The 281,614-nt window shown below is 41.2% G+C and overlaps 7 protein-coding genes and 1 long non-coding RNA gene across 26 annotated transcripts in view; 3 read left to right on the top strand and 5 right to left on the bottom strand.

Moving 5' to 3' along the window:
• Positions 1-859: 859 nt before the first annotated feature.
• PAK1IP1 (PAK1 interacting protein 1) lies at positions 860-19,370 on the bottom strand. 5 transcript variants are annotated; one of them, XM_073332002.2, is made up of 11 exons: positions 19,213-19,370; positions 16,933-17,095; positions 16,116-16,236; positions 15,946-16,020; positions 14,631-14,683; positions 13,525-13,670; positions 13,342-13,439; positions 11,093-11,192; positions 8,000-8,135; positions 4,448-4,610; positions 860-1,057 (listed from the first exon to the last, which is right to left on the bottom strand). In XM_073332002.2, the coding sequence occupies exons 1-10, from the start codon at positions 19,273-19,275 to the stop codon at positions 4,450-4,452; spliced, it is 1,116 nt and encodes a 371-aa protein (XP_073188103.1). In that variant the 5' UTR covers positions 19,276-19,370; the 3' UTR covers positions 860-1,057; positions 4,448-4,449. The 5 variants fall into 5 exon arrangements, with proteins under 5 accessions (XP_073188103.1, XP_073188102.1, XP_073188104.1 ...); XM_073332001.2 differs by lacking the exon at positions 860-1,057 and having other exon boundaries at positions 4,401-4,610; positions 19,213-19,369; XM_073332003.1 differs by lacking the exon at positions 860-1,057 and having other exon boundaries at positions 4,401-4,610; positions 8,009-8,135; positions 19,213-19,368.
• Positions 19,059-31,992, top strand: LOC140906987 (tRNA selenocysteine 1-associated protein 1). Of its 6 annotated transcripts, none has more exons than XM_073332008.1 (10): positions 19,059-19,164; positions 20,887-21,071; positions 23,697-23,766; positions 24,891-24,967; positions 25,062-25,201; positions 25,904-26,035; positions 27,038-27,157; positions 29,394-29,586; positions 30,428-30,473; positions 31,598-31,992. In XM_073332008.1, the coding sequence occupies exons 4-10, from the start codon at positions 24,938-24,940 to the stop codon at positions 31,732-31,734; spliced, it is 798 nt and encodes a 265-aa protein (XP_073188109.1). In that variant the 5' UTR covers positions 19,059-19,164; positions 20,887-21,071; positions 23,697-23,766; positions 24,891-24,937; the 3' UTR covers positions 31,735-31,992. The 6 variants fall into 6 exon arrangements, with proteins under 6 accessions (XP_073188109.1, XP_073188110.1, XP_073188107.1 ...); XM_073332009.1 differs by lacking the exon at positions 19,059-19,164 and adding an exon at positions 19,507-19,610 and having other exon boundaries at positions 25,065-25,201; XM_073332006.1 differs by lacking the exon at positions 19,059-19,164 and adding an exon at positions 19,507-19,610.
• An 8,450-nt stretch (positions 31,993-40,442) lies between these two features.
• Positions 40,443-103,108, top strand: NUP153 (nucleoporin 153). 7 transcript variants are annotated; one of them, XM_073331994.1, is made up of 22 exons: positions 40,443-40,565; positions 64,587-64,800; positions 66,783-67,031; positions 68,398-68,537; positions 68,620-68,748; positions 71,032-71,148; positions 71,278-71,322; positions 71,413-71,466; positions 73,979-74,125; positions 78,369-78,421; positions 81,466-81,598; positions 83,609-83,746; positions 84,584-84,676; positions 84,933-85,020; positions 87,571-87,711; positions 88,103-88,723; positions 92,603-92,797; positions 93,352-94,200; positions 96,172-96,543; positions 98,083-98,361; positions 100,897-101,044; positions 101,733-103,108. In XM_073331994.1, the coding sequence occupies exons 1-22, from the start codon at positions 40,458-40,460 to the stop codon at positions 101,815-101,817; spliced, it is 4,398 nt and encodes a 1,465-aa protein (XP_073188095.1). In that variant the 5' UTR covers positions 40,443-40,457; the 3' UTR covers positions 101,818-103,108. The 7 variants fall into 7 exon arrangements, with proteins under 7 accessions (XP_073188095.1, XP_073188097.1, XP_073188096.1 ...); XM_073331996.1 differs by having other exon boundaries at positions 64,584-64,800; positions 87,592-87,711; XM_073331995.1 differs by having other exon boundaries at positions 64,584-64,800; positions 87,574-87,711.
• Positions 101,597-127,678, bottom strand: FAM8A1 (family with sequence similarity 8 member A1). The gene is made up of 5 exons (XM_073332000.2): positions 127,228-127,678; positions 124,173-124,293; positions 111,562-111,685; positions 110,375-110,514; positions 101,597-109,627 (listed from the first exon to the last, which is right to left on the bottom strand). The coding sequence occupies exons 1-5, from the start codon at positions 127,616-127,618 to the stop codon at positions 109,483-109,485; spliced, it is 921 nt and encodes a 306-aa protein (XP_073188101.1). The 5' UTR covers positions 127,619-127,678; the 3' UTR covers positions 101,597-109,482.
• LOC140906985 (uncharacterized) lies at positions 127,435-133,751 on the top strand. The gene is made up of 3 exons (XR_012157330.2): positions 127,435-127,779; positions 132,599-132,744; positions 132,860-133,751. It is a non-coding gene; the product is annotated as an uncharacterized LOC140906985 (long non-coding RNA).
• Positions 133,752-137,167: 3,416 nt separating this feature from the next.
• CAP2 (cyclase associated actin cytoskeleton regulatory protein 2) lies at positions 137,168-224,915 on the bottom strand. Of its 2 annotated transcripts, XM_073331989.2 has the most exons (13): positions 224,548-224,914; positions 213,126-213,250; positions 209,456-209,556; positions 182,948-183,025; positions 167,726-167,869; positions 167,129-167,214; positions 163,529-163,634; positions 147,060-147,249; positions 145,863-146,038; positions 144,349-144,472; positions 144,044-144,126; positions 141,065-141,205; positions 137,168-139,249 (listed from the first exon to the last, which is right to left on the bottom strand). In XM_073331989.2, the coding sequence occupies exons 2-13, from the start codon at positions 213,247-213,249 to the stop codon at positions 139,166-139,168; spliced, it is 1,437 nt and encodes a 478-aa protein (XP_073188090.1). In that variant the 5' UTR covers position 213,250; positions 224,548-224,914; the 3' UTR covers positions 137,168-139,165. The 2 variants fall into 2 exon arrangements, with proteins under 2 accessions (XP_073188090.1, XP_073188091.1); XM_073331990.2 differs by lacking the exon at positions 182,948-183,025 and having other exon boundaries at positions 224,548-224,915.
• LOC140906981 (uncharacterized) lies at positions 186,947-189,036 on the bottom strand. 2 transcript variants are annotated; one of them, XM_073331991.2, is made up of 2 exons: positions 188,443-189,036; positions 186,947-187,463 (listed from the first exon to the last, which is right to left on the bottom strand). In XM_073331991.2, the coding sequence occupies exons 1-2, from the start codon at positions 188,807-188,809 to the stop codon at positions 187,009-187,011; spliced, it is 822 nt and encodes a 273-aa protein (XP_073188092.1). In that variant the 5' UTR covers positions 188,810-189,036; the 3' UTR covers positions 186,947-187,008. The 2 variants fall into 2 exon arrangements, with proteins under 2 accessions (XP_073188092.1, XP_073188093.1); XM_073331992.2 differs by having other exon boundaries at positions 186,947-187,460.
• Positions 224,916-272,160: 47,245 nt separating the features above from the next.
• The window catches only part of RBM24 (RNA binding motif protein 24), an 11,650-nt gene continuing 2,196 nt past the window's right edge, over positions 272,161-281,614 (bottom strand). Inside the window, exons 3-5 of one of the 2 annotated variants that reach the window (XR_012157327.2) lie at positions 280,575-280,629; positions 280,130-280,244; positions 273,801-273,875 (exon numbers count right to left, since the gene is read on the bottom strand). Coding sequence is in view for 1 of the 2 variants with exons in the window: in XM_073331988.2 (XP_073188089.1) it covers positions 273,542-273,875; positions 280,575-280,629 (389 nt within the window). In the remaining variant the exon portion in view is untranslated. Of the gene's footprint in view, positions 273,876-280,129; positions 280,245-280,574; positions 280,630-281,614 lie in introns of both variants that reach the window. The other variant, XM_073331988.2, reaches the window with a different exon arrangement.

Below are 281,614 nucleotides of genomic sequence, written 5' to 3'. Positions count from 1 at the left end.
TAGAAAAATAAGTTAGACTACAAGAACAATCAAGGTACCTCACTTTATTTTCATCTACTTGCTGTTACTGATAGGAGGAGGATGAAGGAAAAAAAGAATGAAAAACGGGTGCAGGGGGAGATAAGAGAGGAATACTTGAGGCACGTTAGAGACTTAACAAATTTATTTGAGCATAAGCTTTCCTGAGCTACAGCTCACTTCATCAGATGTATACACTGGAAAATAGAGTGGGGAGATTTTATATACATGGAGAACATGAAACAATGGGTGTTACCATACACTGTAACGAGAGTGATCAGGTTACAGTGTGTATGGTAACACCCATTGTTTCATGTTCTCTGTGTATATAAAATACCTGATCACTCTCGTTACAGTGTGTATGGTAACACCCATTGTTTCATGTTCTCCGTGTATATAAAATCTCCCCACTCTATTTTCCACTGCATGCATCCAATGAAGTGAGCTGTAGCTCACGAAAGCTTATGCTCAAATTAAATTTGTTAAGTCTCTAAGGTGCCACAAGTACTCCTTTTCTTTTTGCGAATACAGACTAACACGGCTGTTACTCTGAAACCTGAAATAAGAGAGAATGTTCTTTTTCTTGGTTGGGTCCCAAGGAGGGACAAACCAACCAACCACAATAGGTGCAGTTGTGATAAACAGATGATGGGCCATTGTGCCCAGTTCTTCTGATCTCCGCTCAGCATGTCTGTCTTATCAGAAGCTTCTCTCCTGGATTTGCTCAGTAAAACAGAAATAGGTCTTTACTATGGGTTTCATATAGACTGTACTTATTGTGATAAGAACATGCTATCAATGTACAGTGTGGGACATATGTTTCAGCTAAGAAGTGCTTACCTTGCAGAACTCTTTTTTTTTAAACACGTATATCTTCAGCCCTCACACTGGTTATTGCTGAATTACACTTGCTAAAAGTATCTGACAGCAGCATGTGGAAGAAAATGGTTGGTCTGTCACTGCATACACCTCTCAAAAAAAAAAGGCTTAATGGATTTTGGTGAAAGGTTTTTGTTGTTTTTTAAACGTCACCTCTGACCTAAAAACAAACATGAAAAACATTTCTTTTCAGCCCAAAAGGAGTTTGAGAATGTTATCATTAACTTTAATAATAAATAAAAAGAGAAACTGCAGTTGACAATAGGAGATTCATTTCAGACTTAACTAGGATAACTGCCACTGTAATGACTGCTGACTTATGGAAATTTTGTTGACTATCCAACTTTGGGCCTATAGTTAGCATAAAATGAATAATAGTTTATATACGCCTCTATAATTAGAGAGGTTAAAAAACTAGCGATGGGCCTAAGCAGAAACTCCAGATCCAAACCTCACCCACAAATTCTTAGGAAATTCATATCCAGACAATAACTTGATTACTGGGATCATATCTAGTAAACAGTATTATTCCACTGCAGTTCAGTCCTTATCAAAGTGTAACATATACATTTCAGATGTTATTGATTAGTAGTTTTTTTTCAATGTTTCTTCTGTCTAGTAATTAGCTGAAAGCCCAGTTACAGAAGATCCCTCTGGCCCTCATCAAATGCATTCACAAGTGTGGTAAATGCAACAGTTTCTTCCACTATAGTAAGTATGCAACACTGGTAAAAAGGACACATTTGCTGAAGGAAGTGTTTTGCACTAACATTTCCTGCCAACACCTTGTGTACTGTGAGGTAAAATATATCCCAAAGACATATGAAGGATACAGAAAAACAGGATAGGGTCTTAGCCAATAAACTCAAGTTTTTGATCCACAGTCTTAAACACGTATATGCTTAATTTTTTGGGTGGAGATTAATCTGCATATTTCCATATTGCAGTGTTTGTGAAAATTCATCCTACATATTTAAAAAACCAAAATTGCTATCTACTAGTCTACATGTATAAATGGCATCCATCACCTCAGCCCATAGACATATTAAATAGAAATAAAAATAGACATCTGAAAATACTATACAAAATATGGTTCTAAAAGAACCATACACAACTCTCAATATCTGCCATTAAAATGGCCTAGCAGTCAGTTAAAAGTTTGATTGGATATATTTCACACTGCACCCTCAAATGGATCAGGCTTATTTTATATAGGTAAAAGCTTTGTATAAAACCAGAAGCTTCTAAAAACTATTTTAGGCCTTAATGTATATTCAGAGTTATGCAAGTTTAAATAAAGGTGTGACTTTAAACTGTCCCTGTGAAGCTAAGCTAAATCAATATAAACCAGGTTTAAAAATCAAATTAACACAGAAAGGGTTTAGTTCAACTAAATAAGGGAAAAAGTTACAAAAGATTAACATAGATCCCTACTCCAAGAGCACATTGCCACCATAAAGTGAAAGATCCTAGCAGAGTCCAGATTATGTTTGTTTTGCTTTTGTGTCAGAGGACCCTTTAGTGCTCAGGCAGAGTCAGGCTGCTGTGCTAAAATACTTTACAGGTTTTATTTTATGTCCCCCCCAAGATACACTGCATTCCTTTTCCAGTGTGGCCCCATTCATTCTGTTGAGTTTTCCTACCCCTTCAATACTAATCTGGTCCTCTACATTCAGGTTAATCAAATTTTTATATAGAGTAGAGCAGGGGTTCTCAACCTTTTTCTTTCTGCGGCCCCCAACAACATGCTATAAAAACTCCACAGTCCACCCGTGCCACAATACCTGGTTTTCTGCATATAAAAGCCAGGGCCGGTGTTAGGGGGTAGCCACAGGCGCCCCAGCGAAGCTACATTGCTCAGGCTTCAGTTTCAGCCCCAGGTGGTGGGATTCAGAGCCCCAGGTTTTAGTCCCAAGCAATGGGGCTTCGGCTTTCTGCCCTGGACCCCAGCAAGTCTAACACTGGCCCTGCTTGGTGGTGCCCCAGAAACCTGCTCGCGGCCCCCAAGGGTCCCTGGACCCCTGGTTGAGAACCACTGGAGTAGAGAACATTTCTGCTTTAGTGCCTATTGTCAGCCATGATTCTTATTTTGACTGAACATTCTCTGCTCACTTTCCTTTAAAGATAGGTGGAATTATGCCCAGTACGAATACTTAGCACAATGGTATAATGGTTCATCAGGGAGACAACTTTACATACATAATAAATACTACTCTTTCTCTGTTTTACACAATAAATCTCAAAGCACAGACTTGATAAACTTTTTAGGGGAGAAAAGGAGAAGGAAAGAAATTAATGTAAGCTTTTCCAACTTAACTAATTTATATTACATTTCTATGAACATAAAGATTTAAAACATATAGGACATCTTAAAGTTGTTCTAGCCCACTTCCTATTAACACTGGCATTTCAACAGCCTGAGAGTAAATGTAAATACTTGTAAAATGCCTGCATAAAAGTTACAAAAGTGTTTGTTTCAATGAAAAAAAGAAGAGGAGTACTTGTGGCACCTATGCATCCGATAAAGTGAGCTGTAGCTCACAAAAGCTTATGCTCAAATAAATTTGTTAGTCTCTAAGATGCCACAAGTCCTCCTGTTCTTTTTGCGGATACAGACTAACACGGCTACTACTCTGAAACCCGTTTCAATCAAGTAAACCAACTCCTAGAAAAAAGAGGACATAAACAGAGTTGAATTTATGGACACAGGCCTTTTTAAAATTAAAGACTTGAAATAGTAGAAGGCAAAAAATATACAATTTGCTTTTTACACCCTCTTTTCATTGCTGTCTTACGGGTTAAACACAAGTTTTCTTTTTGTGAATATATGAAGGATATTTTTGGTAGTTCTATTTTTATGACATCATGGAGTATATATTAAGATTGTCTAAAGATAACCCTTAAAGTGATAAAGGCAGGCACATTTTTTTAGTAAAAAAATCCAGCCTAGTAGGTGTATTTAAAACACAGTTTTCCCTGAATTATATAAAAAACTGGTCCCTTCCAAAATTAAGTCCTCCTAGATACAAGTGTCTAAACACTGTGGAAGATCTTTATGGGCTGCGAGTCCTGTTGCAAACAATTTAACATTGTAGAAATGGTTAACTGCAGACATTTTCATTGTATATTTCACTGAAACCTATTTTCAAGTTTTAATTATTAAAACGAGAAAATCCAAGTATATTAACGCAGAACTGCAGCAATTTTTGTAGTTTTAAACTGAATTTCAGAACTGTTCAAAGAGAATTTTTATACTATATTTGATATAATTAAAAACATAAATTAGATATACATCATTATGCGTTTACCTCTGAATGGTATATTTCAAGAAAAGTTAGTACCATCAGATTTGCCACCTTACAAAATTCTGAATGGTCATTTACCAATGTAGAAAAATTTTCTACTCCCAAAATTAGATAGTTTCAGAAATACGTGCCCTGTTGAGATGGCAAAAAATGGCTTGAGTAGAAGTGATAGGTGTAAAAAATAATGAACAGCGATAATGAAATTTACTAGTATCAGCTTATTATTTGAGTGGTAAAGAGGTTACATTCATTTTGAGCTCTGTAGTTTCGTTTTCTTCTTTTGCTGTGCACCTTCTGATTTTCGTTTCTTGGGCGTCACTTGCCTATCTCCCTTTGCTGATTTCTCACTATCATCAGTCCAGCAAACTTTCTTTTTCCTAGTTATCAATGGCTGTTCATCTTCATTTACTGAAACAAAGCAGAACGTTATTCATCATGAGTATTTAAGTTCAATATTTGAAATCTCTGCTGGCATGAAGTACATATTTATTTCCCCCCATTTAAAAAAGAAATTGAAACAGAATGAGCTCTATAATCTATTTTAGTGGAAGAGAGGAGAGTGCCATGTATGTTACTTGGTATGCAATGTCCAAATATCAAGTGAGCAAGTAAATGTATTTTAGATGGTCATGCAGGACTGCCAAGTAAAAAAATACTGGGCTAGATTTTCTAAGTTAGACCCATGATATTGGGTAAATACATCTGTCCACACCTACACACCTGACATGCAAGTGACCTATTAGAGACGCAAAACTGCATTGAAAATCTGACCCAACAGGTTTAAGAACCCGTGCACAGCATACTGCCAGTCAAAACCAGTACCCTAAAAGCCTGAGCATTTTATTTACCTAAATATTACCACATTAATTCTTACTTAAAGGTGCTTAGAGAACACTGCAGAAAATTAAGATTTTGGTCAGACTAGCTGTGACCCTCAGAACACCGCAATGCCAGATGGGCAGGGCCTCCCTGGCATATAAAAGTAAATCTCAGCTGGCCTGACCAGCTCAATGAACTTCACACACTTGTCATAATATTAATTTAAAAGGTATCTTGTAGTGTATCACTGGAAAACCAATAACCCTGCTGGTCATTAATATCACTGTGAAATGTGTGCAACCAGTGGTTCTCAAACTTTAGTATTGGTGACCTCTTTCACATAGCAAGCCTCTGTTTGTGACCCCCCTTTTAAATTAAAAACACTTTTTTACATATTTAACACCATTATAAATGCTGGAGGCAAAGTGGGGCTTGAGGTGGAGGCCGATAGCTTGCGACCCCCCATGTAATAACCTCATGACCCCAGAGGGGTCCCGACCCCCAGTTTGAGAACCCCTGCTGTAAGCAGACAAAAGAGAAAGGCCAACACCTCTTTGGCTCAACTGCAGATTGAACCAGGTGTGACAAGGACAATGAGCCATTCATTTGCATCAGAGATTGCAGGAATATCATTTGCATTGTAAATCTCAGGAAACTGAGAAATTGACACAGCATTGGGTCCCTGGTGGAGACAGAATGTTGAGCCCCCAGGAAGGCTTCTTGGCTTTGAAGACAAAGACAAATTTTGGAGATATAAGGAGTTGCGACAAGACTTTGGGATATTCATCACCCAAGACAGCAAAGAAGCCAGCGCTTTGTATCTATGAAAGATGGGTCCTCCTGTTACAAGAGGCTGCAAGATGCTGACAAAAGAACTATGTTACGCAAAAGCCATATCTTGCTAGAATTAAGTTGTCGACACTGGAAAGTGTGTTCTTTTTGTTTTGTTTGTAGCCCTTTCAGACCTCTTTCACTTTTGTTTGAAATCACTTAAATCTATGTTTTTTGTTAATAGACTTATTCTCCGTTTTACTACGAACCATTTGTGCTGTGTATTATGATGGAGTGCGATCCCCCCAGCTGAGCTGACAAGCTGTTTTGTGTACTGGCTTTTTGGAGGCAGCGAACTTGCTGTTATCTCTGTGAGTGTCCAGTAAGAGGGACTGGACACTGTAGGGGAGATGGTTTTGGGGAGACTTGGGACTGGAAGGTTGTTGAGTCACCCTACAAGGAGCAACTGGACTGGTGGAAGCCAGGGTGAGACCATTATACTATAGCATGCTGCTGGTGTCAGGGCTCTGAACCAAAGCTGCACTCTAGAGGCACCCAGGGTTACAGGGCAGACAGTGACAGAACCCATTAGTGGTCTGGGTGGACATCCAAAGTGTCAGATTGGCATGTTTCAATAATACAGTCAGCAAGTAGTGTCATGTGTATTTGAGAAAACTGTATATTTTTAGCTGGGAAAACTTAATCCTTCAAGTGGGTTCCATTTGAAAAGTGATTCTGCAAAATGCCGTTATATGGTTGCTTATTTATTGAGTCTTCAGTAGTTCTGGCATTACTGCTCCAGACTGAGCCCTGGTCTACAGTGGGGGGGCAGGGGGAATCGATCTTAGTTACACAACGTAGCTGAAGTCGACGTACTTAGACGGTTTTAGTACCGTTATATAAGGCACTGGTGAGACCTCACCTGGAATACTGTGTGCAGTTCTGGTCTCCCATGTTTAAGAAGGATGAATTCAAACTGGAACAGGTACAGAGAAGGGCTACTAGGATGATCCGAGGAATGGAAAACTTGTCTTATGAAAGGAGACTCAGGGAGCTTGGCTTGTTTAGCCTAACTAAAAGAAGGTTGAGGGGAGATATGATTGCTCTCTATAAATATATCAGAGGGATAAATACCAGAGAGGGAGAGGAATTATTTAAACTCAATACCAATGTGGACACAAGAACAAATGGATATAAACTGGCCACTAGGAAATTTAGATTAGAAATTAGACGAAGGTTTCTAACCATCAGAGGAGTGAAGTTTTGGAATAGCCTTCCGAGGGAAGTAGTGGGGGCAAAAGATCTATCTTGCTTTAAGATTAAACTCGATAAGTTTATGGAGGAGATGGTATGATGGGATAACATGGTTTTGGTAATTAAATATTCATGGTAAATAGGCCCAATGGCCTGTGATGGGTTTTTAGATGGGGTAAGATCCAAGTTACGCGGGAAAGAATTTTCTGTAGTATCTGGCTGATGAATCTTGCCCATATGCTCAGGGTTTAGCTGATCGCCATATTTGGGGTCGGGAAGGAATTTTCCTCCAGGGCAGATTGGATGGCCCTGGAGGTTTTTCGCCTTCCTCTGTAGCATGGGGCACGGGTCACTTGCTGGAGGATTCTCTGCTCCTTGAGGTCTTCAAACTACAATTTGAGGACTTCAATAGCACAGATATAGGTGTGAGGTCTTTTTTAGGAGTGGTGGGTGAAATTCTGTGGCCTGCATTGTGCAGGAGGTCAGACTAGATGATCATAGTGGTCCCTTCTGACCTAAATATCTATGAATCTATGAATCTACTCACCGCGGTGTCTTCACTATGGTAAGTCAACTGCTGCCGCTGTTCCGTTGACTCCACTTGCACCCCTCGCAGTGGCAGAGTACAGGAGTCAACGGGAGAGCTCTCGTGGGTCGATTTATCGTGTCTAGACTAGATGGGATAAATCAACCCTTCCTGGATTGATCGCTGCCTGCTGATCTGGCGGGTAGTGTAGATATACCCTAAGAGAGTATTAGGCCAGAAAGTTTGCACCGTCTATCAGTATGATGCCCTAAATAAGTGCTATCATGTCCTTTAGTTTTAACAGCACCACATTCATCCACAAAACATGCAATAAAAACTCCTACCTGCTCTCGTATTTTCTATTTTCTCACTATATTAATAGCACCTAAATAGGACTTATTTTCAACATAAAATAATCAGGATCCACCTCTGTTACCATAAGAAGAGGTTGCAGCGTTGTCAGGGTTCTCTTTGGTTTCTGAAGTTCTGTCTAGCCATACTGCTAGACATGTAAGCCTGGCTTTGGTATTGACTTCACATAGCAAAGATGGGCTATCCTGGATCTGAGGAAAATATAGAAACAGATTCATTAAAAGGTTATTTCAATATAGTTTAGGTCACTTAACCTGTAAATCTACTTTTAAGGCTTTATATCTCCATGCCACAACTGTTAACTGTAGTTTTGTAATGCTGTCAGACAGATGGCTGCCTTAAGGGTACATCTTGAGGGGCAAGACAGGTGTGTTTTTTAATTACATTGGTTCCACTGAGAGAGCTCAACACAACTCAAATCATTAGTTGGCTGGCTGTAGCCTGGGTGAATCTTGGCTACAACAAAGATTGCTAGTCTGCAACTTAATGGGGCTCAATGGTGTTAAGCTAATATGACTGAAATATATCCCACCCCCAGTTTATTTCCTCAAATACAGGGTTACAACTGGTTACAAGTAACATGGTTCAGTGTATGTGCACGCAGCAGCTTTTCTGTGATCACAATCACATTTGTGTATCTACATCTACCATACTGCTTAACTGTTTGTATCAGTGCACTTTGGGACAATCTGGGCAAACATTCCATAATATCTCATCAAGACAAAGTGTGTCCTGAGGGGACACGCAATAGCAGCCCATGAAGCACTGCACTTTGGAATGTCCTACCACACAGAGAGCTGGGAGGAGGAAGGAGCAGGCCCACCAGTTACGTAAACATGTTTAGGACAGCTGCTCTTTGGGGGAAAAAGCACGCTGAACCAGTAACAGTAAAACAACCACGTGCCAGCCTTGGTCTCTGGCTGAAGCCAAACAAACACTGTTAGCTGCCATGGTTGCTGAGCTTTAACAATATTGTTTGAATCTTGGAATGTGAACTTCTTGGATCAGGGATTGTCTTTTGTGTCATTTGTACAGTGCCTAACACAATGAAGCCCTCTTTGTGGTCCTTAAGTGCTACAGCAATAACAATAATGATGAAAAAAAGTGAGGACACAACCCACAATTAGAGCCAACCAAGGCAATAATTGGCTACAAACTTGGTTAAAAATTGTAGTGAGAACGGGGCCTATCACATTTCAATGAAGAATGAATAATTTATAAACCTTGGCTAACTACAGTTACTAAAACTGTTCACCTTTTGCATCCTGGGAAAACGCATTCGGATAAAAATGCAAAAGACACATTCTGAAGTGATTTCTTTTTTCTGCTTTGTCAAAAAATAAAATGTTTGAATGAACACTGGAATAAAAGTGCTCAATATAAAATTGAAATGCCTGGTGTATCACCATCTTTGATTTTTTTCAGTCAAGACTGTATTTTTCCCCTCTTGAACACAAAAAGTAAATAATATATTTTGCGTTTTTAAAGAATGGTGTTAGTCACCAACATTACAAAAGATTATAGTAACCACCAAAGCATAAAAGATTGATTAGGAAGCTATAAGAGTGGCCAGTTAGAAATCAGGGAGAGCATAACCTTGCACGAGATGGAGGGTGAAGTTACTTGAGAATTTCAGAGATTTTTTTTTAAATCACCACTAAAAATTAAAAGTTTTAAAGTTATGGTAAGAGGAATTGATAGCCAAAAGATCTAAGTGCGCATATATATATATAAAAATTTGCCAATAAACATGGTGTGGAGGAAGTTCATAATTTCTAGTTTGCAAACAGGTTTATTCAATATTTAAAAATAATTTATAAATGCATGTGTGACACTGCACCCCATATTCTTCACCATGATATTATTATGATACGATTATGACATAATCATAATGATTTTTTGCAAGATAAGTCATGTGAGGTGTCATTGGAAAGGTTATAGTTTGCTGAATATGATTATCCTATTTGTATGCATGTTTCATTTTTGTATCCAAAGTTATTAATATTGACTATATATCTATTTCACATGTAGCTATTCCTGGCAACACCTACTAGGTAAAATGCTGTCAGTCTAGATAACTGGCTGGCAAGGGCCCATTCAGGTTAATGAGCCATTAAGAAGAAACAACAGGCCTTAGGAGACGCTTATCTCCCACCTGGAGAGCCTTCCTGAGGACACTACAGACAGCCTCTGAGTAATGGCTGCTGTGACAGGGACATCTGACCAGGTCACCTGGTGCTGGTCTCCACCTTGGGATACCAGTATTTTTCCATTGACTGGCATGGGGAAACAAATTCTGAAACAGGGGAGTGACATCATCTTGGTTCTTCACTGACTCCCAACCCAAGAAGACTCCTGGAAACACCTAAGGAACAAAGACTGAGCTGGGGGAAGTGCTGGACCCAGGATAAAGGGATTTTTAGCCTGTGGATAGAACATCTGGGGATTCCAAGCTATAAACTAGTACAGCTTGCCCCCTAAGAATCTGCAGCCTGCTTGTATCATCACTTTGGATATGAATAGCAAATTCTCACCCTATCTCTTTAGTTTAGTATATTAAGCTTAGTTTGTGTTTTTGTTTATTTGCAACGTAATCTGCTTTGATCTGTTTGCTATCCCTTATAATCATTTAATCTGTCTTTTTCAGTCAATAAACTTGTTTTTGCTGTATCTAAAACCAGTGTGTGGGAGTCATAACTCAGGGCATAAAGCTATTTTATATTCCTGTCCACATTGAGGGACGGGTCGAATTTCATGAGCTTACGCTGTACAGTTCCCTGCATAGCGCAAGATGGTATAATTTTGGGTTTACACTTCAGAGAGGGTGCATGCTTGAGTAGCTGGGAAGTTCCCTAAATGAAGCATTCCCATGCAGGGCTGATCACAGCATCTGCATGTAACTGCAGCTGGGTGTGTCCATACCTGTATGTATGCTGGTAAAAGTGCAGGCTGGAGCCTGGAGAGAGAGCTTGTCACAGCAATATAGTGTAAAGGGAGCCCAGGCTGGTGGGTCGGGGGGCCGCTGTGGTACCCTAGTTCCAGGAGGTACTCCGGTGGGGGAACCCGGCACAGCATGCTTTTTAAAAACCTAATGTTCACTTGTAAATTAGTTCTCCACAATTTTTCCATGAGTTGTTAATGTACTAACCTTATCGAGTTCAAGATTCCACAATTTAATGTACCCATCACTGGATGCAGTAATTATAACCTGTAGTCCTTCTTTTTCAAAACTGTAGATGTCTTTTATTCTAGAACAAAATATAATACCTGGATACTTAATAGCACGACAGGTGGCTTCAACTAATAAGGACAGATGGTAAGAAGTTGTCAGAAATTAAAAATCAAGAGAGAACATTCTACATGTCATATAGAGAGCCACAAACTATGGATGCTTCATGTGAATATTTTTGATTCAGGCATGTAAGATACAGTTCATGCACAAGACTAATCTGTTTTGTATTCTGCCATTTGGAGCAATATGTGCCTTTGAAAAATTCATGTTGAGGGCTGTTAGGACCCTGATTCAGGAAAGCATGTAAGTGCTTAATTTTAAGCACATGCTGAACACCCATTGACATCAACCGCACTTTAGCATATGATTAAGTGCTCTGCTGAATTGGCACCTAAATTAAGACAGAGTACTAGATATTTCTTTAACGATAAAAGGAACATATAAGACTTCCTTTTTACTGGCTTGGAGTCCAACTGTGCTATTTTACATGGGTGTCTGTTTGGACACCAGTGCAAAATTATAAATTGGTAACAGCCTCTTAGTCAATGCTTATGGGGATTCAGTAAAGATTAAAAGACTCCTTAGGCCATTTTTTAAATTTTTATTTACAGATTTAAAGACCAGAAGGGACTACTGTGATCATCTTGTCTGACCGCTTATATAACAAAGACCATAACTTTCCCCAAAATAATTCCTAGAGCACATCTTTTGGAAAAACATCCAATCTAAAAATTAGCATTGATGGACAACTGTTTGTTAGTATCTGGTTTTGAGCAAGACTCATGACTGCTTTGTGGAGAAGACCAGGAAAAGGTGCAGACACTACCAAAACAACTAAGTACTGGTACATGTTTGTCAAAACACCTGTGTGGACATTGTGGCTTGGGCTGGAGATCGGGTTCTCAAACTTGAGGGTTGAGGTGGACTTCAGACCCTGACCACGTCAAAGCAACCTCTACACGGCTATGTTTAGTACGCTAGCGCGAGCCCCGCTCCCATAGGTCTGTGGACCTGAGCTGAAAGACTCACTCCCACAATAAGTGTAGACATACCCACTGTGTTTTAGAACAGAAGTACATTCTTCCAGTGCAATTTGTTCCACCTCTTTTTCTGCTGTCTCCATCCTTTCTTGGCAATTTATACTTCAAACACACCTCCCTCTCCTTTCTTACATGCTTTGACTATCAGTGAAATATTGAACAATATAGATGATTAAATCATTATTATTGGGAATCTAAGCTAAGACCATTTAGATGAACGGAGCAGTTCACACCTCTCCAAGCTATAATATGCCTGCACCTGCAGAGAACTGGAAACATCTCTGCATTGGTTTACATTTGTTTCGCTTGTTTTCAAGGTTCTCTCCTCAACCACAAGGGCTTGAAATTTTAATTAAAACAAAAACAAGAGTAAGCTGAGATTCTGGAGAACAAGATAAAAAAATGCTAAGTACCATTTGGCATCCTGGTGCCAAGGATAGATTAGAAATGAAAAACCTGAAATCTTTACCACTGTTAAAAAGTAGTTCCTCGAGAACTGATTTGAGGCACACTGGTGGGACAAAATAGGCAATTCTGCAATTCTTGTGCTGTGCTGTAACTATTTTATGGATAAAAAAATCAGAATCTGGAGGTATAAATCCATTTCTCTTTAGAATACATCCACGAAAGATGCGAGTGCAAACTCTTGTTGGAAAATATTGGCATGACAATTTAAAATCACATACACACAGAATACTGTATTTAACATATATAAAAAGACTTGCTTGCATATTTTCCATTTTGCTGTCCTTCCTCCCAAGGCTTTTTTATGGTATGTGGATAGTCCCTTCCACCTGACAAGGGCTGACATGGATCCATCCAGACCATATTATTGTCAAAATCATCATATATCCAGTGGGTAGGTATTAAAATAAATTTCACACCGGGATTCCTTGATGTTTCATATAAAAAGAGGTGTACACCCACACTCAGTGAGAATGCACAAATCTGTATTGAATTTGCAACTCAGTACATCAGAAACAAGGCAGTCTACTTTCTATTTTAAAAATAAAAATAAACTGTATTAAGCCAAGATGTTCTGAATGCTGCCACTAACCAGGTAGTAGTGTGTATTCAACACTGCCATAAATTTTAAAACAATTTAACAGGACAAATATAAAATACCTGTTTTCATGAGCTTTAAATTCACAAAGGCACTTTTGTGAGTCACAATCGTACAGTCTTATAACTTCATCATCTCCGGCAATAGCAAGAACAGAATCCTTGAAGACAAAGAGAAGAAAATGCAGATGAGGCTAAAGTAATTCAAACAAGTTAGCTTTCCACCCCCTTCTTTTATGTACTTACTGTTATAAATCTAACTGAAGAAATTCTTTTCTCAGTTGTGATGGCACCACTGACAGATGCTGTTTCAAGTTTGTAGACATCCACTTTATTAGTTACGACCACCACATACTTCTCTCCACTAGGAGACCATTTAACTATGTGTGCATCTGAACAATTTTAAGTAAAAAACAACCAGAAAGAATGTAAGTTTTGCCTTAATAATAATTTTAAAACTCTGAATCTCATTCTCGACATCTTTACTCTGCAATCTTTAACATGCAATGTATATGACCCCAATCCTGCAAATATTTATGCCAATGCTTAATTTATTATCAGGAGTAGTACTATTAACTTCAATGATACTCATAGTAGTAAACGTAATCATGTGCATGTGTGTTTGCAGGATAGAGGATTATATTACCACCCGGAAGGGGAAATCATATCAAATCTTCATATTTACTGGAATAAATCTACTCGTAGCAAAACAGATTTTTAAAAACATTGTTAGGTCCCAAAATTTAGGTTTTGTAAAAACAAGCTTGTACAAAACCCTACCAAAAATCAATGTTCCAAAGAACTAAAAACAGAAACTTCCGATAAAGAGTTATATTTTAAAAGAAACATTTTTCTGTAGTCTTTGCAACCCAAATTCATATTAGCGCATAAGAATCTAAAAGTGAGAATCTTTAGAAACTGTCCAGTCGATTTTTAATGTCCAAGCTGAAATAAATGCAGAAAGTAAACAAGGAACACAAATACTACTACTACCACTAACAGAATAAATAGCAAATTATTTTTTTTAATTTTTCCGTTTTGATCATCTAAAGTGTTACAATTAAAAGGGGTACAGAAAAAAAAAAAAGATTTTTAGCCTTATTTCTTTGAGGAAAGAAATAAGATTTCTGCTGTAGTATTACTATACCCTGTCCATTGCAATTTCTGTATTCAGGACATGCGCCTTTGATCTTTAGTAAAAGGTAGAGCAGAGTGAATTAATTAAAAAGTCAAACATTTGCAAGTCAAAGGCTACCCTAGTGTAACTTTTAAACAAATACGCACATACACAAAAGGAACTCAGCTAATTTTAGTTTTAATAAATATTTTGCAGATTAGATTGACACACTCACTTTGCTTCAGATTTTTGATGAAGGCAGATCGTCCTTCTACAAGATTCCATGTTCTGTAAAATACCAAAAAGGGATTGAATATGCATCACTTAAAATAGCACAGATAAATTAAAGTACCATTTACTAACCATTGGTAAGGCTATGTTTTAGTCATGGGTATTTTTAGTAAAAAAGTCATGGACAGATCATGGACAGTAAACAAAAATGAATGGCCTGACTTGTCCATGACTTGTACTTTATACTCCTGACTAAATCTTGGGTGCTCTGCAGGTGGGGCTTTGGGGGCGCCACGAGTGCTCTGGGACTGCTGCAGGTGTTGGGAGGGGAAGGGGGCCGGGAGCAGCATGTGGCCGGGGACCCCGTTCACACAGCCCAGGACCACTGCTGGTGCTCAGGGGAGGGGAGGAAAAGGAGGGGCAGCACAGTCCGGGACTGCCACTGGCGCGCAACGGGGCGGGGGAAAGGGGGTGGCAGCATGTGCCTGGGACTGCTGCTGGCGCTGTTCTTTAAAAGAATATTTTAAAATGCTGGTGCTATTTTTAAAAATGTAACAGTCTGCACTCCTGTCTAGAGCAGGCCATCCAGTCCTCCTCCCAACACCAATCTCTTAGCTTTGTATTCTTCCCTGAAAGGTTGGCACTTGTTCCACATGCAACTGACATCACTCGAGGCTAACAGAAGACGTCAATCTAGCAGTTTGATAAAGATGGGCTTCCCTACTCCTTTGGGTTAAAAGGCCAGTTTTGTATACTACAGAGTCAACAGGATGAATATTAACTCTTTAATATTTCAATGGAGCTAAGAGGAAATTTCAAAGTGCTAGGTACAACTACACTATAGAAACTTCACAAGTATAGCTATATTACCATAACTATGTCGGCATGACCCCCTAGTATTGATGCAGACTTGATTGATGGAATGCCTCCTCCCTGAATGATGGTGGCTACGTTGACGGAAGCCCTCTTCCATCAACATAGCTGCATCTACGCTGGGGGTTAGGTTGGCATAGCTAAATCGGTCAGAGGTGTGTGGGGTTTTTTTAGAATCCCTGACTGACATAGCTATGATGACCTAATTTAAGTGTAGGCTAAGGCACAGAGGTACTAAGTAAAATTAAAAGGTACATATTGATAGACCAGGAATCCTGCAAGTGTGAAAACATACACAGTTACATAGGTTAACTGACAGCAGCATCACAGATGCTTCCCTGATCGTTGCTTCACAATCTAGCCCCAGTGTATAATCCTTTCTTATAATTCAATGAGATCATTTAGTAAATTTCACTAAATAAGATTTTCAGCCAATTTTGACTCACCTTAATGTTTTGTCTGTTCCTACTGACAAAGCTAATTTTCCAGACGGGTGAATAGAAAGAGATGTCACATGCCCCCTAATAAAGTCAACAACAAAAAAAGTTAATCATGTATTTTCTTTGTCACATAAATAACCAAAAATATCTAAAAAGAAGCAGTTCAGAAGACTCACTTATGTGCTTTAATGGATTTCAGACATTCCCATCTCTTTGTGTCCCAAATACAAATTAATCCATCTTCTGCTCCACTTAATAAGTGTGCATTCCCATAGAACTCCAGGCAAGTTATCGTGCCTACAGATCAAGATCAGCACTATTAATCTACATTATGACATCTTGAATAAAAATACTACACAAAAAATAGTTTTATATAAAACGTCAAGATATTCACTTAAAGACATGCTAATATTTTAAAACTTAATTGCATAATTTCCAATAGAGTCACACACATGAAATTATATTTTGAAGTTCAAAATGAAAGTCACTTAAATTGTTTTCATTTTGCATCACACCTATAACACAGATACCTTTTTACATAATACATGTCTAGGAATTACAACACTGTAAGCACACCTCATACATAATTTGCAAAACTAACGCATGCACAAAACATGCAGCAATACCTCTGTATCTGTGAAAGAACAGACTGCTTCCAGCATCCAAACATGCCAGCCTTTTGTTCTACTTGTTAGATGAAACCTGGCTTACTTACTACATATTTCGTCATAAAAATAAGTTTAATTACCATATTTAAAAATCACTGATGCCCCTCTCTTGTCCTTGTCTGTAGTAGCATACAATTTTGAATTCTGTCTGATTCCTCACTCTCTAACGTAAGTCACATTTATTTATATGCATTTAATAATTCCTTAATCCATTTCAAATGTATCTCAACTAAGGCACCATTAAAAATTGACAGTTCTCTGTTACAGAAACACACCCATTAGTAAATCATGTAATTAATACCTCTAAAAAGAAAAGTTTCCTTACCATTATGATGAAGCAATGCCCCATGTTCTATCTTCTTTTTCATGTCATATATTTGGATCGTTTCATCTCTGCTACCAGTGACTACATATCTGTTATTCACAGCTACTGCTGATAATGAGGCAGTGTGGGCATGATGGGTAAAGTCAGGGATAGGCATCCAGTTCTGAAAACAAAATATAAAATGAACCTTTTTTGAAACACAACCAGTGTGATATGTTCTAACTTGCCTATGATCAGATTATAAATATCACAGTATAAGACTAATTTTGAAATAGCAAAAACTAGCCATGTTCATTTTGCTAAACATACAAAAACGTTCTATTCTGTTACAGATCTAATGGGAACCTGTGAAGGATGTTTCCTAGTGGTCACTGTGTGACTAGACCATCAACCTAACAACTCAGATGTATTGCTCTAAAGCAGCAACAAACTCAGAAGACCAAGGAGGAAGCAGCAGAATATACTAAGCTTTTGGCTAAGAGAATGAGGGAGGTCAAAGACAAACGCCAGGAGCAGATAGCCAAGAGACGACGACTATCCTCATTGAGGGCCTCTACATCTAAATCTGAGTCAAGCCAAAAGTAAAACATGTAAATGATTAAGAAAATAAATCTTTTATGGTGACAATACCCTCCCCACAACTTCTCCACTCTCCAGAGCTTCCCTTGTGACTAGTGATGCAGATGGATTGGTGCTGTGTGGAAAAAGGTTCTACAGTTTCCAGAAGAAAGAGACAAGTTGAGGCTCTTAGGAAAATCCAAGCCAGTCCTCCCCTTTCTCCTTCAGCACTTTGGCAATAACTGCCTAGGAAGGAGTACTGCGGAAAGGAATCAAGGGGTTATTCAGTGGATCACAAGCTAAATGAGAGTCAACAGTAACACTGTTGCAAAAAAAGCAAACATCATTCTGGGATGTATCAGCAGGACTGTTGTAAGCAAGACATTAGAAGTGATTCTTCCAATCTACTCAGTGCTGATAACTCCTCAACTGTGTCCAGTTCCGGGAGATACATTTCAGGAAAAAAGTGAACAAATTGGAAAAAGTCCAGCGGAGAATAACAAACATTATTAAAGGTCTAAAAAAATGTAACCTGTGAGGAAAGATTGGAAAAACTGGGTTTGTTTAGTTTGGAGAAAAGTAGACTGGGGGAAGGCGAGGATGATAACAGTTTTCAAATACATAAAAGATTGTTACAAGGAGGAGGTGAAAAACTGTTCTCCTTAACCTCTGAGGATAGGACAAGAAGCAATGGGTTTACATTGTAGCAAGGGAGATTTAGGCTGGACATTAAGAAAAACGGGAGGTTGTGGGATCCTTGTCAATGGAGGTTTTTAAGAACAGGTTAGCCAAATACCTGTCGGGAATGGTCTAGTTATTATTTTGTCCTGCCTTGAGTGCAGAGAACAGGACAAGCTGACATACTGAGGGCCCTTCCAGTCCTACACTTCTATGATTCTATATTCTTGACATCTTCCTCTCCACCCTTACTATGCAGTCTTGATGCTTCCCTGGGTAGCTGAAGTAGAGGTGATAAACTGTGGAACTAATGTGCCATTAGTTGCAATCACACAGTTCATTCTGCAGGTATATTCCACCCCGCTGTGTCTGTCTTTTCTAGTTAGGGTGTAAACGCTTCGGAACACAGACCATCTAGTGTTCTATGTCTGGGCAATCCCCAGCAAAACAGAGCCCCATTCTGGGTTGGTTGTTAGGTATTAAGGACCGCAATAAACGTACTAAATAATCATCATAACAAGTGTGGCGCTCTGTGCCCCTCTAGAGGTAGCTGGGCCAAAGAGAGCGTGGCTATGCCTACTGCAGCCGGGTAACCCGGGCGGCAAAGGCTCCTGCTTTTAGAGCCCCGCAGGGGACAAGGCCCCCAGGCATGCGGAGCTGCACCAGCATGCGGCTGGGTCCAGGGGCAGGGAGGGCTGGCAAGGAGCTGGCGACGGGCAGCGAGAGCGAGGCGCAGTGTTGGCTGCCTGTAGCGGGCCCCAGGCAGAGCTCCCGGCACCCCCTGCTGCAAGCCGGGCCCCGGCGCTGATCACATCAGCTGCGAGCAGCCCCGCCCGGCCCGGCTCACAGCTCGCTCCAAGCGCTCACCGCACCGGCCCCGGCCGCGAGCGCCCAGCAGGGGGAACCCCTCGGCGTCGCGGGCGCGCGGAACCACCCTGCTTAAAGCCCGCGTGGAGGCGAGCAGCGGCCGGGCGCGCGCGCGCACACACCTCCGGGGTAAGTTACCGGGGGGCCCCCCAGCAGCTGCCGCCCCGGCGCCGTTACCTCCGCCGGCCGCACCGCGAACCCGAAAAGAATCTGCTCGTAACAGCCGCCGACTAGCTCCATCTCCCCGCCGCGACCCGGGTCCTCCTTCCCCCACGCTCGGAGGCGACGCCTGGGGTCCTTCCAGCCACCCGTCGCAGGGGCTGGCCACGCACTGCCTGAGCCGGAATTGACAACGCCCGGACACCCCCGAGCCCGAGGCCCACCCCTCGGGTTTCCTAGCCGGGGTGTATCCCTTGGAGTCCCCGAGTCGCATAGGGAGGGCGCGGGCTGTGGGCGCGGTAGGGCCCTGGGGTTGGGGTAACAGGCGTCGCTGGGGCCAGCTCAGCGTGAGGTCCCGGGCGGGGGCGGAAGTAGGACCCGTACGGCTCCTTATGGCGACGCCGTGGATGGGAGACGTTAGTGCCGGGACCGGGCCGGGGGGGGGTTCGCGAGCGGGGGGAAGCGGGTGGGCTTCTCTCGCGCGCGCTCCCAGGATTATCGCCCCCTCCCCCTCCTGGGGGTCTGGGCCTGGGCCTGTCCTTCCCCGGGGCCTTTCCCGGAGCCGCCGCCCCTCCCCCCCCGGCGGGCGGCTCCCCCCCCCCCCCCCATGGCAACTCCGTTCTCAGCTCCGCCCGCTGACCCCACTCCCGGGAGGCCGCGGGGAGTGACGGGGGGAATCCGTCCGGGGGACCGGTGCGGGTCGGGTCACTGCCCTCGGGGTCAAACGGCGGCCCTGGGTCAGTGAGTGAAAAAATCCCCCCCCCCCCCCCCGACCCTTTCAACGCTTCTGCCCGGGGCTCTTTGCGCCTTGGCCGCGCCACACAAATACCGTCACGCGCGCACACCCCGGGCAGCGGCGGCGGCGGCAACAGCAGCTTCCCCGCGCCGGCCAGGCAACTATAACCAGCCCCCCTGAGCCTCGCCCAAGGCACCCACCCCCACCCCCACCCCTACCCATCCCGAGCGTGACCCCTCTGTGTTACTGTCTCGTGACGTACAGCTTCGAGGTCTTAAACGTGCCTCTGAATATGTGATTCACTGGCCATGGTTTTTCCATTTTACTATAAAGTCAGAAAAAAGAACAGGAATTAAGGATATTTATGCAACATTAATCTCATAATGGTCCTTTTTTGTTTTGTTTGTTTTTTTTAAATGGTCTTACTTTTAAAAATCTTTCCTTCATGCTACTGCCTGAAAAAGTTAGGCTTGGTCTACACTAGAAAAGTTTTACTGATAGGACTTCAGTTAGCGGGTGTGATTTTTCCACCTATACAGCTATAAGCCATATTTTGGATGCAGTTAGACATGTATAAAAGTGCTTTATACTGGTATACCTTATTTTCCTTCCCAACCCAGAATAAGTTATACTAGTCTAAGCATTTTGATACAAATATAATTACATTCACCCTAAGGTATTTTTGACATTTTAACTACATGAGTATAATTAAAGAGACAAAACTTTCAGATACATACAAGCCCTTATGTGCATGCTTAAAGTTAAACATGAGTAGTCCCATTGAGTAGCACTATTGGAGTCAAATACTTGAAGTTAAGCATGAAAGTCTTTCCAGGATTGGGACCTTAATAACTAAATGGTAAATTACCTATGTAGCTAATGTTAGTATGAATAAATGATGTATCCTATTAATGTGTATACCTCTAACTTTTTTAAAAATTTGTTTTGAATTGCAGTGAAAAGATCAAATGACAACTATCAAGCTCAGAGAATAAAATACCAAAATTATTGTTTCATATAGAAGACCATGATAACTGTGATCAAGATATTATTGCATCACTTTTTTTTCTGACTCAATTTTTCTGCGGTCAAATTGCTTTTTTATTGTGCTGCAGCTTGAATTAAATGTTCACACAGAGTGGTAAGTCCAAAAACAAACCGCATAAATGGTCACAAGTAAATTGGACAGTTTTTAATCTAAAGGCCTAGTATTAGAACTTTTTTGATTTTATTTTTTTATACAAAAGTGAAATTTTGTTGGCTCTGTCTCTTTAAATAGCAGAACTATAGTAAAACCTTGCTGATGCACATTTTGCTAATCTGTGCATTTCATAATTTGTGCAAAATGACATCCATCTGTATCAGAAAAGTTAATAGTAGAGTGCTGTTGTAAAGTCTCCCATATTGTTAAAAAATTAATTGCTGAAATTCAAAGTGAAGTGCTGCTCCTGAAAAGATTAAAGCAGTGGTCTCCAACCTTTTTATGCCCAAGATCACTTTTTGAATCTAAGCGTAACCCAGGATCCACCCCTTCCCCAGGCCCTGCCCTGCCCTGCTCACTCTCCCCCATCTTGACTCACTTTAACCGGGCAGGGGGTTGGGGTTCAGGAGGGGGAGTGGGCTCTGGGCTGGGGCCAAGGGGTTCACAGTGTGGGAGGGGGCTCCGGGCTGAGTGTGGGGCGGGGAGTTGGGGTGCAAGCTCTAGGAGGGGGTATGGGGTGCTGGCTCTGGGAGGGAGGTCAGGGCTGGGTCTGGGATTGGGGTGCAGGATGGGGTTTGGGGTGCTGGCTCCAGGAGGGGATTGTGGTGTGGCCTCCCGCAGGGTAGCACTTATCGTGGGTGGCTCCTGGTTTGCGGTACAACAAGGTTAAGGCAGGGTTCCTGCCTGCCCTGGTCCCATGCTGCTCCTAGAAGGGGCCAACGCGCTCCTGTAGCCCATGCGGCGGGGGGGGGGGCGCAGAGGGCATGTAGCTCCGAACACTGTCCCTCTCTGCCAGCACCGCCCCCTCAGCTCCCATTGGCCCCAGTTCCCCATTCCCGGCCAATGGGAGCTGTGGCGGCAGCGCTCGCAGGCAGGAGCAATGTCAGGAGACCCCTGCCCCCCCCCCCCAAAAGGGGGGGCCGTGGGGCTGTGCTGGCCGCTTCTGGGAGCGTGTGGGACCAAGGCTTGCTCCCTGCCTGCCTAGCAGCAGCCCCACAACACCACCAGAGATCGTGATTGATTGGGGGAGTCCCCAGGATCGACCAGTCGATTGCAATTGACTGGTTGGCGACCACTGGATTAAAGCATGTGAATGACTATTCATGTGAATAGTCCCACTGAAGTCAGTGGGACTACTCACCTCTTGCAAAGTTTTGTGTGTGTTTAAGGGCTTGTCTACACATGAAAATTAATTTGCCTTAAGGCACGTTGTGAATTTAAAGGACAGTTGCTGTTCCTGAATAATTCCATATGTAGACAAGCTAAGTCTTCGCAGTACCAGGGTTTTAACAGTTTTCAAACTGAGTTACTATTGTGATTTACTAAATTCACGATAGTTCCCCTAGTCATTAGAATGAAAGATGTACTATGTATTTTGCCACATAGATCCCACTTTAGGGTAATATGTTACAAAATCTGTTATGTGGAATAATACGGGGTGAAATTTCATCAGGCAAGCATTTATTAAAATGTACAAAGTACTGAATGTAAAAATCATTTGCAATGGAGTAACAGAGTTTAAAAAAATTGTTGTGAGAGAAAGTGCTGTGTGCAGTGACATGCTCTTATCCCTAACATTGACTAGTGAGGTGATTTAAAAGAAAATACATAGTGAATAGCTATTTCAGATTTTCCTTAAAAATTGTATAGAGCAAGTGAGTGAGCTAAAGGGAAAAGGCATTGAAACTAACGACATAACTGCACAAAGCTGTAGCCCTAGCATGGGCCTTTGGCCGCTATTGTAATACAAATAATAATGAGAGGCTAAATTCCTAGGTGGCTAAATGGCTATGTAAGTTACAAGTCAGTAAGAGGGTGAAATTTACATACCAAGCTGGCAGAAGGGGGGTAGCTAGAAAAGATACAGGAGGGCAAAATTCTCCCTCTGCTTTACTTTATACTGTCTTGTTTCTTTTACTGCTACAGGTGCCTCTTCCATATGTACCACTCTGCACTCTCTTATTGATTTGTAATTTACACCACCAACCAAGGCACCTTTGAATTTGGCCCAAAGAGAGGAAGAACCAAGAAAACCTCAAAGGCCCATAAAAATGAGCTAGCGATCTTTTTAAGCTTTTGGATAATAGATCTTTCCTCACTTCTAAGCTGACCTTATATCCCCCACCAACCAAACACATGTTTAAAATAATAGTAGGGTGTGGCCAGATATATATGGAAAACCTTGAGGCAGTGGTGGAATAAGAATAAAAACTCACAACTGTCCTCTAGAATAGAGAAGTTGAAAGATAATTACTGGTCTTGGTGAATAGAAAGGATATGTCTGGTCATTCCAGGTTATCCCCAAGTCAAGCTGTGTCATGATATGATGCAATGATTATTTGATCCACAAATAATCAATGGTTGCCAATAGCAGTCGTCTGCATAGGTGTATTAAGGTGAGGCTTTTGCAATGCAAGTCTGAGCTCTGGAACCTTTCAAAATTCCTCAAGTTAAATCTGATTTAAGAGAAGGTGAACAAGTTCTTAGCTGTGCAGCAACCATTTTTTTTTAGTTGAATTACTTTTCATAAAAGCTTCTCCTCTCCTCCCCTTTTTCTTTAAATAGAGGATCAGAATAAATTGTGAAGCAGTGCAGCATTCCTTGTGAAGAAAACTTCTGAACAGTGGCAAACCAGGTAAGATCATCTGGTGAGAACAAGTTGAGGTCCACAGTGCTTAGGAGGGATACTAAACCATATCCAGAATTCTTAGCAAATATAAAACTAAAATAGTTTCTCTGAGTAGGTGGATTCTAGCCCTGTGCTTCCTTCAGGTAATTTGCTAATTAATTACTCTCCCCTACTCTGGAAACCTAATTATATCAACTGAAGCAGGTTGGGGGACCTGACATGAAGCATTGGACTTCTCATTGTTTAAAAGTCAGTTCTCATGGAGGGGCTTGCCTGTAACACTCTCTGAGCAGGATATATGCAAGCACTCACACAGACATTAACGTTCTACTTCTAGTAAGTAAAATTTATTGATAAATACCAAATGTATTAACTCTTGGAGCCCTAAGGATGAGAATCCTCATTCTTAAGATTCTAAGGTGAGGAACATGACCTGCGTTAACTCTACCATCATCTCCCTTCTTCTCTTCTCTTTGTAGTTGCCCTACCTCCTTCCTCTTTTTTGAGTGAGGCATGCTTTGTGCCTGTTTCTTCTTTGCCCTGCATCTGGGCATGAGTTCCCCTGGGCTCCAAACTAGAGTTTATCTGTCCCTCGCCTGCTTTCCCCTTGCATCACATCTACCAACCTCCTCTTGGTTCTTGGCCTGAGCGAGTGACTGACAACTAGCTGTGAGGAGAGGTGTCTCACAGCAGCAGGAAGGGAAAAGCTTCCAGCAAAAGGGAAGCAGGGCCAGTTGAGGCTCATTTTAGGCAAGAGTGATGACCTAGCTGTGTCTTTCAGTCACCCAAAAAAATGCTACTAGAGTGCTCTAGCACAGTGTTTCTCAACCTTTTTTATGCCGGTGACCAGCTTGCTGCTTTCCTAAACTGTGTCAGGAAGATTTCAGGAACTAGCGCTGGTCCACAGACTGGTCATTGAGAGACATTGCTCTAGCAAGTCCTACAGAACGCTTAGGCGCAGTCCGGTCCTTAAAGTGATTAACATTTAGGATTGGCCAGCATCTAAAGGATAACTGCTTTATTTTATTTTTTTTTAATTCCAAGAGGAAGCTTTCAATCCTTTAGCCAGCTTGACAAGTCAGGGGAATATGGCTGTTCATACAATCCTTTGGCTCTGTTATTTTTGCCAGGCATTTTCCCCAGAGGCTGCTTTCCCTCATGGGAGGCGGAGGGAGAGATGGGACCCCAGGCTTCTTTCAAGGGCAAGGTGAATATGGGGAAATCACCTGTGGTGATGGGGAGTGGGTGGGAGGAATTTAAACGAGACTAAGTACTATAAAGCTTTTTTTTTTTCATCCCAGCAGGATACAATGGGAAAGCACAAAAGAGAGTCCCTACAAACCTATAGCTGGTGGAGAGGACCACAGAAAAAACGAAAGAAAAAGAACAAAATAAAAGCAGGAAGAACAGACTATGTTAGTGTTGTTAATCTTCCAATCAGGTAAAAAAACTCTTGAAACAGAACAAAAGAACAAGCCCCTGTCCATAATAATCCATTTAAATCAATAGTGAACACTGAACAAATTCTTTGAGATTCTTAAATGGAGGTTCTTATGTAAGTGCCAAGTATTGTTTATGCTGGTATATTTTGTAAAAGTAAGTCTTTGTAATGAGATTTCATTACACCACTCTGCTATTAAATCTTTGCTGAAATGTGAGTGACACCAATAGCGTATATTTTTGGGGTTATCTTTTTACTTAGTACTTTGAGATCCATAAACTATGCATTTATTCATTTGTTGCTGGTATTTTTATCACTCCTCTTCTTTCCTCTTAACTAAGACATAGTAAAATCCAATCAGAGTTTGTTTGTTTTTTTTTTTTTTTTTAAAAGGTGGATTGACTTGGACATCTGCTCACTCTCAAAGCAGAAGTAAAGCCTGTTTAGCTAGAGCAGTAGGCTGGACTCAGCTTTGAGCATATTGCACCACAGTGGTTGTACAGTACTACAAGATTTGGACCGATCTTTCAAATTTGTACACTGCCAAGTACAATGATCACTACAGTGTGTAGTGCTATAGAAGACCATGGTGTTTGCAGGATTAGTCCCATAGTTATATGCAATAACTTAATAGCTTTCTGAGCAGTCTCTTAAGATTTCAATATTCTTGCAATCTAATTATTTCTTTTCAATCCTTTTTAGACCAGATTTCTCAATAGTTGTAGGAGAGCTAACTCCTGAAGTGGATGATTTTCAGCTCTATGATTATTTTGTGAAAAGGTATCCTACATGCATTGACTGCAAAATAGCCACAGACCTATTGGGATACTCCAGGTAATTTTTACACAATCAAAATGCTGCTGATAAAAGGAGTGTAGACTGTTATTTGTAAACCACTTTGTCAAACTTAAACCTGGATCATGTTTCTGTGTTTTTTCCCAAAGCAAAGAGAAGGTAGAACAGAAGTTAGAGTCTATAAACAAAGCAATATTAGAGGAAAATCCCTTGTGCGATTTCAAGTCTTTGTCTGGATTGGGCACGTAATAGGCTAAATTGTGATTTCACTAGGCACATATTTGCATTCCAGAAAATGTACCTGGGGAGGCAAAGAAGATGTACATTGAATTAATGGGGCTCTGCTCCTGCCCAGCAGTGCACCTACGCATAATCAAGTGCGGTACTGAGGGCTAAGAATTATCCCCATTTGTTGGATGGGGAAAATAGACAAGGGGCCACATAAACTGAAGTCAGTGGAGTTGAACCTGCTTATACCAGCAGCAAAAAGAGCCCGTGACTTGCCCAGGGCCACCCAATGGATCAGTGGCAGGACTGGGACTATAACTCTTTGTTGCTGGTTCTCTATTAAGATCACAGTACACTTTGGGGGCAAGAAACACAAAATACGGAGAAAGTGAACTTTTCTTCTTAAAAGGCTAAGTACTGTAAAGTGATAGCTCTTGGTTAACACTAATTGAGGATGTGGGTAAATCAGTTGCCATATACTCCATTAATATGATACACCGGTAACTACATTATTTTTAATTAATTATTCTTTTGTTGAGAACCACCATTAAAAGAAACTTGCTCTATTAATCTGACTGCAGTCAGCTGTCAGTATTTGCTTTTTGACACAAGTTTGAGTTCTGAGAGAAAGCATTTAGCATGGGTGTTTAAAAATAAACAAACCAGGTAGAAAGCAAATATGTACTGTAAGCCATAGTAACTACAATGCTAAATAAGGGGTTTGTCTGCAGAAGACAACACTAAACTTATTAACTCTGTTATAATGCTGTGTATAGTGGAATTACTAAAATCTCTACATTTTGGAATTTGCAGGGGGTATGGCTTTGTCAGATTTGGTGAACAAGGTGATCAGATGAGAGCACTGCAAGACTGCCAAAATGCACCAGGTCTAGGTGGAAAACGAATCCGACTGAGTATAGGAATTTCTAAAAGGTAATGAATCAGTCTTGTACTGATGCAGGAATTAAAGGTAGTCATTAAACACTTGTAGCTTCACCTTGTCAAACCATATGTCATCTACTGTAATGGTGGTGTCATCCCATATTTCATGATATAAAGGATCTAGTTTTGCAGTTCTTCTATTTAGTGCTCCTCCATCTGCTTTTCCTGTCTGGTAACCATGAGGTACCTAGAGCCTGGCCAGAATTCTGGGGTAAATTTTTTCAAAAGCACCTAAATGAGCATGTGTTTAACTTTACTACTGTGAGTAGTCCCCCTGAAATCAATGTGGCTATTCATAATAGCAAAGTTAAGCACATCATAAGTTATTTCAGGGCCTTAGGGAGTAAATAAAGATTTTTCCAGTGAAAATAGTACCGGGTTTATTTTACAGTGATCTGGTGAAGTGAGGGAGCATTCTTAAGCAGGGAGAACAAAAAAAAAAAGTCTATAGTACAAAAGCCAAAATCAGATCCCAAATGCGATATACAGAAAATACACCAATTTCCATCAATGTTCTTTGCTCTCCAAGGATTCCTGACTTTGAAGCTCTTAACATGCAAGTGAGGACTGTGAATCACTCTTAAAGGTTCCTTGTTCTGCCTCCTAAACTCTTGGTCAGTGATAGGCACTTTTTGAGGCAATCCCCGCTTTTACCAGTTAGGTTTGGGTAGATTGATATCAAATTGACATACGGTTTCATCCAGTACATGGGTGAAATAGCATGTAACAAAGAGGAGGAAAGCTCTTTGAAAAAATTTCATGAATTTTTCATGAAAAAGCTCATGAAAAAATTTTCTTTTATTATTTTTTCATGCTTTGTGTGTATATAAAAAGATCTTCTACACTTTCCACAGTATACATCCGATGAAGTGAGCTGTAGCTTACGAAAGCTTATGCTCAAATAAATTGGTTAGTCTCTAAGGTGCCACAAGTACTCCTTTTCTTTTCATGACAAAGGCACTTATGTGTAGGTCCTATATTGATTTATATTTCTAGTTTAGTAATGGCAGACTGGTTGACTTCTGTGCCTTTTTAAAAAAAAAAAAAATTTAAAATCTGGAAGACATTACCCAGGAGACATTTAATCTGTTTCAAATTTAGGTTTAAACTAGAGGTTTTACTTTATTTTGGTTTATTTTAGATTTGCTTTCTTTGTTAAGGTGCAGACTGTACAACTGGCTTTTCTGTGTCTGTGTAGAGAACTATGAAAATAAATGGGGACCTACAAGTACAGGAGTCTGCCTGCACAGGGCCACATTTAGAATTGGGTATTAAATATGGAAAATCTGATGTGTCTCTGGAATGTGCAATCAGTCCATCTGACTTCATTGTATAGTGTATAATGATCAATGAGTATCAGATGAATCTAAAATAGGGAGTTTTCTAATTTTTCTGAAGAAAAAATTGTCAAACTATTTTACATTTCTTCCTTCACTCTATTAGTAAATGAATCAGGCTCCTTTTTAGAGTTTGTGCTTTTGCTGCTTATTCTCCACTTCTGACTTCATAAATTGTTGTGGCAATGATTGTCACAAACAAGATTATAACTTCAGATGGGAAAAAAAACCCTGGCAGCTGCTGAATGCCAAACCAGTCTCTGTGCAAAACAAGTTCAGGCGGAGTGTGTGTGGGAGGGGGGATATGTGAGGTGGGTTTTTTTTTTGTTTTTGTTTTTTTTTTAAAAGAAATAAAATCCCAGAAGTTTCAGATGCTCCTTAAAATGTAATCTGTTCTCTTTGGGATTTTTTGTTTTTTTTCCCCCTAGAACAAAGATTTAGTAATTAGCCAAGCAAAACATAAAGGGCTAAATAAAACAGAACGTAGCTTTAAAGCAGCTGTACTTGATAGCTGTTTGACAAGTACTACTTAACCAATTTATAGCAGAGCACTAGACTTTAGCTGCAGAAACTGTGTTTATGCTGACACTGAAACTTACTTTAAAGTAAATGGATAGAAGTAGTAATAGTTTCATGGATTTGGATTTTACTCAGGATAGTAATTACTATTGGTATTGGCAGAGGTGAGACCATTTACTTCTGTATAAACACAGATGAAAAGCACTGTGCAGTGATTTTCCTCACCCTTTCATTTCTGGCAACTTTTTCAGAGAAATGTTCACCATCATAATTTGATGTACAAAGACTTACTAAATTGTTTAATTTTAAACTAAAATCAGTTTACATCCAGTTCTTAAATTCTAATTATAAACTTTTAAATATGTTTTTAGAATGAAAGCAGAATTCCAGCGGTATCAGTCCTATAACTATAATGATTATTATCAAGATTATCAGAACTACTACTCACAGTGGGGTTACGATCCTTATGCTGATTACAACTATAGCTATCCTTCCTATGACAACATGCAAGCTGTTGGAGATTCTGCTATAGGAGACTCAATTCTGACTCCAGCTGTATTTGAGGTATTGATCTTACTGAATTTACATTGAAGATAAGTTCTTCCCAAAATCTTAAATTACATAATTAATTTATAACAGAGTTGTATGTCATTTTCCCCCCTTTGGTTTTAACATGGAAACCATGCTTAAATCCTGTGATAATGTGTAAAATAAGGACTAAATGGCAGTCAGAATATCCAAGCCTTAATGTGATAAACTTCTCTAGTATTAGACCTCTATAATCCTCTAAATGTGTACCATTTGTCCTTGCATTATTTATTTATTTGCCAAATGTGATTCTGATAACATTATCTGTATGTAATTTTTTTATCCTAATAAGTCTGTCCATAAGGCACATAGTTTAATTCTCTAGTTGTTCTAAGCCAGTGGTTCTCAAAGTTTTTTGTACTGGTGACCCCTTTCACATAGCAAGCCTCAGAGTGCAATTCCCCCCCTTATAAATTAAAAACTCTTGTTTTATATATTTAACACCATTATAAATGCTGGAGGCAAAGTGGGGTTTGGGGTGGAGACTGATAGCTTGCAACCGCCCCCCCCATTAACCTCGTGACCCCCTGAAGGGTCCCGACCCCCAGTTTGAGAACCCCTGTTCTAAGCCATACTTAACTATTAAATTGGCTTTCTCCTGAATGTCTATTTTTTAGAAAGGAAATGGCTTGAGGTTGGAAAAACCCCATTTTTTTCACAGCTTTTAACTTTTTTTTTTTTTTTTTAAATGAAGATGCATGCATGCATTGAAAATCCTTTTTTCAGATAATTGAATGTAAAAATTTCTGGAGAACCTGGAATTGATAATGATTACACTTCTATAAAACTAACATAGACATATTCTTGTTTGTTTCAGGAGACCCCAACTGTGGCTGAAAGCAATGATGAACTAATAACTGAAGGTAAGGCTAATGCTGTCATATTTCCAGATTGTTTGGTCCTAATAATATCTAGTGTTATAAAATTTCTATACAAAACTGCTGACAAAGTAGTGCTAGTTCATGAAAAATATCTTTACAAATGTTGCATTCGCATTTCCAAATGAGCTATTCTAAATACTGGCACAGAGGTCAACAAGTTGGGAATGTAACGTAATTTACATTGTATGTAAAATTAGGAGTTTTCAGACTTGGCACTCTTTATGACAAATGACTTTCTTCTAATTTGCTCTTACATGAAGACGAAATAGTCTTTTGTCCCACTCTGCTAATTTTCATCCATGTGTTATTGTCCACCTTATCATAACTTCTCTAGCTTTTTACAGCCTTGACTCTGCTTTAAAAAATCTCAGTAGAAAACAGGGTTCATAAATCTTTTACAGCATGTTTAATATCAGTACTGCTTAACAGAATCCTATTCTAAAAAGCAAAAGAGACATCTGTTATACATATATATTTGTACAGAACTCTTCCCCCTCATCCCAAACAAAGTGCGATGCCCTACCATTTATCTAACCATAATGGTATGCTAGCTTATGCCAGAGGGCTCTTCCCCTGCTTGAATTGCTGTTTATCATGATTGTCTGTCTGAACCTGACCAAACGTCAAAGTAAGACTTTGAACCTAACTCCTTCAGCAACTTTTCACCCTCATGCCTGAAACATAAGTGTACGTTGGATACTGGGATATTAGGAAAGCATATCCTGGCATGCATTTTCTCTCCTTTTTAAATGTAGGGGTAGTGATATTTCACAGGTTTGTAGCGATGGGTGTATAATTTAGGTTAATACCTTCAACAAGTCTGTGCATGTGTGTTTTTAATATAATTGATTTTTTCACAAAGTAGTAATGTAGTCTCCATACTTTAACCCTAAGCATTAATGTAATTTAATGTTGGTTATTTTAAAGTCCAGATTGCAGAGGGTTTTTTTGGTGGTTGTTTTTTGAGTTGGAAAGTTTGGTGTAATGAATAACAGTAACCACATGTCACATATGAAGCTCTTGCCATTAATTTTTGTGTATGTGCCTGTGTAGGTCTTCAGTGCTGGGTTCAATTTTTTTTTTATTTACTGGGTTTATTTTTGCAGATCCACAGCTCCATCTGGATGTTGATGAAATGAACAGACAATTTATGGAAAGAAGTGAAGAACTCTATGACTCACTCATGAATTGTCATTGGCAGCCTCTGGATACGGTCACCTCTGAAATCCCTAATGCTTTCTAAAAGTGTCTTACATGAATATATAGCATGACCGTTATGACCAAGGTGCTAACATTACATTTCTTCTACATTACTCTAGACCATAAGTTTTAAAGCACAAGGATGGGTTGTTTTGCTAAGCTTTTGACAGCCTTTGTAATTTTTGTTCATCACTCTACTCATGAAGCATCTTGAAATCATGTAAATATTCTAGAAATGTAAAGAGTTGAATAGAATCTCAAGATAGACTTGCTTGTGTAAATAAAATCTCGTTTCTGCAAACCTGTCAGTGGGGAATTTCACTTCTTCACATGTAAGCGATTGGTACATGTTCTCTTTTGGGCTTGCAAAATCCAAATGGTCTCCTTGTTTCCATAACTTTCTAACTTCTATTTTGGAACTGACACCATGCTATAGAATGGCTATAGCTAGAGTGAACATTAGATCTAGCACCAAAGAAATATCTGAAAAATAAATATAGATGTGAACATATTCTGAAGATGCTGTTGGCTCAGTTAGCTAGCAGCCATCAGTGTTGGGGACTCCCACACTTGGGAATGGAGCATTCATTCCCATGGCTCTCCTGCAGCCTCCTGATACTGAAGAATTGCAGTTGGGCAGCCACTTGCTCCATTATTGGTTTTTATTTTTTAATAAACGAATTTAAACTAGTTAGAGGCATGCTTAACTTATGCAATGATGTGCAGCTGGGGCAGTTGGCATCTGGCACTCCTGTCCTCCTATTTAATATACTGTCTGTCAGCAGTCCACTTTTATTTGTATAGTGTTTAAAGGTTCACGGAAACCTCTGAAAATATCCTTGACATCTGACAGTTACTTATATACAGAGAGCCCAATATATACCATATTATGTATCCTTATAATCCTACTGTGAAAACTCATTCTTTTGTACCTTGCTTTCCTCACTGCATTTCTCTTTTTTGGCCCTTTGGCATGGAAGTAAATTGTACCAACTCAAATTTCTGTTAATTTTAGTTAGGGTTCCTTACGCTCAAACTCTGTGCCAAGTTCAGTTGTAACATGCAAAGAGAGGGGTTGTACATTACATTTTAGTAAAAGGCTATACAGAGACTCCGTCTGGACTTAAATGTTCTCATATTCACACCCTGTGTGTTGGGGGAGCTGGAAGAAGATGTGTATGTTCCTTCATTTCTTTCAGTTGGACTCTGAATCGGAGGAGTCCAATTGAAAGACTTCACTACTTTTATATAGGACTTTAATCCTTAAGGACAATAAAGTATGTTGCAGGTACAGGGATCCCTTCACTGTGTGTGTAGTTTGGGCCTGAAACTGAAGAATAGTTCTTAAGGGCCCTGTGAACAGAAACTACTGTCATTACTAATTTTTGCCAGTATTAAGACTATGGAAGGTGCTATGAGTCTTTTAACTATCACAAGTAATCAGGATCTCACTTTCACATCTGATCCTGGCACCAGCAATATGACATGCTTGTTTTATGATGTTGGTGGGAAGGTGGTCATTCTAGTTCGTTAATTGTCTCTATTATGATTTACAACATAAGTGAGGTTCATAAACCATGTACTGTATCATTATACATTTTTAATAGCTGATAAATACAATAGCTGTTGAATCAATGATTTTGTTTTAAATAGTGCCAACACCTAATCATTGACAGTTAATTCCTTGTACTGTAGCCAATGGTGAATTTGGTTCTGAAGTGCAGGGGGGCTTAAATTTAGTTTTATGACTTGATTTGTATCAAATTGAAGCTCTGAATCTTGAGTTTTCTGATTATTTATTAAAAACAAAGTGATCAAAACAAAATCTGGGAGGGCTGCCTAAATGGCAAGCAATTGGCCAATTTCATAAACCAGAAGGGGTTCAAATAGCCCTCCCTCCTTTAAGGGGCTGAGTGGTGAGACTTTGCAGACTTGATTTATTGTGCTGTTTCTGAACAGACCAGTAGTAGCAGCTGAGAAGAACAGGCTGCCAAGGAATGCAACAGTAACACGAGTACACGCTCCACCCACAGTGCTGTGTCTTCATTTTTCCCCTCACTACTGAGCGTGCCCCATGCCACTATTGGCTTTTCTGAATGCTGACCAGAAATTTCTGTTTCTTCATCTCTTACTTGCTGTTGGGATGCTCTCTGAGCCCTGCCACTGCTTGGCAGATAGGAGGCATCTTCCAGCCATAAAGTCTCTCATAGACCTGCAGGAGGCTCCCTTACTCTCCAGCTGTTAAGCTGTGAGAGTGGAACAGGACTGATAACGCAAAGAGCCTCCTATATGGCAGGGGGCGCAGCAAAATAGAGTGCCATCACCAGGTGCCTTCCTCCCTGCTATTAAGAGCTCACTCCAGGTGGCGTAAAGAGCTTGCCCAGTCAGTCCATAGTGTGAAGTGACCAGCTTTGCATCCAGACCCACAGTTTGGGAACCCCTTTAAGAGGGGACTGAAGGAGGAACTGGTGGTTTGGAGGGAGAGTGGATGAACTGGATGAGGGTGGGAGGGAGAGTTGATGGATGTGTGTGGGGAGGAGAAGGGAGAGTAATTGACGGACTCGAGGGGGAGTGGGGGTAAGTGATGTAGGTGTAGGCCCCTTGAAGCTTGATGGAGAAGGTTTGGTAAGGACTTAAGACCTTTGCAGCTCTGGAAACTGAACTCACTTTATTGGTATAGTTTGCCTGTGGTGTTGAGCTCTAGAGCATGTGGCTTGAATTTTCTACATTGGTAGCAGTGACCCCTACACCTCTGATATGTAAGCTACCTAATTTGGGGTCCAACCTCTATGAAGTTTGTAAGCCCCAGATACAGTAACTACATGTCGTTGCTAAACCCTGGTACAATTGTGCCCTGCAGTCCCCCCACCCATGCATGATTCTCACTAGGAGCCAATGCCCCCAGTGTGAGTTACATAGTCCAGGGCTTCCCAAATTGTGGACTGTGGCCCAAAGGTGGGCTACAACACAATCTCGGGTGGTCCACTGGCAAAACTGCATTCTCCCATCAAGTCAAGGGCAGAGATTGGGGAGGGCTTGTAGGGGCATTGCCACCCCCTCCCCACCCCCCCACATTTTCCATTCCCCTCCCAACCCTGGCCCCCAGCGCAGCTCCAGGACACGCAGCCCCTGCCTGACGGACCGTGTGCAGGGAAAGCATACAGGGCTGCACTCAAGGGCTGGAGTCAGCAAGGGGCTGAAAATTGAAGATGAGATCTGGTTGAACCTCAATAATGTGTCCCCAACTGGAAAAACTGTGCAAGGAGAATCTGGCACTTCCATCCCATTAAGAAGACTCCTGGTCTGTAAGTTATTTTATATTTTTATTTACAATATTTGATTCTTTTCTAATTAACAGAGAGTAGGGTTGGGTTACTTACAAAGCGCAGAAATTCAGATTTTACACTTAAAAAAAATTGAAAACGTAATATAGTGTTCAAAGTTGGACAACTATTTTGTTTTAAAACCAACAAATAACATTGTCTTTTAACTATTTTGTTAAAACCGTTGTTTTGCTTATTTTCAGTTTTATACCAAATTGAGTTTTCCCTGTTTGAACACCACACTTTGCTCTCAACATTGTTTTAAAGTGTAGTTTTACTACAACTGTTGGGTTTCAAAGATTTTTAAGCATTTTTTTTTGAGTGCATATTGCTAGGACTTACAATCATTTATGTTAAAATGAAAAGGAAACATTAGATTGTTTATTTACTGTGAAATTTATATGTATGTAATCATAAAAATAATTTTCTTCAAGAAGTGTTTAATGGTGCGCCGCAGTGCCTATTGCAGCTGCATAGGTGGGCATCAGGGAAAAAGTTTGGGAATCCCTGACATACTCAACCTGGTCTAAGGTCTGAAGAATATTTTGCCCCTCTTAGGCACCAGTAGGCCAGCTGGATGATTCGGCCCTACTAGAATGCTCCAGCCAGATACCTCACAGGATTCCGCATTCCATCCACTGCCAGAGAAGGGAGCATCCTGGCAGCACAGGGACCAATGGTTTTGTGGTTCACTCCCCGGCACTGCAGCCCTGCCAGAGGCTGGGGATGGGGAGAGAAGGTCCTCTCCCTGTTATCCAGTCAGCCCTGCTTGTTTCCTGGGCCAGGAGGCCTTGGCTCTGGGGGACCTGAGCTGATTAGCTGTTTACTCAGGCTCTCCAGGCCTTGAGTGCTGCTGCTCCACCTTTCCCATTCCTGTGAGTCACAAACTGGCTGTAAAACTGTTCTGTGCCTCTTGGGTTGGAGAGAGGGGCTGGGGCTGCTGTGGCGGTGTTCCCAGGTGGCGGGAGGTTGAGGATAGCGCTGTTTTGGGTTGGGGCTTCTGTAGAATGTACCTTTCCCCTGTCTTGCCCCCCATGTTCAGCACTCGGCTCCAGGACAGGGAAGTGCCAGTTCAAGAGCCCTTGAAGCCATTGCCCCAGAGCCCCTAAAAAAACTACATAGAATCCCCTGCCCTGGAACTGAGAACATGGAATGAGGAGCTTTGGGACTGGGTAGTGGGCAGAGCCAGGTGGAGGAAGGGAGCGAGCAGTTCCTTCATTGAGGGTGTGGCTTGCACAGATGCACATAGTTAATACCAAGGCACCTACACCATGAGCTTCTAGAGGGCGGTGCCCATTGAGTCATTTGCCCCTCTCTCCCATTCTCTTGCAGGGGGTTCCCATGATATAAAGGGGGAGTGGCCCTAATCACCCTTCCTTTCCTTCTGATCCTTCCACTGAGAACAATGCTAGGCACGTTAGGCACTATATAAACACATTGTCAGAGACCATCCTTGCCCCCCAAATTATTTCATTTTATTATTATTTATTAACTTATATTAGCACCCACTAAGGGCTTGATTCAGGAGAAGTGCTATAACATAACTTTGTAGTTTCTCCAACCACCTATGCAGCTGTCCCTCAAGAATCCTGAATCTAAGTAGTGGATGTAAGATTTTATCTCCTGCAGATTGCGGATTCCTGCTGTTGAGGGTACATCCTGGGGCTGAAACAGTCCCAGTTTTCATTTAGGTTTTATAAAGCAACTATGCAAAGTAGTTAACTAGTAGCTTCTGTCACTTCCCCCTTGGTATCTTGGATTTGGCCATACCATCCAATCTGCAAGCTGGGACTAAGGACTGGCCTGATCATGCTCAAACTGTGATTTACTGGTGCAAAAGAGTTACAGGCTTCTGCAACCTCCCACCCCAAGCTGGAGGAAGAAAAAACAGGATCTCTGGATCTAGAAGTGGAGCACCTGTGGCCCACCATCCTAGCTGAGGAAGGAGCAGATGGTCAGCTCCTCCATGGAGGCTAGTGGAAAAACACTCACCAAAATTTCTACTCCGTGTTCAGAAGTCTATTGGTGTCCTGAAAATAGTGAATGAGACCCCATAAGTGGTTGGGGGTGAGTGGATTTTGGAAAGTTAAAGGCTTGGGGGTAGGTTGGAGCCAGATGGATGAGGGAGGAGGAGAGAGACTCTGAATAATTTAGGAAGGAGAAGGGCAAGTGGGAAGAAGGAATTGATGCAGGAAAGGAGAAGATGAGATATGTAGTGGGAGAAGGGAGAGATCACTGCTTTACACAAGGGATGGGGAGGTGCATAAGTCCCTAAATGTTGGTATCCAAGTTAGAAAATGTTGATGTAGCACACAGTTTTTATGTCAACTTGATTTTATACTTGTGCACAACAGTCTGGGGCTGTGATGGGAACTCATAATGGGCATGCTTGGTGCGTGCTGCAAGCAAACTCCTGTAGTGTTTCCACTGTTTCTGTGGAGACTAGCAGACAATGAACAACTCTTCCCACGCAAACTTGCCTCAGTCTTCCTCACTTGGCTTCTTGTCCCATTCTCTTCAGCTCATTCTAGTCTACCAGCACTGCCTCTAATAAGGGTTAAATGATTTACATAGTATTTTTCCTGTCAGGACTTTCCATGCCATTACTCCTGACTTAATTTTATTCCTATCCAAATTTATTTAAAGCCTGTCACTCCCTGATTGATTTTCTTTCAGCAGTTTGGAAGGGCTGCTTTTCATTGACTCCTGCAGTGTGTCCATTGTTTCTGTGAAGTCTGCGGGCTGGGACAACAATGAAGGACTTTTCCCATTCTGTTTTAACAGGGCATCCATTGGTCTTTCAGCCTCAACTAAACAGTGTTCTCAGTTTCTTGGGTAGTCAAGTTGGAATTCTGACTCTCTGGTATCTTCTCAGATGAACCTTCTGGGTAATTTTGGACTTAGTCCTGGTATCCAACTGTATGCTATTCACCACTTCATTTATTTTTATCAATACTGTACAGAATCCCTCCCAAGGTTAATCAGTTTTAGGGCTCCTACCCTTCCTTCCACTAAGACTATGGAATCAGATTAGCCCCCCCCCCAAGTTTCCCCATATGATCTTTATGGTTAGTCTTTTTTCATTTTCAAATGCTTTCAAATTTTCCAAAGGAAGTGTGTGCTTTTTCAGTTTGGGGCTGTGGAATATCTGCATAGTTCAAATGATCCAAATTCCTTTGTCCCTTCCCAGAAGCTCTACAGAAGAGATTTCCTGGGGTCCCTAATTTATGTCCAAACATGAGGTGCATGGGGGTTCATTTTGTACTTTCATTGACTGCTATCTTATAGGCCATCAAAAAGAATGTGAGATGCTGGATACAGTTGGTTTGATGCTGTTCTGAAACGGTAGCCTGCTTAACCTTTTTTGACCCATTCCACCTTCCCACACAATTGTGGTGTGAGTCTTATGGATTCCTAGAATTTCATAAACCTGTTGAAATACTTTTGAATCAAATTTTTCCCCTTAATCTGTGTGCCAATCACCTAGAACCCCAAATCTGGTGGTGAATTCGTTCATTAAAACTTCAGTGACTGGCACAGCCTTTTTGTTTCTTATTGATTAAGATTCAGGCCATTTGTAAAGAAGACCATCCCATATTTGTGAACTGCTCTCTATAATGAGAAAGAGACCAGACAGAAAGAATAAATGGGCACGTCGCAACTGATTGACTGTTTCTTCTCCAGGGATCAATGAAGGCAATTCGTGGGGCAACATTTTCTCTATAAACCTATCTGGAAGGGCATTTTTATATTTTACCGCATTTTTGACATAGATTTATAAATATGAGCCAGATCATCATCTGGTATAAATCAAGTTTCAGAGGGGTAGCCGTGTTAGTCTGTATCAGCAAAAACAACGAGGTGTCCTTGTCGTACCTTAGAGATTAACAAATTTATTTGGGCATAAGCTTTCATGGGCTAAAACCTACTTCATCAGATGCATGAAGTGAAAAATACAGTAGGCAGGTATAAATATACAGCACATGAAAAGACAGGAGTTGCCTTACCAAGTGGGGGGTCAGTGCTAAAGAGGCCAATTCAATCAGGGTGAATGTGGCCCATTCCCAATTGTTGACAAGAAGGATTGAGTATCAACAGAGGGAAAATTACTTTTTGTAGTGACCCAGCCACTCCCAGTCTTTATTCAGGCCTAATTTGATGGTGTCACATTTGCAAATGAATTCTAATTCTGTAGTTTCTCGTTCAAGTCTGTTTTTTAAATTTTTTTCTTGAAAAATGGCCACTTTTAAGTCTGTTATTGAGTGTCCAGGAAGATTGAAGTGAACTTCATTGGCTCGTTTTAAGCAGCTGAGACTTGGCCATTTTTGGTGTGTTTGTTTTTATTAACACTTATTTAACTTATGCATCCGATGAAGTGAGCTGTAGCTCACGAAAGCTTATGCTCAAATAAATTGGTTAGTCTCTAAGGTGCCACAAGTCCTCCTTTTCTTTTTGCGAATACAGACTAACACGGCTGTTACTCTGAAACCTATTTAACTTTAGTGACTAAATTTTTGCTAGACATGTTGTTGGTCTGACTTCACCTAGAAATAATTCTGATGCTTGTGTGTCGCTTATCAAACATCTATATGGGACTTATCTCCATTGACACATCATGTGCTTCTCCCTCTTCCCTGCACCACAGCATAGCAACTCTGTCCCTCCAATTGCACTGTGGGCTTTCATAACAGCCAACCAGAATCTGGCCTTGTGGACCAAAGCAGTTATGGATCCAGTGGCAGATGTTACTTTTCTTTACCGCATTTTCTGATTATATTGATTCAAATATTTTTGATCGCTGCAGAGTAGAAATCATCCACCAGCATATGTGCTGATATAACATGAATGCACACAGCAACATTGTCAACCTGAAGCCTCCAAAATTATGTTGAGCGCTAAATAATCCACACACTAGCCTTAAAAAACCCCACACGATCTAAAGAGCAATAAGGGTGGAGTTCTGCTAAATGCAAACTGCGATTGGAGCTGGGAAAAAAACACCTTTGGTCTTAACCTGGCTCGGTCCCTACCTACCCTTCTCCCAGCGCCAGCGCCTGCTGCTCCTGCCACTTCCCGAAACTACACTTCCCATGACCGTTTGAGGTGGGGCGCACTAGCTTCTGGGTAAGACGCAGCAGGATGACGCATCCACTTGTGCGGGAGTTAGTGACGCGGCCTGCCCGGGCGGGCGCTGTGTGGTTGGTCGGGCCGGGGGGAGGGGTGCACGGAGTCGGCCGCGGCGCGGGCGGGACGGAGCCGGCAGCAGGCGCGTGAGGCCCCGGAGTCCGCGAGACAGGCCTTGCGGCGCGTGGCGGGGGCATCTCCATAGTGACAGTGACAGCACAGAGGGGAAGGAGGGAGCGCGCGGCGCGGCCAGGCCGCGGGGGGAAGGGGGAGCGAGCGGGGGCCGGGCCCGCTCTGCGCCGGGGGGCCGGATCCCAGCATGGCCTCGGGCGGGGGAGGCGGCGGCGGCGGCGGCACTGGAGGGGGGAAGATCCGGACCCGGCGGTACCACCTGGGCGCCGCGAAGCCCTACCCGAGAAACAAGCAGGTGAGAGGCCGGGGATGGGCCGCGCCGCTCTGCCAGGCCGGGGGCTCTGACTCACGGCGGCCCGCCCGGCCCGGGGCCCGCGGGGTCTGGGAGCCGCCGGGCCGGGCGGAGGATCCCCGGTCTATCCAGGCCCCGCGGGCTGGGGACCCACGTGGAGCCCGGGGGCGGCGAGGCCGCGTGGGGGATCGGGCTGCTGGGGGCGTGTGAGGAGCCGCGGCCCGGGGTGGGGTGGGGGGGATAAGGGAAGCTGGGGGGGTTCCTGCGGGGCTGGGGGTGCGTGTGGGGGAGGCTTTCCCATGTGCTGGGGCCGGTATGCATGTGTGGGGGTTTCCTCTTGGGCAGCGGGGAGGGGTTTGGGATTTCCCTCTGGGAGCGCGCGGGGGGGGGAGGGGGCGGGGGAGTTAGGGATTTCCTGCCCCCTTTTTTTTTTTTTTTTTTTTTTTTTTGGTGAAGCAGGGAGGGGTCAAGAGAGGGAAGAGGAAACGTGTTTAGCACTTGGTGCCATGTGTGAATTAACCCCGTCTCAGTTTGCCTCAGACAGCTTTGATGGGGCGGGAAGGGGAAAATAAAACATTGGAAGGAAAAATCTGGAGAGCGTTTCCTGTCACACAGATGCGCGTAGGGTGCAGATTTTCCCAGGATGTAAACTTTACTCTGCCCATCCTGTAATATCTCTGGGCCTTGGTGTAGCTCCACTCTTGATACAATCTTTTTCTATAATGCCCAATTTACTAGATGCTTTCCAACTCAGATTGCTAAAAGATATTTATCAGGAGGAATAATTTGTGTTCACGTTTGGGCAAACATTATACACAATCAGGATAAACCTCTAGAACAGGGGTTCTCAAAGTGGGGTTGGGACCCCTTAGGGGGTTGGAAGGTTATTACATGGGGGGGTCACAAGCTGTCAGCCTCCACCCTAAACCCCGCTTCACCTCCAGCATTTATAATGGTGTTAAATATATTAAAAAGTGTTTTTAATTTATGGGGGGGGTTGCACTCAGAGGCTTGCTATGTGTAATGTGTCACCAGTACAAAAGTTTGAGAACCATTGCTCTAGAATGACATTATCTTAAATAGGTGTTAGTTAGAATACAGTGAATTTTGAGATTTGACCAAATCTTTGATTCCTATTTACAAGTTTCAAAACATCTTACAAACCACTTTATAAGAGCAGTATGAAGTTAGTTGTCCTTGTGATAATTCAGTAGGCTAATAGTTCATAATCTTCAGCCCCTCACATACATTTTTTTTGGTACTGTCATTCTGTGTATATCGGTTGCTAGCACATTGTGGATGCTAGTACAGTATAAGTAATAATATTAAAATATGTTTTGTTTTTTTAAATCTTGCTGAAGTGGTGGATAAATAACAAAATAACTTGTTTATATACTACAGCACTTGATACTGCAGGGCATTTGTAGATAAAAATCCAGAAACTAGGTGGGATGGCTGGTGGACAGGCAAATAGATCCTTCATTATTACTGTGTGTGTTTCTAGGAGTTTTAGCGTGCTCATATACCTATGTACTGTAGAAATCTCATCTGTGTGGGTATATATGTATGTATACATTTGGGAATGTGTTTATGTAAATATTGAACTAGGTTAATACATTATTTAATGAGTAATTTGAGAAGCCAGGCAATTCAGTTATGTTCTGTTTGTATATAAAGTGAGGGTCTGTCATACATAAATCTTATAACATACTGCTTCTCAGAATAATAGAAAGGAATTGTAATTTTTCTGCAGCCTTAAGTATATTTTTACAATTGTGTAACACTGTTCTGCATCTGTCGCTGAAGCTCTAGGATAGGGGTTCTCAAACTGGGGGTCGGGACCCCTGAGAGGGTCATGAGGTTATCACATAGGGGGTCGCGAGCTGTCAGCCTCCACCCCAAACCCTGCTTCACCTCCAGCATTTATAATAGTGTTAATTAAAAACACTTTTTTATATATCTTATATGGGAGGTCGCACTCAGTGGCTTGCTATATCAATGGGGTCACCAGTACAAAAGTTTGAGAACCACTGCTCTAGGAGATAGTGGTTTAATGATGTCTAAACAGTAAAAATCAGTTTCTTCATCTCTAAGTGTAGTATTGAAACATTTGTGGAAAAAGCTAAAGAAGTATTGAAATAGCAAGTAATGAATGTGTTGATCACTGCTAGTTGAGGAGAAACTTTGAAGGAGATGTATGGAAGGGTTTACCATAGTAATTATGGACCCAATCCTCTAGTCTGAATGCACCAGTTGTGTTGTCTTTGTATATTCCCAATGGGTTCATTTGGATAAGTGCTGAAGTAAGCATGTGTTTGGGAATATTTGTAGGATCAGGGCCTAAGAATAGATACTTGAATGTACTGGTCAAATTTACAGATGTAACTTGGTGTAATAAGAAAATTGCTTTCTTTATTATAATGCTTTAAAACTAAATTTTTCAGGCAAAAATTGTAAAGCCTGAAAGCACAATTATTTGTTTTTCCTCCTTGGGTAAGTCAGTTTTTACTGGCGAGACTTTTTAAAGCCTGCCACCAACCTGTATGTTCACGTTAAGATTCAGACTAATGGTTTTAATCTTGGAAATATGTCATCTGTACTTTTAAGGAGTTGTCTACCTTTTTGTGCACTGGTGTAAAAAGTGACTTGAACTGGCTTACCTGTGTTTGAAACTTGGTTAAGCTGTACCAGGGTAGTATATCTTCACAAGGGGTTTGCACAAGTGCAACTACATTGATGGAGCTGAAGTATTGCACCCCCCTCCCAAGTCCTGGTCATGCAAATTGCTTTGAGCATCTGGAACCCCACTGAAGTTGTTGAGGCTTGATACCTGGGTCTGCGCATGCAGAGCAATTGCTCTTTCAGGCCTAATCCTGCACGTACCAGTGCTTTAAATCTTTTTTTTTTTTTCACATGAACAATCCCTCATTCTAAACTGATTTCAGAGTAACAGCGTGTTAGTCTGTATTCGCAGAAAGAAAAGGAGTACTTGTGGCACCTTAGAGACTAACCAATTTATTTGAGCATAAGCTTTCGTGAGCTACAGCATCCGATGAAGTGAGCTGTAGCTCACGAAAGCTTATGCTCAAATAAATTGGTTAGTCTCTAAGGTGCCACAAGTACTCCTTTTCATTCTAAACTGTTGGTTGTTTTGCTTCTGAGTGACATGAAATACAAGAGCCAAAAGAGATAAAAATTTGTCATATATCTGAACTACCTGTCCTGCTCTGTGAGGAACATCTTCTCATTGTCTGCTGCTGAATCATCCTAGGAAAAAAAAGTCTCATGATTAGGCATAACTTCTAGAATTTTGCAATCAACAGTATAATTTGGTGATATTCTGTAAATGAGTTGGAGATTTTTTAGTTTAAGGATAATAATGTTCATTTGAGTATTTTGTGTGTCTGTCTCTACAAACTTTAGTTCAGTAGTAGGCTGGTGTAAGAAACTGAACTGAAGTTTGTTTTCTTTCAAGAATTGGGCTGTAGTTCATTTCAGCTCATGTTTTATCTCTGGTACCATCTATACGTAGGTGGCAACCATGTTATCAAGAACAGCGTTTAACTATGGTTCTTATTAGCAGGTATTAACACAGTTTCCACCATTAGCATAAAAATGACTCCTACTCCACAGGGGCCTATCTACACTGAGAATTTTTAGCAGTTGTCTCACATTTAGTCTAAGCAGTTGTGCTAGTAAAGCTGGAAATGCTAATGTAGAGTGGATACAGGCATTTTTACCAATTTTCGTCTATCTCAACTCACTTTAAATATAGCTTAGCATAGTTTTGTGAAACAATTTATAGCAGGTTTCATTAGGGTATGTTGACCAGGGAACTCATATTAGCATGTAGTTCCATCACAAATGTAGACGAGACTATAGGTTCATAACCGTCCTTATTGTCCTTATTGGTATATACTTCAGTTCTGTCTCAAGGCTTAGGTTCTTTCATTCCCAATGGAAGAATAAAGTTTGTAATGGAGAAAAGTCCTTTCTGAAGCAGAGAAATAATGTTTACATCCTGCTGTTGTATCTTATCCTAGGTAGTTTATCCATCAGTTTAGAGTATGAGATTCTTTCAGAGTAAGAACATGCCTACATTTTTTTGTCTATATTACTGTTTCTGAAAGTGGTCCGTGGACCACTGCTGACTTACGGAAAACTGACAGATCATGTGGTGCAGGCTCTTCTATTTTTCCAGCTGCTGTGTCACATGAAAGATAGCAAAAAATTGATTGAATTGTTCATAATCTTTTTCTGATATTGTATTTAATGCATAAATATTGTGCAACTGCAAATTGTGAAAGGGAGGTATTCTGCACAGTGACACAGGAGAAAAAATGGTCCCCAATATAATCTTTCTGTTAAAACATGATCTGCTATGAAATGTTGAGAATCCCTGGTCTGTACTACATTTTGTATAATATACCCCTGTGGTCACTCGTGCTATAGAAGTAATAATTATGCTGGGTATTCCAAAATGCTACTTTGCAGAAACCCTTTCTTGTAGTCAAATTTTTAATTTTGACTCATTAGAACAGAACCTTGGGATTACTCCTCAGTTTGTCCACTCTTTCTGTATTTAGTCTCAAATCTGATTCTTTCCAAGAATAGCCACGAAAAATTTGGACAACTTTCAGGCTTTGCCATCGGATATATCTCAGTCTGTCCCATTGTCTGGGCATTCACCAGATTGAGTGAGTGGTTTATTTCTTCGACACTTCAAATATCTGCCATTTCTTCTTTATCCCACTGTCAAAACACTTATTGAAGGCTTGTGCACACAAAGTTGCACTGATTTAATCTAAAATGGGAATTTAAATCAATATTGTTAAACAGGTAAAAACCCCTGTTTGGACGCTCTTATTTTGGTTTTAGAGCAGTCCTTTCTGGTTCAGTTTAAGACTGTTGAACAAATTTAAGATAAACTAAAATGAAAGCACAGGGGATCACTCCACTTTAATTAAACTGGTTTAAAAATGATTTAAAGGGTGGACTGTGGTGGAAAGTTATACTCATAGCTGCTGAGCTATGAACGTAAACCAGTATAACTCCAGGTGTGGATATTTTTGTTCTGGAAAAAGTGTGTCCCCCCAGGTTTATTTAACTTAAAGCCTCTTTCTAAGTGATGTAAGTTTTTATTCTGGAGAAAATCGTTCACACGGGGAGTTATATCAATTTTATTATATCCGTTTAACTCTGCACTTGTCCTTGAACCTCATCAGATTTCTTTTGGTCCAATCCTCTAATTTATCTAGGTCCCTCTGTATCCTATCCCTACCCTCCAGCATATCTGCCACCTCCCAGTTTAGTGTCATCTGAGGGTGCAGTCCACGCCATCCTCCAGATCATTAATGAAGATATTGAACAAAACCGGCCCCAGGACCGACCCTTGGGGCACTCCGCTTGATACCGGCTGCCAACTAGACATGGAGCCATTGATTGCTACCCGTTGAACCTGACGATCTAGCCAGCTTTCTATCCACCTTATAGTCCATTTATCCAGCCCATACTTCTTTAACTGGCTGCCAAGAATACTGTGGGAGACCGTGTCAAAAGCTTTGCTAAAGTCAAGGAATAACACGTCCACTGCTTTCCCCTCATCCACAGAGCCAGTTATCTCATCATAGAAGGCAATTAGGTTAGTCAGGCATGACTTGCCCTTGGTGAATCCATGCTGACTGTTCCTGATCACTTTCCTCTCCTCAAAGTGCTTAAAAATTGATTCCTTGAGGACCTGCTCCATGATTTTTCCAGGGACTGAGGTGAAGCTTACTGGCCTGTAGTTCCCCGGATCTTCCTCCTTCCCTTTTTTAAAGATGGGCACTACATTAGCCTTTTTCCAGTCATCCGCGACCTCCCCCGCTCGCCATGATTTTTCAAAGATAATGGCCAATGGCTCTGCAATCACATCCGCCAACTCCTTTAGCACTCTCAGATGCAGTGCATCTGGCCCCATGGACTTGTGCTCTTCCAGCTTTTCTAAATAGTCCTGAACAGCTTCTTTCTCCACAGAGGGCTGGTCCCCTCCTCCCGATACTGTGCTGCCCAGTGCAGTAGTCTGGGAACTGAACTTGTTCGTGAAGGCAGAGGCAAAAAATGCATTGAGTACATTAGCTTTTTTCACATCCTGTCACTGGGTTGCCTCCCCCTTTCAGTAAGGGGCCCACTCTTTCCCTGACCACCTTCTTGTTGCTAACACCTATAGAAACCCTTCTTGTTACTCTTAACATCTCTTGCTAGTTGCAACTCCAATTGTGATTTGGCCTTCCTGATTTCACTCCTGCATGCATGAGGAATGTTTTTATACTTCTCCCTGGTCATTTGTCCAGTCTTCCACTTCTTGTAAGCTTTTTTGTGTTTAAGATCAGCAAGGATTTCACTGGTCGCCTGCCATATTTACTGTTCTTTCTACACATCGGGATGGTTTGTTCCTGCAACCTCAATAAGGATTCTTTAAAATACAGTCAGCTCTTCTGGACTCCTTTCCTCTTCATTTTATTCTCCCAGGGGATCCTGCCCATCAGTTCCCTGAGGGAGCTGAAGTCTGCTTTTCCGAAGTCCAGAGTCCTTATTCTGCTGCTCTCCTTTCTTCCTTTTGTCAGGATCCTGAACTCGACCATCTCATGGTCACTGTTTCCCAGGTTCCCATCCACTTTTGCTTCCCGTACGAATTCTTCCCTGTTTGTGAGCAGCAGGTTAAGAAGAGCACTTCCCCTAGTTGGTTCCTCCAGCACTTGCACCAGGAAATTGTCCCCTACACTTTCCAAAATCTTCCTGGATTGTCTGTGCACTGCTGTATTGCTCTCCCAGCAGATATCGGGGTGATTGAAGTCCCCCATGAGAACCAGGGCCTGTGCTCTAGTAACTTCTGTTAGTTGAGTGAAGAAAGCCTCGTCCACCTCATCCCCCTGGTCTGGTGGTCTGCAGCAGACTTCCACCACATCACCCCCCTTGTTGCTCACGCTTCTAAATTTAATCCAGAGACTCCCCGGTTTTTCTGCAGTTTCATACTGGAGCTCTGAGCAGTCATACTGCTCTCTTACATACAGTGCAACTCCCCCACCTTTTCTGCCCTTCCTGTCCTTCTTGAACAGTTTATATCCATCCATGATAGTACTCCAGTCATGTGAGTTATTCCACCAAGTCTCTGTTATTCCAATCACATCATAATTCCTTGACTGTGCCAGGACTTCCAGTTTTCCTTGCTTGTTTCCCAGGTTTCTTGCATTTGTATATAGGCACTTAAGATACATCGCTGATCATCCTGCTTTTTCAGTATGAGGCAGGAGTTCTCCTCTCTTGCGCTCTCCTGCTCGTGCTTCCTCCTGGTATCCCACTTACCTCAGGGCTTTGGTCTCCTTCCCCCAGTGAACCTAGTGTAAAGCCCTCCTCGCTAGGTTAGCCAGCCTGCTTGTGAAGATGCTCTTCCCTCTCTTCATTAGGTGGAGCCCATCTCTGCCTAGCAATCCTTCTTCTTGGAACACCATCCCATGGTCAAACAATCCAAAGTCTTCTCTCCGACACCACCTGTGTAGCCATTCATTGACTTCCACGATTTGACGGTCTCTACCTGGGCCTTTTCCTTCCACAGGGAGGATGGACGAGAACACCACTTGTGCCTCAAACTCCTTTATCCTTCTTCCCAGAGCCGTGTCGTCTGCAGTGATCCACTCAAGATCCTTATACAAATTACAAATTAACAAATTCCATTCATATTTTTTTTTACTGCAGCTATTGCTATGGAGTTGTAGGCTGGTCTACAAATTGTCTTAAAAAATTTAAATCAAGTGAATTAAATTAGTGCAGATCTCTAACATAGCTGTACTTAAACTGATTTAACTCTCACTTTAAATTATTTTATCCTAATTTGGTTAGTAAGGGTCAAACAAGTTTAAGTATATCTGTATTAATGAGTTGCACTGTATTAACGAGATCGGTTTTTAATAGACTTAATTAAACTGGTGGAACTTTTCTAATGTAGGCAAGTCCTGATTGCCTTCTAGTAGTGCATTAATTGACATGACTACCATCTGTGTGGAAAATTTAGGAAATAAAGGAGCAGTGTCCTGAATCTTCACAGTATATGATGCTACTTAGGGCTTTCAGCACGCTCACCTCAGGTTAATTAAAATAAAAAAAAATTGCTAATGAAATCTGAAAATTACAGATATAAATACACACAAGTTGGGGAAATGGGTATTAACATTAGTGACATTAACTTGCCCACATTCAATATATATTTTTGATTTGCACTTTGTAACCTTAACATTGCCTTAATATATAATATTAAATTGATGTTTCTTGTGTTTTGTTTTTTTGAGAGAGACAAAATGTTTTGACTGATCGTGTTTGAATTGAAATAGTTCCAATTTGGTTTTGATGTTCACACCTCACTGAAATGAATAGAACAGGAGAGCTGTTATTACCATCTTGGCTGCAGACATCTTCCATATAGGTTAGAAACATATTGGGGCACCTTAATCTTCGCCAGTGAAGAAGAAAATTGGGACTGGTCTACATTAGACAAACTATACCCACATGTTCAAACCTCTAGTATAGATTCACTTAAACAGTTTTCAATCTTACATCTGTTTAGCTTAAGTCAATTTGTTTAGTTACACCAGTGTTTAGTGTTTAGTTTACACCAGTGTTTAGTTACACCAGTGCAATTTTTATAATGTAGAGCAGTTTTGTTTTTAACAGAAGATTAGAAAATACAAAACACTACAGAATGAATCAGAAATTGTAGACAACCATGATGAAACTGCAGAATCTGCCATTTTTGCAACCACTGGTTTATCTTGTGACTGATGTTGCATCTGTCTTCAGAGGACCTTGTTGTGTGCTTCAGTGGGATACTTACAATCTCCCTTAAGCACATTGTCCAAGTGGCAATCCTTGTGTTTATCAGACTGGTCAGAGAACACATAGCAGGATTAGACAAAATGTAGATTTAAAAACTCTTGAGCCCTGACTAAAGTAACTACAACTTCCACTGTTGCTACCCAAAAGTGAATTTTGGATCCTAACTCTTCTGCTGTAGACAAAGCCCCTGTATGATGCTTAAAAGTTGATAGAGCTTTGTTGAGCCATGCTAAAAATCATAGATGGCCACTGAGCATAAGAAGTGACTTTTCAATTATTTACCTTACTTTAATATTTCCCATTTCATCACCCAAACTTAACAAGATGCTACTTCTAAATAAGGGCTCTCTATACATGCAAAGTTTCAAATTCAAGTATAGTCTACATTAGGATTTTACATGGGTATAGCTATGTCTCTCTGGTGTGAAAATACACGCTCCCCTGAGAGATGTAGCTATGCCAACCTAATCCCTGGTATAGACAGTGCTAGGTTGATGGAAGAATTCTTCTTGTGCTAATGGGAGAATCCTTCCCATTGGTGTAGGTAGTATCTACAGTAAAACGCTACAGAGTTCATGTCTAACTCAAAAATTGCGTCTTCACTAATAGGGAGGACTTGTGAACAAGATGAGATGAATACATAATAGGATTGGCACATTCAGTGTTTGAATCACAATAGCTCTATCATATATTGGCTCAGTCTATAATAAGGAATGGAGGTAAAGACAGTACAGCATTGATTCTTGAAGAGTTTTTGTCTTATACAGATCCTGTTAAATCATATGGCTAGAGAGTAAACAAAACCAAGCCAACTGCTGACACCACTTGTAAGCAATGAGTAATTTTCCTAGTGTAGACCCTGCTACAATGCTAAAAACACTTAGGAAGTTCTGGGCAGCTAGATGACACAGTCAGTGTTTACAATGTTAGTTAGTTTATATTAATGCTCCCAGCTGGTATTGCTGTAACTGTGGTAATGAAAGAATAAAAATCATAAGTCTTGGGTGGGCATAGCGGTCTTTTACGTTATGTATGCATAATGGTGCTAGAACCCACTCTTTGCTAATATTGTTGAAGTGCATTCTAAACAGAGCTTAGAAAAAACCAAATTGGGACCTGCCTACAAAATTAACCACATTTAAACATGATTGTGTTTAAGCCATATTATAGCACTTTTTTTTCTTTCTTGCATGGACAGATAACATGTTGAACTAAGTTTTAATCCTAGTTGATATTTTTACATACACGTTCGCTTAATTGTCTTAGAGAATGTTACTAAAGTGCATTTCCTATCAACGCAGTCACAAAAAATCCAGGAAATCACCAGTTAGGCTACACTAACACCCGGAGCAGCTTCAGTTCATGTAGTTTATTGCTCTAGTCTCACCAGTCCCAAACCTTCAAAGACTCTAACAAAGAAATTCCTGCTGATGCCAACTGGCATTGGCACAGTTGGGGTTCCCTAGTAGACAAGGCTCTAGTGGCTTCGATTGGCTTTACTGCTATGTTAATTAAAGCTGCCAAAGTCTTGTCTATGCTTGAGCTCCCACTGTTGCTAACATGGGTTCAGCTGAACGAGTAATAACATTAATAGGAAATTCTTTTGTAAACAAAGCAATAGATTCTTTACTTCCACAACAAACTTTCACTTCCCATATATATCTACCCAGAAAGCACGCATCCAGTTTCTCCAAATCTCAAAGAAATGCAAAGGTTTAATTATGACCTCAGCAAGACATTAAGATAAGAATATGTTGCTTCACTGTGAAAGTATATGAGTTTTTACTACCTTAAAAATTCAAGGTCCTGGTTAACGTTTGTATATGAAAGTTGTGGGCATGGGGGGAAATGACAAGGATTTTTATGGAGGCAATGGCAGCAAGTGATTGGGAGGTTTTGGGTTAGAGGGTAAAGAATTTGTCAAGGTAGCAGAGGTGCTTGGAGTTTGGGGGCAGGGAATGATGGGGGTAGTATGTAAGGAGAGCTGGGGTACAACATGAGAAGAAGGCAGGGTTTGGCTAGTGTTTCCTTGTTTTCTCCATCCAACAGATACTCCTGCTGGAATTCTGTGCCACTGCACAATGCAGAATTTAATTTTTCATGCAGAATTTGTGACAGCCAGAGCCCCAGCTGCCCACATCTGATGGTGGGAGCCCCAATCACCCATTCTCCAGTTTATCTGGATTTTTGTTTATCCAATCTGGCCCAGATCCCAGTTAGATCAGATAATCAGGGTTCCACTGTATTTTTATACAGCATATTTTTATATAATGACTTTGTTTAAATGAAATATTTCATTTCACTGAAAAAAAAAAAGATAACTATCAACAAAGATACATCAAGTTCGGTATTAATATGCCAAGCAAGGAATCTGTTTGTCAAAAAACATTTCCTGAAACTTTTATGTTGTCTGTATTGTTACAGTTATACTTGCTGACAGGTATTTTGAAATAAATTGCCAAGTAATTGAAACTGGCATGATTATATTGTGTTGTTTTGTCAAAATATGCAGAATTTTAAAATAGTGTGCAGAAGTTTTAATTTTTTGGTGCAGAATTCCCACAGGAGTAAAGAGATGTGCAGAGTGACTTAATTCCTCAGCAAACTTTATCAGATGTGATGGGTGGAGAAAGCAATAACGTTCTAGTGCTTCCCTGGTTTCTTCATTTCCTGTACTTGCATCTTCACCAACATGGTTGCTCTCTCCTTACATGCCAGAATCTCACTACCTCATACTCTACAAACCCTGCTCCCCTGTATGTTAACACAATCTCACTGCAATTTTCCCCATCATTTGACAGCCCCGATGGCTACAGTGGCTCAGCGCAGTCTACATGATATGATGATAAAAGTCGGTGTGTAGTCTACGCCAATAACTTGTCACTTCTTCGAGTGCTGATCGTTTTGGGTATTCACTATGAATGCTTTGTTTGCCTGTGACCAGAAACTCTTCACTAGCAGTGTCTGTTGGTTTGCACCTTGCACCTCCTCATGCTTTCATATGAGGGCAGAAGGGGCAGCGCAGACTGACCACCTCTCCAGAACCTTGTGTCCATTCTTCTCTTCTTCATTCTCCTACCTAGAATCTGTAAATATTGTAAACAATATTTTAGCTGAGATAGTTTAGTCTAGTTTTAGTGCTAATTAGTGGAGAATTGAGGGTCCTCCTCCATTATCTCCCCTTTGTCTTGTTTACCTATTATGCCCAAGGTACCATGCTTTAAGCCTTGCCTGGCCTGCCCCTGGGTCTTCCTGGTGAGCGACCTGCATGACAGGTGCCTGTATTGCCTTGGGGAGGTTCACATGCCCTTGAGGTGTGGCATCTCTTGCTCTTTCCCCTCCATGTACAAGGTAGTCTCATGAACTCAGGCTCTGAAAACACTTCATGTAGCTCGCCATGAGACCCTGCTTGTATCCTGAACCCTCCTGCTTCCCTTCAACCTGTTTGGCGTCACTGGGCAGTGTTCCTCTGCCATCTGGTACCAGTGGTTCAAAGTCCTTCACCAAGCACAGGGGCTCCATGAGGCAGAGGCAGGAGAAGGACAAGGGCAAACACAAGAAGAGGGACAAGTCCCCACATAAATCTTTGAAAAACAGGTCTGCCTCACCTCTTCCTCTAGTACCACCTGAGACTTTGCACCCCGGAACAGGTGCACTCAGAGCTTGTACTAAAAAGGCAGTGTTGGTGGTACTGGGAGCTTCCAGTGCCTCAGTGCCACACATTGAAGGACGTTAACAACGCCTATGCCTCATAAAGTCAGAAGGGATTCTCCCCCCCTCCTCCATTTCAGTGGTGCCAGCCACTTACAGATCCTCCTCCTTCAAGACAGCACCAATGGTCTAGACAAAGCCAAAGACATCAATCAGCTCAAGGCCCTGTAATCTTCTGGAAGACGTAGCTATGTATGCAGACCTGACATCTCTGATTTTCTCTGAACTGATCCTGCTCCAGGAGGTCTCCACTCCATCGACTCTCCATTCATTCGCCAATACTGTGAACCAGCTGGAGAAAGAGTTCAGCCTGATCCTCTCTACTTCCTGCTTGTCCTTGCTCCTGATTGGTGGGAACCATCCCATTACGCCACCAGCCCCACCACTGGAACATGAAGAATCCTGTTCATCAAACCAAAATGAGCTTGTACTGACTGACCCTCCAGATACCTGACAAAGAGCCATCAACCCAGACTGCTTCCAAATGCACTCGCTTGCTCTCATGTGCTCCCCAACAGCATTTGTTGTCCTGAGACTAATGGTACTCTTGATGTGGACCTCCACAAGTACCCCTACACCCCATCCTATATCTCTGTTGAGGTCCCTGGGAACCGTACTTCCAGGCACCTGAATATGAGGACCCTATATTCTGGGCCCAGTAGTGGTTACCACCACTAGTCACCAAGGGAGCAGCTGTTGGAGAGGGAGCAGCTGGATCCACCAGTGAAACCTTGTCCTCTCCACATGAGGCACTATCACCAGCATATCCATTACCCCTAGATTATTTTAAACAGTCCCAGGATCACCTCAGGAGAATCACAGATGCTCTCCAAATTCCACTAGAGGAGTTCCAGGATCCAGCCGACTTGCTTTTGCACATCCTCCAGGCTACGTCTCTGTTTTAAATGGCAGTCCAGATTGGCAAGGCCATCATGGAACCTGCCCGATTTATCGTGCACATTACTGCAACCTGTGCCCCAGAGAGGACTGAGAAATGCTACTTTGCTCTCCGCAAAAGCGTGGAATTTCTGTTTTCCCACCCTACCTCCAATTCCTTGGTGTTCCAAGGAGTTACAAAAAGAAGCCAGCTACCTCAGACAAATCCACTTCACTGAATAAAAATACCAAAGGACTTGAGCTCTTTGGAAGAAAGATGTTTTTGTCAGCTTAGTTTAGCATTCTGAATAGCAAACTACCAACTTCAGTGTTTAAGTATAACTTCTTGAATTATAGCAAGCTCCTTCAGGAAAACAGACCTTAGTTCCAGACCATCCTGGATGTGGGAAAACTAGTGTCAAGATCTTGTCTCCAGGTGTCCCTTGATGTAGTGTCACAATCCATAATCATGAGATGGGCATCATGGCTGCTGGCCTTGGGGTTCCTCTGGGATGTCCAAACCACCCTTGAGGGCTTTCCCTTTGAAGGTCACAATCTCATTAGGGACAAAACAAGTGACTGCATACCCTCTGCTCTCTGAGTGCTTTGGCACTGTGTAGAAAATACTCCAGGTCTCCTTTCTGCCTTGACATCAACCACCATCTTCTTCCAAAAGAAGGTGTGTGAACCCCTAAAGCAATGACAGAGGATCCAGCTGTGTAGGCACCCTGCATCACAATCCTCCAGTTTAGTGTCAGCTGCTTCTTGTGTTGCAGCACCTGAGGATTGACAGCCAGTCTCCACAATGTCTGCTGCTGTCCCCTTCAGAGGCCACCTGGTCCATTTCCTTCTGATGTGGCACACTATTACAATGGACAAATAGGTCCCGGACATGTCAAATGGCTACTCATCAGAGGGTTTGGGCATTTCTCTTGTTCTGGAGTATCTTTTCTTGCAAAAGACATGTGGCTTGTCTGTCAGGTCCCAGTGGGTACATATGGCAGCTCTTAGCTCTTCCCACCCAGTGGGGAAGACTACTCAGTCTTTACTCATCCTACTACTGCAAAGTTCCTGAAGCATATCATAAGGACATTCAAATTGCAAAACTAGTCCTTGCCTAGGATCTGAGCCTCATCCTCTCTTCTCTCATGAGATGACCATTTGAACTCTTGGCTTTCTGTTCCTTTCTGCACCTTCCTTGAATGTCGCTTGTTGATACCAGTTACCTCTGCTAAAAGGGTTGGGGAGCTTGGGTTCCTTATAGTGGACCTGCCTTATACAGTTTTTCACTAGAACTAGTTTTCTTTGTGACTACATCCAAAGTTCATACCTAAAATACCTTCTGAATTTCACCTTAACTAGACTGTTCACCTTCCAAAAACCTGAGAATGCAGGGGGCACGACTCCATTCCTTGGACTTGTGTAGGTCTCTGGCCTTCTACCTGCACAGAATGGCACCTTTTTGGAAGACCCCAAGGTGTGTTTGGCACTGTTGCTGAAACAGTGAAGGAAAAGGCTGTCTCTTCCCAAAGGGTCTCTAAGTGGATTTCCTCCTGCATCATTCTGTGCTATGATCGTATAAAAGTCCATCCTCCTCAAACTGTCAGGGCCCATTCTGTGAGAGTCCAAGTGCTGTCAGTACTCTCATTACAGGGAATCCTGCTCTCAGAGATATGCAGAGCAGCTACTTGGGGCTCTGTATTCACCTTCACCAGGCACTATGCTCTGGTCCAAGCTTTGGCTGTGAAATGCTTCCTTTAGCACAGCAGTCCTGCACTCTGTGATATAACAAACTTCCTTGTGCCCTCTTCCTTAATGAGCACTGCTTGGGAGTCACCCACAGTGAATATCCATAGGGACTAGCACTTGAAGAAGAAAGGAAGATTACTTACCTTACAGTAACTAGAGTTATTTGAGATGTGTGGTCCCTTTGAATATTCAAGACTGCCTTCCTTTGCTCAGCTCCTTTTGGGATCCATGTTAGAATCACAACTGGAGAGGCAGTTGGTCTGCACTGCCCTTTATGCCCTCAGTTGAAAGCACAAGGAGGCGCAAGTGCAGACCAATGGATGCTGCTGTTGAAGAGTTTCTGGTCCCCAATGTACAGAGTGTATTCACACCCACAGTGACTACACATCTTGTACTCCAGTTACTATAAGATAAGTAACCTTTCTTTCTCCATTCCAAGGGTTAGATGATACATTGGTAAAAATGCATATATATATATATATATATATATATATAATATCAGAGTTGGAAGGGACCTCAGGAGGTCATCTAGTCCAACCCCCTGCTCAAAGCAGGACCAATCCCCAATTTTTGCCCCAGATCCCTAAATGGCCCCCTCAAGGATTGAACTCACAACCCTAGGTTTAGCAGTCCTGTCTATGCTACAGTTTATATCATTGTTCCTACATGTGTTAGACTGATTCTACTGATAAATTGTGGGGCCTAATTTTTCTAGTCTAAATAAGGCATTTCTGTCCATATACATTAAACAAAGCAAACACCCCCACCCACCCACCCCGAACACACACACATTCAGGTTATGCAATCACATTTAAACAATTTTTTAGAAGGTTACCGTAGGATAGGTCATCTATCACTTCATCATATATGAGTGTGCATCATGTGTGAATGAGTCCTTCATAGATTAAAAAAAAGAAAAAAGCACAAGAGACTTGTCCTTACTAGTGTCTCACATTTTTATTTTCATGCTTAATTTATTTGAAATCTTACTCTGCACAGTAACGTAGCCCCACTTTCACTGTTCTTAATTAAGTATGACGCAGCTAATTGTTCATACATCTAATTGAGGACTTTAAATTCCGATAGTCATTTATTTGCTAAGTATTTTGGCCAAAGGTGTTAAGTTATGATTCTGTTTTATCTTGGGGGTTCTTAGCAACGCAAATTGTCACAAACAGATCACTTCAGTTGTCCATTTTCTGTGCAGTCTCCCCATTGAATAGAGAAGTTATCTGTCCTAAATTTCAAAGCTCTTCATGGGAGTGGTGCTATCTCCCCTCTCCCTGAGAGATTGCCTTTTCTCTGATGACCTTGCACGATAGCTACATTCCACTGGAAGAATAAAACTGTTGACCAATAGGTGGAAGTTTGTAAATGTGGAGACAGAACTTTTATGGGAGCTGGACTTTGGCAATGGAACTCTCATAAGAAGTGATGATATTCATAGACATCACCACTTTTAGAATTAATTGTGAATCATATTTCTTCGTCATTCTCTCTCCACATATAACGTAGTTAGGGAGAGCAAAATCAGACAGCTCTTCCACTGAACTCACAAGTAAACATACAAAAAGTTAATTGAGCTATTTTTTTTTTTTACAGACTAGGAAGGAAGGGAGGGAAGAGGGGTGTTATTCCTATTTTTAAATACTATGTAAGCATTCAGATAATATGGTGAAGGGCCCATATAAGCACGAAATCTGAGATGGATTGGAAAAGGTATTTCTGGATGATTTTCTATTCAGTACATGTCAAAGTATTTGTCAGGAGTGTTGTACTCTACTTTGCCATCCTGCTGCCTTGCCTGTTTTTAAATAAAGGTTCTAATTTTAGTCTGAAACAATTTTTCTTTATATGAATAGCACCAGTATCATCGGTTTTGAGCTGGCTTTCCATTATTACAGTTCTAAATTATGTTTTTGTTCAATTGTAGATGTATTTTACACTATGTAAATATAGAAGTCTTGATGCAAACAAATACAGTTAGCTAAATCCCCAGTCTCTCTTAGAATCATAGAATCATAGACTTTAGGGTTGCCAGAGATTCCTCTCAATTTTTCCTTGCATTTTAGCGTAGTGCCCATAATAGTGGTTAAGGTGCATATTAGTATTTTAAATTTTTCTTTTTCTTTTTTTCTTTTCAGTGTTGTAATTGATGGCTTTCTCAAGGTGTTATACCTAGCATGTGCTCTGATAGAATTGATCAGTGACAGGCACAACATATTACTAAGGCTTGCATGCAGCCTGTAGTCTCGCATTTTCCAATCCTATGTGGTTTTATGAAATGTTTACACTATATACTATAGGATATAAACATAGAATATATTTACCTAGACAAAGACCCTCAGTACTGGGGGAGCAGGGCAGGAACAGGCTTTAACCAACTGGTAACCTGAATTCCTTAGAACCGTGAATGTCTGGGTATGACTTCTCTTGTAGCGTATACAATGTGGATTGTTGGTAATGATAGGCTGGGTGTTTGCTTTGCAGATTTGCAAGCAGTACTAAAATGTAGAACGCTGCAGTATCTTCTCTGGGATGTTTGGATCTAGTAAACTAACTAGATATTTTTTAAAGCATTTCCAGGTCTCAGTTCAAATAATGAAAGAAAAACAAGCTGGTATCAAGAGACACAATCCTTCATTCAGGATTTTAGAAACAAAATTTTGGAAGTATTCCAATTGCCCTAAATGAAGCAAACATTCCAAAGGGTTATGTAATTGGTGGCATGCCAGTAACGTTGTTCGGAGCAAAATACTGATATTAAATCAGAAACTTACCAATGCTTCATTTAATAATAATAATAATAATAAATAATAATAAAAAAGGCCAAATATGCTGTTCTGTCATACTTTACTCCTGGGGGAATTCTGCACCCAAAATTAAAAATTCTGCACACAATATTTTAAAATTCTGTATATTTTATTTGTCAAAATAACACAATATAATCATGCCAGTTTCAATCACTTGGTAATGTATTTCAAAATACGGGTCTTCAAGTATGTCTGTACAGACAACAAAAAAGATTCAGGAAATGTTTTTTTGACAGAGTCCTTACTAGGCATGTCAATATAGAACTTTGAGTAATAATTCATTTAAACTACAATACAGAAACGTATTTCCCACACCCCTCAGGGTCAGGGAAGTAATTGCTTGGGAGGAGCCTGGGAGTAAACTTGGCAGGTTGTTGGGTGTAGGTGTGAGAAGTATGGAACAGTTTTTGGGGGGGGGGGAGAGAGAGGGAAGAATTGTTAGAGAGTTGGGGAGCCTCCCCCATGCAGAACCGGGCTGACCCCTAGCCTCTGCCATTCAGAGACACGTCTGCCCCTGTTCCCATGTGTCCCTGAACCCCTCCTCCCCGTCCCCATGTGTTCGTGCATCCCATTCAGCCAGCCATATTGGCATATGTCCCCATATGTCCCTGCACCCCCACTCCCCATTCAGCCAGGCATAGCTGCCCCTGTCCCCATATGTCCCTGCACCCCCACTCAACCATCCCCACTCCCTCTATCCCTGTGTGGCCCTGTACCCCCACCCCATTCAACCCTGGCTCAGTGTTGTCACCTCATTAGCTGCTGTTCCCCCACCACAATCTGCCCCCCACTAGCCCTTCTAAACCCCCATCTGTGTGAGCCCCCCCCAGCAGCCCCTTGTGTGCCTCTCTCTTCTCCCCCCTTCCATCCAGTGCATCCTTAAAGGCCCCGTGCGCAGGGCTCTGTGAAGAAGGTAGCCTCTGCCCCCTCCCTCTCCACAGCTGGCTGCTCCAGTCCATGGGCCAGCTGCCTCTCTTCTAATGCCACATCAGCCCCTGGTGAGCGAAAGATGTAGTTGCAACTTCCCTTCACTTCCCCATCAGAATCAATTATTCTGCGGGGAAGGGGAGAATCTGGGGGGGACATTAATTCTGTGCTTGCATGGTGGTGTAGAATTCCCCCAGGAGTAATACTTCAAGATCACTTTGTTACTTAGGCATAGCAATATGCAGTTTCATTTTGAGATTCATGCATTCTAAGAAATTAGAGTAAATTCTGACAAGAAAAAGAAAAATCCTGAGAACTTGGCTGGATGTGAACATTTACAGCCTGATAAAGATGCTTATTGGTGGCTAATTTCCACTTGTTATTTACATTAGTGAGTGTATACCTTTGACTATTTGAAGGTATGATCTGAACTTCATGCATAGTCTTTTAGCTTCATTAAGTACATTAAGGCAAATTGCAATTTTGCAGCTGATCTTTAATGCTGTTGGCTTGAAATCTAATCAGTTTTTTTAAAGAAAAGAATTGAATGCAGTTTCATATAACACACTTGCTCTGGGTTCCCTTACTACTTGTTGTAGTTTTTCAAACACGTTTTCTTCTTTTAAAATTTTTTTTCTTTCCTTTTGCTGTGTGAAAGGCCAATGCAAATAGGTGAAACTGTCACATACATAAAGTAGTTTCATGGTATATCTACATTTACAGACACTGTACACCCAGCTACCAGGGGTATAAATGGCAATGTAGTTGGTGAGGCACAGCTTAGATGAGTAGAGTGACCTACATGCCTAACCCTAGGGCAAGAGTTCTCAACCCTTTTCTTTTCTGAGGCCCCCCCAACATGCTATAAAAACTTCACGGCCCAGCTGTGCCACAACAATATTTTTCTGCATATAAAAGCCAGGACCGGTGCTAGGGGGTAGTAGGCAGGGCAATTGCCTGGGGTCCCACACCACAGGGGGCCCCGCAAAGCTAAGTTGCTTAGTCTTCAGCTTCAGCCCCATGTGGCAGGGCTCGGGGTCCTGGGCTGCAGTCCTGCATGATGGGGCTTTGGCTTGCCGCCCTGAACCCTAGCAAGTCTAACGCCAGTCAGGCTTCCCGGACCCCCTGAAACCTGCTCACAGCCCCCCAGGGGGCCCCGGACCCCTGGTTGAGAGCCACTGCCTTAGGGTATATACCCTACATGGCTCTCTACGTGCCCAAGCAGTGCTTCCTGGATCTATACCGCTACTTTTAGCAGTGTAGCGTCCTACCATCTCCTTGTTGCTGGAGCCTTTCCCCACCACGATGAAAGACTCCTGCAGTAAGGGAAAGTTCTGGAAGGGGGAAGGCAGTGGGGAAACGTTCCAACAGCTCTTCTCTGCCAGAGGCTTTCCCCATTGCTTCCTGCCACCACAGCCTTTCGCAGTAGTGAGTGTGGATGCAGCAGGCCTTTCACTGTAGTCTGTAGTTACATGTACTCTACACACTACGACCAGTGTAGACAAGGTCTCAGATGCAGAAAGTAAGCTAAAGGAACGGAAGGGTTATTTTAAAATAAAGTTGGGGAATGAAATTGTGACATAAACAGTTTGCACATTTATTTGTTTTATATACTTCTTATTTCTGCTTGTGATTCCTTTTGAAGAGTGGATATTTAAACCCCCCTCCCCACTGAATTTTAACATTCATTTATACTGGTTACAGCTGCTAGTCAAATCTTCATCCTAGATAGAGGCTTGACTTGATTTCAGAGTTGCATCTTTGTATGTACTAAATAGCCATCAAAATTACTTCTAAATAATCAGCCAAAACTGTAGGTACTACCACCTCTTCTAGATAGTACTAGTGTTATTTTTTTAATAGAGTTAAGAACATAAGAATGGCCATACAGGGTCAGAACAATTGTCCATCTAGCCCAGTATCCTGTCTTCCGACAGTAAGCAGAACCAGATGCAGAATGTGGATAATTGAAGATTAGTACTATATGTTTTCAAATATCTGTTCTTCAACTGCCTACCTTATTTCCAGGATTCCATGTTTCTATGATATGTAGTGTTTTCCTACTGTTTACACTAGAATGAGAATAAGATGTAAATGAATTTAAACTGGTCAAACTGTTATTGTTATTACTAACAATAGCATCTGAAACTGCTGTAACGTGTGAGAGATTATCTAATTCAATAGCTGTCTGCCATAGGGCTAAATAAATATAATGCCTATACAGGATAGTTTGTGATTTGCCCAAAGTCACACAGGAAGCCTGTGGCCAAGCCAGGAATTTAGTCCATGTCTCTGACATTCCCGTCCAGTGTCCGATGCACTGAACCATCCTTCCTACCCTGAACAAGCGGATAAATTTTCTTAGTCAATTACAAAAAATAATTTTAAAAAAATCAACAAATGGCATCTTATAGGAAGGCCAGGTTAAGGTGTTGGCACTGTAGACATGTGCCTAGGGCTCCAGCTTCTGGAAAGAAAGCTTTAATATAAAATAAAAGTTCTGTTCCTAGCCCTTGTGGTTGTGAAGGAAAACTTGAAAACATGACCAGGATATAACCCATACAGTAATGTCTGCCTGAGTCCACAGACAATCTCTGATGGTAGCTTTGAGGTGTGAACTGGCACAACACATTTTAATGGTGTTAATTCTGAAATTCACTGTTCTGGTTGGCTCCCACCAACACCACTCTGGGAGGTGCCTCGTTGCTGCTATTCAATTATGACAGAGCAAAAGTCATCTGTAATATCTTTTCTTCCTCAGTTTAAGTAGTTTGAATCTTCAGTTTACTCATTTGATCATGTTTATATATAATCTTCTACAGTGAATTCCACATAGTTTAGTTTTGTTTGCTTTTGAAGCATTGAGGACCAACATTCATAATGTCCTGCCACAAGTCTATTGATTTTGATATAGTAGAAACAGAACGTGAACTGACAGTTTTGCATTTTTTTAAGTCCTCTGAAATTCCAGTTTCAAATTACTGCTTGAGTGAAATAACCTGACATGCTATGAACAGTTTTATAGTGTTTTCTTATATATTGTGTTACATTTATTTTTCCTTCAAATTGGAAAGAAATGATTCAGTGGACTGCGTAACTAGATCATGATTAAATCTGTTTCGTTGTGTGATTTGGATACAGTCAACTATCCCTGTAGGGAAGCTGAGGTTTGGTGTTTGTACGGTACAAGACGCCAAGTGCTATCTTAGTAGTAAGTCTGGATTACATATTGTGTACATTTGTGTGTCTGTTGTGATCTTTATGATGCTATTTGTAAACAAGATTCCGTATTTAAACAAGGAAAGCTAGAATGACACCACTTTCTTTCAGATCAACCAGCTGTGGAACTTTTTCTGCAGGAAAAAAGCCATCCAAGCTGGTTATGCAAGCCTTTTTCATTTTTTTTTTTTTAACTTCCATCACAAGTGTTTATATGAACTTATTTGAAAGACTTTTTTTTGTTACAAAGTCTCTGATTTCAGTCTGTGAATAACTTTTATTCTAGGAAGTTGAGTACAGCAAGGTTCTTGTTCTGTCTATTAAGAAAGAAAAGTTACATAATTACCTAGAAACCTAGACCCAGGTTCAGTAAGGTAGTTAAGAATGAGCCTAACTTTAAGCACTTGTGTTGTCCCATTTACTTTAAATAGGACTGCTCAAGTTCTTAGTTAAGTATATGCTTAAGTAGTCCTATTTAAAGTTAGAGGGACTACTTAGGTACTAAGAGTTAGCATATACTTATGCATCTTGCTGAATCGGGGGGTTGAAGAGCATGACTAGTGGATGGAATTGACTGGAGTGCTGACATTGAAGTGTTTTGAAATTGAACTTTTTACAGAGGGTCTGAACACTTTGAAGGTGTTTGTAGTATCTGATATAGTGATTCTATATAAATCTGGTTAGCTCATCTTTTCTCATTTCAAAATGTGTAGAATTCAGTAGGGTATTTCTCATTCTAACTGTAATAGAGTTGAAAGCTGTTGATCGATACTTCAAATGGATGATTAATGTTTAGTGATTACCAAATGGTGTCTAAATAATGACTCGACATGCCTGAAGTAAAAGGAACAGTAGGAATCAAGTGACGTGTAGACAGAAGTAATGAAATCATAATCTTCTAAAGTAAAATATAAACCTTGCCAAGAATTATTAAATGGAAAACAAAAGCATTTGTGTATTTTAAAAAGTGCAAAAAATTAGGTTTTGGGAGTTCTTAAAGATTAAATGTGTCACTGAGTGAAACTTAACCAAGGTAGAAGAGCAGAACACTAATTATTTTGACAGTCCCACATAGATACATTCTTGATGCCATAGATGCTATTGAAATGTAGCCAAGTTTCTTCCAACTAAGTTTCAACAGCAACTTAGTTCAAGAGCACACTGTCTTCAGCCCTCAAAACTTAATGACCAATTGATGACTCTTTTTCAGTAACACCAATATAAGAATGATAAATCAGCATTGATTACTCACTCATGTTAGCAGTTCATCAGAGGATACAGATATCTGTTCAAAGCATAGTATTTTATAGATTTTGATACAAGTAGTCAATGTTTAAAGTGCCATGAGCAAAAAATCATGAGGTTCATGGTTTGTTGGAAGTAGCTTGATGTCACTGTAGATGTTGACTAAGGGTTTCTTTGCACATATAGTTGTTCCTGATTAAGTCCACATAGGGACACATTTATTCTAGCAAAAGAATATTCACATATGGAATTAATCAGGAGCAACTCCACGTGTAGACAAGCACTAAGAGAAGGGGTAGGAAGAAGGTCGTCTCACAAACTGGAGGAAGGATGTAGCTTAGTGACCTGTCTCTTGAAGTTCAATCAGAGTTGTGAGAATTAGGGAGATTAAAAACTCTGATGCAGTAAGTAAATAAATTGTCCAATGAATAGTCATCTTATTTGTCCTCGAGGAATATAATACTTTCTTTAAGGGTTTGAACTTCTTGTCTGTTGTATTCATTTTCTCAGCAGCTCTTGCCTGACGTGTCTTTAGTATCTGTGTAATGTTGTATGTCAAAATATATTTTTGAGTTCATGCTTGTGGTTAAATATAAGCACTTTCTTTTTCAAGCAGGGAATCATTAGTAGAGTTACAGAATCAGTGAAGAATATCGTACCAGGGTGGTTACAAAGGTATTTCAATAAAAGTGAAGATGAATGTGTAGATGCAAGCGAACCTACAAGCCAGCAGGAAACTCCAGTAAACTACCATCATGGTTATGCAGATGATGACACCCCAGTGTTTGATGGGAGAGTCACTCCTGAGTCAACAAGAATTAATTTAGAAGGTATGTGAGAGTTTGCAATCAAAACTGTAGCCAGGTAGTTGAATAATCTTTATTAATAAATTTACATTTCCGAATTAATTATAACTTAAGAGAAATTGGAAGGAAAAGCGATTTTACAAATTCTGACACAAATGTTTTAATAACTTTTTTCAATTTTAAGTGCAAACGTATCATTTGAAACATTGTCTTCCTGTGTTCTCTGAGGGGTGTCCTATAGGGAATTATATGTCAATGAGTTTCACATAATACATTAAATAGCTGTTAAATGGTCATGATTTGTACTCAGAAGTAAGCTGGATTGTTTATAAACAAAAGACCTCTAGATGAAAAGCTCTTATCCCATTACCATAGAAACATTCATTATGTTTCTAGATACTGATGAGCAGTCCTAGAATGAGTGGAAGATACCCTCCTCGGAGTCCTGACCTTTTAAATCAGGCTCCTTTGATCAGTAATACAGGTGGTAAATTCAGGTTAGTTCTTAATTACCTTAAAATTAGGATACTTATAAACATGACAAGGTTGGCAGGACATGGCAATAGTTTCTTAGATTTGCAGTGCAGGACTATCCAGATACTCCCATCTGTGAGCATGTATTAAAAATGTTTGCTGTGGTGGCGATCACCAAAAGTGCTAGCCTGGGTAAGGAGGTCATTTGTGTGCATCTATCATTATATGACTGTCAAATTGGAGAAGGTTAGTTGCCTCTGCTAGCAACACCATTTGAAGAAGACTTTAAGGGCAAATAAGAAAATTTACAGCACTCGCAGTCCTTGACTAGAGAGCAAGTTTTCATAAAGGAATAGGGGATGTCTTCAGGACAGAGGAACACATACTGTCTTGGGTTGAGAAGTACTTACAGGACTTCTCAGCAAGGACAACCACACAGCAGATTTACTCAAACAACTCCAAAGGATTAGGAATAACACTACTGTCCAGAACTTTGACCAGTTATGATGCAAATGAGGAATGCCACAGATAAATCTTAATGACTTGAGAACGGAAAAAAACAAACTCCATATAATCAGCTTTCAGGAACCATTGACCTGAAGCACAGATGCTGTCTCCCAAGCTGGACCTTTAGCCTGGTGTATATAATTCCTCTCAAGATGTTGTCATAAAAATCTGCTGGAGGTTGGGCAGACTGGTTAGTGACCGCACCATGGTTCTGGACACTGAGCTAATCCATAGATGCTGATATTAATAGCATTTGCTTTCCTAGAATGTCTGAGGAAGGCCTCGGGCTCCTTTTGGATAAAATATACTTTAATAGCCATCTCCTTCGCACAAGAACTATAAGAACTAATCCACCAATAGCCTTTCAGACCTTTTGATTTATTTGAGAAGTTGCTACTATAGGGTGGCATCACTTTCACACAAACCAAGAGGTTTGTATCCTCTCTCTGTATGCTAAAATCCCAGCAATAATTGATGGCAGGGACACAGCATTTTTCATCTGTAGGGGGAGCCAGTACAATAAAATTTAGAGAAGATACAAAAAAAAGTACCTTTATTGCATATAATCAAGTGACTATTAATACTTTCTATCTAATAGAGATTGTATTAATTAGGTGAATTGTCTAATGTCTGAATCTCATCATTTTCTTCATACGTGCATTTTGTAAATTTGCATATATTTTGTGTGATGAAAGACTCTATTTGAGAGCAATTGGACATAGGGGACAACATTAGGGCTGCTAAGGAAACCTTGACACTGAATTCCTTACTTCTTTGTAGTTTAAAATTTTGTTTAATGTTGCAGGAGGGTAAGTATTTGCATGTAGTGCTGCTGCTGTCATCAGACAGTTAAGTGAAACCCTGTATGGGTGAGGAAGAAGTTAAATTTGGCTTATCTCTATTTTTGTACTTGACACATGGCAGTAGAGTGACTGTTGATAGAAAACAGCTCTTGATTTCTGTGTGCTTGTACACTTACCTTGCCTAATAGAATGCTAATTGTGTTTTTTTTAATTCCTCTTTAGAACCGTCCACAAGTAGATCTGCATTAAACTTCTCAGATGTATTAACAAGACCCTCTCTTCATCGGAGTCATTTGAATTGCACCATGTTGGATTCCCCATCACCACATTGTCAGCCCTCCACATCCTCTGCATTTGCAATTGGTAGTTCTGGACTCTCCCTTGTAAAAGAAATCAAAGATTCTACCTCTCAGCATGATGATGATAACATCTCAACTACTAGTGGCTTCTCCTCTAGAGCATCTGATAAAGGTAACTTTTATTTTACTACGGTTATATCTGCCTTATATGATGATCGTGTTTCACAACATGAATAAATTGAGTTTGTTTCATATGCCATCTGTCATCTTAGTAAATACAAAGTTTGTTAGTGCCAATTACTTAGATGTATATCTTCTGGTATTTAAGAATTTAACTTTGTTTAAGTATCTGAAATATTACATCACATTGTAATTTTTAGATGAGTGTTCTGAAAAATGCTGTTATGAGGCTAGGATGTCTCAGGACTTGGTGATGGAACACGAAGCCTTTCACCTAGGTTATACTCATATCTAAGTTGAGGTAGTAGTGACTGACAGCTCATTGTACTCATGAAATTGGGTGGTGGTCTCAATCAGTTTAATTTTAAATGGATGTTCATATCAAAATCACCAATGTAATTCAGTATTGAATGGCAATGGAAACCCTGAAAATGGGCTGGGGTGTTCTGCAGGTCAGAGCTGAGCCATACGGTCAGGGTCATGTGGGGAGACTTGCACTGCTTGTGCTTTATCTGTTTTGTGGACAGAGGACTTCACTTTTCAATACTGACAAGTCTGTCACATTTCATGAATACTACATTCACGAAGGAAAAACATTCTCAAGATTTTAAAGTAAAAATTTTAAGTTTTGGACTGACACCTTTGGATTCTGAGGTCCTTTATCTTCAGAATAAGTGCTAGACAGCACAGGCAGCCATATTGCAGGTCTCCTCGTACTGTGCATCTACCATTGCTCTCCCCCTTTCTGGAGGCGCTATCCTTGGTGAGGATAGTTGTTTCCATGCTGTTGCGATTCTTGGCCTACCTGAATTTGCCGGTAAGAATGCTGGTGGCTTCTATGGACTATTTGATAGTAATGGGAATAAGAGCATTACCTCATTTCAGATGGATAACTAAACAGTTACCAGATTTATGAATGAGTCATTTCTGACCTGGGCTAGTCTTGAACCATTGACTTACGTGTGAAGGATTTATAATCTGATTACCAATCCCCATGTGTTATAGTCTCCTTCTGTCTTCATCAGAAAGAAGAAATACCGTTTTATAGTAAATCCATCAGTATTCAGTTCTGTTTAGTTCCTTGAATTTCCATTCTAAGGGCTAGTTGTGTATACACTTTTGAGAACAGAGCCTGGGTTCAGGGATGATGTTGGTGCTCCTACTCTTTGAAACAGATTATATTGCCATAATACACAATATTAGTCTGTTTAAAGAACCCTGAAACCCTGGGGTAGAATAGTGCAGGATTAAATATTGGATTTTATTATGTCTCTCCTTAATGCTGTTTTATATCCAGTTTTCTTGCGTATTAACTAACTTACAATATGATTTACACACACCATGTGTTCTTTTGTCAGATATAGCAATTTCAAAAAATACATCAGTACCACCTCTCTGGTCCACAGAGGCTGAACGATCTCATTCTCTCACACAACATTCTGCTACCAGCTCTAAAAAACCTGCATTCAACTTATCTGCTTTTGGAGCCCTATCCCCTGTGAGTACTACACAATATAAATTCTAATCACATTAGTTTTGTCTCCATTTTGCTAACTACCTATTAATATTTCTCTCTGCAGTCACTTGGTAATGCTTCTGTCCTTAAGACAAGCCAGCTTGGGGATTCTCCATTTTACCCTGGAAAAACCACTTATGGTGGTGCAGCTGCAGCAGCAAGGCAATCTAAAATACGAATTACTCCTTATCAGGTAAGAGAAAGCATTGATTATATGGGCAGGGAAGAGCAGTTGAAATGTAAAATGAAAATTTTGTCTTGAAAATGTGCATTCAAGATAGATCAGAAACTTACTTTATTATCAAATACTTCAGTAGTAGACACTATACTATTATAGGTTTCAGAGTAGCATCCGTGTTAGTCTGTATTCTCAAAAAGAAAAGGAGTACTTGTGGCATCTTAGAGACTAACAAATTAGTCTCTAAGGTGCCACAAGTACTCCTTTTCTTTATACTATTATAGAGATATCACTGACATTCAGTAATGGGGGAGAAAACTGTCAAATGTAGAAGTCTTCAACCAGGAAAGCTTCCAATCTTAAAGGTAAATTTCATGAGCATATTAACCAGTGGGATTACTGGTGATGAATAGTTGCTTATTAAACTGATTTTTAATTTAAAAACTGTTGTAGAGCAACCATTGCTTCTCCAGTGTGCATACACACTCTTGTGCAGTTTTTGTTTCAGCAGCCAGCCACTAAAAGGAGTGTTGTAACCATGTTGATTCCAGGAGAGTCACAAGGTGGGTGAGGTAATAGCTCTTAGCGGAGCAAATTCTGTTGGTGAAAACTCAAACTCTGTAGCTTGAAAATTGTCTTTCACCAACAAAAGTTGGTCCAATAAGAAATTCACCCACCTTGTCTCACTTGGAGCAGTGGTACTCAATCCTTGGCTCTCATGGAGACTTGTGCTTCTCTTGTTCTTCCGGATGTAAACCAGAGTAAGTGAAACACTGAATATAGGTTTCCATGATGAATTCCATGCGTCCTAATCTCTGCTGAGTAGAATAGTAAAGGGTCAGTGCCTTGTTTGTGTAATAGCAGTCTGGCCTTAGGAATGTTGTAGAAGTGATCAGTGAAAATTACAAATAGTACAATGCTGTTTGTTGTCTGAGAGACAGGGACAAGCTGTATTATAACACAGATATACTTTATCATGTATCTTTAAATTGGAAAACTTGTATTATAGCAGAAACAGTAGTGATTGCTTTAAAGTTGCATAACAATTTATATATAATTTACGCATGCTTCACTATACACACAGTATGTATGTGTATATAATGTGTGTGTAAAACATCATGTAACCTTAACTACAGCAGGAACAGATGTTCGTGCCTTTTTGAAAGTTTTCATATTTAAAGTGACATACTACTTAACAAACAACGTAGTTTTGCTGACCTTTATTCTTCTACCCAGCAGAGATTAGGGTACAATCCTAAGTGCAATGTCAAGATAGACACTGTAACAGAATCCATTTAAACATTTACATAATCCGAATGGACGTACATGCCACTTTACAAAGATACAACTCTTAAAGACAGATAATGTCTTATAGACTAAAGACCAGGTCTAATATCATAAATGCTATACACAGCCAAAAAAAATTGATTGCAATTTTTCAAAAATCAGTTTTAAAAAATAAACATAATTGGGCCTGGGGAAGGGGAACTAAAATGGCAAGCTTCCTTTGAAGGAGGGAATAAGCTCACATCCTGCCCATGCTATTTGCTGAGGATTACAGCCAGTGTTACTAGCTGCTTGTACCCTCTATGCTTTGCTTCCTTCCTGCACATAGCAGCAGTGTGATGCACAGCATGTGTCTGTGATTACACAGGGGCAACATAGGATCCCAACAATAAATTAGTATTCAAGGAAGCTTTCCGAGTATTCTTCCTTTTGACCTTTGTTGCTTCTCTTTTATAGTTATATTTGATATGTATTGTTGTAAATATAAAGGTTTCTCTTCTTTACAAAGAAGTTACAAGGCACTGTAGTAGCAAAATATAAACTCTGAAAATAATTAAAGAGAAACTACAAATTGGAATTCCTAATCATGATGTACACTGATTAAGATGATTCATTATACTGTCATGTAAATCTGACTTCTCTTGCTTACTCAAAGTACATTCTTCAGATGTGACTTGCAATGAGCCTTTATTTACATTTTCTTCCCTGCCCTTTTTCAAAAAAGATAGCAGGCCCATTATTTTTTTTCTTTTTCAGCCTTTTACATTTTGATTAAAAGAATATGAATTGAAGTGATTTAAGATGTCACTTTGTCCCACACCCATCTTTCAGGCACAATCCAACTCTTGCTATGAAGCCAGTAGACTCCCATTTTCTTCAGTAGGTCCTCATTGAGCTCATTCCCCACATCTCTTCTAAAATATTGGGATCCAACCCATTGTTGTCCCAAAACAAATAAATATATGAATGTTGAAGTCCAACATTTTAACATTTATCATGCTAACTTTTCAGACACCAGTCAGAAGACAAATGAAAGCTAAGCAAGCAAATGTGCAATCCTATGGAGTGACAAGTTCCACAGCGCGGCGCATCTTGCAGTCTCTGGAGAAGATGTCAAGTCCTTTAGCAGTAAATGGCTCTCATTTTACTCTATTGTGTTTCAGTGCAAGAGCATGTAACACATTCTAAACTTACCTGCACCATATTGGTGAAAACTTTCTTAATATAGTTTAACTTACTGTAATATTTATTTGACAGGATGCTAAAAGGATTCCATCTTCTGTTGCTTCTCCATTGTCTTCTGTAAGTTTGTCTCTAAACTGTCTTCTCTTTTGTTTCATGCCAATGTCATTGTAAAGAATTTTCCTCTAACGTGTGGCTTTTTCCTTACAGCCTGTGGACAGGAGCATGCTGGATATTACTCGCTTCCATTCAAAGAGAAAACAGGTAAGGATTCACTGATACCCAGGTAGTTTTATCAATTTAATTAAAATATTCATTAGTTTTTAAGTACTGTGAAGTTTCTGCAAACCTATAGTGTATACAAGGAATAGGATATTAACTCACATAACATTAAAATTATATTTTGTTTGGATTATTAATGACAAAAAATGTTCTCTTGTACACACTATATCTGGGAGGGCTGGGACGGTTATCCACTCCACTTCTGGGGCAGGCTAGTTTCGTGTTGCTCTTTCCTGAGATCTGTTACTAAGAGGAACATGGCTGGAACTCTAAAGGGAGCTTTGCTTCTTCCCGCTACTAGTTGGCAAGCAAGGTGTGTGTTAGACAATAGTTTGAGGAAGCTCTTGTGCCGGAAGAGTGACCAGAAATGGAACAAATAATAAATATTTATAAATGGTGCTAAATGACTTTGCCAGACTTGTATTTAAACCAATGATTTAAACTTGTTACCTGTGCTTCTTAGTGCTTCTGTCTTGAAAAATGGTGGCTTGCTGAGGAGGGATGGAATTTTGTAATTTCTGGTCACCTCTATAATTTTAACCAATGTTCTTACACATAAGAATAAGTTTAAACTGTTGTTAAAGAAGCCCTAATTAGTCATAATGGTATGGTAAATCATGATTCCTGTCATGGTGTTAACAAGTGAAAAATGCTAATGGATTTTTCAGGTTTTTCAGATACTTCTAATATTGCATAAATTTGGGATCTGAGACCACTATAGAAATAAAAATATTGTTTTCCTTCCATAGCATCCACCACATGAAGTTTTACACAGAAAATGGAGAGAATGTCTCTTAAATTTTTGTACTGACCTTTTGACTAGAAATAGTATTACACTTGACAGTTTACCAGAACATATTAGAATCCACATCTTTTGTAGTTGAGCATTTGTTGAAAAGATGACACTCGAACACAAAGTATAGTGTGTAATTTCTTCAGCATAAGTGTCATGTAAATAAACTGCAAAGAAAACTGCAGTATAGCATTTTCAGTTAAATTATAGAGCCACACCTGTGTTGAGGCATTAAAAAAGATGTAGCGGTTATGCAACAGAGAACCTGGCGACGTCAGGCTAAACGAATGTTGCACACAGCTGTCTCTGGCTGAAAGGAAAGGAATTGTCTATTCATACTGCAATATTTGGCAAGAAAAGGGAAGCCCTTGATGGTAGTAATTGCTGGTCGAGACAAGGATTGTTGGGTGTTTTTTTTGTTTGTGCTTAGCTGCCAGAGTAACTGGACTGTTGACAGAACACTTGTGTACTTAGTAAAAACTGTTTCAATTGATACCAGTGGTGCAGTACATTTCTTACTTTAAAAACCCATGTAGGCCAGAATAGCACTCACATTAGTGCTTTTTATCTGTAATCCCTTGTCAGAAAAATGTCCGCCTACCTTTCTTTATAATGTTTTGATAATGCACATTAAAATTCACACTGCAAAATTCTTCCATTTAGAGTGGACTAGATTGACGAACAAACTTAGTTTAACACATACTTTATGGAAGGTATCCGAAGCAGACAAGAAGTATTGTAATGAGCTTCTAAAAAGATCCTTTTCATGAAATAATCCTTGAAATTACATTAGGGGAAATAAAATTTGGCTCCTTCCTGAGTTATAGGGATATTGTTAGTTTAAAAATAATATTGTAAATTATTTTCTCTACTGGTGTTTGACAAAACTAGATTACTGCAAGTGAAGCAGATTATAAAATTCAGATTAATTTTCACTATTTACATATTCAAACATTTCTTTGTTAGGACAATGAAAATCAATGAAGTCAGTTTAATTTTTAGATATGTATGTAGTGTAGCAATGTATAAGTTGCAAATATAGTGCATGTGGTATTTGTTTAAAATAACTCTTAACGTTGGAATGTTTGTTAAAAAGAAAATAATTTAAAGATTCTTTTTGTGTTCATCTTTTTGGTTCTTCTGTAGAAGCTTGCTTTACGCAAAATCCAAAATTTTGGATAAAATTTGAATTGACATTGTCTTTTTAAAATGAGTCAGTAAAATAAAATGTGGGGTAAAATTTTCAAAGTGCCTGCATGGTTTGAGGGCTTAGTTGACTAATGCTGTTGTATTTTTTTTAGGATGAGATTTGTTAGAGTAATCAAATCCAGAGGGTTGATTGATTAGCCATTAGCATTTTGACATAGAAGTCTATTTCCTGGCTTCAGCTATGACCACAAATTTCATTGTGTGTGTAAAACAGAATAATACTCTAATTCACTGAAATCATCAATGTTCCTAAATGTTACTAAAATTAGCTGAGGAATCCTGGTTTTAGATTCAAGACACAGTTGAATACCTTGCTTGACTTTCTTCCTAATTTCTCCATGCGCATTGAATACCTGTATAGCACATGAGAGCACCTCACTGAGTGCAGTGATTGCGTAGAGGTAGTTAGCTAGTTTAATTCAGGTTTTTAAGTAAATATAAATGATCTCAAAGTCTCCAAACTAACTATATTGATTGCTGCTTCTTTTAAAGGTGGAATCCCAGCACCCTCCAGTCCAGAAACTAGTGGCACCGAAGACAATTTCTCAGTCAGTGAGCCGGTTACAGTATTTTAAACCATCTCTGACTCCAGCTGCTGAGTCAGGCAAGATTACACAGGGAGTAGACGTAAAGCACAAAGTAAGTATGCTTTCTCTTAACTTTGGAAGAGCTATAAATATAAATAGTTCTCCTATTGAGATGTTCTTACCTGTCAAGACAATTTATAACATTCAGGGTAGGGTAATGCTTAAGACAGTAGGAATCTTTGTAGAAGGAATATTTGAATTCATGTCGACTTTTATTGTATTCATGGACCATTATGTGATTGGTTGGTCATCCTCAGTGTAACGATGTGCTGCTGGCTTGGACTATATTTGGACTGAAAGGATAACGCAGAAGCGCAGTAAATTTTGAGACCTAGTTTTGATCAAATCTCTGATAGTCTTACAAGAAACTTCTGCTGAAATAATTATTTAGCAAAACTTGGATTACTTTCATGCTAAATAAACATACTTGAGCTATGTATAAACTACCCTTCAGTTAAGCTATGGTCTCCCAGTGATCTAATTTGTGAGATCCTGTAGGGCATTTCAGTTTGTGTTACTCTAAAATTTTATAGGTAACTTATAAAATATATAAACTTTTGCAGCTTGTTCTAATATACCATAGTTCCCAGACAAAAATTGTACCTTGTCCTTTCCTATTATGCAAATACTGGGGACTGGAAAGTCGGGAGGGTCTCTTTTGAGATGGTTGAACCAGAAGAGTGAGGGAACCCCCCTGCCTGTGCAGTTACCTGTTTTGCCAGAGATCGTCTTTGGAGGAAGATGAAGTAGCACTGACGTGAGTGGGAGAAACCAACCTATGGATATTTTTGAAAGTGAAGTGTATGGGTTGTTAAATTGTTGAACAACCAAGTGGCATAGGCTTGGAGGAAAGAGGGTGCCATTTATGTTTCTATAGAAAGCATAGTTAAAATTCGGAACAAGTATTGATATTTTCACTAAGTGTTCTCCCTTGGGCTCTTCTGAGTAAAGCTTGAATGGATTTTAGGCAGCACACCAACATATTATTTCCCAGCCACAGACATTTGTAATACAGTCTATTATGGTGGAGTTGGTTATAGCTCAGTAGTTAAGTCTGAGTTCCCTTTTGTCCTTAAAAGCAGGGATTTAACCTTTTTGTTGTTTAAAAAAAAACAAAACGGCTTACCCTCCCCAAACTTACAGGACTTGCTCTTTTTACAGAATGAATTTTCTGAGAATTTACAAGTAAATCTGTTAATAAGTTTTGAGTTAACTTTCTTAAATGATTGATTGTCTATCTGTCAAGTTTTTTTGTTTTCCTGAGTGATCTTAATAAAAGAAAGACAGACACTTCAAACTTATACTTAAAATCAATTGAAATCTTTTGTGCATAGGCTATATTTGAAGAAATTAGGTTGTAATGAAGCTAAATTAATGATTACATTTAATGGTTATGAATATAGAGGCTACAGAGTTATGTCACTGCTCAAGTTTGTGAGAGTGATAACTTGGTCACTGCCTCTTCTCTACAGTTTGTTTGCTTGAAGCCGTTCTGTTGGTTGTAATGAGTCAGTGGCATGAGAAGACTGGACTTGTGTGTCAAGAGTTCTCATTGGTAGATGACTTGGCACTTAACTGTCACTACTTTTAGAGGTTCCGTGGCCGTAACTTGGGCGTTAAGGCCTGAAAGGCTGTCCATGGCACTGCTCCTTGAACTCCCCATTGTGAACCAAGGCAGCACTGCTACGGGGGAGTTGAGACAGGAACATACGGTGAGCTGTTAAAGTGCAGAGATATTGGGGGTATGTCTACATTGCAATAAAAAACCCATGGCACTGCGTCGCAGAGCCAAGGTCAGCTAACTCGGGTTTGTGGGGCTAAAACTAGAAGTGTAGATGTTCAGGCTCAGGCTGGAGGGTTTTCAGTTTTACAATATTGAACTTAAATTGAAATTTTGAGCTGTTATGTAGATAGCATAAATATTTTATCATGATTTTCATTAGACTCAAAAGTTGTCAGAATCAAATAAATATTCAGTGAATTTTGAACTCTAAATGGGAACTGTCTGCTAGTAAATAACTCAGCACAGCTACCATATGTGGGGGTGCCTCAGTTCAGCATTTTTGTGTTTAACGTTTCAGTTTGGATTTAAGTCTCATGTCTGGAAGGGCCCAGGGAGCAGGAGGACCTGTTTTATGTTGTTGACCTTAACTGCCCCTTGTAACTCATAATGATTACATGTTGATGCAAGTGAGAACCTAGAGAAGAAACTCATTGCAGTTTAGAGGGGGGAGTAAAAGTGTTTAATAGAAGAAAAATAAGTAGTTGTAAAAGGGAACTAGAGAACACAACCACTAGGTTTCTATCTGTTAGGGCTGCCTGCTTAGTCAGCAAGAGACTAAAGATGTTTTATTCCAATAGCAACTCTCAGAAAAAATGCATACCTGCAAGAGGTAGAGCTAAGATTATGTGTGCAGGCTTAATTTTGGATTTTCTAATTTTTTGAGGGTCTACCTCTCTAACCTTAATGTTATCTGAATATTCCATACAAAACTCCACGTTATGTGTATTTTAGTGACTAGCTGAGGCTTTCTGTTATATTACAGGGGAGAGAGATGAGCTGTATTTCACAGTCATCTGTGTATCTGTTCTAATGGGATTTTCCCCCACACAAATACAAATACAAAGTTCTATGCAAATGAATACAAAGTTCTATGCAAATGGCATAATCAGTGTGGCACATAGTAATTGCATTAAGAACTGGCTAATAGATCTCACAAAGTAATTGTAACTGAGGAACTGTTATCAAGTGGGGCATGTTTCCAGTGGGGTACCTCAGGAATCTGTTCTTGGCCCAGTGCTATTCATTATCTTCAGCGATCTGGAGGAAAATATATGATCATTGCTGGCTACTTTTGCAGATGACGCAAAAATTGGTGGAGTAATTAAAAAAAAAAAAAAAGACAGGTCAATTCTGCAGAGCCTTCTGGATTGCTTAGTAAGCTGGGCTCATTTGAACAACATGTATTTTAATATTGCCAAATGTAAGATACATTTAGAAACAAAAAGTGTGCGTCTCACAGTGAGGGGCTACATCTTAGAAAACAGTGACTCTGAAAACAACTTAGAGGGTCATGATAAGATGCCATGCTAAGAAGGCTAACATAATCCTTGGATGTATAAGCAGAGGAGTATTGAGTAGGATAGAGAGGTGGCAGTATGTCTACGTATAGTGTTAAGGAGACCATTAATGGAGCCCAGCATCCAGTTCTGGTCTCAGTGCTTCAAAAAGGACGTTGAAAAATTGGGGTTCAGAAAAGAAGGTTCAGACGAATGATCAGAGGTGTAGAAAACTGTCTTGCAAAGGACGATTTAAGAAGCTCAATCTGTATAGTTTATCCAAGAGAAGATTAAAATCACGGTCTGAGTACCTACACAGGGAGAAAATTTCTGATTAAAGGGTCTTTAGTCTAGTATACAAAAGCATGACCAAGGCCAATGTCTGGAAAAAGAAACTAAACTAGAAATAAGGTATACATTTTAAATAGGGTAACTAACTGTTGGAACAAATTACCAAGGTATGTGGTGGATTTTCCATCACTTTAAGTCTTAAAATCAAGATTGAATGTCTTTCTGAAGATATGCTTTACCTCAGATTGAAGTTATGGGCTTGATGTAGGAATTACTGAGTAAAATTATAGGACTTGTGTTATACAGTGTCAGAATGGATAATCATAATGGTAATTTATGGTCTTAATATCTATGAATTCATAAATTGTTTAGATTGCAGAGTTTGTGTTTTGTCCTGATAGAAGATTGATATGAGTCAGATGTCAATAGATGTTTGTTTCTATGGTTAATGGGATTGTTAAAATGGCATGCTCTTTCTAATGTAAATACCTTGCTAGTATTATTTGATATACTACTTAATTTCAGTAAATATTACCTCAGTGGGATTGCATGGACTGTAAAATCAGCCCAGATTTTGGTCCAAAAAGTTTATAATATATTATTTGGAATCCAGTGTTTGTTAAAATTGGTACTTAATGTGTCTTGTATGCAGGCTATGCTAGTGAAATTTGGTTAATACAAAACGAATTTAATCTCCCATTATTTTAATCAGTAATAGTGATAAACTGATGACACCCATTGGAGCTGCAAAGCTTAATTTGAGTGTGTCTGTAATATTGACTTAACTCCAACGTCTAAGTAGATGCGGTTAGATTTTTCTAGTTAGTTTAACTAATAAAAGAAGCAGAAGAAATGTTGTAAGAATTACCATAACTATAGTCTTGTTTTGTGCTTCAAATAATAGCAAATTCAGAGAAACCGAAGTTATTTTCCTTTATTTGCAGGGAGTGAGGGAGAAGAATTTGACTGCAGAACAGCAAGTAGAGCCACCTGAAAGGTATGTCTCACCTCCTAGATTTAATCTAAATTACTTACATGGGAGAAGGGTGGTGGCTTTGTGCATCCTCTGCTGGAATCTCCGTGCTTACCCTTTTTGTAAAGGAAATAAGAAATATTTCTTGATCACACAACAGAATGTGAAATTGGGACTCTTTAGTTAAGAATTGTTTCTCAGAAATGGCATATGAAATGTCTGAAGTCTGTTAATATACACTTAGTGGAAAAGAAGGGAATGATGATAGATAAATTAATAACGATAGCAGTAGTTATACTAAATGAAAAAAGGATACATGAGAATAACATGATTTACAGACAACCACTTATTAGCCAGTACATGTCTTCCTACCAGCAAATGAAGACGGGAAATAAACAAAGTTCTTGCAATGTCACTCTTGTAGAGGGGGCTGTTTGGCTGGTGAGGCATTGTAATTTCCCTTCTCCAGGAAGTGTGGACAGTTTTTCAGCTAGCTGAACTAGATTTCTAATATTACCTTCGCTCCTTTGGCAATTCTATCAGGATTAGATGTTGTAGAAGTAAGGCATTTTGCAGTGAAGATGTTTCTCTTAGTTCATCTGGGTACTCTGTATGGTAGCAGCCTCACGTTTTTCTAATAGTTTGGAATGTGAAGCCTTGGTTTAAGGTGCTCTGAGCTGACCTACCACTTCCCGTGACATGACAGAAGTAACCCGCTTAGTGGACTAGCCTATGTGGTTCCACCTGTCCTACACTCGCACCTTCAGTTTTGGCTCATGATATTGAAGAGTATATTAACCTAGCAACCAATTGATGTATCAGTCCTGTTGTACACGTATGGTTACTACAGTGAGGTAGGGTTCTCTCTGAGGGAAGTTCTTTTGCGTGTGAACCAGTACCATTTTCTTAGTTAAAGAAAAGGAGGACTTGTGGCACCTTAGAGACTAACCAATTTATTGGAGCATAAGCTTTCGTGAGCTACAGCTCACGTCATCGGATGCATTCAGTGGAAAATACAGCGGGGAGATTTATATACACGGAGAACATGAAACAATGGGTGTTACCATACACACTGTAACCAGAGTGATCACTTACGGTGAGCTATTACCAGCAGGAGAGTGGGGGGAGGAGGGGAACCTTTTGTAGTGATAATCAAGGTGGGCCATCTCCAGCAGCTGACAAGAACGTCTGAGGAACAGTGAGGGGGTTTTCTTAGTTGTATCTCATGCTCTTTGTGGAAGGCAGCATGGCCTTATCAGATGCTTTGCTGTGTGTAACATACAGGACAAATTGCTGATTCATCCCTAGATGAGTCACAAGGCTCTGTTAGCCTTCAGAAGCTAGCCCTCACCCTCTTCAAGCAGTTCTGTGGGCCTTGGAAATGATTACCTGAGTTTTCCTCTATGATTTTTATAAGTCTCTGAACTTTCATAGCCTCAGTATCAGTTTCAGTTTAGCATTTCCCCCTCAAAACGGATTATTCTATAGCGGACATAGGATTTTTCTCACAAGATATCCTCTGCATGAAGATAATGAACTTGTACAAAGCCTGGCTTCTGTGGATTTCTACTCTTCTGCAGAAGGGATAATTACACCTTTTTTGATATTGTTTTTTTTGCAGGAGAGTCAATCCAATTGTATTAATTGATCAAGAGAGTCTGCACTCTAATCCATGGGTCTGTTTAGTTCTTGGGTGGCTCTTGATAAGAAACAAGGGAAGTCCCTTAGGATTTGTGCAGAAGTTTTCCATTTTTGAAATCTGGGTAAGGACTTGTAAGTCAGAGTCTTTCCTTTCGGGACAGAGGAATGACTTCCTCCGTAAGTGACAAACAGGTGTATGCAGAAAAGGTTACATATTTTGCATAAGAGTCTGAGTCAGGCTCTGGTGCAGGAGTAGTTAAATTGAGTAAAATATGACATTTCTAAAATTCTTGCTGCTCTTTTAAGTTTGGATAGTTAAAGGTTGAGCATCCAAGTGCTAGTTAGGCTTTAAGAGGCAACAGAGTGCTCTTCCATAGGTTCCCATCCAGAGCTGAAGAGATTATTCTGGAGCATCTAACAAGGTTAAACCAAGGCTCTGCCCTCATCCTCATGGGGACTTGACCTGGGGCTTAAAAGCCTTCATGTGTGCTTAAACCTGCCTTTTTAGTAGTCATCTGCTTGGCCAGAAGAAGAGCTTCAATATAGGATTTCTTTCCGTTGGGCACTTTTATCTCTCTCTTCATCTGGGCAAGGTATAATGCTTAATCTTGTTCCTTTTTCCTTACTTTCCTCGGGTAGTTTTTCCCCTTTCCACTTGGGTTAGAATATCTTTCCCCTTTGTTCTGTCCAGGCTTTTGGAATGAAAAAGAGAAAAGTCCATTACACTTTATAAAGCTCTTTGATGTATGTGTATCTGAAAAGAATTCTGGGATGTTAACACAATCAGAACTCCTCTTTGTTCTGTTGAGGGCCATATAAAAGATGCAATAGCTTCTAAGGCTTCTGTTTCTCACTGTCATGCTGCAGAAACTGGAGTCTCTGCCTTCTGTCAAGGTTCATTCCATAACAGTGGCAGACAGGTACCTTGACATCCTTTTATATCTTCTCTATGCTGAAATCTTGATGTGTCAGTGTTTGCATGTAATCTGATCTGTTCTCCCTCCCACGATACACCCATTCTATCTGGTGTCTCATTTGGTGCTGAATATTTCATTTGAAATGTCCACTGTCCAGGCTAACAATAAGGGATGTGGGAGAATAACATATTTTACTAGCTAACTTAATTTTTCCATCTTCCTCTCTGCTGGCTCAGACATCACACCTTGTGGAGTTGGGACTGTTTCTGATTGATTGATTTTTTTGATTGATTGACTCTCTTTTATGGTTATAGCTTTTTCTATTTAGCAATATTCTTATTGCTTGGGATGTCTATTTGACCAACACAAGACAACTTGGACAAGAACTTTGCTTTTTCCGGACTGTTGGTAGGAAGGTTTCTGTTCCAGCCCAGACTGAGGGTATAAGAGCTTAAAACAATTAAGTAATAAGAGTGCGCTCTAATCATAAACTGTTTATTTCTGTGCTAGCAATTTCACATACCCCAAATTCAGTACACCTGCATCCAATGGATTATATTCTGGAGTGGGAGGTGGTGGAGGTGGCAAGATGAGAAGGGAAAGAGGAGTACATTATGTATCTCAACCAGGACAAGAAAAACAGGTAAGAGAAAATACTTCAGTTAAATTGCTTTATTACAGTGGAATTTTTCAAAGCATGGATGCAATGAAACTGAAATATTTGGCTCCTAAGAGACTACACAAAAAATTAATAGTTACAAGCCAGTCATGTTTGTACATTGCCTAACACAATGAGGTCTGGACTATGATTGAAGCTCCTGGGTGCTGTGATAATACAAATAATAAATAATAATAGTTAATTCTGTTGGATATATAGGCCCAAGTCTTCAAAGAGCTGCTGATTTTGAATGCCTCAGTTTTGGTACTCAGCTTGAGACACCTGTCCCTGACTTTTCAGAAGTGCTGAGCCACTTCCATCTCCAGTTGAAAGTCAATAGCTACTCATCACTTCTGGAAATCAGGCCCTAGATTTCTGAAGTTGGGCACCCCAAATTAGAGGCTGCATTTGGAAACTTTGGCCATATTACTTTAGGAGTTCTTCCAATTGTATTGTAGGGTTTCCCTGCTATCAGCTGAATAAATCTATACAAGAAACACTGAGTAAATATGTCAGGGTAATATGTACAGTTTATTTTAAAGGATTAAAATATTAAATAAGGGGCAGTAAGCAAATAAACTATTACATAATTCTATCTTATATGACTTAATAGTATAGAACAAATCAAAATTTTGAAATGGAATAAAGCTGAAGACAACACTATATGTGCATGCAAAAATATTAAATATGTTAGAGATCTGTGAGTGACATTGACTAATGCTTCCCGGGTGCACAAATTAGCCACTCCCTCTTTATTTTTTTTATAATAAAAAATCAATTTAATAAAATGCATAAATAGTAGTACATGTCCACAGAATTATTTCTGTGTTTAGTGTCTCAAATATGTATAGTCCAAAGCATACAGTAAACTATACACTGCCTCTTTTGTCTTAAGTATAAAGTTATGAATCGTTAGACCAATCTTTTGACTGAACTGATGTAGAGAGAAAATCCAGCTGGATATTGGAGATCTTGGAGGGTATTTCTGTAGCACAATAAGAGAACTTAGTATAAAGATTTGATAGGTCTAATTTTTCATTAAATATGTTGAAATGAACCAGTATAGAAGTTGGGAACCCAAATTCCTTTGGGTATAAACACAGGGAGAAAGTTAGGTCTTAATTTATCCACACTTAATTGTTTCTGCATAGATACAAGTGCCACTAATGAGTTGTCATTAAACTATTTAAATCTTTATAATACCCAGTTTAATTTCAGCAGCTAAATACCTTAAAAGAAATGTCTTTATGCTTCAGTGGCTTCTGTGTTTGTTGCATAATTGTCTTACACCTTACCTTAACCTATGTGACATACCATGAAGTCAGACAGCATACTAGACCGGATTGACCACTGGTCTGATCCAGTGTGACAATTCTTGTGTTCCTAAAATAGGGCTTATGCCCTTTTGTGTCTCTGTGATGTATAAAGAAGGCCCGAAAGATTTGTGTGTGTGTGTTTTAAAAAAAGAACAAAACTTGCTTTCTGTGTTTTTTACCTTAGAAATATCAGAAACGTCAAGACTGGTCTTCCTTAGCTTTGCTAGAGGATTTCTTGCAAATCTCAGCATGTATTGAAATCCCACCTCTTAATTAAAGAGTAGGGAGGATCAACTAGCACAACTATCCTTTCTCTAGAATTTTGGTTATTAAAGTTAAATGATGTTCCTTTCCATTTAAAACTTGTTTTTGTTGTTAACAACTCAGACTCTCTTTCATTCTATGTTATTTTTATGGCACATCCTATGGGCAATGGTTGAATTAGCAACTTTGAGACAGTCTTCCCTGTTCTACCTACTGTACACATGATGATCATGGCATACCCATGGAAAGTGCCTGCCAAAGGTTAAAAATGTTCTAGTAGACTAGGGTGGGGGGTTGGATATACATTTTATTTTAAATTTGACTTTGCTGCTTTTAATTTTGTATAGATATTAGAGGGGGAAATGTAGTTTCTAATGTAGAATAGAAAAATAACTAAATAAATGTACAATTTTAGGAGGCGGAGGCACCAGTACTACCCAAAATACCCTTACCAATTAATACTGTATCACTGCCTAACTTCAGCTTTGGCGCCCTTGCCAGTACTAATGTGTCGTCATCACCAATCACTAATACACAACCAGTGATTAACAAGGTAATTTTTTACATTGTATGTACTTAAAACTTTACAGGATTAGAATTGGTTTGTCTTGTTCATTCACCGTGTTGCCTATTAGATATGTTCTTAGTGGTATTAAGGGGTAGACTAAGTAGTGTTAGTTTATGTACAGCTGAGTAAATGAGGGCCATTATATTCTGATGTGTAATAAGATTGCTGAAAGATTTTGATGTAGTTTCACAAAGTTGATGGATTAATTATTGGATAATACAGACGTATGGCATCTGGAAGTGCTCTGGAAAGCCTGTTATTGTTACAGTATGCCAAGATTTATTCAACAATTTACAAGTACCATAAATGGCATTGGAAGCATCAGTAGGAAAGAAATGTCATCACAATAATTAGTGTATATAACTGCAATAAAAATAAACATTAAAAATGTCTAGAGACATTTTAATATTTGTGTACAGTTTTTAAAAAAGAATTGGAGACCCATTTATTTATGGAGGACCTTGTATATGTTGAGTTAAATTTAAGGTTGTTTAGGTGTCTTGGCTGCATTTTTGTACCTTAACATATTTGAATATGTTTTCAGTGTAACCTCAACTCTGAATTTTCTGAGTTTATACCATATGGTTTTGGAATAATTAAAACATGACTCTGATATATTTTACCATAAACTGCTGATATGTACTCTGAACCTTAATTGCATTTCATCATAGTTCTTGTCTGGGAATGATAAATGTCAAAACTAGCTTTCCGAAGTTCAGTGCAGAACTCCTGATATTTTTATAGCCTTAAATAGTTACTGGTTTTTCTTTCAACATATTTTTTTTTTAGATAGTCCTAATATTTTTATTTTTGAAAATTTAGGTGCAACCAGCAAGTAATGCTAGCAGTCCTGTGTTCAGATTTTCATCTCCAATTGTAAAATCTACTGAGGCAGAAGTGCTACCTCCACTGTCTGTAAGTAATGCATGTAGAAACTCTGCTGTCCTTGAAGCTTTTGCTGTGGGCTTAGCAAAACATTTCAAAACAGTAAAGTGGCATTCGTGGCAAATAATGATAAAAGGAACATATGTTTCGATATTCAGTTGGATGCCAAATAAATTGTATGCTAGAGAATTGAAGTCTGAATTTGTACTTCTGTGTTAGACTGAATTAAGATTTCTTCCTTTTGGCATTGAAAAGATCTTTTTTTTTTCCCCTTCCCCTTCTTCAGATTGGGTTTACATTTAGTGTTCCTGTTGTGAAATCAACACAAGCTTCTGGATCCAGTGACACTCCAGTGCCACTTCTGATTAGCCCAGGTAACTAAAAATCCAGTATTTCAGACCTGAAATGTTTTATTTTTTCTAGCACTAGATCTGGCTGGTGGGCATATCCTAGCTGAACTGTCTTACCCCACCATCTGCATTCTCTCAGATGGGGATCATTTTCCACCAGATATTGGAACTAGTGTGTCACCAGGAGGAGTTTCTAGAACAATCATCCCACTCCCAGCCCTCACTCTCAATCTTCCACTTTTCCTCCTATAGGCTGCTATTTTATCCTTTTGTGTTTCAATCACAATGCCTAAGTAATGATTTTTAACGTGTTTGGTTTATCTTGAGACTTGAAATTTTATTTCTTTGACTTGTTCCTTCTGAAAGCATTAATAGTTCCCAACCACAACCTTAAATACTTCTCTGTTGCAAGGGATGTTTTTTTATTTACATAGCCAGGGTTTCTTCTGGCATAGTGTGTTATATGAAAATGCCACTGAAATGTTATCATGTAAAGCATACTTTAATCTGTGCATAAGTTATGGGGACACTGTAAATTTAAACCACACTACTGTTGGAAAACTTTATATACTATTGTTACAAGCAGCAACTAAGATTACTGTTGTGAAAGGTTATAGAGAAAAAATTCTTTTAGTTTAACTTCTTGCATTTGATAGCATTTTTTTTTTTTTAAATATTCAGTTTCCTCTGTTAGTGGGTGTCTTTCACACAGCAAATGTTAGAACTTTTTTTCTTTTTTCTTTTTTTTTTAAGATAGGAAAACCAGATTTTTAAACTACAAAAACTGGCAGGGAGACTCCAGGGCCCTGAAAGTATATTTGACTAATTTTTTTTTAAATTGACTATTTCAGATTGTTTGTTTGTTTTAAAATGATGTCAAATGCACATCTTACACACTAAGGAATTTCAGAACATTTGCTGTGCTGTAGTTACTGCACATGAAAGTCCTGTTATTAACTTATTCCCTTCCCTTCTGTCTTAATAGCTCTATTCCATCAAAACTGGGGTAAATTCCCAGATTTTTTAGGAACTCTTTCTAAATGTCATTTATTAAAACTACATATTTGTGCCACCACAGTTCAGGTTGTCTCACCATTTTAATGATGAAATCCTATCTTGTGGTATTTATAATTTAGCTATAGAAATTGTCTTACCAGAACTTTGGCACATATGGCCCCAGTCTAGCAGTACAAAAACTAACAAAAAGTAATAAAAATTGATGTGACATTTAAAAAAGTGAGTGGATTAAAAAGTAGTTTACGGTGCACTTTGTGTCAGATCAATCATACAAATACTATATTTATAGTCCAAGAGACTGAAGTCTTCTGTCCATAAACAGGCAAAATAATAGCAGTGTGACAGGCAGATCTTTCTCTAAGTATAAAATTTTGGTAGCTTGAAAGCAACTCTTTTTCTCTCCTTTTGAGTCTTCCTCTTTCCCATTCCCACTCTTAATTGCAGGCCCTAATAGTTTGTTTTCAGTGATAGTAAGGAAGAAAAAAATCTTGGGGAAAACTGCAACAGTGGATGTTAATACTACTGCATATGACTACAGTAAAAATGAAAATCAGAAATTCTGCTATTTCTACATTTCTTTTCAGCCTCAAGTGGAACAAAATGTTAAAATATCAAAAAAAAATTGTGGAACAAAAAGTTCTGAAAAATTGATTCAGAAGCGGCAAAACGTTTTTACATTTCTGCATTTTTGATCAGAACAAAATGCTTTGATATTCCCAAACTGAAACCTTTTGTTTCAGTTCAGTTCAATGTTAAGTTGCATCTCCTTCTGGTGCTGCATTGTCTCATTGGATTTGTCGTTTGGGTGCCTCCTGCCTTCATTCTCTCTTAGAGACTGGGCTCTCTAGCCATCCTATATCTCTCATGATGCATCATATGGCCCAGTCACAGGAGAGACTGGCATGGGAGCCTAACGCATAGGAAAGAATGGAGGCATGATAGATCCAAACTACAACGCTCATGGGGCAAGGTGGCAGGATAGGAGGATGCAGTTTAATCTTGAACTGACTGTATAAACCAAATGTTTTGGTTCATTTCAACAAACTGAAATATTTTTATTTGGCATGAACTGACCCAGAGTGAAATATTTTCCTGTTGGGGAAAATATAAATAAAAAAAACTAGCAAAATCAGGTTTTTTTCTATGAAAAATTTCAGTTTTACAGAAACTGCATTTTCTGTGGTTATTTTTAAAAAATGGTTTTTTTAATGGAAATTTCCAAATGGAAAATAAGCTCTACATCCAACCTCTCTTTGCAGGAGTCTGCATTAATTTTATTATGCTTGTCAACAAAGTTGAAAGTGAGAGGCTGTGTAAATGTTTCTTGAAAGTAGAAAGTAACTTTGTAATTATACATAAAAAGTTGATTGGACTTGTATAGTTCTTGTAATAATACACGCATACATAAGTTTCTATCTTGTGTGAACATAAAATTTTAAATCAAATTAAATCAAAATTAAATCAAATCTTGGAAAGTAGGAAGACTTTTGAAAACTTTATATTTTTGGGAGGGATGGAAGAAGGAAATAACCTTTTGATTCACTTTCTCCATGAAAGTAGTAAACTTTCTGTTTAAAGGTAGCACTGCTGTAAATAGCACCAGCAATAAGAGGAAAGAAAAGGAAGAGTACGATGGCGCCTTCAAGCCTGCAGAAGTCCTGAAAGAAGGGAGTGTACTGGATATTCTAAAAAGCCCTGGTGAGATAATGGATTCCATTTTAAAAGAATTTACAGTAAAACCTGGACTAGTATGCAGCGTTGCAGTTCTAGCGAAACTTTAATTAAATCATTCATCTAAGATGAAGTTTTGCTGACAAATTGAAAACAAGCTCAGTGTTGAAAGACTGAATGGAAGTCCATTGTGGTCCAGGACTCCAATATTAACTATGGAAAAAAACACAAGGGTGGATGGTGTAAAGCTTTTTTACAGTGGCTTTACCACTTCTGTTTTTATGGTACTGGAGTCCTCCCCTATCCTCAGGACCCCCATGTAGATCTCCTGTTGTGTGGTGTGATGAATGAGGGCTAAAAAGAGTTCCTCAAAGGAGCTAATGTAAATGTGCCTGATTTTGTGTTTATATTTTTCTAGACTTTACTTCTCTGAAGACACACGCCCCTACAGCCACACAGCCTGTTTCAACAAGCACAGAAGTTTATACACGGCCTGCAATAAGTAATTTTTCTGCAGGTTCATTGGGATTTAGAGAGACCTCTAAACAAGCTTCATCATATTGGCGCTGTGACACGTGTCTCTTACAAAACAAGGCAACAGACAACAAATGCGTCACCTGTCAAGCTGCTAAAGTGCCGACAGCAGACCCTGCTAAACAGAGTGGAATGTTGACTCTAAGCAGCACTGTTAAATCAACTGCTCCTGCCACAGGAACACTGGGCTTTGGAGACAAATTTAAAACAGCAGCAGGAACATGGGATTGTGATACATGTCTAGTCCAGAATAAACCTGAAGCTACAAAATGCGTGGCCTGTGAGACACCAAAGCCTGGAACAGGAGTAAAGCCTGCTCTGACATTGCCAGTGGTCACAGAAAATACAACAGTGGCTTCCTCTCCTAGCTGCACTGAAACTACAGTCACTTTGGGGTTTGGAGACAAATTCAAAAAGCCGAAGGGTTCTTGGGACTGTACAGTGTGCCTTGTGTCAAATAAGGCAGAAGACAGTAAATGTGTAGCTTGTCAATGTGAGAGACCAGGTACGAATTTTTTTTTTTTTTTTTGTATTTTAACTGTCCATGCTTGCTTAAATATTTTTTTAAAAAGCCTTTGTCTTTAAAAAAAACATTCTGTTGTATTTGAAGCTTAAAGTATAGAACATTGAATATTCTGGTTTTAAAATTGAGGATTAAGGTTAATGTATAAACTCTTTAACACATCTGTCTCTTATGACTTGTATCTAAATATTTGATTCTGTTTTCTGGTTACCATTTCTTCCAAGTTTCTGCTTGTGGGCCACTGCTTTGGAACTAGCATCTGGTTCTCCTCATTGCCTGGAATGAAGTAGTTCTGCCCCAAAAGGTTACGCTTCCCTAAGCTGTAGCTCATCTTCCAGCACAAGTTGATAACTTAGTTAAACTCCTTTTGCAAGACAAATGACTCATTCTCCTATGGCGTTTGTAGTACTGCATTATAGAGAGGAGAAGGAAACCACATTGTCTTGAACTGTGGTTCCAAAAAGTCTTCAAAAACACATTTACAGATGTACCAATGTGTACTCATCAGAGAATGAAGGTAGGAATGGACTTCTAGTTTATATCCTGGCAGTGTGTCCACATTCCTTTTATGTTTAAGTAACTGTCAGTCCATTAGTGGAATGTCTCTTGATTTCTAGATGGCAGGGGAGAGCTTCAGCTATATAGTCTTCATTAATATAAGCACATAGCTATTTTGTTATGAATGAGAAATAACAAGAATTTGTGCTATGAGCTGGGGACATATCAGTTGGAAAAGACCTAGGTACATTGGTCGATCACTGGATGACTATGTGGCCGTTAAAAAGGCTGATGCAATCCTAGGATGCATCAGGCAAGGTATTTCCAGTAGAGACAGGGAAGTGTTTATTACCATTGTGCAAGGCACTTGTGAAACCTCATCTGGAATATTGTGTGCAATTCATGTTTAAAAAAGGTGAATTCAGACTGGAACAAAAGCAGAGCAGGGCTACAAACATGATAGAGGAATGGAGAACCTAACTTACAAGAGGAGACTTAAAGGATGTGGCTTGTTTAGCCTAACAGAACGAAGCCTGAAGGGAGATGTGATTGTTCTCCATAAATATATCAAAGGGATAAAACACCAGGGAAGGGGAGGAGTTATTTAAGGGCCAATGTTGGCACAAGAACAAATGGATATAAACTGGCCGTCAAGTTTAGACTTGAAATTAGACAAAGGTTTCTAACCATCAGAGGAATTAAGTTCTTTAACAGCCTTCCAAGGGGGGTAGTGGGGGCATATAAAACCCAACTTGTTTCAAGACTGTCTTTGATGAGTTTATGGAGATGATGGTACAATGAGGTTTGTTATAATGGCATATGGCCCATTCGCAACTACTATTAGCAAATATCTCCAGTAGCAGAGATGGGGGTAGGTAGGGCTTTAAGTTACTACAGAGAATTCTTTCCTGTGTGTGTCTGGTGCATGTTGCCCACCTGCTCAGGATCTGATTGCCATATTTGGGGTCAGGAAGGAACTTTTCCCCAGGACAGATTGGCAGAGACCCTGGGGATTTTCGCATTTCTCTGCAGTGTGGGGCACAAGTCACTTACTGATCTGAACTAGTGTAAATGGTGGATTCTCCGTAACTTGAAGTCTTTAAATCATGATTTGAGGACTTCAGTAACACAGCCAGGGCCTATTACAGGAGTGAGTGGGTGAGGTTCTGTGGCCTATAATGTGCAGGTCAGACTAAATAATCATGGTGGCTCCTTTTGGCCTCTGAGTTTGAGAAGCTACGTACACATACTTTCATTTTTATGACAGTTGAAGAGAACCACTCTTCCGTGCAAAATCTTTGAGCTCTTTATAAATATGTTTTGACCCTGACTGCATCTGATTTTTGTGTGTAGTGTATTTATATGTCTAAAATTAATATTAATATATATGTTTTGAGTTTTATTTATAATTTTATGCACCTGACTGCCACATGGCTACTTTCAGTAAAGTGGGTGGGAGCAGAATGAAGGGAGATGCACTGAAATAAGGCCATCTATCTTTAGGCATAAAACTAGGAACATCTCCAAGTTGGGGCACCTTTTGCAGGAATAGGCATCCATAGAGAGAGCGACTAGCTCGCCCACCCTCCTGGCCTAAGCGATGGCCAGAGAGCTAGAAAAAGGGAATCACATTAAGGGTTTGGAAGTGGGGGGTGGGTCTGTAGACCACTAAGCCAAGACTCCAAACTGACTATTGGCCAAGGCTTAGTTTGTAGATTTTCTGTGAGCTGTAAAAATCTGGATTCTAGGTTGGTGGGAAATGGTGGAAAACCCTTCTTAAAGGACCCCCTGATGGACTTTAAGAATGAGTTGTTCTAGTAATATGTAACGTGCTATCAATCACCTTTTTAAAGCCTTCCTGAAAAATTCTGGCAACTGTAAAATGAGCTTGAACCTAGCTCTCCAACCACTCTGCACGGTTAGAGTGGAATTTCTTCCAAATATATATTCAATTCCAGAGGTCGTTGCTTTTGTGGACTTTCATCACCATAGTGAACACCTTGTTACTTCAGGGACTTGCTCATGTGAGCTGGCCCTTTAGATGTGGCTTGTCTGGCTTTGGGCTATTGCTGAGAGGTGTTTGGGAAATGAAAGATTTCAGTGAGATCCCCATGATGCAGAGAACTGCGTGGCCTCCAGGTCCATCAAAGATGAGAATTAGAGGGGAGAGAGAGGGCAAAAAATATCCGATCATTCTAAAAGTTAAGTTGTGGGATGAGGGTGAATATCTTCCCTATCTTCCATGGTTGAAGTCAAAGGAGGGTGAATTTGAGGAGAAGAGTAGAAGGTAGGCAGGCAGTTCTTCAATCTGACTGCTTCAAAGACCCAGTTCAACAGGATAAATTTGCTGGGATGCAACTGGTGTTCAGGGGACCCTTTATATACGTGCTGGATTTGGATTTGTGCTTCAATCTGAGTATTCGTTATGGAAGTCAGAAGGCCTGCTACGAGAGCAGCATCCACTGACACACTGTTGGGGAATGACGATGGGTCTAGGTTGTAGGACAGGCGGAAGGAGCCAGCTACTAATGAGAGCATGCCAGTGCTGCAGATAATACGGTGCCTTCCATGTCTCTTCAAAGAAGCCTCTGTTGCTGTTGTAGACAGTTGGTTTGGGTGATTGAGCATGGCATTGGGAGTCTGGAGCTCATGAGATCTAGCTCTTGTATCACTGACAGGGGTGTGTGGTTTTAGACAAGTCTCTTCTTTCTGCCTTATCACCAGCCTTTCCTCTTCTCCTCCAGCCTTTGATAGTTCTGAGGGGGTAGAGGGTGGGAGTAGCTTTAGCAACCACCAAGGAGCAGGAGGCGGAGAAGAGTCACTGCAGCTGCAGGAGTGTTTAGTCCTCTATTCAGGCTTGCCGGGGCAGAGGGGAAGGAGGAAGAGATCTGGTTGGAATTTGCTGATGAGTCTGCTTAGTAAATAACTTCTTACCTCATATCATTTTACAAGTTGGGCCAGCATTAATTCCAGCTCTGGTAATTACCTTCTGTCAACCTGAATTTCTCTTGCAGTTTCAGTTGGTTACAGTTTCCTTCTCTTTCTGTCTTAAATAGCTGAGGTATGTTGCAGTAGCCTATGAACTTCATTAGCTGTTTAAACCTAGCATTGGCTGCATTTTAGTGTGCTTCAAGTAATCCCTCTATATAGTCTGTATATTACTTTTAAGTTTGTAAAGCTCTTCAAGATTCTTCAGAGATACTCAATTTATATTTAAAATAATCTGCAGGTTTTGTTTCCTCTTCTTGTGCTTGGTCAGTTTATACATTACAGCTTGAAAGTGTATTTGAAACTTAAGAGCTTCATGAAATTATCTTAGTTAGTTAGTTAAATAGACTTTTAACACGTTCCTTTGTTTCCTAGGGTGTTCATTGCCTGTGACTAGTAGCAGCACATCCTCTTTCTCCACTCCTTCTGGAGGATTTCTGGGATTAGACAAATTCAAGAAACCTGAGGGAAGCTGGGACTGTGAAATATGCTTGGTACAAAACAAAGCAGAGGCCACAAAGTGCATAGCTTGTGAGAATGCAAAACCAGGCACCAAACCTGAGCTACAAGGTAATGTTTGCTTCCTGAAGGAAATAATAATTGCACTCTTTCCGTTGTTTTTTTTTTTATCAGTTGTAGTGGAAGATTTGTGTGAATTGCTGCATTTTTTCCGAAGTGTGTGTGTGTGTGTGTGTTGTATATCAGAAAAAAGAAAATAAATGTTCACAAATGACTTGTTAGGGCTCAGCATTGTCTTTGTGTGTATGTGTGAGGAAAATATCTCTTGCTGGGGGCAGGACGGGGAATATATTCTTGTTGTTAAAGTATTCCATATCATCAAATCTGTTAGTTTGAAGTGTATAAAAAGTTTAGGTTTAGAGTGAGTCCTGAGTACAGTTCTTTGATCCTAGTTGGGGATACAGCACCACTCATTTGAGAGGGTCTGTATGATAAAGTAACTGACAATCTACAAACAAAAGGCATTTCTAGTAAAAGTTTTTTTTTTTTTTATATATATAATTGGCTCAGGAGAGGATCAGGACTAGAATAGCAGTGTTGTTGCAGAGCAGGACTTAAGTGCATGTGTCTGTATTACAAATGTAGTCTATTATTCCTTTCTACAGGGTTTGGTACTGCTGCTGTGTCCTCAGATGCTGCTGCACCGTCATTTAAATTTGGTATTCAGTCATCATCCTCTGAGTCATCTCAGACAGTAGGAAGCACAGAAAGTTTTAAATTTGGAGAACAAGGGGGTTTGAAGTTTGGTATTACATCAGAGTCAGGATCTGTAACAAACAACATGACTGGTGGCTTTAATTTCTCTAAAACTTCAGGGGACTTCAAATTTGGAGTCTCTTCCTCCGACTCTAAATCAGAGGAGAGTAAAAGAGACAGTAAGAATAACAATTTTAACTTTGGACTTCTCTCTGGTACAAGCAATCCATCTACTTCAGCATTTCAGTTTGGGACATCTAATCTTGGACAGCAGGAAAAGAAGGAGGAACCTGTTCTAGGGGGTTTCAGTTTTGGCACAAGTTCTACTGCCTCCATTGCTACATCAGAGAATAAAACAGGAGTGAGTGGATTCAGTTTTGGAACGGTGGCAGAAAAGGAAGTTGCAACAACTCCTTTTTTATTTAAAAAGGCAGAGGAGAAAAAAGGTGAAACTCCTTCGGCAAAGGGAGGCTTCAGTTTTGGCAGCATGGAGCCTGCATCTGCCTCACAGTTTGTCTTGGGAAGGACAGAGGAGAAACAGGACACTGTTACCTCTGCTACTTCGTTAGTGTTCAGGAAGACGGTTGACAATGAGGAGCCAAAGGTGCAGTCCATCTTTTCATTTGGGAAGTCTGAGCAGACCAAAGAAGAAAGCACAGCAAAACCCACTTTCAGTTTCAACTTAACAAAACCAGAAGAGAAGGAAACTGAGCAAACAAAGCCAGCTTTTACATTTGGGGCACAAACCAATACTGCAGGTAAAAGAATCTTTTGCTTTAAACTTTAGTTGTCTGGTCAAGTCCATGAAGTAACAAAATTAAGTCACTGCCAAGAAAACAAATATATTCGAGTGATTTGTTCATGTGTTAGGTCTTTAGAAAAGCTTTTGTTTACTACATGAAGATGAATTTACAATTCTGGGTCTTAGAGGATAACAGGATTGTTACAGTTTCTCTATGGACTTCAGTGGAGTTGAATACCATGGATTGAAAAATTGAGAAAATATTTACTGCATGTAAGAACCATTTTCTATTAGGCCTTGCCTAAATACAAAAGTTGTACCTCTTGCTTTCCATACCTCCATAGTTAAAGCAGTACAGCGTGGACGCAGTTATCCCAGTGTAACGGTGCCTTATACCTGTGCAGCGTATTCCAGTGTGGGATGGGGAATATGTTGTACTGCTATAACTGTGGCCACACGAGAAGTTATACCACTATAACTATATCAGTAAAAAAGATAAAATAAATCACAGCCCTAACTGAAATAGTTATACTGGTACAAAATCTGGTACTAGTATATTGTCCCACATTAGTCCATATATTGGTAATATCTCCACCTTTGCAGGTGAAAATGAGCTTTTTAGTGATGTTGCTGCATAGAGGGCTTTCTGGCTGTTAAGTTCCAGTTGTGCCCAACTACCTGTCATGTTTTAAAACCGATTTTTTTTCTCTAAAGGATTAGCAAAGAGTTTTGTCAGTAACTCTGACTAAAAATAGTGTTTTGCAATTAGTCTCTTCACAGTGTTATGTTGTTCAGAATCATAAAACTGCATGATGATGTTGCTAGACAAATAGTAGATGAGGGCTCAGAGTTCTGAGATGAAATACCATGACATAAATATTTACAGTGTTATTTTAATCCCAGAGTCAGTGTCAGCAAGGACTCTTGTTAGTTCTAATTGAAAAGATTTATGACAGTCCTTTGAGGAATTAAGTTCCCCTTTCGGCATAAAGTGGCCCCATCTCCATCCCCAAAGAAAGGGGGAGTTGAAACAGAGACCTAAGTAATAGAAAAATGGAGACTGAGAAATGAAAAGAAGATGCCAGACAATTAAGTCTGAGAAATGGACACAGCAACAGACTTAGTGAAAGCTTAAAGCTTTCCAAAATGTGGGTAAACTTAGTTTAATGTCTTAAAACAAAATGGTTGATGAAGAAATTGGACTGAGGAGGGTTAGTCTTATTTGCTTTTGTAGGAAATCTTGAAGGTACTTAAATATGCATATTTATATATGCACTTTTACCAATTTTAAATTATTTTCCAGATAGCACAGGGGTTAATTAGTAAACTTTAACCCCCATTAGGGATAAACAGGGCACCCTGGAATTTTTGTGAAAGTATAACTAGGGTCTGACCTTGCAGCCTTTACACAGGCTAAGTACTCACTTTAGTTGTTGAGTTTTGCCTGACTTAGGAAAGCAGGATCAGGTCCTTAGATTCACAGTGGGGTGGAGAAGAAAAATCTCTAAATCAGTCTGTCCCTTCTCCCCCCCGAAGTAGGATCCATTTAGCATAGCCATGAAACTATTTGTTCTGATGTCTCTTGGAAAAATTTACTACCAAGCATTTCCGCTACTGGTGGCATAAAAACAAAACAAAAAACCCTAAGTACTTGTACCTATGTAATGCTACTTCATATTTCCTTAGCAAACATCCCTACACTTGCCAGCCACAAGTAGAGCCAAGACAGGAGTGCCTTTCCTCTGCTTTGTAGTCGTCTTCATGAACCCCTCCCCCCCACCCCCCCGATTGTGTTTTTCCTGGGAAAGAGACCAGTTTATGCATTTCACCTTGGTTTTACATAGGTGAGAGAGAAGCCATGAAACTGAAGTGTCATCCAGTGGTGTTGTTGGCATTCAGTGCTTGAAACAAAACGTATGTTGTGCCTTCAGAGCCTCATTTGCCATTCATTTCTAAAGTACTTTATAATTGCTTTCCTTCTTTTCAGATCAAGGGGCAGCAAAGCCAGCCTTTGGTTTCTTGAGCTCTGGTTCCTCCAGCACAGCCATACCAAGCACTTCAGCTAACAGCAGTAGTGTGTTTGGCAGCAGCTCCTCCTCTGCCTCAAATCCTCCACCAGTTGCCGCTGCCTTTTTGTTTGGACAGGCCAGCAACACTGTGAGCAGTTCTGCATTTGGCAATGCTGCTGAATCCAGTGCCCCTCAGTCATTTGGGTTCTCTCAAGAAAACAAACCAGCAACCACATCCTCCAGCACAGGTGCAGCTGTTGGGTCATTTCTCTTTGGTTCAGGAACAAGCAGTAACAATACTGCAACCTCTGGTTTCAACTTTGGGGCCACAACCACATCAAGTTCTACAGGTATGTATACAATTTAGTGCTGGTAATTTCACTGTTGTGGGTAGATGAAGGACCAACACAATTTTATTTCCATCAGCATTTTACTGTGGAGAATACATGGGCTGTGTACAGGGCTATTCAGTAGTCTTTGTACAACAAAGGAGTCACAGTCATTAGTGGGGCTACCTTGTTATGAAAAAAAAATCCTAGCTCTTAGTATTTTTCATCAATAAATCTCAAGGACTTTGTCACAGAAATTTTTAGGAAAAGTCATAAGGCATTCCTATTGGAAAAAGGCATAAGTATTAGAAATAGTTTCAGAGCAAAGTGTCACAGTCGTTGTTTTATACACCACATAACCTCTGTATTTGGTTTTCAGTTCATATAACTAGAGTTCTACTTCCAATATGGAAACCGTAGAGAAATTTGATTGAAGTTATGGAATATTGCTGTACCAGAACCAGTTTTTGAAAATCCAGCCTAACTTCCCAATTCTTTAAAACGTGAAGAGATTAAAAAAAACCAAACAACCTCTTGGAAAAGTTAAAGCCCTCACTAAATGGTCTGGGTCCATTTGTTGCCACAATATTGTTGCTGTCATAGTTACGTTGCTGAGCCCTTGGTTCTCAATTTGCCTCCTCTGCAGCTCAGATCAACTTGACAGCCCTCAGGCTTCTCAGTGAAAATGGTCATTTATTTACCTTCCCACTCTACCTTCCACATGTGAAAATCCTCAAATGTCATTAGTATTTTTAAGCACAGAATTCTTGACTTCTTTACCTTAGTGCAGCCTTCTTCATTAGTGCAGTGTTTAAGCACAACACTCATGCATTTGCTGCTGCTACTATGACCGGTTCATTTAAGATCAGATTTGTTTCTTCCAGGTTAATGGGTTAAGAACAGTGATCCTGTTTATCTCCCACTGATTCAAACAAATTAGAGATTAGAGTCTAAAATCCTAAAATGTGTCATCTAATTTGGCATGAGTTTAAGTTAAACTCAGAGGTACAGGCTCAAACCACCCAGTGATTTAAGTAAAATTTATTTCGTTATTCTTTCTATTAAGAAGCAGAATTTAAATTTGGTTGTCTCCAACCCTCATAACCCGAGAAGTTAAGTTCAGGAACTCCTTGTGCCAGAAGCAGCAGTTCAGAGTTTGGACCTGGAATTGCCATATGAAGAATTCCACATTTTTTAAGAACAAATAATATCCTAACTCTGAATTATGGCTTCTTTGCCAGCAAACCAGGTTGTCACTTTGAATAAATCGCACTGAATCTGAGGCAAAAATGACACATTAATTGACTATTATTTCTAATGCAGAAATCCAAAATTGTATGTGCAATTAAACAAATCTGTTTTCCTTGATTCTAAGTTATAGTGCAGTAGACCATGCTCTTTTCCTCTGTTGTGTAATTGCTGCCTGAAATGTCTTTAGACGAAATGAAAAGTCATTGAAATAGTGACACTTGGCAGATGTTTTCCCTGTGTGTTCAGTTATTACTGTATGTCAGTTATATGCAATACTTAAGTTTCTGTTCTGCTTCCTTGCTTTTCTAGGTTCTTCCTCTTCATTTGTGTTTGGCTCTGGGTCTTCAGCACCTGCTGCTGGTCCAGCATTTGGTGCCAGCCAGACACCAACATTTGGTCAAAGTCAAGGTGCCAGCCAGCCAAATGCTCCAACCTTTGGATCATTATCATCAACTTCATTATTTTCAGCTGGCTCTCAGCCTGCACCTCCAGCCTTCGGGTCTGTGTCAAGCAGTAGTCAGCCTCCTGTGTTTGGACAGCAAGCAAGCCAACAGCCTGGTTTTGGCTCCAGTACAACACCTAATTCCAGTGAGTGCAAGCCCTTCATGTCTGACATTTATTTTGGTCTCAAGATGTAGGTTTGTTTCTAGAAAGAACTCTCCTTAACTGTTCAGTAAGTAATAAGGCTACGTGGGATTTCATGCCAACTTTTGGTAAAACACTACAACTTTTAAGGAATAAATTGTTTTATTTTTTAATCTCCTTTCTCAAACACAGTGCATATTAAACACTTTATTACAGATAAGAAACAGAATCTGATTACTATAACATGTAATGTCCATTAACAGAATTATTCAGTAATTTGCATCATTCGTAGAGGTCAGATGGTACCCCCCACCTTCATCAGAAACTTCCCCACAAAATTCATTAGGGTGAAATTAAGATTTGTTCTCTTTCAAGAATGTTAGTGTTAAAATTAACAAATGTTAGAAAAACACAGTATAAAAATATATGAAACTCACACCACGAGGTTGAAGGCAATGTGACTTGAAGATGAATATACTCTAAGCCTGGACAAGGCCCTGCATTCATGAGGATCCTCCTCTGTCACTGTAGTTTATTATTTTGATTATGGTAGCTTAAGTAGTATTTTCTCAGAATAGAATGCATATTTTTTATTAAAAGGAACAATTTCCCAGCTTCCTTGTCTTTGTGGGAGCTTTATTCACTGACTAGGGGTGCATGCAGTAATTCTATAGAAATTACAAACATCATCTAGGAAAATAAGCAAATAATACAGGTCAGTAATCAGTTATGCCTAGCAACAATATCGACACTTTATTTCTATTCATTTGAAAGACTTAGTCAGCCCTCCCTTGATCTGGTGGCATTTAGAGATCAGTGTCTGTCTGATTACCTGGTCTGCACAGATTATTTAACGTTTATATTGTGGTAGTGCCTAACTCCTTGCATTAGGTGTTAGACGAACATATGGACTGTTGTTGAGCTTTCAGGGTGGTGAATTTATAAACTTCTTAGCACAGTATAAAATGTTTGCTTAAATATCAAAACCACACACTCAACTGTAAAGTGAGACTTTATTTACAGCTAGGCTTGTAGCTATAAGGTTACTGCTGTAACAGAAAATAGGGAAACAGTTTTAAAAGGGCACGATAATACCCTTAAATGTTATGACTCATTCTTAATAGAAAAATTGAAAAGAAAGTTAGATTTATGTATTTTTTGCATTTCACTCAGTTTGGACAGTGAAAGTACAGTAGTCAGTTTCATTTTTTAATGGATTTTGTTTGTCCTGTAACACAGGGCTGGGTTGTAAACACTGCAAGGGAACGTTCAAATCCAAATAAACTGTTCAGATTGAAATAGTCAGGCCCTAGTCCTGCAGTGGGTGTAGTCCTCATCGTAAGTCTGGGGTTTAATGATTAACTTGAAATCTAAACTACCTTCAGCAATTTTTAAAAATTGCCTACCTTTTGTTTCAGGCAGTACACCTACCCTGGAGTCTGCCTCCCGGTTTTAATGGTTTTGCATTAATGGTTTTGTACAACGTTTACGCTTCAAAATAAAAAAATACAATAAGAATGAAAATGAACATTATTTTATTTTATACTTAGGCACCTAGCTAAATAGCCTAAATTTTAGAAGCTCTCCTATAGATTTAAGAGACTGACTTTAGGGACCCACTTTTTAAAAAATCTTAACTTAGGTTCAGTAACACTTTTTTTTAACAGCACCAAAATTTGTGTGTAAGCCCTGGGAGTGTCCCTTGAAGTTGAAATCACAGAGTTGTGACTTTAGTATTGAAAAATGTAAGTTGCAAAGAAGTACTTGGTTAATAAGAGCGAGGTGCCTTGCCTTGCCTTACCTAGAAGGGTTCTGTTCTGGAGCCTCTGTCTGTAACTGCGTCCTCTCACTGAAAGCCTGTGTGAATATGTTGAAACTCTTTTGTTTGATAATAAACAATACTTGAATACAATTCTTGGTTCAGAAAACTTTATAGTATGTATTTTGATTTATGAATGACCAGATAAATTGTAAACCACTCCAAGTATTATGCATAAATCCAACCTGTGGGAGGCATTGCCTGTGATTATAAATATATTTTAAGTATAGCTCCTCAATGTGCTTTTCAAAAGGCTTCCTAAAAATGTTCAGACCATTCAAAATATGCCACATGCCCTGCTTTTATAATGAATTATTCTGACTTCTAAAGGCACATAATCTGAAATGCACAAATATCCAGAATAAAGAGGAATTGACTGTCACGTACCCTAAATGACTTTAATAAACCTGCTGCACATATTAAAAGTTGCTGCACTCACAGGGCCATCACCTTGTATCTGAATCAGCAATGCTGCAGTAGATGTTGGCTTAAAAGTCCCAGTCCTCCATGAAGTTGCCCCACTTAAATGAGTGAATACTTTTAGTGTAGGTTTTAGCAATAGCGACTTTGGTATCACTGCTTTAGGGAAGCCTGTAGTCTTGTTGTGACACAAACTTATATGATAGAATGGCAAAGGGGAAGAATCGTGGTTTTTTTGTTGTTGGTTTTTTTTTTTTGCATCGGATGGGGGAGTTAAACATAGACTTTGTCTTTTTTAGGTGCTGTATTCCAGTTCGGAAGTAGTAATAATTTCAGCTTCACAAGTAATAACCCAGGAGTATTTAATTTTGGTGCACCAGCACCACCAACCCAGCCTTCTGGCTCTTCAGGATTTCCATTTAACCCGACTCCATCATTTGCAATGGGGTAAGAATATCTTTTAAGTGACTAAAAGGGTGATGGTGGTGGGGAGGAATAAGGATCCTAATTCATAGGAATTATAGCTGTTAGAGTTAAGTATGTGCAGCTTCCAACTCCCAAATCAGTCTTCATTTACATGATTACTTTAGGTGTTCACATGAACAATGAGCTCCATATAAATACTTAGACTGAATTATGTTAAAAGTGCCAGATTTGGCACCCAAAACGACTAGTCAGTCATCATCTTAAAGGGGCCCCGTTTTCAGATGTTGAGCATCCATCCTCTGAAGATCAAGTACTTTTTAAAGGTTTCAGAGTAGCAGCTGTGAAGTGAGCTGTAGCTCACGAAAGCTTATGCTCAAATAAATTGGTTAGTCTCTGAGGTGCCACAAGTCCTCCTGTACTTTTTGAAGTGTCTCAAGTGAGGCATGAAAATTAGGCTGCCTTTCATGTTTTCAGACCTTGCATCTACTTTAAAGCCAGCAACTTATTCATTTTGTTCTGTGTGTAATACAGTAAATGTGGGTGTTTGTTTTGTTTCTGGAATCCTTCTCTTGCTGTGGATTTTATGAAGTTTGGGCCTAGCTAATTGCTGTCAGAATACATATGATGATTTTAAATTATTCCAGAAAGATCCTGAGATTTGCAGTGGCAGCATGCTAGACTTTTGACTACTTCTGAATTCTTTTGACAGGTCTAACGGGAAAAATGTGTTCTCTGCTTCTGGATCTTCAGTTTCTGGGCGGAAGATAAAGACTGCAGTTAGACGTAGAAAATAATTGTCAGTCGTTATTAGACAGCAATTTTCACAACAGCTGGTGCCCTGCACTTATTGGATTGTACCTCATGCTGGGTTTAGCTGAAGTCAGATCTGCCTAAAGAAATTCAAAACTCTGCTGTCTTTTTCCCCATTTAGTTTTTCTGGTAAGAGGTAGAGTTGGCAACAGGAAAGTTCTCAAGCAAAACTATTTTAGAATCCAGTAATTTCTTTATTCAGACTTGGCATGGTCTGGCTATAGACATGACGATAGCCTGCACAGCAAATAGCTTTGTATAATACCTCTTCATCTGCACCACTGTGTGCGTTCATTTGCGTTTACTGACGCCTCAAACTTGTAATTATATCAGTGAAGGGATTCTGTATAGAGTAGAGAATGTTGATAATGAATGATTTCTATGCTGAGTTTGTGCTGGTGTATGTGTGAAGTGAGTGAGTTGGGTGTATTGTGCACTAAAATTTTCTGATAGAGGAAGACTGATTAAAGGATGGTCCCTGCTAAGGACTTGTTAGATCTGTAGTTCTCCATTTAATAATTATATGCTATTTCTATATTTTCATTCTTACGGCTCTTTATCACCTGTCTCGCCTTTTTGTTATTTTATTATGAAAAAGTGTAAATACAATTTTGTTTCTCTTTTTTGGCATAACAGATCTGTGAACTTGAAATTTTAATTTTGTGTTATGGCAATTTTTGTTTAGTATTGTCTCAGATTTTATTATGTAAATCCCATTATTCAAAGTTGCCTAAATCCATTTGGAAAAATCTTTAAATAAAATTGGGAATTCTTAAAGTGAGTTTATTGGCTTTTCTGATCCATTTTTGTTTGGACCAAAAACCAGTATTGTACAAAGTATTAAGTATATATTTTTATATTTACAGAAATGGACTGTGGTGACTTTGGATAATAAGGAAAAGTTTAATATTAAAGCCATGTTTATTACAGTATAATTAACATGTTAAACCATGGGATAAATGCCATCAATAAAAATTATGAAATATTGTCTGTGGTAGTTTTAACTCACATTGAAACCTATCTGTAAGATGAAGCATTGTGTCCACCAGAATAGAGGTCATACCTCTCTGCAACGTTTCTGCTTTTAACAGAAATACGGAGATTGGTATAAATGTGTGCTCTGTGATTTAATGGATCCTCGAAACGAGGGGATGTTTAAACTTCTCAACCCAGAGGGGCTGTAACTGGTTACTTACCTAGAGCCTGAGGGCTGTACCTAATTTGCATATACATTTACATACTTTTAAAAATCAAAATAAATGCACATAACCATAATATTTGCCTGTACTCGTATTTTACTTGATTTAATTAAAATTGCTGCTGCGTGGATTTCAACAGCACTGAAAACCAACCAAAAAGTCAAGGCATTCAGAGAGCTGTAGCATATGGGACTGAGGTGAGGCCCAGAGCATCTCAAACTGCAAAGCACTTGCTGGTGACTTGGTTACATAGGCCTGGCTCCTTGTCCTTGTTCCAGCTGTTAAATATTTTCCTAGTATTCTTCTATGTAATTGTCACAGGGCTCTTAAGTGATTGCAAATAGGAAGGGATGGTGGTCTGTGAGACTCTAGTGAGGATGTTAGAAAGCCTCTGAACCTAGAATAATTTTAGGGAAAAATCCTAAAATCCCTACCACCAGGTCATCTGGTATGGTGGCTTCCACTGTACTGATTAAAACTTCTAAGGCAGCAGTAAGTATTTCTTGCAGTGAGCTGGTGGAAGACAAGCTGATCTCAGAGCTCGCTGGGGAATGGTCAGACAGCCACTTCTGCTGCCAGAATTTAACAATCTGTACTTGCCAATATTGTTCACAGTCCAGAAACAGACTAGTGGGAGGATTACATAAGTAAGGAGGCATTCCTGGAACTAAGGGTGTCTTGACAAAAACATCCATTTCCCTGTGGAAACAAGCTACCGCCGATTGTTACTGTGAAGGTGGTCCAGAGGTTTATCCAACTGGATGTTCAGAAACATGGATTGGCTGGAACCCAGATATCCATTCTACTGTGTTAATAATTTAAGTTATGTTACGTGTGCTGAGGAGCTACAGGTGGTTAACACTTCAAACTTCTCTGCTGTAGACAAATCCAAAGCCTACTCCGAGGAAGACTCCTCACTTAAGCATTGAACATAATGTTCTAGCCTATTAGAATTACCAAAGCAAACTAGTACTAAAAATTTTAAAAGTGAGGTGTTTTGATAGCTAAGATATTTATGGTCAATCACACATCAAATTATATTTTGAAACAGCTTTGTAGTTAAATGTGCTAGTCACCTCTGAAAATGGGGAATTTGTCATACTCTTAGCTGCTTAATTTCAGTAGCTTGACTGTGCTGGAACCTCAAGTTTCTCTTCATTTCCAAAATGGAGGGTTTGACAGACTTCTATCTTGCTGTAAAACCCTAGTGGAGACAAGGTGGAGGTATTTTTTAACAAAGTCTGTAGTAGTCTCACCTAGCTCCATTGCTCTAAGCAACCTCAGAAGACTTAATAAAAAGTATGCTAGTCTGTTTCCAGTAGGGCTCCCCTAAGTGGAGCTGTACATGTGATAGGGGCAGATTTAAACGGAGTGAAGTGGGGAGCTACCCCTTCAGCTTACTGTACTGATCACCTTTGCAAACAGTAATTACCTGTTTCAAGGGTTCACTCTCTGTACACTGCTGTTGCCACACATTAGCTAAACTCAAGTGACTGGCTGCACAAAATGATTAGATGAGCTGCAAGGTCTCCCTACTTTATTAAAGCCAGGTCTACATTTGGAAGGCTTTGCTGGAATAGCTGTGTCAGCATACCACATTGGCAAAGCTCTCCTACTGTGGACACTTTTACTGGTATAACCAAAACCAGCAGCTGGGGTGTTTCCCACATCCCTGGCCTCCCATGAGAGAAAGAGATTATACTAGCAATAACACTGTTTTGCTGGTATAAGTGCATGTATTTGAGGGGCTTTTTTTGATCTGGCCTAACCTGAGCTTCAGTTTGTAGCAGATGATGGGCGAACTCGCTCAGGTTTAAAGCACCTAATTCAAACTTAAGATTTGTATATGGACAGGAGGTGGGTTAAGGCAACACAAGTTATATGTTGAGTTAACACTTCAGTAAAGATAAGCCCTGAAAGTTACCAAGGAATTATTTTCACCCTCTCCCACTGTGGGCAGAAAATGGCCTCCACACAGGAAGGAAGGAAATTGTAGCAGTTCCTACAGTATGCCTGAAGTGTTAGCTAAACCTTTAAAATAAACATCCCTTTTATCCTAGCCAAGCCATACTTACAGTGAAGAGCTACTGATGCTCTACAGGAAAAAATGTCAACTGGTGGCAACTCTCCAGCAATAGTATTAGCAACTTCCAGAGCTGCAACTCTTCCCATTGCTGCAAGGATTCTGCATCTGAGTTAACTTTGTTATAAAGCAAAGCACACACTCCTACCAGGTAATTTCTTCTGAAATATGCCTAAAGACTGAAGCAGAACATTCTTCTTGCAAAGAGAACGTTTCAACCTCCCACCTTTAGGTAGTCTCCTTCACAGACCTCTGAATTTTAATATCTAGGCTGATCTTAATCACTCCTCAACAATACAACACTTCTCCAAAAGAGGAGACACACTTCAGTCCATGATTAGCTTGTCCTTTTTCCCTGTCTCTATCTTTACCTTGCATCTTTCATACCTAATGCTTTAGCTGAAGTAGGAATACAAAAGGGTACTTGTATTTTATACAGACCAGCCTACAGTCAGACTGGCAAAAAGCACAACTGACAAGCCATTCATTTTCCACAAGCACAGCTGAACGATCCAGTTTTGTGATAAGTATAGCATAACTTGGTCACATTTAATTTATAGTCTACTGTTAATTTAGAAGTGAATTCTTAAAGCTTACATTGTAAATAGGCAAACAGCTGTAGATTAACTTTATGAATGACAGCAAGCTATGACCAAGTGCTGATAATTCAAAGGAATTAATTTCAAAACTCAAATGTTTGTGGTAATGTCACTCTTCATATAAAAGGACACTTCAGGGCTTAGATTTTTATTGAGGAACTGAATGGTATAAATTGTCTTTGAAGTATCAGACGACTGAATACCCTGACCAGTTCCAAACAAAACAGTGACGGCAAGCACCTATTTGAGTGTGAGAAACAGACTTAAGCCAGAGGCAGTGACATTTGAATTCAAGTACTTTGTAGAAACAGACTTTTATTTGAGATAAGATTAAATATATAAACAAGAGGAAGTAAACAGTTAACTGCAGCAATTCACCATAAATCTGGTCATCTGATTGACATCTTGAGCACTTAAGAGCAGAACCTTAACATGAGATGTCAAGTTTTTTTCTTGATTCTACAATCTCTGAAGTTTTGCTCTAGTACAGCCTCACTATGGTGCAACAGACAACACAAAGTATCATCTATAGGCAACTGATAAGGTAACATGCAGCCTTTTGTGATACAGAGAATGAATTCATTTATATAGCAGAAACTAGATTCCTGTTTAGAATGCTATGAGCCTTTCAGAAATCTGATTTGGGTGTTGGTTAGGACTAATCTTAAGAGTTCAAAAATGCATGTCTTCAGGGAGAAGACCCATACATCATTAGAACAATTTTATGCTGGTACAATTAAGCTTGAGCCACACCTATAAGACATTCCCCCAAGAGTTTGGGGTGTTAGACATTACAGCCTTAGTGAATAAGGATTAAATGGGAAGTTATATTCTGTCTAGCCAGTGGAATGATATTTTACCTTAACTACACTATTTACTGTTAAATTTATTAAAACTGTACACTTATTTTTGAAGGAAAAGTATGTGCAAAATACACCTTGCAAAGGTGGCTCCTTTTAATGCTAATGATTTCTTCCCTAAAATAGCAAGCCTAGCTCCAGTTGTTTGCAATGACTACAGTGTAAAATAAACCCACTACTTTTTAAATCTTTTCTTCAACTGTAATTTCTTTGGACAGGGCTCATTGGACTGTTTGTACAGTGCCATCATAATTTGGGGCAGGGGCACTCTTTTAATACAAAAAAAAAAGATGTCTAATTGATGATGGGTCTAGGTTTGGAATCTGGGTCTCCAGATGAGACAGGTTTGGTCAGTGTCCTGACTTTAGATACAAGCAGAAGGTTGCCCATCAAGCCAAATAGCCACCCATATCTCAGGGATGGGCAAAATTTTTGGCCTGAGGGCCACATCTGCCTGGGGAAATTATATGCAGGGCAATGAATGTTGGGTTGGGGCACAGAAAGGGGATCAGGCCAGAGGGTTGGGGGCTCAAGGCAGGGGGCTCAGGCCTGTGCGTACCACTCCCAAAGCTCCCATTAGGTGCAGTTCCCCATTCCTGGCCAATGGGAGTTGCAGGGGGCAGTACCTGCAGGTGAGGGCAGCACACAGAGCGCCCCTCCAAGGGGCCACAGGGATGTGGTGCCAGCCGCTTCTGGGAGCATCGCAGGGCCAGGGCAGGCTAGGAGGATGCCTTAGCCCCGCTGCATCATGGGGCTGGCAATCCTGCAGGCCGGATCCAGCCCACAGGCTGTAGTTTGCCCTCCCCTGCCATATCTGTACTGAAAAGCAATGGCTTAAGCAGAGTTAGCCAGTCATCTCTATCTAGCAGTAGTTCATATTCACTGTTACTGTCATTCTCCCAAAACCCTTTAATTATACTAGTATGACTAACTCAGCTATTCAAGGTTGTGGTGTAGATTCATCTCCCAGCTTTCTGTCATCTAACCTATTCATGCTAGTATTGTAGCCAAATAGTTCTGCTTACAGCATGTGCAGAACAGGAACTGCTTAGTAAGGGACGGGGAGGGGAGGGGGACACCACACACAATGTGCTGGTGAAACCTGCTGCCCTATCACACAGTGAAACCAGAAAGGAAAGTAGAATATGGTTGTATTTGTACTGTGGCTGAACTCAGTGTTCATCGACTTCATCAGTTCTAGGAATGAGTATTAGCTGAGGTTCAGATTATAAACAGTAGCTCTGCAGTTTAAGAAATTGGCGGTTTCTAGGCAAGACTTAAAAATTACAATGTGTAAGTGGAGACAAAGTTTACAAGAAGCAGTGAGCTGACTCTGGGATGGGGGAGCGGGGGAATCTAATCATGCAAATGAATATACACATCTCTGTAAAGCAGACAATTCAACCTTTTGCAAGTAGTAACCAAAAAGCAGATTAAACACCACAGTAGTGAAAATTAGTACAGCTTTATGCTTCCTTAGATCAGAACACTTCAATACTTAGCCCTAACGATACACCAAATAATCGTTAAAATGCTGAACTATTATGAAAGTTGATAGTGGCACTCACCTTCCTAAATTATTTCATTAACAGTACAAATGCTTGTTCTATGTTTAAATTGCACATTTTCAAATACCCTCCCACAACACCCTCTTGCACAAAGTAGATGACAGTCAAGAGTAACTGCTGCAACCACTTGTCAATATTTAGTCCTAAGCCAACTACAGACAGTAATGGGGAATTCCAATTCATTAAAAAAAAAAAACACACTTAAGCTTTTAACAAAAAGTTGGCATTGTTCTTCAGAAGCTCTTTCCCAGTCAATATTACATGAATAAACATAAATGTTAACAAAGCTATGTAATCATGCAAAATATTAGGCTTCTTTATTCATCAGTAGGATCCAAGTTATTTGCATATAGCAGTGACTAGGCAGAATTTTAAAATATAAAGTGAAAACCAATTTTTGAACTTATCTATACAGTTAGCCATAATTTGTGTTCTGGTTGATATTTCTACATGCTACATATAAACTCCATCTATCAGTTTACATAGTCTATCTGCAACAATTTGAGGGAAGTAAAAACTTTCCTTCCCCTACAAACAGAAGCAACCATTTTCACCTTTTGTTTGTAACCATGTTAATTTTATAGCTCTGAAGTTATTTACACAAACCTAATTCACAAATACCACAGTAACTTATTCTTCCCACAAAGTAGTAGTAACTTAATTTACCTCTTCATTAGGACAGACATAAATAGTAAGTGACTTAATGCTTAACACAATCATGCAAAAAACCTGCCACAATACATGTTTCGATAAGACATTTAAAAAGTGGTAAAGAAATACAATTCTTGAAGTGAAGGAGTTCACTAAGCCTTTTAGGGGTTGATAATACCCAACCACGGCACAATGCATCGGTTTAATGGAAACATTAGCTATATTTTTGCCTCCATCCCCCAAAGAAACACTGCAATCCCCTCTAAGGGACAGTTTCTGTAATGTGTTTTGTAAACATCAACATAGACGACAACTACATTCTCCAGCTTATTTTTGCCATAAAATAATCAAGTTGTAGAACTAGTACTTCTTAAGATGGCAATATTTCCAGGCATCTCCCTTCTGGAGACTGAGAGATACTGTCCTTTATGGATAAATATAAGCAGTTTCCTTCCCGTCAATCTAATGTTAATACTTCCCAAATTGAATAGGTACTATTTCTCTGAAACCTCTTTGGCATTTAAGAAAAATCAATACTTCCAAGATAATCATTGCCACCATACTGGAATGACTCATTGTTTAACGTCCGAATCTGTCTCCAGTTAGTTTGGGCAAGCAATACTGATGGTCTTCTTTACTTTGTTTTTTAGGAGTTAAAAAAAGTTTGGTAATCTGGGCTTCTTTTGGTATCATCTGACTCCATTTCTTCTTACCACAATAGTTCCTGCTACAATGTCATAGGCTGTTCTATTATGCTGAAAAAATAGCAGCGTAATGAATGCAGGAAAAAAGGAAGCAATAGAAAAATTCTTGATCAAGGCTCGTATTGTAGACCTAGAATGAGAAGGAAATCGGCTTGTTTTAATTTTCAGTCCCTGCCCAGAGTAGTTTTGCCACTGATCCAGTACCTTAAAGTTATACAGCACAAAGTGAATCATATGGATTTAGAAATCAAGTATTTTAACATGCAAAGCTAAAATATGCCTTTCTGTTTACGTGATTAGATAGTTAGTACATGATTCTTGGGTCACTGCAGGATTCTGTCTGATAAGTCTCACTGCCAAAGAGAGGGAGTACTTGTGGCAGTTTCCATAGTATGCATCCGATGAAGTGAAAAGGAGTACTTGTGGCACCTTAGAGACTATTATGCATCCGATGAAGTGAGCTGTAGCTCACGAAAGCTCATGCTCAAATAAATTGGTTCATCTCTAAGGTGCCACAAGTCCTCCCGTTCTTTTTGCGAATACAGACTAACATGGCTGTTACTCTGAAACCTGCCAAAGAGAGAGAAACTTTAAGGCCAGAAAGGACACACTGACCTTCTGCACATTGCAGACTATAGAACCTTGCCCACCCACGCCTATAATAGACCCATATTTCAGAAGAACTAGATCCCCTCAATTCTTTAGTGTTAAAAGGCAGACCTCTCACTACGAAGTATGGACTGAGAGATCTCATTATACATGACTGTTTTAATAAGGAAACAAATCAGCAAAATGCTGGCAAAGTAATCTTATTTCAAATCATGTACTTTCAACCCTATTAATTTGTGAGTGATACATTTAAGTGAAGAGTACTTACGTTGTTATGCTAACATTAGAGGATGGAATCACTAACACACGATTTGGTGCAATAAGGACAGATGTATCACATGTCACAACTCGAAGTCCAAGCAGGAACTTCCCTGGGGTTGCCCCACCAGCTCCCCAAATGCAGATTATCTGCAAGAGAAATAAACAAATTTATTTCTGCAACCCATCACTACTGGTTGCCCAAAATGTATATAATTTTAGTAAGCCTGATCTATAAATAAGAGCAATCCAAATGGCACCGAAGTCTTAATCTTACTACACTGAATATTTAATTTACATTTATTCTCATGTAGTAAGTTTACATTTAGAGTTTTAAAATAAAAGGTTTAAAGTTAGTTTAGCTAGGGTAAGAATTACATGTGTGTTTAGTAAATTGTGTAAAGAGCTAAGCAAATGTAACTAATCCTTGAAAAATAATTGGTTCAAATGCTAAAAAAGAATGTAACATCGAACAAGACAAGTTTTAGGAGAAGGCTATTCTTGAAATATGGCTAAGAGAACACTAACAAAAACTTGGTTCTAACAGACAAAAGGGTTGTGATGAATTTATAGTAACCTCCAATATTCTCTTAAAATATGGCAACGTGTAAAGAGATAAACCAGTTGCAGCTAGCTTTGACACAGAGACATTCAAAGAAAAAGGCCCACACTGCCCTAACCCTATCTGGTCTTAGCCAAGGTCGATGGAAAGCTAAGAAAAGAGCAGCCCCAGACTGCCCAAAATTGGTTTTTAGCTGAAGTAAGTAATTGGCAATGGCATCACTTGTTTGTTATACTGTATAAAAAAACCCCATGTTTGCTAAGGGTAGTTGTCATTCCTATCTGATCATGCTGATGCCAGTCAGGATGAGAGGTGTGTCCCTAGGATGGGCCTTTTCAGAGTGTACTAATCAACTTATGTTTGCTACTGTATAGATGTATTGATTGCTTATTGTTATTTAGATTTTTAGAGCAATTGTATAATTTGGCCTTTGGATTTAATAAAGGAATTTATGGTTAAATGAACTTCTAGTAGTATCCTATATTAGTAATTCCAACAACTTCAGTTGGTATATTAGTGTTAAACTTCTTAACCAATTAACTAATCAGTTTTCAAATATTTCTGATAGTCATGGAACAACATTTGACCTGAACATCCAGCTGATAAGTTAGGATTTAATATTCATGACTAGTTACCTCATAGAAGCAGACTAACAACCTGTAGATAAGGGCCACTACCATCATTTTCTGCAAGTCTTCCATGGATGTGTCTTCATCTATTTCTTCTACTATATAGTGCATAGCAAACTTGGAAATGTCCCTGTACAAAAGAAGACTTCACTTTAACAAGTGAGCCATTTCACAAACCTAATGCATTTGACCTTCATTATGGTATTCCCATACCTGCAGCCACCACTTCGGTTACCCCTTTGGAACCTAGGCCTGGTCTACACTGAAAGGTTATATAGGCATAGCTATGTCCATCAGAGATGTGAAAAAACCACTCCCTTGATAGATGTAGCTATACCAGTATAATTCCTAGTGCAGATGTAGCTTATTGACTCAGCCTCAGCCCAATTCTACAGTACAAGTTATGTTACGTGGGCATACAGCCACAATTATTAAATTGTTCGTGTGCGCACATTTGGCTCCTTGTGTCAGCAGTGCACATCCTTACCAGGAGTGCTTGGCGTATGGACTATATTGTCAGTGTGGGACATTGTGGGGCAGCTCCTGGAGGCCAGTAACAGTCAACATAAGCAATGCAGTATCTAGAGTGACACTGCATTGACCTAATTACACATACCGTGACAATGCCACTCGGGGAAAGCGGCACAGAGAAGCACATTGGCAGCAGCCAAATTTAAGTGAAGACTCTTCCACAGCTAGGTCACAAGGCTGCATACGACCTGTCTAGGACAGACCAGGCCACAGGCTTTTAGGCCAGAAGGGACCATCACGATCATCTAGTCTGACCTCCTGCACATTGCAGGCCACAGAACCTCACCCACCCATTCCTGTACTAGACCCATAACCTCTGGCTGAGTTCCTGAAGTCCTCAAATCATGATTTAAAAACTTCAAGTTACAGACAATCCACCATTTACTCTTGTTTAAACCTGCAAGTGACCAATGCCCTATGCTGCAGAGGAAGATGAAAAACCCACAGGGTCTCTGGCAATTTTGACCCAAGAGAAAATTTCTTCCCAACCCCAAATATGGTGGTCAACTGGACCCAACATTCAGACACCTGGATAAGAATTCACTGTAGTAACTCAGAGCCCTCCACGTCCAGTGTCTCATCACCAGCCATTGGGGATATTTGCTACTAGCAGTCGCAGCTTGGCTACATGCCATTGTAAACAGTCTCATCATACCATCCCCTCCATAAACGTATCAAGCTCAGTCTTCAAGCTAGTTAAATTTTATGCCTTCATTGCTCCTCTTGGGAAGCTGTTCTGGACGTTCACTCCTCTGATGGTTAGAAATCTTTGTCTAAGTTCAAGCCTACAATTGTTGATGGCCAGTTTATATCCATTTGTTCTTGTGTCAACATTGGCACCTAACTTAAATAACTCATCTCCCTCCCTGGTATTTATCCCTCTGATGTATTTATAGAGAGCAATCCTATCTCCCCTCAGGTTAGGTTAGGTTTGGTTTGGCTAAACAAGCCAAGCTCTGAGTCTCCCTTGCATAAGGTAGGTTTTCCATTCCTCTGATCATCCTAGCAGCCCTTCTCTGCACCTGTTCCAGTTTGAATTCATCTTTCTTAAATCTGGGACACCAGACCTGCACACAGTATTCCAGATGAGGTCTCACCAGTGCCTTGTACAATGGTTCTAATACTTCCCTATCTCTATTGTAAATCTCATTTGATGCATCCTAGAACTGCATTAGCCTATTTCACAGCTGCTTACATTGGCAGTTCATAGTCATCCTGTGATCAACCAGTACACTTAGGTCTTTCCCCTCCTCTGTCACTTCCAACTGATAAGTCCCCCCGCTTGTAGCAAAAATTCTTTTGTTTGTCCCTAACTGTGTGATCTTGCACTATTAAATTTCATCCCATTTCTATTACTCCAGTTTTCAAGGTCATCCAGACCTTCTTGTATGATATTCCCAATATGGAGGAGGACCGTAATAGCCCTCATCTTTTTGTCATTCACAAATTTTATTAGCACACTCCCACTTTTTGTGCCACGGTCATTAATACAAATGTTAAATAAAAGTGATTCCAAGACCCATCCATGAGGAAATTCACTAATAACCTCCCTCCAGTCTGACAGTTCTCCATTCAGTATGGCCCATTGTAGTCTTCCCTTTAACCAGTTCCTTATCCATCTTTCAATTCTCATTAATTCCTATCTTCTCCAATTTAATAATTTCCCATCTGGAAATATATCAAATGCCTTACTGAAACTAGGTAGATCTACTGTATTTCCTCTCTCTAAAAAGATCAGTTATCTTTTCAAAGAAAGAGATCAGGTTAGTCTGGCATGATCTACCTTTTGTAAAACCATGTTGCATTTTATCTCAATTACCTTTTAACCTCTATGTCCTTTAACTACTCTCTCTTTCAAAAGCTGTTCCAAAACCTGCATACAATTGAGGTCAAACTAACAGGCCTGTAGTCTCCTGGATCATTTTTTATTCTTCCTTAAAAATAGGTACTACAGTAACTCCCCACTTAACGTTGTAGTTATGTTGCTGAAAAATGCCACTTTAAGCAAAAACGATTTAAAGCTAATCCAATTTCCCCATAAGAATTAATGTAAATAAGGGGAGGTTAGATTCCAGGGAAATTTTTTTCTCCGGACAAAAGACACACACAGATCACAAGTTTTAAACAAAATTTAATACTATACACAGCAATGATGATTGTGAAGCTTGGTTGAGGTGGTGAAATCAGAGGGTGGAATATTTCCCAGGGAATGCCTTGCTGCTAAATGATGAACTAGCACTCAGCTGAGCCCTCAAGGGTTAATACATTGTTTTTAATGTAGCCTCACACTCTACAAGGCAGCATGAATGGAGGGCGGAGACACAACAGACCCATGGCAGTGGCTGCACACATTCCCTGCGGAAACTGAACATGATGCTGAACCCACGCTATCCCACTGGAGCGTACCACTCCCTCCACTTTCCAAAGTGCTGGGAGGGGGTGTGTAATGTGGTGCGTGCAAGTGTGAGAGTGCGAGCGTGAAAGAGAGTGGGCAAGCACGAGAGAGAGACAGACACGCGCACTGCCCCTTTAAGTACACTGACCCCCACTTTAAGTACACTGCCTTTTTAAGGAGATCAGCAAGCTCTCTCCATCCTGAGCCTTGTCATGTCCCGCTCCTGCTCTGTGGAGATGGGGTACAGGAGCAGGTGGAGGGGGACACCCTGACATCAGCACTCCTCTTCCCCCAGACCCCTGCACAGCAAGCAGGAGGGTCCTGGAAGCAGCTCCAAGGCAGAGGGCAGGAGCAGCACATGGCAGTGGGGGGACTGATAGCTGAACTGCCCAGCAATTGACAGCCTGATGGGCGGATGCCACACAGGGAACTTAGGGGAGCTGATGGGGGGGCTGCTGGCCCACCCTGGTTCCAACCCCCCACCAGCTAGCTCCAACTGGCTGCTCTTCCTGCAAACAATGGACAAAGCAGGCGGCTGCCAATCATCGTCCTAAGGGAGCATTGCACAACTTTAAACAAGCATGTTCTGTAATAGATCAGTGACGTAACAATGAAACAATGTTAACTAGAACGATGTTAAATGAGGAGTTACTGTACCATATAATTAAGCAGTACAACTCCTAATATGGACACAGTTACAGCGATGTAAAGGTGCTTTATACTGATATAGCTATTCCCATTCAGGAAGGAGAATAAGCTATGCCAGTATAGGGCACATTTATACTGGTTTAACCACTTAAAAGAAGCCACACCCCTAAATGAAATAGTTACACATGCCTAAATATCAAACTTGCATACTTCAGTTACATGTATCCAAAAAAGGAGTTGTGTTGTTGTAAAGCCTAATAATTTAAGTTATAAGGCATTATAAAAAAAATCTCTCCCCCAAAGGCTGCTTAAATTAGGTCATCAAGAGTAGGTGGTTCAAACAACACTGATCCCATCTTCCCATGCAGACTGAGTAGAGTAGAAAAAAGTTTTTCCATGATTAGGATAGCAGTAGTCCCTATAGCTTCTAATCAAGATCAAACCCCATTGTGCTACATGCTGTGCAAATATGTAGCTACAAAGCCCCTTCCCTGAACAGTTTACTCGGAGAAAAATTATGAAGAGATTCAAAGAGGCAAGGAGAAGGGGACAAGAGTAAGAAACTGGATCATGTAGTTACATAGATTAGTTATGTTGCAGTCTCATGATTCCAATTATTCTATCTCAAATTAACTCACTCTTCCCATAACTGCTACACATACTTAAAGGAAAGCCAACCAATGATGGCTGTATCACAGCAGAAATGAGTCTGGAGAGAGTAGTAGTCTTATCCGTTAATTCAGCATTCCAAGCATAAGGGCATGCATAGAAAGAATGAAGATGTTTGCAAAAGCAGACAAATAAGCCTTAAAAATTTGCATCATTTGTGCAGTAGATAGGGGAACAAACTGAGTTAGAAAGGGCCTTGAAGCTGAAAAAAAGCAGTCATCTGTAGCAGATTCCCTCCATTCCTTCTTTTGTATACTTAACCAAGGAACAGAACGATTTTGACCTCTTAAACAGGCCACTTCTGGGCTACTGCACCAGGTTCGTTATGCCTCCTTCATTATTCTAGATTACCTCTCAGTTTTATTAAAGTAGATCCTTCCTCTGTATACCCACTTGCAGGATCTGGTGCCCCAGGTGTTGAGGTGAGGAGCTGTCTTGACAAGCAATATCCTTTGAGGGGCACACAAGAGATTTTACAGGAAGGCAGCTTCATCACCCAACTCGATGTAAGGGAGGGGAGCCTCAACTACTTCAGTTCCTACTCTGCTGCCACAGACAGAAAATGGAACTTGCCTTCCTGTCCTAAGGCTAGAACTTCCCTTACGCTAGATTATTTTCATATAGGATAGTTTAGAGTACACAGACTGCCCTTGTCCCGGGGAACAATTGACTCTCCACTGGGACCAAGTTGAGCCCCCAGCCCTTCAAGATGTATACCTCCTGACTGATCGTACCTTATACATCCAATACCTTCTTTGCCCTGGTCTACACTAGGACTTTAGGTCGAATTTAGCAGCATTAAATCGATTTAAACCTGCACCCGTCCACACAATGAAGCCCTTTATTTCGACTTAAAGGGCTCTTAAAATAGATTTCCTTACTCCACCCCTGACAAGTGGATTAGCGCTTAAATCGACATTGCCGGCTCGAATTTGGGGTACTGTGGACACAATTCGATGGTATTGGCCTCCGGGAGCTATCCCAGAGTGCTCCATTATGACCGCTCTGGACAGCACTCTCAACTCAGATGCACTGGCCAGATAGACAGGAAAAGAACCGCGAACTTTTGAATCTCATTTCCTGTTTGGCCAGCGTGGCAAGCTGCAGGTGACCATGCAGAGCTCATCAGCACAGGTGACCATGATGGAGTCCCAGAATCGCAAAAGAGCTCCAGCATGGACCGAAAGGGAGGTACGGGATCTGATCGCTGTATGGGGAGAGGAATCCGTGCTATCAGAACTCCGTTCCAGTTTTCGAAATGCCAAAACCTTTGTGAAAATCTCCCAGGGCATGAAGGACAGAGGCCATAACAGGGACCCGAAGCAGTGCCGCGTGAAACTGAAGGAGCTGAGGCAAGCCTACCAGAAAACCAGAGAGGCGAACAGCCGCTCTGGGTCAGAGCCCCAAACATGCCGCTTCTATGATGAGCTGCATGCCATTTTAGGGGGTTCAGCCACCACTACCCCAGCCGTGTTGTTTGACTCCTTCAATGGAGATGGAGGCAATACGGAAGTAGGTTTTGGGGACAAAGAAGATGAGGAGGAGGAGGAGGTTGTAGATAGCTCACAGCAAGCAAGCGGAGAAACCGGTTTTCCCGACAGCCAGGAACTGTTTCTCACCCTAGACCTGGAGCCAGTACCCCCCGAACCCACCCAAGGCTGCCTCCTGGACCCAGCAGGCGGAGAAGGGACCTCTGGTGAGTGTACCTTTTAAAATGCTATACATGGTTTAAAAGCAAGCATGTGAAAGGATTAATTTGCCCTGGCATTTGCGGTTCTCCTAGATGTAGTCCTAAAGCCTTTGCAAAAGGTTTCTGGGGAGGGCAGCCTTATTTCGTCCTTCATGGTAGGACACTTTATCACTCCAGGCCAGTAACACGTACTCGGGAATCACTGTAGAACAAAGCATTGCAGTGTATGTTTGCTGGCATTCAACCAAAATCCGTTCTTTATCTCTCTGTGTTATCCTCAGGAGAGTGAGATATAATTCATGGTCACCTGGTTGAAATAGAGTGCTTTTCTTCAGGGGACACTCAGAGGAGCCCATTCCTGCTGGGCTGTTTGCCTGTGGCTAAACAAAAATGTTCCCCGCTGTTAGCCACAGGGAGGGGGGAAGGTTGAGGGGGTAGTCACGCGCTGGGAGGAGGCAAAATGCGACCTTGTAACGAAAGCACATGTGCTATGTATGTAATGTTAACAGCAAGGTTTACTCTGAAAGAGTGTAGCGACTGTTTTATAAAATGTGTCTTTTTAAATACCGCTGTCCCTTTTTTTTTCTCCACCAGCTGCATGTGTTTCAACGATCACAGGATCTTCTCCTTCCCAGAGGCTAGTGAAGCTTAGAAAGAAAAAAAAACGCACTCGCGATGAAATGTTCTCTGAGCTCATGCTGTCCTCCCACACTGAGAGAGCACAGACGAATGCGTGGAGGCAAATAATGTCAGAGTGCAGGAAAGCACAAAATGACCGGGAGGAGAGGTCGCGGGCTAAAGAGAGTAAGTGGCGGGCTGAAGAGAGGGCTGAAGCTCAAATGTGGCGGCAGCGTGATGAGAGGAGGCAGGATTCAATGCTGAGGCTGCTGCAGGACCAAACCAGGATGCTCCAGTGTATGGTTGAGCTGCCGCAAAGGCAGCTGGAGCACAGACTGCCACTGCTGCCCCTCTGTAATCAACCGCCCTCCTCCCCAAGTTTCATAGCCTCCACACCCAGACGCCCAAGAACGCGGTGGGGGGGCCTCCGGCCAACCAGCCACTCCACCACAGAGGATTGCCCAAAAAAAAAGGCTGTCATTCAATAAATTTTGAAGTTGTAAACTTTTAAAGTGCTGTGCTTAAAGTGCTGTGCGGCATTTTCCTTCCCTCCTCCACCACCCCTCCTGGGCTACCTTGGTAGTCATCTCCCTATTTGTGTGATGAATGAATAACGAATGCATGACTGTGAAGCAGCAATGACTTTATTGCCTCTGCAAGCAATGATTAAAGGGAGGAGGGGAGGGTGGTAAGCTTACAGGGAAGTAGAGTGAACCAAGGGGCGGGGGGTTTCATCAAGGAGAAACAAACAGAACTTTCACAGCGTAGCCTGGCCAGTCATGAAACTGGTTTTCAAAGCTTCTCTGATGCGTACCGCGCCCTCCTGTGCTCTTCTAACCGCCCTGGTGTCTGGCTGCGCGTAACCAGCAGCTAGGCGATTTGCCTCAACCTCCCACCCCGCCATAAACGTCTCCCCCTTACTCTCACAGATATTGTGGAGCACACAGCAAGCAGTAATAACAGTGGGAATATTGGTTTCGCTGAGGTCTAAGCGAGTCAGTAAACTGCGCCAGCGCGCCTTTAAACGTCCAAATGCACATTCTACCACCATTCTGCATTTGCTCAGCCTGTAATTGAACAGCTCCTGACTACTGTCCAGGCTGCCTGTGTACGGCTTCATGAGCCATGGCATAAGGGGTAGGCTGGGTCCCCAAGGATACATATAGGCATTTCAACATCCCCAACAGTTATTTTCTGGTCTGGGAATAAAGTCCCTTCCTGCAGCTTTTCAAACAGACCAGAGTTCCTGAAGATGCGAGCATCATGCACCTTTCCCGGCCATCCCACGTTGATGTTGGTGAAACGTCCCTTGTGATCCACCAGAGCTTGCAGCACTATCGAAAAGTACCCCTTGCGGTTTATGTACTCGGCGGCTTGGTGCTCCGGTGCCAAGATAGGGATATGGGTTCCATCTATAGCCCCACCACAATTAGGGAATCCCATTGCAGCAGCGCCATCCACTATGACCTGCACATTTCCCAGGGTCACTACCCTTGATATCAGCAGATCTTTGATTGCGTGAGCTACTTGCATCACAGCAGCCCCCACAGTAGATTTGCCCACTCCAAATTGATTCCCAACTGACCGGTAGCTGTCTGGCGTTGCAAGCTTCCACAGGGCTATCGCCACTCCCTTCTCAACTGTGAGGGCTGCTCTCATCTTGGTATTCATGCGCCTCAGGGCAGGGGAAAGCAAGTCACAAAGTTCCATGAAAGTGCCCCTACGCATGCGAAAGTTTCGCAGCCACTGGGAATCGTCCCAGACCTGCAACACTATGCGGTCCCACCAGTCTGTGCTTGTTTTCCGAGCCCAGAATCGGCGTTCCACAGCATGAACCTGCCCCATTAGCACCATGATGCATGCATTGTCAGGGCCCATGCTTTCAGAGAAATCTGTGTCCAGGTCCTGATCACTCACGTGACCGCGCTGACGTCGCCTCCTTGCCCGGTATCGCGTTGCCATGTTCTGGTGCTGCATATACTGCTGGATAATGCGTGCGGTGGTTAATGTGCTCCTAATTGCCAAAGTGAGCTGAGCGGCCTCCATGCTTGCCTTGGTATGGCGTCCGCACAGAAAAAAGGCGCGGAACGATTGTCTGCCGTTGCTCTGACGGAGGGAGGGGCGACTGACGACATGGCTTACAGGGTTGGCTTCAGGGAGCTAAAAATCAACAAAGGGGGTGCCTGTACATCAAGGAGTATTTCAGGCAGGACTGCACGGAGGGTTCCAATAAGAAATGGTGCACCTAAGTTATCGTTGTTATTGGAACAAGGAGGTTAGCCTGGTCTCTGATTGATACATGGCTAGATTTACCTCGCTGCACCTTCTCTGTGAGTGACTGCAGTGTGATCTAGACAGGGGAGGAGACAAATGAGTACAAATCTGGTCTATTTCTTGTTCTGACCCACTCCATCTATCTTTTACATCTTTGGCTGGCAGCAGACGGTGCAGAAGGACTGCATGCCATCCACATCTCATGGCTGCTCGGCAGAAGATGGTACAGTACGACTGCTAGCCGTCTTCATCTCTTGCCTGCCTGGCATAAGATGGTACAATACGACTGCTAGCAATCCTCATCTCTTGCCTGCCTGGCAGAAGATGGTACAGTACGACTGCTAGCAGTCCGTATCGCCTGCCCGCTCACCATAAGACGGTTCAATAGGACTGCAGGACTAAAGAGAATGACCTGGTCAAGTCACTCCAAATTTAGTCCCTGCGCCCATGTCTGCCCAGGCGCTCCCAGCCGACGTGGCCAGGAGCACCTTGGACACGACGAGAACGACTACCAATCGTATTGCACCGTCTGCTGCCAGAAGGCAATGGGTTGCTGCTACTGTGCAGCAAAGCCGTACCGCGTCTGCCAGCACCCAGGAGACATAGGGTGACGGTTACCTGAGCTGGCTCCATGCTTGCCGTGGTATGGCGTCTGCACAGGTAACTCATGAAAAAAGGCGCGAAATGATTGTCTGCCCTTGCTTTCACGGAGGGAGGGAGGGAACGGGGGCCTGACGACACGTACCCAGAACCACCCGCGACAATGTTTTAGCCCCATCAGAGTGCTCCATTGTGACTGCTCTGGACAGCACTCTCAGATGCCCGATTGTTTGCCATTTCTCTGACGCTGGGAGGGGCGCTTACAGGGTTGGCTTCAGGGAGCTAAAATCAACAAAGGGGGTGGCTTTACATCAAGGAGTATTTCAGGCAGGACTTCACGGAGGGTTCCAGTAAGAAATGGTGCACCTAAGTTATTGTCCTTATTGGAACAAGAAGGTTAGCCTGGCCTCTGATTGATACATGGCTAGATTTACCTCGCTGCACCTTCTCTGTAAGTGACTGCAGTGTGATCTAGTAGAATGAGTCCCCTAGACAGGGGAGGGGGGGAAGCAAATGAGTACAAAACAAATCTGGTCTATTTCTTGTTTTGATCCACTCCATCTATCTTTTACATCTTTGGCTGGCAGCAGACGGTGCAGAAGGACTGCATGCCATCCACATCTCATGGCTGCTCGGCAGAAGATGGTACAGTACGACTGCTAGCAGTCCGTATCGCCTGCCCGCTCACCATAAGACGGTTCAATAGGACTGACTGCAGGACTAAAGAGAATGACCTGCTCAAGTCACTCCAAATTTAGTCCCTGCGCCCATGTCTGCCCAGGCGCTCCTGATCGACCTCACAGAGGCAACCAGGAGCACCTCGGACATGACGATGACGGCTACCAGTCGTACTGTACCGTCTGCTGCCACAAGGCAAGGGGTTGCTGCTACTGTGTAGCAATGCCGTACCACGTCTGCCAGCACCCAGGAGACATAGGGTGACGGTTACCTGAGTGGGCTCCATGCTTGCCGTGGTATGGCGTCTGCACAGGTAACTCAGGAAAAAAGGCGCGAAATGATTGTCTGCCCTTGCTTTCATGGGGGGAGGGAGGGAACGGGGGCCTGACGATATGTACCCAGAACCACCCGCGACAATGTTTTAGCTCCATTAGGCATTGGGATCTCAACCCAGAATTCCAATGGGCAGCGGAGACTGCGGGAACTGTGGGATAGCTACCCACAGTGCAATGCTCCGGAAGTCGACGCTTGCCTCGGTACTGTGGAAGCGCTCCGCCAAGTTAATGCACTTAATGCACTTAGAGCATTTTCTGTGGGGACACACACACTCGAATATATAAAACCGATTTCTAAAAAACTGACTTCTATAAATTCGACCTAATTTCGTAGTGTAGACATACCCTTTGTCTTGCACAGCTTGCCACACCTTCACTCCCTTGCACCCCCACTAGAAGGGGGAAGACACTTGAGGCTCAAGGCTCATCTGGTTTTTCCATGCCTACAGCCTGATATTCAGACAGGGCCATTGAGGGAACCGAGACTAGCCTCTGTGCCAAGATCCTCTTACACAGGACCCAAACAGATATTGCCATTCTGGCCTTAATGTCGCTGTCTCTCACAGGTCCAAAACTGGAATGTCTTCAGCCTTATACCAGGAGCAAATCCCTTATCCAGCATTGTTAGTAGCAGCTAAATCAGAAGTGGCACGGAAGACCAAACCATCACTGTCTACTGAGACTCTAAAAGTCTTGGCAATGATGCAGGAAAAACCCATCTGAGCACCTACTCCTCATTTGGCACCAACTTTGGACCCATCTTCCAGTGCCAGTACCTTTGTAGTGATACTGCAAGTTCATGTAGATGCTCATCAGGGAAAAGAAAGCAGACCTTTCCACACAAGGGGAAGAGTCATCCCTTTCCTCCTTTTTATTATGAACCAGGACTTGGAGATCTTGATGGATGATCAATAGCTGAACATGAGGTCCAGGTGAGATGCAGTGGCCAAAAAGGTTAATGCAATCCTTGGACGTATAGCCAAAGGAATCTCTAGTAGGATTAGGGAGACTGTATTATCTCTATTTGACACTGGTACAACACCCACTGGAATACTATTTTCAGTTCTGATACCCACAATTCAGAATAAACTGGAGAGGGTCAGAGAAGAGCCATGAGAATTATTAAATGATTGGAAAACATGCCTTATAGTGAAAGGCTCAAGGAGCTGAATCTTTTAGCTTAACCAAGAGAAGGTTAACAGGTGACTTGATCAGTCTATAACTACCTACATGAGAAACAAATTCAATAGAGGGCTCTTCAATCTAGCAAAGGTATAACAAGATCTGATAGCTGAAGCTAGACAATTCAGACTAGAAGGCACAAGGGACAAGTTTTTAAACAGCAAAGGTAACCATCATTGGAACTTACCAAGGGCCAAAGTGGATTCTCCATCACTGACAATTTTTAAAATCAAGATTTGTTGTTTTTTCCAGTTCAAACATGAATTATTTCAGGTCGTGCTAGATGATCCCAGTGGTCTCTTCTGACTTTATAATCTATGAATGTTCTCATGCAACATGTTCTCAAGTAGCATTTAAAATTACAGTTTATACAAGGACAAAGAGAACAGTCAAGGTTGACAGGTTCCATATCTGACTTATCTTACCTCCTACCCATACTAAAGAATTGCAAACAAGTGTTTCATTTAGTAAATGCTACTTAGCCTTTTTCTTTAAAATAAATAAAAATTCCACACCAAAGACCGTGGAATTTGTGTAGAACAACTGATGCAGGAAAAAACCTTCAAATATATCAGCCTTCAAAGTTTTTCTAAACACGGCATAAGAGATTTTTGAAAAATCCTAATAGTCTCTTTTAAAAGTACAAGCTAGTTTAAAGTGTTTTCCCAACTGCTCACATTCAGAAATTTCATTTTTAAACAAACTGTGAGTGCCAACTATTAAGCTTATTTAACAAAAAAAGTTAACATTTGAAAGCATTTCTAGGCATCTACAGTAACTTTTTATAATATGCACACCTGTATAATGCATCACTTTAATAAAGATCTATTTTTAAAAGACAAAATAAGTTTGAAAGGAGCCTCTTATCAATTAAGGTTCCATCAAGTGCTTCTCCTCTGTGTAACCCTAGCTACTCCAAAATACACAATATATATATAATATTCAATCACAAGAGTGAAAAGCTTTATATAATAATGCCTTAAATGGTTTAACTTACTTTATTCCACTGAGATGCATAATACTTAAGACAATGGTTGCCTTTATAAAGAAAAGAATAAAGAAATCCACCATCTCTGCTATAAACCTGTGTGCCAAGGATGGGATAATGTATTCCCGACCTGTAACAAAAATAGTTAATTACCTAAAATTTTACTGTGCTAAAGCAATTTATAACTTAAACGTGAATGTACATTAGTTAGCACTATGCAGAATAAGAGGCAATATTAAAATGGTATTCCACATTGTCCCACTGCAGGGAACATTTAAAAATCCTTATTCTGACCCATGGAAGCTCATATCCTTTTTATTCAATTACCTCCTTAAAATGTACTTTGATACAATGGGAATTGGATGACAAGTTAACTAAGCATGTACCTAAACCAAGTAACATATCTTTGCTGTTGCTTTTCCTAATCCGATCCCCTCCCTGCTCTGTCTGAGTCACATATTACACCCTTGAACAGCTTACTTTTTGTAGTGTATCATTTTTGCCTTCTATTATGATATTTAGAAGGAACTTGATAGAGAATGTTTTCCTGAAGTTCAATTTTTTATCTGGTATTAAAACTGCCTCCTTCCCACCACTCACTCATTCCACTTTAGAGAAAGACTTCAGAAAGAACTGAGCACCAGCCCTGTGAAAATCAAGGAGGGTCCTTTTAGATATCTCAAGACAGGTGTCCTAAATGCCTAGCCACTCTTGGCCCCCCAATTTTTTTTTTTTTTTTTTTTTTAAAAAAAAGACACAATTAAAGACCAAAAAGTTGTCTATTTTTTTAAACTTCAGGAGAACTAGACAAGCATTCCTATGCAGACATAGCAGGTTACGCTACCATGAGAGAACAGGAAAATGAAAGTGGCTACTCTGGTTTAACAGGCTACTCTGGTTTAACTGGCCCTGGTGAAAGAAATGCAATCATTTTTAAAATGGTCTTAATAATCTCAGGTGGTGGTAGTAATAATACAAGCAAGCTTTTTCTTTTTTAAACCAAAAGGAAAAGTGCCATATAAAAGAATTGTGGCTAGGCTGATTCTCCACATTGTATTTCCTCAGCAGCACTTACAGGAGCGCCTGTATGAATGCATCCGATGAAGTGAGCTGTAGCTCATGAAAGCTTATGCTCAAATAAATTTGTTAGTCCCTAAGGTGCCACAAGTACTCCTTTTCTTTTTTGTATGAAACTAATATTCTAACAATTACAATTTAAATATACTCATGCACCTGACTTAATATAACCTTGTTAAAATTCACAAAGTATATTTTGGAAGGGAGAAGGAACCCTTTACTATTCCACTTCTTCCCCGCACAATAACCTCTCCTACCAAAAAAGGTATCTTCACAAGGCATCCACAGAAGCTGCACAAATGGCACTCTGAAAACTAGCCTCAACAAATTGCTTGAGAGCAGCACAAAGCTCTCCGCCTCTGTGTTCTTGTTTTTAAAAGGCAAATACAGTTAGAAGAGCCATTAGGTAAGAGGGGCACCGTCTTAATATTTGTTTCTGTGCATCTTCCTTTTATATCTGCTTACCTCGCTGACAAATTCAGTCTCATTAATGCTAAAAAATAGCAAAACAGATTCAATTCCCATTCTTGCATTGTCACAACTGTTGAATAAATCCTAATTGTACAATCTTTAACCAAAGATGAGGCAAGAATGTGAAGAACACAGCTGGACTTCCTCACACCAGGTTGAGCATGCAGTGCCAGAAGGTAGAAATCAAGTCAACTTTCTAATATGAGAATGTTTAATATGAAAGTTAGTGATATGGAACCTCTGATTTTATTCTCCCGACTACAGCCACACTAATATATCAATTAATATATATTAATATATATTATATTAATATATAACATATTATATTAATTAATATTAATATATTAGCAACAACTGGTTAAGATGGAAGGTAAGCGTTAAGGCGGATTTAAATATGACAGACTTGTTAAAGTATCTTAGAATTCCAAAATCTATTAACATGGATGGTGCTACTAATATAATACTGCACATGCTATTATTTGAGGATAACTGTCTATGCTGAATTAAGAAGAATTATTTTATTGCTTCCATGAAATTTTGACTGTGGTCACAACCACTGTTCCCTCTAAACTGTGCACGCACACACAGATCCTAAACCCCGCGCACACGGCGAAACACCACGAGCACAAAAATTTGCACAAAAGCACAACAATTTGCACAGAAGAAATTTTTTGCGCACACGGCCTGTCAAAAATTAGAGGGAACATTGGTCACAACTATCCTTGGTATTCAAAATCACTTTCAGATGCCAGTGAAACACAAAATACCAACTATCCATTATTCCACACATTATCCTCTGGCATAGTACATTACTGTACTGATTTCTGAAGAGAATAAAATTGTTGATTCAATAATAAAATGATTTTATTTAGTACTTGAATCACCACCATTTCTTTCATTAGGCAGCTAAAGGGGGTGTCATACACTCAAGTTCAGAGGCATTAAACAATCCCAACAACACTGGTGCTTCTATAAAGCTCTTTGAGGATTTTGAGAAGCATTACAACCTTAGCACCTAAACCTCACCAGTCATAGTTCCCCTACAGTAAAATGAAGAAACTGAAGCACAGAGATTAAGTTTGCCTACACACCACAAACCAGTGGCAGGGCCTGGTATGAAATACAGAAGCTCCCACTCCCAGGCCAACCACAACGCTATGCTTCGAAAATATAAAATGCTAAATATTAGACCCGAAGAAGGGCTCTGTGTAACTGGGCTCTGTCCCTAACAGAAGTCAGCCCAGTCAAGGATATCGCCTCACCCACCTAATTCATAACAGCAAAGCCCCATCACAGACAAGCCCGGTCCGAAGTCCGCCCAGGAGTGGGAGAGGCGGCACGGGGGAAGACAGGCACCCGCAGGACGCCCCGGCCAGTCAGCTCAGAGACCCAGCCGGGGCCACCTGCCTGAGTCGGACACGAGTTAGGAGACTCCTTCCCCAGCTGCCCCCGAGCCTGCCCCTCGGCCGGGGTCTCTCGCCAGCCACGGCCCGCCCCCCCACCCCGCCAGTCTCACCTGCCGGCCGCCCGCTCCCCCTCGGGGCGCTGCTGGCGGCGGGGCCGGGCCGGGGCACCGCGGCCAGGCGGGCGGCTCCCGGCCAGGCGGGCGGCGCGCGGGGTCCCGGCGCGGCGGGGGCGGCGAGGAGGTAGCAGGGGCCGTAGTAGGCGGGCGGCGGCGGCGGCGGGGGGCAGCCGGCGGCGGGCGGGCCCGGGCTGCCGTAGGGGGCGGCGGCGGCGGCGGCCAGCAGCGCGGGGAGGCTGCTCTGCCAGCTCCAGTAGCCGCAGTACGAGTCCCAGAGCCACTGGTGCACGCGCCGCGCGTACTCCCCCGCGCTCAGCGCCTTGGCCTCGGAGCCCTCGGCCCCCGCCGGCTCGGGCTCGCCCGGGGCTGCCGCGACCTCCGCCATAACCCGTCCCCTCCTCCGCCTTCCCTGTGACGCACACCCGCTCCCTGACCCCCGCTCCCCGACTGCGCAGGCGCGGGGACCCGCTCCAGCCCATCCAGCCGCCAAGAGGGGGGGGGCGGCATGAGACAAGCTGAAGAGCTCTTCGCCCCCCCGCCGCCGAGGTGAGATGGTATGGCCCAGGGTTGAGCGGCTAAGGCGGGAGCTGCTGGCGCTGTGGGGGCGGAGCTCGGGACCGCAGAGTCCCGGGAATGGAATTGCAAGGGGGCGGGGCCTGCCTTTGCGCTGCAGGGACCCCCATTTCCATCCGCCCAGGTTCAGTGCAACGGGGCCGCCCCTAAATCAGGTGACCCGGCTGGGAGGACGGTCCCTAATTCTGAGTAGCAGGGGGTAGCCGTGGTCGTCTGTACCCACAAAAACAACAAGGAGTCCGGGGCACCTCCAAGACTAACAGCTTTATTTGGGCATAACCCACGAAAGTTTATGCCCAAATAAATCTGGTAGTTTTTTAAGGTGCCCCCGGACTCCTAGTTGTGAGCATTTCAGTGTCACCAGGGGTAGGTGGGTCTAGGGAAATCACCCCCAAAAACGTTTCAGAGTAACAGAGCCCCCAGGAGACTGCCCTGCCCACCTGGTGGCAAAGAAGAGAAAGATTTCCTGCAACTCCTAGCCCCCTAACGCCCCCTGCCACTGCTGCTGTCAGAGGTGGGTCGGATCTGCTTGGGAGTGGGTTTTGTCACCTGTGTCCTTTTGTCATTGCTGACCCTTTGTGCTCCCGAGGCAGGTGCAGGTGGCTACGTCAGCTTTCTCTCTCCTTTTTCCAGTTTGGCCTCATTGCTTTTTGAGGAGGAGTCCTTAATAGTGTCTGCTCATTTGAGAAAAATATCCTTCTTGTGCTTCCACCTAGTGAGTACATAAGAACGGCCATAGTGGGTCAGATCAATAGTCTGTCTAGCCCAGTATCCTGTCTTCTGACAGTGGCCAGTGCCAGGTGCTTTAGAGGCAATGAACAGAAAAGGGCAATTGTCAGGGTTCCCTCCCCACTCTGAACTCTGAGGTACAGATGTGGGGACCCGCATAAAAGACCCCCTAAGCTTATTTCTACCACCTCACATTAAAACTTCCTCAAGGCACAAATCCTTTCCTTGTCCTTGGACAGTATTGCTGCCACCACCAAGTGATTTAGATATAAATCCAGGGAAAAGGGCCACTTGGAGTCCCTGTTTCCCCAAAATATTCCCCCAAGTCTCTTCACCCCCTTTCCTGAGGAGGCTTGAGAATAATATACTAACCAATTGGTTACAAAGTGAGCACAGACCAAACCCCTGGGTTTTTAGGACACTGAAAATCAATCAGGTTCTTAAAAGAAGAATGTTATTTAAAAGAAAAAAGTAAAAGAATCACACCTATAAAATGAGGATGGAAGGTAACTTTAGGAGTAAATAAAAAGATTTAAAACACAGAGGATTCTCCTCTGACTCTGCTTTCCAGTTACAAAACAGGAATGAAATTACCTTTTAGCATAGGGAAAATTCACAAGCTAAAACAAAAGATAATCTAACACATTTCCTTGCCTTTACTTACAATTTTTGTAATCTTAAATGCTTATTTCAGGTAGGTTTTTAGGAGATGTTTTTTCCTGCCTAGTCCCTCTCTCGTCCAGAGAGAGAACAAACAAAGAGAGCACAAACAAAACCTCCTCCCAAGATTTGAAAGTATCTTCTTTTCTTCTTGGTCCTTTTGGTCAGATGCCAACCAGGTTATTTGAGCTTCTTAACCCCTTACAGGTAAAGGAGGGATTTTATGCTACCCTGAGCTGTATGTTTATGACAGCAATAATCCAGTGATTGATCCTGTCCACTCCCAGCTTCTGGCAGTCAGAGGCTAGGGACGCCGAGAGCATGGGGTTCTGTTCCTGATCATCTTGGCTAATAGCCATTGATGGACCTATCCTCCATGAGTAAAAAGTGTGTCTCTGCTCCCCACTAGGTTTAGACTGCTTGTGCCTCCTGCTTTCTGCCTCTAGATTATGGTCACTGATTCTGTACTTGGTGACAGTTCATGTGAGTCTTAACACATTTCACTCAGTGGCGTAGTCTGTTTGTCTGATGGGTCTATGTAGGGATCAGTACTCCAGCAGCTAAAGGTGCAGGGAAATGACCCCAGGAATTTCCACAGTAAATCATTTAAGATAACAAAATAATGCCACTAATGCTGATGAGAGCCCAGAGAGCAGCAAATGTGATGGTGAGAGCATTGCTGAAAGATTTCTCAACAGAAATCTGTGTAGTTGAGTACTGATTTCTTTATTAAATGTCTTAGTATTAAGAGTTTTTGAGAGAGACAACTTTGTAGTCTAAGCTGCTTTAATATCTTCTCAAATGACCTCCTGGTCCCGGGGCTGCCTGCATGGCAAACCACAGAGACCATGTGCACAAAGATTTTTTTTTTTAATGTGAGAATATTAACCTCCAGCTGAAACACGTGTAGGCAAACCCTTCATTCCCAAAGGCCTTCAGCTGTATTCCTTAATTAACAAGTTTCTTTAGTCAATGCATGAGACATTTGGGCTCTGCATGTTTGTAGCTCTGTTGATAAGCAACATGTCTTGGTTTCATTGTTCCTATAATTTAAGTTATTTTCATCCCAATGCTGTCCTCCATCACACCCAGGCAATTCTACTGAAGTCAGTGGTGTTACATGGGGTGTAAAAGATAGAGTGGAGCTTTTGTACAAACCCCATTACCATGCTGAAATTCCATTCTGAATTCAGAACTGAGTTTAAGCTGGTGTAACAGATGTGCTAAGGGGGCAGGGCATAAGTTACCACTTAAGCTTCCCATAAACTTTCCTCTGAATTTGGTCGACATTACTGATGAATCAGTCTTACCAACAGTTACCTTGTCATGCCAATAAATCTACTGACATGATTAAAATGTGCTCTCACCCTACCCTACATTTCTGAGCAGATGTAGCTGGATAAATTTAATTTTCTTTGTTGTTCTTGCCCATCTGTGCTTTCAGCTTGTTTGTGGCCTCTGGCTACTTTCAAATCACTTTCTATTCTGAAAACAGAATTAGGTTTGCAGTTGCATTTTCTAAACTGAAATTAACTAGAGGACACAGAATTAGCTAGAGGCATCAAGGCTCAGGAGGATGGGAGGTAGTTAAAAGTTGCCATTTTTCTATGTATCCTAGTTGTTTCTAAGGCACTTGTCACCATGGTATCTAATGACAGGTTTCAGAGTAGCAGCCGTGTTAGTCTGTATTCGCAAAAAGAAAAGGAGGACTTGTGACACCTTAGAGACTAACCAATTTATTTGAGCATAAGCTTTTGTGAGCTACAGCTCACTTCATCAGCTGTAGCTCACGAAAGCTTATGCTCAGATAAATAGGTTAGTCTCTAAGGTGCCACAAGTACTCCTTTTCTTTTCATGGTATCTAAGTCAGACAGTATCTTTTTGCCTTGAGACCTCGGCCTCTCATCTTTTCTGTCTCCCTCTTCTCTCTTTGCAAAACTTGGAAGTGTAAGAAACTAAATTGGGAGCCTTACAGCAGCTTCCAACTCAGCTGTCTAAAATTAACTTTACATTTTTAAACTACTTTGCTGGTTTCCAGATGCTGCTGAGCACCACAGCCACTCTTCAGTAGGAAGTGATGGCTTTCCTCTGAAGATCCACCTTCAACAGGGCTGGCGGCAGTACATCTTCCCCTTGCTGCCAAGCTATGGTGCTCAGCAACATTGGAGAAATAACTGTCTATATTAGAAAGACAAAACAAACCTCACAGGGATTAAACCATATTGATTTTGAAGCCAATCTAGTTACTTTGTTGCAAGCCCCTAATACAGATGGATTGAAAGACATTTAAATCATGCTTAAACTGATTTAACTGAGTGGGACAGACGTTAGCTAAATCAGTTTAAGCACATCTGTAGTAGGAAGATCCACACTAGTGCATGTTTTCTAATATAGACCAGACCAAAATTAGAGATCAGATTAAGCAGATGAATTGAGACCTTCTTATACTGCAAAGTTTGGCATAAGTGGGGAAAGATACGAGAAGAGGGTAGTGCATAAAGTGGACTGAAAAAAGTGTTTGGGTGGATCTATCATTTTCTACAGAACTGAAAGCGGTATCGCATCGGCCTGTCTCTGCAGCTCATCAATTCTGTCCCTCCAACACTTCACATCAGGTCTCCTCCCACCTTGCCTCATCTCTGGTCCTGCAGCTCTTGGGGTTCTTTGCCCCCCCCCCGACTCAGGGGCTGCACTGGGGTCCCCTCTCCCCTTTCCAAGCTGCGGGGGGCAGCTCCAGGGTCTCCACCCCCACACACTTTCCATTCCAAACCATTTGGGGGTGGGGTGGGGGTCCATTAACCATCCTATGGTTCACAGGAGGAAAGGAGGGAGTGGAGCTACCCTGAGTTTTTTGTGCTCCCTCCAGTGAGAAGGGCTTTGGCTCTTGAGAAGAAGGGGGGAGAGCACAGCTTGTTTCCTGCAGCAGCTCTGATTGACTGGTCCCAGGAGATGGGCAAGAGAGGAAAGCAGGGTATTTTTTGCCCCAGGTAGGGCTGAAATGTCACCTCTGCTTGAGTTTTAGAAATTTTATTTCTGGGCCTCTAACCCAGTGCACTTTAATCACTGAGAGAGGGAAAGGAGAAAAGATAAGAAAGGAGGTAAAGAAGGGTGAGCAAATGAGAACTGCACAATGTGATTCATGTAAGATAACATTTTGGAAGAAAGACCGTGGGATCAGAAACTCTTACAATAGAGAGTTGCTCTGCTGCTGAATGACTATGGCAAGCCCAGGGATTTTTTAAGAGATCCTGAAAAACAGATTTATTTTAAAATGTTTATTAATCCTTAAGTGGACATCTATTCTGTAAAGGGACTGTAAAATTGGTATCATGGGGCTCCTTGTTCATTACCTTTCACTGATTTTTATATTAACTGTACTTTTTAAAAATTTTGCTTTAAATAGGTTTTCTAACTTCCAGCCCTGCAAATTCAACTAGCCTCCAGAAGTCCAACTTAGTTCTTTCTTTCCTGGGCATTACCACTGGCATAAAGAGTTCTGAAGGCCAAATTAGACCTCCAGTTACATCTGTGAAATCTTCCAGGCTTCAGGTATGCCCTCAGTGACACCTTTGCAATCCCATTGCCCTCAGGGGTTTTACATAGGTGTAATTGGCTGGAATTTAGGAGGGGACGGCCTTTAACAGCTTATTATTTTCTTCTCTAGAGCTGAGACCTAGAGGAAAGCTCTCAGTTTCTCAGGGCAGCAGTAGCTAAGGAATGGAAGTCCCTTGGCCCATGCCTCTTCCCGCAGCCCCCATTGGCCTGGAGTGGCGAACCGCGGCCAATGGGAGCCACGATCAGCCGAACCTGTGGAAGCGGCAGGTAAACAAACCAGCCTGGCCCACCAGGGGCTTTCCCTGAACAAGCTGCGTCCTACGTTTGGGAAACACTGCTCTACACCTTTTCCTCTCACCCCTCTAAGTAACCAGAGGGCATTAGAGGCTGGACTGATAGTCACAGAGTCTTTCTACCACCATGTGGATCTTCCAGTCATCCCCACCCTCTGGAGGTGCAAGGGATATAGAGAGAAATCGTGGCTCCACTGAAGTCAATGGCATCAGCATTTCACTTACGTAGGCTATTTAGCTCTTAGGCTGGAGATCTCCATTGACTACATGATATGGGCTGATGTTTGGGAGTAGAATTTGGGGTTTCAGGTGTAGGTATTTCTGGGATATGTGTATAATACAATGGCACTAAATCAAATACTGGATGCAAGTTCTACAGGGCATGGACTGTGACTTGTACAAAGCCGAGCACTCTGACCACACTTAACAATTAATAATAACATGAATGTTTTGGTTGAACACACTGGAAAGATTTCTGTATTTCAAATTATTTCCTCTGTCACCTTCTTCAATGACCCTGCTCACTAGATTTCAGTGTTTTAAGCCAACTAGGTATTTCCTGTTGCGTGTGTTTTTAAAATGATTATTATAGAAGGACAGCTAAAAATAGATGAGCTGACTTATTCACTGACACCTAGACCTGGATGTTCTTTCCCTCCCCGACACTTTCTAAACAAATAAAAAAAAATACCCTCTCGATTTACTCAAACGATCATTTTCAGAATCAAATAATCTTTTCTTGTTTTTAACAATGTAAATTTGGCCTCGTTTTTGGAGTGTAAACTTTCCTAATTCCTAGATTAGCTGCAATTCTAAATTAGTACATGTATTCTGTATAAATAGTATAGTTCCTACATTGTCTGATTACCAAAACAGCTTGGATTTTCTTGCACCACAATAGTTTTCTGCCACCTGGTGGATATATAGGGTCAGTACCTCAATACTTACAATCTCTTATGTTTTCCTATATTTTTAATGACAGGTATGATTAAATAAATCAGGATTTTTACAGTTTCCTTTTTAAGATAATATGAAACAAAGGGCCAATTCACCATTTCTTGATAACGGTTGGGGAATTACTGTATTTACTACCTGAGTTTCTGCTTTCACATCAGTCCGTATCAAAAATTGGCCCAGATTCTATTATATAATGTTGGGATTATTTCTAGAACTGCATATCCCTTAAGGTCTGATCCTGATGCCATTAAAATCCATGGAAAAACTCATGTTTTTAATTTGGCAAGAGCAGGCTCTGTAGGCCCAAATACTACACAAAGTGCAAGGCAGTAGAGACAAAGGCTAAGGGCTGGTCTACACTGGCAACGTTAAAGTGCTGCAGCTGTGTATTCGTGGCACAGCTCCCACCTCACGAGGGGCGCAGCTCCCAGCGCTGGGGCACTGTCTACACTGGCGCCTTGCAGCGCTGAAACCTGCAGCGCTCAGGGAGGTGTTTTTTCATGCCCCTGAGTGAGAAAGTTGCAGCGCTGTAAAGTGCCAGTGTAGACAAACCCGTAGTGTCAACAAAGGGTGATGAACTTCATACGGGATATGGGATGTTGCCCCACAGTATGAAACCTTTATTATTTTGTGGTTTTCTACAAACTCGATCATTCTAACATCATTACATGCGAACTTTTTTATTCTGCAGTAATTATTTTCATTATTTGGGAACACACATTGCACGTGTCCTTTTGGCCACATACATACAGTATCACTGAAATGCAGTCACCTTTGGTGTGGCTGGCAGCGGCCAGCGAACAAACAGCACAACAGTGTGGAGAAGGGACACTTTTGGCTAAGAACAATGAAGCGACCCCCTAATGTTGTGGAAAGTGTCCTAGGATCTCTAAGATCCATGCAAAGCAGACAGGCCCTCAGGGAAGGTATGATAATAATAAAGAAGGACATATACAGTAAATGACTTATGGTGCTCAGTTTATACACCTTGGAAAGATAAAGGGCGGAAGTGATGCCAGAAGGATTTTAACCTGTGGTTCCAGAGTCTAGATATTGTCTCTAGGAGTAAAATTATAATAGTTACATTTATCTATAATTACACTGATGAAAAGAAGTTGAGATGTGTTTAGAAGATACAATCTTGTATCCTGTATTTATTACCTTGGATACAAGGCTGACTCTTCACTCATAAAGCTACAACTCTTCAGCCACTAAAATTAGAAGCTGCTATTTTGGCCACCTGATAACTCCCATCTCTTTCCATTAACAAACAAAAATATACAGAGAATGACAACATTGAGAATAAAGGCTTTAAAGTTCAAAAGGGCCTGTTCCCTGCATTATTTCCAATATTTATGTGGGTACAAAACTTCATGAAAATCACACTACGTTGATTGTTTTAGAGTAGCAGCCATGTTAGTCTGTATCTGCAAAAAGAAAAGGAGGACTTGTGGCACCTTAGAGCCTAACAAATTTATTTGCGCATAAGCTTTCGTGGGCTACAGCTCACTTCATCAGATGAATTGATTGTGTAATTCTTCTTCAAAAAGGTGATAACTGTCCTAGGTGCCACAATTATCCCCACAGATAGCACACATGTTTAAATAATTGTTCTCTCAAGATCATTGTATGCACCCAAGTGGGTTCTAGCTAGTGTGATGCTGTACAATTTAAATTGGTGCAACAATTAGTTTGGAGAATAACCACAATTTTGGGGCAGAAAAGCACAATTAGGGTGTGACTTGGACACAGATCGCTGGAATCGGTACATGATAATACACAACAATCTTCACACATTAGGGCTGCAACAGAACAGGGGAAGGCATTAAGTGTAGATCAAACTTGCAGACAATCGATTAAAGTTGGCACAGTTCATCAGATCGTCATTATGCAAAATGCCTGAAGGATGTAGGTATCTACATATCTTGACCAACATGATTTTATATATGATTTTCAGTAGAGGATTATTCTTTAGAGGCAACTATGCACAGATGTGTATTAAGTGGAGTCAGAAGCTGGGATTTTTTTAAAAAAGATCCTCTTCCTTCATGTCCTGTAGATACATTAAAGATGGGTTTCCGTTGTAGGGCAGGGGGCAGCCCATCCTACATGACAGTGCATGGCAAGGAAGCTAAACTGCACTTTTAAAAAAGTGTAGCAAGGGCACATGTATCTGATATCAACAGTTAATACGATAATTTCTTAGAAGTGCCTTTTCTGCAATATTTGTAAACCATTTGCAGGAACATAATCCACAGGGAGAAAGCTGTACCACAGTGGTGTTTTCCCTGCAAATATTTAGGAGAAAAGTTATACAAGTATACTGCCCCTCAAACTGCCACTTATTTCAGGGGAGAATCAGTATCCTGGTTCCTCACTGGGATATTTTGAAATTATTTGCCTGCCTACTATAAGTCAGAGCTGTATATCTGCTTCCTGTTGTTATTGAGTATTCAACACTTGTTTTGCTTCAGCAGTCCAAAGGGTTGGTTGGCATCACATTGCTGAGTGATGACATATATAATATCAATATCAGATGCAGTATTAGAAGAGAAGTCAGTGGCTCAGGTTTAGAATGTTCCAATGTATGATTGTTTTACTGCAGGAATTATTAGTGTAATTAATGTTAATAAACTGTTCGGTCATGACCTACACCGGCTACCCGTTCCTTTAGGTATGTGCTCTACATCCAGGTGAAATACATTGCACAACTAGTGGATGGTGCTATGCTGTGCACCTCTGACAATCCGACCAAAAGGGTCGTGCCCAAGGGCCCACAGTGAGTTAGTGGCAGAGCTGAGACTAGAAACAAAGTTTCAGTGACTCCCACTTGAACATGGTCATTTCCAGGACATACTCTACAGCACATATAGGTGCTCCAAAAAGAGAGAGTGATGTTATATATTGCAATTATTTAAAGTAAGGGCCTCTGAAGTTCTGTGGTTGCCACTAAGGCTTTAATTTTGAAACTGCACGTCTGCCCATTATCACTAATATGTTATATCCAAGCTATTCTCTGGGAGGAGGGTGGGTGGGATATGATGTACAAGAGACAGTCGGTCAACTGCAGGGAGTAAGAGCTGCCTCCCCTCATTCAGACCTTTTGAAATGGCATTTAGGAAAATGGATGAAAACACTTAAATGAAGTGCACTCTGAACTCGCTGTATTTAAACCAAGTACAGACTCCTTTTTTTATTTCAGAATAGGTTTACCGTTGAAAAATGCTATGTACTAAAGCCACAACACTATACATACAGATAAAACATCAGATAATAAAACCTTATTGTGTGAGCACTATTGGTTGCAGTACAATCAGATACCTTAAACCTGAAGGAATCGATGTATTCTGAAAAGGTGCAGGAGGCACAATGTATATCCTGTAACTAGCTTTCCAAGCATATAACCATGAATTCACTCTTACAAAGGATTACAAGTGATCAAAAATGTATGCTGAATGTTGAGTACTACACGCTGAAATCGTAAAATGTATAGCACACGCCACCTTAGTGTTGAAAAAGCATGTAAATAAGAACTGTAACATAGAATCAAGGGTCTTAAACAAGAAAGAGTCCCTTTAATTTGGGTTCAGAATTCATATGGAATACATCTATGGCTTTTATTTATGGACATATTTGAAGATTAGTATGCAAATCTTGCAAGTGACTAAAAAAACCAAGCAAAACCCTGGGATTACATCCCCAACAGACAGCTTATACAATAGAATACTTTAGAGAACCAAAATCAGCAAGGAAACCAGTTATAGGGCACCTGACACTTAGCATGTGCCCAAATCATAAAACAACCCTATCTCAGGCTATGTCTACACTACCATGGAAAATCGACCTACGCTACGCAACTCCAGCTACGTGAATAACGTAGCTGCAGTCAACGTACCTTAGGTCAAGTTACTGTGGGGTCTACACTGCGGGGGTGGGGGTGGGGGGATTTCAACAGAAGAAACTCTCCCATCAACTTACCTTACTCTTCTCATTGGTGGTAGAGTACAGGGGTCGACTGCAGAGCGATCTGCTGTTGATTTGGCGGGTTTTCGCTAAATTGACCACCAGTGGATCGATCTCAGAGCAATGATCCTGGATGTAGTGTAGACCAGGGGTTCTCAAACTGGGGGTCGGTCGTGAGGTTATTACATGGGGGGATCGCGAGCTGTCAGCCTCCACCCTAAACCCCGCTTTGCCTCCAGCATTTATAATGGTGTTAAATATAATTAAAAGTGTTTTTAATTTATAAGGGGGGGTCACACTCAGAGGCTTGCTGTGTGAAAAGGGTCACCAGTACAAAAGTTTGAGAACCACTGGTGTAGACCTGCCCTCAATTTTTAGAGCAGGCTGTGCAGTACTGTGTGAAGAAAAACAAAAAAACCCAATTCCTGCCCCCCCAACCCCAAATAAAGGAACACAAAAGAAATCAGAGAAGTGAAAAACCTTCAGATGATATGCTGAACATTAAATAACGTTTTCTAGAAGATATTAGGATTAATAATTTACAACCAAAAGGGATACAACAGGTCTGTGTAAACTGAAAGCTGAGGGATACTCTACATATACATATTAGAAAAATGTTTGATTAAAATATCCTGTTTTTATATTCCACTGGCAAAATGTATTGCTGAAAATTGTACTTTTGTGTCTTAAAAATCCCCATGATTATTAGAACAGATCTACAAGAATCACACATTTCCTAAAGGTACATGTTCACCGCATCATACATGAATTGTCTAAAAGGTAAAATAAACATCTTAACGGTTTTAAGATTATTTTTGACTAGCAGAAACATGAAAAGGAATGCACTGAAACATGATTATAACAAAGTATATATATCATGCAATATTTTGGCTTATTGTGTGCAGTGTAATAGCCAATAACGCGAATGGAGTATTTTTTTTAAAAAATCCCTTATGTTCACATGACATCATGTAGAATCAAAACCGTAAATGAACGCAAACTGTGTGGAAACTTTAAAAATATCAGAATGCCTAATAAAAGCGTGCCAGACATGTCATTGTTTCTAGTGTACAGAGCTGCTGTTTGAAGACCTACTACAGCAGTATAAGCTACTGTTACTTCTAGTTCTTTATGTTGCTGTTTTATTTAGGCTGACCTTGGTCTGAGATCGTGGTCAGCGGGTGCTGTATGGCATTAGGAAGTTAACCTACAATCTCTGCAGGTTCAGTGACCAACTTAGATCCATCCCATGCTGTCTTAAACTGTTCAGGAACAGGAAATTCTTTCTGGTAAATGGAAAGAGCAACAATGATTGTTAGATAAACAGTGGATATCTTATAAAAACTGATGGAATACTATTAGTGCTGCATGATTGACAAGGCATTTATAACTCAGACATGCCTGGATTACAAAGAGGCCTTCTTCATTACGCGCAGGAAACTGTTTCAATGTCACACAGAAAACAAGCTCATTATTACCATAATTCACTTAGCTTTGTTCATGTGCTAGTTTGTAACAGCCCCCTTTCCTCATTATTTGGGCAAACTACATCAATATAACTTGTTTCAAAAAAGACTATGGACTCCATTAGCAGGCAGTCAAGCTAACTGGATGGGAATGTAGAAAAGAAAACTTGGTAAATACCAGTAAACTTGGTAAGGTAGTAACAAGACTAACAGGAATTTTAAAGAGAAAAGTGATATCCTACAGAGCAAAACCCATGGTCAATCCCCAGAATTTGGTGGCAGATGTAATCTCAGATCTCAAGATAATTGTTCACCAGTCTTAGGTGGATGAACAAAGGTGCATGTTAACAAAAACACTGTCACATTACCACTTTAACAGTGAAGCATTCCAAAAGACACACTATGTACAGTCAATATTGCAGGACTTCACGGGAGTCCTTAGCTCATTCAGTGTGCACCTGTGAACTCTGCTGGATCCCTGGCCTCAGGTGCTGCACACCTTGTAGGGTAAAAATTGTATGATGCTCCTAAGATGTGGAAGAGAGGGCTCCTTTCCTCAGACCCTGCAGTAGACTTATATTTTCTTAAATGACTAGTGATTTTGGGTACCCAGCTCGAGACATGTTCAAAGGGGCCTGATTTTCAGAAAGTGCTTAGCAACCGTCCTCTGAAAATGAGGCCCTTTTAAGGTGTTGGAAGTTGGGCACCCAGGACCACTAATCACTGCTGAACATTTAGGCTTTTTTTTTTTTAATTAACAAAAAACTCCCCAATGAAATTCCCGCACAAAAATATTAAGAGAAAGTTAAGGTAGCCTGGTTAAGCCCTCAGTAAAGTTGCATACACAACTTTAACCCTGCCCCTTTGTGTGTATGTATTACAACACAGCCTAATTATATGATATCCTGCTACTGTATTGCATGCAGTGAATGAGGAACAGCTTCACAGGAGGTGCTGAGATACTGCAGTCCTAAGTATAGTATGAGAACCTCAGTAGAAGAGTCAGAGCCCTTGCTTCAGGTAACGTGCCCCTTATGTATGAATCAAAAGAAAAGGAGGACTTGTGGCACCTTAGAGACTAACCAATTTATTTGAGCATGAGCTTTCGTGAGCTACAGCTCACTTCATCGGATGCTTTCCTGGACTCTGTCTGGCATGCGCAGAAAGTACTACAAGAAACTATACACGTACCAAAAGCTTGTATTTAAAAATACACTGTATTATTTGAGAATTAATATGTGATGATGTTGACCTTAACACTGGCATTTCTTGACCTTTGAGTTGATGTTCTTATAATATGTGGCAGGAAACTGAAGTTAGAAATCTGTTTCACACAGGCCAGAGACTAAAGTGACATAGGAGACACTGAATTATTTTCCATCACAACGGAAGGAGATAACGGCTCTTTTAATGTACGGAATTACTTTGCACCCCAGGAAAAGGTGTTCTTTGATGGATTGTAGCTGAGACTATTGGTATATGAAAGAGGATTTATTTCTGTGGTTTGAATCAGACCTTGCGGGGGGGGGGGAATTGTGGCACTTTAACTCCTACTTGCCTCGTAATATGAAAGGCTAATCACTACACAGATTAAAAGAGGGAGAAAAACTGAGTCTTTAAAAATATTCCACTTACGTAATCTCCATTTAGGGGGATGAGAATGTTCATTTCAGATGACTTGGCACTCACAATCTCACAGTCTAATGAATCTTCACTGAGGTATATGTGGCAGCCTTCTGTCTTGTTAATCGAAATGGTTGGCACTTTCCCCATCACCTGAAGAACAATAAATGTACCTAATACCAAATGCCACTGCGTCAGTGAAAGTAACAGTTAATAACAAAAACCCTATCCACCTGCTGAGCCTAGCTTTGGCCACCAAACTCTGATGTATGGCAGCGGCATTTACATTTGGGGATTTAAACAGACTGGCATGGACCAATTAATGGATGGTGGGAAGGCTGCTACTGTTTAACTATATTAAATGTTATTTTCTAGCCCTGAAGTTCTAAAACATCAACTTTTAAACAACAAGCCTCTCACTCCCACACACATACACACGGTCTCCACCCCTTGGCCCTCTTTACCAAAGGGGATAAGATGATGGGATCCACACACACTCCCACCAGTACTAGTGCATAACTTGCATGTACATCAGTGGGACTTATGGGGAAACAGATCCCCCCCACACACAGAGTGACTGACTGCAAATAATGACAGGTTTCAGAGGAGCAGCCGTGTTAGTCTGTATTCGCAAAAAGAAAAGGAGGACTTGTGGCCCCTTAGAGACTAACCCATTTATTTGAGCATGAGCTTTCGTGAGCTACAGAAAGCTCACGAAAGCTAATGCTCAAATAAATGTGTTAGTCTCTAAGGGGCCACAAGTCCTCCTTTTCTGACTGCAAATACTCCTTCACTAGAGAGATGATCCACAAGTTTCTGCTTAAAACATTCTGCAGCCTGACGGGTCTCTGAGGTACTGCAGCACATAATAAAAAAAGGATTTTTTTTTCTTCCCCTGCCAGCAATGGTACAGCTCTAAAAGTGTATTGAAATTGATTACAATTTAAATTAAACAGACATTTCTTTAAGTCAGGTTGAAAGCAAGTGCAAGATTTACTTGAGGCGAGAAGAGGAAATGAGCCAGCTCCTCTTTGCATCTGTGGGGCTGTAAACAACTCCACAAGGCAAAGTGGTTGAGTCACTGTTTGTCAGTAAGAATCCCCTTCTCTCCACCCCTTGCCCTGCAAAAAAATAAATAAATAAATAAAAAGCAGTAACTAGAGCCCCATGGTATATGATTGCCAAGATATCAAAAGGACAGAGGTTAGTTAGGGTCATAAAACAGCAGCAGCAGGGTATATATATATATATATTCCCATGTAAATAAAAAGGAGTGTTTTCTCGCATCATTCGCGCGAATACATTTTAGATTCAGTTCCTGAACAACATGCTGATACACACAGCGTGTTCAGCGGCCACGGCCTTGATTCTATAGCTAGTCTGTGCAAGTGGAGCACTTTCTCTAGGTTGACTTTAATGGAGCTCCATTGAGTCGAAAGTATGCTCCTGTATGGATCATATGGTATGCCTGGGGGGGTATTTTATTTGACAAATATTAACCCAGCAGGGAAAATAATCGGTAAATAGTTATACTGGTGGGGGTCAAGAGCCAAGAGCATTGCACTATTATTGCTGTTTATGGCAAGATCTGCTTGGTGAATTCCATTGATCTGTTACATTAACATATCATTCATATGACCAAACCTGCAAAGTGCTGACAGAGTTCAGGTGCTCAGCACCTTGCAGGATCAAACCCTTAGAAAGAAGACAGCAGCCTGCTTCAAGCAGTTGTTGTTCAGCCTGACTCATGCTTTTCTTAAGTGCAAGACCAGCCACGCTATAAGGCACTGAAATCTTATGCAACATTCATGAAGCCTGAATCATCAAAGGCATTTTGATTTTAGCAAATATATTTCCCCTTTACTTGAATTTTAACGAGACGTGGTGTTCCTATTCATTGTGTATAGACTTTTCAGCTTTGGTGAATAGTTCTAGCGCTAACAATCAAAATCCTCTATTTATTGAAAAAAAGATCACTATTTCTTAAATAATCATGCCCTTTTCTCTCTCCCAACTGCCTCTTTCCCGCAAAAGGAAATGTAGTGATTACCAATAAAATTATTGGTAAATGTTCAGAAGTAGACAAGTAGCTAGTAATAATAGCATTCACTTGTTTAACATTTAAAAGATACAAAATATCTTGCTGTTCCTCTCCCTGTGGTGGCTTTGACCCACATTTCTGAAGCATGGTACAGTATTCCCCATTATTAATGTCACTCACTGTGCTGTATCTGCCCATCTACATGTAAATAGAAGACCCCACTGATTTCAGTGAGGAATGTGAGCCTCAAGACGGATGGCAGGATATGAGCTGATGAGTGTTTCAGCGGTTTTATTTTGTATTGATATTTTAAAGAAAAGCCATTGTTTGCCCTTCTCCCAGCAAAGCTGGAGAAGCCATTTCAATTCCATTCTGTTGCTAACAGGGTAGACTGTCAAGGGCTCAGCACCTAGTACTCAATTAAAGTCATTGGGAGTTAGGTGCCATTTGAAAATCTACCCAACATCCTCAGTGTGAGAAAATTAGCTGAGCCTCACAACCACCTTCTTGACTTTAGCACCAATTAGGCAAATGAGTGGCACTATGCCATGAAGCTTTGTCAAACTCCGACACTGATGGACCAGGATGCATGGAGTCCAAACCTGGGGACCGTTCATTGAGAGAACCTGACCACCACTCCCCAGAAGTAAAAGTTCCCAGACTATCAGAAAATACCTCTGCTGATCTCAACTACAGCACCAGAACATTAAGGAAAGGTGTTCTCGACAGGAAGCCACGATCAGTGGCACTTGAAAACTCAAAGGCAAAAACAATAGTAACTCTCAATCTTTTTCTAGACAAGTTAGAAGAATTTAGTGCATCTAAAAGGTAATTTTTGGAAATATACATTTTTTTTGTATACTCCAGGGAAGCTGAAATTATCTCTAGTAGTCAAATACCACTTTGAAGTTGTTGGTTCTTTTCTTCTTCTTGTCTAATTGGATGTTTACCTGAATCTGAATATCCCTGGAATTGATCACTTCCACGATACCCACGACGTTGTCAAACACAAGGCCAAACTTTCTGCAGTTGTCTACAAACAAACAAACCCGAAACGAATGAAGGCAAAATAAAAAGATCTTTTTAAAAAAAAAATCACATGACCACATTAAAAACTAAAATGCTTCAATCCTGCAATGACTTACACGTGTGAGTAACTTTACACAGGACTATTCATGTCAATAAAGTTACCTGCATGTGCAAATCTTTCCAGGACTTACTGCCCCAAAGCTCATATGTGAGACTGTCCACTCACCAATTGTAATGGAATTTATTTTTCCTTTCATTTGTAGTGTAGATTTGTTGCATTTAAAAATGTAAGCCACTTGCTTGAGTTCAGTATCAGTAATAACAAGGTCGTTCTTATCCTCTTGGTATTCCTGTTTTAAAAAACGCATATACTGGTTTCACTATCTTTAATAAGGCAGCAATAAGGTAGACTTTAAGCACAACTTATTCCAGACATTGCATCTTCACATAGAAAGAGAATGGGGAGGAAAAAAGATTCTCACTTATCTCAGCCTGTGATAAGTCTAACTGATTGGGTTTATGAGGGCACATATTCAGTGCTGTGTGTGCATGATTTAGAGCTGAAGTGTCTGTGTTGTGAAGATCTTAACACTGACCAAGACCAAAAAATGTTTATTTTGGTACTAGGTTCTTATACACTCAACTATTTAAAACTATCTCAGTGAAGTTGTTGCTTGGTTACCACCCAATTTTAGAACAAGTAGGCACCTTCAGGAATAGAACAAGTTGTTGGTGCGTACTGTTATATAATTCATTAGGGTTAGGTGTGAGCAAGGCAGTATCCAATAAGGAGTAGTGCATGAAGACCTTCCTTTCTATTTGTAAGACACTGAGGGCCCATTTTGCGCACAAGACTTCCAATTGATTTCAATGGGAGAGTTGAGGTATGTAAGCTACACACTGCGTGTCCCAGCATAGTAAAACAGAATTCATAGCAAAATGCTGGTCTACTTAGCATGTACACAGGGGCTCTCCCATGTTTTGCCTTTACTGCACTTTCCTGTCTCAGTGAGAGTACCTGGAATATTCTAACACTAGCATAGCACAACCCATGTAAACAATGGCTGTCCCTCATGCACACTGTGACCCATGCAAACAAGGGCCTATGTAAGCTACCAACTGACTAAATCATGTCTTGTCTTCCCCACCCTTATAAACAACACAACTTTCCATTCAATAAGTTGCATGCACATGCAAAAAACCACACATACCCCCTCCAAAACTAAACGAATCAAGCTATTCCTTCTATGGGCTGGGAAAGAAGATGGAGAACTATTGTTCTTTCTATTTGTAAATACTATGATATTGTGATTATATGAGTATCTAGATAGAGGTGCTCCCACTGGCTAATAAATGAGAACTTCCATTGTGTCACAACAACTATATCTCTCATACGTAAGAATGGCTTGCACAATGGGACCTTACTCAATTGGAGTTCTCTGTGGGTTTCCTTCTGAGGGACTTTTTGACAGAGTTAAGAACTAAAATATTGGTTCTGAATCTTATAAGAGTATTGTCCAGTTCAGGTAAATTCTCATACTATTCTCACCAACAAATGAAAAAGCTGTAAATCTCACAAGAATATTAAGGACTAAGCTGTGGCTAGATGGGACAGTGCAGAGCCACTGTGCCCCCAGAGGAGCACTGGAGAGATTGTGCCTCAGGCAGGTACAATCCCTCTGGGGATGTTCCAGGCAGAAGTACGTGTGTGTATATATGGGCGATGTGAGCTGAACTTACCACTCTCCATTTCTTTCCCTCTAGTTCTAACAAAGGAGAATGGCTCTGCTGAGGAGAATTTTTGGGAGAAGTGGGACTCGGAGTATGGCTTTTTGTAGGAGAACGAACTGGCAGACCCTGAGCACGTAGATTGGGATTCTTATGGGTCTTCTGGTCATCTGAGACATGTCGTAGCCCTAATAAATAAATAAATAAATAAACAAACAAACAAAGAGGTGTTGATATGACTAAGTCTCTCTCACAGCATTAGGCCCCTAGGGAGGTTAATATTAAAACAGGGAAGAGAATACCATAGCTAGTTTGATTACAATTGTATTAAAATGCCCAACACACTTTTATGCTTCTTTAGGTATTTAGCCAAAAGGGAACTGTCTGGCCTCATACTTTTAAATAAAGGTTCTTTTACTGTGAATGGGCTGGCATTATGTCTTCACAGATAAGCTCAGCAATGTCTATTGGCATCTCTCTGTTCACAAATCTAAAGGTTCACTATATCTGTCATCAGCTGTGCATGCCGCCACTCCATTCATTTTATAGGTTCATCTGTGAAAATTAGATTCTCTAGCTAATCTGATTGTAATGCACCCATCCTCAGAATACCTAGGGCCAAAGACTGAACTTTACTGTACTGTGTATATTTCAACTCAAAACTGTGTACACTAATTAAGACTGTCCTCAGTTTTATTAAGAAAAGCTTAATAGCTTTATTTAGGTGTACTTTTACAACAACATTATACAGTGGTATAGCAATCGGTACCTGCTTATCTAAACCAATGTCTCAGTACAAATCAGTGTATGCAGAAAATGCAGAGTGGACAAATTCTAGTCTCAGTGACATCTGGGCACTGCCACTGAAGTCAACAGGACCCAAAGTGTCAAACTTGGATGCCTATAATAAGGTACCCAAATTCACACTGAGGGATCTAAATAAGTGACAGGAAATTCAAAGGTGCTGAGTACCTATGAGATCCTACTTATTCAATGGGAGCTGCCAGGGCTCAGTATCTCTGAAAATCACGCTATTTATTTGGGTGCCTCAATATGGATTTAGATGCCTAAATTTAGGCTTCCAAGCTTAAAAATATACTGGCTTTGGGCCGTATAGATGTGACTAAAGGGAGAATTTGGCTAAATACATATAGTGGTAGCTAGTATCAGTTGGCTGAAGAGTGACAAGTTGAACTATTTTCCTCTAACCTTTGGTAATTGCCTCTCCCTGGTTAAGCTGGGCAAACAAGGCTGAGCGAGATGTGGTTGCTTCATCCTTTCCACTTTCTGTATCGAAGACAGGAGGAGGTCCTGGGGGCAGCGGTGGAGGTGGGGGTGGTGGGAGGCACTGCCCACTTGTTAGAGTAGACAACACAGATGCTGTTGATGCAGTTGGGCCCTATGTGTGGGAGAGATGGAAAATATGTTTAATACAGTTTTTCAAAAACCCTCTATTATGGAATCTTACTCTTTTCATACTTGAATGCTGCTGGGAGTTGGACTTCGGCCAGCAGTGGGCTTGGGAAAAATTGCTGGCACTAATGAATGAACTTACATATTAAGAAAGATTCATAGTGTAAGGAAGAAAATTTCTTCTTTCCCCAAATATCCAGATAAAATAAACCCCGGAATGATGTACATTCAGTATAGGCCAGACAAATAAAAAAGCATTTCACTCTAATCTCCAGTGAAGATAACACAATGAATAATAGGGTGGAACTTGCCCAGCCAGTTATACATATGCAAAGTGGGCATGAAATGCTACCCTTCAGATTTTGAATATACTTTGCAATGTGGTGTAAGGTTGTGGTGACTCAGGCTGTTAAATTCAACACTATATTTCAGAATTCTGATTTGACTGCTTTTTATTTTTTAAAATTTCTATATGTTTCTAACATAATAGCTCCAGGTGCAGTCATAATACCAGTTATAGACAAATACTGTAATGAGGGACATAGATATAGTGTGAATAAACTAATCTTTCTAGCAATTGGTTTGTATAATCAGCCGTACATGGTATTGGTCTGTTTGAATTATATGTCTATGCCAGTGCATATGAAAAGAAACAGAACAGCTTTATTAGTAAAAAATCAGATTCAGATCTTAGATTTCTAATTTGCCTGACTCACAGGAAAGACAGGAAGGATCAAAGGAATTGGGATTCATTTTTTCTGTCTGACCACTCAGCGAGTGTCACTCTGATTCCAAGAATCCCTCATCTGGACAGCACCTCTGCAGAGGAGGACAAAGACTATATTTTATAGGATCCATTATGGAAGATCAGACGTTTGGAATCTATACCTGAAAACCTCATTGTTTCAGGCATAACTACCACCTAGAAGCAGCAGCCCAGGCTGGTTATATGGAAGTAGCATGAGGCCCTCTGCACCACTTATATCTTACATGGGGGCTGCACAGGCAGGTCGCTAGGAAAATGGATGTATAGGAGGGCCCGGCATCTGTGTGGGTCCAGCACAATCCAATGGGGAAGGCTACAATGGGATGAGGCTGCTGGAAAGGCCATAAGTTCAATGTGAGCAGAGTCCCTGAGTTATTCCAGCCCATAGACTAGAATAGCTGTCAAGAGGGTGAAGGCTAGGCTGGGCTGCACAAAACCTGAGATGGGAAGGTGGATTTTACCTCCACAGCCACTCCACTCCCATAGAGCACAGATCCTTGAGCCTTATGTGGGATGGGTAAATTTCTCCATAGAGAAAACAGAACTTTTTGTTTGGTTTTGGGATCATTTGCCCCCCAGGCTGCAAAACTGCCTCACATCCTATTATGGACCCAGTCTAAAGCCCATTTCAGTCAATGGGAGTCTTTCATTTGAGTTCAGCAGGCTTTGGATCAGGCCCTATAACAACAAGGAAGCATTTTGGCAATTGTATCAGAAGTAAAAAGCATGGCAGTAATTGACAAAAAATATGCTAATATATTCAACCAACAGTACCTCTGTAACGTACTTTCCCACTGTTTCAGTCTGGGGTAAGATCTTTGCATTCAAGTTATGACTCAGGTAGTGAGTAAAGGATCAGAACTCTAAACACTGTAAAACCAGCAGTGTTTTGTATTCCTCCTTCTCCTCCATGGGCTAAGTAAACAATAGAGGTTACAAAAATCATTATATTCCACTACACTCCTAGAATTCATAGCAGCACTCACTGAGCCATCAAAGATTGAATGGTAAATAAGCTGCATTTTCTCTTGTTTCTTACTTTTATGCACATTTAGGTGGCTTGGGAAAGGGAGAAGAGAAAATAACAATCGACTTTGTAACAGAAATCAAGGAAGTTCAAGAGTTAAGTTGAACTTCTGTTGCAAACTTTTTTCCTGTGTGCCAAATTCTTTTCTCAATTACAGCCAAGCAACATAGACAGAATATCAGCAGACAGCAGAGAAATCAATCTGCACAACAGCCTAGAGTACAATCATGGGTTTTGGAAGAAGGCTATAAAAGTTGCTGACGCTGACTAGGAAAGTGTGTAGAACAGTGTTTTTCAACCTTTTTTCATTTGTGGACCCCTAAAAAATTTAGAATGGAGGTGCAGATCCTTTTGGAAATCTTAGACATTCTGTGGACCCCAGGTGAAAACCACTGATCTAGAAAGAAGAGTTACAGCCAAGTAACCCTATAAAAATCAACAGAATAACATGGGTGTATGTGAGAGCAGAATTTGTCTCCATAATTATTGCATAGGAGGAGATTCTCAAAACCTAGTCCCACTTTTTAACCTGTAATGAATTTCAGTCATAATTTAGGCCACTGAGACATCTAAGAACAAATCCAAGGTAATGAGATTGCTGGGGTATAATTCAGGGCTGAGTTTGCTCCATTGTACGTACACATCTCAAGGCATGAGGGACTGAGCTGAAGTTACTAAACACACCCAGTGAACACACCTGGGACAGAATGACGAGAAAAGACAGACCAATTTAAATAATTAGGAGGCATACAGAAACATACTGGTGCTGCTGTCAACTGTCTGCCTCTGTGTGTACTGTGTGTGTGTCTGTCTCTCTCTTTTAACCTGTACAATATTGAGTTGCCCAATTTAGATCAAGTAAATATTCATGCTTCATGAAATTCATTCCATGGAGGAGGACCCATGTGTAGCATAGAGGCTCCTTGGGCAAGGGTCCCCTGTTCTTTTAAAACAAATCTCACCTCAGACCTGACAATCTCACTACATCAAACGCATGTCTTAGAGGATATTTAGCCATAAAGAGTAACATGTAAGGTATCTACAGAAAACTTATAACCAGGCATGCCAAACCCACAAAAAAATGCAGAAATTGGGCTTGCTTTTGGCTTAATTGACTTGTGAGTTGCTTGTTGGCTAGTTTTTGGCTTGTTGCTTGTTTGGCTTGTAGCTTATTGCAGCTTGTTGCTTCTTTTTTTTGATCGGCTCCTGGCAAGCAGGGGAGAGAGTCAGGGATGCACAGTGGGCCCACCACAGTCCCAGACTGCATGACAGGGGGTATCTAGTCACATAGTGTGTTGGGGTTCTTAGGGATTGGCTTGTTATGGCCTTGTTTTGAAATGGCATTTGCTTGATTTTCGGCTTATTGTGAAAGTCAGGGTGCTTATTTACCGCATGGAAGTTGGCAACTGTGCTTATAACTTGTCAAGACTCATAATCTTTGCAAGATATATATGGATAATATTTAAGGAATAATGTATTTATATTGAAATTATGCTTTATCGACTTGGAGCAAAAATTAGTCACCAAGGTAGTCTTGGTGATGACCTATTCAAGCAAGAGTTGCCACCCTTCCCTAGTCAACTGGTGAGGTAATGTAAGATTCTATTGTCTACCCTTGCCACATCGCAGAACAGTCAATGGAAAACCATCAAAGACAAATGCCAACAATCAAAACAAAACCACTTGGAGGTGAAAAAGAACATTTTAGCAGGCAGGAGATTGCCCTAGCTATGAATAAAAACAAAACACTGTTTCACTATAACAGAGTGGAGGGAAAGGCGCTCTGTCTGGACCCATTCATTGAGGAAACCCTTTAACAAGGGGGCTTTCATGAACGTTTGGATCCTAGTTCTTGTGAAACCAGCCAGCTCTGCAACAAGCTGAACTTTGGGGGGAAGCCTACTTTGTTGTATATGAAAGGTAACTACTGCTAAGCATAGACCCAGGTTTGTGTTTTACGATTGTTTTGTGTTTGTAACCAGTTGTTTCCATCCTTTTCTCTCACTTCTAGTTAAATCTTTATTCTTTCTTAAATAAACCTACTTTTGTTTTATTGTAAGTGTTCACAAGTGCTGTGTGGTTTTCAGGAGTGGTGGTTTAAGGTAAAACTGGTAAACTGGGGTACCCTGCACCTCTGGGTGCCGAGAATCTGGAATTTCAGTGAGTAGCCAGTGTCTGGGGCTGGATGTCACAAGGGAATGATTCAAAGAGACTCAAGGCTTGGGGCGCACCTATTGTTAACCTGCAAGGTGAAGACAGAGCTGGCATAGCCCAGAGGAGAGTGTTTGAGTGGCTGACAGGCTGGTGGTGTCAGGGAGGTGATACCCAGTTACCAAAGGGAAGACTCCCTCTTGCTGGAGGCAGCGGTAAGAAAGATGACTCACAGTCCTGAGTACCCCGAGAACCATCACACCATGCAAGGCCCTTCATGTTGAGGAAGCCCTGAGATACCTCTTGGCAAGGGGACAGGGAGCAGGCAAGCAGACTGGATGTGCAGGAAAGTCTCTGCATCCCTAGCCTGCCAGGGCAATGGATTTTGTGCTGCTTCCAAATACGCTGGTATGGAGGGCAGTTCTGGAGTGGGCTTGGTTAGGAGGGTCCATTGGATCCATAAATTGCTCTAGTATCTAGGAATGGCTGCATAGGGATCACCGTGGGGCAGCAATCACCATACGAGCTGGAGTAGTAGCTATGTAAGGGGTATTTTATTGGGTGACCTGTCCCTGAATTGGGGTGAATTCCATTCCTGTCCAGTTTCCACTGATTTCCCTTCATAGAGCCCATTTATTTGTGCTTTGCATTGCGTGGTGTGTGTATGTGTGAGCCCCTGGGAATTGAAAAAACAGCACATTATATGCTCACAAAAGTTCATCTTTTTTAATACAGCAGGTGGTTAAAAGGCTTGCTATTTGCAAACAACTCTTTACATTAACTTTGAGCAGATGTCCACAACAATGTATCTTTACACAAAGAGTATTTAAGAGCCATTTGACTAGCGAGGGATGTTATCTGCAAGCCCCTGTCTTCTATTTTCATTTCAGCTGTTTTCCTTGGTAACAGCTGCTCTCCTCAGTGCTCTGGTTTACATACATCCATTCAAGTTATGCTCAGGGATGTTTGTTCCCACTTGCATCTTTGGGTGGTCATTTTCCATTTGTAATTAAGATCTTTTTGTTGAAACAGTGTCATCACTTGCAAATGTGCCCCTTGTAAGAAATATTAGGGAAGTGACTGACTTCAGCGCTAGCTAGCTAAAATTACAATTTTATACAAATACAGGAAGACATCTGAGAAGAAGGGAATGTATCATACACGTTTCATCATACAGTACTAGCAATCTCAATGTGGTTGCTTTAGTAAAGATTTATATAACTGGACAAAGAATTCTTTGTAGCTGTCTGAGTAAGATCCTATGAACATTGGAAAGGCTAGAACCTAGCTCTATGTGGAAATAGCTGTGTAGGGGACAGGAAGCTCCACAGGATTATCATCATGGTGTTTCCCCTGCAGCCTTCCATTGGGGTCAGGGTTTGACCCTGTGTAGGTCAGAGTCATCTGCACAGAGGCCCTGTTCCTCCATACTGACTCTGGCTCCCTAGCAGCCCCCTGTACCTCAGTGACACAGTTCCAGTGGCGTCATGCTTATAAACCTCCAACAGCTTGTGCATGCCCCAGGATTCTCTGTAAAAGGGGGATACTGCTGTGGAAGGGGTGCAGGAATGTAATACAGACCGTGGCTGTATTATGTCTCCACCCTTAGCTCCACAGAGCTACCCATATGTTCCTCCTGACCTACCTCTTTTCCCCCACTGGATGGGCCAGGAACGTGAAGGAGTAGAATGTTGCATGGAAGAAGCTGATAACCCCACACCATGCTGGAGGGGCGACATCAAATGTGCAGATCAGTGGGGAAGAGGTGTTTGGACCCAAAGCTCTTTATTCTGAGTAGCTTCTCTATGGTAGCTCTTGGAGCGTAATTTAAGCCAGGTAATGTCCCAGTGCAGGCATTACAACCTACCTGATCACTCTTGCTCCTAGTTCCCAAGGTTAAGTTCCTAGGAAGTTTCTGTAGGGCTAGACGCAGAAAGGATCTCACTTCTATCACTCATCAAGTTCAAATTGAGTGAGCCACAGAAAGGTATCTGTCCTTATGGTAGCATCCAGACGCCACAATGAGAAATGAGGCCTTAATGTGCTAGGTGGTGTACAAACACACAGAAAGACATGGACATGCCTCTTTTTGTTCAAGCTTTTGGTGATCTACTGCAGGGTTTTATGTGTAATAACAAGGAAGATGGGAGGATGAAGGTTCCAGTGCAGTGTGAGATTACTGTGGAACATTTAAATGGGAACACATCTCATTTTGTAGTCTACTGATTGCTCTTAGTGAGGAAAGACATTGGGTATAAATATAAATTTCTAAATAATACATACAAATATATATATATATATATATATATATATAAAAATAACTGAAGTGAGTTAGAAATAAAATGTATCCCTTTATATCTATCTCATGATACAGGTATCTAATTGAGGACGAGACAAGTGGTTTTGGGGGGGCATAACCCCCTGAAATTCATTGAACGCTTTCCTTTTCAAGGCAACAGATGAATAGGACTCCCAATGGGGAGGTTCACTTTCTCCTCATAAAAGGATACGCCACCCCCCTTTTTATAATCCTAGTTACATGCCTGAAATGATTACTGCTCTGTGTTGTTCTCTTCATACACATGCAGTCACAAAGATGAGGATCGTAGAGCTCAAAATATCATGTAACAGCCTCTAGGAACAGGTGGACTATGACACAGAGACATAGATCTTTTGTTAAGGTGTTTCTTCTGTAAAAGTGGCTTAATGTTATGGCCCTATTAACTACAACATGTTAGGCCACCTGTCTGCAAGCATTCATGCTGCCCAATGATATGGAAGTTATAAGATGAAACAGCTGATGTGCAGGGGCTGCAGTCTTTGTGAATAAAAAAAAAATCCTCTTTTTCTGGTTCTCGGCAGGATTATTTATCTGTCCGGCTCTCCAGCTCTGAAGCCGCTTTTATGCATTTGTGCCATTTATCACCTGTTTGGGATTTAACATAGGGCCTATGTTGCCACTGAGCAATGGTACCATTCAATCACGCAATCAGAGATGTTTTACAAAGTCTGGGTTCTCTAAATCACCCGGGAGCTGAATGATGATGTACTATCATTAAGTAATTTGTTTAATGGGCCTATTTAAGCTGTTTCTTTTTTAAAAGTAAAAAAATGTGGAAATACTTCTTGTAACCTATTAAATTGATTAGTAGACATCTTTCTCTCCTTTTCCCTCTATGTATGTCCAGTCCTCCCATTCCATCCCCCTGGCTGTGTTTATACTACAGCTCAAGCTGCACTTGATGGCTGGTGTCAAACAAGTCTCCACAGGCTTCCCCTTAACTGGGGCTGAATAATGTTTGGCCACTGGTGTGGATAGGGCCAAATCAGTATACAGTGTTGCGAACCCCTGCTAGAAGGAGGGAGTGAGGACACTTTCTTAGTAAGTGTGTTGAATGTAACCGACCCTATCTACACCAGTGGGGAAAATGATTTCAGCACTGGATGGTGTTCTGCCATGTTTACATTGAGTGTCCTGAATGGCAGTTTCTATAATGTTAGTGTCTCAGTGGTGAGACTCTGTCTTACAGGGGAAAGGTGACGGCTGAAGCTTTCTACAGGAACCTCTGCCAGGCAATCTCCAGCTTGGCATTGCACCGGTAACAGTCTCGGAGCACAGTGTGTTCTGTGAAATGGAAGTGGCTAAGATTAAAGTGATTCAAGCTGGTCAGCAAAATGAGTCAGAGGGAAATACAACATGGGGCAGAAGGGTGCCCCAGAAAAGATTGGGGGGGGGGCAGGAAGGGCGGGGCAAGCCATGTTCTCTTACCAAGACCTAGAAGATTAAAACCGTATGTCCAAACTCTGCTCTTACTTATATTTGTGCAATCCTGCTGAGGTGAGTGGAGCTGCACCGCTATACAATAACACGGGGTGGAATTTCACCTGATCATGTTAACCTCTTGTTTTATGAAAAATGAGTGTCGCTGGCAATGGTGGGTGCATCGTTTATTTTCTAAATTTCTTGTTGGAAACCTGGAATTGCATCAGGTGTATGTTTATACCTTCCCAACATCTCTTCTTCTGGGGGGTGGTCAGAAAAGAAAGATGAACTTTATTCCACATAAGAACACAAGACTTATAATTCCCCCTGGGCGTGACTATGTGGCTTTTTGATAAATGGGTCGAACTAAACATAGCATGGCAGATATACTGTAAAGATAGCATGAGGTTGCTGATTGCAAAAATCAGCCTTTGCAGCCTCCTCCTCTGAGCATGCAGATGGTAGGGACAAGACAAAGTTTTATGGGGAAAATATTGAGGTGTTAAAGGAAATGGTGGCGATTCGGTGAGAGAATGTCTAGAGCAGGTGTCTGTAGCTGGGAATGAAGTGCCAAATGATTGTATTGGGACTAAATATAAGGGCAGACTGGCATGCTAATTTATGGGCTGCAGTACTTACCACTGTTTGATCTATCTCTGGTTCTCGCTGAAGATGCTTAGGGGAGTTTTAATCAAAATTTCAGTTTTTTAAAGAACATTTAAAAATATTATGTATTCCATTATGAATATTTTAGAAAAATATATGTTAGGAGATAAGACTTGCAGACACAGATAAAACTCTCATTGACTTCAATGTGAGTAGGATCGGCCCACTGTAAATAAATCTCAATTTTGAAACTGTTCATAAATTGCAGATTTTCTCCTAGGTATCTGTGTTTTTTTATAAATGGGGAAAATGTTTAGTGTTTCCTTGAGATTGTGTCAAAGGGAACATTTTCACTAAATTCACCACTATTGTGAGACTATTTCATCAAATCAAAAACTCACCAATTTTGTCCCAAATGACCATGGTCTACAAAAAATAAATTATCCCAGCTCTACACAAGTAACTTGAGATGAATGTTTTGGAAAATAATCCTCAGGCAGTATTTGTTTGTTTGCACTGATTTGAGATACAGTTAGCTATAGCAAACTCTCCTTATTGCCAGTTGTTTTCAGGCCATAAAGTAAACCTGCATGAATAGGAGTGGATGTGTTTCCCTGGTCCCTCCCAACACACTCAACACTTCCAGCAAACTAAAACTTTTATGAGACATTCCTGATAGCTTATACTACAGCTGTTCTAAAAAAGCAAAAAAAGTGGGGCGAGGGGAGGGAGAGATAGTTCAGTAGTCTCTTGCATTTCACCAGTGACAACTGAAAGAAGGAACAGTTTATTACTACAGCTGTAGATTTCGTATAGAGTTCAAAAAGTGGTAACAAGGAAACATGGTTGCAACTGTCACAAAACAGAACAGTTGTTGTGTGGGGGAAATGATATGCTGATCATTTTCAACAGTTCATCATAATAATAGCTTTGCACTTCTACAGTCTCTTCTGACATCTGAAAATGTCCAAGCATTAATGAATTACATTTTACAGAGCTCTATTAGGTAAGTAAATATTATTATCCCCATTATACAGATGGGTAAATTGAGGCACAACACCTAGTGACTTACCTAGTAGAACCAGGTATCATGACTCCCACCCATTCACATGACTTCTGAAACTTCACACATTCCAATCAATTCAATGAATCCCCAAAACCTTACTTTAGGGAAATGATTTCAGATTGAATTATTTTGGATCATACTGGCAAGAACAGTCTCTTTGAGTTGCTTGCATATCATGATGAAAATATAATTCTATATTTTATTCCATGGGTGTCAGTGGGGCTGAACAGTGGGTGACCTGTATGCACTGGTCAATTACCAAATTGCAGTCAGGAGATAAGTCAGGGTCGAACTGGGTAAGGATACCAGGGAGTCAGGGTCAGACATCAAGTTACAGACAGCAGGCAAACAGCAGAGTCTGGGACAAACCAGGGTCAGAAGCCAGAGTCTAGGGTCCACAGCAAGGCAAGGTCTGGAGAAGAAGCAAGCAGGCAGTCTGTGTCATTGCTCAGGACAATTCCCCATGATGGCTTCTTGGTTTATATACCAGCATGAGACAATCAGTGGGCTGCAAGGGGCTGCCACTCAGACCCTGTTGGTCAGTACTTCCTGCAGTGCCTAGCTCCACAGGGTACTCCAGCGGAAACGTGGCGTAAACTTCCTATGACAATGCTGAATTGTTAGCAGCCCAGAATTCTCATGGTCCAGGTTCTAACTCTTTCTCTCCTCCCCCCAGTTCTGGGTTGGGTTCTACTTGAGGGTTGGGGGTGGTTCCAGAGCATGAGGTGTGGTGGTACCCAGACTGCACCCCTCTACTAGCGCCTGGTCTTGTTCATTTCCTGAGCTCTTCTGAGCTGGAGAGGAGGCAAGAGAGTGTTCTGGAACCACACAGTGAAAACAGAGCTTCGCTGCTGTCTATGTTCTTTCTCCTGAGGTCAAGTGTTGGTGACCCTTGTAGACTTATATGGGTTCAGGACTGGGTCCTACAGACTTTGGTGTAGAGGGAGGACATGGGGGCATCTGGACACCCCTCATTTCCTCCTGCTACTCACACAGCTGAGAGTTGATTGAGATCAATAGAGGCCTGTAGGCAGGTGGGGCAGGCTAGCTCATCTTTTACATACTCACTGAGCACCACCGGAATTTATGTAGTTGGGCAGTGTCTTTCCGTTGGATGTCCGCTGCACACTGTTGGAAATGAGCAACATAAGTGGCTGGCCCTTGCTCCTGGCGAAGCTTCCAGAGGGCAGCCTCTGCAGAGCAGCCACAATGTGGGTCATCAAAGATGGTTGAGAAGGCTTGCAAGGAGTCCCAATCAGAGACCATGGGCCTGCTCTACTCCAACAGGAGGGAAGCCCAATCGAATGTTTCACAGGCAATCAGGCTGACTATTAGCTCCACCTTTGTCTGGTCCATGGGGTACGTTGGGGGCACAGCAGGAAGAGCAGGCTGCCTTGGTTCAGGAACCCCTGGAATTTCCAACAATCCCTGTCAAACTGTTTGGGCGGTGGCACTGCAGGCATTGGTTCAGGCGATGGGTGGTCTGTCGGGCACATAGTGTGGCTGCTTCTCCCTGTAAGCATGCCAGCTGTTTGTGTAGGGTTTGTGCTTTGACAGTGTGCTTCATCACTCGGGTCTGTAGTATTAGGTTCTCCACCTGCAGGTTGGCAACTTGCTCTTGCAGGTCCCAGACCCCTGGGGAGCTACTGGTCGGAGGGCAGCCCACCCATTCCATCATATATGCAGGGGTTAGATGGGCTTAGAGGGTGAAGGTGGTTTGAGTAAACTGTCAGGGCTGGGCTGTGGGTAGCCTGTGTTCATGGTCAGTTACCAAATTGCAGGCAGGAGAAGAGTAGCAGGCTTGGGGTCAAGCCAGGTCAGGATACCAGGATGCCAGGGTCAGGCACCAGGCAAGTAGCAGGGTCAGAGTAAAGCTGGGTTGGGATACCAGGGAATCAGGGACCAGGTTACAGACAGCAGGTAAATAGCAGAGTCGGGGACAAACCAGGGTCAGAAGCCAGAGTCTAGGATCCAGAGCAAGGCAAGGTCTGGGGCAGAAGCAAGCAGGCAGTCTGTGTCATTGCTCAGACAGATCCCCATGATGGCTTCCTGGTTTATATACCAGCATGAGCCAATCAGTGGGCTGTGAGGGATGGCTACTCAGGCTCTGCTGAGAGGTACTTCCTCCAATGTCTATCTTCACAAAGTCCTCCAGTGGAAACCCAGCCTAAGTGTCCAATGGCACTGTGGAAGTATCAGCAGCCCAGAACCCGCCGTCATCCTATCTAGTCCCTCAGGTTCTTCCAAGGGGAACCAGTCTTGTGAATAGTTTTTCCATGAGCAAAGAGCCCAGAAATGCACTAACCCTATTTATTATTTGTTTAAAAAATCTGCAAATACAGGTGGCTCAGTTCTGCCACCTGTATGAACGTTGAGAAGTAACTTACTCCTCAAATAATTACACATATTTCAGTGGGACTGCTTAAAGAATAAGGTATTACTCAACAGGGTGGCAGAATCAAGACCGAAATGAATAAGGGTGACAGAACAGGGCACATTATTATCTTTCAGAGTCTGTACAGATCTATTTTTATCAGCATAAGCACAATAATAAAAGCTGATAGAGCCCCTGTGATTATATTATGAGGGCTGATTGCTTACGTGTGCTTTCACCCTTATGTGCCCTGTACTAGGGCTGCTATACTGTACTCCAGTACTACAGTACTACAGTAATGAGTACTGTGCTATACTGTACTCATTAAGACCTATCTTGAACCTGCCTCTTAAAGCATCCAGAACTGGCCAGTGCCAGAGACAGAGATACAGTTCTAGATGCCCTAATGATCTGATCTAATTTGGTAACTCCTATGTTCTTGATTTTGCACATTTTCCCAAGATATTTGCAAACTGGTTGGAAAAAAGTAGTAATTTGCTAATGATTTTCCAAGACACTTTTTCTCTCTCTTTAACAACCCCAAATACACTGAGTTATTTATTTTATTTGTGTGTGAGTGTGATTTCTAGCATTCCTTGTCCAGTTGTGTAGATACCAATGACAAATTATTTGTATGACATGGTACTTATAAATATGCTTTCAAGTTGGTCAAAAGTTTATTGTATACACAATAGCGATTCTGTACCAACATTTTCTTTCCATAAACATTCCTTTCTCAATGCCTAGCCAACCTACCAGTTTTTCCTTTTATGCACATAAGCGGATGCTATTCCTTTCAAGGATTAACAATTTTGTTTGTAATAGACCCATAGTACCTATCTAAGACCCTGATCCTGCAAACACCTGGGCGTGTGCCCGACTTTATACACTGTGGGTCTGGTCCTGACTTGTTGAAGTCAATGGGATCTTTGCCATTGACTTCAATAGTGCAGGATCAGGCCTTGTGAGTAGTTCCACTGATTTCACTGGGAGTTAAACCTGTGCTAAATTGGTCAAAAGTTCCCTTTTAAATGCAGTATCTTTATGATACAGTCACTTTATGCCTGGCCAAAACTCTTAGGTGTATCACTTTTGAAAGCCTGAGTATATAATCAGGGATTCACTGAAAACTATCCAAAAACATTGATATGTGACTGTTTAATTCTGACTTTAAAAAGTAAAAGAAAAATCATAATACCATTTTATAACTCCTGGATTTGTTACAGGTGTCTAGTAGAAAAATATCTAAACAGAAAAGATACATGCTAATTTATTAAACTTCTGACTTTGTAAGGTTCACTTGATGGTATGTCAATAGAATTACATATCACATCAATAAGAACATTATGTTTAGAATTTGACATCTGAGTCCCAGGTCATCTGAGATTTAACTGAACCATACTTTCAGGATAAACCACTTCAGATAGGACATATTTCAAGTGAGCGAAACTAATAATACTATGGATGCAGTAAATCATCTTTAACCAACTGTAATGGATGGAGTACTGTCTGTGGAGACGTTATATTTGATATGAACAAATAGTGGGTTTCGGTCTGTTTGCATTGAGCACTCTGATTGACAATTAAACCAAAGGAAACAGAGAGACCCTGGGTGGGAGGCTGAGATGCTGACTTACAACCAGTCAAATGTATCCTGCAATAGCTACTATTTTGGGAAAGATTGCAGGTGCCCACAAAGCTAAAAATGACTCCTATCTGACGAAATGCAAATGAGATAGCTTTGTCTTATCTTAATATTAGTTCCATACCTGTAAAGTTCCATTATGTAAAATAAAATTATTTCTTTTATATATTCGCATATATAAAGTTGGCCCTTATTCTAATGCTCATTCTGCTAATAGGGTAATAGAGTTCCTTAGCCCTGTCTTATAATCATTTCAAAATCAGTAATTCTTCTCACACCCACTGACTGGATTAAAATAGAATAGGATGCAGCAAGGGTGTAATTTTATACTAAACACTGAGAAAGAAAGTGAAGTTTAATATTTTAAACCTTTGCTAAAGAAAGAACCCCACAAAAAAGCAGCTAATTCCTCAGACACTTCAAAAAAGTTTAATATTTTACTTTGGTTCAGACCAAAAAGTACACATATTTCAGCAAATGCTAGTTTCTCCTTTGTTTGAACTTGCACTTGCTATGCTTCAAGGTCTTGCATGGTGCACAGGGAAGAGCGCAAAGTTGTAGTCCAGTGCAAATCTGAGCAAAAGCTATCCCTGGGCACAAGTAACATGATGTACTAGGCACAGTTGTTTTCCCTGAACAGAAGTAAGTTTCAAGCCCCTTGTGTGCAAAGCAAGTGCAGTGAATGTACGTGTCTAAAGGGACATGTCAAGTGCGATCCTTGGCATGCTAATATGTGTTTCTTTCTCTGGGCCAATGTAACTCCTATTAAAGTCAGTGGAAAGACTCCCGTTGACTACAATAAAAGTTGCATCAGGGCCTTTATCCTGACTCCTACTATTAGGCTGTAGTGATTTGGCAACCATGGATTTGTAATATTAGAATACGTCTCAGAAGAGGTGGCTTAGTGGTTAGGATGCAGGCATCAAAGGTTAGCGATAGATACAGTTTATCACATGGATCTCACCTCTACATATGTGCCATATATATTGGAGGGGAGGTAACCACTTTATAGCTGAAGTTAAAGCTAGCCTCCATTATAAGATACAATTTTAGCTTCTCTATGTCTTTGGATTGGAAAACTGTTTTGGCCTGAAACTGTAACGTTCTGGTGACTTGTCCCATTCCACTTAATTACAAATTTTTAAACTGTGTCTTTATTTGCTTACACAAAAGAAACTATGAACAATATTGTATGTGTGTGCTTTTAAAAAAAAATTAGGACACTCCAAAACCAAAAAAATTGTTAATGAAATTTCAGGGCATAAGACATTTTGACTCACATCTAGAATTCCTCTAACTAGATAATAAGTAATGTGAGTACATTCTTTAGACTACCAAGAAAAAACTTAGACTCTTACATTTTTATATTGACAGGGGATCAAAATCCTTGCATGTGTGTCAAACACAGCAAATTCTTTATTCTTAAAGTTTAACCCTATTTAAGAGAAGAATAGACAACAGATTGCAAGATGATCCTCTAATATGGTTACATATCATAGTTGTAACACAATGAAAATGTACTTATATTGTATATATGTTACACACAATATATACACATAGCACGGAGCTCAATAATTATTTATATTCGTATAACATTGTAAAATAAAATTATCTATACTATAATAATGTGGTATGTGTCCCTTATATTTCTTTTTCTCATTATAAAACCTCCCTCTTCTCTGTCTTTCCCTGCCATTCTTCCATCTTTCAATCTCTCCTTAACTTTTTATCCCCTTCTTAACCTTTCTTCTGCTCTCTATCCCCACAAGCAATAGCGCACTGGACCTGGAGAATCTAATTTCCTTACTCCTCCCTCATTGCTGCTGAGAACTAGGAGCCCAAAGAATTTCTCCACCTCCCCAAATGTCTAGGCCACAATCGTCCTAAAGCATCATTCTGTCCATCTTTCGCACAAGTTTCAGCTGTTCTCAGCGGAGAGCAAAAAGAATGTAACTTCTGCTACTGGCTAAGAACAGTGAGCTGTGACCATTGCCTGCTCTGCCCTGGAGAAACACAGTTGTGTAGCCACATAGCCAGCACTGTTTAGTCTCTGATTTGTGTAAGACACAAAATTTCTGGGGAGGCTTCACCTCCCTGGGGCCCATCCATTGTCATGCTTTGGAAAAGTGAAAGGGAAGATGAGGGTAGACATGTCACTATCCACAAAGGCAGATTAAAGAAAGAAAAATCCTGCAGCCAGCATACATTGAGCCTAGTTTGTTCATATCTGACGACTATTATTACAATGTCCACCTCCACCCACTCAGATCTACATTTTATTTTATCAATGCACCCGACCCACTTTAGATCTCTCATACTAGGAGACTACACCAGCACTTTTGTTGGCAAAACTTTTGTCAGGGGTGTGAAAAAACCACACCACTGACTAACATGAATTTCGCCAACAAGAGTGCCAGTGTGGAGAGCGCTATGTCAGTGGGAGATGCTCTCCTGCCGACATAGCTACCACTGCTCATTGTGGGTGGTTTAATTATGCCAGCTGGAGAGCTCTCTCCTGCCGGCATAGAAGAGCTACACAGGAGACCTTACAATGCAGTGGTACAGCTGTGCCGCTGTAAGGTCTGTAGTGTAGACATAGCCTAAAAAGCTACCTTACTACAACATTCACTGCTTTGCACGGTCAACTTTTGTTTTGAATCTTCTTCCTGGGTCACATTTGTCTTATCCCCTTAAAATATTTTTAAAATTTTAAATACAGAAATGTCGTCTTCTTTTTTTTTTTTTTTAAATCCTTTCCTCTCCCGGAGATAATGTTTGGTCTCGCTGCAATAATGCCAGAATCTGGTAAAAGCAGAATGAGCTAGTGTTATTTCCTGTTCTGACTGTGAAAGGGAAGGAGCACTCACGGTTTTACTCCAGGTGAGGCCTGTGGTATGATGCTCTTTGATGTAAGCCTGAAGCTCAGTCCAGATGTTCAAGTATGATTTCACCCAATCAACATGATGTAAATCACTGTAAGGAAAAAAAAAGGAAATATTTCTATGTATGATTTATTTCCTCCTCTCCTGTGTTTAAATATAGATACTTGCTACCCTGTATTTAAAGCAGACTAGAGACTGCATCTGTCATTGGCCACTGACAATTCAGTCAGAAGACTGCTGACAGACAGGCAGCCCAGCAAATGGTGAGGCCTAGCAGACTGGTGAGCCCTGAGATCCTTCCAGAGGAGAGATAAGGGAACAAGAGGGAACAAAGAGCATCAAAGTGAGCCAGGGCAGTAATAAAGCTAGATGGGGCCCTGTGCCAGGAATACAAACCTGGTCCCCTTCAGTGTTTTGATTTTTAGAGAATTAAAGATCAGCATATTCTGTAAAATGTCCTGGCTTCTGAGTTCAAAGGTAGTTTGTTGCTTTCCTATACACCTCTCAAATGAGCATGTGCTCTGCTACCCTTTCCCCTTGGAACATTTTAACCAGCACCTTATAAACTCTTAAATGCAATCAAAATATTAATCTCAAAAGAAAATGAGGAGTTGTCATAAATGAAGGCTGGTCAGGAAGCAAAGGTTATGTGCATCTTTAGGCTAGATAATATGGTGTCATGTTATAATTTCTCTCAGACTCATATTTATAAGCCAAGATTTTAAAAAATAAGTTAGGTTCCCAAATTACTATTTAGGCACCTAAATAAGTGGCCTAATTTTCCAAAACTCCAAGCACCCGGATGCCTATCATTGACTGCAATGGGACAATGAGTGGAAGTAAGAATATGTATGGGAGTAACTATTTGTAGGATGGAGCCCTTAATGGTGAAAATCCAGTTAAAGATAATAACAGTGATCACTAAAAGCCTGATCCATGGCCCGCTGGAGTCAATGGAAAGACTCCCATTGATTCCGTTGCATGGGCACTGGGATCAGGTCTTAAAGTAAAACAAAGCCTCAGAGAAAAATTTCCACACTTAAATCCTGTGTCTTGTTTGTTTATTTTTATATAACTTTTTCAGCTCCAATACTCAGAAATATCTTGGTGTGAAATACTAAACAAACATCATCCCTCTCCTCATCCCTAAAAATCATGCACATTGTTTATTCCTTTTTAAAAGGTACACTTTCCCCACTGGTGCTTATACCCGTTCAAAAAGTACATTCTAAAATGGAGTAAAGAATTACCCAGAGTAGATAATTTTGGGCTCCAGCAGGCAATTCACAACTATAATTAAAAGAACTTTCTCAAAAATTCAGATCTGCAGATTAATTTTTACTTGGGCAAAAGATTAAATTACTTGTGAGCTGCTTTCCCTCTGCTGATCAGTGTGGATGAAAATGTGTATCAACAGACCTGATATAAGGACTTGAATCAGGTATAGATTCATAGATATTTAGGTCAAAAGGGACCATTATGATCATCTAGTCTGACCTCCTGCACAACGCAGGCCACAGAATTTCACCCACCACTCCTACAAAAAAACCCTCACACCTATGTCTGTGCTATTGAAGTCCTCAAATCGTAGTTTAAAGACTTCAAGGAGCAGAGAATCCTCCAGCAAGTGATCCGTGCCCCATGCTGCAGAGGAAGGCGAAAAACCTCCAGGGCCTCTTCCAATCTGCCCTGGAGGAAAATTCCTTCCCGACCCCAAATATGGCGATCAGCTAAACCCTGAGCATATGGGCAATATTCATCAGCCAGATACTACAGAAAATTCTTTCCTGGGTAACTCGGATCTCACCCCATCTAATAGCCCATCACAGGCCATTGGGCCTATTTATGAATATTTAATTACCAAAACCATGTTATCCCATCATACCATCTCCTCCATAAACTTATCGAGTTTAATCTTAAAGCCAGATAGATCTTTTGCCCCCACTGCTTCCCATGGAAGGCTATTCCAAAACTTCACTACTCTGATGGTTAAAAACCTTCGTCTAATTTCTAGTCTAAATTTCCTAGTGGCCAGTTTATATCCATTTGTTCTTGTGTCCACATTGGTACTGAGCTTAAATAATTCCTCTCCCTCTCTGGTATTTATCCCTCTGATATATTTATAGACAGCAATCATATCTACCCTCAACCTTCTTTTAGTTAGGCTAAACAAGCCAAGCTCCCTGAGTCTCCTTTCATAAGACAAGTTTTCCATTCCTCGGATCATCCTAGTAGCCTTTCTCTGTACCTGTTCCAGTTTGAATTCATCCTTCTTAAACATGGGAGACGACAACGGCACACAGTATTCCAGGTGAGGTCTCACCAGTGCCTTGTATAACAGTACTAAAACCTCCTTATCCCTACTAGAAATACCTCTCCTGATGCATCCCAAGACCGCATTAGCTTTTTTCACAGTCATATCACATTGGCGGCTAATAGTCATCCTATGACCAACCAATACTCCAAGGTCCTTTTCCTCTTCCGTTACTTCTAATTGATGCGTCCCTAGCTTATAACTAAAATTCTTGTTATTAATCCCTAAATGCATGACCTTACACTTCTCACTATTAAATTTCATCCTATTACTATTACTCCAGTTTACAAGGTCATCCAGATCCTCCTGTAGGGTATCCCTGTCCTTCTCTAAATTGGCAATACCTCCCAGCTTTGTATCATCCGCAAACTTTATTAGCACACTCCCACTTTTTGTGCCAAGGTCAGTAATAAAAAGATTAAATAAGATCGGTCCCAAAACCGATCCTTGAGGAACTCCACTGGTAACCTCCCTCCAGCCTGACAGTTCACCTTTCAGTAGGACCCATTGTAGTCTCCCCTTTAACCAATTCCTTATCCACCTTTCAATTTTTCAATTGATCCCCATCTTATCCAATTTAACTAATAATTCCCCATGTGGCACGGTATCAAATGCCTTACGTTCTATAAAAGAACGAAAATGGGATTTCAATCAGCCTAATTTGTCATGGAAGATGATGGCTAAGAGGGAAAAAAAAACCCCTAATCTGCAGGTATTGTATTTTAGTAACAATATGGTACTATCGGCTAAAAACTCTGCAAAGGCCAAGTGAATGGGATTTGTGCAAGGGTTCCCCAAAGGGGCTCAGAAAAAGGAGTCATCCTCTCACTGTCTCAGGCTACAGAACACCAGTAGCACTGCACCATATCTGCTGCAGCAACCACATGCCTCCCTGTGCCCACCCCTTAAGATCCCCATGCATTGGTGCAAAGAGAGCCCCTTTGGAAACACAGCATCAAGGGGCAGTAAAGTCTCAACTGCATGGAGCTGGACTCCAGATGATAGAGCCTAAGTGCAATTTTTCAAGCAGAAAAGCAAGATGGGCAGTCAGGGAATTCCATCTCTGCAGCAGTGTATCAGTCAGACAGGGTAGTGGTGTAGCTGGCAGTGTGTGTGTGTGTGTCGTGCGTTCACGTGTTGAATGCTTTTTAATTTTCAAAACATTTTTTTGTCATGTGTTTGCAAATAATACAGTACTCTCTAGCACCTCAGTAAAGCTAGTTCTAAGCTATCAATAGAGAAAGTGTAGACATTCACACCAGGCAACATACCTGTTTTTGTAGTCCTTTAACACCCTGTTAGTATAAAAAGTAGCAGCATCATTCATCTCCTTGACATAAGGGCCTGGTTTAGGAGACTAAGAGAACAGCACCATTGCCCAAGCAGAGCAAGAAAAAAATAAAAGAAGAGAAGAGTTAAAACATTAGTCAAAACCCCCCACCACTATTTTAGACTAAGGGCTTGTCTTCACTACGAGGGAGATCAACGCTGCTGCGAGCGATGCAGTGGGGGGTCGATTTAGCGGGTCTAGTGAAGACCTGCTAAATCGACAGCAGAGTGCTCTTCGGTTGACTCCGGTACCCCAGCTCTCCGAGAAAAGTAAGCGAAGTCGACCGGAGAGCATCTCCCGTCGACACAGCGTAGTGAAGACACCAAGGTAAGTCGACCTAAGCTACATTATTCATGTAGCTGGAATAGCGTAACCTAGATCGACTTACTCCCCTAGTGTAGACTAGGCCTGAGTGTAGAGATAAGGAGATGGGAATGCAGAGTTAAATAATATTCAGGACTGCTCTGATTTGATTATTTGTTTATGGAGTACCATTAAGAAGTGCATTTAAAAATGCCCTAGTCTGTGTCTAACTCACCACTGTTATCCACCCAAGTGCAGGAATGCTTTCGCTGACAGCTGAGAGGTGGTTGAACATTTTACTTCCTCGGTTTCTCTCTCTGAAGGTTTGGATTTCCTGGATCTTGTCAGATATAGGTTTGAGCAGCACGGCCATCTCACTCTGCAGTAAAACATGAAACTATTGGTAACATTGGCAGACTGGAAGCACTCTGTGCTCAGCACTTCTCCGTGTAATGCCATCGATTTAGGGAGGCAATAAAGGTCAATGTCTTGTATCACTTGTAAGCCCACCACACAACTTCATTTGCCCCGCTCCAGTTACAACAGCAAAACATCCACCCATTAAATACTGATGTGCATTGCAATGTAAATTACAGTCAGCATTGGCAGTGTCTGAGATATGTGCAATCTATACAGCAGGGCTGGTCAAACTGGCTCTTGTACCGTTAAAGTGTGGCTCGCAAGCCCCCCACGTTCCCCCATTCTCTGTCTACCAGACTGAGGGGGAGCTCAGGACCTCTGCCTTGCAGTGGGGCGGTGGGGTAGGGACTTCTGTCCAGTAGGGAGGGGAGGGGTCTCCGGGCTTTAGCCCTATAGGGTGCACTTGCTGGGGCTCGGGGCTTCAGCAAGAGTGGGGCTGACGCCCCGAGCCCTGGCTCCTGCCAGGTGTGCTCCAGCTCTCGAACTTCTGAAGATTTTTGTATGTGGCTCAGAGGGCCAGTGAGTTTGGCCACCCCTGCTATATAGTTAAACAGGGACCTGTGCTTCCTGGGACCTGTGATGCTCCCCAAGGGCACCCATGGTTGTGAGGCACCTCACTACTACCTGCCTTTAGCAGACACAGACAAGACTTCTTCACACTGTGGATCAACTCCCTGAAACCAATGGCCTCTGGCAATACAAGCACTGCCTTCCAGGCCTCTGCAGGCCTCACTCCCTCTGAGCAGGTTGGCACACACCAACAGCCAAGCCCTTTCTGAGCATTCCCTGTTTTGTCCAGCCCCGTATTCATTAAACACTCAGAGAAATAGCAGGATATAGAGAACATTCACACTCAGAAAACACACACAGAGAAAACAAATGTACACATAAGGCATACACCAGCTTGTAAGATTCAGCTCAAGACCCGCACTTTGCTTAACATCAGTGCACTGAGATATATTTATAGTGAAAACAAGAATAAGTTTATTATCAAATAGTAGATATTCAGGAGATAGTGAGTAAGGATACTGGAAACATGGTTACATATGAAACAATATCATAACACACTTTCTAGAGACAGATTAACTTCCTTTCTAAAGATTTTCAACACTTTCAACCAAGGCTGGCTGAGATCCCATTTTCATGAATATAAACACATCGTCCATTTACTTCCTAGGTACAAGATGAAGCGGTATCTTCTTTGTCTTCTAGATATATCAGCAAAGTTCATGGTCTTTACTCACAGACAGGATAACCTCCCATAGATTGTCTTTTTTCCTGTGTGACCTTTCCCTGTTTGCTTCACATCTCTTCATTAATATTTGACTTCATATGTAAATGGGCAGCCATTGTGTTAGTTTACAATGCTTAATTTACATCCTGACACAGAGACACACACATTTCTTACCTCCCGTTTGGAGGAAAACCTGTTTTTCACCTTTGCTGATGACAAACATCTTGATACAGACTTAAAAAACATATTTTCAGTGTGTGTGTATATACATAACTTCTTCATACATATCACTAGGATAGTAATGACCAGTGTGACACTGGCTTTAACTTGAGACCTCACATGACATTCTTTGAAGAAGCAAAATGTACATACTAGAATCAGGATATGCCCCTAAACTTATCAACTGGCATTATGAGATTCTTGGGTCACAGGACCCCACTCCTAAAATGATTATACATTTTGGAGTTACTGTGACAATTAGTTTTTTCATACGATATTCCAGAAACTTCTTTAGGACACTTGCAATGCCCTGGGTTTTCATTTTATTTATCAAAATGTATTTTATGTCTGATTTTGTTTTTTAGAAGTACAAAATATTTGTTTTGATGTATTGCTATACCAAGTAGAATTTGCTCTGTGTTTACCAGCAACAAACAGTCCAACAGAATGAGTACTCAGTGCGATTGAATAGCGTTTGGAATGAAGAGAAAAGCTGGATGAGCATAGATGGCATCTAAGCTATTCTTTTATTCAACGTGAATATTAATCACACTTGTCCAGTGTATCAGATAAACTCATTCAAAACACTAAGTCGGTGGAAAATTTACCACATTCAGTAATAGACACATGTTGCTGCAGAGTGAGAATCTGTCAGCATCTTCTTATCTGTAATATAAACTATCTTGCGACCCTAAAATATATTGCCACAAAAATGGCTCAGTTTTTGATTTTAAAAGTTCAGTCACCTAACCCATGCCACACACTGACATGTAACCGACTTGAGAGAACAACATTCCCCAGTGCCCATGCTCTTTCCTGAAATATAACCGAGGGGAGAAGTTGGCCACTAGTATTTATGGACAAAGTTGTCTGAGACAGATATTTCTTTTCACTTTTCCTAAGAGTGTAACTGTTTGACTGACTTAACTGTTTACTGAAGAAAATTCATTTTTCAGAATACTTTGAGGACCAGCATTACCATTCACATAATAAAATTACCATTATTGTACAATTACCTGCCCAGTCAAGGTGCAGGTCCATTCTGTAGTAAGAAACTGGTATATCAGAGTGCTTAAATACTGCAGTGATGGATGCTATACAATTCCTAAAATAGGTAGGTAGTGTAACAGAGAGATTAATGATCAGAAAGACTTTCCAGTCAGCAAAGAAAGATTGATTGTAAGTGGCTTCATTTGCAAAAGATGTATCCAATAGTGGGATTAGTGGAAAAGGTGAAAGCTCCTAAATGGCCTTTTGAGAGCTACACAATTTTCTTTTCCGTGCTGGGAGAGAGTTGTAACGAAGAGAAGTTCAAATGTTCCCCAGATCAGCTAAGGAATACCTTTACAGGATGACCTTCTTCCTGCCTTTCCATTTAAAATATCTCATGACTTCTGATTGAGCAACAATATCTGATGACTTCTGATGGCTTTAAAAAATAACACACAGCAGTAAGCTTTGCTTGTTTATTTCCCTCCCCTTTAACATGTGTTTCAAGCCATTCCGCATGACGTAAGCTTCTTAAAATATTCCCCCTACTTAAAATAAATGTGTCAAAGTTACCATAAATCAACATATGGTCAAAAGGCTTTCCCAGCAACAGGGGAAAAATCAGGGGTTAAAAAATTTTAAAGGAGTCAGTCTCGAACCTTATTATTGTCACATTGAGAAAGACCAGTGCATCTGAAAAGTTGTTGATATCTGGCTTGCCTCCACAAAGGGCAAAAATATGATATTTACAATATTAACTGGATCAGAAAGGATTCTTGTTTATCTCTGGCTCCCCAACTACAAGTCATTAAGTCTGAAAAGACCCTGCGATCTCTTAAAAATTGGTTTTGTGACCATAATATTATCAAGTTTGGAAAAGTTCTTGTTTACAGTTTTTATTTTTTCATACAACACTCAGGAATCGGAGTACAACAGTGATGAGCAAAAATGAAATTAAATAAAGTATTAGCCCTGCTTTTGTGTTGTGCTAATTTGCTCCTAGAGTCTAAGGAATGTTTACAGTCTCTAGCTCATCATAAACCTTCATGGTCCAGATCCAAACAGCCCAAGAGAATGTCAGGAACAGAACATGTAGCTCCAGAAAGGCCTTGCATATCGAGGCAGCATGGTCGTGGGGATAGGGCACAGGCTTGGTAATCAGGAAACCTCAGTTCTCTTCCAGGCTCTGCCGCTGACTTATTGTGTGACTTCTGGAAAATCACTTCAGTTCTCTATGCCTCAGTTCCTTATATGTCAATTGGGGCTGATGATACTTACCTTCATTTGTAAAATGCTTTGAGAGCCAAGGATAAAAAGCCCTAAATAAGAGGTAAGTAGTATTATTACTGCGGGCAGGGGACCCAATCCTGCTTTCATTAAGGTCAACAGAAAAGCTCCCATGACTTCAGTACAAGATTATGTCCATTCATCTTACGTGTGTTAGAGTTTTCTGTTGCTTTGAATGTAGGGAGATATATATTTTCTTTTGCTGCACTACATATTAAATATTTCTAAAAATGTAGTCCATTTTACATTTTCTATTAAGTTATTTAAGCCCATCGCAGGGCTTTTAAAGATGAAATATTAAGTGCTAGAGAAACTGAAAGGAGCAGAATTTGGATTCATACAGCAGCTAGATTCATCCTCACAGTAAGTGCGTGTGTGTGTAGCTTCTTGTTACTCATGCACTTGGGCAAGGGTCTGTCACAATCCAGCCCTAAGCATCCGAACTTCTTAAAATGATTGAAATGTACCATTAGACGAATGAAATACAGTGCATTTGACTATGTGGTGCGGGGGAATTAATTAATAAAATACTCTTACTTCTGGCAGTAATAGCTCTTGATTTGGCTCTACAATAGGAGCAATATGGATCTGCTCTGCTCAGGATTCTAAAAGAATTTTCTCTTTATTAGCTACCAGCTGATTTAATATTCATTGTGATAAAGTGAATCTCTATGCTGTATCTCTAACAAAAAAAAAATCAATTCAAAGAGATGAATCTGACCAATTTAGTTGGAAAAAACTTCAACATGTCTTCTGCATGTGCTACATGAAATTTCTTGTCATGTAAAACAGCACAGTTGTTCAAGGTACAGTAATTTAGGACTCTTGGTATTTAAACTCTAGATCCATTCCTATTATAACATCATTTTACTGAAATTTAAAAAATGCAGAATAGTACAACTGAAAAATATCAAATATAATTCTTAGCTTCTGTCTTACCTTTCGGCCTTTATAATAATTAGTAATGCCAGACAAGAATCTCTTACCCTTATTAGTAGTTGTGGAGCAAAGCTTGAAAATGTGAATCCTAAAGGTTCACAAACCACAAGGCAAATAAAAAGAAGCCAACATATTATTTTTAGTCTCATGACTTTAAGCCAATCTCATAGTGTTTTGGGGCTTGACTAATTTAAAAAAACAAAACAAAACAAAAAAAGCTTGGGGTTGACAACACTTCCGGTATATCTACCCAGCAACTGGGAAGGTGTTCCCCATCCTGAATCAACAGACACGCGCTAGCTCTGCTTGAGCTAGCACGCTAAAAATAACCGCATAGCCAAGGGTAGCCCAGGAGGTGGCTCAGGCTAGCCACCCAACGATATACCCTGGAGGTTGGGTGTGACTGTATTCAGGTAGCTAGTCAAAGCCACTGCCCATGATGCTATGTGACACTGCTATTTTTTTTAGCACACTAGCTCCAGCAGTGTTTGGAAGCACCCTCCAGCTGCTGTGTAGACATACCCTGAGTTCTCTCCAACCTTGTCCACACTGCAGCAGTTAGTTTGGGTTAGTACATTCCAGTTACAGCATCCAGGTTACCCGAGTTCGAGTGAGAGCAGAGAGTGGTCGCACTGCGAAACAATGCTGGAGCTACACAGTGATTGGATTAGCATCTGATGAGTTGTAACCTGAGATGCTGCATCCCCACAGCTATCTGGTCATCCTAGATCCTTCCCATCTTGGATTCCAAGTTAGAATAATTCCCTGCACCTCCACCAAGCAGTACAGCATATCTTTTACTGTGAATTGTGTATGGCCATAAGGCAGGCCAGAGTTAGTGATATCACTGTGTATTGAAGAAAAAGGCATTGTAGTTTGTTATCGCTGATGAGATGAAACTCTGTTATGGATGGATAAAATCATCTAAGAGTTTCTGGCATAACTACAGTTGCAGAGTTTGGGTGCATTAACTGTGCTTTTCCACACTTTCAAATGTTTGTGTTTCTTTTAAAGGCAATCTGTAAAGAGCATTTTTTTTATTGGACTTGAACCCTTCTTTTATTATGCATACGGAAGGAATGAAAGGTTGTTTTGTTTTTGACATTCAAAAATGTCAGCAGTGTGATGGAATAATTTTTCTATTTTATTACTAATCTGAACTCAACTGAGGTGGTGCTTGTGTTAGGCTGAGGAATGATTTTCAGAGCTGAATCTAAATAAACCCAAAACAAGCTGCTAAACAGCCTTGAACCTCCAGGGCTTGCTGTTTGGGAAATATCTGGATCCCTTGAATGGTTACAATTTTCTGTTTGTTTATTTCCTAGCAAAAATGTATCCAGCTTTCAAAGGCAGCTGCCGGACAATTCCCTTTGCACACTCCTCCTCCTCCTCCATGGGATGAGATGATTCACCCCCCTTGCACAAAGGAGCTTTGTCTTGTGTGAGGTTTGAGTGGGAAGAAATTGCAGCCCCTCTGCATCTGCTACTTCAGCCTCTGGGCCAGAATAGCATCCGCTGCCCCTGTGCACTGGGGAGCAAGTGGGTTACTGCTAAATATATGACAGCTTTCAGAGTAACAGCCGTGTTAGTCTGTATTCGCAAAAATAAAAGGAGTACTTGTGGCACCTTAGAGACTAACCAATTTATTTGAGCATAAGCTACAGCTCACGAAAGCTTATGCTCAAATAAATTGGTTAGTCTCTAAGGTGCGACAAGTACTCCTTTTCTTTTTGCTAAATATATGCAGCTGCAGCTTCAGTTGAACTTCCCCCACCCTGGGTCCATAGGCCTTCACCACACCAGCTTATTCGGGATCAGTACAGAGATCTGTCTTCAGGGATCCCTCTGTGTGACCAATCCACTCACACCTCCCCCAGGGAGGGCTACAGCAATATTTCCATGCAGGGGGCCTTGTGCAGACCCTCCATACATAAGTGAATTTTCTGATTTCTCTTAAATTAAATGAGTCTCCAACTCAATTGTACATTTAGGGCTTGTTCCTGCATTCACAGAAGTCAATGGCAAAGCTCCGATTGACTTTAATAGTGCAGGACCTGGGCCTTAACAAGGTGTGACAAGTGTGAGGGAAAATTCCTGGCCTTACCAAGTCAGTTGTCTATTGACAGATGCATGTGATTCAGCAGTCACTTAAATGGCATTTGATGTATTTCTCTTAAAAACCACAGCAATGCCCAACCTAATCACTAATTGGTGTTCTGTCAAAACTGACAAATTACTATTTTTGTCACTTGTGGTTTTTATTTTTATGCATAAAACGTTAGGAAAGCAAACAGCCAGGAACATGAAAGATAAATAGTTTCCTAATCAGTGAAGAAACCTGGGGCTGGTGTAAATTTCAGTGAAGCTGTGCCAAGTTATACGAACAGAGAATCAGGCCCAATATATTTATTCTGGGAGCCTGGAGTCAGTCTGACAATTTTTATAATTAGAATTGCCTGCTACTGCACACTGCGTTACCTTCTGCGGTCATTCTGGCCAGGCAGCACACTGTACGTCCAACAAAGAGCCACTCCTAAGGTCAGACAAACTGTGCAGACCCACCTAGGTGTTCTGCTGCCCCAGCCAAACTGAACAGATTCCACTCCTAACTATGGGTTGCTACCCAGGCAAGACCAGATTTGCTCCTAATTTGTGCTGCTCGAGGTACTCCTGTGTTCTGTTTGTTACATGGTTTGCCCTACTCTGTATGTTCTAGCAATACACTGAAGCAAATTTCACAACAGAGAATGGCGGTAGGAGGGCATATGCACTAACTGAAAACACAGAAGTGCGCAGGAAGACTGAGCTGACTAGCTATATAAGCTACTCGGTTTTAAAAAGCAATCACATGCTGTAGTACCACTCCAACAGCTTTAAGAAGGACAATAATTCTTCTCTAAACACTGCCACTGTTAAAATCCACTCACCGGATTCACCCTGTGTTTATGATGGCAAAAACCCCGGTCGCAGGTCACTAGTGGTAGCATATTTGCCAGAGATGGAGACTGCAGCAGTGCCCAATCACCATGTTGTCTCTCCTGCCAGAAGATGTAGCGGGGGTGAGTGCAGACCAAAAGTGCTGGGAAGTGGGTGGACCTGCTGGCCAAGGGAGTGAGCTACTTCAGTTTTGGGTGTGCAAAAAATGAAGAGCATGGTCCCTAGTGGATTAGGGACTCTTACCAGAATACTTACATCAAAATGGTTTAATGTAACCTTATATAGCTCAAGGGCTTGAGTATGAGCATTTCTGCAGGGACTGAAAACTGGCTGAAGGATTATGGAGAAAGGATAAATGCCAAAAGGAAATGTTTCAGGCAGGTATCCAATAAGGAGCCACAGGGATTATTAGTGTTGTGTCCAAAGGCATTTACTGTTTCATTCATGAGCCTCGAGAGGCAATGAATAGCATATCCGTTAAAACGGTAAAATGGTGCTCAGCCCCTGCACGGATGTGCTGGGGGTCAAAGGTGGAAGGAGCCTCCCTCTTACTTGTGTCTGGCCCCTGCATGTGTACACGATGACAGTGCTCACACTGAGAAGTGCAAAGTCTGTGAGAGGCTAGCGATGCTGGTGGTGTCTGCCCCTCAAAAGGGTGTGAAGAAGCAGAACCGTAGCCTCACCTCCCTTCTGCACTGGCCAGAAGAGCTGGTAGGGTACAGAGAATGGACTTCCTCAATGGTACCACAACAACCACAGCCTTCCTGTACTCTCTGGAGCTCCAGGTGGCATTATGCCTTCCCGAGGCTAAGTGCCCTGCCTGCAGGGCTGTGTCTCGAACACTTCAGACCATCAAGCTGCAGAAGACATTAACTTGGGAGGTTTTGCAGACACCAATGAGGAAAGAGAAACCATACAAGGGGATCTAGAGAGGTGAGCTATGTGGGCAGGAAATAAAATTAGTCTGAAGCTGGTAAAGTGCATCTGGAGGAAAAAAAGTGAGCAATACACAACCAATGGCAGGTAGCTATTTGGAAAACAATAATACTTACCAAAAAAACAACCAAGGATGGTGGTGGACAACTGGATGTAAGTGTGCAATGCTGAACAAAAAAAAGAGCCCATGCAGTTTTGGGCTGCATATACAAAAGGCATCACATGAAGGAGCTGGGAACTGTATGCTGCCTGTGGACCCTCTTTATATGGCATTAATGAGACCACAGGCATCACACAGTTCTAGGCTAATTCATACCTGAAACATACTGACAATCAGGAAGGAATGCAGAGAACCTGGGTGGAAGGGGGAATAAGGGCCTAATGATGCAAGGTGCTGAGTGCCTCTTATTAGGGGCGCAGCACTCTCAACTCTCATTCACTTCAACCTCCACACTTTTTACCAGATTGTGCCCTGAGGGCCTAGAAAGATTTAAGAAAGAAGAAAAAATAATTGGACCAAATTCTACTTCTAGTTACAAAGGTGCAGGCTTGCTGAAGTCAACCAAATGAGTAAAATGACAGCAGATCTTGACCTAAAATGTTTAGTTTGGCTGAGCAATGACTGAAGAGGAAGGGATGTATTTAGAAAATAGGTGGTCCATGGGTGGTATATCTAGGAGCAATCAGTAATGGAATGACAATCAACAAAGAGAAATTCTACATAAGTAATAGGAAAAATCTCCTACTTGAGGCAATAGTCTCTCATGAGATGCAGTGGCCATCCTATCACTGGGGTAATTTAAAAATAGGATAGTTCCCATGCTGCCTCCACGATGTTCTGTCCTGAACCAAATCTGGCGGGTTACTGGATTAGATGCCGATGACCAACAGGTTTCTGTTGAGACTATCCAGCTATTGTGTTTTAGGTCTTCCGAGGGGTCTTTTCTATCCTGCTTTCATTAGATAAAATTGAAAATAATTCTCTCAGGGGAAGCTGGTGGATATTAGGCGCAAATGACCACACCACCTTAGAGAACGTTGGGTGACCGTCCAAGAGAGTGGGACCTGTTTAGTTGGAAGATGGGTTTCTTCAATTGACTTGAATTTGGACCATTTGATGTTTTTGAACGTTTCTGAGATGCTAGCTTCATCTGAATGGTGCTCAACTTCTTTTCAGTCTGGACAAAACAGACTGGAAAAAAACTTAAGAATATGATGCTGCAAACAATCCTGCACTCGCAGGAACGAACTGGTTGAAAACATTCATCTCTAATTTCTATAGACTAAATTTCGATGTATTTACTCAGTCTCTACTCAGGCAAATTCCCACTGACTTTAACGAAAGTCATGTCTGAGTAAAGGGCCATTTAAAACCTCAGGTTTTGCTCCTACACTCTAACTTCCACTCTAACTTCCCTAGTTTTTGTGGGATTTTGAGGACAGGGTTATTGTGATTTATTTTTTTCTAGGTGAGCCCTTCCCATTCCCCACCCTCAAATTGGTTATAGCATTTGCACATTAAAGGCAGGTATTTATCCGGAATGTTTGTCTACAGAATGTTAATATCAGACCAGCTGGGGATTGGCAGACATATGCACCATTTATAGTCTGAACTGCATCTGTCATCTGAATTTGGTTGTGATAATCTCTTATGATCAGTTTCTTACATTTCTAGCTGTGCCTATTTGTATGGACACTAAATTTTTGAATGTAAAGGGCTTTACCTCAGAAGTGCTGTGGTGTAATTTTAAATGAATTGACTTAATGGCAAGATGTGCATTATTACATCATGAAAAAAGCCCCTCTGTCTCCCACAACATATCTGAGGAATAAACTTTAATGTGAGAGGTTCCTGATAAACTGGGCTACAGCATTTCAGTCCAGTACCATCTGCAGTAATGTGTTTGGCACAGATCTAAAGCTGATACTGCTTATACTTATAATAATTCATGGGGAAACTTATCTTATTAATGATCCCCTTTGTGGGAACAGTGGTACAAATAGAAGATCAAACTGACAAAGCAGTTTTTTAAGATATTTAAACTCTTGAAGTGAAAAGAAACAGTTACTGAAGAAGCAGTGGCATAAAATTTATCATTCATAGAATATTTACTCCTATGACTTTGAATGGTACTATTCTGGAACAAGAATGCATTTTTTGAAGATCACAAGTAAAAACTTATATTGCTAAAAAGATAGTTACTCAAGGAAACAAATAACTTTAAATATGCCACAAAATAATATTCTGTTTGATTCAGAATTAGATTTGGAATAGAATATGTGGAATAGGAAATTCAGTTCAAAACTGTTTCACAATGTTTTGATATTTTAATTTTTTGAACAGCTCAAAAAGCATATAAATCAAAATGCCTTTTAAAATAATTTCTCACAGAACACAACACACTTACACCTCTTTGGCTCTCTCTTCACCCCTTTCCATTCCCATGTATAAATAATTTATGGTAGATAGGTTTACATTTTTAACATTTTAAAATGTAGCATCAGAAAATTACTTCCAATAAGTGGATGAATGTAAGAATTGTAGAATTAGTTTGTATCCAGCAGCCACTAGTTGGGACACAAACATTAATATCAAATGATAGTTTTGTCATGTGATCTTTTCCACTGAACCTACAAATATAGAACATGACCATAAAAAGTAAGGAGAACATGCACTCTGCTAAGTAATTTATTGCAGTTGATGCAGGATTGGTATGCCATCTGGAACAGTTATTTTCACATATACAGATGATAAATGCTGTTCACCACAAGCTCCAAGATGAAAAAATGTAGAAGCTAATAATAAGAAACAAATCTGAACAAAACCAAGCTAAATGAGTTTTAGCTAAATGGAAGAGCATTTGATAGTAACTCACTGACTACAGATATTAAAGAACTAAATTAATTAGTCACCCCAGCATTTGAATAAAAGGAGAAGAGAAAAAAATCCTGACTTCTACAAATTATGTATTTCTATTTTCTGACCTCAAAGTTATAATATTATTACCTCAACAGCCATCTTTCTAATACTGATTGCCTAATTCATTAGTTTCTTTAGCAAAGACAGCTGAGCTAATTTGTTTTTTCAGGGTTTTCTCTCTTTAGTTTTTTTTCTTAAAAAGTCACCATGTGCGACATCCCAACACCACAGGAAGTCAGTAAATCCTCTCAGTCTCCACACCGCTGTCTCTGAATATCTACAAAGCTAGTATGCCATAATTGCAACTCACTGGCTCATTCACAGCTTTACATTACTAAAGCAAACAGTCTAGACAGCTGAATGACAGAATTACTCCCTTTTCTCTTGCATTTACAGATATGCTGTTATCTTCATTTGCTTTTCTCTGCCCTGTGCATTCCGATACACTAATGATTAGCTTTCCTGTTTGGATTCCACACTGACTTTGTAGCTTTAGGCTATAAATACAAGCAGACCCAGATTACATCACATTGATATAGTCATGGGGGGGGTCTCCCCTTCCTTCCCTCTCTTGGGATATTCTATGCTCACCAATTTTCATATGTGGTGCAGAAAATAATCTGCAAACTCATTAATCTGTGTGGAATTAGTAACACAGGCTTTTTTTTCTACTACTGACATGTAGGTGTGAAAAGACAGAGTGGTACCTGGAACTGCACGCTCTACAATGGAAAATACTATTCAAGCTGCTGCCATGCAAACTACATTTTGCACGGAATAAGTAGCCATCTGCAGCATTCGGGTCTGCCCACAGAATAGCTGAGTGTAAAGCTATGCAAAGAACTGGGTCTGAAAAAAAGTTAGAATGAGCAGCAATATCCTTTTTTATGGAGGCCCACCAAAATAAATGTGTGTATCAGCAATGCTGCCTAATGCTCTTGATATTAAAAGGAACAAATGCACTTGGCTTGGTCTCACTCACAAGCAATCGGAAAATAAACCTTATGACATTTTTAACTTTCCAATAGTGTTCACCTACACACTATGACTATGTGGACCTCTGTCTATAGCTATAACATTCCAGCCTTGATCCTCTAAGTCAGGGGTCTCAAACACGCAGCCTGCGGGGTTATTTGCTGCGGCCCGCCAAGCTCCCCCACCCCCCGCCACCGGAGTTATTTCCTGTGGCCCCAAGCTCCCCACCCCCGCTACCCCCCCAGCATGCCACGTCCCCGCTCCTCTGCCTACCTCCAGGTGCTTCCTGCCGCCAAACAGCTCTTTGGTGGTGCTTAGCACTTTTCAGGAGGGGGGGGGGCAGGGAGCCGCATGCTCAGGGGAGGAGGCGGAGAAGGGCAGAGCAGGGGCAGGGATTTGGGGAAGGGGTTGGAATAGGGGCAGGGAGGGGGCGGAGTTGGGGAGGGGACTTTAGGGAAGGGGTTGGAATGGGGGCGGGGAAGGGGTGGGAAGAGGCTGGGCAGGAACTCATGGAAGGGGTGGAATGGGGGTGGGGCTGGGGCTGGGGCTGGGGGCAGAGGCAGGGGCTTTTGTATCTTTATATTAAAAGGTGTCAGTGGTGCGGCCCTCAGGCCAATGTACTAGTTCTCATGTGGCCCTCGTGGTGATCTGAGTTTGAGATCCCTGCTGTAAGTCCTAACAAGGTAAACAAAATTGTCATGCCAGCCAAAGCGCAAGTAAAATTATGCCCCAAGTTGCCAAGTTTTGTGATTTTATTGCAAGTTCTGCAATATGTAGTGTGTTTCTTAAAGCCCCGCCTCCTGGAAAGCAGTGATTTACATGAGAATCTTAGTTTACTTTTTTTTTTTTAATTGAAAGTTTCTAGCCCTCATGGTTGCTGAGAAAAGCCTGAAAATGTGTTTCAATTCTGCCAAAAGCTCAGAAACAAGAAGACAAACAAAAAGAACCCCAAAATGCGTTCTTTTTTAAAGCCAATCATGAACTTCTGGGCGGGCCTGACTCCCTATTTTTGGGTGTGGCAATACTGCACGCCTAGTGCTTAATTTATCGTGACCCAGGAACCTCTTGATGTCAATTGGCAGAGGGCAAAGGGGGTTCATAGAGTTTTACAGGGCTCTCCTGAATCAGTTATATGGATAATAATGTGCCAAAGAATGTCATGTAAGGTCTCTACTGAAAGCCTGTCTCACTCTGTTCGTCACAATCACTGCAAAATATATGTACAAATAATATGGAAGGGATAATGTGCATATATACTGAAAACTGAATTCTTAAGGTATGTAAGACAGGTCACGAGAAGGTGATAAACAGCTTCTGTTCAGACAAGGGATAGGAGACACTTATCTCCCTGGCTGACCATTGTGTGTCTTAAAATGGAAGTTAGTCATTAATGGACGCCACTAATGACTGCTCACTGGAGCAGCTAGTCCTGGAACCCACAATGGGAGAGGCAATTCTTGATTTCGTCCTAAGTGGAGCACAGGATCTGGTCCAATAGGTGAATATGGCTGAACCACTCAGGAATAGCAACCATAATGTAATTAAATGTAACGCCCTTGTAGGGGAGGAAATTCCAAAGAAACCCACCACAGTAGCATTTAACTTCAGAAGGAGAACTACACAAAAATGAGGAAGCTACACAAAAATGCAGGCCATGGACAGACTATGCACAGGGACTCTTAATTCCCTGCATGCCCCATGAAGGAAGATTTGAGGGTGGGCCCATGGAGAGACCGGGATATTTGATACAGACAGATCAAAACTCAATGTATTACAGAATCTGTAATAGAGGCTCCATAGGGCTGCTCCAAGCCCTAGCTTCAAATTGTGAAGAAGGATTCAAATAACCCCCCTTTAAAAAAAATAATCATTCTGACAGAGAAATGTTTCCTCCTTCTCCTCATAATATTACCTCCTTGAAGTATTTTCCTCCCAAAATTAGTGTAATCAGGGCCTCAGGCAGGGCACGAGTCAGCCCTGGGCCAATAATAATGTTTCTATACATAAAAAGTGTTGTGGCTTTCAAGTCTGTTACCTAGTGTCCCTGCAGGGCTAGAAATGGAAGTTTTATTCCATGGGAAACAGGAGATTTCTGGCTTCCCAATGAGATACACAGCACTCACTTCCAGCCCCAGAAGGTCCAAAGGTCCCGTTAGTATTGTGACACTTTTATGCATGGAAAAACTGTTTTAGGGCATTTGGGGGATTTTATGGCTTACTCTGATCCCTGTGCAATAGAACTTTGAGCTACTAAGGTACCTTGCTTTACAGGTAGAGAGGACTGCAACAACTCGTCCTAGGAAAAAAGTTCTAAAACTCTCTAATATATTTTTTAAATGTTCTGCCATATGTGTGACAAAGCATAAATAACAGTGTGTTTATATCAGTGCTCATTTGAGAGTAGCTGCATGACCCACTTCTAGCTTTGCCATTGGTACTGCGCCCATCCCAAACTCATGTCAGTACAGCATTTATACCACACCATCACATATTCCCTCTAAATAAAGAGCAGTGAATGCACGAGAGCTTGAGTGCTGCCATTTATACATACACAGACATTCTAACACGTGTCTCCCAAAATGTTATACTGATTTCCTTACCTCATGAGGTTCTTGATATTGAGACACTAACAACAAGAAGGCTCTCTGTGCTTGGAAAGCAGCACGTACCATTTCTGCCTATAAGAAGAGGAGCAAAACAAATTAAACTTTAATCTTGGAAGGAAAATAATTGTTAATAGTAACATTAACCTCATCTTTTTAGCATTAACAATTATTCTGTTCCTTCTTTATGCCCTAGTTCCCCCCTACAGCCTTCACTCTTCTAGTTGGTACCGCCAAGTCAAGTGTTATGACTTAATTCTCTCTTTCTGCTTCTAGTCTAACTCCCTGCAGCAGTACAGACTGGCCACAAGACAATGGAGGTAGGGGAGTCCAGCACCTTACAGGTGGTGCTCAGCTACTGGTAGCAATGGGTCCTCTGTGTTTTTGAACATGCACAAACAAGCACAAAACTTGACATGGGCTAGAATGTACCATCTAATCCTCATTCAACTGCAGATCAGGAGAATCCAATTCATGCGTAGAGGATAACAGTTCAAACAAGCATATCTGTGGTTTCTCCTAGCCAGAGGTGGGCAAATTTTTTGGCCCGAGGGCCACATCTGGGTATAGAAATTGTATGGCAGGCCATGAATGCTCACAAAATTGGGGGTTGGGGTGCAGAAAGGGCTGAGGGCTCCAGCTGGGGATGCGGGCTCTGGGGTGGGGGCAGAAATCAGTAGTCAGGATGCAGGAGGGGGCTCCAGGTTGGGGTGTGGGGGAAGGGGCTCCGGGTTGGGGTGTGGGGGAGGGGGCCCCAGGCTGGGGCTGAGGGGTTTGGAATGTGGGAGGGGGCTCTGGGCTGGGGCTTCGGGGGCAGGGTGAGCGCTCTGGCTGGGGGTGCAGGCTCTGGGCTGGGGATGAAGAGTTTGGGGTGCAGAAGGGTGCTCCAGGCTGGGACCAAGGGGTTCAGAGGGCAAGAGGGGGATCAGGGCTAGGGCAGGGGGTCAGGGCACAGGAAGAGGTCGGGGTATAGGCTCTGGGTAGCGCTTACCTCAAGCAGCTCCTGGAAACAGCGGCATGTTTGGCCACAGTTCCCGGCCAACGTGTAGGAGGTGGTGGGGGGACATGCCGCTGCTTCCAGGAGTTGCGCAGCGTCATGGCACACGCGGAACAGGGAAGCCCCCAATCCTGCTTCCCGGCGGGAACTCGAGGGCTGGTTTAAAAGGTCTGACAGGCTGGACATGGCCCACGGGCTATAGTTTGTCCACCCCATCCTATGCTGTCTCTCATGCTTGGGAGGAGCACCCATAAACATTTGCAAAGCTATTTCGTTATCCACCTTCAAAACCCTCCTTAAACTCTCCTTTACCATCAAGCCTACAAAAAGCTTGACAACAGCTAGGCTGTTGGTGTGCTGAAACCATTGTGTATAATGCTGACTAATACTTGTCTCACTGTTTCCTTGTACTCTCCTGTTGGTCTGTCTGCATACATCCGTTGTCTCTTCTCTTATACTTAGGCCTTGTCTACACTACGAAATTAGGTCGAATTTATAGAAGTCGGTTTTGTAGAAAGCGTTTTTATACAGTCGATTGTGTGTGTCCCCACACAAATGCTCTAAGTGCATGTAATCAGCGGAGTGTGTCCACAGTACCGAGGCAACCGTCGACTTCTGGAGCGCTGCACTGTGGGTAGCTATCCCACAGTTCCCGCAGTCTCCGCTGCCCATTTGAATTCTGGGTAGAAATCCCAGTGCCTGATGGGGCTAAAACATTGTTGCGGGTGGTTCTGGGTACATATAATCAGGCCCCCCTGCCCTCCCTCCCTCCATGAAAGCAAGGGCAGACAATCGTTTTGAGCCTTTTTTCTTGAGTTATCTGTGCAGACGCCATACCACGGCAAGCATAGAGCCCGCTCAGCTAACCGTCACCGTATGTCTCCTCAGTGCTGGCAGACGCGGTACTGCACTGCTACACAGCAGCAGTTTATTGCCTTTTGGCAGCAGACAGTGCAATATGACTGTAGCCGTCATCGACGTAGTCTAGGGTGCTCTGTTAGCCGACTTCAATGAGGTCAGGGGTGCCTGGGCAAACATGGGAGTGACTCAGCCAGGTCATTTCCCTTTTAAGTTTTGTCTCATGGTGATTCAGTCCTACCAGCAGTGCACTGTCTTTTAATCTGCAGCCAGCAGAAGACGATGGCCAACAGTCATACTGCACCGTCTTCTGCCGAGCACCCAGGTGATGACGATGGCTAGCGGTTGCACTGCACAGTCTGCTGCCAGCAAGATGTATAAAGATAGATGAAGTGGATCAAAACAAGAAATAGACCAGATTTGTTTTGTATTCATTTTCTCCTCTCTCCCTCCGTGAAATCAATGGCCTGCTAAACCCAGTTTTGAGTTCTATCCTTGAGGTTTTGAGTTCTATCCTTGAGGGGGCCAGTCTGTTTCTCGCAAAGCCACCCCCTTTGTTGATTTTAATTCCCTGTAAGCCAACCCTGTAAGCCATGTTGTCAGTCGCCCCTCCCTCCGCCAGAGCAACAGCAAACCATCGTTTCGTGCCCTTTTCCCTGGATTGCCCGAGCAGGAGCAGACGCCATAGCATGGCAAGCATGGAGCCCATTCAGCTCACCCCAGCAGTTATGACCAATGTAAACATCTCGCGCATTATCGTGCAGTGTATGCGGAACCAGCACCTGAAAAACCAGGCGAGGAGGTGACAGCAGCGCGGTGATGAGGACATGAACACACTTTTCTCTAAAACTGCATTCCCCCACAATTTGGAGATCATGGTGTTAATGGGGCAGGCTCATGCCGTGGAACGCTGATTCTGGGCCTGGGAAACAAGCACAGAGTGGTGGGACCGCATAGTGTTGCAGGTCTGGGATGATTCCCAGTGGCTCTGAAACTTTTGCATGCGTAAGGACACTTTCATGGAACTTTGTGACTTACTTTCTCCTGCCCTGAAGCACAAGAATACCAAGATGAGAGCAGCCCTCACAGTTCACAAGCAAGTGGCAATAGCCCTGTGGAAGCTTGCAATGCCAGACAGCTACTGGTCAGTCAGGAATCAATTTGGAGTGGGCAAATCTACTGTGGGGGTTGCTGTGAGGCAAGTAGCCAACGCAATCACTGAGCTGCTGCTATCAAAGGTAGTGACTCTGGGAAATGTGCAGGTCATACTAGATGGCTTTGCTGCAATGGGATTCCCTCACTGTGGTGGGGCTATAGACGGAACCCATATCCCTATCTTGGGACCGGACCACCAGGGCAGCCAGAACATACACCGCAAGGGGTACTTTTCAACGGTGCTGCAAGCACTGGTGGATCACAAGGGACGTTTCACCAACATCAACGTGGAATGGCCGGGAAAGGTTCATGACGCTTGCATCTTCAGGAACTCTGGTCTGTTTAAACGGCTGCAGGAAAGGATTTACTTCCCAGACCAGAAAATAACTGTTGGGGATATTGAAATGCCAATAGTTATCCTTGAGGACCCAGCCTACCCTTTAATGCCCTGGCTCATGAAGTCGTACACAGGCACCCTGGACAGTAGTCAGGAGCTGCTCAACTATAGGCTGAGCAAGTGCAGAATGGTGGTAGAGTGTGCATTTGGACGTTCCAAGGGTTGCTGGCACAGTTTACTGACTCGCTCAGACCTCAGCAAAACCAATATCCCATTGTTATTGCTGCTTGTTGTGTGCTCCACAATCTCTGTGAGAGTAAGGGAGAGACGTTTATGGCGGGGTGGCAGGTTGATGCACATCGCCTGGCCGCTGAATACGCGCAGCCAGACACCAGGGCGGTTACAAGAGCACAGCAGGAAGCAGTGCGCATCAGAGAAGCTTTGAAAACCAGTTTCATGACTGGCCAGGGTACTGTGTGACACTTCTGTTTGTTTCTCCTTGATGAAAACCCGCCCCCTTGGTTGACTCTAATTCCCTGTAAGTCACCCGCACTCCCGCCTTCGATCACAGCTTGCTTGCAAAGGAAATAAAGTCACTATCGTTTAAAAAACATGTATTCTTTATTAATTGATTATAAAAATAGGGAGATAACTCACAAGGTAGCCCGGGTGGGGTGTGGGAGGAGGGTAGGAGGGAAGAAAAAGGCCACTTTAAAACTTGTTGAATGCCAGCCTTCTGTTGCTTGGGCTGTCAACTGGGGTGGAGTGGTTGGGTGCCCGGAGCTTCCCACCCCGCATTCTTGGGCGTCTGGGTGAGGAGGCTATGGAACTTGGGGAGGAGGGAAGGCAGTTAAGCAGGGGCTGCAGCGGCAGTCTGTGATCCTGCTGCCGTTCCTGAACCTCCACCAGACGCCTGAGCATGTCCATTTGATCCCGCAGTATCCCCAGCGTTTCCTCATGCCTCCTCTGATCTTCCTGCTGCCACCTCTCCTCATGTTCATCAGCCACCGTCCTGTACTCTGCTATTGTGTCCCTCCACACAGCTCTGTCAGTGCCGGATGACTGCATGAGCTCAGAGAACATGTCATCGTGTGTGCGTTTTTTTCGCCGCCTTATCTGAGATAGCCTCTGGGATGGAGGAGGGAGGCTTGAAACATCTGCAGCTGCTGGAGGAAGAAAAGGGGGTGAAGTATTTAAAAAGATACATTTTACAGAACAATGGCTATACTCTTTCACGGTGAACAACACTATTCACATTACATAGCACATGTGATTTTGGTACAAGGTCGCATTTTGCATCTTATATTGAGTGCCTGCAGCTTTGGTGTTAGAGATCACACACGCACGGCCGGGCAACAGAATTTGGCTTGCAGGAGGCCATGGTAAGCCTTAGTCTTTCAGCTTCTGCAACCTTCATAACAGCAGACCCCTCCTTTCCCATACCAAGCAAAGCCCGTAGACTTGGCCATTTACTGCTGCAGTTTTCTTGTTAATGTGCAGCAGCAGAAACCAAAGTAACCCCCTCCCCACATCCAATTCTCTGGGATGATCGTTTTTCCCCTCCCACCACTGCCTGGCTGGTATCAGGGAAGATGCCTGCTAGCCAAACGCGAACAGCTCAGCGCCAATGGCCCCCCCTCCCACTGTGTGGCTAACTGCGGGGAGGATTTATTTTCAGCCACAGGCAAACAGCCCAGTAGGAACGGCCACCTCTGAATGTCCCCTTAATCAAATTCCCCTATTTCAACCAGGTTACCATGAACAATATCACTCTCCTGAGGATAACACAGAGAGATAAAGAACGGATGTTGCTTGAATGCCATATGCTGGGACCATACGCTGCCAGGCTTTGTCATGCAATGATACCAGATTACTTGCTACTAGCATGGCATGGTAAAGTGTCCTACCATGGAGGACGGAATAAGGCTGCTGTCCCCAGAAACCTTCTGCAAAGGCTTTTAGAGTACCTCCAGGAGAGCTTCATGGAGATGTCCCTGGAAGATTTCCACTCCATCCCCAGACACGTTAACAGATTTTTCCAGTAATAATACTGGCCACGAATGCATCCCAAGTCCTCAGGGCTACTTAATCATTAAAAAACGCTTGCTTTTATAACATGTATTATATTTTAAAAGGTACACTCACCAGAGGTCCCTTCTCCGGCTTCGTTGGGTTGGGAAGGTATTTCAGTCAGGGTGATAAAAAGATCCTGGCTGTTGGGGAAAACTGTGTGTTGTGTGCTCTCCTCAAGCTCGTCCTCCTCCTCATCTTCCCCATCTGCAAAATCCTCAGCCATGGCAGAGAGTATCCCATCCTCGGAGTCCATGGACAGGGGTGGGATAGTGGTGGCAGCCCCCCCTAGAATTGCATGCAGCTCAGCGTAGAAGCGGCATGTCTGGGGCTCTGTCCCGGAGCACCCGTTTGATTCTTTGGTTTTCTGGTACGCTTGTCTGAGCTCCTTAAGTTTCACGCGGCACTGTGTTGCGTCCCTGATGTAGCCTCTGTCCCTCATGGCCTCTGAGATTTTTTGAAATGTTTTGGCATTTCATCTTTTGGAACGTAGTTCTGATAGCATGGATTCCTCTCCCCATACAGCGATCAGATCCGGTACCTCCCGTTCGGTCCATGCTGGAGCTCTTTTTCGATTCTGGGATTGCATGGTCACCTATGCTGATGAGCTCGCCTGGCCAAACAGGAAATGAGATTCAAAAGTTCCCGGGGCTTTTCCTGTACACCTTGCCAGTGCATCCGAGTTCAGAGTGCTGTCCAGAGCAGTCACAATGGTGCACTATGGGATAGCTCCCGGAGGCCAATACCTTCGAATTGCGTCAACACTAACCCTAATTCGAAATGGCGATGTCGATTTCAGCGCTAATCCCCTCATTGGGGAGGAGTACAGAAATCAGTTTTAAGAGCCCTTTATGTCAAAAAAATGGTTTCGTTGTGTGGACGGGTGCAGGGTTCATTCAGATTTAATGCTGCTAAATCCAACATAAACTCATAGTGTAGACCAGGCCTTAGATTGTAAGCTCTCCGTATGGCACCTAGCACAACAGGGTCTTGATTTCTGAACTCGGTTCTTAGGCACAATGTTAATACAATTGAGTAATAATATCAATAAATGGAAAAACAGGATGACTATGTTAAATTAACCTAATAACTGTACTTTCAAATGGGAATGTACATATTGGTCCTTTTGTTTTTCCCCAATGTCTTTCCGTTATTTATCTGTCCCTCCCATCTAAAAATAAAACAAGGAAATTAACTGTAAAAGCCCATGTGAATATAACTTTTGATTGAGATTTTAAATATACATGAGTCAGGAAATTCAAAGTTATAGCAAGAGTAAACCAGACACATTGCACACATGAATGTTACCTTTAATATCATATCTAGTAACATCAGATACTATGTGAGTCAATTCATGTCTGTGGGCTAATGTTGCTGATTTCAGAGTGATTACTGTATGCCAGGAATTAATCTGGCTTTAGATACTTCAGGCTGCTGTGGGCACCAGAATGCTCATGTTCCTGGCATGAGTATTTAAATCTTGACCAAAAGGTTGTATTGACATAGCCTTTGCAATTAATATAGTATAATTTTATAAGGCCTTTTATTATCACTGTTTACTTCCTTCTCCCAGCAATAATATTTAAAGATGGTCCTACTTGAGTTCTACTGCATATCCCTGTTTATGGAAGTGTGTTGATTTCATTCCACTATGTCTCTGCAAAGTAACACAAATGCTTCTTCACAGTGAGACTGCAGTATCACTGGCTGTAATCTACCACCGCACTTCCTTTTTTAACCACCTCACAGACTTGGAACTCTACTTTACACATTTCATTGTCACCTACCTGAGGAGCCCTGCAAATCCGTTGATATCCACTTTACATCCGCAGACCATGTTTGCAGCTCGCGGATTGGATGCGGACACACATTTTGTATCCGCGCAGGGCTCTACCTTCCTGGTTCTAACTAACTAGTTATTTACCTAAACAGATACATTTATTTTTACAGAGAGCTGGTCCTTGAATAGGACTCTTTATTGAATGGGCAGCCAGTATAGTGACCGTGAGCACAGGGGTGATGTGTTTACAGTGACTTTTGTGGCTGAGCAGATCGGCTGCTGCATTTTGTATCAGCTGAAGCTTTTTAAGTTTTATTTGGCTTCCTTCCCAGATATGAAATGAAGTAATGAAGTCTGGAAGTCATAAATGCCTGGGTAAACATGGCTAGATCTGTGTCCTACTGGATGGGGCACAACTTCCGGCTATCAGTGGGTGCCAATGGATATATTTTGCAGCCATGGCTCTCCGGGCATGCAAAATCTTTGGGAGTCCTTTTAGTAGGTTCAAGGCTGTGCACAGATTTCACAATTAGTGGGCAGGTGCCTTCAGTTGAGGTGTATGTTACAGAGGAAGCAAACTATGAAGCCAATTTCTTTCTTATGGAAGTCTATAGCGCTTCCATTGACTACAATCAGATAAGGAGTGGGTCCTTCTGTACATTCTCAGTAACATTTATCAATACCCAGGTCTCGAGATAGTGAAACCTAGCTCACCATGAACACCTCACCGCTTTGCTCCACTCACTATGCTGGCTGTACACTGAATAAAGAATCCAATTCAGGGACCAGCTCCCTGTAAAAAGAATGCTGTCTGTTTAAGTAGATAACATGTAGGTAACAATGAAATGTGTGAAACAGTCCCAACGGCTGTGAGGTGTTTAAAAAGGAAGAACAATGGCATATTACAGACAGTGACACTGCATTTGTCCTACAAAAGGTCTCTGCAGAATTCTGGCTAGATTGCTGTACAGGCATATATACATAGAACCAGATGTTCGAAAAAGCTCAGCACCCAATAGCTCTCATTTAAGATCCTAAATAAGAGGCTGGATTTTAAAAATAATTCAGCTCCTAATGGCTGTCAATGGGAGCTGCTGAGTTCTTAGCAGTTTCGAAAATCTGCTTCCTAATGTACAAGTACAGTAAACTATGCATCTTAAGAGCACTGTGCCGTAGTTCTGCCCAAAACTTCCCCTTCTCTGGAGAAAGCATGATAAAAAACAGTATGCTTGTATCATCCTAGCTGCCACACCATACAATTAGCTCTGTGCATGACAGCTGACTAAAGAGATTAAATAAACTGTATGCTGTGTGTGTGTGTGTGTGTCTTTCAAGCAGTTTTGAAGCTGCCTCTACAATTTCAGATAGATATATTTGGGCTGATGTTAGCTAAAATTCAGGCTTCAGTGAAGGTTGTCATCAGTACATATGTCTGCAACATCTGGAGGATACATGTATTTTCACAGTGGCTGGTGGCAGCGTGTTCTCAGCAGAGGGTCCTTGACTCAGGAATTCACTTCTCCCCCTTATCCAGCCAAGTAAGGTCTTGTCTACTCTAGAGAATTTTACTGTTCTAAGAATGTTTAGTTCCCCTAGTAGACTTGTAAAATATCTCATGTCCACATACAAAAGTGCTCCGAATGGTTAACATGTGTTCCAAGAAACGATTTGGATTAAACTTCCTTTTAGACAGCCTAAACTACTGCATTCTTTTAGTGCCAGTGTAGATGGAGACTTGCCCAAATTGTAGTGATTCAAACCACTCTCCTACAGTGCACCCTAATGATGGGGTCTAAATTAGCTGTTACCACTCAATAAAGAGATCTTGGAGTCATCATAGATAGTTCTCTGAAAGCATCCGCTCAGTGTGAACCAGCAGTCAAAAAAACTATCAGAATGTTAGAAGCCATTAGGAAAGCGATAGATAATAAGACAGTAAATATCACAATACCACTATATATATCCCTGGTACACCCACACTTTGAATACTGCATGCAGCTGCATACAGTCACTCCATCTCAAAAATATACATATTAGAATTGGAAAAAGTACAGAGAAAGGCAACAAAAATTATTAGGGGTATGGAACAGATTCCCTATGAGGAGAGATTAAGAAGATTGGGACTATCTGAAAAGAGACAGCTAAGGGGAGATGTGACAGAAGTCTACACAATCATGAATGGCATGGAGAAAGTGAATAAGGAAGTGTTATTCACTCCTTCACATAACACAAGAACCAAGGGTCACCCGATGAAATTAATATGCAACAGGTTTAAAACAAACAAAAGGAAGTACTTCTTCACATAATGCAAAGACAACCTGTGGAACTCATTGCCAGGGGATGTTGTGAAGGCCAAAACTATAACTGGGTTCAAAAAAAGAATGAGATAGGTTCACAGAGGATATGTCCATCAATGGCTATTAGCCCCTATTTTCTGGGTGTCCCTAAGCCTCTGACTGCCAGATGCTGGGACTCGACGATAGGGGATGGATCACTCAATAAATGCCCTATTCTGTTCATTCACTCTGAAGCATCCGGCACCGGCCACTGTCAGAAGACAGGATACTGGACCATTTGTCTGATCCAATATGGTCTGTCTTATGTTTGTTCACTACTGGCTTTTGATGTCTCCCTGAACGCACTGCTCTGGTAGTGGTGCCAGGAACTCTGGGAGCGAAGCTTAGAAAAGATACTACAATTGAACTGTTCAGAATAGTGCTAGTTTGGACACTGGGCAAAGCTTCATTGGTTCAGAATGTGAACTGACAGGGTCACGCTGAGCCATTTGCGCCTGAACCAATTCTATACCACCCATTCAGTTAGGAACAGTTCAATTCTGTAGTGCAGGCATGGTCCTAGGCAATGGTAAGTCCATCCCTCCTCTCAGGCTGTGGTGGTGGTGGTGGAGGTGGTGGTAATTCGCTTTGTTTTGGGGCAATGTTTGTTCTTTTTATTATCTTTGCAAACTATAAATTCTGTATGTATACATTTCATACCTGCACCTTGAGTTTGGGAATATGAGCGCTGTAGGCTGGTGGGCTGTTCCAGCAGCCAGAAAGGGAAGCAAACTCCATGCCCAGGTCCCTGCATGGTAGATGGTTTATAACAAAGGAGATAAACGACACAAAATAACAACTCAGCTGAAAAATGTTGCTTGCTATCCCCAGACTTTTCCCTGCCTCAACCAGCCAAGGAGAAAGAGGCCACAGTGTTCTTCCCCTGTGACCCAGTTTTTTCTTCCTTATATATCCTGTCTGGCCAGGGATAGCAAGGATCCTGTCATAGGATGACTGGCCCTGTTAAGAGGGACTGGGTTCAGTTCACCTGTGACTAATTAGCTGCCTCTCAATGGGGCCTCATAGACAGTACCTGGCCTCTATAAAGAGCCTTGAAGTAGTTAGGACAGCGTATGTGTGTGGGTACATGTGTACTGGTGGGAGCTCTCTGGGATAGCTGCATGGTGCTTCCCAGAGTCCCCTGGTGAAGGAAGCAGTAGACAGCTAAAAGGATCAGGGAATTACCCTGTAGCCCGCTCTTCTGTACAGGGACAGGGTCCTGGGAAAGGACCCAGGATGGACTAGGATTTTAAGCCCAGGCCAGGGAGGGCAGACACTGATTGCATGGGAGTTTTGTTTAGGCCCAGAATGGCTGGATGCTATTTATTCAGCTTCTTCATTTGGGGCCTTGACAGAGGTGGATTAAGATTTATTGGGGCCCTGGGCACAAAGAACATTGCCCCCCCCCCCACACATACACCCTGCCATGGAGCCCCATCCTCTGCTTCTCCCTTTCCCCCCATGGCCCTGCCTCCTGGCCTGGCCAGAAGCCGGGCTGTGGTAAGAGCTGCCCAGAGAGCCTGGGCTGCTGTGGGGAGTCCTGGACCCTCCACCTGTCCTAGACAGCGCACCCTGGGAAGCTGGGACATGGGCCCGGGGCTGTTCTCAGGCACCCCGGCTCCTCGCCCAGGGCAGATGGAGGGTCTGGGGTTCCCCAGGCTCCCTGGGTGGCTTTTATTACAGTCTAGGGTGACCATACGTCCTATTTTGGCCAGGACAGTCCCCTTTTTAAGCCCTGCCCTGGACGTCCTGACTTTTTTGGCAAAACTAGGTATTTGTCCATCATCAATTGGCAAGAGCAAATGGGATAAATGCCCAGCTTTGCCAAAAAGGGACTTGGGGCGGTAGCAGCTCTGTGTGGGGGGAGGGGAGAAGGGATTCGGGGGGGCCCTAGAAGGGAAGGTCTGTATACCAATACAAGGAGCAAAGGAGCAGTGTGTATACATGTTTAAAAGAGAGGGGAAATTTTGGCTGTCTAAAAGGCTAATTCAAATGGGGAAGGAATGAATCTGAGTGAGGGTGAGAGGGGAGCTGCAAAAAGCCTACATAGCTTATATATAACATACTGGGCTGTCTGGAAAAAAACAGCTATGGGGGTATTTATTGAAGACAACAAAGAAACCGTGTACAGTTGCTACACTTTATTTTACTGCCTTTATTGTTTTAAGTAAGTTAGAACTGCCTATCATATTGCAACTTGTTTAATAAAGAAAAACATTTAATGATTTAAAATACTTCAATTATTCCTGTTTAACACAGATACGAGATGTAACTTTTTCTTTTTAAGTAGTTTGAGAAGCTGATGTAGTAAGAGCATCTCAGCACAGGCTGTGGAGCCAGAAAAATGAGTTCTCTTCTTTGCTAGGTGGTCTTTGCTTCTGGCATAACTTTGCATTGTCTGTTTCCACATCATAAAATTATTTTTACTTACTTACCTCCCAAGCAGGGAGTAAGGATTAATTATTTAGCTTTTATAAAGCAGCTTGAAATTTAAAAATACTAAATATAAAATAAATATTTATTGGGAAAACACTAGATCGTAAGCTGCTGAGGGCAGGAGCCTTGTTTATTTACATGTCAAAGAATCAAACACTGATGTAAAACAGTCAACATAGAAATAAATATGAATGAAAATAAATGGTTCACCGCACTAAAAATTTGGCTATCTTAAAGTTGTCACCTTGTCAATAAATTGTTTGGTTTTGAATTAACCCTGCTGATACTTGTGACAGTAGTTTTGGAGCCTGTAATTTCAGGTGAGTGAGTGTGGACAGCTGCAGATGTCTGTACACATAACACAGCATTATGCCAGAGAACTCTGCCTAAGTTCCAAATATTGTAATAGCTGAGACATGAGTTTTTTTATTAAAACAGTATCTATTGGTAAGTGTTGGAGACTGGCAGTCAGGACTCTTGAGTTCTCTAACTAGCAGTGATACTTGATTCACTTTGTGCTTGACTGTAGGTAATTCACTAACCTCTGTGCATATCACTATACCCATGTGTAAAATGAGGGGAAGGAGAGGGGGTGGTAGCTCCGAGTGGGAGGAAGGGGGGAGAGGGATTCGGGGGGCAGCACCGTACGGGGTATGTGGGGAATATGCTCACCCTATAACTCCTGCATCCGGCCTAGCCAGGGAGCGGTGCCTCAGGGGGAAGAGGAGGAGCTGGGTGGCAGGGAGAGAGGGGGGTGGGGCAGGGGGTGGGGCCAGAGTTCCGGCAATCCTGAGGGGCCCCCCAATTCGCCGGGGCCCCTGGGGACAGGCCCCAGGGGCCCATAAGGTAATCTACCACTGAGCCTTGAGTATATTAAGAGGACATGGAAGGAAGCCTGGTACCCCATTCTGAAGGATGAGTGGGATGGAAGAGTCTGGACTGGCAGAAGATGACAGAGCTAAGTGATAAATTTTGAGCTATTAAATTGGGACTTTCTTTTCAGCTTGTAAAGGGTTATTCTGAAGCCCATATTTTAATAACTGAGCCTGGAACATGGATGGCTTTGGCTTAAAGTGCAGTGGTGGGGTGATCTGAGGGATACTGAGATGGGCGAGCCAAGGCCAGAATCCTGGGGCGGGATGGTCCTGCCACAAGGGAGTGTCTCAGGAGGGCCTGCCTGGAAATCAATCCCTCACCTTTTTCCAGGCTGTGGCTTTACCTTGTCATAAGCACATTTTATAGACAATAAAACACATAAGTCCATCAATGGCTGTTAGCCAGGATGGTCAGGGGGACAACCTGGTGAAGCTCAAATGATGCCAATCACGAAGTTGGCTCTAAGAGCATCAATGTGTTACTTTTTCTTCCAGCTTAAACATCTTATTCTATCTTACACACACACATTATAGCAATAAACACCCCAACTGACTGAGGGTCACAACATTACCATGAGCTAATATTCCATTCTTTCTTTTAAGAATTGTAAGAAAGAGTTCAACCACCAAAAGGAGAAAATGGTCTTGCCTCTGAGATACTTGTCTGTTTTCAAGAGCCTTTTGAGAGTGAAGAGGCTACTCTTTCAGAAGTATGACCTCCTGGTGGCTTTAAGGGACAAGGAAGAAATGGAGAAAGAATGGAGCTTTGATTAAACAGGAACAAGCAAATTACCCAGTGCAGCTGCAGAGACAATATGTATGCTGTACTGCTGAATAATCTGATTGCTTTTTTTTTGTTTTGGTTTGGTTTTTTTGGTTTGTATAACTGGGCCAAATGTTAGTCACTAGCAATTCTCTAAACACTGGGCTAGTAACTGAACTGGTCAAGGAAAAGGAAAGCGAGCAAACGACCACCATCTTTCTCTCATTGGCCCATGCAGAAAATAAGGGTGAATTTCTGGTCCCACTGATGTCTCTATGCAGATGACTCTAGACCAGTGGTTCCCAAACTTGTTCCGCCGCTTGTGCAGGGAAAACCCCTGGCAGGCCGGGCTGGTTTGTTTACCTGCCGTGTCCGCAGGTTCAGCTGATCGTGGCTCCCAGTGGCCACAGTTTGCTGCTCCAGGCCAATGGGGGCTGCGGGAAGCGGCAGCCAGCACATCCCTCAGCCTGTGCCGCTTCCCACAGCCATTGGCCTGAAGCGGTGAACCGCGGCCAGAGGGAGCCACGGTTGGTCGAATCTGTGGACACGGCAGGTAAACAAACCGGCCTGCCAGGGGGCTTACCCTCGCAAGCCGTGTGCCAAAGTTTGCTAATCCCGGTCTAGATTTTTACACCCTTACCCACCTTTCTCTGTGAGTAGCCCTACTGAAATCACTGATACCATTCAAAGTAAGTAATTTGTCAGAATCCTGGCTCCTTTGAATTTGATTTCCATTTATATGGTTTTGGAAGACTCCCAGGCCAAAATTTACAAATGTAGGTATTTAAAGTTAAGGCATTTAAAACTATATTTAGGTACCCTTCTGCTAAAGAGTGGCCTGACTTTCAGAGGTGCTGTGTACCCAGGGTTCTCCAATTCATGACTTGGAGTTGCAGGTGCTCAGCATCTCTGAAAAGCACTAAAGCAGGCCAGTTATCTAGGGCCAGGTTGACACTACAAACTTACTTAGGTATAACTGCATTGCTCAGGGGTGTGAAAAATCTACACCCCTGAGCAACATAGTTATATTGACCTTAACACCCCTGGGTAGACAGCACTATGTCGGCGGGAGAGCTTCTCCCACCTATGTAGCTACTGCCTTTCGCAGAGGTGGAGTTTTTAAGTCAATAGGAGAGCTCTCTTCCGTCAGCTTAGAGAGTCTTTACCAGAAGCGCTACAGCAGTGCAGCTGCATCAATGCAGCTGTGCCAATGCAAGTTTGTAGTGTAGACCAGTCCTAGGTATTTAAATATGGACTTAGGGGTCTACTTCTAGGCACCATGTTTGAATATTTTGGGCTCTGATTTAATTTTTAGTATTGATTACAAAGAAATATGCAGTTTCTGCAGTCACGCTTGGTCTCTGTTAAACAGGTATTTTATAAGAATAAGCTCAGGAGACTAAATTCTGTCCTCAGTTATACCAGATGTAAATTCAAAGTAACTCCATTGATTTATTCCAGGTTCACAGTGATATAGCTGAGAGAAGAATTTGACCTAAGGTCATTCCTTAAATAGAAGGCTATAAAAAGATTTCAGACTTAACTACTGACTTCAAGACCCTGTACCAATCTATTTTACTGCACCTCCAGGAGCTGTTGAGAAATGTGAAATTAAATTTGTAAATAACTAAATAAATTTTTGCATTACCCACTGGTGTTTTTGTGTGTATATGTGCATAGTTCAGATTGATTATGAAGTGACACAGTATAGTTTATGATGTCATATGATAACAGAAGTTAGCAACACCAGGATTGTTCTACCCAAATTTATTCTCCAGCATTCATGAAACTGGACATACTGATAATATGCTTCAATCTGAACAAAAAGAGGCAAATGCACATTTACAATACCAGTTGCTCCCCCCTCCCGCAACATCACTCCCAGCTTATTTAAAACAACACTCAAATGGCACATCAGTTTCTCTTGTGCCTTGTTAATACTCAGTATTCACTGAACTCCTTTTTTCTAGAAACTGACTGAAGAGCCAGATTCTGAACTCATTGTTTGCATATATGCTGACTGCAATAAATAACCCCCAGTTTCCAAACCCAGCATTTCTATGCGACTCAAACAGTTGCAGCCACCAACTAAAAAAAAAAAAAAGCAGGGGGGAGGGGGAGAGGAGTTATGCAGGGCAGTGAAGGCACGTGGTCCTGGAGAAAATGAGATTGAAAATTAATGAAAAAGCTTGTTCACTGCCTGTAAAAACAAATAACTCCAATCAAGCATAAGAGAGGGGAATCACTGTTCAGCATCAGAGGAAAAGCTTTAAAAATGGACACTGAGGGGTATATTATTCTCAACTTGAAAAACTGGGCTCAGTAGCACTGCAGCTCTGAGATGAAAAAATAATAATACATTTTCCTTCACTGTGAGAGAAATTAAAACCACAGGCCAGATTCAATGGTGCAAGAAGCTGTCAACGATAGCTTGATGCAGGGAGCTCGCCCTGATGCGGAGGGCAGGTACTACTAATTCTGCCATTCTCCCTTAGATTTTCTGCTGGATCAGGGCAGCTTTCTATTTTGGCGAGGACTACATAGGAGTCTGCTAGCACTGTGACAGGCACAGAACTCCCAGCCTAGAAGGATGGGTGGCTACGGCGGCTTTAACCCACCTTTGTACTCTCCCAATCTTGGGCTGTCTGGGACTGAAGAGGTCCCCAGCATAAGTTAGCCTTGGGGCTGTCTAAGGTATGGCCCCCTTTCAGGACTTCTTATTATTTATTTTACCATAGCTCCTAGGAGCCCTAGTCATGGACAAGGATCCCACTATGCTAGGCACTGTACAAACATAGGGGGAAAAACAGATGCCCCAAGGAATTTATAATCTAAGTGTAAGACAAGAAACAAGCAACAGGTACATGCAGACAGTGCAAGGAAACAATGAGACAGTATTGGTCAGCATGATATGCAGTGGTCTTAGAACACAAAGCAGCCTCATCATTGTCATTTTTTTTTTTTTTTTACAGGTATCACAGCAAAGGAGAGCTTTAAGGAGGATTGCCTTCCTGCAGTGGTTCCGCATCTATGGGCGGACACCTCTAGTGGGGTCGCTCTGTTAGTGGGTGGGGTCACAGCAATCCTGAGTGCGCAGGATTGTAAAATGGCATCCTCTGTACAGCATGACCTCACATGTATGGCGTATGCGAGATCACACTCCATGGTGGACACCACTGATGTGCAGAACAAAACGGCATCCTCTCTCAAGCCTGATTTTGCACCTCCGAGGTGATGCTGTGCAGAGGACACTGTTTTAAAATGGCATCCTTCAGATTGTCTGGGGTCATAGGAAACAATACATCTGAAAATGGGGTCATGCAGAGAAGAGGTTTGGGAACCATTTCCTAATGGCTGTGAACCTCCAAAGTCTGCCTGCTGCAGTGCCACCCCTGACAAGCCCCCTATCCTGGGGCTTAGAATGGGCTCCTTGGAAGGCAACCCGACAGCTGTCTTCTGCAGTGTGTGTGCCAAAGGAACCCTCCCCCAGCTGCAACCGGGGCTTTTAGGACCCCTTTATGACATTCAGGCCTGTTAACCAAGCAAAAAGGAGACAGAGCAGAGTTGAGGATGCCACCTCTAGAATTAAGAATGCAGAAAAGGCTTAAGTTATAACACCACACTCCCACCCGACCCCTATTTTTACTCACTTGTGACTTCCCCCAAAATTCTTCTTATGGGCTGATATTTTTCATGTTTGGTTTCTGCACAGAAGATGTTTGTTTTAAACTGAAGCTGATTATGTTCAGCTGTTTTGGGAATTACAAAAAAAAACTTGACAACATTATTTTCTATTCTCACCACCAGTTTTTATCATACCTCAAAAATTGCTGAAATTTGAAAGTTCAAATGTTGATTTAGAGACTTCAAGTGCCTGAAAATCCACCACATCCCTCCTATATTTTTCCAGTGGTTAATCACCCTCACTGTTACCTGCACCTTCTTTCTAGTCTGAATTTGTCTACTTCAGCTTCCAGTCACCTCTTAACCTTCTCTTGGATAAACTACGCAGATGAAGCTTCTTTAATCTCTTATTTAAGGCAGATTTTCCAGATCTCAAATAATTCTTCTCTTTTCTGCACCTAGTGTGGATTAGCCAACAGGCTGACAGGGCCCGTGTCCAGGGGCCCCAGCCAACTGGGGGGGTCCCGGAAAATGGTCGCTTTGCCCCAGCAGACATCTGCCGTGTGGCAGCAGAAGCCCAGAGCCCTGGCAGCAGCACTGGGCGTGGCGGGGGAAGCCCCCACGCCCCAACCCCACTCTCTGGAGGAAGCACAAGGCAGTGGGGGAAGCCCCAACGCCCGGACTCCAGCAGATACCACAGGATGGACAGGGCAGGGGAAGCCCCAATGTCCCGACCCTGCTCCCCGGCAGAAGCGCCCAGCATCCAGACCCTGGCTGCAGGCCTGGGATGGAGGAGCTCTGACTCCCTGCCGCAACCTCAGGGCTGGGGCAGGGGAACAGAGCTTCTCCAGTCTTGGGGCCACAGTGGAGGGTGGCAGAAGGGAGCAAACAGGGGCCGCAGTGGGCAGGGCAGAATGGTGTGGGGCCAGGGGCAATGCCGCAAGCAGAAGGAGCAGAACGGGGGCGGGACCATTGGGGGGGCCCCCCACTTGCTCTGGCCACGGCCCCACAAAACCGTAATCAGCCTCTGTCTGAACCTTCCCTATTTTGTCAACATCCATTTTGAGATGAGGATCCCACGGTATTCAGTGCTGTACAAACACAGAAGAAGATACCGTCCCTCTCCTAAGAGGCTTACAGTCTAAGGTCGTGATCCTGCAAACACTTATGCATGTGTTTAACTTTACTCCCTCCCTCAAGCAGTCCCAGTGGTTTCAGTGGGACAATGTACATGCTTAAGCATGTGTGTAAATTTATGCAGAATCCAAGCCTAAGGAAGCAGGTTGTATAGAATTGTTGATAGATTGACTATTTTTGTTTTTGGGTTCTTAATGTTCTGACTTAACAAATGCCATCTGGAGGACTCCCAGTAGAATTCCCCCCCCCCCCTAAACTTACAGGTGCATGCTTCTGGTGCCAGCAATGCACAGCTAGGCATGCTGGGCACCATTTCCCGATTTTAAGCAGTGTCTGTTGGACTTTTTTTCTCCTCCTTTTTAAGATAAAGCTGGCATTACTGCAACATTAAGGTTAAGAAACAAAGAACCCAATCCAATTTGCTATTAAAATCAACAGAAAGATTCTGATTGACTTCCATGGGAGCTGCTTCCAAGCAATCAAAAGTCAGGAAATTCCAAAAGTAAATGTGGGTATTGCATTGGTAATTTGGCCACATTGCACATATGTAGTATCTTGTATTCCTGTCTGTCTTCTTAACCAGTAATACGTTAAGATTTAAATTTATATTATGTAATATTTTATGGTACAGATATAGGATGTGCAATAAAGCTAAGTCAGGATTACTAAAGCAACCTTAACTTTGAGAATTTCTGGATTTTTTTAATATTGTTTTTTTCGATCAACATCATATTAAGACTATTTTTTTATTTAATTTTCTCTTTATTTTACAAAAGTGTATTTTGGATATTTTAAAAATATTTTTGCTTCATTCTTTTTTCTTTTGCTCTGTTGTTTCCCTACCCTGAAAACTGTTCTATCTAGTGTTTGCTTTCAACAGCTGAGAGATAGCCCCGCTGCATGCTTTTCATTGGGCAGACTGACATCATTCTCTACTTTGAGTCCTGACTCAACTTTTAGCACAATGCCTGAAACCACACAGCCTGTGGGCACAGCAAGATCAACATGAGAGTACACGTGTGCATTCTGCTGCACTGTAAGCACATTGCCTTGTTAATGAGGAATCAGCCAAATAATAGGTTTGATAGTGCGTGGTTAAATTAGGCAATATAAATTGTAAAAGTTGCCCATTATAGAAAGGAGATCCTGTTGAAAAATCATTACCATGAAAGTCCAATGTCTACTTCTACATGTCTCCCTGTAAAGGACAGATGATTTGAGTACAGGGAGTGTTATATCTTACAATAAAATGCTTGTCATGAACAGATGTAGATTATTACTTATTTTGTTTATAGTAGTTACCAACAGGAAGAAAAAGAAAGTTACCTTCCCTTAGTCTAATTATTATTAATGATTTGGAACCTTGATCAGTTCCACATGTGCTGTGTTTGGTCCATTTGCAGGATCAAATGGTGGGGCAAGATTCCCCATATCGAAATCCTGAATCATTGTCGAATGTCTGGAATTCAAAGCATTCTCATAAACACTCAGCTGCATTAGTCTGGGCATCTCGTTCTATTGCCAATTTGAGAATACTCAGGACCATATTTTATGGTCATCTAATGTAAGGTACCTGTTCTCGTGGTGGCCAATAGAAATGATATAAAGACACACTGAAGTCAAACGTGAAAGTATATTAGGTTGATCCCAACAACTGGGAAGCAACAGCCCACGACAAAGCAAGGTGGCTGCAGATATGTCATGTCACCATTAACTGCTTTGAAGCAAGGCACATTAATACCTTCCGTGAAAAATGTGAACAGCACAAAGCAAGGATACAACAGCCTGCAAAGATCATGGACAATCTTGTCTGTCTCCCACATAACCATGTTTCTTGCATTAGTCTGACCTTGCATGTACATGTTCACCTATAGCATTTGCTGAATCCTGGTACATGGACACTGACATGAGATTCCATCATTAATGATTTGCACAGGCACCGGCTTTTCCCTCTGCCTGGGGGTGCTCAATGCCCGCTCAACCCCGGGCCCTGCCCCCACTCCACTCCACTCCACCCTCCCATGCTCCCACCCCACCTCTTCCTGCCCCAGCTCTGCCCAGGCCCTGCTCCTACTCCACTCCTTCCCCCAAGGCCCCATCCCTAACCCGCTTCTTCTCACCCAGTTCCACCTCCTCCCCCCAAGTGTGCCTTGTCCCCACTCCTCTCCCGCAGCGGCTCCTGCACGCCGTGGAACAGCTGATTGTGGCGGCAGGTGGTGCTGGGAAGGAGGGGTAGGAGTTGATTGGTGAGGTAGCCAGCGGACAGGAGGTTCTGGGGGTAAGAGGAGAGCTGGCTGCTAGTGGGTGCTGAGCATCTGCTATTTTTTTCCTTGGGTGCTCCAGCCATGGAGCACCCACAGACTCAGCACCTATAATGATTTGCATTACAGTAGTGCTTAGTGGCCTCTATTGAGATTGGGGACCCATTGTGCTAAGTGTGGTGTATTTGCACAGCAAGAGAAAGTCCCTGCCTGATCCATTTAAAATCTAAACAGAGAAAGTATGTGGGGGAGAAGGATTATTATCCCCATTTTACAGATGAGGAACAGAGATTAAGGTCCAGATCCTCAAAGGTATGTAGGCACCTAACTCCCATTTATTTTTATTGGGAGTTAGGCACCTAAATACCTTTGAAAATCTGGGCCTAAGTGACTTGCCCAAGGTTACAGAGAAAGTCTGTGGCAGAGCTAGGAACTGCACCCAGATCTCCTAAGTCCCAGGCCAGTGCCTGAACTACAAGACCTTCCTAGACCATAAGAACAGCTATACTGGATCAGACCAGTAGCCAATCTAGCCAAGTATCCTGTCTTCTGACAGTGGCCAATGCCAGGTACTTCAGAAAGAATGAACAGAACATGCAATCATTGAGTGATCCATCCCACTGTCCACTCCTAGCTTCTGGCAGTCAAAGGCTAAGGACACCTAGGGCATGGGGCTGCATTACTGACCATCTTGGCTAACTGCTATTGATGGACCTATCCTCTATGAACTTACCTAATTTTTTTTTTGAATCCCATTATATTTTTGGCATTCACCCCCGGCAACAAGTTTCATAGGCTGACTCTGTGTTGGGTGAAGAAGTACTTTCTTTTGTTTGTTTTAAACCTCCTGTATATTAATTTCATTGGATGACCCCTAGTTCTTGTGTGATGTGGAGTAAATAACACTTCCTGATTCATCTTCTCCATGCCATTTATAATTTTACAGACCTTGGATATATATCCCCTTCATCGTCTCTTTTCTAAGCTGAACAGTTCCAGTCTTTGCAATCTCTCCTCATACGGAAGCTGTTCCATACCCATAATCATTTTTGTTGCCCTTCTCTGTACCTTTTCCAACTCTAATATATCTTTTTTGAGATGAGGCAACCAGAACTGCATGCAGTATTCAAGATGTGGGCATACCATGGATTTATATAGAGGCAATATGATATTTTCTGCCTTATTATTTATCCTAATGGTTCCTAACATTGGTAGCTTTTTTGGTTGCCACTGCACACGAAGTGGATGTTTTCAGAAGACTATCTATAATGACTCCAAGATCCTTCTTCTCAAGAAACTACCTAGAAACCCAATTTAAATGTCACACACTATATACAGGGGGGTTGATTAATTTCTGCTGGTGTACGTATGTATAAAAATCACCCCATCCCCTCCCCTGTGTGCCAGCAGGGACAGCTTCATCCCAGGTGCACTGCCCAGGGAAGGCAGCTTTGAAGAACAGCCAGGGTGCCATAGGAGCCCTACAAGCAGAGGCTGCTCAAAGGATTGGCTAAATCAGCACAGCCTGTGGGCATTAGCCGGGAAGAGCCACCTTTCACTGCTGGGGTTGTGGATGGCTCCAGGACCCCTGCTGGAGTGGGGGGGGAGGGAGGAGGAAGTGTCTTGAGACACTGCAGCCACTTTTCAGATATACTTTGTGCCACCAGGGACTGCAGACTGTTTCTTCGGCAGAAATAGTAGAACCTAGATGGGAAGAGAGACCGGTAACCTTTTCCTCTATGGACTAAAAAAGTTGTAATGTGAGGAAAGGGAACTACGATTAGAGTTAACCAGATAACCAATTCTTTGAATACAGTAACACATATCATACAAGGTGTTTGGCAAGGAGGCTGTAATTCTTTTCTACCACGTGTCCTACAAAATATTGTCATATGGCAATCTTACGGTATCCACACCTTACCTCAGAAGACTTCTCTACTTGTATGTTCTAGTCTTATCATTACATTGTACATCTTATCTTGTACATCATTATTCTAACTTGCTTGACCCAAAGCATCCCGGAGCCTGTAATATCAGACTCCCATATAACCAACATAAACTGACTCATACTGAACACTTGACAAAGCCAGGTTCTCAGCCCCTTCGTACTGCTTGACCAGTCTCCTCAGTGTAACAGAACCACTAGGTAGAACAGATCTGGCATAGCTGGCTTTTTGTCACCCTCATCAAAGTCCTGGGAGGAGGGGATATGGCCAGGCAAAAGGGGATGTAGCTGATGCACCTCTGCTCCAGCTATCTGTGGCTGCTGGAATATCCACACGGGTGCAGTTTAAACTAGGAGGCCATCTTTGCACTCCCCTGATTCCTTTTCATCCTTGGACTCAGGTTAGAGCAGCCTCACTATGCCCAGGGGCTCTGAGAGGCATGGATTAGAGTTGGTTTCCCCAGTTATACACTGCCAGATAGCCAGTTACACCTGTTTTGTGGCCAATATGCATCACCACAGGGGCTCAGCAAGGCCGAAGATCTGGCCGTAAACATTTAATATAGCTTGTTTTCAATAGGCTATACAAAAATCCTTGCTTTTGGTTTTTGATGTGGTTAGCTATTTTAATGCATTTGACCTCCCAAAATAATCATCACTAGACATGCTATAGTTTGAATTCAAAACCATTCTACTACTAACTGGATTGGGTCTACGCCGAACTCTTCTTTAGTGAACTAATCTTTCTGAAATCTACTGCACTGTTATGTTCACCAGGGCTTACGAAAGCTAGTTATCAGTTCTCTTTTTTATTTTGTTCTCTTTCCAAAGACTAGCATACAGTAAGCTAAGAAAAACACAGGAATGGGGCACTGCAGCAGACATGAGATGTAGCTGTACTCTTCCTTTCATCAGAAACACAAACCACACCATTCTTACAGCAATAAACATGAAATGCATCACATTAAATCCCTTATTTCTTTAGCATAATATAACGTCTCCTATGAGCTCTCTCTCATATTACCATCCTGATCAATCAGGTATGTGAGGTTTTCTAGGCAACAGGTGTTTTTTGAAACAAAATACAACCTTCGGTTCAGCTTATTATGTGAAAGAGACAGCAGCTGCAAGCATAATGCTTAGGACACATGGTCTATAAGACACCCAGAAGAAAAACACTCCTGGTTCTGCTTGTTACGGTAAAGCACAGATGTTGTTGCAGCAGCAAGTAGAAACATAAAGCAACTATAGTCTGTGTTTCATGTTGTAAATTCAGAGACTAAAATTTCAGAATATTTTAACAGGTTACAAACAGAATCCCATTTTCTTTATACAATGGAAACTTGCTAATAGTTTCTATAGCTCTGAACAAACACTCTTTATTATTGTATTTATATTCCAGGAGCACCCACAATATGTCAGCACTGCCCACATTTTCAGGAAGATTAAATCTTTTCATTTAAGTATTCTTTTAAGTGGACTAATTTGTGTATGTCAAATGGTAGCCAGCTTAGAGTGGATTTACTCAATTAGCAGAGGTCTGCGGCTGGATTTGCAGTGTACCCATTACCATAGAGGAGATTCGGGATTCCATATGTAAATTAGCCCATGTCATTGTTTTGTTTGTTTGTTAGGATGCAATACTAAGGTTTCCTATTTATCATGGGGTTTTATACTGCTGCCCATCAATTGCAATAGTGAAGTTCATAGTGAACTTCATGGTGGCTCTGGCACTTCTCTATTTTTGAGGTCAAATCTCTGCTTAGGGCCTGGTTTTTGTTTTTAAAAATATTTTATTATTATTTTATAATTTGTATTCCCATAGCGCCTAGGGAATTCCCCTCCCTTTTTTAGCTTGTTTTGTTTTATTTTTTGCTGGTAGGGGCTTCAGGCTACAAGTGTTGGGAGTGTCATTTTTATGGTAGGAAGGCTTTTTCGAAGAGCCAGATTTTGCAGCAATTTCTAAAGACAGTCAGACTCTGGATCCGCCTGATCTCCTGATCCATTCCAATATGCTAGAGCTTCCTGACTGAGGCACTCTAACCCTATTGGACAATAATGTATAAAACCATACAAGAGACCCAGTTCAGAGAGCAACCTCAGAACTCTTGTACCTTGAGCAGACTGGATGCAAGGGTCTTTTGAATATGATGCTCTCAGCCGCTAAGGTGAGACACCCTGTCTTTGCAAACTCAGTGGATGCTGCATGTTTCCCTTGCTACAGGGTTTGTGGGGTAGAGTAGCAGCACCAGTGAATTAGGCAAGGATTAATTCATACGGGGAAAGGCGTGGTCACACAGCTCTATTGAGATGAGGGAAAATCCCTGACCCTCTTTCACCTCCAACTCAGATCAGCTAACTGACTTTGAGCGATGAGCCTCCCATTTACATGTAGCTTTATGACATTACCAGGATAGACAGGATGTTGCAAGCTGTGATCAGATGAATCCATCCTTTGTCCCTCTGCTACAGAAAGTGAGCTGTAGCTCACGAAAGCTTATGCTCAAATAAATTTGTTAGTCTCTAAGGTGCCACAAGTACTCCTTTTCTTTTTAGAAAATACAGTATACTTCTGATTATCAAAACAGTGTGGGGGACACAGATTTTATCTCAGTAATTGGGAGTTTAGATAATCGAGGGCAGGAGCCATTCAGCAACAGGGTGGTCTCCCCCAGGGCCAGAAGCTTGTCCTCCTCCTCCTTCTCACAGTGCTTGCCAGGGGTCTCTGCTCTGCCCCACTCATTCAATCCCATGACAGCAGGGCTGCAGAGGGCCCCCTGTACTGCCACGGCTGGTGACACTTGATCCCTGCAGATGCAAGGTGAGGGAGGGAGGTCTTAGTGGGGCACAGCAGAGATCCCCCGTACAGGACTCTGCTCTGCCCTGCCAGGGCTGCAGCCTTCCCTGCACCTTGTACCTGCAGGGATTGGGTGTCACTGACCCTGCAGCTGTACAGGGAGCCCTCTCCAGCCCTGCTCACTCACTCCCATGACAGGGCTGCAGAGGGCTCCACACACTCCCATTCAGCAGCAGGGTGGCCTCCCCATGCCTGGGGGCTCCTCCTCACAGTCCTGGCCAGGGGTCTCTGTGCTGTTATCAGAACCTCCTCATTATCTGAATCCCATCCTTATCCCCCAGCATGAGAAACATGCCACAGAGAGTTATGTATCTCATGCTGGGGGACCAGAAGGGATTAAGATAATGTGTATAAGATAATGAGTATATTGTCACTGAATTTTAGAAAAGACAGTTTAAAAAAAATAAAAAGCCAGATCACAAAAGGGAGGTATCAGCACATAAAATGACCACATTCAGTGTGAATTAACTTTGTCTTTATAAAACTTCCTTGTTACAAAATTTATTGCAAAAGAAAAAAGAAACAGGCATAGATTTAAAAAATTGGGCAGATTAAAAACAATTTAATAATTTAAAACAAAACAAAATAGGCAAAAGTCCTGAAAATAAAGAAAGCAGATGAGGATTAAAATTAAAAAAACCCCAAAACTTAAGATCTGGAACCGAGTTGTTCACATTAATACCTTCTTACTTCATATTGCTTTTTATTCACTTGTTGCACCTTGTCTTTAATTAGGCCCCTATCCTGCAAATATTCATGCTCTTGCTGAACTGTATGCAATGGAACTACTCATATTGTGTATGCTAATGCATATGTGTAAGGTTTTTTTTTCTATATTAGCGCCTTGGATGGTAAACTCTTTGTGACAGGGACTGTATCATATTTTGTGTTCATACAACCACTAGTACAATGCAGTTTTATCCGACTGAGACCTCTAGGAACTACTACTACTAATAATTAAAGCAACAGAAATGAGAATTCCATAGCCCTCTCCACAATCAAGGCTGGTAGAGGAGGTTTTGTGTATTTAGAGACAACCACAGTTATATTGGGGAAAAATGGGAAAATACTCACATGTATCTTCACATCACCTTCCAGGATCTTGCTATTCCTGAGAAACTCAGCCACACTCCCATTTAACAGTCTATCAAAGGCTTCTACGTACGGTGCTACACCTTTGGGAGAAAGGCATTTCATTACAACTGGTTCATAAAGGCAGTAATTTGTAATACTGTCCTTTGCTGCCAGAGGGAAAAATACTGTAGAAATGGGAAAAAATTGTTGTAATCTTTTGCCATATTCACTGATTTGTAAAATCAGTGAAAATTAATGCATCACCATTATTTCCAGCAACAACCAAACAATATTGCTCCCAGTGGAACCTAGCTTGCAGCGTGAAAATAATGTAATCTATATACTGTATGTGGCTAGCGGCCTTTGTGCTAAAATAACAGGTGCTAAAATGAACATTTTTCAATATTGCAAAGTCAGAATGACCGGATAAGCATGATTTAGACCTTTTTATTAACACAGTGCTATTAATATACATAAAACAAGTGTCATCCTCCTAAAGGAATCTGTACTGAACCACTGCTATGTTTATTCCACACACCCATTCCTGAAGCTTTATAAATTGTTTGGCAGACATTAAAAACCAGTAAGTCAATTTCTAGTAAGGTGGGGCTTCAATACGGCAATAGTGCAATTCTACTATATGAGGGAATCAGTTCCTAAGCGATCAGTATACTGAAGCACAGCATTGGAATCTCCTTGTTTCATTGTCTGAGTTTACGAAACTGTAAATTCCATTAATGATAAAAGCTCCTCCGGTCACTGGAAAAAATCTAACTTTACTAAATCATTAATCTCAATGACTATGTGACCTTTAACATACCAAACTGATGAGTACAAGCACAATTTTTCATATAGAATATACTACTGTCTCCTGATACAGTGGATTCCATTTAAACTGGACGTGGATTGCCTGGACTACTGGGAAACCCAGGTAAGAGTCAGTTTCTTACACCAAACTGGCTTTCTGAATAACCTTATATATCATTTTGCCAGAGAAAGTAATCTTTTCTAGGATGTTTTCCAGTCCCTTTTTCACTCCCTGATATGCCGTCATATCCTCTCCATGGCCCTGATCCAGCACATATGCAAATTTAAGCTACTCAAGTGCTCTGCAGAATCAGGGTCAAAAATTTCTCCTGCCTCTCTCCCTGAGCTTCCCCTCTACTTGGTAAAAAGTGAAGCCTGTTCTGAAGGGACCCCAGGTTTTGCCCAGTGCTGTCTTAACCAGTTGGCACTGCACTACGGCAGAACCCTGATTAATAACTCTGAAAGCTCTTTTTGCAGTAACAGCATTTTGGCCCTTTGACAGAAAACACTAGCTTTGACAATGAGGACTTGGAATTGCCTGTGTTTAGCACTCTGTGCTTAAGCTGCTTGATGGAAAGCCTAGGCTGTCCTGTTCTCCTTATGTCACTTACTTTTCTCTCACCTTTGATTCTAAGGATTTCTGGGCTTTTGTCCATTTGAAATGTTTATGTGTAAGTTTCTTGTGGGACCTACCGCACAAAGATTTTTACAGTGGAGAAGAAAATGTTTTCCAAAGCCTATTTATATTCTTTGTAAAAATCCATGCCAGTCTCCAAGAGACTCCATTTTAAGCTTTTATTTTGGAGCACAGAGACTCAAACAGCAGCCCATCAACTACACTAACACTGTAGAAAAACAGAACACAGCTACACCTATTTTTAGGAAGCAAAGCTGCTGATTTATGAGATCATATCCTAGAGTTTGCTGTGGACCTCTCTGTAATTCAGAAACTGCATGTTTTTCCTGCAAGCCTGCCACCATGATCTTCAGGACCAAAATGTGTACTCTTCTCCATCAAGCCATGTATGATAAAGATATTAACCAACTAAGATGGAATACAATATACATTCAAGCCTAACTTATCACACATATATTCTGAAGTAAGCAATGGTAAATTATTTGAGTCATTACTATGGAAGAACATATACTCTTTTACATGAATTCCTGTTTTAAATGAAATAAAGACCTTACTATAAGACAGGTGCAACTGTAAAGCTCTAAGACTATCTAGGGATATTGAGTGATAACGTGGCTTAAAACATGTCTTTAGGAGGTATGCCCAGAGCCTCCATCTTTGAGGGGCACAGTTAAGGAAAGTGGCGTGAATAAATACAGATGGGAAACTCTGTGTGTCATGTTACTGAGCCACATTCATCTCTGGTGAGGAACTTGGGCCATCATGTTTAGCCATAGAGACTATTTGGAATGGGAGAACCTGGCCTGAAACAAACCATCACAGGCATATAATGTATAGCTGTGCTCATGACACCACACACATAACAATGGCCCAAAATGAACACTATTGCTAGAACAGCTACCATCTCTCCAAACTCACGGATTGCTTGAGTGTGACACTGTATATGATGTGGGCTCTATGCACGCTGCCAGCACAGCCTAGGTTCTGGGCTCACATCTGTGGTAACTGCCTGCGGCAGCCGTGCTATACAGGGAATATCCTGTAGCCCCTGGTCCTCCAGGAAACTTGGGACTGATGGATGCAGCCTCCAGGATAGGAAGGGCCAGATCAGCTGGAAGATGTGTTTATTTACAACCTCTCACAGACAGGCTTTGCTGGTTGAGTTCCTGTGCAGCCCAGCCAGGATTTTAAAGCAGCACTTTCCCCAGTGGTGAGCCCCCCATCTGATGTAGCTGGCCCCATAAGCACAGGGTTGTGCAAATTTCATGGGTAGATGTGGCTTTGCAATTAAAATAATCAGAACAGGGACCTTAGTAACAATGGCTCCAACCCTACAGTGAGCTTTCTGTGGATGCAGGGGTCTTCCCCGCAAGGAGCTCATTGCAGGACTGGAGCCTATGTTTTGAAAATACACAGTTTTTAATAGTTACTTATTTTCCCAGCTTCTGTGTGGGTCATGTGTTTTTCTCTGACTATTCACTCATGCAGTTTTGCTTAACCTGGAAATTTCAAGGACAACCAAAAATCTAACTTAAGAGCTGCACAGTGTTAAGTATGGCTTGGCAACACGGTACAGACAGGTGTGGGTAGACTGTGATTCCAGCCTTCCTTCCTCTGTTCCAAACTCCAGGACTTTGGAGATGCACTTCTGGGGACAGAGGATGAAAGAGAGCACAAAATAAGGCCAATGCTGCGATAGTGGCAGCGATTAGTGACCAAATGCTTAAGAGCAAGTTCAGCTGTTATTAAGGGGATCAGGCAATTACATGCAGTGTTTCTGCACAGTGAAATTCAATTCAGGGAGCTGGAAAATAAATCCAAAGTTTGCATTGCTGATTTCTTCAGTGAAATGTATGTTCTGACTTTTCAGGAACACTCATTTCTTCTGCTAATTAGCCTCAGCAGACATTTGCAACTGGTGAGCACTCTGTAACAATATAAACAGTAAAACAGAGCAATAAAGCTTGAAATATGGACTATATATTTAAGATTAGTTCAAATCTTGAATTTTCTAGGGCATGCTAATGTATGATTAAGATTAAGGATGCCTCCTGATATGTTCCAACTGAGTCTACAAAAAGAAAAGAATTGCTTTCTGCTAATGTGCAGCTCTTAAGGGGCTGGGATTGTTCTCCCTCTCTTGGAACAAAAAACATGCTCCACTTACAAGCTATATATCTGGCATTCCAAAAAAAGGCATGCAGTTCTCGGAAGAGCCACTCATACCTCCATTGACTCCATTTACAGCTCCACACTCCATTCCAATGGATCTGTGTGAATCTGAAAACAATGATTCAAGTCGAATTACAGCTTTTTCCAGCCTCTCCATCAACACCTGTGTCTCCGCCATTCTAAAAGACAGAAACAATGTTAGACATTTGAATATGAGCACAGGTTTTACAGCACTATCATTCTTCTGTAGTTTTTGGTGATTTTAATTTTCATCAATTTCTAGGTTAAGGACAGGTCTACTGATCTCCTTTATAAAAACTACTTAGCTTGCATCATTGCAACATTAGAAAAACAATCTCCTCTCTCCTCGCCAGTAAATTTAAATGATATTTTAAGGGATGCGTTTCCAAAAGTGGTCTCTATTTTTACATTTCCAAATGACAGGTACAAATGACTGTCAGTGCAATTCTGGTTATGTGCATAGCCTGACGGCACCTGCAAATTAGGTACTTAGATATCCAAGTGACTGAAATACAGTTGCAAATAATTGTTGGCATAAGGTTGTGCCTACAATCATTTGTACCTGCTATATACAGATACAATACAGAACGCTAGTTAAGTCTGGACTAAAAGTTGTGTGAATGTACACTCTCTCCTTGGATTTCCTAGATCTTTCCAATCCTCGTATATACTGTGGTAAGATTCTGTCTTGGTTGTTTTTACTAATGACTACACACCTTCAATTCAAGACACCAAGAAAGTCTTGTATTTGCTTCTTTAAGATCTGACCTCTCATCAGTTAATGTTGTCTTCTTTCCCTTCTAAAAGTACATGATGTGAACAAATCAAATAAACAGCTAGGTTTCAAAGCATGGAACCCTCCCCCTTCATCATTTACTTAACAGGTTTCATGCACACATGTTCCATTTAAGGTTGTGAACATTTTATCCCAGTAAATGACATCCAGGGTATGCATATGTTATTTCCTAATAAACATCACTGCTAAAAGTGTTAATCCCTCAGAGATACCACATGTGTAATACTAGATTCCAACAAACTGCATATTATTAAGCTACATTAGCAACCAGAACAAACACCATTGTGCTAATTACCTGTCCCCCTACTGTGGGGAGAGTGTCTAAAGTACTATTATTAGATAGCCAAATATGCAAAGAGAGTTTTTATCATTATTATTACTACATATTTTTAATTTTTTAAAAAGATGTAACAGGGTATTAGGATTCTACATATAGATGCAGAGCTCTTCTGCTGATTCACCTTGGCTGTCAGGCTAATGGGTCCTTTTAGCTCAACCCTAGTAGTTTAATAAGGTTTGTGCGTGACTACGGAACAAGGAATTAGAAGCAAAGCCAGTGGATTCTACAGGGAAAAACCCTAGGAACAGACATTTTCAGGAAAAAGCCTTGGTCGAGGTTTATATTTTGTTCTCATTTACGTTAGCAACAAAGGCAAATCCTTGGACGTGGGTAAGCTTGGACTAGATACACTGTGCATGGTGCAGGGTGGGAACTCAACCTGCCTACAATAGATGTGTACATTGTTCTTTTTGCAAAATATAATCTGCATATTCAGTGAGTGAGTTGGTCATAAACATTCCAAACATTGTTTGTTTTTTAACATACTGGGTATTTTGTCTGAATGAAATAAGATAGATAGCACCAGGAGAGCTTCCACAATGTGCAAGATTTTGTGAAAACATAAGAACTTTTTCTTAAAATAAGTATTGTACACCCCTAAAGAAACTACAGACTCTCTTCCTTCCACATTCTACACAAATCTCATGTGCTAAAGTCTAAAACTCAAGTTGTAAAAGACTCTAAAGTGAGGTTGGGCTGACTCATCATCTTGAAATAAGGACCATCTACAGTCTAAGTCAAGACAACTATCTGATGTAAAAAACACAGCTTTCTTTTTCTTACAGTAAAGACATAGCCTACCTGAGCCTGGAAAAAGCTTGGAACAATATCTCTGAAAGGTCCTCACTAGGATGTTAACTCAGATGCCCAGTGATGATAATTTAAATATCAACGCTGTTAACTATTTCATGCATGTAAAAAAGGAGAGGGGGATCATAGACTTGCACAATTTACTGTGATATCTCAATTTGGTGTCACAAGTGGCTGGTGTTGACGAGGGGTCACCATTTATTTTTTCTCCAAGCCCAAGGAGCCTAGCACAGCCTGTGGAGACATGGGCAGAGCATATTTTATAGGCAAACCTTAAAACAGAATGACCATTCCTTCCCCTCCCCCCATCTGACCTCTACCTACAAATATACTTATGTCTATAACCTAGGAAAGAACAAAACTGCAGAATAATTTCTCTGGACACTCTTCATCTCAAATATTTTCCAACATAGCAGACAAAGAAAGAGCAGCACAAATGGGCCTGCTCCTGCCATCATTCTGTATGGCTGACAGGAGAACAACATATTGCTTTGTCTCAAGTAGAAACAAGCTGTAATGAGTCCATGAGGGTAAGTAGCACAGTGACATAAGAAAATAAAAAAGTGAAAAAACATGATGACAATCAGAAGAGCAAAGATTCCAGTTTTGAACAAAGGAAAGGCGGTAGCCTCTTAAGCATAGTTTTACTCTGAAAAGTAACTGTAAAAATAGTGTCATAGGGTTCCATGTTTAGTGGGCCTTTTTGATTCCTTACCATATTCACTCAGTTTAAAATTACAAAGATGGTTTGTTTTTTTCCTAGCTGCCAGCCCCTTCAAAAACAGCCTGGGATCTGAAAGTCAAGCTGGGTCCTTTCTTTCTCACATACCTCCACCACACTACAGATAGTGCAGGGCAAATTCTGCCCTCGGTTGTTCCTGTACAAACTCATGAGATGCAATTTGGAAGTTGTGTGACTAAATCCCTTGCACTGCTTGGAGAAATCACTATCATAGTCTTCAAATTATAGTGGCCCATGCATTTGCTCTCTGATAAGATGTAACTGAACTACAAAATATACAAAAACCAAGCCTCCAGTATTCTAAAAAGGTAGCATCTTAAAGCCAACCACAAATTTATTACAGGTTTAGAGTAGGTATGTAGCAATCTATATCAGGAAGGCTTTTTTCATCTGCTAGCTAAGAAAGCAGTACAACATATACTAAGTTAGGAGAAACATCCCAACATGTTCCTGGAATTCTTCTCAAACTGGAGGAGCATCCAATCATAGTTTAATTGTCATAAAACACAGCCAATGTAAGATGGAAATGCAAAGAATAGCTACTTTCCCCTGTTATTGACATGTAACCTCCTTTAAATTATTACAGGTGTGTTGGCATTTCCTGGTGAGGAACTCAAATCTTTGCTGCTCCCCACACTCAGGTTGTCCATAAAATGAGGCCCCACTGTGCCAGCCAATGCAATGGCTTATGGTTTTAGGGATTAATTCCCAGTCAGAGACACTAAGGTGGCGAAAGGGGAGAGGAAGAATGGGACTAATTAAGTGCAGCAGAACCTATTTAGTTTCATCACCTGAAAAGGGGTGGGAGGGAAGAGGAGTAGGAGGAAGAAAAGGAAAAGAGCATGGGTAGTGAGTTTGCTTCACCATAAAGCATGAGTGGCAGGAGGAGACAAAATGGGGATTTCTCTCATAGAAGACAGTGAGATAGGAAGAGTGTGTTTGCCAGAAGCTTGCATGTTAGAGAAACAGAAGTGCTACCTTGTATGGTTAGTACTTTGTTTTTATGTTAACTCCATGGAAAGAATGTAGTTAGAGACATGCCAAATTAATGTCAATTTAGATTAAACAAGAATCCCTGCAATAAAACCCTACCTAGAGAGAGGGTGACTTTGTATTCAAACCTGAGCCTTTGGTGAGCTTTCTTCCAATTTTGCTCAGTGCTTCTATATCCTGGAAAATTTCCCCAAATCTGGGAATTTTTGAGTAAAATGTTTTGAATGAAAATTCCCAATTTCCCAAGTTGAAACATTTTATTCAAAAATTCCCAGATTTGGTGAATTTCCCAGGATATAGAAGCGCGGCTGGGAATTTTTCACCAGATTTGGGAAGATTTGGGAAATTTTTAGCACTAGGTAGGGAAAAGTTGGCATCATGATATAGAAACACTGATTTTGCCCTTGGTCCTGCTGCAGGTTGTTTTAGGAACAGTGCTCCTAAGTGCAGAGGACAGCTGTCTGTAAAAATGTTATAAATATATTTTTTTAAAATTATGCAATGCTCTTGCATTTTTATAGCATTTTGACTTTTTGCCAACATTTTGACTAGCCTTAACCGCCTTGGAGAAAAAAGGCAAAAAATGTGTGTGGAAGGGGTTTTTTGGTTAAAATTTGAAATGGAAAAAATTGTCAGTGTTTGAAGCTTTTGACTGGTTCTAGTATGGTACAAAGTATAAAGGAACTTTCATATCTGTGTCCTGATGGATACAGATAATGAAAACTGATGTTCTATTAATGAAAATGGGTCTTTTAAATATTATATATATAGCCACAAGATGGTATCCAAAACATTTTTTTCTGTGAGCTACATTCTTCAGGTACAGTGTTAAGTCTTAAAAGCCTTTTTATCAGAAGAGACCTCTATGGAGAAGAGAAAATCCTGACTTTTCCTTGTTTTCTCCTACTTATCCCCAAGTTTTTGTCCTTTGTTTGACTTCACAGAGTTGGTATGCAAATTGACTAGTACTGCAGAGCCTATCTACTGTGTGTTTGGTTTTTCTGTCACTTTTCCTCTTTCCTGTGTTTTGTCCAACAGACTAAAGTTTAAAAAAAACAAAAACATTCAAGAGGCCAGTGTGGCATTTTATATTTTGACAGTATTTTATATTGGGAGAGCTTTCATTTAAAAAAATAAAAATCCCATCCATCAAAACAGAGACTAAGATTAGAAACACATCTTAAATTTCTTATCACATCCCTATTTAGTCTCATATAACTACAGGTAAGCAATAGCACATGCCAGGATAATTATTCAAGAATCTGTGTATGCACACACTGTGCTGAGGTCTTTGAAATATTTTACTGATTCACATTTTTGAATATAGTATGTGCATATATATTTAGTATCCCTTGAAATAGCAGTTCATTCTCTAATTACACATGAATATCCAGTTGTTTAAAAAAAAAACACTCCCATCCACAGCTGAATAATTCTTAACGCTTTATCAATGGTGATGGCAAAAGTTCATTATTTAATGATCTACTGTAGCAATCAAGGATTGCCAATTTGATGGAGTTAAAATAACGAAGGCAACCCATTTCCTAGTACATCCTCCTAATCACTTATGCTACCTTTTATGTAACTGTTCTCCCAGTTCTCGCCTTATCTTTTGTCTGGTTTTACTTGCTTCTCTTTGTGACAATGAAGTGTAAGATTTTAAGTATTTTTCCCATCAATAGATATACTGTGTTCTTAGGCACCCCTTTGCCATATATTAGCATAATACTTTTCAAGTAATCAAACATTTTATAGGGCTTGCAAGCTACTTAATTACATGCCACAAGTCCAATTACTGTATGCAAGCAAAATGAGCTGCTGAACTTGGAGAATATACTGCATACGGCCACAGATGTTGGAGCTGGTGAGGTATGACTACTTCATCCAATAAGATTGAATGGTAAAATCATTAACTAAATTAGAGTTCTATCTAAGTTGTGCTTTTAAAACGCATTTGTGCTATTTAAAAGGGTATGCTTCCCAATGCAAAGAAGCTGTCAGTGTTTCACTTCTTTGACCAGACAGAATTATGGCAAACAAATAAAAAAAACATGGAAGGCAAGAAGACATTAGTCTCTAGGCAAAACTTCCAGAATTGGCAACAGTTAAGTTGCTGTTACTACCACTTAGGACAAACTTGATCATTTCTCTATAGTATACCCTAGCTCTCGAGAATATCCATACTCTGTCAAATCCTGCATTCCTCATTCAATTTTGTTTTATTCAGACAAAATGGGCTGTCAATGGGTAATCTTTTCTAAATCCTAGAATATCAGGATTGGAAGGGACCTCAGGAGATCTTCTAGTCTAACCCCCTGCTCAAAGCAGGACCAATCCCCAACTAAATCATCCCAGCCAGGGCTTTGTCAAGCCTGACCTTAAGAACCTCTAAGGAAGGAGATTCCATCACCTCCCTAGATAAGCCATTCCAGTGCTTCACCACCCTCCTAGTGAAAAAGTTTTTCCTAATATCCAACCTAAACCTCCCCCACTGCAACTTGAGACCATTACTCCTTGTTCTGTTATCTGCTACCACTGAGAACAGCTTAGCTCCGTCCTCTTTGGAACCCCCTTTCACGTGGTTGAAAGCAGCTATCAAATCCCCCCTCATTCTTCTGTTTTGCAGACTAAATAATCCCAGTTCCCTCAGCCTCTCCTAATAAATCCTGTGCTCCAGCCCCCTAATCATTTTTGTTGCCCTCCGCTGGACTCTTTCCAATTTGTCCACATCCTTCTTATAGTGTGGGGTCCAAAAATGGACACAGTATTCCAGATGAGGCGTCACCAATGCTGAATAGGTTACTCAAGATTTAAGAAAGACTGGGCAGGAATCCTCCTGCAAATTCAGGAGGTAGGGAGGGAGGGGATAAGTAGCTACTCTGCTGCTATTAATACTGCATTCCATGGGCTGTATCAGCTGTGGCTTCACAAAGCCTGATTCAACTCCCACTAAAGTCAGTGGAAAGACTCCAATTCTCTTCTAAGAGATTTAGATCAAGTTCTAAGTGAGGCCTGTGGCAAACTAACTGACCACTCTCCTAGCTCACTTCCCACCACACTCAAATCCTCTTTCATGCTACCACTCTCCTAGCTGAATTCCCACCACACTCAAATCCTCTTTCATGCTACCAGAGAAACATGCCATGGATTTGTGGAGCACTCCTCTGTCCTGCCCCTGCGATCCTAGTACTTAGGGATGGGGGAGGGGGCTTTCTGCAAAAGGAGGTAGAATAACATCATTTGAATCTGACTTACATTAATGAGAATTGGTCCATTTCTGTAAGAGAGCTAGAGTAGACTTTTTAACTGGTACTAGTGGATTGAGAAAGGAGGATGGAAAACAGTTACCATGTATATGCTCCATGATCCAATAAAATTTCACCATCAGAAAATGAGGACAGTTCAGCCATATCATAATTATAAAATCCATCACTCTTGGACCACATTTAGCCTGAACTTTATAAGCAGAGGAAGCACTTCATTCAGTACGGGAATGTATTCTGGTATGGAATACAGCATTGGTCTAACAACTCACAGGAGTTTAGAACAAGCAAAGAATACTGCCCTGTCCTGTTGAAACTACAGAAGAAATGGTAGTTGGAAGAATGTCTGGAATAGGGCTAGGACATGGTGGGTACCATTATTACTCTTGCAAAAAGTGCAGTGATCTTTACTGATGACAAGTAATCAGGCCCTTTTTTCCATGTCTCATTCCAAAGACAAAGGCTCTAACAGAACAATATCTCCAAAACTGTGCTGGGGCATGTGTTCGCTTCTGACACAGAATGAAGAGTGCCACCTACTGAATTACCAACAACATTTCTTATAGCACCTTGGTTTCTATTTGAAGATCTTCCCTCTTAATAGTGACCAAGCTCAACCTTACTCTGTTTATGAGAACTAACAGCTATATATCCCAGGGTGACAGAGTTGTATGCAACTTATCCCATGTTAGAGTTTCAGTGTGTGGAATTATGAACTCCAGAATGACCAAGTTAGCCCTGATTAGGTCTTGTTTAACTTGACCATTTGTACAGTTAACCTTTTCTAACATGGCTGCTCTGATTGACATGAAATCTTTATATGGCTGAATTGTTCTTTTCTCTAAACCACTGGTGGTTAGGTGCAGAATGTGTTGAATCACTGCTTGTCTTGCTTCAGAAAAGTAACACCTTAATATGTAGTTATAATGATGGAAAAACTGGACTGAAATATTACAAATCCTATGCTGTAATAGGATTTGAACTCACTGCCTTGGAACTAAATCAGATACTTTAACCAATTATGTAGTTGGCCACTTATCTACCTTTTAACTAGGCCACAAACCTTATTCATTGGGCCAAGTGATTCCCAATGCACAGCAGTACCTGCACATCAGGCTTTTATAATTAGTACTCTTGACTGTTCCTGCCAGCATGAGTCTTGAGATGCTGAAGACCACCGGCCACCACTGGCTCAACACTTCACAAGAGTGAGTCACTCTCTTGTATGTGTGTTAACACTTGTTGGAACCATTAGACTGAAGTCTCCAGGAGCCCAAACGCCACTGTAAGTTAATATGTATAGATGAACTAGAGGTACATACGAAGACTTAGCGCCCGAACAAGCTCTCACTGATATCTATAGGAGTCAGACTGGGCCCTTAGTCTGAAACTATTATCAGTTTTCCAAAAGATTTGGGAACTCTTGGTATAGACTAGACAGCTTTGATCACCATTCATGGGAATTTATAACTGTTAATTAAGCTATACAAAAGAACTTTCCTTTTGCATTCCAAATACAAGAGAAACATCTAGAATTAAGAGGAAAGAATTTTCAAAAATTGAATAATGCAGCCAAAGTTTCTTCCTTAGTTTGTTATAAGATCTACGTGCCTGAAAACTGAGCGCAAGTTAGGGTTAACTTGCTGTTTTGTTTGCCTAATAAATGTGAGAAGTAAAGGAACTTTCCCAATTTTTACCTATAAAAATGTCTTACTAAGACATACCTACTAAAATTATCTTTTTGTTTTTGCAGGTGAATTTTAGAGCAATGAAGTCTGCACAAATCAACAAAGAACATTCCATTAAAGGTACTTTGCATGTCAGCATTTTTCCTATATGGATCTCAAAGCATTTTACTACGGAGGGTAAATGTCCTTATTCCTTAAAGACTGTAAACTGAAATACAGCAAAATTAAATGACTTGCATCAAGTCACACTAAAATCAGTGGTAGAGCCAGGCACAAAATATGGATGCCATGACTTCCAGTCCTCCTGCCTGCTCCACTGGGCCACATTCTTCCTCCAGTGTATGATAATTCAGGGTAAAATCCCAAATTCCCATCAAATTTAGTCCTGTATAGGTGGTAATTTTAGTGTTCTTTTGGAGCCACTATCAGGATTTTCAGTTATTGCTCTTGCAAGAGAGATTTAGGTGAGTTATGGTTTTGAATGTGGAAGTCTGATATGAACATAGGTAAACAAATATTTCTTTGTTTTCACTTTGGTTAATATAGGATCTTCGTATACCAAGATCACTCACCATTAGCTATAGGACTGAGGATACTATGCATTTTTTTTCACTGAAGTATTTGCCATTGTCTACAATGGATGACCAAGCCATGTAATGTGTTAGACCTACTACAGTAAATAATGCACGCCTTTTTCATTTTTATTTAATAGAGAAAACAGATTTTATTCATTACACTTGGGGTTCTGCATGTGCACCATCTAGATCTGAGCAATGCTCGCTTTCTTGAGGGAGAAGAGATTGATGAATCACAGAAATTGTCTAAGGACCCTGTAACATTTTATTACAACAAAGATCTAAAATGTCAAACTATTCTACACACCTCGCTTCTCTATAGAAAAAGCACTGTTCATAGTATTACATTGTTTAAAAGCTTCTCCCCCCCCATTCAATTTTGTTATTAAATCCTTGTTTTAAAGTTTATAGTGTTAAACAAAAGCTAAAGGAAACTTTACTGTTCTGTGAGCTGTAAACAAAAGAAAAACCTGCTTCAATATGTCTGAGGCATAAAAATTAGCATGTGAAAATGTTCACTTTGCTAAATGTATTAATACCTCATGCAATAAGGACAGCTTTGAGAAACAGTATTTAAGAGCTTGCAATTTTGTGGGGGTTTTAACCACCCCCCACCATCTACAATATAGTTTTAAAAATGCCATTCACTCCCTGAAATATGAATGGTTTGCAGATAATGATTTCATAGAACAATGAATCATGGTACCCACTGAACCAAATATCACTTTTGTCTTTATCTCCTGCAGCATTTTTTAAAAACACAGTAGTCCCCTTTTTTTAAACAACTGTTAATATAGCTGCCTGTAGATCAATGTGTTTTTCTTTAAATATATTCTATCATTGTATTAGTAGAACACATTTAGATAATGAAACTTTGGAAGTCATTTTTTCAAAAGTCCTTTTATTTTAAAAAATATACTGATTATGATGAAATTTGGTCTGATTTGGTATAAGCCATCAACTGTGTTTGTCTATTGCAAATATATGGCTCTAAATTACCAGTCATTTAAAAAAAACCACATTTATTTTATAGTCTTTCAGGTGGGCTCATGATCAGTTCTACTCTGCTATTGTGCAAAATGAATCTGTTGAGAACATTCCTTTAAAATGTTCATTTATTTCAAAATGCAAGGTGTATGTAGGCTTTGAGTTCCTTGATTCTTCTCTCTTGCTCTCTTCCCCCCCACCCCCCTTTGGTTTTGTAGCATCCCTATAAGCAGGGAGTCTCTGTCCTCCCTTTAGCTGGTATATCCTAAACTGCTCTTTAACCCTTTGCTTTCCACACAGCTATACCTGTAGGCTAATCACTAACCTATGTCTCTCGTCACCTAACATTTTGCTTCTGTGGCTCTAGGTGTTCCCTGGCACAATTTGAGCCTAGCCACCATCAAACAGCCCTGGCTCCTGAACAAAATTAGCCAATCTTAAGTCTTGCACTGCCCGAATCAGCAGGGCATCACTTGACACCATCAGATCTAAACGAAGAACCAGAGGGTTTCCGATAATCTCTTAGAAAGCCATGGTGATGCGGGGGTGGGGTTTCTAATCCAACACACTTCATGGCTATCTACCCTCAACAAGCCAAACCCTGCAGTGCTGCTCTCAGGGGCTGTCAGACACCTTCCCTCCTCCTCAGCTGAATACGAGGTTGAAAAGCAGAATATGCAGGTACAGCTGTAATAATAAAAGCCCCGGTTCTCTGTAAGCGTGTCTCTACTGCTGCGTGCGTGCAGCTGTCAGCAGCCTGGCTTCATGGGGGGCGGCGGGGGGGGGGGGTGAAGTGCTGTTGGGGCTTCTCAGGGGCTGAGCCGAAAGTTGAAGAGCGACCCGGGGCCCTGGCCAGCAGCAGGCCACAGCCCCAGGCAGAGCATGTGGGGGAGGCAGCACCAGTGCGCAGAGCTGACCCAGATAGAGAGGGCGCAGGCAGCTCTGCCGCTATGCAGCCCCGCCCCAGAAGCCCGCCAGGGCAGCACTGCTTGGGGATCATGGCACAATAAACCCCCTACCCCCACCCCTCAGCATCGCCCCCCCCCCCCCCCACCCCACCCCACCCCCAGATGTCCTCTGCAGGCAGCAGCCGCTTGGCAACGCAGGGCCCCTCTGCACGGCCCCCTGCAGCCGCCGCTCCGCCTCGCGCGCGTACACACACAGACCGCCCCGCTCCGGATCGCCCCCCGGGGCTGCCCCCACCCCAGCCCTCCTGCGGGGCCCCCACAGCCGGCTCCGCCGCGGGCTGCTCCGGAATTACCTGGCTGGAGGAGCCCCCTGCTCGCGTCCTCGCTGCGGGGATAATCCCTGGCCGCTGCCTCCTTCCCCTTCCCTACCGTGGGAGCTGGTGTCAGTCAGTCAGCCCGGCAGAGCGACACGCACCGCCGCTTCCGGGAGCGCCAAATAAAGCCAAGTCCAGCAAGAGAGAGATGGAGAAAGACAGCAAAGGGGGTGAGGGGCTGTGTGAAAATGGAGAGAGAGAGAGGGAGAGAGAGCTGCCTCTCAGCAGCTCCACCACCTGCCCTGTGTAACGGGCGGAGAGGAAATGGAAATCTTAGCACATCACTAGGGAGCAGGCAGCCTGGGAGGAGGCTGGGAAAAGTGGGCTCGCCAAGGGGAAAGACAGCAGGTTGTGTGTGGGGGGGGGGGGAGGGGGGGGAGTGGGGATGGAGCAGGAGGGGGAAGCAAGGATCTGGGGTAATACCTTGCCCTGAGTGAAAAGCTGGGCAAGGGACAAGGAAATCTACTCTGGTTTGCTACCCAGGGCAGCTCTGCTTGCTCTTCCCTCTCTAATATGGAGACAAGGTGGGTGTGAGGTAATAATACCTTTTATTGGGCCAACTTCTGTTGGTGAGACGAGAGGCGAGCTTTGGAGCTCTTCTTCAAGTCGGGAAAAGAGTTCTCTGGAGTGCCAGAGTTTGTCTCTCTCAGCAACTGAAGTTGGTCCAATATAAGATGTCACCTCACTTACCTTCTCTCTCTCCCATATTCTGGGACCAGCATGGGTGGCTGTAACAACACTGCACGTCTATTGAGATACACAGCCAGGACAATGCCCTTCATTGTCTCTCAGACATAAGGACAGATTCAGCCCCGGTGGAGTTCCACTGAAGTCAATGGAATTAGGCGTGGTCTATGCTAGAAGAGTTATAAGAGTATAAATATGTTGGTTAGTACCATGGGGAGGAAGCAGAATGTTTTTAAATTCAGGAGGTCTAGAAAAGTCAGTTTGCCCCTAAAAGGAAAATAATTGCCTGACATAAAAAATATTTATTTTCTATAGTCAACCACACAGTTGGGATTTGTGGCAGTTTCCCCTGTTGTAGGTACATATATATTTAAAAAGTCCTTATGTAACAATATAGATGATTTTCTATAATTCAGTGTTGGAACACTATAAAATATGGAACATAAAATGTTTGTTTTGAATTACATAAGTGTTAATTGGGATTGAGGAAACTATACATTAATGAAGTACTGTCTAACCAATTCAGCAGAGCTATATATTTGTATATGGTGAGATATAAGAAAATATGATAGAGAAAAGCTGATGGCAAAGATCAACAAAAAATGTCTGGCAAGCCAAACTGTCATCTTGCTGGATAGTGAATTAGTTCATAACTAACAGGAACTGGTGCTGCATCACCATATACCCAATTATGAAAATATATCTGTTTGGCTTGTTGGCCTTGATCAAACTCCTACTGAATCAGTAGAATGAATCCCATTTACAGGTTTTAGGAGGGAAACAGATTAATATGAACTGAAGTATCGCAGATACTCACAGATCGAGAATAGAAACAGGACAAATGAAAAGAGGGAGACGAGAGAAAAGAAAGTATGGAGAAAGAGAGAGAAATGGAAAGATCAAAAGTTCACTGAATATATTACATTCTGAAAGATCCATTTTAATGTTCCTCTATAGTCTGGGGAGATAATAGGTTAATGTGATAGAAGGTTTAATTTGATAAAATGTAAACAGATTTCTTCCTTCCAAATGATGGAAAGTTCATTTCAGACAATGGAATACAGTCAAGATCAGAAGAGTTTTACAAGCAAATTATTAAACAGTCATTTGTAAGCACGTGGAGGAAAATAGGTTTATAAGGAATAGTCATCATGGATTTGTCAAAAACAAATCATGCTAAACCAACTTAATTTCCTTCTCTGACAGGGTTTCTGACCTTGTGGGTGGGGGGAAGCAGTAGATGTGATATACGTTGCTTTTAGTAAGGCTTTTGACCCAATTCTGCATGACATTCTTATACGCAAACTAGGGAAATGTGGTCTAGACAAAGTTACTATAAGGTGGGTGCACAATTAGCTGAAAGACCATACTCAAAGAGTAGTTATCAATGGTTTGCTGTCAAATTGGGAGGTTATATCTAGGGGAGCCCTGCAGGGGTCAATCCTGGGTCTGGTACTCTTCAGTATTTTCATTAATGACTTGGATAATAGAGTGAAGAGTATGCTTATAAAATCTGAAGATGACACCAAACTGAGAGGGGTTGCTAGCACTTTGGAGGAGAACATTAGAATTCAAAATGACCTTGACAAATTGGAGAATTGGTCTGAATTCAAGAAGATGAAATTCAATAAAGACAAGTGCAAAGTATTTCGCTTAGGAAGGAAACATCAAATGCACAGCTACAAAATGGGGAATAACTATTGAGGTAGCAGTATTGCTGGAAAGGAGCTGGGGGTTATAGTGGACCACAATCTGAATATGAGTCATCAGTGTGATGCAGTTGCAAAAAAGGCTAACATGATGCTGGGGTGTATTAACAGGAGTGTTGTATGTAAGACAAAGGAGGTAAATGTCCCATTTTACTCAGCACTGGTGAGGCCCCAGCTGGAGTATTTTGGCCAATTCTGGGCATTAGAATTTAGGAAGGATGTGGACAAATTGGAAAGAGTTCAGAGGGGAGCAACAAAAATGATAAAAAGTTTAGAAAACCTGACCTATGAGGAAAGGTTGAAAAAACTGTCCATGTTTAGTCTTGAGAAAACAAGACTGAAGGGTGACCTGATAACAGTCTTCCAACATGTTAAGGGCTGTTATAAAGAGGCTGAAGACCAATTGTTCCCCATTTTCACTGAAGACAGGACAAGAAATAATGGGCTTAATCTGCAGCAGGGGAGATTTAGGTTAGATATTAGGAGAAACTTTCTAACTATAAGGGTAGTTAAGTTACAGAATAGGCTTCCTAGGGGGGTTGTGGAGTCCCCATCACTGGAAGCTTTTAAAAACGAGTTGGAAAAGCACCTGTCAGGGATGGTCTAGGTTTGCTTGATCCTGCCACAGTGCAAGGAGCTGGACTTGCTAACTTCTTGAGGTCCCTCCCAGCCCTACATTTCTATGAATCTATAAGCAAAAATGCAATACATCTAGATAAGCACTAGGGTTATAAACATCACCCATTTGTATCATAGACTCATAGAAATTAGAGATGGAAAAGACCTACTAGGTCAATCCCCTTAGCAGAGTAGGATTGTTCACTTGGGTACCAAGATCATAGATGCCCTATAAATATCAAAGATAGATAAATAGTTCCCTATAATATATTTTCTAGTGCTTTGTTCATTCTGGTTTCGAACATCTTAAACAGGAGCTACAGCTACCAATAGAACAAAATAAATCAGAATGGGCATCCATCACTTCCTTTAAGAGAGGCCTTGTCTACACTACGGGGGAAGATTGATCTAAGTTATGCAACTTCAGCTACGTGAATAACATAGCTGAAGTCGATGTACTTAGATCTACTTACCTTGGTGTCCACACTATGCGATGTCGACTGGAGAAACTCTCCCATTGGCTGCCCTTACTCTTCTCGTTCAGGTAGAGTGCAGGGGTCGACAGGAGAGTGATTGGCGGTCGACTTAGCGGGTCTAGACTCACTAAATTGACTGCTGTTGCATCGATCACTGCACGTCAAACCCCCGGTAAGTGTAGACAAACCCAGAGTGTTGGATGACATCAACTGAGCAAAGGGAACAGCAACAAATGGTAAATTCAATAAGAGGAGAAAATGAATATATCATCATTGTAAATTACTTCGAAGTACAGAGGAAACCTAGTAGAAACAAAAGACCTAAAAGCAGGTATCTGTCAAAATATACAGTCCTAAGAGCTATGTCCACTTCTGTTGCTATATAAATAATAAAAATAATATTAAAAGACAATACAAGGAAATAGAATTCTTATTAATGGTTTTCTAAAGAGTAAAAAAGGACAAAAGACCTTCAAAATAACTCTTATGAGCCTATTTGTAGTTTACAGAATACTGTATATGCAAATGTAATGAACAGATGATTCATTGTAAACTATTTCAACCTCTCAAGAAAAAAAGACAGGCTTTGGATCGCAATAGAACAGGTGATATGAAACTATATGGTACTGACTTCAAATGGAAATACATGTGTACTTAAGGATTGCAGGATCAGGCTATAATGGCTGAGCACTCTGCCCATGATCGAGCAAAACATTTATGCTTTGGTGCTTAACTTTATGCAAGAGTTGTTCCATTGACGTCAATAATTAATAATAATGATTACCTTTCAGCATGTGCTTAATTGTTTTTCTGGATTTTCAGTGTGTTCAGTCACTTTCAGGATAAAACCCTAAATCTTCAGAGAGACTTCAGTACTACTTATTAATTTATGGAGGCCTGACCTACAATTCTTACTCAAGCAAAACTTCCATTGAAATTAACAGGAGCTTTGACTGAGTTAAAAACTGCAGTAGTAGCCTCTTGCTAGAGAATTTATGAGATTAAATTTTAATGCTGCATGAAGTGTGTTGTACTGTACTTTAATGGATCATATTTAATATACCTTTGGTTGTATAATCTTTTCATTTTACTTTTTGACTTTCACACAGATTGTTGCTGCACCCAAGGCTTGCATACTTTAGTTCCTTTTCTGAAAGAAAGAGTAGTTCTGAAATTCTGAACAGATCCCACGATGAACTACAGAGTCTATTACAGAGATATACTATGTCAAGCTCTATAAAATAAGAGAATTATATTCTATAAAAAATACTATGATGCACTTGTTTTACCTGCATACTCATTTTTACAGAGAAGGAAAATGTTAAAAATCCTCTCCTCAACCCTTATAATAATTCACTGGGAATAAAATTACAAAGCATGTGTTTGAATTTGTACTGTTGAAAAATTTTACCAATGACATAAGCCATATCTGATTGATAAATGAAACTTGGAAACAAACAAATATGGTTATTAGTTACCTTGATTTTATAAAGGCTATTTTGTTGAAGCATTGCAGAACAAAATACCATTGATTAATATTAATTAGATATTGATTTCAAGCCAATATATGTATATAACACAAATGGGAATAGCTTGTTCAGAACATCTTGGCAGTTTGAATCGCGAGACATGCCTATCTCATATTGCAATCTACTCAGGACATATCTTGATATCTTTTATCTATAAAATCTGCATCTTAGCCTATTGAACCAAGTAAATATATATAATTAATTAATTGAAGGGAGCATTTTGTAGACACCTTGCCTGTATCAGATATCAAGATGTGCAATGAATGAAACAGATACTGTTAAAAAAGAAGAAATATGAGCAAACTAGTTAAAAACAAGGGGAGAATCTGTCTTCATCCATTTGACCACCTGTAAGAAAAGGTTAGAGCAGATTCAGATTACATGTAGTCTCAGATAGGGTATTATACTACCTCTTTTTGGTCTCATTTACTTGTTATGTCTTATCTTTTAGATTGTAAGCTCTTTGGGGCAGTGACTGTTATTTAATATATATTTGTACAGTGCCTAGCACAAGAGGGTCCTGACCTGGCTGACCTTTTGGTGCGACTACGTAAAAATGTTAAATAATAAACACATGGTTAGCTTTAAGCATGTGGATAATCTTTTCCCTATTTAGCACAGTACATAAGCATTCCATGTGAGTTTGGGTATATCTACATAGCAAAAGATACACCCAAAAATGGGCTAGCCTACCTGAGCAAGCTTGAATCCAGCTAGCATGAGTAACAATAGAGTGAAGACAGCATAGCATGGAATTCAGAAAGGGTTAGCAAGCCAAGTACATACCCGGGTCCTTACCGGGCTTGGACTGCCCACAATATGTTGTCTTCACTGATATTGTTACCTGTCCTAGCTGGATTCAAGTTAGATCAGGTAGGCTGGCCGTATGCACAGCTTTTGCTTAAGTGGTTTGCTAATCAGAGATGGAGTACTAGTGGCACCTTAGAGACTAACCAATTTATTTGAGCATAAGCTTTCGTGAGCTACAGCTCAAAGTGTAGCTCACGAAAGCTTATGCTCACATAAATTGGTTAGTCTCTAAGGTGCCACTAGTACTCCTTTTTCTTTTTGCGAATACAGACTAACACGGCTGCTACTCTGAAACCTAATCAGAGATGATTACTCACACGCTTAAAGTTCAGTGGATGCTTAAGGGTTTTGCTGAATCAGGGCCTTAATTAAAAAAAAAAGCTATAATCTAATGTCCTGAACACTTTACTAACATGAATAAAGTGATTCATGTGTCCGTTTCATTAAGTTCAGGGGACAGTTAACATGGGTAAAGCACAGGATAAGGCCCTAAATGTGCTCAGTTTTTACATTACGCTTCTCCATCTCTGTGACGAAAGGATGGGTAATGATTTAGAGTTACAATATACAGGTATTCATTCTGTTGCTAAAAGAAAAAGTCTTTCCCTACAATATTGTTTTTCTGAATCAGTTTCAAATGAAGTTTTATGTTTTCAATACAAAATAAATAAAAGCACAACAAACAAACACATACACACACACACACAACCCCAAGTATTTTCAAGCAGAATTACTTATTTGAGAACCAGGAAAAGCAACAAAGAAAGAACAAATTCAGTTTTCATGAGAGCCAGCATAGTGTTGCTCTGTAACACTCACCTTTAATGGGTTTACAGCATTGTCCCTCACCAGAGAGCTTTACATTTAAAGGTGCAGCACACACTGACCCAGGCCAACTTTTTGATGCACTTCTGTCTCATTAGTCTGTAAGCACCGATGAAACAATAACTCCAAAGGAGTTGTGTACTTTTAGTTGTAATGGGCTATTAACTTTTTCACTGAAGAATCCTCAGCACCTCAGTTTGAGCCTTATTGATCTCCCCATGCTTTTGGCTCTCCATTCCTTTCATTATTCTTTTCACCCAGGCAGATTGGGTTCCTTTAAGAGATTGTCCGTATGTCTTAGTTGTATTGCAGTTGGATGAAATGAGGCACTACCTCCAGCATAGTAATTGAATGCACTGCCTCTGCTTTAGGACAAACTCCACTATGGCATTAGAGAGTGCTAGCACTAAGCCATGCTACCTGCCCCAAATGCAAGTTATGAAGCATCTGAGTAGGGTAATTATAGCTAGTTAAGTGTCAGTGCCGGAAACCTAGTCATTGCTCAGGGCTTTGTAATCCATCTGTGCCTGGGGAGCAGATGTGAAAACCTGCTGCTTCCTGCATTTGAGAAACAATACCAAAAGTTCCACCTCTCTTCTCCAGACCACTGATTCATCCTTGTTGGGCTCATTCAAAATGCCCTATCCAGGAGCTCCAATCATCCTCAGACCCTGTAAGTGGTTCAGGCCTAAGAGTGTAAGGAGTGTTCTTACTCTCCCATAAATGGGCTTGTTCTGCGAGTCACAATCTAGCCATAAATAAATATCTCCTGTAGACAGACTGGATAATCTTAGCACAATGAATGGCCATTTAAATATTATTATTATGGTGATAGTGCTCATGAAAGGTCCTGAACCGAACTAACCCATATTTTTTCCCCACAGAACAGGATTGGGGCAGCCACAGTGTGAGCTTTCCCCAAACTCCATTAGCTGTGTGCCTTGATCAAGAACTTGAAGAATCACATCTCGGGCTCAGAGGATATCTCAGTCTCTGTGTCCTTCTCTGTCCTCTTAAATGAGAGTGATGACATGGATGTCAAGGTACATTACATTATATTAATTGTTCAGTTTAGTCTATCTAAATCAATATCTTTTACAAGTGATGGCTCTTTCTGCAGGATTTGTTATTGCTGAAGCCTTTTTTTCAAAAAAGAAATCAAATGTAGCCTTACTGTTTTAGGGTCTTTGCAGTGCTGATTCATATTGCTCCTAGCCTTAAAAATGGCATTGTACCCAACATAAAAGTGTTAGTGTCCTAATCAGCACAGTGTGTGACTGGGGACAATGCCTTTAAGGGCTGATTTTCCCAGGCAGAGAATCTGCGTGAGGTGCTATGAAGCATTTCGTTATGCACCGCCAGTTGGAACTTGTTACCAGAGACAGAATAAAGCAGAGCTCTTGAAATCACCTAAAGCATTGAATGATCAATGACAACCACACAGTGGTTCTCAAACTGTGGTCTGAGAACTCACTCACAACCTGTGGAAAGCTGGGTGGGGCTAATTCACCTTGTTTCCACCAGATAAGATAAAATCAAAAGAAAATTTAAATAACATTAAATACTTTTCTAATATTAATTTTCCATATCAGTGATTCATGTAGTTGCTACAGTAATGTCAGGAATGTGAGAGAAGCATCTGCGAGACAATTGTTCTGCTACAGTATAATCTGTGCTATGAAATCTAGGTTGGTCATTTTCTATTGTAAAATACTGGTGAAAAAAGTAAAGGGCATCCTGCAGACTTTTCATTCAGGTCAGTGAGCAAGGACTGCAGGATTGGTGTAGGTATGCTCAGTCTTTCCATTATGATACTCCATCACTGTGAAGAAAGGACTGGTATCTTTTTAATTTTTCAGTTTTCAAAGGGTTCTTTTATGGTCAAAATAAAATAACTTCATTTGCAGTCTATGCTTTTGCCATTCCAGTTCAGAAGAAGGTCGTCTTTCTTTCAGTAAAAAAGAAATAATAATGTGTGTTCTCCCTTTGTAAGTATTGCAGTATGAGGCTCTTAACAGACACAGCTTTCTTCTTGTACCTGGGTTTTTGAATTGGGCTCATCTATGGATGAATTTCTACAATGAAAATATTGAATACATAAAAAATAGAGCGGGGGGGCTTTAAGATAAATGTTGGCATTGCAAAGGCTCTCAGTACATTTGCCATATTTTGCTTTAAAAATGTAGCAAAAAATTAATTCATATTGATGCATGAAATATGGACTAGAACGATCTGTAAATGCTTCAGGCTCTAGGGGTGAAATCCCAATCCCACTGAAGTCAATGGGGGTTTTGCCACTGCCTTCAAAGGGTCCAGAATTTCACTCCAAGTTCCAAGACTAAAGATTGGCTTGAATAAAGATAGGCTAAAAAGATTTATGTAGGAAAGTTCAATACTATGTGTCAGAAATATTTTTCTTTTTGTTTCCAAACCATTCCTTCATTTAATACCTCTCTCTCTCTCACCCCCCACCCCTGTATTTACACTAGCTTTGTACCTACTGTAACATATATAAAAAGGCTATAATTTTCCCTGGAAAAGGAATTGTTTGTTCTGCTAAATATTTCCTCTTTGAAGTTCTCTTATTAATTCTCCATCAAATATTCCATTCCAACATCTTTCAGAGAGAAAAGAAATGAACAAAACAAACATTCTAAAGCTGATTTATGAATTAAAACATGAACATAAATACATAAAGGGTCATTACAAATTATAACTTCAGGCCAGATTTGAGTTACACATGTGTAAATCTGGAATAAGTTCACTGACTACAGGTTTTGATCCATGTAACGAAGATCAGAATTGGGTTCTTTACATTGTTTGAAAGATAAGGATTTGAGGGAAATTTGGTATTTATTCCTGGAACAATATAGTGAATGATATAGAAGAGATTTTTAGGGAAAAGATATTAGTTTGTATTATGGTTAGATACCAGAATGAACATAATACAAACACCACCGTAGACAGAATATTGTTTGTAATGTGTGCATATGCAACCACTTCCTTTATCACTTTTTTTCCCAAATCCCATATACGTTGGTAAACTACAAATACTTTTAAAATAAAGGAAAAAAACCATAGTGTAGCCACTAAGAAACTGTGGCACAGAGTTACACCACATGTTTAATCTTTTACTCTACCTACTAACTTATATTAAATCCCTAAATGAGATCAGTGAAGCAGCCTTTCAGCAGCACCCACTGAAGTTCAATTGGAACCTGTTAGTCTCATCTGCAGGAGGTCATCTAGCCCAGCTGTTGAGTTGGAGTATCTCCAAGGCTTTGTTGAAAGGGGACCCCAGCTAACTATACTTTTGTCTGTACAAGAAGGGTTCACACCTTGCATCTTACATTGAAGTGTTGTTTCCAAGTCGTATAGCTCATGGATGTTCATGAAACAGTGAGGGATAATAACCAGAACAGTTTTATAGTATCTCCTTGAAGAAAGTGTAAAGAAATCTTTAAGGTCAAGATCATATTAAAGACACATGTTGGTTCCACAACTTTTAGACATATTAAAATATATAAAAGACTGTTAAGTTACATCTCAACCTCTCTCAGCTTCTTCAAAAAATGTGTCTTCCTGTTCCACTTGGCTCATGATAACCAGGAGAACCAGTTTTCCATTCTATAATCAGTTGTCTCCACATGCAGAGCTCCATATCTTGATCACAGCTATCTTCTGCAGCTTCTGTGGGCAACCCCTCCATGACTGATGAGCAAGGCCATGGACTACATTGTAGGACTCATTGGTCACATTTAATCTGTGGTCCAGACTGTAACCCCTCCTGTTGTACACACAGAGCACAGTGAGCAATGGACCGCTGAGAGTCTTTTTGTGCAGCACTAAATGAGACAAAATTAAAAAGGGGTTAAGGAAGGGGTAGACTGAATTGTTGTTTGGAAAAGAAAGAGTCCCTATGTTAAAATATTCTGCAGGTAGATCTACAGTATCAGTCGCAGTGAGCAACATATACAATATCTTGATTTAGAAGCCATCCATAAAAGTTTATAGTCATTCATCATGGCTAGGGTGACCAGACATCCTGTTTTTAAGGGGACAGTCCCATATTTAAGCCCTTCTGCAGGTGTCCCGACTTTTTCTTAAAAATGGGCAAATTGTCCCATATTTTCTATCTCCCTCTGATCAGTACTAGCAGGTCCTGCTACTGGTCGGATCCCTGCTCACCAGCCACCTGCCCATCAGCAGTGAGTGGGGGTGGGAGGGGTCCAGTGGCCGACGATGGGGGTGGGTGTAAAAGGCTGGTGGTGGGGCAAAGCTGCAGCTCACGGGGCTGGCTGCTCTTCCTGCTGGCCCGTCAGTGCAGCCCCTGCTGCGTGCTGGCTCTCTGCCAGCAGGGCCCAGCCTTCTGTCCCATTTCCGGCCGGCACTGGCTGTGAGCTGAGGTGGCTGGTGAGTCTGGACAGGTGCCAGGCAGCGGCCGGTTATGTCGCCTCTCCTGCCCACCCATTGGCCCTTTACGTGCTCCCCCTCTCGCTGTCCTCTCCCTGCTTTGCCCCTTCACACACACACACCCAGCCCCACTACTCCTCCATATCTCCCCTGACTGGGCACATCCCACTCCCAGTGCTGTGCGGAGAACCAGCCCCCAGTCAGAGCGCTCAGCTCACCAACAGCCTGGTCTGCAGGCTCCTTCCTTCCCCCACTGCCTCGGGCTGGGCTGGTGCCCCTGGAAAGCCCAAGACCCTCCAGCCCGGTGCAATGGCCAGGAGGAGCAGAGCCCTTTGTGTGCCAGAGCCCCGCACAGCACTGGCACGGGGCATCCTCTCCTCCTTCAGCTAGGCTCTGAAATCAGGGGAGCGGAAAGCAATTTCCAGCCTGTTCATGCCCCGACCCTGCAGGCTCCACAGTAGCACCCGGGGCAGGGGCTTAGAACCCTCTTCACCTGCCCCCCCACCAGGGAGCGCGAGGCTGTTCCATCCCTTAGGCACTCTCCTCTGCTGAGCCACCTCTCTGAAGTCTTTACAGTCAGGTTCCCTGGGCCCTGGTGCACAATGCATCCTTAGGGCTTAACCCCTTCCTGCCCGCGCTGCAGCCAGGGCACAGGAGGCGGCTGGGTTATGTCAGTGGCCAGCAGCAGCCTGGAGGTGTTAGCTGCTTTTGACACTGTGCAGGCAGGAAGGGACAAGCTGCCTCCAGCCACAGGGGAGCGGGAAGGAGGGTTAGGGCAGGGGAAGAGATGAGCTCTGCAAAGACACGGGCCAGGTCATCTCTCCCCCCCTTCCCTGTGGCTGGAAGCAGCTCGTGTCCCTTCCCTCCCACATAGTGTGGAAAGGCTGCTGCTGGCCACATTCTGGTGTGAGCCCTGGCAGAAATCTGGGGAGGGGGGCATGTGACCAGGGCTGGATTAACCTTTTGTGGGCCCGGCGCCAAACATATTTGTGGGCTCCCATGGAGGCAATGGAGCATGGCGCGGGGAGGTCAGTACCCGGAGCAAGTGGCCAGCCAGAGGCAATGGGGCATGGCATGGCAGGGGCGGCCCCGCTCCGCCCAATGCGAGGGAACTATTTATAAACCAGCAGTTGCCAGAGGCACAGTGGCCTGCCTGGCCCTGTGCTGCCAGCATGCCCCTTCCCCTCGGGGGTGTGCCTATGCCACACCACGCACCCCCCCCCGCATCCCCCGACTCCCTATGGCCAGAGGCCCCCCAGTCCGACTATGCCCAGCGTCTCCCCAGACTTCTCCACAAATGCACAGCACCCTGCACAACACCACCCCTGCCCTGCGCCCCTCTGCCCACAGCCCCACCACAACTGCCCAGCACCCCCCACAGAACCCCCACTTCCTATTGCCCCAACACACACAGATCCTCCCCACCCCTTCCCAGCCCAGCACCACCCCCATACTCCCTACAGACCCGCTCCTGCAAGCCCTGCCTCCCGGCCGCACTCACCAGCCCTGCTGGGAGGCGACTGTGCCTGCCAGTCTAAGCCAGCAGCGCAGCCAGGGCTGGTCCCAGGGCCAGGAATCATTCCGTCCCCTCAGGAGTGGCGCGATCAGCCAGGCCAGTACCTGCCCCAGCTGGAGTCCCTCAACACGCACTTGCCTCGAGAGGCCCAGCCAAGCCCTCCACACTATTTCCCGCCCCACACACACACACACACACAAACCTGGCTGAGACAGACCAGGCTTCTGCACCAGTCCCAGGCAGCTCAGCTCCAGGGAGACAGGTGGGGCCGCACAGGTAGCAGGAAGCAGAGACTGCTCGGAGCTGGAGGTGCACTGGGGTCCGGCCAAGGGGCTGAAAGGAGCAGGGGGTGGGGCCATGGGGCGAAGAGGAGCCCTCGGCCAGCTGGTGGGCTGGCCAAGAGGAGCAAGTGGTGGGTGGGGGGAGCCAGCGGGGTCTTGGGGCACAGTACAAGCGGAACAGGCTGGCACCACTTCTGAGCGTGGGCCCGGCTCCATGGAGCCACTGGAGCCATTGTAAACCCAGCACTGCATGTGCCCTGTGTCTCCTTTCCCCGCCCCATGTTGCTTCGGGAAGACAAGGTGCCAGGTATTAGGAGAGGCAAGTCTGTGACAGGGGCCCAGCCAGGCATGGAGAGTGGAGAGTGCTGGGCAGGGAGAGTTGGGTTGGTCGGTCATCCCTCCTGGGTAAGAGAGGTGTACGGGAGTGTAGGTGTGTCACCTCTCCCCGTGTGTGTGTGTGTGGGGAGGTAGTTATGTGTGTGTCACCCCTCTCCAAGTGAACCTTAAAGCCTTAAAGGTAAGTCACTTAAAGATAACAAGGTAAATAAAAAGAATCCAACTACACAGTATTTTTTTTTAACAGGGGCTCAGTCAGCTTGATGTTAATTTGAACATTTGTACTGCATAGTTCTGATTGATTGCCGTTGAACTTGCTTGAAAATAATTTTACTAGGTATCCCATATTCAACATAGGGAAATGGAAATATAGTCATCCTAATAATGGCTGACGTGATAACATTTAAACCAGATGAAGTATGATCAAGGTGCACAACTTTCCATTGATGTTTCTGTGCATTCCCAGAAACACTTCCTTACATCTTTTTTCAATGTCAGTGCACAAGTCTGTCAGAGAATCCAGTATTTCATGGTGTTCCATATAATACTTGGAACCATGTTTTTTTAAATACCCCAGTGTCCTAACCAAAATATTGTAGTCCTTTTGTATGGGCTTGGTCACTCTCCCATTCCGGTATTGTTTGGATTGCTGTGGGAGCTATGAATATGACTTTGCTCTTACTAATTCTAATATTTATTAGCACTACACTTTCTCTGCTGTTGTCATTCCTGTGATGTTGGTTCTAAGAGATGATTAGTCACTCCTCTGCGCTTAACATGACTCACAATACCATGTTTTTCAATAAGTGCAAACTTCATGTTAAAGCTAATAAACTAAGCTAAGATTCAAATTGACCGTGACTGATTTCTGATTGGTTGCACACCAACAAATTACAACAGTTAAAAAATTAGCTTCACATAATCATAAGAAAAAATAAGTGGTGATTAATTTTCATATTTAGGGTCTGATCCTGCACCACTGGGAGGTTAGCCATTGAAGTCAATGGGCGCAGCTGCAGGCCTTTAGGTACCAATCCAATACCAGTTGAAGTCAATAGGGGTCTTTGCTTAGGGGTTTGCTTGGGCCTTTGGTCTAATATGAGCATTAATATAATAGCACAGTGGACAGTGGCACGTACAGCCACATCAGGTACTATCGTTCAGAGTACAGCTGGACAAAAATATTCAAAATTAAAAAAATATTATGTAAAAACGGGACACACATTTTACAAAAATGTTTGTGAAAAATGGTCCCAAAAGCATAAAGGAGGATGTTGTTATTTTATATTTTGATGAGGAAGGATGCTCCAGTGGTTAGGGTGTTAGCCTTGGACTTGGGGGATGTGAATTCAATTCCTTGCTCTGCCTTAGACTTCCTCTGTGACCTTCAGCAAGTCATTCAATTTTACTGTTCTTTAGTTCCTCATCTATGAAATGGGGAGAATGGCACTTCCCTTCCTCACAGGGGTGTTGTGAGGATAAGTACATTAAAGATTGTAACATGCTCAGATAGTAAGGTGATGGGGAATGTATAAACACCTAAAATAAGTAGGTAGTAACACCAAAAGACTCCAAATGAGATCAGGCCACACTCTGCTAGGCATTGTATACACGTTATAAGAGACCGTCCCTTTCCCTAACAGGTAAGATAGACAAAGGGTGTGAGAAAGGGACTATTATTATCCTCACTTTACAGATGGGGAACGGAGGCACAGGGAGGACTGTGCCAGAGTCAAGAATTGAAGCCAGAGCTCTGTGGCTTACCCTTTCTCTCTGGAGTTTGTTGTACCAATAAAATAAAAACCAGCAGGATCTTATTAAAGGGAAAAAGGCAAAATACCACATTTATTGTGAATACAGAAAGAATCATAGTAAGCAGTTAGTTATAGTTATAACATTCCATTCAATCTCAAATTTATTCTCACATTCATTCATACAAACATACACACACCCACACACACAGGTTCTACAAGGTTGTTATCATAGTTACCAGCCTTAGAGTTGCTCATGCCAAGCCACTGGCCAGGTGGCCTGGACATGAGGAGGGAGCAGGGCCTTGTCAGATGCTCATCTGATGCTCCTGGAAGTTGGTTTGCAGAATCAGACCCCAAAGTTCTCACTTTTTAGAGTCTATTTTTATAGGAATTTCTTCCTATGCCAGTCTATGGGAATTGCTTCATCATGCTGTTGCTGAATCAATCAGCAGATAGCACATTCCTGACGGCTCCAAGATGTTATCTTGTTCTTTGGTTCTCCCATTCTTGAGGCTGTTGGGTGGATTCCAGTCTGCCCTCCGGGTGGGGTCCTCTGGTTATTTCCACTTGACGCCTTCTTCAGCCGATGGACACTGGATTCTTAGGCTGGCACCTCCCTGATCATTCAGTTATTATCCACACCAAGCATCCATCCACATACATCCTCTATCTCTATTTTAATGACAATTGTTAATACAACAAAAGGGTGGGGAGTCTCTGGGTGCTGTTTCTGTTGTTAGAGTATTGTTTTGAGTCTCTCTCTCTGTGAACTGCTTTGAGAACAGACTCTGTCTTAGAATGTACTAACACAGTTAGCAGCTTGCAAGTTTCACACATAGAGGGAGAGAAACAGTACCAAAAACCAAGAGACCTCTTAATTAGTAATACCCTGGAATTTGAACTATGGGGAATCAAACTCATTTGTGATTTTAATACAGAACTTCTTTAATATGATCCAACATAATCCCCCTTTTGACACTAAGATTTATAATCGTCAGTGTCACTTTCTATGTAGCCTATTCAAGAGAAAGTACTGTGAGGCAATTTGAGTTTGTGATTCCAATTCTTGCCACATACATGATCCTAGTGATGTATCTTTACTACAAGGTTCTGGGGCAACAGGCAAGGTGAGGCACACCCACTTTTGAGGAGTCCATTCGGTACACCCTCTAGTGTCCAATAGCTTCCCTCCCTCCCCAGCCCACTGGCTCAAGGTCCAGGGTAGCCAAAAGGATCCCATGTGTAATATGGGGAGTGGGTTAACCTTCAATACCTTTGCCTCCAGGGACTGTTGGTGTGCAATTTTGACAACAATTTCTCCCATTAATAAGTCTGGTTTACAATAGTGGAAACATATTGCATCCATTCATATTGATAAGTGTCAAACAATGATCTCTTTCTTTTTTAACAAATGCATCAAACCCTTAATATTTCCCAATATGACCCAGAACATTTTGTGTTCCAAAGTAGCTAGTGCAAGTATCTGCATTTCAGTGCATCCCATAGCTATGGCTGTGTAGTTTCCTATTTCTAATATTTTTTTTTCTTATGGATAAGCCATGTGGTAGTATTAAGCCATTACTAAAGATTCCATTGGCCTTTTAGGTTACCCAGACCAATTTGGACCAAGTCTACATTGGCATGTACTTGTTTTTGTATCAGGCTGTCTTGTAGCTGGGACAGAAAGCTTAATTTATTTTTAAGTTCCTGCAGGTCTTCAGTATTTTTTTTTTAAACACACAACAGTGCTAGCAACAACACAAAACACAAGACAAAACATAGAACACAGAACACAATTTCTATTGTGACAGTAGATTCATGGTATTGGGTTGCTTTTCAGCTGGCAGCTTTTCCTGATTTTCTGAAAGACAAAAAGAACATGTTTCTACCCCTTTTGGGGTGGCAGATTATTGCTTAAAATATTTCTTTTACAAATACCCTTGCTGATTGCAGGCAAAACAGAGAAATTGCCCCCATATTTTCCTGTTTTTGTTCTATAGGCAGGCCAGGTTTCAAAGGCTTTTATCTTTTAAGGGTTATGGAGAAATTATCCCACTGTTTAGTCATTAAATCCCTGAGTTTTCCTTCTTATACAGCAGACCAAGTTTATAATGTTTTTTCTGCTGTGTTAAGCTTTAAGTTTTATTTACAGGTAAAAACTGAGAAGCATCATTACCATACGACCTTAAAGGATTTTTCCAAAAATCATACACACTATACGTTGTTACAGGGATACTTATTATCATTAAATTTATTAAAATTATCTTGTTATCCCATGACTTTTATTTAGACAATTTGTTTGCTGACTAGGTATGTCCTTTATCTGCAGCTCCTTTGTGCTGCTAGTTCTTTCCTTCCTTTATCATTTAGGTAATTTGCATTTTCACAGAAACTTCCTGCTTTTGGATTTAAAGCCATCAGCAGCTCAGAGACTCTATCTTAAAAGGGACACAATCAACTTTCACCAGAGTTTTGATTACTTTTAACTTCTGCTTCCAAAACACACAGCAATCTGAAAAAGAAAACCCAACCTATTGTGGCTCCCTTTGGAGCCCTAATAGCATTTTAATTAAGTAGCATGGTATGTTTGCATTTCTTCTGCCCCTTCTACAATATATCCTGCACATGTTCTGGGGCAAATGCACATTCCTTCCATAGTTTAACTTCTATAACATTATCCAGATCCATTTTTACATAAGGTGTCACTATTTCTTTTTTTGCTTACAGAGTTTTCATGTACCTTTATCAAAGTGACAGTCTGATTACTCAGAGCCATTTTAAGACTCAGTGTTTCTAACATTGCTTCTTTTTGTTTTGTGCACCTCACCCCTGCTGTTGCTTCAGAGAGGCACTGTCTTTTTTTAATTTTTTTTTTACTACAACTCTCATCTGCTATTTTGTTACAAAAACAAACAAACAAAAAACAAACAAAAAGAATCCAAAATATTTTTTTTTTATATTCTCCTGATTTTGACTGCCCTGCTGCAGCCACAACTTAAAAACATTTTAAATTTTGTAAAGCATTGAGTTACCTTTTAAGGGTTAAATGCCAAATCCCAAAGCCAAACAACACTAATTACCTGTGTCTAGCAAAAAGGTCTGTCAGTTTTGCAACTTTGAATTAAAGAGTCAAATGGATTTTTAGTGGCATTAACAAAAACAAAACTAACTGGTCCTTAGAACTTTACATATTTACACACACACAGACAGATACATACACATTTTCTTTTCCTTAACATCCCTTCCACACTGCTCTGTTTTTTACATCTTACATTCCCTTTATACATTTGAGGCAGTTAAGTTCCAATAGAACCCTCTTATGTTCTTTTAGCAAATTTGACTAAATTGTCCAGTCAAATGATTTTAATCAGATAGTTTATTTTTGCCTGGCTAATTTACGGACATTCCTTTGGAAAAGGGCCCATTTTTCTTTCAGAATGGCTGCAAAGAAACCAAGAATGCTCTAACACTTTTCCTTTTTAACATTTTCGGTTAAAAGTTGTTTGGGTGAAATACAAAGTTTAACTGCTTAATTCCCTCCAGCCTCTGCAGAGTTAACTTTCTTTTTTTTTTTTTTTACTCTCTTTTCTCTTTGTAATTATGCCTGGGGGTGCCGTACATAGGACCTTCTCCCCCTTTACCTGCCTCCCTCCAGCCTCTGCAGAGTTAACTTTTTCACTCTTTTTGTATTCCTGGAGTGCCTCTTTCACTATTTTCAGCTGGCTTTGGATATTTGTAGCCAGCACCTTCCAATTGTCTGCTCCCTTTTCCATTTGTGCCTTTTCCTCTTTACATGAAGACAAGCGGAGGGAAGAATCCTTACATGCCTCCCACAACAACCAAATTGCTGCTGCATCTCTTTTGGCAGCACTAGAAGGTTTGTATATGAGGATATACTGAGCCAATCTATCCTCTAAGTCCGAAATAGTGCAGACATCAGCTAGGGCTTCTTTAGTCCAAGGACTGTGCCCACATTTTTGAAGGATTTGTTTAAAAGGTGTAATTTCTTTAACAAAAGGTGAGGTTGGAGTTCCTTCTGACTCCATTCCTCCCTCTGGTACTGGCTTACCCTGTTTTCTTTTAAACATCTTAACATGGATATTTCAATCTCTTTGTCACTGCTGGTATTACTTAGCAAGTGACACAGCCTAGATTCTGAAATCATAGCTTAATCTATGCGTTTTTCCCCTGCTACCTTCCCGGAGGCCAGCAGGTCCCCTGCTACCTTCCCAGAGGCCAGCAGGTCCAGTTAACCTATTTCTCCCTGCTACCTTCTCGGAGGCCAGCAGGTCTGGTTAACCTGTTTCTCCCTGCTACCTTCTCGGAGGCCAGCAGGTCCGGTTAACCTGTTCTTCCCTGCTACCTTCTCGGAGGTCAGCAGGTCCCCTGCTACCTTCCCGGAGGCCAGCAGGTCTAGTTTAATCTGTTTTCCCTGCTACCTTCTCGGAGGCCAGCAGGTCTGCTTTAATCTGTTTTCCCTACTACCTTCTCGGAGGCCAGCAGGTCCCCTGCTACCTTCTCAGAGGCCAGCAGGTCTGGTTTAATCTGTTTTTCCTGCTACCTTCTCGGAGGCCAGCAGGTCCCCTGCTACCTTCTCGGAGGCCAGCAGGTCTGGTTTAATCTGTTTTTCCTGCTACCTTCTCGGAGGCCAGCAGGTCCCCTGCTACCTTCTCGGAGGCCAGCAGGTCTGGTTAACCTAATAGAAATGCCTAGCTCACTAGAGCTGGTGGTGTGCACACCAATATTTACAATAACTGAGGTTTTTTACCAATATTCCCCCTTTCGCAATTCTCCACCAAAATGTTGTACCAATAAAATAAAAACCAGCAGGATCTTATTAAAGGGAAAAAGGCAAAATACCACATTTATTGTGAATACAGAAAGAATCATAGTAAGCAGTTAGTTATAGTTATAACATTCCATTCAATCTCAAATTTATTCTCACATTCATTCATACAAACATACACACACCCACACACACAGGTTCTGCAAGGTTGTTATCATAGTTACCAGCCTTAGAGTTGCTCATGCCAAGCCACTGGCCAGGTGGCCTGGACATGAGGAGGGAGCAGGGCCTTGTCAGATGCTCATCTGATGCTCCTGGAAGTTGGTTTGCAGAATCAGACCCCAAAGTTCTCACTTTTTAGAGTCTATTTTTATAGGAATTTCTTCCTATGCCAGTCTATGGGAATTGCTTCATCATGCTGTTGCTGAATCAATCAGCAGATAGCACATTCCTGACGGCTCCAAGATGTTATCTTGTTCTTTGGTTCTCCCATTCTTGAGGCTGTTGGGTGGATTCCAGTCTGCCCTCCGGGTGGGGTCCTCTGGTTATTTCCACTTGACGCCTTCTTCAGCCGATGGACACTGGATTCTTAGGCTGGCACCTCCCTGATCATTCAGTTATTATCCACACCAAGCATCCATCCACATACATCCTCTATCTCTATTTTAATGACAATTGTTAATACAACAAAAGGGCGGGGAGTCTCTGGGTGCTGTTTCTGTTGTTAGAGTATTGTTTTGAGTCTCTCTCTCTGTGAACTGCTTTGAGAACAGACTCTGTCTTAGAATGTACTAACACAGTTAGCAGCTTGCAAGTTTCACACATAGAGGGAGAGAAACAGTACCAAAAACCAAGAGACCTCTTAATTAGTAATACCCTGGAATTTGAACTATGGGGAATCAAACTCATTTGTGATTTTAATACAGAACTTCTTTAATATGATCCAACAAGTTCAGTAAATATGGTGCTCCTGAACCTTTGCAAAGCTCAGTCACCTTCAGTTTTGGAGAACACTGTTCACTCTCAGACACCATGAAGTTATAGACTAGAACAGCAACAGCGTGCGCGTGTGTGTGTGTACGTCCAGCAGTCACCATTCACTGGTGGAGGATTTCACCAGTCACACTCTGTCTCCATAGGGACTGATTATTCAGTTTCTATGCAGCTGCAGTGGATTTCACCTGGAATGAATACCTAATCAAAAGGCACTTACCCTGCATGTCCTCATTTAAAAAAAACACCAAAAAACTTAATGTAGATGCTAGGAGGAAAGTCAGTGGCCAAATTTTGAGTTCAGACACAGCTATATGACCTCCGTGGCTGCACAGTTGTGGCTGAGGGTAAAATTATATATATAAATAAACAATACCAGATCTGGAGGGGGCTGTCTCTCACTATGTGTATATGCAGCCTCAAGCACAATAAGGCCCTGATCTATGTTGGAGTTTCTAGGTGCTACTGTAATAAAAATAAATAATAACCATAATAATACCATATGTGTTCTTGTTACATACATTGTTTTAAATACAATGTGCTACTTCAAAAACACAGCAGACCAAAAATTAAAAAGAAATTCCATTCCCCGCCCTGGAATCCTTTCCTTCATTGATACTTTTTTGATTTGTGCCCTGGATTTTTTTTTAAAATAGATGTTTATTCTGCTGTTCTTTTAGTTTTCCATCACTTCCCTGATTTTCTACATCCAGAGTGAATGCACTCATGTGGAAAATGAAAGCCTTTTATTAATCATCTTTCATCCAAAAGAATGACGAGATTCCCAGGCAGTGTAAACCACCATGCTTAATTGTCATTGATGGTGTTAAGCTGATTTACACCATCTGAGAATCTGGCCTCTTTTGAATTGTTCTAAGCTCTCTTTCTGTATTTAAAGTCATCTACTTGTTCAAAGAGCTGGTTTGGTCACTCCATATCTGAGCCACACCTTGAAAAACTGAAAACCTTTACACACTCAATTTAGAATTTAATCTAATATTAATGCTTAACCTTTTATTTTGTTCTAACTTCCAAAGTATCCTTACACTTAGGGTGCCACTGTACTCCAGCTTTTTGTTTGTTTAGCAAATCAGTTTAATATAAAATGTAGTGAGTTAGAATCAAATTCCCTAAATAATTAATTTTAGGGGCATGTTAGACAAGCAATTGGATAGGACATAAAATGGAAGCAGCAATCATAGATATGTAGTGGGCTCATTTTCTTCCACTAATAGTCATTGTAAAAAAAGAAGAAAAAAGTCTGTCTCTTGAAAAGTGTGTGTAGTGCAGTGAAGAGAATCAGACTGATAGCACTGTAAACTAAAGTCCTCCATTTGACCATAGAACAAAGACAACTCAGACAGAAGCAAATGGAGCTTCCTCACATTATCTTGCCAATGTCCTTCAACGCTTGACCTAGTGAGTGTCGTACTGCCTTTATGTCCATGGTGTCCTTCACTCCTCTGCTGAGATTTTTAACAATGGTTACAGTTATAGCTATTCACTTTTTTTTTTTAATGTGGACACTTGTTAAATGGACTGACCCCACCAACTGATTTCATCTAAGAAATGGTAAAGGTTTGAAAAACAATTATTGATTTCTGTCCTTTTAGGGCTTGATTATGATCTAGCCTAAAATATCCAGAGCCTTTTGAGCAGCAGAATCCCTGGAAGGCTAGGGAACCTGATTCCATAACAGAATGACCTTTTCTGAGGAAAGGTTAGCCTGCCATACGCAGACCAGCCAAATCTATTGCTTTTCACAGTAGACTAATACTTTTGGGCCCCATTCTACAGGTCTGTTATGAAGCTTGACCAGCCTACCTCTTTTTGTGATTTTGGGCACACTGGGAGTAGGAGAGGAATTTTGAATTAAATCAGAGAGATTTGTGTGTGCTGGAAATAGACTTGGCAATAAAAATGTTTAAAAATCATCTTCTGAATCCCTGAATGATCTCCTAATATAGATTTTTTTTATTCCAGACTCTCTAACAAAACAGAATTCTAACAATATATTTTTTCTCTCTCTCTCATTTTCATGTCCACGCTTCTTATTTCATCCCATTAAAGTTTGAAATGTATGTGTTCCTCTTGGAGTGCCTTGCAATTGTTCAGATTATTCTAGGGTCAGAAGGTGAACTCTCTGGCAAAGGAGAAAATGGGAAGGTGAGATTTCTACTTTTATTTTATGGCTCTGTGACTTTCCCGTGTAAAATCTCAACACATCATTGCCAGTTCTCCTGCCTATGTCAGTACAAACGAATCACAAGTGGCTTGACGTTTTTTGACATCATTTGATGAATAGATCAAGTGATAGGCACTTGTTCTCCTCATCTGCCACCTTTTCTTGGAACTTGCCACGGTGAGAAAGATAATAGGAATAATACTGGAAATATAGTGGAAGCTGAATAACAACGTGATCTTGTTGGTCTAAGCCTTTTCCTTTTTCACCACATCCCCGCAACTGCTCTTTATCCCCACTCACTGTGTAGTGTCTAATATTAAATTGTAATCTCTTCCGGACAAGGAACGACATCTTCATCAGATGTTATGTAAGATGAGTGCCTTTGGGCACTGTAAAGTAAAACATAGAGGGATATTTTAGAAGTATATTGGTTTGATTTTATATTTATATCAAGAACCGATTGTAAATACTCTGGGCCTGATTCTCCCTTGAAAGTCACCATAGCTGCATTGAAGTCAATGGAGCTACACTCATATACACCAGCTAAGATCTGGTCCTGTGTGCCCCATTATGCATGTAATTATCTTCCCTTGGGGTTTTGTTAAAATGTAACTTCAAAATAGGAAGGTGCATACTTCTGGTAGTTTGTACCTGAATTTATATGCAAATTTACAAACTATTGCTTTTTTGTTATAGGATATTGTCAGGTCTTCATGGAAGCCCAAAAATAGAAATAATAACAGTAATTTTAAAAAGTAGCTCTGTGGGTGAAGATTGTGAAGCCACCCAGAAAGTCAGGTCAGATAACATCTACTGTGTTTCACAATGCTTGTTTAGGGTCCTCTAACCTTCCTTTCCCAGTTGTAAATCAAGCCATAGTCACTCCATAACTCTCCTGTGTCAACAAATAAGGCAGACAGGTTCAGTCATCAGAGGCTGGGAGTGATGTGTACCTTCTGGTTGCCCTTTTAATTTTTCCCCCCTAAAACTTGAATAGCCTAATCGTTCAGCATTTCTTTTTTTATTTCCTCTTCTGTTATTCCCCAATCACCTTTTAAAAAACAAAGACATTAAAGTTAAAAGAAAATTAATGTGATTTTAAGTTTGAAAAACCAGTCAACAGAAAATTCCTTAGTGAAGGTTGCTCTTTTAATTTTAACTGAGCAATGTTGCACATTTCTAGTATTTGACATTCCTGTTTTTCTTCATTAAATATGATTCTTAAAGCATTTGTCTTTTCACAAAGACTGGCTATGGACAGCAGTATGGAGGCAGTTGGTTGGAATACGTCCATCCCACACTCAAACCTTTAAACCAGACCATGACATCATGCATTTAGTCTCTCATTCTCCCCCTTCAATATATGGTTCGCATAACAAATTATGGGTTGAGGAGATTGCATTTGGCTCTAATTTAGATTTCGAGGTTCAAGGCCAAATCAGGATTAAGGTTTGTGATCGGATTAGATGGTATCAAAATGCCACACGCTGTTCTCACAAAGTTTTGGTCCAAAAGGTTGAAATGAAGACAAATCAGCTGTTCTCATGATGTTCCAACCACATCCAAAGGGAGACTAGAAAACAGACACGTTCCTACTTTTGGATTTAACACAGATTATCATATAATATCAATAGAAGCATGGTAGAGATCCAAAGAGACTCAGAAAATTGTGGTGTTGGATAGTTCAGGAATGAAGAGTTAGGAGTCTATGTTCATGGGTCACTATGCGAAAAATAGAGAACGATGGGAGAAACTCCGTGAAGGACAGAGAAGGAGATAAACAAACTGTTTTTTTTTTTGGTAAATCTGCAGGAAGTAGAAAGAAACTGCACCAAAATCTTTGCTATCTGGTGCAAAGAACTGTTCTATGCCATCCAGCTTAATAAAAAAATCATAACAGGCAACTGAAACAAGTTGTTGCACATAATATTTTAAAGGGAAGACTGACATTGTCAGATTACATTATACACTGATTCAGAAAATTCTCAATTAGATCAGCCAGGTCCCTCTGAATTAGGAGCTGTAACAAAAAGCTTAGTTAGTGAATGTGTTAGCAAGTTGACCATGATTGTATTTGTTACAAAGAGGTTCAAGCTTCTTACTATCAAAAAAAGATCAAAGAAGTCCTGCCTCTCTGAATGAGTGCACTTCAGGGAGCAGCAAGTTTTTTTCCCCCCTTGTTCACTGTTTTGGGTTAGCTGGGAAGTTGGAAATAAGAATGTTAGACTTGAAAGTAGGCGCTCTCAGACTGTGGTACTGGTGGGTGTCTCATGTGAAGCGTCACTGATATGTGTATTGGGCATTGGCATTTTGAAAAAAGATGTCACTATTAATTTCATTGACCATTTGGTAAGCCTCAATCCAGATGTTTACTGGTGGAACAGAAGGGAAAAAAATAAAGTTCCTGAAATTTTTAATGGCACCTTGGCTATCAACAACAGTCCATTTTCAAGTCATAAGAAATCAAAGGTAAGTTAAGTGGCAGTTGTTTGCAGATTGTCCTGCTTGTAGTAAAGTTCCCTCTCAATTCCAGCAGTCAGAAATACATATTGGATCAATAGGACTTTGAAGAGCACTATTAGTTCTCATTCACTTAACAAAGCTATAACTAGGTCAGTTTTGCAAAATGCATAATTTAGGGTACGTCTGCACTATGGAGCCTATATCGGCATAGCTATGCTGGCATAGCCCCCTAGTGTGGATGCAGCTTTTTCTGTCAGTGTCGGAACACCGCCTTTCTGAACAATATTAGCTATGTGGACAGAAGCCCTCTTCCATCAACATAGCTACATCTATATTGGGGATTATGTTGGTCTATGTTGGTCGGGGTGATTTTTTTACACCTCTGACTGACGTAGCTATGCCAACATAACTTTTAAGTGTAGACCAAGCTTTAGTGTATATCTATACTACAAGTGTTACAGCAGCACAGCTGCAGCTACCCTCCTGTAGCACTGGAGTATAGACATTTACTTCAGCGGTGAAAGGAGTTTTTCCACCACTGCAGTAAATCCACCCCCTCAAGAGGCAGTAGTTAGGTCAATGGAAGAATTCTTCTGTTGGAGTTCCACCAGGCAAGTAGGTGTTGGAATAGAGCAATAATTCTGAAGGTTTCTGTGGCTACTGATTCTCCTGTACAACAGCAAAAAGACAATAGGAAAGTAATAAAGACCAGCTGTAGGATTCTAATGGACTCTACTCATGTTTCCATTAGGGAATCCACCTGAATATCAGTTGGATTTTGTTACTTTATTTTCATTGTCACTGCCACTGAGTGCAGAGAACAAGAAATTCAAGACCACTTTAAAATTAGTATTTGGCATTTTTAATTGCTGTCAGAATAATATATTATCACTGATTACTGGAAAGAGCCTCATTGCTTAAAGACCACAAATCAAGGCACATTTCACCAATGTTTCACCTTCTTTGATTAACTGAGTACACACTTTGTTGCCCAAAATGTATAGAAAGAGCTGTCTGAGAAGAAGTAATTCTGCCCTATTCTGGCCTGTTCTTTGGCAAAATATTACTTGCAGCATGAGACACTTGAAGGGGTGCTAAATAGATTACATTCCCATGTCTGTATGATCTGTTTAGACCAGCGTTTCTCATCCAGTGGTTTGTGACCCCCAGGGGGGTCAAACGAGGCAATCGGTGGGAGGAGGTGTTTGCAAGATGTTGAAAATGTTATTACAGTCTAAAGCAAAGAAAATCTCACTCTCCCACTCCCTGCACATCCTTACTCTTCAAGGTCAAGTATTCTCTGTCGAATTCTCAAAACATACACAAATAAATTATATAGGTTTATCATTATTATCATTGATACAATTTTACACTGACTTTTATAGTAAATCTAACATGGCACTTGGAAGAAGGGGTCACCAGCCTGAGAAGGTTAAGAAACACTGATTTATAGCATAGTTCCTGATGTGTCTAAATAGCTTCTTCTCTAGTGATTTCATAGGTTCTCTTGGGTTATTTATGTTCTATGGCATTAGACTCAGCCAGAATTGTTTTGCAGTTTAAAAAAACAAATGTTATAAAGGCACAAAACAAGCAGGTAGTGTTTGGGTGCAGATTGTAAATTCTTTGTAGGGAGGTCAGTCTGTCTTTTGTGTATTTATAGGGAAGTTATTTGTATTAAATACGTCTTATACAAATGTAGAATTATTTTCTCCCTTCCAGTTTATCACGTTTGAGAGATGGATAACAGTCCGGCTGCAACATGATATCCATAACAAACTGGTGATTCACCATATTTAGGCATTAGGAGATGCTGCTAATAAGAGAAATGAGCACATGGCAAATCTACTGCACGCTCTGCATTCTATAGTGTCACTGTTTTGGGAGTTTCCATGTCAAAAATAAACAAACAAATGAGACGCCATCACATCCAAGTGTTATTTTTTCCCCCTAAATTGCTAGTTATTTTGGATGTGTGTGTCAACGGTACCAAATTCAAGGGGCTTCATGGTACACCATTGGGATTAAAAGAGCAGACACTGAACTTTGTGCTGGACTTTATAGGAATAACGCTGCATTATCTTTGTATTTGAGAGTCTGAGGGATATCTGTTATTAAGGGTGCAGGACTCTTCTGGTTGCAGTATAACTCAGTTTAGCACAAATGTGTTCACATTTATGTATTTCCTAAGGTATGTAACAAGCTCCATCTGATCAAGGTTGCATCCTGGTTATATATTTTTGATGGCTAAATATGCAAACAGATAATTTGTGTCAAGATCTGTGGGAGAAGGCATGGGAGTACATTTAAATCTGATCTTCTGCAGGTTGATGATAGTAATTGCATTTTCTTTTAAGTTCTGTCTGTTTCAGAAGAGTGACAGACCTGAGTTTGTGGGTGTCCGGTCCTTTGGTAGGCTTAGAAGGAAGCCAGTTATTAGAGGGACAGAGAGGTCTATTTGAGTCTGGCAGTGGTAGCAGTTATTTGGGAAAGTCAGAGGGGATGAACTGTGATTAGCAGATACTCATATTGTGTGTGTTTAGTAGCAAACATTTGGTTGTCTCCATGGGTTGTATCCATAGACAGGATATCTTTGGTGAGTCAGGAGTCCAAAAACTGTGAGGTATTAATGGCAGAAATGCATAACACAGTGCTCAAATGTATATTATTGCTGTGTTGCAATAATGGAAGATATGTTAGCTTTTCCATTATGATCCCCTAATTTTAGGGATTTAAAGTCTGATGTAAAGATTCACGAAGAAGTGAAACTTTCTCGCAATCTTCAGATCACATGTGAATTTATTGTACAACTTTTACAATAGCCGCTCTCCCTCCAAATATTACTAGTTTCCAATGATCTTATTAAACAATTACTCCACAACATGGGCCAATCCCATGCATTAATTTTTATAACAAAATTAACCCTTAAATCAGTACTTCTTTCTGGATTATCAGTCCTACTAGTGCTTTAGAGGATTTTATATGTATTGTGTGTCTCTCCCTTCAAATGGTGGACATGGCATAGTTAATTTTGAAAAGCGGTATCTATTTTTTCCCTATAATTACTTTTCAGAGAACATTCACAGTAGAAAATTATGGGACAAAATCATTGGGATTACACCAGGATGAAACCTGGCTCATTCATTCCACGGTTACACCACAGTTAATAAACCCCTCAAAAACATATTAATCATATTTCTTATAACACTCTAGAGTTTACAGTCTGTACCCAGCTTAGAAATTTGTAAAGATCTGGACCATGAGGCACCTAAAATATTTGGAAACCATACATGGTCATTCTAGGCTATTTGCCACTTCATGATACTCCATTCTGTATGAGTTATCTGGTGATCCCGTCTCTCACATTTCACAAATTCTCTCTCAATCCATAAGCGCCTGCACACACATAACTACACCTAATAATAAGTGAGTGATCAAACAGATATTGTAGTGTGTACCATGTACAACATGGGATTTACTGATGCAGAGAGGATTTTAAAATATGTATACATTATGCATATAACCAAAAATTTGATCTCAAATTCACAATTTTGTGCAAATTAACAGAAGATAATCCTATGTGGAAAAGACATATGTGTATTATACACATAATGGATTACATATTACATATGTATGTAGGCTTTTATATTAGTTCCTATGTGAGACCAAACTAGGAATATATTTAATATATACATATGTAAAACAATGCACTATTTATATCGCATTTGCATATTACCTATATATTTTTTCCATGTGGGAGAAATTATATATATATGTAACCCTTCTGCCCGTCAGAGTTGGCAGCAACAAGGGCCGGGTTCAATATCTAGGGGATCCATTCCAATAACACAATGCAAACTGGCTCGAGCCCCCACCCAGTGACCTGGGACAAATATATACCACCCCCGCTGGGCACCTCCAAGAGGCAATACTTCCCCTCTGGCAAGCACCTAGTCTGAATGTAGCAAAAAGCTTTTTAATAACAGAGAGAAACAATGTGGCATTATGTTGGGGAACCACCATCAACAGGATTCATAACACAACCCATGAGCAAAAAACCCACCCCAAGCAAATTGGGGCATGCCCTTTCCCTTTGGTTCTTGAGTCCAGCAACCCCAAATCACCCAAAGTCCCAAAAGTCCAATGACTCAAAAGTCTCTGTCCCTGGTCAGGGCAGCCCCAGAGTTCGAAAGTTTATCTGCAGAGCTTTACCTCCCAACCTGGGTGGAGATGGGGGCGGGGGTAAAAGGCACCTTACATGATCTGAAGCTGACTGCCCCACAGCTCCATAGGCCTTCGCTCCGCTCCGCTCCACCAGCCACCCCACAAACTGCTTTGCTCAGCTCCGTGGCCCACAAGCAGCTCCCGCCGTCCCACAAACTGCTCCACCAGCCGGTCCACAAACTGCTCCACCAGCCAGTCCACAAACTGCTCTGCGTCCCACCAGCAGCTCCCGCCGTCCTATGAACTACTCCACCAGCCTGTCCACAAGGCACTCCAGCCGTCCCATAAACTGCTCCACAATATATCTTCAGGCTCCCCCACTACTTAACACAATGCTCAGTGATTTCAGCTCTTAGTCAGTTCAGCTCTTTGGTGAATTCAGCTTGTAGTAGGGGAGCCTCAGTGCTGGCACACCATTAGCCCAAAGTGAGCTCAGCAGCCTGTAACTAGACTCCTAATGGAATCAAAATTAGCTCTGATATTCTACAGAGGAGAGAGGAGGAAGTGCAATTAGCATGTAAGGCCCTCACCAAGGGGCCCATGCCACAAAGTATTAATACTTGTCCTCAACCTCTCTCAATTCACAGAGTTTTGGAACCCATGACCCTTGCCTAGCGAGTGCTACTTAGTTGATGGTGAGTCCCTCCATCATAACAAAAGGCCAAGTACAGTTCCAAGCACAGTTCCCATAATCAGGGTAATAACAATTTATTCTTCCTGCCCCAACAACAGAGACACTGGGGATCCCACAGCAGCCAAAGTGACCATTTGGGCAGCTGTGGGCTCATTCTAGGCGGGGTGGGTGTGCCTATGCAAATGAGATCGGCCCCTGAAGTTCTTTTCCACAATTTGCCACACCTCACCACCAGATGTCAGGGTGGAGCTCATCCTGACACTGCTTACATATATAAACTGGTATAAGGTAGATAGATAGATATATCTAGATAGATAGATAGATATAATGGGATATTTGTTTGTGTCTTTGAGATAACATTGCAAATGATCATTTGTATAAGCCAGTGGCTCTCAACCTTTCCAGATTATTGTACCCCTTTCAGGAGTCTGATTTGTCTTGCATACCCCAAGTTTTACCTCACTTAAAAACTACTTGCTTACAAAATCAGACATAAAAATACAAAAGTGTCACAGCACACTATTACTGAAAAATTGCTGACTCTCATTTTTACCATATAATTATAAAATAAATCAATTGGAATATAAATATTGTACTTTCATTTCAGTATATAGTATATAGAGCAGTATAAACAAGTCATTCTGCATATGAAATTTTAGTTTGAACTGACTTCACTAGTGCTTTTTATGTACCCTGTTGTAAAAATAGGAAAATATCTAGATGAGTTGCTGTCCCCCCTGGAAGACCTCTGCGTACCCTCAGGGGTATGCATACCCCTAGTTGAGAACCACTGGTATAAGTGAAATAAAAATATATTTTTAAAAAATCTTTCTCTGCATAAGTATTGTATAGTGTGCATGCAACAATATCAGTTTGATTATTCACTAAATACTAAATTTGTTGGAAGAAAACACTGTAAAAGAGTCAAAACAAAATATTTTTATCTTTCTTCTACAGATCATCCTTTTTCTTCCCATTCATAAATGTAATTAATTAATAGTAAAGCTAGTTTAAATTTTTTTAACATAAAGGTATTTTCATTTAAAAATTACCTTTTTCCAATTTTTGTGGTAGTTATCAACATTTTTCATTTACCAAAAAATGTGTTTTTGGTGTTTTGTTTTGTTTTTTCAGTAAATTTTTTATTCAAAGCTCCAGTTTTCAGTAAATGAAAAATGTTGATAATAGTTTCAGTAAAGAAAAAAAACAGAAAAAAATTCAGTAAATGAAAAATCAGTCTTTTATGATCCCTGTGAAACAGAAATAGCTTTGAAATTTCTCATGGACATTTAAAATTGTTTTTGACCCACTGTACTTAATGGTTAGCATGTCTTGTACGTATCTCTTATTGTTAATCTTCATTATCACTTAATGTTGTATCTTTCACACTGAAAATATGATTGTTCTAAAAGCTAGCAACAAAATAATAATGCTGGTAATAACAATAGATTCCCAAACAATAGCTTGGCTGCATTGTTTTTATGATGCAACCTATCTTTAGTTGATACAACCTATCTTTAGTTGATTGTCTAACAGTTCAGTCTTGGAGACTCAAACTAAGGCACTGGTTGTATTAAATATTTAGTTTGAAAAAAGTAAAGGAGAGCTCCATAAAGGCAGTCCAACTTTTAGTAAAATAAATGGGAATTCATCTGAGAGTCTCTTAATTAGCTACAAGTACTGCTTTGGATTGAGAATTTCTTTTAAAACTAAATGTATATCCAACAGCGTGAAAAACTGTGCACTGGTAAAATGCAATATATACTGTGAGGCTCAGCACCATTAAACAATGTTTCTGTCTAATTCACTTTAAGGGCGGGGGGGGACATAAATATTGTCTAATCTCAAAAATATGTTTAATCCCATTCCTGTTACCTAATTTGATGTGTCCCTTGATCATCCAAAGGGTGGAGCTGCGTGGGTATGCTGAACACAGAGACATATTCTACTTTCTCACTGTCAAAGATATCTGGTGATCTAATATGGGAAGTTCAGAGTGCGGTGTCACAGTGAGCATATCTGGTTTCTTTGAAACTAGGGCATCATTAGCTTAGTCTTTTCCAAATAACAGCATTTCTTATTAATAGGGTTCTTCATATGGCCATGGATTATTGATAATGCTTGATAGTTATGTAGAGCTGCTTGCTATCCTAGACGTATGTGGCCGATGAGCCATTTAGTTGTAGAGTTTTACTCTGCTGCAGCTCTTGAGCTAACACACAAAACCAAGTTTTCTCAGATTGTTGTCAGAGATTCTTTTGCGGGCAGGTTTCAGAGTAACAGCCGTGTTAGTCTGTATTCGCAAAAAGAAAAGGAGTACTTGTGGCACCTTAGAGACTAACCAATTTATTAGAGCATAATAAGTGAGCTGTAGCTCACGAAAGCTTATGCTCTAATAAATTGGTTAGTCTCTAAGGTGCCACAAGTACTCCTTTTCCTTTTGCAGGCAGTAAAATCTCAGTAGGGGAACAACATTGGGATTCTTGTTCTCTGGCCTGGTGATGATCAGGTGCCTTGCCAAGACCCTAGGGTTGACATGACAACATTACATATTTTTAAACACCACTGCCTTTGTCTGCACTAAGTTTGAAAACATGTTGATTAATCTGTTAGCTAACATGTTTGTTAAAAACACCTAATTTCCTAATCTAAACAGGGCCTCGGGTTTGATTCAAAGCTCATTGAAGTCAATGGACATTTTCCTATTGATTTTACTAGGCTTTGGATCAGGCCATTAGACTCTGAGGAAGGGTAATGGATGTATTCTCAAAATACATGCCCTACTGGTTAATTCCTGGAGCACCACTGGCTTTGGTCTTGGAGGATGTCACTCACCCCGCCCATTAAGGTAGGGGAGGTAGAGTGGTCCAAGATTATACCAGGATAAATAGTTGTGTTACAGTGAAACAATGCAACTACAGTAATTCAGATAGGCAGTAAAGCTATGCAAAGATAATACCTTTATGTTCTGTCTTTTGTATTACTTTATGATCCTTCAAGGACGTTTTGTTCAGATGGCATTTTCCTACAGGGCTTTTATAGAGTCCTAGCCAGGTTTTACATAATATCTCCTTCGTATCCTCAAGTTTGTAAGCACTTTCAAAAGTCTGACTTGACTTCAGCCAAAATAGCGGAAGACACTAAAGGTTTAATAGTAATGTTTGTCGAAGTTAACTTGTAAATTTACGTCTGCAGTGAATGTGAAGATTCATCACAGTAGCAGAACTAGCGAATGATTACAAGGTACTTAGGGTACCCCAGATTTGGGTTTAGGTGCCTAAGTCCCAGTTTTAGGCTCCACTGTTGTCCACAAAACTCCCACTGAACCCTGTAGGCACCTAAACCTATTTGGCACCTGACTTTTCAGGGTAATAGTTCCCTCAGCACCTACGTTTATGCCTCTGGGCATGTACACTGTTGCCTCACTCTAGGCATCAGGAGGCCTATCTTCTGCCTAAGCCCCACAGCAATACATGAGCCATGGGGAACTAGGCATTTATCCACCTATCTTGAATGCAGGGCCTGATCTGGTAGAAGTGCACAGAGGCCACCTACCAGATTGGGTCTTATTCAAAATCTGGCTGCTGGAGGAGGAGGTGCCACCCACCTTATAACTTTTAGTTCAATGGTTACAGTACTCCCCTGGGATGTGGGAGACACAGGTTCAAGTCTCATCTCTGCGTGAGGTGGGAGAAAAATATTTGAATAGTGGTCTCCCACCTCTTAGGAGCATGCTCTAACCACTGGCCAATGGGATAGTCTGATGTGGGGCTTCCTCAGTTTCTTCTGTTGAAGCTGTTCCACTTTGTATAAATACTAAGGGTTTATTGGGCCACAGAGCAAGAGTGACAATGACTCAGTAGCCTGGTGCTTAAGGCACCCACATGGGAGACCCAAGGTTCAGTCCCCCTGTTGCAATCACTCTTTTGTTAGTTATACACAGTGGAACAGCTTCAACAGGAGAGACTGCGGGAGCTTAATATCAGAATAGTCCGTAGCTCAGTGGTTAAAGCACCCGCCTGTGTGTAGAAGGCTGCTGTTCAAATCCTTTCTCCCCCTTAGGCAGAGTGGGGAATTGAACTTAGCACTCCCACATCCCACGAGAGTGCACCAACCACTGGACTAAAAAATTATAAGGTGGCTGTTACCACTGCCCCTACAATCCAAAACAATAGTTTAAGAAATAGGTTTTTGATGTATTGATGACACTGATTGCATGCTGCATGAGTAAGAAAAGAATCAGGAAATTGGTTGCCGAATCATTCTGAGTTGTTGTTTGAAATTTTTCTGTATTTCAGTATTTACATTTTTAATGTAATGTGGGATGCTGAGTAGATTTTCTTACACAGAGGGTGTTACAAACTCCATGAAATCATCATAACTGAGTTTTACTCATACGAAGGCAAAGAGAAATCTTGTACAATCATGTCTTTGATAATTTAGCACCATGTGTCTTTCTGTCAGCTTCCCAGCTTTGTCCTTAGCCATAAGGAACTCACAGTTTGATTCATGACAACTGTGAAGAAGCTTAGATGAGATTCTGTTTAATAGATTTCTATATGATAAGAATTTTTTCAGATTTTGGAAGACAATCATCCTTGTAAAATTAATCCACAACAACATGCTAAAAAAGCATAGTCTGGGGAAGAGGGGGGAAAGGGGGAATGAAAGATGTCTGGAGAGCCAAATGTGGCAGCTGGAGGAGAGAAAAAATAGACAGATGGAGTAGGCAAGAAATGCTACAAGGGGTAAGAGAGGCAGCTGGGAGATTTAAAAGAGATGGCCTGAGAGGTGCCAGGAGTCTGTCGGAGAGAGAGACTGGGAGCTACGTGGCTCTGGCTATAACGAGAAATGTGCCAAAAATGAGAAGAAAAACAGCTGCAGAAAACAGAACTTCAAATGTTTTAAAAAACATTGGTGGATGTGCAAATTTTATAACTACTAAATGAGTAAATGGATTAACCATTCCTTTTTTTCCGGGGTACGTGCTCTTTAAACCACGCTACCCTCCCAGTTTGGCTTTCACCCAGGAACTCTTCTTCCTCCAGGCCCTTCAAGATTCTTCTTCTGCTCCCATGCCGTACACCCTGGTTTCCTGATGCTCTGCTGACCCCTTCTAGTGCTGTTCCTGGATGCCTTCTCCTCTGCGGTCTTGGAGTCTGATCCAAAGCCTGTTGAAGTCCAGGGAGACTACCATTCACTTCAATTGACTTTGTGCCAGGCCCATGTACTGCCACTTTTGCTGTTCATCTTTCATTTCCTGGCCAGCTCCTGTCCATTATTCAGAGAATGTCAGTTTTAATAGTGGGACATCTGTCTCTCTAAAGAGGATGTGCTGGCAGCAGCCAGTTTTAATAGCTCCTACCCATAAGGAGTTTTTACTATAAGTTTCAAAGGCTTATACTCTAAAGCGCTAATTGGAAGAGGAGCAGGAATTGGCAGAATTGAAGTGTCTGACTGAACAGTTCCTAGAACTAGCAGGTTCTTTCACAAGCTTGTAATGAGCACACACTGTCTTTGATGAAAAGGAAACAGAAAAAAAATGGATGGTTAGGTACTTAACAGGCCATGTGCATGGACAAATATACAAGCTATGCGCACACATTGGGGAAATACACATATAAGCTAGGCAGATGCCAATGTCTGTAAAGTATATACTTGTATGTGCCTACCTTTGAAAACTTGGCCCTGTTATTAATCAGCAGTAATGACAAAGGGAAAGAATGATCATAAGGAATGAAGGTTGTGGAATGAAGGGCCTACACAAGTGGAGCAGGACTGGAGGAGATCATGGTGAACCCTCTCCCATCAAGAACTCTGTTATGCAGCATCATGAAAATTACAGACATGCTGTCTAGCTTCTCCAATGTCTCCCAGGGACCTCTGATTTACTAAAGAGATAACCAAGGAACCAGGAGCTGCAGCACACTCAATTAACACATGGGAGGACAGAGATAGACAACCAGAGATCCCCATAGCAGATAGAGAGCACAAGGAAGGAGGGTGGGAAGAAAGAGAAAGTGAATGTGTGGTGGGGTGGGGCGGGGGCAAAGAAATGGAGACCTGAAAGAATGAACTTCCCACACAAAAAATAAATCCTTGCTATGCAGCAGACTTTTACGAACTGCCTGTCCTGTTGTGATGTTTTGGAGTCCACACAGACCCGTAAGGAGTTCTGTCATCACCTGCCTTGTAACTTTGGGAGCCTTTGTGCTGTTCAACTATAGTTCAATTTCCTGACACTGGTAGCCTGCCACAAGTATAAGGTCTCACTCTGGCTTTCATCAGTCTAATTACTCTCTGCAGGGTGAACCAACAACGCTTCCAGTCCTAGGTCTCCCCAAATACGTCCTTCCTGAGTTCTTAATTACCAGACACTCAAACGGTTCCCCTCTGGTTTGCACACCTATATAATGATGTCTCCTATAAAGAATAGACTTCCTTGTAATCTCCTAACCAACAGTAATAAGGGCAGGAGAAGGAATTTTGGGGTTCGTTAACTAGGGTGGTAGCATAATGAACAGTGGCAGAAATTGCAGGGCTGCATGTGCGTGCGTGCGCTAGGCACATTACCCAAAGAAGAAGATAGGGTCCTCTCTCCAAAAGAGTTTATAAGCCAAGCCGACTACATAACAATGGAAACAGGCAGGAGCGAGAACAATGCTTAAGCATGAGAGGGTTATGCAGGCTTTGGAGTGAGGGAGGGTCCATGGTGGTGGATGGCAGGAACGACTGAGCAAGAAACCTTCACACTGTGTTTATTTCCAAAGAAAGAGCTAAAAACAGCAGAGGCATTCCACTAATTGGAAGCCTTTGATTTCATATTTTAAAAGAGAAGCTTTTCTATGGACAAATCTGACCTTGTTCTTGTTAGGGCAAATCAATTAATTAAAAATGATTACCTTTCTGGAAGCCTTATATATATATCCCGTCATTCCCTTCTTTTTATTTAAATAGTTAGAGGAAATTATAATAAGCTTCATGTGGAATAGGAGATTTCTGCATGCCCACATAAGACACTCCAATGTTCCTATGATTAGCAGTGGTGTGGGGAATTTCATATTTTAAATTAGGTTTTAAAGGTAGATTCAATTTTTAAAAAAAAAATATTGATTCATGGAAAATGGTCAAGTTTCACAGATGCTTATGGAAAAAGATACACAATGTTGATATAAACAATAGAAGTGGCATTGCCCAGCTGTATTCTCAATGCATTCTCTTTCATGGTTAGTTGAAATGGCAAATTGCATACCAAATTGCTCAGGTTTCTGATTGGTCAGAAGAACCCTCTTCAGCCAATCTTGTGATTTAAGTGACCACCAGACCTTGAATGGCTCATGTCCATCTAGTGGAGACTCCTAGGCATAGATCTTCAAAGGTATTTAGGTGCCTAACTCCCACTGACTTCAAGGACTTGAACAGTGGGTCTCCCACCTCTCAGGAGGGTGGCTTATGGAATATTTTTATGTGGGTCTACGTCAGTCTCTCCTGTTGAAGCTGTTCCACTGTGTATAAATACTTAAATAGTCATTAGCTCAGCGAGACAGACACACTCTATAACTTGGCAGTTAGGGCACCGAGGTGGGAGACCCAGGGTCCAGTCGGCCTGTGCCAATGATTCTTTAGGCATAGCTAGGTGCTTCCCTGCAGCCTGGACTTAGGTGCCTCACTCCATGAGGACTAGGGGCTTAGCCCCTCTCATGAGCCTCCTTTTGGCTATCTTAGGCAGCTCCCCTCCTTATGTGCAGGCTGTTGTGGATCACATTGTTAGTTGCCTCTCTCCCCCCATTCATTCTATAGGGAGCATAGGCACCTAACTCACACTTTGTGGATCCCAGTATTGGTTGCGTGATTTCCTAGGCACCTAAGGTTTGGTGTTGCAATCCCTAAGTCCCTTTGTGGATCCAGGCCTTACTGCCTCAATCAGATAGTGCGATATCTACCTATGGAAGAATAGAACCCAGCAAAAATGGAGATGAGCCTCTTTAGATCATGAATAGGGCAGGAGGTGCCTGATGCTTCTGGAGTACATTCTTGGGCCTACCTCAGATATCAAGATTTGCTCTGTAGCTCCATTCCGTAACAGATGATCCAGGGTAAATCTGGGAGTCCTCTGTTCGGTTGGGTCTTCCAAGGAAAAGTGGGAGGAAATGAATCTCACAAAGTCATTAGAGAATCCAAGAGATCTGTCCCTTCCCAGTACAGGATTGTTCCTACAGTATTTTCTCTAATGTTTTGCCCAGTTTGTTTATAAAATTTCTACCCACTTCCCATGAGACACTATCCTCTAATCTGATCGATCTCACGCCACCGATCATCAGCACCTAAAATACAATATTCTATCCTCTTCCTCCTTGTTTCACATTACAGTAAAGAGACTAAGAAAACCAAAACAAAACCAACCCTCCACCCCGCCCCCCGCACATTCATAATTTTAAAAAAATCATGACAGCAACCACAGCCTCTCAGAGCTGTACACAGAGCTGTCTGTGTACACTGGACCAGCCAGAAGCTATGGCAGCTCTTTTCTGAAGAGAGGTCGTTGAATTATGGAATTGGTGAGCCAAGCTGTAAAGTTGTTTTGGTTTGTTTTTTTTCTTGAGATGATTTCTGTTTTATGAAAGCCACAGTACTTTTGATGTTCTAAATTTCTCACCTACCTTTATGACAAAGAGCTCAGACTATGTAATAACCTGGGCTAGATTTGACCTAGTAAAGGGTCTATAGTCTAATTACCAAACTCCTGCATTCCCCTTGCTTTAAAGTTGTAAGATTCTATGGTTTTGTCTTTGAGAGTTGTCATAAATATAAAGGGAAGGGTAAACACCTTTAAATCCCTCCTGGCCAGAGGAAAAACCCTTTCACCTGTAAAGGGTTAAGAAGCTAAGATAACCTCGCTGGCACCTGACCAAAATGACCAATGAGGAGACAAGATACTTTCAAAGCTGGAGGGGGGCGGAAACAAAGGGTTCTCTCTGTCTGTGTGATGCTTTTGCCAGGACCAGAGCAGGAATGCAGGTCAGAACTCCTGTAAAGAGTTAGTAAGCAATCTAGTTAGATATGCATTAGATTCTGTTTTGTTTAAATGGCTGATAAAATAAGTTGTGCTGAATGGGATGTATATTCCTGGTTTTGTGTCTTTTTGTAACTTAAGGTTTTGCCTAGAGGGATTCTCTATGTTTTGAATCTGATTACCCTGTAAGGTATTTACCAGCCTGATTTTACAGAGGTGAGTCTTTTACTTTTTCTTTAATTAAAATGATCTTTTAAGAACCTGATTGTTTTTTCATTGTTCTTAAGATCCAAGGGTTTGGGTCTGTGTTCATCTATGCAAATTGGTGAGGATTTTTATCAAGCCTTCCCCAGGAAAGGGGGTGTAGTGCTTGGGGGGATATTTTTGGGGGGAGACATTTCCAAGTGGGCACTTCCCCTGTTCTTTGTGTAACACTTTGGTGGTGGCAGCGTTTAACCTAAGCTAGTAAGAATAAGCTTAGGGGGTCTTTCATGCAGGTCCCCACATCTGTACCCTAGAGTTCAGAGTGGGGAAGGAACCTTGACAAGAGTCATGAAAACTGGAATAATTGCACTAATTTTTAACCAATAATGATCTGGAAATTCTGGTTTTACATTTTACTTCCCAGTATTATTACCTGAGACTATTCTATCATCAGAAATAACACCACGTGAATGGGAGGAATCTGGAAACAGTGGAGGTCTCTAGATGAGTCCATGGGATAGCAGTGTCAGTTACCAGAGATACTGAGCTTTCTGACCCTTTTTGGTCTCTTTGAGTGCACCCTTTTTAGGTGTCTGGCCTTGAGCCATCACTTCTCTTTCAAGGTGGAATCAGGCGATTCTCCTTCTCTCAGACCGGGCACTGAATTGCAGGTCCTCGTGTATCAACTGTGATTACCTCAGCAGATCTGGCTTATGCCTAGATGCTGCAGTTCTGTTCCCTCTGGAGCAATGAGAGTGGTAATTAGAACTCAAACAGCTTCTTTACAGCAAATACCATTTATTTAGAACAGAAATGTTTCAGAGAAGACAAACTAAATGCAATGCCTGCTTTTCTCTAAGGCTCACCATTCCCAACTCCTTCAGTGTCTCTCTCTCTCTCTCTGTCAGTCTGTCCGCTCAACAGCTGCTTAGACGTGCCCACCTTCACAAGAATCAAAATACTTTATTCATAGCCCTTTGACCTGGTAGGACCCAGCATTGCAAAACAATGTTTACAGCATGTTAGAGACAAGATACAGGATCTCTGAAGCTGACAGCTTGGTCCATTGGCTTTCTAGGATGTACTCAAGTGTTCTTATCTGGGAAGCCAGTGTGTTGCTTCCCTGGTTGCTCTTAACTTTATTAAATTAGATCAGTACATTCACACCAAAAAGTCTTATAACCCCAATATAATCTATACAGTGATAACTAGGTTACAGAGCTGTATCCTTAGGTATTTACATCATAGCTCCTACAGTATTCATAACATAACTACATATCAGCTCCACTTCTGTCATGAGCACTTTGAAGTTTGAAGTGCACACTTCTGTTTTCACAATCCACTGCTACTCTCTGGGTTTCAATCTAGATTTTCGATTTCTTTTGGCAGGTTCTCAGGTGGTGTTCTACAAGACGGGAAAATTGCTTTCTTGATAAGGTCACAGGAAACGCAGGGCTAAGATACAGTAGTGTAAGTGGAACTGGTGACATTTAAAAAAGAGCAAAGCTTAGAGATTCTTGAAAATTACCATATGCTTTTGCAGTTGAACTCTGTCTTGTATGAATGACAATTTATAGCATTATTGTGTTCCGATGTTACTCAAAGAATACATATCATAAAATAAATGTATCCTTTTTCATTCATTGTTAATAGTTCACCAAAGGAAAAAACCACTACATATGAACAATAAACAAAATATGTTTAGACTTGCAAACTACAGTATAATACTGGATTTTAAAAAGACCATATTTTCCTTAAATAGTGATTCTGATAACAACTACTCCTATGAAGGGAAACCGCATTGCAGTTTGTTTTATGATAAAACAGGATTTGTTTGCATCACCTATGACTAGCAAATTAAATATAATATGAATCCTCTAAGGTTAGTGATAGCACATTGGACTAGGAGAGCAGCACACTCAGTGTGCTGCATAACTAATGTGATGAACAAATGCACTGGATTTTGTTTAGTGCAGTAGTCAAAGAAATGACTAAAATTGTCATTGAAATATCATGGGGTGGGCAACTTTTGAAATATCCAGAGTTTTAATTCAGTTGAGCCTGCCCTGCCCACCAGATTTGCATACCTTTACTAGAATTTATCCAAATTATTCAAACATCCTGAGTCTGCATAATCCTGTTGGAAACCTTGTGAGAACAAGATTTGTCTCCAGCTTCCAGTATTTTGTACATCCATTCATAAATATTGCACTAACAACCAGGAGAGGCATATTCTAGTAATCTGTGCAAATGACAAGGGACCAGGGAGTCCTGGATTCTAACTGTGGCTCCAGAACTACCTCTGTGGCCTTGGGGTGAGTCTCCTTATCAGCTTTCCTCTCCATAAAGAAGGATAACTGCCTGTTTCACAGGGGTGTTGTGAATACTAAGTAATGCACTTAGATACTGCAGGGAAGGGCACTATTAAGAATCCTACGATAGATCAGAAGTTCTCAAATATTTCTTGCTGTGCCCCCCTCCACACACACTTTGCAGATTCATCTCTCACGTGCCCTTCCCACCCTAGTAAGAAACAGTATTTCTCAAAATTTTGAGGGACTGGGAGCCCATCTCGGCCGGTGTGCCCCGCTGCTCCCTGGCCTGTGAACGTTCCTTCCTGGGACGCGCTCTGGGTGGACAGTTCTGGCAGGACACAGCCAGACAGATTGCACTCCTATCCTCGTGCTCCTGGCCCTGGGAACAACCCAGAATCACGCACAGGCCATAGGCTCCTCTGGCCTTGATGCAATCCCATGCACACATGCACAAGAGCCTCACAAGGGAGTGCATGCACATCAGCCTTTGGAGAGACTAGCAAACTGGAATACCCCTTTGTGCAGGAAAAGGCCACACCCCCTTGCTCCTCATATCTCCCTCCTCCTAGCTCTTCTAGCCTGGCAGTAGCAGAAGGAGATTCAGATAGTGAGACGAATTCTTATTTTATCAACAATATTTTCAAAAACAAGAAAAAAATTCGTAATCACTGAGGTTCTCGCCACCCCTCCCCCCGATAATCTGATTGCTCCTCACATGGGGGCACACCCCACAGTGTGAAAATCAATGTGATAGGATAACGAGTGTACAGGGTGTTAAAGATGAACTCCTACTCCTGTATAAAATGCTAAGATTTCCTATTCAGCGCTTCCGGTTCTGGCCTCAGATGGCATATGGAAGTGCAGAAGACAGTACATAATGGAGGGAGGGTGGGAGGAAGGAATTGTTATCTAAACATTTTCAGACTTCACAAGGCTGCTCAGTTCAATTTCAGATGAAGGAATCAGGATTTTTCTTGTTTTAACCCAACTGCTTCACCGATTCTGAAATGGAAAGCAAATGAACCACTGCTGCAGCTCTCTCACGCGGTGCTGCAGAACCGAGCACACAACAGAGAGTCCCCACCTTTACAAAGGCACAAACTACTAAGCCCAGTATAGTTCTAAAGTAAAACCAAAAGGGGCTGAACAAATTGGTGACATTGGATATAGCAGTCCTTGTAGCAATTAACCCTGTTTCCTTAGCCTTTCACCTCTATGTGCTCTGTGTTGAATTAAGCTTTGTTCTTTATTTCAAACAAGCAAAATAAATAAATTAAATAAGACATGGGCCCAACTCCATGGGTTTTGGCCGAATCGATTGAAAACAACTATTTTTTCAGAACTGAGCTCCTATCATTGTGAAGGACTGATACTCTGTATATTTCTGGTTGCTTTGATCACTCTGCGCTGTATTTCAATTTTTTTCTTACCATTTAACATTAAACCTGATCAATTCTTGTTCTCCTCAGCTTTAGACTGAGCTTTTTGGGGGGAGGGGTCTATGTAATTTGTCTCTGTGAGCATTTCATTGTAGTACACACTGAGCTCACAGTGAAAACTTGTATATGCCTTTAAAGGAGTCTGCACTTGCTGCTTACGCCAAGATATTGTCTTAGTTCCAGTTTGTCATAGGTCAGGGCTACTGCACCTGTATTTCCCCTCGGGGGTCCAGCAACAGCACCTGCTCTCAGGCTTCTGGCTCCCCTGGCAGCCACCTCTCTGGGGTGAAAACACAGGTCTCTCTTCCTTCTAACTGGGGTATCTCCAGGCTGAACAGTTCCCTGTCTTCACTGTGTTATTCCCATCAGAGACAGACTGCCCAAGCAGGCCTGCTTCCTTTCTCTTCAGAGACGGTAAACAGTGTGACTGCCCACAGTTATCGTGACCAGACAGCTCTTTTTATGCAAGCCTATTTTATTCTTAAGGTAAAAGCACTAAGGAGAAAACATTAAAAACAATAAAAGAATGTATATACATGCCAACGAGCTTACCAGAGATCACCCCAACCCTAACATGATGGGCATTGAGAGGAGCAGTCCTTCAAACCCCACCCAAGGAGTTTCCTTGTGGTTTCAGATTCATCACAGGTTCAGCTCAGAACAAGCATGCAGTCTTATGGGGTCTTGTTAGCCCTGTCCTTCTAACCCTTCCCTAAGGATTGGGTCCTTCTGTGGATTAGAGGTCTTGTCCGTTTACTGGATCAGGAAGGAGGCCAGGAGCATGTTTAAAACCAGGCTATTTATCCAAAAAAACATTTTCTCTATCCTTTGGTCCCTGGAGAATCCAGTTGGAATTAGTATATGAACCAATACAGGGGCTTCAAAGGGTCTGATAACTAGAAGAATTGCATCATTATCCCCTTCCTCCTAGAGGAGTTGTATACAAGTCTACAATAACACACACACACAATTGCATTTTTAATACAGTGGACCCAAAGGTATTCAACCTAATTCAATAAAAGTTTATCCAGGCTATTGTCAGCCTGTCACACAGTTCATGCCAATACAGCACACATGCTCCTTGGATTCTTACTGCCAACTGAGATACTAATTTGAAAGCAAGACTTCTACCAGCACTAGCATGACAGATTGTGATCATTTCACCGCCGTTACCCTAAGAACCAAGCTCAATCATTCAGCAACCCCCTAATGTTTTCAGCAATATATCTGGATGCACACTTTCCAAACTTGTATCTTGTAATAGTCTTCTTGATATCCAACCTATCACACAGATGCTGTACAATACTGATATGTGTTGTTTAATGAATCTGAATTCCTTAAAAGAAGAATATTTTTCCATTTCTTATATTATCCTAGTCTCCTCATTCTTACATTCACAGGAGCTAATGCTACACTTAAAGTTGGAACTCAACTTATATCACAATTCCCAGTTTTCATTCATTCGTTACTTCATCAAAAATTCCCTGAAAGCTAAAACGTTATATGCTTAGACGTTGCCCAGAGGTTGTTTTATTGTAAGTCTGAGGAAATTTCACTTACGTGCTTTTGAGTTACATGAACAGAAAAAAAATGGATACTTTCTGCTTTGAAAATGTTGTTTAGATGTTTACTTGTGTACAAATAACTGAAAAGGAGCCTGAACTTCAACATTTCGGAAATAAATTTAATAGTTTGTAGATCTTTAAAAATGTATTTTTATGCAGGTGCAACATAAAATGTATTTGTTTTTAACTGTGTAATTGCAAGCAGTACTATGAAGTTGCACAATTGTGTTTTGTGCAACTCTACGTCAGCCCAGCTAGTGTATAAATATTGAGATAGTAGCGAAGGTTAAATAGTCGCACTATACCACAGGGCTAGCAGGGTATTTTCCTTTCTTTCACTTTAAAACCAAACAAGAAAATTAAATATAGAAAGCTATGTTAACACCAAGTTAAGCTTGTAAATGTCAACATACAAATATCAGTAAATGAAGAAATTACAATTCCTCTAGCAATGTTAATTCATCCATATAGTACTTGAAAGCTCTGGATTTTAAGATTCTATCTGTTCTCCAGGAAGGGTGTTTAAAAAGCAAAAACTAAACATACATACACTCAAACTCAATGTTACTTACCCTACTGTGTAAAATCATTTATGGGATGGATGAAAATGTAAGGCTCCAGAACTGTACTGTTCATAACTTATTGCTAGTTGCATAGTTATTGTCTCTCAACTAAATGCACAAATCTGTGTTAATGCAATGGTTTAGGTTGCACAGTTTAAAAAAAAAAAAGAGACATTCTGAAGTTGAGGTCCCAATAACAATATTATCAAGGTCATATTGCATGTGTAGTGGGTCAGCAAATGTACACATTTTACAGTATAAAAATATACTACACTAAGAAGAATAAAAAATGGAAGATACTGTCCATGCAACACACCCTGAGTTAACTTTGCTGTGGGAACCTTAATGTTTGTATTTCTTGACTAGGTTATTTTAGCTGTAGCACCAGAGTGATTTACATTTAAAAGGGTCTTCAACAACAATCTTTTCTCTACCGTTACATAACTCATGCAATGGCCTGTCACAAAGCAATCCCTGGAGTGCAGTGTGTCCCCTCTTCATATCCCACACAGGGGTTCACATCACCTCAACAGCAGGAAGAACAGAGGTAGGACCTATGACTTTTTCCCCTTGCTCCCCAACTCCCTTGCATCATGTTACATGGTGGCCTAAGGAGCAGACCCAGTGCAGCATCAGGGAAGGCTAGTGTGCCACTGGGCTTCAGGAAGTGTGGCACTGTTCTTCTTGCATTCTGGGAGGAATTGGTATTTCTGAGCCTAGCCAATCCCATGTCTGAATTTAGGCCCTCATTTTCTGCCAGGGGCCTAACACATGTAGGAAAGAAGTGAGTGAGTTTAAACTATAAATTTCTGACTCATTCTTCTACTGGGTGTTTATATATCCCCAAGGAAGAAGCAAAGGAGACTTTTCTCCCTGAGCCCATGAATCTCAGGTGATCCCACAGGAGGCAGTTCAGCACCATTCTCTCCTGCCCATACTGGGCTACGAGCAGTTCATTATTTGCTTAGAAGGGAAATGGGATGCTTGTGAACATGAGTGCAGCAGTCCTGGAGAATTAAGTCCTATATACACCCAACGTGAAATTTACTCCAGAGTAGCAGATCAGCACCACTGAAGTCCAACTCGTGCCCTCAGAATAAGACTCCAACAGGGCACATACACCTTGTGTTGACCCTCTGTATGGGAGCAACTTTCACCCACAGAACTGATGCAGCAGACATAGCAATAGAGGAAGTGTTCTCTATACCACTCCACTTAAGTAATCCAGTGTGCAGAGGAGACCATATCTAGGAATGAGAGAGCAGGTCAGTCTCCATGCTCAAACCTTCATCTCTGTCATTTTTCATGGCAATCTTAGCAATTAGCATCAATTATAGTAGTGATTTTCAGGACATGGATAACTTGTTCACTAAGCATTGGCTGCCATTCATTTCATATGAGGCTCCTCTTTTAGTTGTTGGACGACAGCTGCTTTTGGTCATTAGCAACTTGGGCTGATCATGAACAGACTGAAGAGCTCTGCCAGAGAGCATGAACTAACTCTAACCACTGAACTCTCCAAAGCTTCCATTTGTAATGTTGGGAAAGCAAAAAAACAAAACAAAACAAAACAAAAAACAGCCCCCTCTCTCAAATGTTCCCTTGCACTAAATGTTTAATAACTGTCCATCTGAAGAGTGTATTTTCTACCCTACATCATCTCTGTATTTTATGATTTGCTCAATATAATTTGACAGTGCTCCATTTACATTAGTCTGCAGCTCTGAAACCATTATATGCGACACCTTGTTCTCCCCACAGTCCAGGAATTTTACAAACAAGTCAAGGCTTCTAAATACAGTTAGAAGAGCTCCACTCCTGGTTGAGCACAAACGTAAATAGACTGGATGCAACAATATTTTTTATTATATTTAATACAAGTGAATAGATTAGAAGATCTGAAATGTTATAAAGCAATATACATACTGAATAAATAGCACAGGAGTCATGTCTACATTATATAACACTGGCTAGTATTCAGAATACTTAAAATAAATCCAGTGACATTGGATAAAGTCCATAAAAATGCTATCCTGTCTTCCCTTGTATGAAATTGTTCAAGTATAAAAAAATCCAATACAGTGTAAAATATTAAATTCCAATTAGGTCAAGAATAAAAATAGCAAGTATTGCAGTTTCACAGGACAATGTAAAGCAGCATTCTCAAGCAAATGAAAAAATAGTCTACATACAGTTGTGTGTGTGGGGGGGAAATCTGTACTAATGTATTTGAGAGGCCTACATGAAAAAGTACTTAAGAGGGACAAGCATGGAATTAGCAGTACTTAATGTAAAAACCTAAAAAGTGTTAATTTAAGAGTACCCTCATACAGTGCACATACTGAATTTAAATAAATCCAAGTCAACCTCTTTAATTGATTAGGTTAATATTTAATATGCTACATCTAAACCTGCTAAATAATTTATGCCATGAGATGAATACATAATTTTACAGTGTCACATCTAAAGTTGCTTTCTTTAGAGCGCAGCATAGTAAAACTTTCAAAATAAATATTTCTTTTTTAAATAGCATTACAATTAAGGCACAGTATAAATCACATACCATTAACCCTTGAAGAACTGCAATCTCAGTAACAAAAGTTGTCTCGTACTGTATGTTCTCTAATAAATATTTTTAAATATTCTGAAATAGATACTAAAATTGTACAAAGTTTCAAAAAAAGGAAAAAAAAGAAGTTCCCTTAAAACAGTTCTTAAAGGTTTAAATTCAGCAAGCTTCTTTCTGCCTTTATTCACAAACCATGAACAGATGCAATAAATAGAAAGAGAAGGCTGTTGTAGTAAAGGGCTGATCCTATTTCAGAATCAGAATAGCTGACACGAGCAGTTAAAGTTTCCCAAAAGTGAAACAGGATGGAGAGAGGGATTAGAAAGTGACAAGCTCATCAAACGAGCACAAGTGATGTGTTCTTTCCAGAACTGTCTGTGTTATTGATTGTCTCTACAGCTGTTGCACCCATTAATTCCACATCACTTGCTCCATAGTTCCACTCATCCAGAGGACAGATAAGAAAATAACTTTGGTGCCTGTCCACCATTTTATCAACCGGCCATGTTCCTCAGATTGTTCGATGCCCATTAATGAGATAGTGAGAAAATATTTTCTCACTAAAACAAGTTCTATAGGCCATGGTGAAAACTAGAAATGACAATCAGTGCTTTACACATTGTTTCAAAAAACTTAAACTTGATACAGGCTACATATTGCTCACTGATTTTTTTTCCCTGGTTTAACTTTTTCAAATATTTTCTCACTTGTAAAAGGCAGTTTGCTTCCCTGATATTGTAAAAAATACACGTTTAATTTTTTTTTTAAATATAAAGTCCCATTGTTACTCCTGCCATTCTTTCATGACAGTACATTATAGATTGTTTCTTCTCAATTGATACCTGAAACTGGTACCCCCACCCCACCCCTTCCCTAATAGCAACATGATTTGGATGCATGCTGTATGAAGACAGTGGAATAAAAAAATCTTTAACTTTGCAGTAGCATAGCTTTTCTTAAAGCTGCTTAGTTAAATGTTAATTGTCTTTTATTAACTACTTATATTGGAAGGCTGGAAAAAAGGAAGAGAAAGAAAGAGATCTATCTTTCTTCAGAAGTCCATCTGCTATTGCATGCGGTCTGTCTGTAGCTGTTGTGGCTGGTACTGACCAAAGGCTGCAGCAGCTGTCCCAGGTGCTGCAGCAGTGAGTGGTTGCTGGACTGCATAGCCATAACCCCCAGCAGTGACATATCCTGCAGCAGCTGGGGATGCTGCATACGGGTACTGGTCATAGGCAGCAGCGGCAGCAGCAGCTGCCGCAGCTGAGTATTGTGCATATGCCGCTCCAGTGTAATCAATGTAAGGCGTGGTGGAGGCAGCAGCTGCTGTAGGTTGGACATGTGGAATTACAACTCCTGGCTGCACAAAAGCCTGTGGATAGACATAATGAGCAGGTATCCTGTTGAAAGATGGAAAACAAAGTTAGAGGAAAACTTACGAATTTTAAGTACTATTTCCATATTCAGAACTAAAACAAACTCAATTTAGTTGTTGTTATGAGCATAGGGTTGCCACAATAGCTAAATTTATTTAATACACCAATGTATCATTTCAATAGCACAAAGAGATGCATTGCTCAAAAGCCCAGCATTAGGAGATGACTTAATAGCATTACACAGAACACCATCAAGCAACGTCAAACGTGTTCACTTTAAAAATCTTTAGAAGGGCCAGTATTTGGGATGTCAGTTTAAGACATCTGTAAAGAAGTTAAATTTGTTTATTCCAGATGCAAGCTTGGATTGTGCATTTTTAAAATAATCTGTAAGTGATTTTGTTGCCCTAATTCTCACTAACTTCATTGACTATTAGTAAAATTCTGTGTTATGAAGACTGGTTTTATTATAACAACTATGCAATTTGACAGTATAGCCACTGTAATCAGTTTGCCAGTAGTAGATAATGCAGCTAAACAGGTTTTTTAGTTGGTCAATTCTGTAGCCCATCACTCTTCCCCTCTCACCCCCCAATCTTCTTGTAAAAAAAAAATTGCATTGTGGCAACCCTACTTAGATTGCTATGCAGACTCAGCACACATTAATTTCTCTGCAACCTCAGTCACCCTTATTAAAAATTAAAAAAACACAGGCGACAAAGGAGTTTAAAAGTTCACAAGTGTGGTAAACACAGCACGAATCACACTTTCCAAACGAACTATAGTGCAGCTCACTTGGTCACAAGAGGCCATTGAGGAGAAGCTACATAGATGCTATTAAAATTCATAACAGTGATTCCTAAGTACATGTGCATCACACTTTTGTAAAGGTCATAAGGACACAAGGGTCAAACCTGTTTGACAATCAGGCCACTGATGTCCTGTTTTGTGCCAGCTTGTTTATTTCTATGCAAGACATACAGCATAGAGTTTTGGGAGATGGGGGTAGGATTAAATCTAAATAGATCTGGTGTTTAACAAAAGCAAAAACAAGTTTATGGCTCATTAAATAACTGTTTGAACAAGTCAATAGATACACTTTCTCATTTCCTCCTCCAAATCAGAGAACTTTGCTTCCTTAACTTACTAGCCTATGATTGAACTACTTTTGATAACAGTAGTAATCCTCTCACATCACACAGATCTGCATACAAAGTAATCCCACCATTCCATTGTATCGTGTAATATTAAAGACATTCTTTAGAGTAGAGTAATACCATGTTCATTATACATTTAATCCCCCAATCCTGCAACTGGATCCATGAGTAGACTGAAGTCAGTGGGGCTCTACACAGCCATAAAAAGTCTGCTTTTGCAGCTCCCAGTGCAGGATCAGAGCCTTAGACTTTGCACGAAAGTTAAAAATTTCCCTTTCCGGCTGAGTCCAAAGACAACTCCAGCCTTTTAGCATGATATTTACATTATAAACATAGATGGAAAATTGCAGCACTACCATTTGTCCTCTTCCTCCAGCTTTAAGAGCCAGACAGTTTTTTTGAAAATAAAAAAAACAAACAGTATTACTTCCAGCTGTCAACAGTTCAATTAAATGGGACACTCAACTAAATTCATCCCAAGATTTAAAAAAATTATAAAAAACAAAGCATTAAATCTGATTGGCCTTTTAAATTATAAAAACTTAAAGACAGTTAAACTCAGACAAACCCAGTAACTAAACATTCCTCCCTGCAAAGTTTGTAAACTAAACACTGCAGCTGTAATAACTTAACACAATTGAGTTATTTCATTTTCCATTGTCTGAGATGACTGCAGAAAATTAGAGCAACAAATGACAAAAAGTAGTGAAACTGGATTTTTGCAACTAATTAATAAAAAAATGTTTACAACATTTTAAAGATGACACTGGCCCCTTAATCATGTTACTATCTTAGCTCTCCATTCAAAAGGGAAACACACAGTATCTGGTATTAGATACCAACCAGAATATAAAAACAATCATAGCATAGTTTTTACTTCTGACACGCTACTTTAAAAGGATTATAAATTAATTAAAATGTAATTTACATGGTAGCTTGATTATTAGTTTAAATAATTTTTCAAGGGTCTTTCCTAAACCCTGATACAGAGAGTCCATTTAACATCCAACAGACAGTTTAACATCCACGTAGAAGCAAATGGGCAGCAGTAATTATGGCTTAAATATTACTTTAAACAGTAAGAAGACAGTAAGACATACTACATTTCTAGCTCTTTCTCTATGCGAACACAAATGACGTTACCGAGGATTTCTTAGAACACTTGTACATGTACTTAATTTCTTTTTAAAAAGCTAGATTGAAAGATACACATGCTCCCACTTAAACCCTTGTGACTTGTTTCCTTTAAGCCAAGAAACAAAACAGGTGGTGAATTACGAAACTATCCCTTTACAACAGCATTTTAGTCTGCATTATACATGAACCCTGTGCAGGCCCCCACCATCATGCCATTTCAGATGTGGTGATTGACAGTGTAAGCTGCAGTGGGGCTATTTTTGATCCATCGGTCATGAGGCAAGGGTTTCAAGCAGAGTAAAATGACTTTATAAGGCCAAAGTAAACGTCTATCTACTGCAAAGGCAAGCATGCGTACATCTCAATGACACCGAAACACTGCTCTTTAATCTTTTGACCTCAGTTTCCCATTGTGCTGGGACACCTTAATAAAACAGTCAGGTTATTATAAAGTGTATTATTTTATAATAGATATTATAATATTGGGACAATATTTTAATTATACAACGGTCTTATGGCAAGGAAATTTTTTCCATTTTGTAGTACATAAGTTTATTGCCTCAAGCTACTGCCTTAAAGAGAAAAAAAAAAAGACGCAATGTTTAGCACCAAGTAATTTTGGTGTATACAAATGCTCTTGCCATAAGACTTAAGATTTTCATTAACCTAAGCTGTAAGAATACTTTTGCAAAGTTAGAATGTTGATTAGGTTTAATACTATAGTAGCTGTATAAATAACAGTAAACTGCCAAATATATTATTGTAAATGTTATGCATACAAAATACAATGGAAACAAAAAGACAGCCTAGGCTGATCTGGAATAGCTGCAATACATAGGAATTCAGTATTAATGGACAGAACAATTGTGATACCATTGAATTCTTGAACAAGTAGTTACTGGACTCTCCATGAGACCTGTTCCTTCTGTTCTGGATCTTGCATTGCTTCATCTGTTCTTTGTAAGTACAGTTAACTAGCAGATTTAATTCAAAGTTCAATACCAGAACAAGAGTTATGTATACACACTAAAAATTAAATCAAGCATGTTTTGGGGGTTAAGTTTGTGCTCAATGCCTTCTGCAGGATATTGAAAAATATATACATTCAGTTTTCTTTGACCACGGCAGTTTCATTCCACAACTGTTTCAAAATTATCAGCTGCCTGATCTTTTAATTATCAGCTGAGGTCAGAACTCTTCCCTCCATCCCTTAAAATCAATTATAAGGATTTTGTAAAACTTAGAGGTGACTTAGCCAGGGTTTGATATCAGCTAACCATTCGTTGGCTAGTTTGTCCTTTTGGGACCTAATTCGGCTCTCATTGAAGTCGGTGGAAACGTTTCCATTTACTTCAGGATCAGTCCTTACACAAACAGGGAAAAAGATCTAACTGTTCATATCCTATGTCCACCTCTCCCTTCATGCACGTAATTTTCCACTGATGTTACCTCAATGGGAACAAAATAAAGATCTTTAAAAAAAATGCATTAATTCAATAGCAGCATTTGGTGTTTCAATATAAAGCTATATTTTTATGAGTCACAGTGGGATAAGTAACCAACACTGAACTCTTCAAGGTCCCTTCCTGCCCCACATTTCTATGATTGTGGTCAGATTCAGCATGCCAGGTCTCACACATATAGTAAGTGAGATTCTGGATGTAAAGAGGGGGTGAGATCAGGAAATGTTACCTGGGTGGGAGAATTAACCTCTATAGCATAGAAAACAGAAACCAGAACTACAAGTGTTTTATTAACAGGAACTAATCACGCTTCTCTTAGCTAGAGTAAAGCCATGGAGGTACCATACTCAGAATTAAGTATGTTCTCCCACTAAATCTGATGTAATGTGATGCTGAAAGTAACTGCATTTTGTCTGAAAGGTGGAACTGTGACAGAGCACTGCTGACAAGAGCAAAGTAGAACCTCACTAATTTGCACTTTGCTAATTAATCCACATGCAAAAATGGCACTCTGCTATTTAATCCACACAAAAATGGCACTCTTCCCTTTTACTAGCAGAGCACAGTTCTGATGTTCCATATTACTTACTTTTACATAGCATACGGAAGTACACTTACTAGTAGTCACAGAAAAAATTGAAACTCAAAGTATGTTTCAGTGGAGCCCTGCTCTCACCTCAAAATATTACTCTTTACAGAAAAATTCTGTCCTTTTTAGCAGACCCAAACATTAAAATGTCTGAAAAATGAGCCCTTACACAACCTAGCCTGTTCCCCTTTGTCATAGTCATCACTCTCACTGTATTTTCCACTTTATGCATCCGATGAAGTGAGCTGTAGCTCACGAAAGCTTATGCACAAATAAATTGGTTAGTCTCTAAGGTGCCACAAGTACTCCATTTCTTTTTGCGAATACAGACTAACACGGCTACTACTCTGAAACCAGTCATCACTCTCTATCACTCCACTCAGTTTTCACTGCTCTCCCCAGCCTTAACTTTATCCCCTAAAATATATGCATAGATCAAAATAAGAGTTTAGTGGGAGATTCTTGGAAGTGCATCTCTTGAACATGAAGTTAGATTGTATAATCTCTTGTAACTGGAGGTAACAGAAAAGGTGCAGGGAACAAGGATAAAAATGAATACTGGATTCTACCAGTTTAAAACACATACCACCCCTTTTTGCAAAGTATGTCCCTAACTCAGATTGATATACAGTGTGTTAGAACCAGAAAAGGCTGATGGATTGGAGAAGAGAATCCATTTTTATTAAATCCCTTAAGTAGTACATAGTCCCCGTTCCTCCTTTCTTGCTATGCTAGGCAAGAACTTCCTCTTTTCCTCACAGCTGCACCCTTTGCATTCCACCAGCTCCTCTTTGTAACCCTGCTTTCATGGCCTTCCAGGTAACCCCTTCCCTAGTGTGAGTATCAAATTATTATCATATATTCTTTTCAGTTTCCCCACCATTTCTCCAAGAATATTAAGAGATACTTCCCTTCAACAAAGCCAGCACGATATATTTGGGAATATTATAGGAAGCAATAAAATAAAATAAATAAAAAATCATAAGTGAGCTTCAGGTACATTTTCAAAACTAGTTTCCTGATTATTACCATGCTTCCCAGACAACCACTAAACCACTCTACTGTGAGATGAGATGTTGTATGTGAAGTTTCTGGAAGATGGATTTCCCATCCCCACAACTTTTCCAAAAGGAAAACGATCAACTTTGAATGAAAAGCTAGCTTCAACTTTAACTATGGAGCAGCTACTGCCATTTCATAATACCAATGTACAGTATCTTAAATCTACACTTGTCAAGTAATTGAACAAAGTACATCCTTTGATGCATTCTCCTGCTTTGTTAGCTTATTTATTAATTAGCAAAATTCATTATTTTGCAGTGACCCAGTCAGTGTGAATTAGTGAGGTGGTACAGGACAGAAAATTTAAGCAGATTTCACCTCCTAATTTTAGGTCTATAAAAAGCAAGTGTTAGAAGTACTTAGGAATAATATACTTGTATTTTTTTTTAAAAGGAAATGCACTACATATTAAAGTCTGATAGAGAAGTTAAAGACTGGAATTAGAAAGCCCAAGTGGAAGCACAATGTTAAACAAAAGAGCTCCACACCCCTTCATACCCCTCTCAAGGAACAAAACCAAGAACTATAAACATGCAAGCAATATGTTGATTTTCTTTATATAAAAAAAAAATCAAGATGTCACACAATTTAGCACTCAATACAAAATACAAATATGGTTAAAAAAAAGAAGTCACAGGCTACAGCTTGAAAGCAAGAAAAAAAAAGTCCCTTTGCTCCCCATGGCAAAGTCAACACTCCTCAACAACAAAAACAAAATTAAGAGACCCCAAAAAACTTTCACTACAGCTCTTTCAATTAAATAAAAGCACACAGTTTAGCTATCAACACCACTTCATTTCTGTAAAAAATAAAAAAAGCACACGGATGTCTATTGACTATATGAAAAAACATACATGCATCGTTAATCACCATTTTAGCTTGTTTGTGTTTGAGTGTACTGGTTACAGTGTTTAATTCCAAACAGAACTATTCCACCTCTTATCATCATATCCTTCTGATCAGTTATCTTAACTGTAAACGATCCCTGTCAGATTAGAAAGAGATAAATAACATTGAGTCAAGCTGGGAAAAAAATAAATAAATGGGGGGCACAGCGGTCTTGTATAAAGTCATACCACTTTGTTTTATCAGAGGGTGGTATGAGTCTGATCCGCTTGGGTTGGGACGGCTGCATACTTCGTATAGACAACTCGACTCAGCTATGGTCTTTAAAGCATTACCAAAGAGAACATATTTACAAGGTAGATGTTTTTAAGTCTGGAAATTTGAATGGCAACATTATAAAGTCAGTGACAGTACTGTGAGAGGCCACCCAAGGTTATACTTTGTTTGTGGACCTGTTTTATAGACTTACCCAAAAGGCCTCTGTATGAGAGCTGGATGAAGATGCTGAACACCAAAGGCAAAACCTACCAACAAAACACATCACATTCTCTATATGAGCATTCCATCAGCTGCTTATTTATGCTATACACACAGTAACCTTCACTAACAAGCACTAGTAAAGATGTTCAAAAGAGCGAAGAACCACAGGTTACAGAAAGGGTGTTTTGGATAATTTTTTTTTACAATCTAAACCGGAGGAACGTGATCTTGACTCTTGCCAATTTTCAAAAAGACAACTTATTTGGCAACAACAAGGAGAATTTCACTCAACTGTTATTTAAAAGCAAACGTTCTCTAGCAGCAAAGTCTAGTCCTTAACTCTAAAGCCTAAGAATTATAAACTGGATTGTAACTGGGTGAATATATGTGGTTTCTACAGACTTCATTGGGAGCCATGCATGCAAACGGAAGGGTAGAATTACTCATACTGTAATATACACTGACTTCTTACTTCCTGAAATATTCATACTGGGCCTGATTCCAAGCCCCTTAGTCACACGAGTAGACCCGTTAACTTCAGTGGGAATACTCAGGTGACTGACTACTCACATAGTCACCTATGTGAGTACTTAGTCACCTGAGTATTCCCACTGAAGTTAATGGGTCTACTCATATGACTAACAGCCCATCAATGTCAGTAAGGGGTTCACAGTCTGGACCCTTTAAAATATGAACATTAATGCGCTACTATATTCCCATTTATTTTGCTGTGAAGCTGTGGTATTGAACAGGGCATGAAATCAGTGAGTGAGTTTTGGATCAGATCTGGCCTTGTGATAAATCCATTCCTTTTTTCATTCAGTGCAATAGATTCCATGTGTTTTAGAAGTTCCCATTAAGAGACTGACTGTGTTAATAAGACTGGGCACATCTAGAAGTTCTGTATCCTAGCAATAATCTTTCACCTCAATTATACTGTAAATGTTTGTCATTTCATTCATAATATAGGGTCCAACAAAACGGAAATTCTGTATCGAGGAAATTTCTCAAAAGGGGACATATATTCCT

Source organism: Lepidochelys kempii, chromosome 2 (genome assembly GCF_965140285.1).
Source record: "Lepidochelys kempii isolate rLepKem1 chromosome 2, rLepKem1.hap1, whole genome shotgun sequence".
Classification (NCBI taxonomy): domain Eukaryota; kingdom Metazoa; phylum Chordata; order Testudines; family Cheloniidae; genus Lepidochelys; species Lepidochelys kempii.
The sequence above is the reverse complement of the archived record's forward strand: the minus strand, read 5'-3'. Positions and strand labels throughout refer to the sequence as shown.

Coding starts and splice junctions, on each gene's coding strand:
- PAK1IP1 (XM_073332002.2), bottom strand. CDS start 19,275: ATGGAGCTAGTCGGCGGCTGTTACGAGCAGATTCTTTTCGGGTTCGCG. Junction 13,440..13,524: donor CTTCAGTTAGATTTATAACA/GTAAGTACATAA, acceptor TTTGTCTTCAAG/GATTCTGTTCTTGCTATTGC. Junction 8,136..11,092: donor GGAATCTTGAACTCGATAAG/GTTAGTACATTA, acceptor TATTTTCCTCAG/ATCCAGGATAGCCCATCTTT.
- CAP2 (XM_073331989.2), bottom strand. CDS start 213,249: ATGGCGGAGACACAGGTGTTGATGGAGAGGCTGGAAAAAGCTGTAATT. Junction 183,026..209,455: donor AAGGTGATGTGAAGATACAT/GTGAGTATTTTC, acceptor CTCTTCTTATAG/GCAGAAATGGTACGTGCTGC. Junction 141,206..144,043: donor CCAGGGATATTCAGATTCAG/GTAAACATCCAA, acceptor ATTGTTCTTCAG/GTGATGGGGAAAGTGCCAAC.
- LOC140906981 (XM_073331991.2), bottom strand. CDS start 188,809: ATGAGGGACAGAGGCTACATCAGGGACGCAACACAGTGCCGCGTGAAA. Junction 187,464..188,442: donor AGCCGGAGAAGGGACCTCTG/GTGAGTGTACCT, acceptor TTCTTCCTCCAG/CAGCTGCAGATGTTTCAAGC.
- NUP153 (XM_073331993.1), top strand. CDS start 40,458: ATGGCCTCGGGCGGGGGAGGCGGCGGCGGCGGCGGCACTGGAGGGGGG. Junction 74,126..78,368: donor GAGTAGACGTAAAGCACAAA/GTAAGTATGCTT, acceptor CTTTATTTGCAG/GGAGTGAGGGAGAAGAATTT. Junction 88,724..92,602: donor TTGTCAATGTGAGAGACCAG/GTACGAATTTTT, acceptor TTTGTTTCCTAG/GGTGTTCATTGCCTGTGACT.
- FAM8A1 (XM_073332000.2), bottom strand. CDS start 127,618: ATGGCGGAGGTCGCGGCAGCCCCGGGCGAGCCCGAGCCGGCGGGGGCC. Junction 124,294..127,227: donor GGGGAGCGGGCGGCCGGCAG/GTGAGACTGGCG, acceptor TTTTTGTTACAG/GTCGGGAATACATTATCCCA. Junction 111,686..124,172: donor ATGCATCTCAGTGGAATAAA/GTAAGTTAAACC, acceptor TCTTTTGTACAG/GGACATTTCCAAGTTTGCTA.
- LOC140906987 (XM_073332008.1), top strand. CDS start 24,938: ATGGGACCCCAGGCTTCTTTCAAGGGCAAG. Junction 25,202..25,903: donor GTTGTTAATCTTCCAATCAG/GTAAAAAAACTC, acceptor AATCCTTTTTAG/ACCAGATTTCTCAATAGTTG. Junction 27,158..29,393: donor AGTATAGGAATTTCTAAAAG/GTAATGAATCAG, acceptor ATATGTTTTTAG/AATGAAAGCAGAATTCCAGC.